Consider the following 251,341-nt stretch of genomic DNA (forward strand, 5'->3'; position numbering starts at 1 on the left):
CTTTTTCTTTTTCTCTGTTTTTACCCCTTTTAAAACCCCGTACTCACCAAGTACCCCCTAGCATAGTAAACATTATCACAAGTACCCCTTGACAAAAATAAATTTAATCCTAGTACACGATAATTGGTTCTAAACAATTTCCAAGCATTTACTATTGCTTTTAGTTAGCTAAAACACTAATTTGGTGGTGTTTACATAAGTTATTTTCTTAAAACTCTAAATTTGTTATTTTTGGTTCAAGCCTGTGTACCCCCCTGGAAGTATCAGAAGTACCCCCTGGGATACGCGTACCACACGTTGAGAACCTAGGCTCTATAGAACTAAAATGCATTTGTTATACAGTGTGGATGCAGTGCTACACACGCTTATTACAACTGCCGCTTGCTGCGAGAATGGAGTGGGCACCTGCATGTGGCGACTGAAATGCATTGGCAATCTACAAAGTGCTACTGCACCCACGCCAGCATTGCAATTTGGTTTAAGTCACAAATGTGCCGCATGTAGCATTTTTTGAAGTGAGTAAGCTTGAATAAATGTGCAAAACTGCACATTCCTTCAAAAATCATGCTGAAAATCATATCGCAATAGTGAAGTGCTTAGCGATTGCGTTCTGTGGGGTGAATCAGGCCTCAGGCTTTGTTACATGTTTAAATTACTTTAAAAAAAAGTTTCCTCACAGGGAGTATTCTACTAATTCTCATTAACCCTAACACCCTAACAGAACATATTGTGTGTTGTAGATCTGCGCCTTCGTCTCCAGACATCTCACCACAATCTTCTCCTCGCCCTCATCGGCCCAATGATCGCCTCTCCATTCTAACCAAGCTGGTGAGGAAGGGCGAGAAGAAAGGCCTGTTTGTGGAGAAGATGCCCCTCAGGATATATCAGGTATGCAGGGGTTGGATAGGACCCCCTTCTGCTGCTCCTCCATCCTGGTTATGCTTCCAGCAGGAAGTGACCCAGCCTTTGTCTTTTACAGATGGTCAGAGATGAGAACCTGAAGTTCATGAGGAACAGAGATGTTTACAACAGCGACTACTTTAGTTTTGTGCTCTCGTTGGCTTCTGTAAATGCAGTAAGTGACTCCATGTGACTCCAAGTATTTTGTGAGTTTTTGCTTTGGTGTAAAGGAAAACTGAAGCGAGTGGGACATGGAGGCTGCCATATTTATTTTCCTTTAAGCAATAGCAGTTGCCTGGCTATCCTTAGCTATGGACCCTGAACAAGCATATGCAGGTAAGGTGTTTTTGACATTGTCAGATCTGACAAGGTTAGCTGCATGCTTGTTTCTGGTGTTATTTATACACTACTGCAGCCAAATGGATCAGGACTGCCAGGCAACTGGAATTGTGTAACAGGAAATTAATATGGCAGACTCCATATAGCTCTCACTTCAGTTGTCCTTTAAAGTGAACCTGAACTCTTGCACAGGACAGAAGGAAAACATAGAGAAATACACCCTGTATGTATTTAGAGAGTTTAGCCTGTCTAATTCCCCCTCATCTGTGATTAATCAATCAAAAGTTGTAATTTGATCTCTTCAGCTGTGTCAGCTCAGGAATCTCTTCTGCCACGGCTGAGCTGCTAATTTGTAAAGCCAGGATGTTAACGCTATGTCTGCTTTCACGAAAGTAGACACACTGCAGATTTATTGCAGGACTTGTATCAGCTGTAACAAAGAAATGTTTTTCTTTAGAGGTTATTATGCTGTTGCTTATCTTTCAGAGCAGAGAGGAAGTTGAGGTCTGCTTTAACTTCAGCCAGGGCTCGTTAATTGATGGACATCTGTGTTATACTGATGTGCCAGCAGATGGCATGCTTAGTCATTTGACCATTTACCGGTAACTTTCCTTCCAGACCAAGCTGAAGCATCCTAACCACTCCGCCATGGCAAGGGTCAGTGCCCAGCTGGCCATCCAGTTCCTCTTCCACACCTATCTTCGAACAAAGAAGAAACTCAGGTATGAAAAGTCCTTTAACTTAAGCCTGTAATTATGAAAATATGGTAGCTGCTATAGCTGATGAATTTGAATGTTATGCAGATTTATGCATTAACCTGTGTCTAATTGTGTATGGATTGGCCTGAGAAGTAATTTGTGCCCACCCCTTCCTGCCTCACTTCCTTCACTGGCCAGCTGTCACTATGTCTAGTCATGGTATGAGTGACCAGCTTTGGGGGCAGAGGTCTGACAGCTGGCCTGTGTGAGAGAAAGGGGCAGGTGTGTATCGTTCTACATACAGATGGACATTAGTTCATTTCAGAGAGATACGCTAGTGAAAATAACGTAATGAATAAAATTGCTTATTTTTTACAATATTGCTTTTATTTTTTCTAGCCAGTGTTTGCCCATTGTAAGATCTTTCCTTACTTACTTTATCACGGTGGCGACATCTGTAGTTCTGTCAGGTGCAGCTCTGTGGAATGTTTACTGAGAGTTCCAAAGCCAGTACAAAAAATATCTGATCTCCCAGAATGCTCTGGGAGGAGAATTCTGCATATCTAAACAGCCTAGGCTGAGCATTACTGGGAGGGTGGGGCTACATACCCATATACAGCAATGTATAGATATGGAATGTGTTTTTGAAGCGGGCCACCAGACAAATTAACATTAATGTGAGTATCCTGGATAATTTACTGCATTTTTCTGACTACCATTGTACTGTTCCAGCACCCATCAATGTTCAGTACCCTCTTTCCCTGAAATTAAGACATCCCCCGAAAGTAAGCCCTAGCATGAATTTCGAGCATGCTCAAAATATAAGCCCAACCCCAAAAGAAAGTCCTGGTGGGCAGTAAGGGGAAAAAGTATGGCAACTTGTGTTATTACAGGAGCCCAGAGACACAAGTTGCTGTACTTCTTCCCCATAGGCTGGAGCTCGGGGACACGGGCATGGAGCTGGGGTAAAGAAGAGAATGCAGGAAGACATGGCATAGAGGAGGACATGGGGACAGATTGGGACACCAGGAGGACACTAAAGGTACAAGGGGGATACAGGGCACACGAGGTGTAGGCAGAGAAGGCAGGGGGACACACAGCACAGGAACTTGTGTGTTCATCGATATATAAGACATCCCCTAAAAATAAGCCCAACCACATCTTTTGGTGCAAAAATTAATATAACACTCTTATTTTTGGGGAAATATGGAAATTGCATGTTGTAGGTGCTTCTCACTGTGGATGAATACAATACAGATCAGCCAGGAGAATCCAGCTTGACTAATTTAGCTAATTTATTTTCTCACAAGCATGATTGGGGACAAGAGTAGTAAAGGACATGGAAGACTTCTTCCTATATCCATTTAACAAGCAGTTTGGAGATACTTGGTGTCCGCTTAGCACCTGCAATAAGCACAGAAGCCTGAATTACCAGACAGCAGTGATCCAGTGAGCCTGAGTTATAAAGGCAGGTGTGCAGAAAACTGGTGCAAAAATGTAAATAAATTATCAATAAATAATGGAATATTTGTCCAAAGCAGCCAATCAAAATTTGCTTTATTGAAACAGTTGAAGCCAAAGTGATGTGACTCTAGGCAACTAATCATCTTGTGCGCCAGATTTGTTTGCACTTTTGCCAAAAGCCCCTGAGAGTGGCGAAGCCATAGGATTAACTTGATGGTCGGAGAATAAGGAACTCAAGAAAAGAATGTCTATTATTCTTACATTGAAGGTATTTTCTGTAATGACTAGTGTCCTTTTTCTAGGGTTGACACGGAGGAATGGATAGCCACAATTGACGCCCTGGTTTCTAAGAGCTGTGAAGCATGCCAATGGCTGGTGGAGTACTTTGTAGGCCCTGAGGGGCGGGAGCTTGTCAAGTAAGTTTTCTCCATCTATTTTCAAAGTTTGATTTAGCCCTTTCTGTTTGACATACTATAGTTTTATTAAAGCGCACCTGTAATCACAATGTACTGTTGTTCATACTTAAGGTGCGTACACACATGCGACTATAGTCGTTTGAAACGATCGTTCCCCGATCGTTTCAAATGAAGATCGTTTAAAGAAAAAAAGCAGCAAACGACCATTAAGTCTAACAACGGACGAGCTAGATCGTTAAAAACGAACGATCTAGCTTGGCGGATTTTTTCCAACGACGATCGTTTGCAAAAGTAGTACATCGTTGGAAAACGGTCGTTCGTACTAGGCTTGACATGCGCATTTCGCTATTTCTCCATGGAACTTTTCATTTTTATGCGCAAGTGCAATAGTTGTTTTACGTTATGTAACGTTCGTTCTAACGATCAGATCGTTACACACTTTTTAAAACGAACTTTACTTAGGTTGTTCTTTCGTCGTTCACAACGAGCGATCGTTGTCGCATGTGTGTACGTAGCTTTAGCCTAGCACTGCAGCATTTTGGAAGTCCTTTTCCCTTTTTGTAAAAAGGGTTTTTTTTTCTGGTTTTGTTTTTTTAAATGTCCGTTGCATAAATAGTATCCAGCCTAAGCAGAACCTCCACCCACCTTTCACCCTACCAACATCCCTCCAATTTCCTTCTCTGCCTCTGTTTTTAGTTTAGTATTCCTTGCCTCGGTATATTTCATTTTTAACACTGCATTTTTTTAAATTAAAGTTTATTAAAAGCTATAATTATGATTGTACATATTTACAACAACAAGCAATGCGGATACCATATCAATAGAATTACATCTATAGGTAGTAAAGGTTACATTTATAACACCGTTCCACGAACATAGGTCTAGTGTACATAGGTTAATTAACATTTGACACACACAATGTTATGTCCATCTGTGGTGTTTAGTTATGCCTGGTACACACATCCAATTTTGATTGGCAAATCCGCAATTTTATCACCACCCTATAGTATGAGGGCAAACAGATTTTTTTTTTTTTTGTCAACAATAAAGTAGAGGCTCTTCCACAATACCGCATGCACACTTCTCAATAGTGCAATACCAACATGCACTGCTGCCACAGATGGGTGTATTCCTTTATCCAACAGTCAATATGTACAAAGTGCTGTGGTGCATTGCTGGTTTACACACAAATAGTCAATCTTCTTAACCAAGAATGATCCACTCCAGATCCCTTTTGATCAGGAGTGTCAAACTCAAATACAAAGTGTGCTGAAATTTAACACTGGGACCTAGTTGCGGGACAACTTCAATGTCTACTGGCCACCTTGTAAAGTTTCCTGGTGTCTAATTGCCCCGCCTCCAACTCCTATACAGTTCCCTGGTTTCTAGAGGCCTCCACCCTCCCCTATACAGTTCCCTAGTGTTTAGTGCTTTTCCCCACCTCCCCCATATGGCTTTCCTGGTGTTCAAGGGCTTCACCTCCAATATAGGTTCCCTTGTGGTCTACAGTGGGCCAAACATAATGCGGGGAAACCCATTCAGGGCCAAGTTTAATGACTCTGAGGGCCAGATTTGGCCCACGGACCGGAGTTTGACATGTATACTTTAGATAGTGGCAATGCCCACCTATATACGCACTCCAAGTGCCAAAACAGAAAAAAGGGTCCTCTCAGTGTTATCACTCTGAAATGACACTATTTCAATAAAACAGAACAGATAAAAAAAGTACAGGGTCCACTTACAAGCTGTGGGTCCTAATCTACTCAGGCCCAGACCCCGGATATTATATATGTGGGTACTCTAAACCCTCTGTATCCAGCGCTGCGTGGTGTAGTCACATTGCTCGCTCTCGTCCACACTAGTTTCAGCTCTCGCCGCCATCAGGGGTCACGGGAGCGGGTTGGCTAGTGTCTCCCTTTTGTTTATAGATTATTTTTTTTACGCTATGAATCGATTGTGTAGGTCAGCTCTCATACTAAATGGATATGGTAAAATTGGCGCAGTAGAGGACGATCTCGAGGTCGGCAACTGCACCGGCGGGGACCCCGGGCTTGGCGGCTGAGAGTGGAGCTGTGGCGTGGGACATATCGGCTGCAAGGGGCTGGAGGAAGCCCCGGGTATGTAGTGTGAGGGGGGGGAGAGTACTTTGCCTGACCTTGCCTTTAATGGCCCATACTCACGGGCTACAATTGTCGCCGCAACACGCGGCGCGCGTTTGTTGCGGCGACAGGTCGCCCGTGAGTATGCGGCGTTGCACGGGCGCGCACCCCGAACTGTCGCTCGTCGCTGATGTCGCCAGGCGATTGAACCGCTCAATCGCCTGGCAACTCTGCCGCAACTGTCGCTAGTCCGCATGAGTACGCAGACTAGCGACAGCAACAAGAAAGGAATACATTGGGCTTCCGGCGGGGGGAGGAGCAACAGCGACAGCTTCCGCCGCATCAGTTGCCAGGTCCCTCCGCCGTGGGTATGCGGAGGGACCTGGCGACGAGCTGTCGCCGGCCTGCCGCGCACACGCTCACGCATGCTGGCGACAGGCCAAAAAAGTTGCCTGTGAGTATGGGCCATTAGGCTCATGGTACTTATGTTTTGTCTTCTGTTTTTTCTTTCATTCACATTTGCAAATTTTAACGTCCACTGAACACAGAGCATCCATACAGACCAAAACTCTGCAGCTGGATGCCCACACTAGTCAACAACAAAAGCTAGTGCCTGGAGTGGCACTTTAATCAAGTGGATGGACAGTTTTTTACTTTTTTGTTATTTGATATTTCACGCTTTCGGGGTCCATGCACTCTAATACAACAGAGGTAACCGCTTCTTCTATTCCTGAAAAGGTGAGACCTCTGTACTTGTTTTGTGTGGAGATAAAACCGATACCCGGGAATAACGGGAGCCAAATGTTAGTGTAGTTTTAGAGTGCGCAAACAATCAGTCAATAAGCCTACATTTAGGTCATTACAGCTTTTCTGGTTCCTCCACATGCAATCAGTACAAACTCTTGTGGGAGCGTACCTTCCCCTCTCGGCCTTTAGATGATAGTGTGGTCGCTTCTCCAAAAACTGCATTTAAAAAAAATAAATTTACCAATTGGGGTTAAAACACAAGGATTCCTCTAGCTCAAGGCACCCAAAATATTTAAAACTATTAAACTGTTTAATGGAAAAAGGAAGCACAATGCGTTTCGTGGCCTGGAGACACTTCTTCAGGTTAATGTAAGCCTTACACACAGCTGCTGCATGCTTGGAATGTCTGCACACCTTGCAAGGTCATTACAAGGGGCAGCCATCCTCCCTGTTTAGAATGCATCAGGAGGAGTAGAAACAGGGCTTCAAATCTAAATGTTTGTATATGTAGGTGATCTATGTTTTTTAGGAAGGCAAATTTTTTAAAATCTTTTTATTCTTGTAACCCTTTGCAGGGTGTTCCTGCTGGAGTGCGGCGTTCGGGAGGTGAGGTGTGCGGTGGCCACCATCTTGGAGAAGACTTTAGATGGAGCATTGCTGCACAGAGACAAGGTAACGACTGCTTTCCTGTTCCTATGATGTAAAATTAGTAGAGGCTCTTAGGTTCAGCCTCCTCACCTTGCTGTTATCGCCCCCTACAGGTGAACGGCATCCACATGCTAGTTGAAATGCTGCTCAGCTTGCTGGATAAAGATGTGCCAGAAAGCTGCAAGAACTGTGCGCAGTACTTCTTCCTCTTCAGCAACTTTGTACAGAAGGTACAAATCAAAAAATAACACTGTTTGTATGATGAGAGGAGCTTGGAGTTCTTTTTCTTGTAGTTTCATACCTCATTATGAAAACACATGTATAATTATAAGGAACCCTTGTGCACAATAACATCACCTAAAAATGGAAGTATCATTACCTCTAGTTGTACACTTTGGGGAGAAGGGGGAGTTGAAGCAACCGTTTCATCACATTGTTTTCCCTCTATAAGAGGTAAACTTTCTACTACTTTAGTTTCTCTACCATAATGCTAGATACACACCATATAATTTTCTGGCAGATTTACCTGCCAGATCGATAATTTCCAACATGTCCGATCTGAATTTCGATCGATTTTCCGATCGTTTTTTTTTTTTTCATTGTTTTTTTCGATCGATTTTCATTCAGTTCTATGAAAATCGGTTAAAAAAAATCGAAAAAAACAATCGAAATTCAGATCGGACATGTTGGAAATAATCATTCTGGCAGGTAAATCCGCCAGAAAATTGTATGGTGTGTACCTAGCATAATGCTAATTTAAAGAGTACTTAAAGGGGCACTACAGCGAAAAACTGTAAAATTTAAAATATGTGCAAGCATAAACGAATCAGTACATTTTTTCCAGAGTAAAATGAGCCATAAATGACTTTTCTCCTATGTTGCTGTCACTTACAGTAGGCAGTAGAAATCTGACAGAAGTGACAGGTTTTGAACTAGTCCATCTCTTTATAGGGGATTCTCAGCAAGGCTTTTATTCTTTATAAAGATATTCCCGAAAAAGGATTTAAACAATGATGCTGGCCAGCTTCCCTGCTCGCTACACAGTTTCTTGGCAGTTGGACGGAGCAACTGCCATTCACTAAGTGCTTTTGAAAATAAATATATCCCTGAAAATCACCTAAACATGTCACTTCTGTCAGATTTCTACTACCTACTTTAGGTGACAGCAACATAGGAGAAAAGTAATTTATGGCTCATTTTACTCTGGAAAAATATTCTTCTTATTTGAATATGTTTGCACATATTCTAAATTTTACAGTTTTTCGCTGTAGTGCCCCTTTAAGGTTTAAATAGACTGAGCCTGTAATGACATTAAATATGTACCTGTCCAGACGTCTTTGGGGCAGAGGAAACGCTCTGACCCCTCTCATCAGCAGTGCAGTGGCGCCCTTGTTTCCAAAGACTTCCGAAGCTCTTTGAAAACCTCCGCCGGTGTGGCTGCAGCCTGCCCCCATCACGGTAGCCGCGGCCTGATTGGTGGCTTCCTGGGGGCGGGCTGCAGCCACACAGGTGGGCAAGGCCAAAGCCTTGGCGGCAATTTTGAAAAAAAATGTCTAGGGCTCATTCTTAAAGGGAGGCGGAGCGATCACCTGCCTGAAGGGAAGACATCAGGACAGATGAGTATTTAACCCCGCGACTCCCCCAATCCTCCATCTTTCAGACAGAGCCTGTCTTTACAGTCTCTGTCTATTTGGCTTTAGAAACTCTTCAATAGCTGTAAAGACAACTGGAGCACGAAACAGTCTTTCAGAGTAACCAGTTAGAATCATTTCATTGACTCATAGCTGTAACCTGATTGGTCGCTCTGCATAAACTGCTCCACATGTTGCTCCACCTGTTTCAGTATCTGGCAATAGGGTCACTTCATGCACTGTGTAACACTCATTGTCTTTATTGTCTTTTGTTATACAGCAAGGAATACGTGCGGTGGAACTGCTCTTGAAGTACTCTGCTCTGCGACATTTCATTAATTTCCTTCTTGGTCCCAACCGGAAAAATAACCAGGTACGGTGTATATAGTGACTCCACTTGCATCCTGAATTGTTGTATTAATGCATTGTTCTTTGCACAGGCACTGGAGATAACATAGTTACTTTCAAGGGCAAAAAGTATTGCTTTGCCTGGATCTGCCCACTCTCTAGAAGTTCTGTATTTTGGGCTGTCCATTCAGACACGTGCTTCTGTTTTGTTCTATATAGTAACAGCGCAATCTTATGTCTTACTTTTAGCTTGTAGCATTTTCGTTTTTCCTGCAGTAATAAGTTGACATAGAGTAACTGCTGTGTTCCTCTCAGTACATTTGTTTGGTTGCTTCTGTTCTCCAGAATCGCCGGTGGAATTCTGCACAGGCCCGGGAATTTGGTTATCTGCACAACACAATTGCATTGCTGGTCCTCCACACTGATATCTCCTCCCACATGACGTCCGGTAAGACATGACTATAGCTGAATCAGCTTCTCTGCACATTATGTGGGCAAAATACCTTCATTGTTTTGCAGGTGTAGACGTCAAGCACTGGTAGTGGTGCACACAGGTGTAATGAAAGGACATTTACATGAAACACTATGAAGATGCCATAGAAGAGATATGTTTTCATAGGATTGCATACACATTTGGTTGTAGAGGAGTAAAATTGAATGGAAATTCCACTTGTGGTATAAAATCACTATAAATATTGATCAGTGCTGCAAAAGTCTGTCATTTAAAGATGAACTCCAGTTAAAATAATGTATTAAACTGCTTCATTTTTACAATAATTATGTATAAATGATTTAGTCAGTGTTTGCGCGTTGTAAAATCTTTCCTCTCCCTGATTTACATTCTGACATTTTTACTACTGGCAGGTGATGCTTTTTTTTTGGCAGTTGGAAACCGCTATAAACAGCTGTTATTTCCCACAATGCAACAAGGCTCCCACAGTGTAATGTCAGAACCATGGTCCTGACATCACACTGTGGGAGGGTGTACTAGAGGAATTGGCGCAGGAAACTTGGGAGCAGGATACAGCTGGTATATGGCTGATCCTGCTGCCTCACAAGTTCCCGCCTCGTTAAATAATAATCGCCCTCCAGGCCGCCATGGATAGTGGGGAAGGAAATAATTTGGCTTCCAGCAACTGCTGGAGGCCGAATTTTAGTGTTTTAAAATTAACTTCAGCCCCATCTTCTGACGGCACCGAAGTTACTCCCTGTGCACCGCTATAGTCGTAATTCCTATTACGGCCTATGGTGGCGCTGGCTGCGCCCAAGTCTCCTGCGCTGGAATAGCAGTGTTCGGTGGCAGGGGTTTCACCACAATATCATCCATACAGAGCCCCATGATGATCCCATGATTTCTCATGGGAAATGGGGTATCCGCTACTGACTGGGATGAAGTTCAATTCTTGGTTATGAGTTTCTCTTTAAAGCTCGGTTCTCCTTCCCATATTTTTCATTGTTGGTGAAGGTAAAAAGAGGACTATTTATTATAATTCATTTAAATATCACTGACATCTTCCGCAGTACTTAACAGAGTACATAGCCATGTCACAATCTAATGCTAGGTACACATGTTGCCATTTTCTGACAGATTTACTGTTTATTTCCAACATGTCCAATCTCCGATTTGATTTTTCAAACTATTTTTTTTATAGAAGTAAACAAAAAATCGTACATGTTGGAAATAATCGATCTGACAGTAAATCTGTCAGAAAATTGCATCGTCTGTACCTAGCTTAATTCCTACCATATAGCATAATCCCTACAATGAGACTCGCACACATGCTAGATGGAACAGGTATAGGAGATAATAGTGTGCACATGTTTAGTCTAGTTAGTAGGTCATAGCCCACTGTTTCACGCCCATGCTTTGGCATAATTCAGTTAAAGGGCCAGTTTCCACTGCTGCAATTCCGGTCCGATTCCCTGCGTGCAAATTCGGATGCAATTTTTTCAACCTATTGAAGTCAATGGGTTGCATCCAAATTCGCATGCGGGGGGAAAGTGGATGGCATGCAGCATAATATTGCGTCATGCATCTGAATACCATAGCCATGCATGGCACAGATAGTTATTTTGGGTGTGATCTCAAATGACAACATCGCGTATTGTAGACACCTGCTGACGCAGTGTAAACTTACCAAAGGAAAGCTTGGAATAAGCCGGGACAAGGTTCTCCAGCACCCAAGGCTGAGACACCAAAGTGCGCCCCTCCATCCCTCCCACCCCAGCTGTCATACACGGATTCTTATTAAACTAAGAGGCGCCACAGGGCCCACAACCTCCCCAACACCTTAATATCTAGTTATTTGGCTTGCAGTCACTGCCATGTATCCCCTTTTCTTATTTCTTTCTGCTTCAAACACAATTAGCAAAGACAGCTGAATGAATTGTGCGCCCCCTCCTACACTGCGCCCTGAGGCTGGAGCCTCTAGCCTATGCCTCGGCCCAGCCCTGCTTCCAGTTAAAGCCTGCAATTTATCAGAAGGCAATGGCTTGTACATTACCATAATAACCAATCAATACTTGTTAGTTGTAAAAAACTGTCACTTGGTAAATAGTAGACATTGCGAAGAGGGTGTATAATATACCTGTTATATGGGATGTTTTACATGCATATATTCGGTAGGAGGAGCTATTTGACAAGCCTCTGCTGTTGACTGTTAGAATACACCCTGATGTAGTGTTCTCTCATCACCCAGCTCCTGCTGTCGACAGGCCTCAGGCTCCAGTTACCATACATGGCCCCCTGATGGCTCTGCACCCAGAAGTGGAAGCTCTGATGTTCATGCCAGAGGGAAAGGCTTATTTATTGGAGGTAGGTTGCTTTGTGCACACATGGTTTGTGTACACATATGTACATAGAGTAAGCACATGCATACATCTCTGTGCTGTCTGTTTTGCAGGTGATGTATGCCATGCGGGAGCTGCCCGGGTCACTCTCTGTGCTCATAGAGATGCTGGTTTACTGCTGCTTCTGTAATGAGCGGTTCTCATTCACCACGCTGCACTTCATCAAGGTACTTATAACATACAGTGCCAGTCTTTTATATACAATAGGGAAATCAAATGTGGAGAATACTAAACGTAAAAGCAGAATGAAACCCAGCATTTCTTCTTTGCTGTAATAGATTTACAGGATATTATATACAACCAGCATTTTTTTTTTTACTAGAACAGCATTCAAAGGGTTACACACAGGACTTAGAAGTTCCCTGCCAGCAAAGTTGGACGCATGAACTTTAGATAATGTTATCTTGTATTTAATTGTATCAAGTGAGGAATGTAAATAAACACTTCTCTGACACTGCAGGCTCTGCTGAACAAAGTCATACATTTATAAAGCATTTCTGCTTACTTTAGAACATAAATAAAATGCCATGTCCGCTCTCAGAAAAAAAAAAGTGTACTTTGGGAACGTATAATTTCTAAATGAATACTAATACTTATGATCAAAAGCAAATATGATAACCGTATGGCATATAAAAAGTTGGAAAACATGTTTTTGACTATTATGTCAGGGTCTTATACCGCTTTAAGAGTCATTTCTCCTAGGGTCGGTCAGATGGGCTCTCAGCCACGGTCATACCAACAATATGTATATGTGATATTGCAGACATCCCTAATGACATAACAGACCAGGATTCTTTTTATATAAATATCTATTCTTGCATTTACATACAAAGAATATACAAAAATTACATAGAGAAGAGTTATAACCAGTATTCAAATAACATGAAAAATATCTAACCTGATTGGTCATCTGAGTACATAAAGTTAAATTCCACACTTTACCAACCTCTCTTTGCTGGGGTCTTGAACCCACGACCCTGAGATTAAGGGTCTCATGCTCTAAGCCATACGTTATAGGATTCCTCTATGTATGTATTCCTCTACTGAGCCTGGTTCCTCTTCTTAGTCACAGCCACACTACTATCCATGAAGGAGCTCGGCCTCACTGCACAGGCACACTGACGTCCAGCGCAGTTGCACAAAGCACCTGTGCACGAGGGCCGCTCCATGCTACCGCGCAGGCGCTGGCCGACATGCGCAGTGCAGCTGTGCTTGTACGCAGACGGGAGTGCGGCTGAGTGAACCTATGCGACAAGCCATTGTTGAATAGGTTCAGAGGATCTCAGCACTGGAATGGCTAGCTGAAGAGGGGACCTCTTCTAAGGTCTCTTAACGCTCCAGGTACACTTTTTTCCTTAAAGCTTCCCAAGTCCCTGTTGATGACATTTTTTTTTTTGTTTACTCTGATGTTACCCGTAAGAAATCAAGGGAAATCTTGTCATTTGGTACCCAGACAAAAGCACCTCCCTTCCTGTTTTGTCTGTAAAAGAAAGCAAGATGTTTTGACTCCTGACTCATTTTGATGGTTGCTTCCATATAAATACATCAACATTCACATTGCTTGTGGTGTGTGATATTCTCAAGATCAGACATGTAGCAGACTGGAATATATTGGGCTCTGTGTAATTGTTGTCCCTTGTTTGTGTGATGTCTCTGCAGAGCCAGCTGGAGAGCGCTCCTCCGCATGAGCTGAAGAACATGTTCACACTGCTGCTGGAGATTCTGGTGGGTGTGCAGGATAAAGCCTCTACCTGACCTTTAACTGACCACTTTTGTGAATGAAATTCTATTTATTTATATTCCCTCAACGTTAATATCATTACTGTACAAAATCGATAATAGAAACAATATTGTGCAGAAATTGTCTGATTATCGATCCCGTTATTGATCAGGAGCAGATCGGTTATGTCGGAAATGATCTGTACGCTGGCAGGAACAGTCACTGAGGTGTGCCCATTGCTCTGTAACTGAGCAGCTGATTCTGGGAAGGCATACAAATCTCTCTTCTTGATTCTGCAGGTGATTGAGGACACCATCCAGTTGCAGAGGCTGAAGTTTACCTTCGAGTCTGATGGGCTGTTAGGTAAGCTTAGGGAACTAAAATGTAATGAATTTTGATTGCCGGTATCAAAGCAGAGATACTTGAAAGTGGAGTTTACCAATACAGAGGTCACTGCATAAAATAGTACTTAAAATATTTAATGTACGTATACTTAACCTTCTTAGCGGTATGGACGAGCTCAGCTCGTCTATAACCGCCGCAGGGCACCGCTCAGGCCCTGGTGGGCTGATTTTCTTAATTTAAAAACAAAACAAAACACGCAGCTAGCACTTTGCTAGCTGCGTGTTCGGGACGATCGCCGCTGATGCGCCGCTACCCATCGCGTAACCGTCGCTAGGCTAGCTACATGATTTTTAAAAAAAATTCAAAAAATACTGCTGAGCAGCCGCCCTGGCAATCTTAATAGAACGCCAGGGTGGTTTAAATCACACTGTGCCAAAAAAGATGACTTTTACTTATGTGGGGCTTATGCCATACTCAACAAAGGTACCCATACATCTAGCGATTTTGGTGGCCAAACAATCAGTAGATAGATCTGTCTCTGATGGGAGAGAGATCTGTTGGCTATCATAAACCAAATGCCAATTCACGATCGGTTTCAGCATGAAATATTTTGGAAATCGAGTCGCGTCCCCCCAAATGTGGATGCCCCCTGCATTAATACTTTACCTGTACGGTGTCTGCTGATCGTCCACACTTCTCTTCCTTGTTCGTGCCCAACGTGGTTGCCGGCTTACTGCACACACGTGGCTCGCGTGTAATGTGTCGGCAATCATGTGGGCCTCGAATTAATGCAGGGGCTCTGGGAGGGTACATCTACATTTGGGGGGAATGCGGCCAAGGGTTGCCGTCACATTTTTCATTCCCAATTATTGCACGCCGTTACGGCCGGACACCGGATCGAGCATGTCGGCCCAAGATTTCCCAGCATGTCCGATCGATGCATGCAACCAATTTCACCCCCAAATTGGTCACATCGTCAATCGGGCAAGATTTTGTCAGCACCGAATTTTATCCGATTCGATAATAATGATCAAATAAGATGGTCGACTGACTGCCAAAGCTTAACACTTTTATGCAACTAGCTCCAGACTTGTTTTCTTTTTCATGCCTGTAGCTCTGATGCATCACAGCAATCATGTAGACAGCAGCCGGTGTTACCAGTGTGTGAAGTTCCTCGTCACTTTAGCTCAAAAGTAAGTATGGAACATGAACGCTTGGGGAAAGTTTAGGGACTAAGTACAAGAAGCTATACTCTGTGTTCTGTGTGTTTCAGATGTGCAGCTGCCAAGGAATATTTCAAAGAGAATTCTCACCACTGGAGCTGGGCTGTGCAATGGCTGCAAAAGAAGGTACACTGCTCCATTACTAGTAACTGCTACTTTCTTTTCCCCGTATCATACAGTGCGGGCACAACCTCACTTTTGCAGCATAAGCCCCACCTACAGGAAGCTGGATCATAAGAATGAAAAGTGGCTCCATCCTGGGTGGGCTTATTGCGAGTGCACACATCAAATATAGATTGGCCTACAGCTTCCATGTAGTATGACAATCTATGCAATCTGTGGAAAGTATTTAAAATGTTGGCCCTCATACTTTTATTATTATTATTATTATTATTTATTGTATTTATAAAGCGCCAACATATTACGCAGCGCTGGACAATAAATATATACAATGATACAAGGATGACAGACATAAGGTTATACACATAGAACAAAGTTATACATGCACATTGTACAAAATACATGATCATGCAATATGGGCTGGTTATGTAGGCCCAATATTACAAGTACAGGCTGTCATAGGACAGGAGCACATGATCCTGTAGATTACACTAGGGAGTGAAGGACCCTGCCAGAGGCTTACAATCTAAAGGGTGGGGTGGAAACACTAGGTGGTGCTGTGAAATATTGAGTAGTCACTGTGTGGTAGGGGATAGGTAGGCCATCATAAAGAGAGAGGACTACATGGAAGTGGTAAAATTGGCCTAGATTGGGTATTTGTGATAGGCTTTAGTGTCTGTAGGAGGAGAATACTGCGGCTCAGATTGTGGCTGCTGCTTCTAAAAAAAGATTCAGCAATTAGGACTATACAGAAAACTCTGATTAGGGTCAAAATCCACCTCAAAATATTTCAGCCAATGACGCTGCTTTTTGATGGACAGAATACTTTTGAGATAAGAGGGCTGGTGCACACCAGAGCAGTTCTGGAGCGTTTTTTAAAATGCTTGCAAGGGGAAAACCGCTTGGCTAATGAATGGGAATGGGATGGTGCACACCAGACCTGGTTGTTATTTCCACAAACGCAAACTCGGTGGCTGCAGCATTTTTTAGCTTTCTGAGGCGTTTCTGCCAGAGCCGGATTAAGGCCAAATGGGGCCCTAAGCAAAGTACCAGATTTGGGCCCTCCCCACACACACTGTATTCCCCCAATCAACAAATGCAGCCACCGTGAGCCACTGTGTGTGCCAATCAACAAATGCAGCCACCATGTGCTTTTAATAGATAAATGCATCCAACATTTGTCCCCAATAGACAAATGCAGGCACCGCGTGTCCCCAATCAACAAATGCAGGCACCGCGTGCCCCAATAGACAAATGCAGGCACCGCGTGCCCCAATAGACAAATGCAGGCACCGCGTGTCCCCAATAGACAAATGCAGGCACCGCGTGTCCCCAATAGACAAATGCAGGCACCGCGTGTCCCCAATAGACAAATGCAGGCACCGCGTGCCCCAATAGACAAATGCAGGCACCGCGTGTCCCCAATAGACAAATGCAGGCACCGCGTGTCCCCAATAGACAAATGCAGGCACCGCGTGTCCCCAATAGACAAATGCAGGCACCGCGTGCCCCAATAGACAAATGCAGGCACCGCGTGTCCCCAATAGACAAATGCAGGCACCGCGTGCCCCAATAGACAAATGCAGGCACCGCGTGTCCCCAATAGACAAATGCAGGCACCGCGTGTCCCCAATAGACAAATGCAGGCACCGCGTGTCCCCAATAGACAAATGCAGGCACCGCGTGTCCCCAATAGACAAATGCAGGCACCGCGTGTCCCCAATAGACAAATGCAGGCACCGCGTGTCCCCAATAGACAAATGCAGGCACCGCGTGTCCCCAATAGACAAATGCAGGCACCGCATGTCCCCAATAGACAAATGCAGGCACCGCGTGTCCCCAATAGACAAATGCAGATAATTAAAAAAAAACTGCACTGCCTATTTCCACAAGGTGTGAGACAGACAAACGAATTCACAATCCCAGCAAAACCCCTTACCCTGTTCTCGATATACACTAGTCAATCATGCACTGATACATAAAGCAAGTAGTACACAAACATTTCTACTGACCTGGGGCTTCCTCCAGCCCCCTGTAGACCATGGGCTCCCTCAATGTGTGCCCAGTCCCATCTGTTCCCCTGCTTTCCACCCCAGTAGTTGGGATCTACTGCGCATGCTCACGTATGTGCTTGGTCGCCTTCCTATGACCATCAGTGTTCGGGCTCGTAACTGCGCATGCGCAGAGCACTCCCAACTATGGGAGTACAACCAAGCATGTGCATGTGCTGGGAGGACAGTGGGAGTATGAATGGGACCAGACACAAAGGAAACCCATGGACTATCGGGGGGCTGGAGGAAGCCCCAAATAAGTTTACATTTTATTAAATTTTAAATGCTTGTGTACCATTAGTCTCAGGTACAATTTAAAAGCATGCCAGGTTTGGGAAAAAATATTGTATAAGTGTAAAAGATAGCCCACTAATAAACACAATCACTAATCATGCACATAAAGCAAACATCTGTACATTAAACAACACATAAGCATTTCAGGGGGAGACTCAGGGAATCACTCGACTTGGTGAGCGATCAAGCATCCGCTTTGATAATTATCGAATCGGAGCCACCACATGCATGCCCGATTTGACCAATTTCAGCCCGAAATTAGTCAAATGTATCGATCGGACATGCTGCAAGACACTGGATGACACAGTTGATGGGGTGCACGGCAGTAACAACGTGGGATATTGGGATGCGTGGCAAACACGAACTATCCTCTGTCTCCTGCCTTGGTCTCTGTGCATCGTCTGCATTGCCGCTGGCTTCTGTAGATTATGCAGCGTGACGGCACACACCCCACGTGCTGAATGCCGGAAGCCCGTCCGCAATGCAGAAGATGAATGGGGACCACGGCAGGACACAGAGGACAGGTACGGTATTAATTGCATGGGGGGGCATTCACATTATTGGGGCAGCAATGGAGGCGGCATCACAAGACTGAGTCCCAATAGATTTCATACTAAAATCTCTCTCAGGAATCGGTCTGTGGTGTATGGGCAGCCACAGATCTCTCTTGGATCAGATTCGATCAAAGAGAGATCTGTCTCTTGGTCAATCTGCCCATACATCATCATCTAACTTGTGGGCACCTTCACATGGAAAATGCCATTTACAAACACAGGCTAAAACACAGGAAAGCTGTCAGGAATCACACATCAGGTTAGCAGCTCCACTGATTTTTAATGTGTGTGCAGATTATCTGCTGCACTTTATTACCTGTCTGTCTGGCTGAGCTGTGCCAGTGTAATCACAACATCCATCCGAGGTCACACAGCCCCACACAGACACAGCCTCTGCAGCATGGGGCAGGATGGAGGGATTTCTCTTTCCAACCTGTTTGATGTGGGGATGGGGCGTGCTCAGCTGCCTCTCGTCTCTCCTTGGTATTAGCTGGAGCTGGAGGGAGATGCCAGAAGTAAAAGGAATGTGCTGCTGACTGGAGGGAAGGAGACGCACACATCAGGAGTGGGGCAATGAGGTCAGCAGCCTCACCCAGCCACAGCGAGCACGCTGACTAGAGTCGAGTGGTGCAGGCTGGAGTGGAGAGCGTCTCATTACCATGGTAACGCAGATGCTCAGCCTTGCAGAAACTGTTAGCTGCTGCGTGCAGGCAGGTGAAATAGCAAAAGAGCTGCTCTGCTGCCCGCCCGATGAGTACATTCTGGGGCCCCTTAGCAGGAGCAGGCATGTAAGAACAGCAAATTACATGCTGTGTACAAGCACATTACAGGCCATTTTGACCCTTAATGGGGCCCTAAGCAGGAGCTTGTAGTGCCTGGTTGAAGATCTGGCTCTGGTTTCTGCCTCCATGTTAGAGTATAGGAAAAGCTCAAACTGCTCTGAAAAACGCTAGATCAGAGCTGTTTTCCAGGCGTTTTTGTTACAGACGCTGTTCAGTAACAGCTTTACAGTAACAATATTTGAAATGTGCTACACAAAAACACTCCAAAAAAACGCTAGGCATGTTTAGAAAACCTCTCTAAACATGCTTAGAATTGCTCTAAAACCTCTAGCGGTTTTCAGATCTGCTAGAGGTTTTTAGTGTGCACTGGCCCTAAGGCTGTACTTATATCCCCGCTGGCCATGCCATGCACAGCTAATGGGGATTTGCACACATGATATGATAAAATGTTTCTGACCGTCCATTTATTTTTCCTCACACATTTGGAATTGTCCATCCAAATTCAAGTGTGGGGAATCACTCTGAATCGCCCCCGTGGAAACGAGCCCTAAGACCTGGAATCCATTTACGGTATGATGACAAAACACTCTAAAAAACACTAATGATTTTAAGAGCGATTTTGGCACTTGACAGCAGAGCGGTTTCAGGAAAGCAATATCGGGCCCTGCTTTCTCTTATGAAATTGCTCCAAAAATACTGCAAGCAGGACGATGGTGATTTGGCAAATCACAATCACTCCTGTGGGATCATCTCTATAGGCTTTGTCGTTGAGTGCTTTTGGAATTGCCGGAGATTCCTGGAAAGCATAAATCACTGCTGAATGCACTCTGAGTCTCGGATCTTCTGCATCATCCCTCCCTTTTACAAAGGGAGCTGACACATAATGCCATAGCTCCCAACTGTCCCTCTTTGGGAGCCCTGCCCCTCTTTCCTCTTCATTTGTCCCTCTTTCAGGACTTTGTCCCTCTTTCTATGTAAATACATAAATTTCTCTACTAAAAAAAAGTTTGACTCTAAACTTTATTCCCATCCTTTAAATTGATATATTACTAATTTTAAAATGTTAATATGAAGGAAAATGAACAAGGATAGAAAGGACCAGTGTGGGTGGAATTATAAAACCTATTTTTTTAATGAAATCTTTATGGTATGCGTGTCTAGGGGTGTGATGGGGGCATGATCAGGGGTGTGGCAGGGGCGTGGCTTAAGTGTCCCTCTTTCTCCTCTCAAAAAGTTGTGAGGTATGCATAATGCATCTGAACCAATTTTACTAATCCTGGTAGTTTTCCAGATGGTACAATAATGATCTAGAAGTGGAATGCTACCATGATAGCAGTATGCAGGTTTTCCTAGATCCTTCAGCTACACTCATAACTGTATCGGTTTCACATATTGCCTGAGCTGTACAGTCACGTGACTCCTTTCAGAAGCTTGTAGTCCTTACTCCTTCTTACGTTCGTTTCTTATTGATGAGATTCCTTTTATAAACTATGTAGTGCAGTCTGAGATTAAGATCTTCCATTTAGTGTAGTACGTCATTATATTTTCTTCTTGTTTTTCCCCCTGGCAGATGTCTGAGCATTGCTGGGCTCCACAGAGTAATGTGTCCAACGAGACCTCCACAGCCAAGACCTTCCAGAGGACCATCTCTGCCCAGGTAAGACTACAGAGATGGTTAAAGAATCAGCAGAAATCACATGTATACCTACTATGGGTATTCCAGGGTTAAACCTGTTAATCATCAATAAAAGTGGTCTTTTTGGAATTAGTGTTGTGAAAGGTTTATGTAACCTGCAATTACTGACTTGTTGCATACAGGTTATGCCTATTCTATAGTGAACAAAGCAAACGTAAACTGATTATAAACTTATGAGGTAATGAATTGTATGTGCACTGCTAATGGGAAATAGAACATTGGTAATGTAGAACATGCCCTGAGGGGCAGTTGTAGCACTCCCAGGTAGTGAATGCTTTGTGGGGGTGCCTGTTTCCCATTTTAAGGGCCATGAGGAGGACTACACGCAGTGCCCCCTGTTGAGATGCAAAGTATTTTGTGTGAGCAAATTCCTGCAGGATACAGCAGTGAGGTAGTTTTGATTCCTGCATATTTTGGCAAGCAGATGCAATTTGCAAATCCTATGCCATTTTAATTAATAGCCATGAGGCAGCAATTGCTGTACTGGAAAACAGTAATTGTCTGAAATCTTTTTCTAAGTAGGAGAAGTGGACTATATCAATATGTTTATTTCATTGTGTTACATGTCACTTCAGGTAACCTTTAAAGGACATCTGAAGTGAAAATAAACGTATGATATGATTTGTATGTGTAGTACATGTCAAATAAATAGCAAGGAATTCAACATAAAAGCCAGAACATTGGCATCGTATAAATGAGCTATGAGAAGAGAGATTTAAACATGGAATAATGTGTAGACAACCTTCTCTAGGAGGATAAAAGATTTCTGGGTAAATTTCACTCTTTCATACAGCAGCTCTATAGCCGAAAGCCCCTCCCACATATCTTAACATTTTCTGACACTTACATTGACCAGTGATCCAGTACCATTTCAGCCTCTGGGTTTCATCAGAATAAATTGTTTTATGAAGTGCAGCTGAGGTGCAGAAGGCTCAAACATTACTATGTACACATAATCTTTTTCCCTTGTAATGTGTAACAGGACATTTTAGTTCAATGCAGTAATGGTTTTGTTGCTTTTAAACCTGCAGGATACATTGGCCTATGCCACTGCATTGCTTAATGAGAAGGACCAATCTGGAAGCAGCAATGGCTCAGAGGGCAGTCCAGCCAATGAGAATGGAGACAGAAGTATGCAACAGGTGAGAGACGTTACAGTTAACAAAATGTCCTCCTTCTCAGCAGCATGCTTGATACATGGACATTTGTATTCTGTTCTATTGCACTTGAAATTAAATGACTTTTTGGGTTGTAGTAATAGATTGTCACAGTTACCAGTTTGACAGTGGTTCAACCACTGGACTGGTCAGGGTAGTGCCTGCAAGTGACCACTGACTAGCCTGGCAGGACTAGCACAAGACAGATGTATAGCAAACACAGTACAGGTTTAGGGTTACTGCAGACAGGATTGGAAATCTACAAATACCTGGTAAAAGCAATCTTCCTCCATAGCTCCTACCCCTGGATCCCTCTTCCTCTGAGTGTCAATGCTACACAAAATGACTAAGCCAGAAAGCTTTGATTACCTGCCAACTTTTGCTTGATGTGACCCCCCCCCCCCCCACCTTATTTTCCACATATGATCCTGGAGGAGGGTACAGACACCCCTGATGTGTGTGTGGGGTGGGGGGGGTGTATTGGGGAGGGGATTTGGGAGTGGCAGTAGGGATTGATGGTAAATTTTCTCAGATGCAGCCCTGTTGCTCACTATGGAAGGATATGAGGGGGGGGGGGGGGGGAGGGACTGTTTCAGTGGTCTTAAATGTTAGCAAGTCTTTCTGGCTTTAATGTTTAGCCTCAGCCTAAAATACTTTATGAATCACTCACCAATGGCAAGGTTATAATAACTCACCGTTTATTTGATCCGCATGTTTGTTCCATAGAAAGTGTCTCAGGAAGCATTACATCAGCTTTATAACCATGGATAAAATGGCTACATCTGTACAGGTAGTCGCCGGTATACGTACAAGATAGGGACTGTCGTTTCTCGTTCCTAACCTGAATCTTTCCATAAATCGAAATGCTGTGCAATCTCTTCCCCTGTACCACACACACACACTTTTGTTCTCCTGTGCCCACATTTTCAGGTGGGTCATTAGTAAGTTGGATGTTTTAGAAGTTGGTGACTACCTGTAGTTCTGTAGTGACAGGTTCTGTTTGAGCTAAGGGCATACTTACATTGGAGGGTATTATAAAAACATGGGGGAACACCTGAGCCACACTGATAAAACTTCACACATTCTCGAGAGTCCATTTGTTAGCAGAGCCTCTTTAGGATAAAATGTATAATGATTTGGTCATTGGAAGCTAGTCACTATTTATGCCGTTTTCTGTATTTTTCAGGGTCCTGACTCTCCAATGATAATTGGAGACCCAAAAAGTGACCTTGAGGACGTCGATCCTTAACCACATTTCCCAGGTACAAAAGACGGAGAGTCTGTGTTGCGCTGTGAAACGAACATTTTTTTTGAGAACCACAACCCATTTTGCGCTTGCGTTTCCACCACGTCCTGCAGAGGACCTCGAGGACCGACCTCCTCGTACTCCCGGAACCGACCCAAAACCTGCAGCCCAAGGCTCTTTTTTCCGCTCTTTCACTGCAAGACGGAGGACCAGTCTCACTGCTGCAAAAACGAGCGTACAAAATCTTTTTGTCAAGATTTTACTGCAAAAACAAGGAAACCAGACAAGTGGTTGATTTTTTTTTTCTTTTTAATTTGTGAGAATTAAAAGGAGTGAATGTAAAATTGTGGCTTTTTTTCTGTAATGCTGCAGACAGAGGTTTCATTTTGGTTTTATACGAAACATCGAGGGGGAAAAAATTCCTAACTGCATTTCGGTGCAACTGGCAACTTTTTAATCTTGCGATATTACCTAGGAATCTTAAAATGATGTAAAAAAAAAAAATATATGTAAAACTTAATCTTGTACAAAATTAGTTTGAAATTGAACTTTTAAAGAAGAAAACAAAAAAGCAAAGACACTTTGTATTTAATATGTCTCCATAATGTTTGTTTAGTAATTTGGTATATCTGTGCCATGGAATCATGCGTCGCTTCGCATTGAAATTAAACTGCCTCTGTTGTCATACATTGTTTTTTTTTTTTTTCAAGTTTTTGCCCCAATTCTTCCTCTATACCATGTGGAGGGAATAATGTTAGGTAAGGACTACATTCTGTGTCTGAATTCACTAGGAACAAATGACTCAAGGTATAAAGTGCCTCAGAGAAGTTGCTACATATTAAAGTGAACCAAGCTCCATTTTTTTGCACCCAAGGCATCTCGAAAGCACATTTAAAATGCATGCCAACAATGTGGCTCAATATAAAAAAAAACTTCAATTTTACCTCTTTTTGCATTAAATGGTTTAGCAGAGGCCTTAAAGTGAATGGGAACCGCATTTAAAAAGATGAGACAGATACTTACGCAAGGAGAGGGAAGGCTCTGGGTCCTATAAAGCCTTCCCGCTCCTCTCCTGGTCCCCTCGTTCCGGTGCTGGCTTGCCCGGTAGCAGTATTTGACTAAATTAGTCAAATACTGCTTTACCAGGCTGAAGGAGGCTTCAGAAGGGCGGCCCTGTACGGCACCTGCGCAAGCACGCTCTCTTGCACGCTCACGCCTGTGCAGTATGGAGCCGCATGTCTTCGGGAGGACACGGCTCCCGAAGACTTCCAAATACCCTTTCAGTGGGGGAATGAAACGGGGGGGGGGGGGGAGGAGCCAACACAGGATAGAGAGCACAGAGAGAGGAGGCGGAAGGCTCTATACGACCCAGAGCCTTCCCTCTCCTTAGGTAAGTATTTGCTTCATTTTTTAAAAAAATGCGGTTCCCATTCACTTTAATTACCCTACCTCCTAGGCCTTTGGACCACAGAAATTTCAGGCAGATAAAGACTGGAAATATTTTATTGCACACATTAGCTGAGAGCAAACTAAAGCTTTCATCAGCGGAGGGAGGGGGTAGATGGGAAACTGTACTTCAAAGAGTTTAGAGAAGGCACAGATGCTATCTTCTCACCTTCCTTGTGAATAAATAATGGGCAGCTAGAAGAGGAGAACATAGCAGCTCCTATAGCTATTAGAAACCAGGGGGGGGAAAGGTGGTGCTTGGTTCCCTTTAAAGCTGAACTCAAGCCATTGCGCATTTTGTTTCATTCTGGATGATGTGGAAAATTGTTACAACCTATTGAGTTTTTTAGTTCTGTCTTTGCCCCCATCTGGTAGATTCACTCCCTGTACTGAAAGGAAGTGGAAACCTCTCTCCAGCAGCAACGGACAACAGTCACAAAGTTGTTTTATTTGTAGAGTAGGGAAGAGTTAAAACGTCAGTTTTGTTGTTCATGTGACCACCAAGGTTCATGTTTAGGTCAGTAGAGGTCCCAGGCAAGAAAAGTAAAAGAAGACCTCCCTAATTTGGTTATAAATGGCCACGATAAACTGGCAGACATTATAACACTTTCTGATTCCATCCAGAATTTTCATATTTTAAGTTTTAAAAGATTTATAGGCTTGAGTTCTAAGTACCTACTTACTATTAAAGTGAATCTGTTATGTCATAAAGCAGTGGTACCTTGTTGTGCCTGCACTTACCTGAGGTTATCTGCTAATCATTTCTGTGTATCTCGGAGACCCTGGTGCTAACAGTAAGCCTCGGCTTTTTAATTATCCGCTAAGCTCTCCCAAGTTCTCCATAGAAGAGGCTGCCAAGAGGAATGTGTCTGTACAGTTAACGTTCCCCAAAAATATTTTCAGTCAATAGTTATTGAAAGTCAAAAACCTGCCAAAGTCTCTACTGGACACTAAAGCTATTGGCCGGGAGTGATGAGATTATCTGGTTAAAGTTTTATCTTGGCAGCAGAGGGGGGAAAGATAGCTCTCTGCTAAACTTTGAGAAAGACAATTCACACCCCTAATAAGCAGCAGATTTGATAATTTGATGTTCACTAAACTCAAACAACAAATCACATTAGATAAAGAGGATAACTGCTCTGCTGAAAGGTCAGGTTTAATTCTAGTGTTGCGAGTTTCAGCCGTTTGGCACCATCAGCCCAAGCATACAAATATGGACCACCAGTCTTGTATGCATTTGCGGCTAGTGAGCAGGACAGGTTATAAATACGATTTACAAAGTTGATAAAGCATAATGGAGCCTCCTTATATAGAAAAAGCTGAACTATTGAAAAATGATGCATTCATTATGTGTATAACCCTTTCTTGTTATTTCTATTCTGTACTGACTTTGTACATTTTGTAAGCTTTATTTTCAGGCTATTGTATTAAGAAACCCATTGATCACTTTGCTGTGCGGTAAATCTTCATTGAGGAAAGGATTTGTGTGTGAAAGTTAGTCCTAAATGGAGGGCTTTGTCATATACAAACTATCTCATCTGTATGAATCCTCCTACCACATGTACATAACTTTGTACACACAGATAGTAGTTCATTTGGTCTCATAGGAGTACTCAACCTCTCTGGCGTTATGATTATTTCTAGATTCAGGGTCTAAAAGCCGTGCAATTTTTCACAAGCTTTTAGACCATAAAAACAAGAAAGAAAACATACCCCAGAGAGATCTGCAGCAGCTCCTGCATATAACTCACTCAGGCACGGGATTACTGCCCTGAGCTGCAGATTCCGAGAACAAAATAAAAAATAAAATGCAATACCTGCTTTTGTTAGTAGTAATGTCCTTCTTTCTCAGGCTGTGCACTCCGTTTGCTCCCGTTTAGTCATGACATTTGATCCGGAACTAATCACTCTGATGGTGCTGTCCTTGCTCTCATTGGCTCTCTTCCTGGGGCTGGGGCTTGCTCACTCTGAAGAGTGGACACCGCCATCTCAGTGATTCAAAGGTCATTATAAATACTAGTCAAGGGCGGTGTTAAGCTGTGCGGCTCGATTGATAAGATCCGACAGGTCCGATCTCGCCGCCGCCGATTCCCTGCTCGTTCCCCACGAGCGGACAATGGCAGGGATTCGAGCGGAAGATAAGCGGGGACGAGCGGGTATCGAATTCGACACGAGTGGGGATGCGGAAGAGTTGCTCCGGCGGCTAGTCGAGCTGCCAGATCGCTCATTCTAGATATGTCTGATCGTGCTGCCCGGAAGCTCCCTTCCTCACGCATGCTCCGTGGGAAGTTATTTATGCGGTCGATGGTAAAAGACTAAAAAATTGAAAAGACAAAGAGGCACCCCCTATTGATAATGAGTTATCTACCAAATGACTGGTACAAAAACCAAGAGTGAATACCGAATCTCTCTTTATTAGGCCAATTAACAAGCGTTAAAAACAAGGCAAAACCATGCCCAGCCCAAATGAGCCCCATATATAATAAATGATAATAACAATAAGCCCTAAGCACAATCTAAGATATAGCATAAAATTCTATATAATATGTGTACCAAGAGTAAAAATGATGAGTACAATTCCTAAGATGCAGTGGTAACAATATTGCTGCGTCAATAATAAATCAATCAATGGAGTAATAAGTGACACTGCACCACTGCAAACTAATAGGAATAGAGCACACATGAATCAATATGCAAAAAAGGTCAATATTCAATACACTCTCCTGAGCTAGGTGTCCATAAAACAGGTGCAACACAATAATGTGTGGTAATATGACCTCATAGAGGAGAATAGCGTGCACGTTTGATACAAACAGTAAGTGAAAAAATGCATACAAATAACATGTATATAATAGTAAACGTGAGATGAGTGTCTGCCTGGTGAGAAAAAGAGGAAACAAGAGGATCAGCAAAGAACAGGAGATGTCGGCAGGGCTTACCTAAATAAATTAGTATAGAGGGCTGGGGACGGCTGCGTGGGCGCTCCTGCACCCTTCCGACTAGTTCCGCCGAAGCTGCTGAGGGACCATGTCTACGATGGTAAAATACTAAATCTCTCTGCTTCCACACATCTTACACTGCCCACATTTAATGATAGAGAGGGGATAACCCAAACTACCTCTGTGGAAATTGCACCCCCCCAGCTGGTTCCCGGGATAGGTTTCTGTAATCTCTTGGGCGGCGTGGCTCGGGGGCTGCAATTTGGCACATAGACAGTTTCTTGCCCTCTCTACCCTGAAAATGTGGGAAGTGTAGGAGGTGTGAAAGTGGTGATATTTAGTGTTTTACCACCGGTAGAATAATTATACAGGAAATGTGGCAGCACAAGCTCCTACTGCACATGCAGGCCAGTGCAAATTTACAAGCCGCACAACCAGACACATCACCGGCAAACAGACATTACTAATAAAAGCAGGTACTGCATTTCACTTTTTTTTAGTCTCAGACAGATGTCCTATAAGAGTTTATTAGAGATGAAAAAGTGCACTGCCGGAAGTCAAGTTTCCCTGGCAAGTCCAACAACCACAATTGGTTGTAATGCTCCTTTGCCTTAGGATGGTAGAAATGCAGAAAGGAAAAGGTTTTCCCATGCGAGTTCTGTGGGATTATATACTTTGTGCACAGCACCCTATAGTGTATGAATGAGTCAGACGCAGACCTTTACATTCCCATCCTTAAAGGATACCCGAAGTGACATGATGAGATAGATATGGGTGTGTGCAGTGCCTAGCACACAAATAACTATGTTGTGTTCCTTTTTTTCTTTCTCTCCCTAAAAGACTAAGACAGGAAGACTGCAGTGTGACCCTCACTGATAAGAAATTCCCCTTTTTACCTCTTTCTTGCTCTCAGAAGCCATTTTCTGCTAGGAAAGTGTTTTATAGAATTTCTTATCAGTAAGGGTCACACTGTAGTCTTCCGGACTGAGTCAGCCACTTAAATACCTGATATTTAACTCTTTCAGGCAGGGAAAGAAAAAAAAGGAACACAGCATAGTTATTTGTGTACTAGGCACTGTACATACACGTCTATCTCATCATGTCACATGTCACTTCGGGTATCCTTTAAGTCCAAATACACATATAGAAATGTGTCCTATCATTGCTGTTTGCTAATGTGGGTTTAGAGGATTCCCTGATGCTTACATCATATGTTGCAGATTAGCAAATAGAGAGGCAGTCAGTTATACAATAATCGAGGATGTCCTACAGGAAGAAAGGAACCTGCTTCTCTAAGGCTTACTGTTGCTGTGCTAGGAATCTTGGGAGGGAGACATCTGTGTGTAAAGCCTCGTGGATAATATCTAGAGAAAAGAAAATTAACCAGATTCCCCTTAACTATCTTTTGCTATGTTGAGATTCCTCCGTGCAGAGTACAACGTGAGATTTTGTATAATATTTGTGAGACCTGAAAATTGTCAGCAAATTGCTGAATCGTTCCACTAGTGAGATAGTTTGACACTGACCGAACCTCCATTTATGGCCACCTAGAAGGGTTTCCAGCAATCCTGCTTTGTGGTTTTAGGTGATACAAAATAAACCTATCAGTGTGCTGCACTCAAAGGGATCTGCAAGTATCTTACCTAGATCCAAGCCCCAGGTCCTTGAAATCCAGGCCTGTATGCACCTGAGCCTGCACTGCCTGGGAAATAAAACAGACATACTTGCATGCACCTTGTGCTTTTGCAGCAGTGTCTGTTTACAGACTTTTGAAACTTAGGCAGGTTCACATTAACTGTAATGGAAGCAGACATGAGTTCTGTGTGTAGAACTTCTGTGTTTTGTGGGGGAGAAAATCTATTTTGTAATTTATTTTTCTTCTTTCTTTAAACATCCTAAAGATAAATCAGCTCAGTGTACGGTAGTCTCCAGAATAAATCCGTTCAGGTACTTAAAGGTATTACCACTTGACAGAAACCATTCAAAGGGTGGACCTCAGATGGAAGCAGACATATTTTGAGGGCCTTGACACTGGACTTGTGATGGAAATATTGTATTGTACGTGCAGCATGGGAGGTAAAGAAAGGCATCTTCAATCTGAGGTTCTCTCAGGTGTGTTGAGTTGTGACAAAGTCCCCTTAGCTGCCAGGACACTCGTGTATTTACCAGACTTCCCAGTGTACGCTTTCAGTGTAATGTAATCAGCAGTGCTGCTCTCTTGCACCTACTTTGCATACTTTACCTGCACAACGTGTCCGTGTAGATATATATATATATATATATATATATATATATATATATATATATATATATATATATCAAAGCAAGAATAACTATAGCTAATATCACCACTTCTAACAGGTCAATTGAAGTCTAAAGCAATATTTCTGCTCTAAAGCCACCCATTGTAGTGGCTGTGCTAAGCTGCAGTACTCCAGAAGAATGCAAAACAAAAAATGCACTGCAGATCTTGAGAAGCCATCTCTCTCTTTTTTTATATATATAAATCACCAGATCAGAGCCAAATCCAGGCAATTACCTGGGGTGAATCCAGGGTCTTGGTTGCTACTTCTGCAAAGCCACCTGTCTCACCTAACCAGAAAAATGTGGTAGTAAGCAAGATAAGTCAAGGCTCCTGCTAGGCCACTAAAGCCTTATACACGCACTAGGTGGTTCTCACTTGAGAATCTTGTATGTGTAAGGTGACCCTAATCCCCTGCTTCAGCAATCAGACTGCAAGATAGATCGATATCCAGGTGCTTTGGTTTCCTATGCACTCTGCCTGCACCGTGCCACACTGTCATCCCTCCCCCACAGCAACAAAACGCGTTGCTAGCCTGCAGGCTTGTGACCTGGCTCCAAACTTTTTTGGGATGAGGGCAAGCTTCCCCAGAGCAGCAATCCACCACCTCTGACATTGCACTTATGTGAGCATGTGAAATGCATAAGGAATCGCTATCTTTGGATCATCTGATTATTAATAAAGGATTTGGCTTTTCAAGATCTCAAGTACCGGTTTACTTCCATGAAATATGTGATGACAGTAAATGGATAATTTGATCTACTGCTACTAACTGACATTCTGGATATTTTATATGCCGCATTGCAGTTACTTTAAATGACGCCTCCTTTTCAAAAATTGACAGGAGCTGGCTCATAACACCACATAATACGTAACGGTCAAATGCTGTGTTAGACATCAGCGTTGGGGATCTCTGGTGGAGAAACAGTTGTTGCCCAGCAGCCAATTGGGTTGTTTATTTCATCCTCCCATGATGCACTTGTACAATCAAGAGGAGATGCTGCCTGCTCTGAGCAACAAGAAATGTTTATTTCACCTTTGATAAATCGCACCTTTTGTATTTTGGGGTAAAGAATCTATGCATATATTTTTCATTTTTTGGGTGAAATAATCTTTTGTAATGATCTATTTTAAGTATAATTCAGCCTTTGTGACACATGATACTGTAAAGCAGGGCAATGCCATCCACTTTATATAGTATTCATTATCTAATGCGTCACATGGCTAAGAATGGACACTGTTGTCTGGACACAGTAGCAACTTCAAGAATCCTGTACATGTATAAAAAAAACTGAGATGCTAAGTTTTCCCACTGGTGCAAATGGAGTTGCAATTTGCTGCTTGAAATTGGGCAAGTTCTACATTGCACTCCTAAACTGCATTTAACTGGTCCAATGTTAAGCTGCTAACAGATTGCAACAACATTTGCATCATGTTGGAAAAGACCTCATCTCAACGGATATCACTAGATGTATAGTTGCCTTGGCTTAGACCAGTGCTGTCCAACTTCATGGGTGAGGGGTGTGGCTAGCACCTGAGTGTTTGGCTGTAGGGGGCAGAGCCACAATGGTCCCGGCTTTGGAGGTGGAGCCAAGTGAACAAGAGGTGGGCCTGCCAGAGAAGGGGGGGGTTGGCGCAAAAAAAAAAAAATCCGGACAAGCGAGGACAGCAGTGGCTTAGACCATCAACTGAGCAAAAAAAATAGGCAAAGGTAGAGTTGCCCTTAAAACTCCTGAATAAACCTACCAAATTTAAAATGCATCCTAGTTTTATTTTGTTATTTCAAATAACTTTATAAAGACTTGCCACAACCAACCGGAGACATATTGAATAGAATTGGATCTGTTGGCGTTCCTCAGTATAACGGGCAGTGTGCCATTTCTGGGGTGCCGTTTTATACTACCTGCCCTAAATGAGTGTTGTTATGAGCAGGAATACAATATGATTTGTGTAACATACATGCTTGCTTGGAGATAACTGGAACTTAATGGAATCCCTTTGACACCGTGATGTTTGGCGTACTTGCCGCTTATCTGCAGAAGGGGCCATTTTTTTCACAGACTCTGTAATCTGCCTAGAAACTTGCTCAGATCTGGCTGTTACAGTACCAATAGATCAGCCCATCTTGAAGTCCTGTTAGAACAAAATGGCCGCTCTTTTGCTTGTTGGTGACAGGTACACTTTGATAAAGGGAGGCTGAAGAATGAATTTTATGTTTTGTGCCAATTGATTTTTTATTCATTGTGGTGTATATTTTCTTAATTTGTTGCACTGATATTTTATTTTTTAGGGTTTTTTTCCCAATAAATGCACCATATCATAAAATCAACTGAAAAGTGCAGTGACTATTCCATGTTGTGTTCCCCATACGGACTTCCTGACTTTCTCAATGACTGTTATTGGTTTTCAGTATGGCATGCTGACTGCCTCACGCTGCTAAGGTAAACGCACACTGTAAGGCCTCGTCCCCACTTATGGGATGCTCTGCATGTTTTCAGCAACGGATGCGCAAGGACATTGCAATTGGATGTGGGAATGCAACGCATGGCTGCATTTTGTGCACAGTGCAGTGTGATCCCACTCATACGGTAAATAATTGGGATCTGCATCGGAGAGCAATGCAAGCAGGGCCCATTCTCTCATGAAGCAAGGTGGAACATTTGCATCAGGTGCAGAGATTACAAGGGCAGCATTTTTGTACTCTGTTTACACTTACAGCATGCAGTCAGAGTAGGAGGAGTGCGAGCGAGGTGAAGAGGTCATCATTGGGGAAAAGCAGCTTGTGCTGTGTGAGGAGTCTGACAGTGAGTGAGGAGGGGGAGGCAGGAGAGCAGCAGTGTTTCATGTGACTTGCACAGCAGAAGGGAGGAGGTGGCACTGCTGTCCTGACAGAGGAGGAATGGAGTGGCTGAGGGTGAGCAGTTTGTGTGTCAGACTCACAGCCAGGTGCTATTGTGTTGAGCTGCAGCATGTCATGTGAGAGCATTAAATGAAGCAGAGTAAATTGTTGGGTGCTGTGCGATCATTCCAAATTGGGGGGGGGGGGAGTGCGGCACGCATCTTCACAAGTTTACCTCAGGCAGCAAAAAGTCTAGAACTGGCCCTGCATTGCAAGCAGCGCACAAGTGGAGATGAGACCTAAGATGTGGTAAATGATTTATATCTCTCCTTCCAATGCAGTGCAAATGTTTTGTGGCCTTGCTTGGTTTCTGCTCCACCCGTGAATCTAATGCTATGGCGGCCATTAAAGGATGCCAGAGCTGAAGCTATTTAACTGGTGACTTAATTCACAGGCGCGCGGTCCAAGGACACACACAGCCAGGCTTGCGCACTAATTGCCGACCAGGAAGTAGCTGCAGGGGGCATTTGCAACAGATAGGAGGAGGAGAATGGGAACGGTGGGTATGAGGAACGCTTCATAGACATGGCTGCTCCCTCCTTTTTACAATAAGCTTCAGCTCTGGTATCCTTTAAAGTGAACCTAAACTGGCCAAGGGACAAAAAGTTAGATGCTTTCCTCGGTAGAGGGATGTCTCTGGATAGTCCAGAAGCTTCTCATGTCCTCCTTGTTCACGCCGGGACCCTCTGAACAAGAGCTGGTCTTGTATGTTCTCATGGCCACGCTCCCTTCCATGTACAAGCGCAGGTGCGGTACGGCTGTGAAGCGTCAGAAGGTCCCACCAGCAGGGGTTGTGCCGAAGAGGACAAGGGAGCTCTTAGGACTATCCAGAGGGTTCCCTCTACCTAGGTAAGTAACCTTTTTGTTTCCTGGTCAGTACAGGCTTGCTTTCAGAACTGCTGAGGATTGGGCTACACCGATGCCCAACCAATCCCCGTTCTGTGTGTGATTGTTGTGTCCCCCTCCATAGTCACAGACGCATTGCTAGCTTCTAGTCTAGCGATGCATCTGTACAGCATTCGGCCCTGAACTGTCACACAAGGTATACAGTCCTGACGCTGCAGGACACAGTAGCTTGATATTTTACCTGCACACACTGTTTAGTTTTAATCTCCCTTGGTTATTTTGGGGGTTCCTATCCAGTGTGTGTACAGGTATCATCTGACATCAGTTGACTTGCCTATTGGTGATTGGACATCCGTTAGAACCATGTTTGACTACCATGGTTTCCTGCTGCTCCTTGTACCCATCCTCTTCTCCATAGGCAGAGCACGCTGACTGGCACAGAGTCCAGCAGGCAGCAGCATATTTGTTTTGGGGCCTGTTGTTTGCTGATCAGAAACTGAATCTATGTACAGTACATGCGCACTGGAAAGAGGAAGTATGTCAGAGCTGGAACGCAGTGCACAGAGGCACTAACAAGGGGGAGTTAACACCCCCTGCAACACACACATCACTATTCAGGTTTTGCAGAAGCATCCAGAATCAGGTTCAAAATTCAAATATGCCGAATGCATCAACACTAGAAAGGAGTACAGAAGTAACGGAGGCGCCAACAGAATAAAATATACATTTAAAACAAAATAAGATGTTAAGGGAGGACTTACCTCCCCAGGACAGACACAACGATTCTATATGATCAAAAGTTTTAATTCTTACTCCATAAAGAGTGCAATGTGCTTTATACACACACTTCTAAGTTACTCCTGTTGTAATTTTCCTGAGGAAGCGGGCTTGAGACCCGTGAAACGCATTGCATATTTTTTGGAGTAAGAATTAAAACTTTTGATCATACAGAATCGTCGTGTTTGTCCTGGGGAGGTAAGTCCACCCTTACCCCCCCCACCCCACCCCCAATCTTATTTTGTTTTAAATTTATATTTTCTCCTGTTGGCCTTTTGTATACTATTATGATCCGCCTAGTGCATGGGTGTGCACACCCTTGTTTCCTTCTACGGAGAGCGACTTTTTAACCTGAGTGGGGACAGGTCTAATATCCCCTCATGTGCATATAGTGATTGCCTGAACTTTGAAATATACTCACAAGTGTGGGTTGCCAAGTTGCTGCTACAATTTATCCACCATCATCAATAATACAGTATTGGGGGCTCTCAATTTTGTTTTTCCTGTTTTCCAACACTAGAAAGGAGTATGGCTTTAAAATATTTATATTAATCCTCACTCACACATAGCAGTACTTTGAACATACGCTGTTCTCAGTGGTGCCGGTTACATGATGTGTGTTTACCCAGGATTGTGGTGTGGCCAGCTTGTTAATGTATCTGTTGTGATGCACAATGAGTAGTGTGTTTGTGCATAATGTGAAGGGGACCTTAGAAAATACTTGTTTTAGGCTTCTTTCATGCTGAAAAACTGATCTGATCAATTGTTCCATTGCAGTGCATTGTGGAAAGCTTTCAGTTAAACTGTAATAATGGGAACTGATCCATAGAGCAACATTGAACGGACAACTGACTTTTAGTCCAGTGTCATAACTGACAGCAACTGATTCAGTGTGAACGGACCCCAATATGCTGGGCATACATGGCTTGTTTTTGCAGCTCGATTCTCCCGTTCGATCGTTTCACTGCTCGCTCGACTCTCTTCTTCCGCTCGTTTTTCTTATCTCCATTCACTGCTATCACAAATCAAGCGGTGAAACAATCAGGCGGGAGATTGGACATGTTGGAAATTATCTATCAAGCCATCTAAATGGCTCAAAAACCAACTGTGTATTCCCAGCATAACAGCTCATGTTTATCCTCCACTTTTGTTACCTAGCAAAGAATTTACACTAAATAAGGTAAGTCAGTTTTCTCTAATCTGTGTTTGTAGTCTAAGCCCAATATATAAAAATATGTACAAGGGTTAGCTATGTTCCAGCTCTCAATACTTCCTCCTTCACAGCCAGGAGGATGTAGCTGAAGAGATGCGTGTGAAACAGCGTTTGTGCCATGTGCAATGCATCAGTGTGCGCCGTGACACACTGCTTGCCTGAAGAAAAGTGACTTAAATCCTTCACCTTTTGTGAAAGCGGCAGATGCATATTTCCAGCATGTGCCTTCCCACAGGAAGTGACAGTGCACCTGCGCATATATTGAGGGGAAGTTTACATTGTACTGCACGTCACTTTATGTGCTGGGACTATTTTTGAATACTGCTTTAAAGGACACCCGAAGTGAAAATAAACGATTGTATCTATCTTCCTTCTCCTAAAAATGACTTTAAGATATTCCACAGTTTTATTTTATGTTTAAAGTGAACCTTCAGACTAAAAATCAACAGCAGCACTGAAAAGGCCTGGTGTTTAACAGTTTCACAGCATCAGAACTTTGTTTCTCTTATACAAGCCTCATTTTTAGCTGCACAGAAGAAAACTGCCCGGGCAGTTTTCCCCTGATGCTGTGCAAAGCATGATGGGATTTCTGATGTTGTTGTTCCCGTTCTGTTGTTTTGGTGCAATTTTTTTACATTTTGAATTTAACCTTTGAAGCCTAGGGTGTGCAGCTGGGAGGGGTGATCAGGATAGTTGGAACTGTGTGTCACCTCCTTTCAACCAAAAAGATGGCTGCCCCCATGAATCACAAATATTTGCCTGTTCTTTTAAAACAGGGTGGGTAAGATTATATTACTTATCTATTCTAATTAACATAACTAATGTAACTTAATGACAGTATGTTTGTTTAGGCTGAAGTTCCCCTTTAATGCTGCTTTCACAGTGAGACATTAGTCACGGGCAGCACGGTGGCATAGTGGTTAGCTCTCTCGCCTTGCAGCGTTGGGTCCCTGGTTCGAATCCCAGCCAGGGCACTATCTGCAAAGAGTTTGTATGTTCTCTCCGTGTCTGCGTGGGTTTCCTCCGGGCACTCCGGTTTCCTCCCACATTCCAAAAACATACAGATAAGTTAATTGGCTCCCCCTAAAAATTGGCCCTAGACGACAGTACTTACACTACATAATATAGACATATGGCAATGGTAGGGATTAGATTGTGAGCTCCTTTGAGGGACAGTTAGTGACAAGATATATATATATATATATACACACACATTGTACAGCGCTGCGTAATATGTCGGCGCTATATAAATACTAAATAATAATAGTCGCACGTTATACAAAGTAATAACGCAGGCTAACGCACAGCAGCACAAAGTATATGTGACATTCACAGTGCTCACGTTACATTGTGTGTAACGTGTAGCAATATGTAGAAAGTACTGCATACTGTGTGTTATCTGCATTATTAACTACGTTGAACTGTTTGCACATGCTCAGTAATGTTTTCTTTTTTTTTTAAATGTGCCGCATGCGACGTTTTCGTTAGATCAGTATGCGTCAAAAAGTATGCATCAAGAGACGCATAACGCAGTTCAATATAACGTCCAACTTCAAAGCTAACATGCATTGCGTTAGGGACACATTATGCGACCTTAACGTTGCATCAAACTTAGTGTGAAAGAATCCAAAATCTACTTTTTAAGTTTTAACTGTTTTGTTTTTGCTCAATGACAAATTCATTGAAGTATGCCAGAGCTAAAATTATGAACCATTGACCCTTTTTATCTCTTTTCTGCTTTCACAAGCCACTCTCTGCTATGAGTGTTTTAGGGCTTGTTTCCACTGTTGCGACGCGATTTCGGCCGCATTCCGACGCTTGTAAAACGCATGCGGATGTGTCTCCACATGCGTTTTACCCGCGATTTCGCCTGCCATGCGAAATTAACCATGACACTGCCAGGGCTAAATAAAATTGAAAAAGGTGCGAAATCGCGGGTAAAAACGCATGTAACAAACGCATGCGTTTTTACTATTAAATACATTAGCGGCGATTCGCACGGATTCCCGACGCAGGCGAAATCGTTAGCTCTTTTGTGCGTTTTTTTCACGCTGAAAAAAAACGCACCTCAACAACGCTACAGTGGAAACAGGCCCATCTACTTGCATTACATGTGCAGATCTGCATGCGTTGGACGCATGCAGATTCGCGATAGTGGGAACGAGCCCTTATAGTTGGAATTTCTTATCACTGTAGTCCTTTAACATGACGCATTTGGTGTGTCAGGTACATTCTTCAGAACACACATCCCAATGTAATGTGGGGGAGGGTCAACAGAGTGATGCATGTGCAGCATCATGTAGCAGGTGGTGTGAACAAAGCTCTGGACCATATCCATTCATCAGGCGGGTCATTGGCTAGTTTGCCATAGTTGCTGGATTATCGGCCACCTCAGCTGAGTTTATTCCAGTATATGTACGGCCCCTTAACCTCCTGAGCGGTATGGACGAGCTCAGCTCGTCCATCACCGCCGGAGGCTGCCGCTCAGGCCCTGCTGGGCCGATTTTCTTCAAATAAAGTGCAGCAGACGCAGCTGGCACTTTGCCAGCCGCGTGTGCTGCCTGATCGCCGCCGCTCTGCAGCGGCGAAAGAGGGTCCCCCCAGCCGCCTGAGCCCAGCGTAGCTGGAACAAAAAGTTCCGGCCAGCGCTAAGGGCTGGATCGGAGGCGGCTGACGTCATGACATCACTCCGCTCGTTGCTATGGCGACGATCTAAGCAAAACAAGGAAAGCCGCTCATTGCGGCCTTCCTTGTTTATTCTGGGCGCCGGAGGCGATCGGAAGAACGCCTCCGGAGCGCCCTCTAGTGGGCTTTCATGCAGCCAACTTTCAGTTGGCTGCATGAAAGTTTTTTTTTAATTAAAAAAAAAAAAAAAACCTCCCGCAGCCTCCCTGGTGATCTCAATAGAACGCCGGGGAGGTTAAAGCTAATGGGAACTGATCTAAAAAAAATTAAAAAGTCAGATACTCACCTAAGGAGAGGAAAGGCTCTGTCCTAATAAGACTTTCCTCTTCTCTCCCGGTGCCCGGTCCCGCTCAGGATCCCCCATAGCAGTATTCGACCGTTTCGGTCAAATACTGTCACTTCCGCTGCCGAAAAGAGGTTTCGGAAGTCTTCGGGAGCACTCGGGCTCCTGAAGATGGGCCGCTGCATGCGCGAGTACTCTGTCACACTCGCGCGCATCTATGGCGCACTCGCGCAGTATGGAGCCGCTGGTCTTCGGGAGCCCGAGTGCTCCCGAAGACATCCAAAGTCCCAGCGCCTGCGGATTTGAACGAAGGATCCACCGGGCGAGAAGAGGGAAGGCTCATTAGGACTCAGCCATCCCTCTCCTTAGCTGAGTATCTTAACTTTTTATTTTACGTGGGGTTACATTAGCTTTAAGCTGCATTCAGAGTTGTCAGTTGAATAACACATCCATTAAGAGTGTGAATTGCGATGGAGATTGGACATAGACTTTAATTTAACGACCGCCTAACGCCGATAGGCGTCGGCAGGTCGTTAGTGGTATAGCATGAAAACCTTTCCATGCCAGTTCGTGGAGGGTGTCTCCATGAACAGTGTGCGAGCCGCCGATAGCGGCTCGCAATGTAAACACGCAGGGAAGAAATCCCCACTGTTTACATCATACGGCACTGCTGCACAGCAGCGCCGTAAAGGAGATTGGCGATCCCCGGCCTCTGATAGGCTAAAGCCTATCCTATCCGTCCTGCACATTACATAGCCTGCAGGAGAGGGAGGTAAGGAGAGAGGGAGGGTGGAAACCGCTGCGGAGGGGGGCTTTGAGGAGCACCCCCGCAAATCACTTATAGCCGGCGGCGATCAGACCCCCCCCCCCCCCCCCCCCCCCAGCAGCAGGACATCCCCCTAAGGTGGGGGGGGGGAAATCTGATCGCCATGCTGCCAACACGATCTGTGGGCTGAAAAGCCCACGCAGCACAGACAAAGGGAAAATCCCCTGGTCCTTAAGTGGTTAATACAATGCAGTGCTGTGAACAGGCCCCCTCGAAGTGTGTAGGCAGTAAGTCGACAAGTAATTAAAATTGGTACACACTTTCAATTATGATCGGCCAATCAATGACCAGTTTTACCACCCATATAGTATGAGGACCAACATATTGAATATCATGAGCAGTTTGTGCAGGTAAATCCTTATACTACATAGAGGTGGTAACATTTGCCAGTGATTGGCCAATCATAATTGAAAGTGTGTAACAAGCTTTAAGGTAACCATGCATCGGGCAACTTGGCTGCCAATCGACCAACCAATTCAAATTGAATCTGATGAAAATCAGTGCTGCCAAGTGCATGTCCGACCGACAATACAACCACTATCATCCCAAAATTGGTCACATAAGTCGATGGCATATGCTGCAATATGTACAGGCGACTTGCTTGATTGGGTATGCAGTAGTAACTGCATGCAATTTTGGGATGATTGTTGTGACAAAACCCCCAACACCGTTGCCCAGTGCAAGTGGTACATTATTTGTCTGCAGCCTCCCTGGCTCCAGGCTCACTCCGCTCTCCATACACATGTGCCATGTGGTTGCCTAGTAAGAGCACATGTGATGTCAGACACGTGGCCACATCACTAGGCAACCATGTGGCGCCCGTGCATGGAGAGCGGAGTGAGCCTGGAGCCAGGGAGGGACAAGCAAAGTCCGCAGACTGATAACGTATTACTTGCACTGGGCAAGGAGACTGCACATGATGTCATGTCCAATCATCGGCATAGCGACAATGAAGCTGCAGCTCGTGCGTGATTGCAGAGGGGTAAAAATTACCGGGGGGGGTTAGTTGGTTGCCAGGGGGACATAATTAGCTAGTGAAGTTCTAGCTTAGGCATAGAGTGGCCAGGGATGCTCTTAACTTTGAATTTGGATAGGGTTATTCAAATTTCATCCTACTAATTACAGCAGCTGTGGAAGGGGGGTTTAATCTTACCCATCAAGCGTCTTCTTCGCCCATCTCTCGGCACCTCCCACGCTGCGTTCTAATCCGGCGTCATGTGATTGAAGGTGGAAGTGTATAGTCACATGACGCCGGATTGGAACGCAGCGTGGGAGGCGCAAAGGAACGAGCGAAGAAGACGCCTGATGGGTAAGATTAACCCCTCCCTCTGCCACCCGCACAGCTGCTGTAATTAGTAGGATGAAATTCGAATAACCCTATCCGAATTCAAAGTTAAGAGCATCCTAATAGCGACACTTATTTTAAAAATCCTCCCACGGACGCAGCCTCTAAAACTGCGTACCGCCAGGGAGGTTAATTTGATTGGTGGATTCAAATGCACTGCTTCTGGATAGTTCCAGTGCTTTAAAATCACATGCAAATTGCTTACAATTTATGCACATTTTGCCTGCACTCCTATACTTTGCATTGAAGAGACATCGCTCACAAAATTCTTCATGTCCTGCGACTGCAGTTTTCAAAATCGCAGTCACTCTAGTGGGCTTACCTCCATGCACTTTCATCAGCAAACTGTTTAAGCAATTTTTGAAGTTTTGAGAATTGCCAGCACTCTTAAAGCCCCCATGTGTCGCAGGCCTGAAGCTGGGAGGAACTAGCATAGGATCAGCATGCAAGCCCAGGAAGTACAGTGGTGTTTGCGGAAGAAGGTTCCGATCAGTTGACCTGGGAATGAGTATTCAAGTCCATTGACCTTCCTGTGTGTAAGTCCAACTCCAAAAATCTGGGCAAAAACCATGTTGAATAGAGTATAATACATTTTTTTTTGTCCCTATAAAGAAGAGTCCCTAGCACCTAGAGATGGTTACTAATATACTAATTTTGTGCAGCTTTGTACAATTTCATTTGTCCATTTCCAAGCTGCATACATTTACATAAAGTCTAAATCATCTTCACACTTTTGGTATTTCATGAACATTCCTGTCTGCACCAAACAGGAAGTTAGGGAATCTTTCCAGTGGGTATATTGCCAGCAATACAACTCTCATTTTGTTTTATATAGCAGACCGAGCACATACAAAAAATCCTCCTGTAAGAAATATAGCAGAGAGGTTCAAACTCCATCCACACTGATTTTAAAAGTTCCCTGAAGTGAGAGGTGAATGGAAGCTACCATATTCATTTCCCTTTAAAACCATACCTGTTGCCTGGCATCTTGTAGACATCAGTAGTGTCTGAACCACACACACAAAGCAAGCATGCAGCTTATCCAGTTAGACCCTGAACAAGCATGCAGATCAGGTGTTCTATGGCTAAAAGAATTAGAGAAGAGAATCTGCAGGACAGCCAGGCAATTTGCATTGTTTCAAGTGAACCAGAGACAAAGCACCCTCATGTATTTCACCATACAGGAAGTCCCCGGTTAACGAACGAGTTAGGGACTGTAGGTCTGTACTTAACATGAATCTGTTCTTAAGTTGGAACAACGTACTATCTCTGTGCCTCCATTGTTCCCCTCTGTGTCACCTCTGCACCTGCTTATGCAACTTTAAAAGCTATTTTTTCTTTGAATTTTTTAACATCGATTTTCTCAAGTCCAATTTGCAAAAAAAAAAATTGGGGGCTTGTTCCCATGGAAACAGAATCCATGCCATTCGAATCGGCGGGTCGTTCGTAAGTCAGGCATTTTTAAGTCAGGAACTACCTGTATATATCAGTGCAGTGTTGGACTGGGAGGTGGTAAAGCTGGGGAAATCCACTTGCTGGCCAAGCAGCAGTAACCAGGTGTTGCTGCTCACTATGAAGACGTGCTGCAGGTTTCTATTGGGAGTGACAACACAGGGTTAGTGCTGCTTGGCCAGCAAGTGGATTTCCTCAGTTTTTTCACCTCCCAGTCCGACACTATCAGTGGGAACATTAGAGAAACCACCTACCCGGATCAGGAGGCTTCCCCCACCCGAGGTGAGTAACCCCTAGGGGAACTTTTTCTCGTTACAGGTTTACTTTAAAAGGAAATACTGTAAATGTCAGCCTCCATATCCCTCTCACTTCAGGTTCCCTTTAAACTGCATTGCTCATTTAACAAAATTTGCTAACTTAGCTGTAATTTTCTGGTCAGTGATGCATCTTAGAATCAAACCAAATAAATCCATTAGCTACTTCATTTGATTGCTCCATTTCTGAGCTGCTGAAAGGACATCCAAGGTGACAATTATGCTTTACTCACCTGGGACTTCTTCCAGGCCCTAGAAGTCTTTGTCCCTTGCCACAGTTCCACTGTGCTGCATTCTACCACTCACCTCCATTGTGATCGCCAGCTTCTGTGCTCTCTCGCAGAAGTCGCTGACCTGGCAATTATGGAGGGAACAGTGGAAGACTGCAGCATAGGACAGAGACTTCTAGAGCCTGGAAGAAGCCCCAGGTGAGTAAAAGCATAATATTGTTGTCACCTTGGATGTCCTTTGATGCAAACCAGTGAGGTTTGCATACCATCAAATTTACACACATCTCAGGAGGGAGCGACCCAGAGGCTTTAACCCCCCCCCCCCCCCCCCCCCCCGCACCAAAGCACGCGCAGCCTCAGGGTCCTTTTACTCTATATCAATTATAACTGAAAGGACAACTGATGTGCAGTCCAGTGCCCATGTTTTCTCTTTTACACTATACACTGAAAAACTGAAGCTTTTTCACAATGCACTGCCATGGAAGAAAAAGAAAAAAAGTAACACATTAAGTGTAAAATGGCCCTAACTGTGCCTGTGCAGTAGCACAGACTCGGTCAGGCTTCAGTGGAAAAGGCCAAGCCCAATTGGGTATATGCTGCTGACCAGGCAGCTTGCAAATGTGCAGTAGCAAGAGCCCAATTTCTGCCGAAACCTGAGCGAGTCAGTGTTACTGAGCAAGCACAAACTGTTGACAAGCACCTGTCTAGGTTAGGTGGAGGAGGAAGCCTTAGGACTATACAGAGGCTTCACTCTACCTAGGAAAGTAACTTAAAGAGACACTGAAGCAAAAAAAAAAAGTAGTACAGCTAAGAAAATAAGACATTAGGAGCAGAGACACGAGTCTAATATTGTTTCCAGTATAGAAAGATTTAAAGGGATACCGTGGGGGGGGGGGGGGGGGGGGGTCGGGGTAAAATGAATTGAACTTACCCGGGGCTTCTAATGGTCCCCCGCAGACATCCTGTGCTCACTCAGCCACTCACTGATGCTCCGGCCCCGCCTCCGGTTCACTTTTGGAATTTCAGACTTTAAAGTCTGAAAAACACTGTGCCTGCGTTGCCGTGTCCTCGCTCCCGCTGATGTCACCAAGAGCGTATTGCGCAGGTCCAGTATGGTCTGTGCCTGCGCAGTACGCTCCTGGTGACATCTGTGCCTGCGCAGTACGCTCCTGGTGACATCAGCGTGCGCGAGGACACGGCAACGCAGGCGCAGTGGTTTTCAGACTTTACAGTCTGAAATTCCTGAAGTGAACTGGAGGCGGGGCCGGAGCATCGGTGAGTGGCTGCGCGGGCACAGGATGTCTGTGGGGGACCATTAGAAGCCCCGGGTAAGTTCAACTCATTTTCCCCCGACCCCCTACAGTATTCCTTTAAGAAACTCTAGTTATCTATGCAAAAGAGCCACTGAGCTTACAGAGAGCTCTGTCTTCTGAAGCTTACTATCTCAAGTGTCAGTCACTGTATTGTTTTTTTTCCTCTGCAGGACAGTTCAAAGTTCACTAGCCTGCTCAGTAAATCTAGAATGCTGATTAGTATGTAAACTGCAAATATTAGAGAATGATGCGATGTTATTTTAAAAAAAAAAAAAAAACTATATAACAAAATAAAAATGAGAATATTTTCTTTGCTACTAATGTTCTAGTAATTATCCGTACTACACATGCAATTATTTTTTTTAATTTTTTTTCTCTTCAGTGTCTTTAGGGCACTTGAAATTTCAACTAACATTCTCAAGGATTCAACAGCTTCCTCCAAATTACTCTTGTAAATGTACTATAAAGAGGACTTGTCATGAGAGATGAATGAAGTTGGCCTTAGCAGATACTTTACATACAAAGAAATATAGAATAGGGTCAACCAGAAACCAGCACTTGTTCTTTAAAGCAGTGTCAAGGCCTATCAACAGTGCATGTTTTGTGGAAATCCACAGAGGTAGTTAGGCCCAGTGCACACCAAAACCACTATCAGATCATCAAAATGCTAGCGGTTTTTGGAGCCGATTTCAGAGTGATTCTAGGCATGTTTAGAGACGTTTTCTAAACATGCCTAGCGTTTTTGGGAACGTTTTTGTGTAGCAGATTACAAATATTGTTACAGTAAAAGCTGTTACCGAACAGCTTCTGTAACAAAAACGCCTGGAAAACCCACTCTGATGTAGCGTTTTCCACAGCTGTTTGCGTTTTTCCTATACTTTACAGTGACAAAACTCTTCTGAAAACCGCAAACGTGCAGCAGGAGGCACGTTTGTGGTTTGGAAAAAAACCTCAAACCGCTGGTGTGCACCATCCCATTGAAATACATTAGCCAAGCGTTTTCACTGGCGGATCGCTGCTAAAACCGCTCAGTGTGCACTGGGCCTTAATCATCTCTGGTGAGACACTAATTATCTCACCTGTGCATGTTTGTGGTTTTCTGCAAATCATGTACTGTTGGTGGGCCTTGAGGACAGGGTTGGGGGACTCTGCTTTAAAGGACAACTGAACTGCTGTCGCCTCAGCCTGGGCACAGTGTTCCAAATTCATCACAGTAAAAGCCAGACCCTCCAGAGCATTTCTAGAAAAGGGGTTTATTAAATAAAATTTGTTTCTGTACACTAATATTTACAGGTTAAAAAGAACAGCATCCAGCCATCAGTTTTCCTTGTCCAGCAAGAAACCATCCATATAGCTCTGGAGAAAGAAAAATACATTGTTACAAAGTTATATTTTACAATGACTGGTCATGTTTTTTCTATTCTAGGATTTTTAACCCCCACTTCTCCAAGCCCCCTCAACTACACTTAAACTGCATGAATCCTCCTGGCCAGAGGTTTGGGATTATGTCATATAATCCTCCCTAAATTAAATTACTTGAAGTGAAACTAAAAGTGAGAATGGCCTTTTATAACAGGGTGCTGCTGGTCCTTGCATTCTGCTGTTCCTGAAAAAGTGAACCTGAGACGAAAGATCTAATCTACACGATACAATTCCACATGCGATTGGTCAAATTCGATTGGATCGATTAAATCATGTTTGATCGGGACTCAATTGATAGTGTGGTTGATTTCATTGGTAACTAACCAAAATCAATCACACTATCGATTGGACATGTCAGATTGGATCGATCTAATCGAATTTGATAGATTGCATGTGGAATTGTGTCGTGTAGATAGGGCTTAAAAGAATGGATACTTACCTCGGGCTTCCTCCAGCTCCATGTACTCTGTTGCCTCTCACTGTCCTCCATTCTTCTGTAATTGTCCCCAGTAATAGGACCCCAGATGTGCTAGTTGGACAGCAGAGTAGTCTGACTGGTGCCCCATTACTGGCGGCAATTGCAGAAGAACGCAGCCAACCGGCAGGATGGCAACCAAGTACATGGGGCTGGAGGAAGCCCCAGGTAAGTATCCAATCTTTTAGATTTTTTGTTTCAGGTTCACTGTAAGGTTGGGAGCACACTAGGCAGTGCAGAAAACCATGCTTTTTTTGCTCCACTTTACGATGTTGCATTTTTATTAACGTTTAATCAATGGAGTAAAATACAGTACCAGTTTTTAAAAAATTATGCAGCAAGTTGTGGGTGTAGGGTGGCGGCTGGATATACTGGGAACACTGCTTAATGCATGTGGAGGATCCCGGCGAGGAGTTGGCCAGATGGGACGGAAACATCAGCCCAGCATAGGCAGCGGGGGAGAGCCCGCCATAAAACTCTGAATCTGTATCCAGGACCATGTGAGGGTTTAATAATAAAGCTATTGTACTGTATCACGCTATGAGAAGTTTATTTCTTGAGGTACATGAACGCTAAAAAAGAGGGGATGATATTCATTCCCTGAAGGGGACCACCTACACCAGGGACCTGAAGCACTGAGGCTCCTGGATTCATGCCCTCTCTGACCAGTCTAGCAGTAGTCAGAGGATTCCGGTGAGTGTGCCTTTTTAGAAGGGTGAATCTGGTGGTGGACCTGGAAAGCATACTGATCATAGCAAGATACATAAGGCTGAACACTTGAACATTTTATTTGCTGATGGACTTATGCGTATGAGAACTTGTTAGGGCTCATTTCCACTATTGCGGTGCGGAATCGCCTGGATTCCACCGCTGATGAAATCACATACGGATGCGATTCCCCATGCGGTTTTTGCCACGAATTCGCATAGGTGAGGGTATATGCGATTTTAACCATGTCACTGCCTGTGTGAATTTACATTGGTACCTATGCGAATTCGCGGCAAAAAACGCATGGGGAAATCGCAGACGATTTCCCTATTAAATACATTGCATGCGATTCGCATGCATTCCACTCGCAGGCGAATTCTGCGTCTCTGTTTTGCGTTTTCACACCGCTGAAAAAAAAAAAACGCACCTCAACAACGCTATAGTGGAAACAGGTCCATCCACTTGCATTACATGTGCGAATCCACATGCGTTGGACGCATGCGGATTCGCGATAGTGGAAACGAGCCCTTAATAGGATGTGCACTGAAATACTGCCTGATAAGTTGTGGGTTTCCCAAGAACGCATATGTTTTTTTTTTGTTTGTTTTTTTTTATATGTACAGCCCCTAGACTTGCATTAGCAGCAAAACCGCTAGCATTTCTGCCTAGTGTGTTTCTAGTCTGCGGCTGGTACATACTGTGCAATTTCCCATCAGATCAACAGGTCTAATCAAGTGCCAGCCTGTCCAATCTGCTTCCGATCAAGAACGGGATTGATTTTGTGCAGTACTGATCTGAAAATGGATTCCATTCTCAATCAGAAATGTTGGAAGTTGATTCGACCTGTTGATCTGATGGGAAATTGCATTGTGTGTACCAGGCGTTACTTCAGCTTGTTTTTTTGTAGTGGAATAATCTGCTCTGGACAGGGCTAACCATCAGAGCACCTCCATATTTTCATTTTAGCTGTTAATGCAGTTCTATCATACCCTGGGCACCTCTTCTTCCCCCCCCCCCCCCCCCCCCCCGTGTTGGTCAGGTGGCTCATACCACCCCCACAACCATCTAGAACCTTTTGCACCAAAAGAACGACCACATCCAGCTTAACTGGGCACCCGAGTGGAGTCAGGTTTGTGCACCTGCCTACAGTGGTTGGTTGGCCCCCCTGCAACCTCCCTTTGTAGTACCTCTACCTACTCTACTTCAGTTGTCCATTGTTGTGACTTACTGCACCATCGGGGCTCCCATTGTCTGGTGGTTTTTTTTTTTTAATCCCGCCAGGGTGTTTTCTGTTCACCCTACTACCAACCCAACACCATGGAGTCGATTCACAAAAATACGTTAAACTTAGCATGCACAAAGGAATTTTGGCATTAGGTAGTGTGCATTATGCAACATGCATATTATCTAAGTATTTGTTCAACTCAACTGGCCTAAGTAAGGGCTGGTTCAGACGGACGCTTGCGGCGCGTTTACCGCCAGCGTTCGGGGCTTGGCGTTAAACGCTCCCATTCAAGTGAATGGGAACGTTTGTTGTACCAAGCTTTCACGTGCGTTTACACGAACGCAGCGTTCGGGTCCCGATTTTCCCTGGCGTTCAAGGAGCCCCTGGAAGCTACATGTAGCTTCCAGGGGCGGTTAACCGCGACGGGTAATGTCCCCCTAGGGGAAGAAAAAAGGTGACCACGTCCGAACGCAACACGAACGCTGCTGAAAGCCCGAACGCATTGCCGCTGCGACGCCAACAAACGCGACGCCTCCAAACGTCCGTCTGAACCAGCCCTACAGATAAAAATTACCTTGCACTGCCCGCCCATGGCAATTTTACCGCACTGTGAAAATGGTGTAAAAAAAAAAAAAAAAAAAGGGAATACATAAAAGGAGGGACCTTCATTACTATCTGCAACTATCTAGATTGAATCCAGCTAGCATAGCAGATCTCTGTCTCACCTGCTGCAGTGCTCTCTCCTTCTTCAGTCTGGCGTAGAATTGGAGCACATATGGATTTGCACTCACAGCTTTAGGATCAAAATCCATCACCCGGAGCCCCTCTAGACTGCGGGCTCTGGAGAGTGCAACGTAGGCCTGGCCACTCTCAAACACACGGGATAAGGAGATCTCCACACAGTCCAGAGTCATTCCCTAAGGAAACACAGGAGGTGAATACCAGGAAGGCCTTGTTCACATCATAAACAGCAAGCACTCGTTTTGCAGAGCAATTTGTTTTTTTCACTGACTGTCAGCAAGTGAACTCTTTCACCCGGAAATGAATAAATAGTGTATTCATGAAAGCGCTGGGAAAATCGCTTTGAGATTTCCCTATACCTGCCATTGAGGCAAATCGGCCCAAAAAAAAAAAAAAAAAAAAAAAAAAAAAAAACACAACACCGAAAGCGCCCTTAGTGTGATCAAGCCTTAAAGCCTAGTTCACATTGCGTGGCGTTCGCATGCCCGTTAGCGGTGGGCAGTTTTTGACGTGCATTTTTGTTTTCAATTCCCGGCGCTTGGGTGGGCAATTAGTTTGTGCTTAGCAGTTTTCTTAGCATTTTTTCCGAGCGGTTTTGTAATTCACTCCCTGATGAGTCAGGAAGTGAACTCTTTGACCCGGAAAATAAATACAATATATTTATTCTTAAACGCAAATCGCTACACAAAGCGATTTTTGCATTTCTCCTATACTTTCCATTGAAATCGGCTCAAAAATGGTGCACGCACTGCTTTACTGAACGGACAGCACACGACCCACGCCGATATGAACCTTCTCATAGACATTCATTGTCCACGTGGTCGGAGGGGGGCACTTTTAAAAACTGCATGCGGGCGGGAAAAAAGCCAAAACCGCCTGCATAGTAAACAAGCCCTTAGGGCCCTTTTCCGCTTGCAATCGCTAGCGCTAGCGATTCAGCAAAATCTTTTTTTCCCCCCGGTGATAGCGTTTGCAATTTTGCTATGCACTGCAGGGCATACCAAAATCACGGCAATAATCGCTCTGACGCACGATTGCGTTTGTGTAAAACTCGAATCGCAGTAGTGGAAATAACTTACCGCGATTCCTATGTTATTTAGCAAACCCTAGCGATTTTAAAATTGCTAGTGATTTGCGCTTTTGCGATTCAGCAAACGCAATCACGCTAGTGAAAAAGGGCCCTTAGGGAGGGTCTGGTTAGAACCTGCTATGCTTCATGAATGGTAACTCACCTGACTCTTGTGTATAGAGATGGCCCACGCCAGTTTCAGTGGTAACTGTTGGCGGGTCAAAAAGATTCCCCCGTGAGCTTTAATGACCCAACGCTCCGTCTTCATTACTTCTGTCACCCCACACAGGAAGCGCACTTTGGGCATCGCTGAAAGCCAGAGTGGAAATGTGATTATTGATGCACAATAAACAAGATTATAAAGTGCCTACAGGTCCTGTACGTTCTTTCACAAGAACAGCTCCTTAGCCACCTAAGTGGTGGAATTAAAGGGAGTCTGAAGTGAAAATGAAAAACAAAAACCAGATACCCTCCTAAGGAGAGGTAAGGCTCTGGGTCCTATAGAGCCCCCTCAGTCGCCACGGTTTCCCCGTTAGCAGACCGTTTGGTCGTGGACTGCTCTATTCCGCATTGGGTGGGCTTCAGAAGCACTCAGGTTCCTGAAGAGGAGTGGCTCCATACTGAGCATGCTCTTTCACAGGTGCGCAGTACAGAGCAGCCCGTCTTCGGGAGCCCGAGTGCTTCTGAAGACTGCCGAAGTCTCCTGTGGCAGGAGATGCAAACTGAGGAGCCTGCAAGGGAGCACGGACACCGGGAGGAGAACAGGAAGGCTCTGGAGGACAGGCTGCTGACAAGCAGTTGGCGTGAACCTGAGGTGAGTGATATGGAGGCTGCCCTAATCATTTTAAATAATACCAGTTGTCTGGCATCCTGCTAATCTTTGGCTGCAGTAGTGTCTGAATTACACATCAAAAACAGGCATACAGCTATTGAATATATACTCTACTATAAGCCAATCCGAATATAAGCCGAAATGAAACTAGGAAAAAACAGATTGACTAGAGTATAATAAAGTCTTAGAAATGCAGTAGCTACTGATATGAAATGCCCCAGGTGTCCCCAGTATAGGTAGCCAGATGTACCCTCAGCATTAGGTAATCCCCCTCACTGTAAATAGCCAGATGTGCCTCCAGCATTGGCAGAGAAAGGAGACAACTTGAGTACATTAACTACTTGCCAACTGCTCCACACCAATTGGTGTGACCGGCTGTCTATGGGGCTAGGAGGAGATTGTGCGCATCTCCTGCTCGGGGGAGGGGGGGGGGGGGGCAGAGCTCCGCCCCACCTTCAGTCTGAGCGGCGAACGATTTGCCAGTAATAATTAACAGTGTGTACCAGGCTTTAGGGTGCACACACATGCAATTTCTATTGGCCAATGTTACCACTTCTATGTAGTATGAGCTTGCCTACACAACTTGTTCATAGTATTCAACATCTGTTGGCACTCATGCTACTTGAAGGTGGTAAAATTGGATTAGTGTACCAGTCTTAAGGTCCCAAGCACCAGCCATCACTGCAGCTTTGTCTTCTCAAATTTTCTACAGCTATCGCAACTCTCCACTTCTGTCAATAGCAACAGTTTCTAAATAACTGGGCTCACTGTGTGTCCAGCTCACCTTTTCCCGTGCCCTCAAACCCAACCACGACACCACGAGCTCCATTCACCAGTCCTCGAGCCACATCCAAATTTTTAGCTAACATTACCTGTAATACAAAAAAAAAAAAAAAAAATAAATTAATAATAATATTGACAAATCAATAACTATGGTTTTTCATGAAAGTCCTGTCATCTTAACTTACAAGAATGATGAAGTTGGTGGTTGAAAGTTCCAGCAATAAAGAGAATCAACCTCATTTCACTTAAAGCGGAACTGTAAATTCATTTAAACCAAACAGTCAGGCCTGGAACCCACTGAAATCAGCAAACGCAACCGCTAGCGTTTTGTCTGAGCGGTTTGCAAGCAGATTCATGCGCGTTTTTGGTCGTGTTTTGCAACATTGTATTTTTTTGCCCAGCGGGCGCGTAGCGTTTTGCGTTTTTATCCTGATTGGTCCTGTGAATTATTTTTAATTTTGTTAGTGTGCTGAACCGCAAAACGCTAGCAAAACCGCTCAGTTTAGGTTTTGCTGAGCGTTTCAATACTTTACATTGAAGCGCTAACGCTCCCAAAATGCTGCAGGTCCTTGTGGAAGCTCCTGTGGAAGTTGCAGCTTCCACAGGAAGCTGCAGCTCCTGTGGAAGTTGCCCCATCCATTAACATTAGCCCAGCGTTTTGGCAAACTGCTAGCGTATCGCAGTGCTGCCAAAAGCGCTCCTGTGGGTTCCAGCCCTCACACTTACCTGGGGCTTCCCCAAGCCCCCAGCAGTCATCCTGTGCCCTCGCCGGTCCTGCCCGAGCTTCTGTTCTCCCAAGGGAGCTACCTTCGTTACCGCCGACTAGTAACTGCGCGCCCCGGGCAATGCGATGCTTTCTTTGCTTTCCCACCTGCTATAGCTGCTCTAGCGGGTGGGAACGCGAAGAAAGTGTCGCATTGCCTGGGGCGCGCAGGCGCCGCGGTAATGAAAGTAGCTCGTGCGGGAGAACAGTGGCTCGGGCAGGACCGGCGAGGGCACAGGACGGCTGCTCTGGGCTTGGGGGAAGCCCCAGGTAAGTGAAACTGTTTGGTTTAAACGAATTTACAGTTCCGCTTTAAGACTAAATGATATCAGTAAGTCATAGAAAATCATGTGCCACAATTCTAGGTTGACGCTACTTGTGAACTGACTGGTATATTTTCTTACAACTCACAATAAAATGTCATCTGTTACGGGGCAGCCGATACCCCCAGCCCGTCAGACTGCCTAATGACAAGATGGGAAGAACCTGAACAACCATTTGCTTCATCACAGCTACTCCCCTTCCCCCTCATGCCTGTCCATTCTCACCTGAGCACCTTTCTTCAGCTGTAGCCTTTGGCCAACTGGACACTGTGTATCGATGGTCTTCACAAGTACAGGGTCACTGTCCACTGCTTCGTAAGTATGAGATTCACCTATAATGGGGACAATGCAGTGTCTGTGACTTTAGTCATAAGTACCGTAGTTTGGAAAAAAAAAAAAAAAAAGTTCTTAAGAGCTGGGATTTTGAACTCCAGTCCTCAAGGGCTGAGGTCCTCGCACAATTTTTGGCTTGAGGATTGGAGTTCGACATCTGTGCCCTAGAGAGGGAAGAGAAAAAAAAAAAGCACAATAGACAATCATACCTGGTAACTGCTGTAGCCGGCGTTCATTAGTTATTTCCACATCATCCTTGTGTGTGCACAAACGCGTGGCCAGGATCCCATCACGCTCAATTTTATTATCACCCGTCAAGAGCAGCTTCTCGGTCACTTCTTCTGTACATCTAGGGGGAATATCAGATCACGTTACATATCCTATTGGGAGGAGCAGGGTTATTTCAAAGATTAAAGAATTTTTTTTTTGTCTAGACTGCCCAATGCAGCATGGAGATGTCCAAGGCTTACCTGCCCAGCCGTATTGCTTGTAGCAGGTTAATGAAGGTCTTGTCTGTCTGTCTCCGAACTTCTGTGAGCTCCATAGTCAGATGCATACATCTCCTCCAGCTCTTGGCCTTTACAAAATAGATGGGTTTATTAGGGTATAGCCCCACAGACACCAGGTACATTAGAAGCACTAATTTGTAAAATAGTACGCATTTGTTTTTTCCGCTCCTGAAAATGCTTAGTAATAGCCTAAAAGTTTGCCAGAAAACATACTGCATGTATCTCACTACTACTGGTCTGCTTAAAACTGATGAACTTTTAGCTTTAGCTACAATTTGTAGCACTTATCCTTTCCACGAACTGTTGATAGGCAGTTAAATGCCTCTCAAACTCTCAACTGCTCACTTCAGCCTGGTAACTGCTTGTTGCTGCATGATAACTGCTTACTGCTGCCTGGTAACTGCTTGCTGAGCACACAGCTCAACAGTTCGTGGAAAGGAGGCCTTAGTCAGCCAGTGGTCTTATTTTGTGAAGGTTGATGGCTCCAACAGTGCAAAGACCTCCCCGTTGTGGTCCCTGGTTTATTGCACTCACAATTCTGGTAGCTACGTGAGAGAATTGTTTTTTTTGTGTGGATAAAATACCTCATGAGGTACTCTTGACTCTTCAACTTCTCCACAAAAAGAGCATGAGAGGCGATTGACTGCATGTTAGGCATGCTATTATTTTCACATCATTTTTAAAAAAGGGACTTTAGGCTGGATTCACAGTGGTCAGTTGCATAATGCATGCATTTTAATGTGTGTGAACTGCAATGGAAACTGGACATACACTAACGAATACAAAACCTGTATGCAGCAAGTTAGAATGTGATCAGTGATTAACCATGTAAAAACATGTCAGATAATGGAGCATCTCCTGTACACGTGGTCTGTGGTGCGGGTCCTACCTGAAAACAGAACTTGGTCTGGCTGGAGGCTTGAGTGACCGGCGGAAGCTGGAGGAAGTCCCCACAGATAATCAGCTGGATCCCTCCGAAGGGCTCATCTCGTCCGCGCACCGCCCTACAGGAGAAACAGAGGCTCATCAGTACAGATGCTAAACATACTGGAGCAGTTTCACAGAGCAGTCAGGTTTCCACTGTTAAAGTCCATCTCTAGAAACAGATCTAAAACTAACAGCTTAGCAGTGGCATAACTACAATTCATGGGGCCCACCAGCAAAATGTTTATGTTTTAGGATTTTAATTTAGGATTGTGCCTAAACTGTGGCTTTATGTCAGCTTTGTTTCCATTATTCAGAAGATGCCATCAAGTGGTCTACACTGATCAAACATTAAATCATTACCTACCGAGCAACGGCCTCCAGCTTGTCGAAGAACTCTCCCTCCACCATTGAGATCTCATCAATGATCAGGTGACGGCAGCTTACCCAGTGCTGGCGGACCCCCGGACGCCTTGCCAATTCAATGCACTGCTCCAGGGGGGCCTTCCCAGATCCAATACCTGAAAATAAAAAGACAATTCTGGCAAACCTACAACTACAATCCCATTGCTACCTGTCACTAGTGCAGCTCTCTGGGCTGAAAGGTCATTACTTCTATGGCTGAGCTCACAAAGACCATGTAACCCACTGATGTCAGAAGACCCTGGGCTGTGAATATTTATAGGCAAAACCAAGAAAAGGTGTGGGGCCTAGCAGGAAGTAAAGCCCATGATGATAATTATTTTAGTATTGTGGCATCTTCCACAAGCTGCTGCACAGGCAGGGGCCTTAAAGAGAACCTGTACTGAGTAAAATTATTTAAAATAAACACATGAGGTAACTTCAAATGAACATTACATAGTTACCTTGCTATTAGTTCCTCTCAGAAGCGCACCATTTTCTTCTGTCAGTGACCGTGTCGAGTTCTGACAACATTTTGTCAGAATTTAAATATATCAGTTGCTGTCAGTTATTTATCAGTTGCTGTCAGTTATAGCTGAGAGGACAACTGATGTGCCAAGTAATGTCTATGTTTTCCTATGGCTCAAGTGGGCGATATGACAGTTTAACAGTGTGCTGACCAGAAAGCTGTTATGGGGTAATGACCATTTTCAAAATGGAGGACAGAGAATTCCCTTGATCCCAGTGGACAAACAGGACGTGGGAAAGGAGAAAGAGATTGAGGAGTAGACTACACGGGAGGTAAGTATGACCTGTGTATGTTTATTTCACTTTTAATTTTCAGTACAGGTTTTCTTTAAGGAGGCTGGACATGGACTAACCTGCAAAGGCGTGTAACGTGGTGCCACCAATGTGGCAAGCAGCGACTCCTGTACTTGCCGTAGCATAAGTACTTTTTGGAGGAAGAGCTCCGATAATCCTCTTTAACAGATACGACTTTCCAGTGCCTGGGAAAAAAAACAAAAATACAAATATTAGTATAATGGGTAAGAGAATATAATACTGTCCATTAATGCCACCACCGTAAGGAGAAATCAGAGTACACTGCATTTACATACAGATCTCAACTGTCCCATTTTTCAGTGGGACAATCCCTCTGCAAACCAAATGCCTCTTCCTCTGTCAGGGCAGATGAACAGATGTTTATAACTAGAGGTTTATTTCTACTGAAAAAAAAAAAAAAAAAAGAAAGAAATAGGAAAAAAAAAAAAAAAAAAAAAAAAAAGAAAGTGGTGTTCGCTAACTTTATTCTCGTCTTAACTACCTGACGACTGCTCCACGCCATCTAATTGCACAGTACAGCGCTGCGATCAGCAGCTGCGCTGAACTGGGGACAACAGTGTGACACAGCTGTCCCCCTGGGACACAAGAGAGCGTTCGGCTCTCATAGGCAGAAGCCTATGACAGCCGATTGCGTGATTGGCCGGCTGGGGTGGAGGGAGGGAATTTCTAAAGACACACACACACAAAAAAAAAGTGAATAAAAAAAAAAAAAACACACAAGGGGGGCGATCAGACCCCACCAACAGAGAGCTCTGTTGGTAGGGAGAAAAGGGGGGGGGGGGGGGGGGGAATCACTTGTGTGCTGTGTTGTGCGGCGCTGCAGCTTGGCCTTAATGCTGCAGTGGCCAATTATAAAGAATACAGCCTGGTCTTTATAGGGGTTTACCACTGTGGTCCTCAAGAGGTTAAAATGAATATATTTCACAATGTAATCAACTTAACATAAAGACAAGACAAATAACACTTATATTGCGCTTTTCTCCTGGCGGACTCAAAGCGCCGGAGTTGCAGCCACTAGGGTGCGTACACTAAGCAGTGGCAGTGTTAGGGAGTCTTGCTCAAGTGCTCCTTATTGAACAGGCAGAGCAGAGATTCAAACCCAGGTCAGAGCCTTAATCATTACACTATCCAGTCACTAATAAAATATCAACTAATGATGATAGAAAAGGGCCAATGTGGTTTGCATTACAAAACAATGGGAGTTTTTTTTTTTTTTGCTTCTGAATAGTTTGTGGTATGCATGACTAGGAGTGTGCCCAGGGCGTGACTAGGGGCGTGTCCCTCTTGCTTGTCTAAATATTATACAAAAACTGAACCAGGACTCACGTGTGCAGGACGGATCCACTCATCTTTGGAAATCCTCAGGTATGTGACCAAGCTGATCAACAAACTTAATTAGGGCTTTGCACTCTCATACTTGGACCAGGAAGGCCCTATGGGATCCAGAGGTTTCTCTGTACATAGGCAAGCATCTAACTATTTTTATACTGGCTCTCCAAGAATAGCTACTCTGAAATATGTGTCCTGTAAGTGGGGAAAATGGTTTGTTAAAGGACCACTCCAGCAAAAAAAGCAAGCAGTTAAAATCTGTCAGAACCCACAGATGTTGGACTAGTCCATCTCCTCATGGGGGGATTTTCAAGTTGTTTTTTTTGTTTTCAAAAGCATTCCCTGAGCAGCAGTTTAACTGCCAAAATAGTAAGTAACCAGACAGCATCCTTAATCACTTGCACACCATGTTGTCAGTTGTACTTAGCAACTGCTGTTCAGGTAATGCTTTTGAAAACAAAAGAAAACCCTGAGAATCCCTTATGAGGACTAGTCCAAAAACTAGTCGATTCTGTCTGATTTTAACTGCTTACTTTTTTTTTTCTTTTTTTTTTGCAGCAGTTGTCCTTTAGTAATTACCACTGCTCATAACACAGATAGGAGGTGGCCAGTATCATCAGAGAACTATTGCAGGAACTAGGAGGAAAGTCATATGTGGGCCCCTCAGTTCCAAGTGCCCTAGTGCAGAGACAACTGCTGCATCCCCTGTTGCTACACTGCTGGTTTCACATTCATCATTCATGACACTGTATGTCATTTATTCTCTTCACCAACCTGCACTTCCTGTAAAGAACACATTCTTCCCGCTGAGGACAGTGCTAAGGACCAGGGATTGTTCTGTAGACAGATGCATCTGCCGTGGCATGGTCAGGGTGGGCTTCTTGCTGGGGCGGAGTTCGGAAATCTGATGATAAGGAGACACTTATTTTAGGACACCCAAATCTTTCAGCTTCTGACTCTAAACTATTGTCTCGGTTCCCTGATTCTGCTTTCCTGTGACCCAGTTACCTCAAACTGAACATAAAGCAAAACAGAGATTGTAATATTTCCTCCGTCTCTCTCCACTTCCCCACCTAGAATTACCCATTGATGTAAAAAATATCCCAATAACCAGAGATCTCATTTTAAATAAACCTGAGATGAATTTTTACTTACCTGGGGCTTCCCCCAGCTCCCTGTAGTCCACCTACTCCCTCAATGTCCTTCCAGTCCCCTACGTTGTGTTGCTGTGAAGTCAGCAGTCCAGCTGGTCTGTGGGCCACTGCACATCCGCTGTGTGGACCACACATGCTCAATAGTCCACGACAGCTGAGTTGAGGACTTTACGGGGCTTACATCAGCACAACTGAGGGGACCGGGAAGACGAAAAGGGAGCCAATGAACTACAGGAGGCTGGAGGAAACTCCTGTTAAGTATAAATCCTTGTCTCAGGTACACATTATCAACTTCCTTCTAGATCCATAATTCAGCCTTTCCTTACACAAGGAGGTTGCTAAATTACTTTTACATGCTCTAGTCATTTCTCATTTTAAGATATGTGGCAATACACAGGCATTGCAGGAGTGGGAGCAGCTGACCTTTTGAGCCAGGAAGTAAAAAATTGGCACTATCCGAGGCTCGACCAAACCTCATTAGTGAGAACAGCCGGTGCTGTAGTACTAAGGCCATATAGCAAACAAGCGTACTACCAGAAGGGGGCTGTGACTTACTACAGAGTCTCTTAGTTGAACGCTTTCCATACCGGATTTACAAAACCCACATCTGTTTTGGTACCTGAAAAGTTGGAGTCCCATGATAACCATACGGATTCCAGAGGAGTTGTGAACCATGCACATATCTGAGCGAAGACTAATTCCTTAGAATCACCTACCAGGGTGTTCTCAGAAGAGACTGTTCTGAACCGTTTCTGTGCACCCCCATTCATTGTATTTGGTCCACGGTTGCTCAGTCCTTTCCCCTTTATGGGCGTTTGGGTGTTGCACTTGGCCCTCATTTCGTTGGCTTGCGCCACATCCTTCTTCTGCACCGGGCTGATGGTCTCAAACGATCGTGGAAGCCCTGATAACAAGCGCATGCGGTCATTCACTGGCTTCTCACCCTTTGTAGCTTCATGCTTGATTATCAGGGTCTTCATAAAGTGCTTCAGCTTGTCTGAGGGGCAGTTGGAGATGAGAAGCTGGACATTGTCTGGCTGGAGGACAACAGAACTCTTGCCATCTTGGATGAAGCGAGTGAAGAGCTGAATCTGTTTCAGGATGAAGTTCTGAGGGAGTTTTCCATCGCTAACCCTCAGGACCAGCTCCCGAAACTCATTCCGGCCAAGGGAAATCATGGCATTTCTAATGACTTTCCTCTTCAAGGCCTGGCCGGAGCCATTCAGATACTCTACGGTGATACTGCTCTGAATCTCTGCAGACAGATGATCAGCCAGATTCATCATTCTTCTAGGAAAAAATTAATACAAAATAAATATCTGCCAATAGATGCCTTTTCCCCCAAAAAAATAAAATTTCAAAAAATAAGGGAACTTAAAGGAATATCGAGGGGACATGATGAGATAGATGTGTATGTACAGTGCCAAGCACAACTATGTTGTGTTCCTTTTCTCTGCCTGAAAGATAATCATCAGGTATGCAAGTGATAGTTTCTGTCCAGTCAGGACCTGGTTGGACAACATAACCTTTACTGATAAGGAGTTACAGCCATAAAACACTTTCCTGAAAAAAAGGACTTCTAAGAGCAGGTAGGAGATTAAAAGGGTGAATAGTTTTTTTATATTTGAGATCTGGCATACTTAAATGAATGTGACATTGGGCAGAGACAATGAAACATGAAAAACTTAAAAAGTAAATTGAAATATAAAATAAAACTGTGGGGCCATCTATAAAGATCATCGTAGGAGAGGGAGGATAGATATAATTGTTTATCACTTCAGTATCACTTTAAAGTGACTCTGTAACAAAAATTACAACGTTTTTTCTACCATCCTACAAGTTCCTAAACCTATTCTTATGTGTTCTGGCTTACTGTAGCTCTTTCTACTATAACCATCTCTGTAATAAATCAATGTATCTTTCCCTTGTCAGACTTGTCGGCCTGTGTCTGGAAGGCTGCCAAGTTCTTCAGTGTTGAACTGTTCCTCTATGCACACTCCAGTGTGTGTTTTATTTACATAAGCCAGCAGCTTCTCTGCTATCTTATCAGTGATAGAAGAGAGCTGGATAAAAATCCTCCTCTGGAGGCTGTGAAAGGAGCTGGTCTGTCACATACTGAGGAATTAACGACATAGGTAGAGCTGTCTGCAGGAAGCCTGTAATGTTCAGTGCATGAGAGAAGCTGGGGACAGAAGGTAAACACACACAAGTGATCTCTTGAGATTCAGAAGTAAGGCTGTATACAGCCTGCTTGTGTATGGATGTATTTTCTATGTGTGGACATACTGTACATCAACCTACTTCCTGTTTTGGTGGCCATTTTGTTTGTTTATAAACAAACTTCTTAAAACTGTTTTTGACTACTTTTAATGCGGCGGGGAGCAGTGAAATTGTGACAGAGGGTAATAGGAGATGTCCCCTAACACACTGGTATGTTTACTTTTGTGCGATTTTAACAATACAGATTCTCTTTAAAGATGAAATACATAAGATAATTGTAATTGGTTAGACTTTTTTTTTTTTTTACATAATTAAAACAAATAAACAAACAAACCAATCAAAAACACCTCCTTGACTGTTTAGCAGTGCTACATACAACCACTAGATCAGGGCTGTCCAACTCCAGTCTTCAAGGGCTGAGATACTCAAGCTCAGACTGATGGGACTGAGTCAGGGATGGTCTACTTAACAGTGTTCTCCAACCCTGTCCTCAAGGCCCACCAACAGTGCATATGTTGTGGAAATCCACAGAGGTAGATAATCAGCTCTGCTGAGACACTAATTACCTCACCTGTGCATGTTTGTGGTTTCCTACAAAACATGTACTGTTGGTGGGCCTTGAGGACAGGGTTGGGGAACTCTGGTCTAGTACATCAAGCAGAACACATTTCACAGTCCATCCAAAACACTGGCATGCATATGGCTTTCAAGGCCTGGAGTTGGATAGCCCTGCGCTAGCATATATTTCGGTCACAGTGGCAAATAAAGACCACCTTGGCCGATAACCCAGAGAGAATCTAACGTGTGTACAGCAGCCGCCCAACATCTGCTTAAGATCTGGCAGGCCGTATATTTACTGATCCCCAAGTGCTTTGATTCCCCCTAAGCAACCCAGCCTTTTGAAGCCGCTCGTTGTCCCACTCCATAGCAAGTGACACATCGCTAGCCTACAGCATCTGGCTCTTAACTGTTGCCGACAGAATCCTGATGCCCGCTGGGCAACAATAATCCTATGTGTGTAATGTATATAACTCAAAACATGTGGCTATGACAAGGTAAGGCATGTTAGATCAAATCTCTGCTGGAATACACCACAACATCAGCTGTTTTGGAGAGGCTCTGCCTCTGGACAGGTCATGTTGCCATCAGAGTTTTCTCCTTGTCAAAGTTGCTCAATGTGTATTTGCACATTTTTCTAACTTCCAACATGTGACTTCAGAAACTGGACTACATTGTTAGCTACAATGTTAGTACTAGGTGGGTACACACATCAGATAAAACTCTTTGGAAAATGAAAGCTCATAGACCAATTTTACCCCTTCCATGTAGTATGAGACCTACATAGTCTATTCTATTGAGCTGAACTCCCCACCAGATAAAATGCTTTGCAAGATGCTATACACAAAGATGCTGTACACATGCAACAGATCAGTATCTGCAAAAGATCAGCATCTGCAAATTGCATTCATAGTCTATGATATCTGAAAAACAATAGCAAATCGAATTGACTCAAATCAAATTCTGATTGGACATGTCGGATTTAATCAGATCGTAACTAGAATCGTAATCGAATCACACAAAGAATCGTATCGTGTAGATGGGGCTTTACAGACATTCATCTCCACCAGGATGGATCTTCAGATGAATGTCTGTTAAACAACGTGTGTATGAGATCGGCAGATAGACTATTATGAATGCAATTTGCAGAAACGGATCTTTTGCACGGATAGGCCTGGTGCACACCAAAAACCGCTAGCAGATCTGCAAAATGCTAGCAGATTTTGAAAAGCTTTTTCTTCTTTTTCTGTAGCGTTTCAGCTAGCATTTTGCGGTTTTGTGAAGCGTTTTTGGTGTAGTAGATTTCATGTATTGTTACAGTAAAGCTGTTACTGAACAGCTACTGTAACAAAAAACTCCTGGCAAACCGCTCTGAAGTGCCGTTTTTCAGAGCGGTTTGCGTTTTTCCTATACTTAACATTGAGGCAGAAACGCATCCGCAATCCAAAATCTGCAGCAGCCCGGGAGTATGCGTTTCTGCAAAACGCCTCCCGCTCTGGTGTGCACCAGCCCATTGAAATACATTACCCTAGCGGATCCGCACCCGCAAGCAGATCGCAAACCGCAGCAGAACCGCTCTGGTGTGCACTAGGCCTTACAGCATATTTGTGTACACAGCATCTTGCAAAGATTTTTATCTGATGGGGAGCTCAGCTCAATAGAATAGACTGTGTAGGTATGCTCTCTTACTACATGGAATGGGGTAAAATTGGTCTTTGATCTTTTATTTTCCAAAGACTTTTATCTGATGTGTGTAATTAGCTTTAATACATCCCACCTTTTAAAGATGCAGTTGCAATGAAACAATATTATCAACCCCCCCCCCCTCGGCTGTCAGTGATTCTTAATGTAGTGGCTGATAGGTAAATGTAGCAGGGCAGCGTCCAGCACGCGTACATGAGATGTAACTTCTATAGTAATAATGTAATCAGTGAAGACAGACCAGCAGCCCTGTCATATGGTTACCTTGTTGAAGCCTATCCCCGCAGAGATCCGGCTGGCAGCGACTCTCAGCTCTCCTCCGATCTACCTCCAAACCACATCCAGCTTGTCAATTCATCCTGCACACCAAAATAGTTCAAATCTGCCGGCGTAGAGTTTCTTCCAATCAGCAGCGGGACCTTTAAAAATTAGCCCAATCAGAGAGCGCTGACGTCACGCAGAACCGTTACATGTTATTGTCACGTGATTGCTATCGATGCTGCGCCGGCCATCTTTACTAAGGGCAGGTTCCACCAGATGTCCAACGCTAATTGCTGCTAGGCAACGACTCAGTGCAGCCGGGCGGCCGTGTACACCGGGCTCAGGCGGATATATCTGTTATAACTGATGTGATGTAATAATGCTGGATTCATAACGATATGTCTGTGTAAGCATCAAAGCTCGGAGGGTCTCACTGGAGGATTATTGAGGTTTTCATAGAAGGCAAACGGCCAGCTGCAGAAGGAATCTGACTGCCTCCTGATTGACTGCCTAATTGGTAGTAAATCAGCTGTGTATTATTTACTCATTAATTACTCTAAGTATTAAAAGTTATCCAATGTATATTTTAGTATTTCTATTCAGTTGGTGTTGCTAGATATAGCATACCTGAATTCTAAATCTCAATTATTCCATTTTATCAAGAAACCGTCAGTAGTAAATCAGTGATTTATTGTAAAACAGCATAAATTGTCACATTACAGTGGTACTTGTTATAGAATAGGGTGTATACAAGGTCAGAGGCATAGGGAGTGCCATAGGACTCGCAGCAGGCCCCCTAACTCGCACATTGGTGAGCCGAGACATAATACACCCCCTTTGGACTCCAGCAACGTGATCCCCCTTCCTCCTCCGTATGCAGTTTCCATGGCTCCAGAGCCATCTCTCATCATGTGACCTGCCGCACATAGCAGCTGGTTACATGATGAGGGAGGCTGCAGGTGAAGCAGGTAACTTTGGCACATAACGCTCAGTGCCAAAGCTGGGCGGTCATAGCAGCAATGCAATGATGCACGCCCCATATAAGGGTTATTTGGGGATCCTGCAAATCGCCAGACCCCGAATTACACCTCTCTCCGAGTTACTACAACTCAGAGGTGGAATAGTATTTAACGCTGCCGGGGAGTTTAGCGGCAGCAGGGAGAGCCATCATTTGGCTCTCCCTGCACCTAACTCACCGGCGGCCATTATGTACGCCGCTGCAGGAGCTATAGAGACAGGGCTCGTTCACACCTAGGGCATTTTTGCCCTTTTTTCAAGCGCCCGTAAAAAGCTTGTGCAATCGTTCCCTATGAGAGTTTTCATCTAAGCGGTTCCTTTCAAAGCAAAGCGCTGCCTGTACCATTTTCTGAGCATTTTTGTTCAATAGAAGGTATAGGGAAATTGCAAAGCGCTTGAAGAAGCACTTTGTACAGTGATTTCCCCAGCGCTTTGATGAATAAATACATTGTATTCATTCATTTCCAGATCAAAGAGTTCACTTCCTGACTTGCGTCAGGAAGTGAAAAAAGCAGAATCACTCCGCAAAAGCGGTTAGAAAAGGGTTTTTAAAAAACCGCAGCACCCACCGGTAGGGGGGGGGGGGGGGGGGGGGGGGGAACAAAAAAAAATTGACCACAAGATCGAAAATTACTCAGCACCCTTTTTACATGTATGCCTACTTCTGGATTTGAAGTAATGGACGGGGTTATCTCTCGCTACTAAATACTGGGGAGGCCTTTGGCAACATATACTGGGGCACTACCCAATACTGAGGCACATCTACTACCAAAGGCTTTTGGCTCTGTTAACCCAATACTGGGGGACATTTCTTACTACCCAAAACCATCTTGAACAGCTCCTACTAAATACTATTGTGAGGCATGTGTGGTTACCAGATTGTGGGGTACTTCTAGCTACCTAATACTTTCTGGATAAATTCATTAGACTACCCAATACTTCTAGTTGTGGAGCACATCTGGCCACCTACTATGCGCAGGACACACCTGTGGTGAAGAGGGGGCCCCCAAAACTACCTAATACAATCCGGGGGGGGGGGGGGTGATGAGGGGGCATAAAATCTACCTTCTACTACTGTCTGGGGAAGGGAGGGGGCACAAAATTTACTTTATATTATCTATTATTGGATATATGGATTAGGGGCATTAAGGCTACCAAATAAGAGGTTTGGGTTTTTTTGAGGGGTGGGGGTGCAACCAAGATTTTGCTATGGGGCCCAGTGAGTTCTAGCTACACCTCTGTACAAGACATCAAGTAGACATGCACAATGACATAGCACATCGTAAATCAGATCCACGGTTACTGTTCACATTACCAGTCTAGTGTAGGGTTTGTACACACATCCAACTTTGATTGGCAAATGATTGGTCAATTTTTCCACTTCCACGTAGTGTGAGGGCCAACAGTTTTTGTATACTATAAACAGAAAATGACATGTACTAGTCACACATCACTCAATTTATGGCCAGATCAACTATTTGATAGATCCCTCTCTGATCGAATCTGATCAAAGAGGGATCTATTGCCCACTCCCACACTGTCCAGCGATTTGCAATAGATTTCAGCATATGCAAATGGTCCAGTCACACTGGCACCAATGTCACGTGGTTCCGATGCTTGCATTGACAGCAGAGGCGGCCAGGTGTCACACCAGTGGTTAAGCAAGACTTAGTGTACCAGAGATGAACAAAGTACAAACATTTATTATACATACCTGGGGCTTCCTCCAGCCCCACCCACTCGGATCGCTCCCACACCGCCGTCCTCCGCTGGCCGGAGCTACGAGAACCGGGTCCCGTCACTTACGTCAGACGGCTCCAGTCTACACAGAAGTGCACTCTTTGCGTATCTCTCCAGCAGCCGCTGGAAAACTCTCTACATACATACAGGGTGCATTTCTGTATGTTTTCCTTCTGTCCTTTGCGTGAGTTCAGGTCCACTTTAAAGAGAACCCGAGTCACCGCAACTCTATCCTCTATAGCGTGGCTACCCGCCTCTGTAAGCCAATTGGAGGAAGCTTACGGAGGCAGGGAGGGAAGGGACACAGGCGGGGAGCCGCTCTTTAGAGGAGGCGGGGGAGCGGCGGTGACAGACAGCCTTAAAGAGACTCCGTAACAAAAATTGCATCCTGTTTTTTATCATCCTACAAGTTCCAAAAGCTATTCTAATGTGTTCTGGCTAACTGCAGCACTTTATACTATCACTGTCTCTGTAATAAATCAATGTATCTTTCCCCTGTAAGACTTGTCGGCCTGTGTCTGGAAGGCTGCCAAGTTCTTCAGTGTTGTGGTTCTGCTATGAACTCACCCTTTCAGGCCCCTCTCTGCACACTGCCTGTGTGTTATTTAGATTAGAGCAGCTTCTCTCCTCTCTCTTATCTTTTACAAGCTGGATAAATCGTCCTCTGAGCTGGCTGGGCTTTCACATACTGAGAAATTACAAACAAGGGCAAAGCTGTTTGCAGGAAGAAAAGAGCAGCCTGAAACTTCAGTGCATGGGGGAAAGAAACACACAAATGATCTCTTGAGATTCAAAAGGAATGCTGTATACAGCCTGCTTGTGTATGGATGTATTTTTCTATGTGTGGACATACTCTACATCAACCTACTTCCTGTTTTGTTGGCCATTTTGTTTGTTTACAAACAAACTTTTTAAAACTGTTTTTAACCACTTTTAATGCGGCGAGGAGCGGTGAAATTGTGACAGAGGGTAATAGGAGATGTCCCCTAACGCACTGGTATGTTTACTTTTGAGCGATTTTAACAATACAGATTCTCTTTAAGTAAACAGCCGGCTAGCGACAATTGCGTGTCGCTAGCCTGGCGGTTTTTTTTATGGGGGATAGCAGAGCCCGGGGGTGGAGACTGGGGAGACACAGAGGCTGGGCATTGTATGCAGAATGTGCCTCTGTGTCCTAATAGGATTTTTCAAACCCACCTCGGGTTCTCTTTAAGTGAAAATAAACTGATGGGATAAACATAAGATATTCCAGTTTTATGTTTAAAAATGTAAAAAGTAGATTTCATATTTTAGAGAGAGGGAAATGCATATAAGGGATGAATCTGACGATTCATCTATTTGTGTCACAAATTAGAATATCAAGTCGTACAACAAGCCAGAAAATTTCTGGAATTCAATATGGCTCCTTACATGAGAAAATAAAAAAAAGATAAGGAGCCTTTTAGCTACCAAAACACACAAAGACAAAACACGCCAAACACATTTAGAAAAAAAACAGAAAATCAACTTTATTTGCAGTGGGCAGTGCTGCGAGCCAGTTGGCGGTAAACTAGAAATGTGAGTCCATGTTCCTTATGCTCCTGTGCTGGGAGGTCCTAGCACGGCGTCATGGCAGCCATAAGCAACTCCATTTTATAGACAAAATTCCGACCTTCCATTTTGTTCCACTGAACCTCTTTGAATGGGCCGCGGAGGTACTGCCACTTGTTATCCTGCAGCACATCGCTTTTCGGGAGTTCCTTACACTGACAGCGCGGAAACTGAACCATCACTTTACATCCGCTCTCAGGACCATTCCGCACTGTCAGGAGAGTACACAGACCTGTCAGAACACTCAGCAGTACCCACATCCAACATGTGTCACAGTGCAAGTTATTCCCAACATTCAGTGCTACCTTACAGCAAGGACCACGTAAACTGTGGCGTAGTGAATAGCACCCTCACTTTTTGCAGCCAGACACTATCTGCACAGAGTTTATATGTCGCCAGGTGTCTGTGTGTTTCCTCTGGTTATTTTTTTTCTAGAACAGCATTCAACTAGTTAAACACAGGATTTGCAAGCTCCCTGCAGGGAAAGCTGGACTTATCCGAACTAGTGATTAACCTGTGTTTAACATTATCTTGTGTTTACTTATTTGTATCAAGTGAAGAATGTAAACATTCTCTGACTGTGCAGACACTCCAGAACAGAGAGGTACTTAGAAATCATTCCTGGTACAGTACAATACAAATACAACAGTTATGAATAAAATGCAATTGCAGCTCTCAGAGCAAAAAAAATTGTACTTTGGGAACTTGTAATTTCTAAATGAATACTACTACTTATGCACAAAAGCAAATATGATAACTGTGTGGGATATAAGAAGTAGGAAAACATGTTTTTATTGAATATTGTGAGTTTTATACCGCTTTAAAAAGAGAACCTGAGGTGGGTATGTGAAATCATATTAGGACACAGAGGCATGTTCTGTATACAATGACCTGCCTTTGTGTCCTTGCATTGTGCCTTCAGCCCCCCCCCCCTCCCCCCTTTTAAAGAGGCAAGCAAAAAAAAAAAAAATCTGTCAGCGCTGCTGTAATGAAAAGTTCTATTTACCTCTGGCGTCTTGTCCCACAAAGCCGCCCTGAAGACCCCGCATCACTCCACTTCCCCCGGTTGGCCCCGCGTCCCCTCTCTCCTCTGTGAAAAACCGCTAAGCTATTTACTGCAGTAAATAGGCAACAGATCCCTCTCTGATCCAATTCGATCAGAGAGGGATCTGTCTCATGGTCGATCTGCCATACGAGTGATATATACAGTGGTGTGAAAAACTATTTGCCCCCTTCCTGATTTCTTATTCTTTTGCATGTTTGTCACACTTAAATGTTTCTGCTCATCAAAAACCGTTAACCATTAGTTAAAGATAAAATAATTGAACACAAAATGCAGTTTTAAATGATGGTTTTTATTATTTAGTGAGAAAAAAAACTCAAAACCTACATGGCCCTGTGTGAAAAAGAAATTGCCCCCTGAACCTAATAACTGGTTGGGCCACCCTTAGCAGCAATAACTGCAATCAAGCGTTTGCGATAACTTGCAACAAGTCTTTTACAGCACTCTGGAGGAATTTTGGCCCACTCATCTTTGCAGAATTGTTGTATTTCAGCTTTATTTGAGGGTTTTCTAGCATGAACTGCCTTTTTAAGGTCATGCCACAACATCTCAATAGGATTCAGGTCAGGGCTTTGACTAGGCCACTCCAAAGTCTTCATATTGTTTTTCTTCAGCCATTCAGAGGTGGATTTGCTGGTGTCTTTTGGGCCATTGTCCTGCTGCAGCACCCAAGATCGCTTCAGCTTGAGTTGACGAACAGATGGCCGGACATTCTCCTTCAGGATTTTTTTTGGTAGACAGTAGAATTCATGGTTCCATCTATCACAGCAAGCCTTCCAGGTCCTGAAGCAGCAAAACAACCCCAGACCATCACACTACCACCACCATATTTTACTGTTGGTATGATGTTCTTTTGCTGAAATGCTGTGTTACTTCTACGACAGATTTAACAGGACACGCACCTTCCAAAAAGTTCAACTTTTGTCTCAGCGGTCCACAAGGTATTTTCCCACAAGTCTTGGCAATCATTTAAATGTTTTTTTAGCAAAATTGAGACGAGCCTTAATGTTCTTTTTGCTTAAAAGTGATTTGCGCCTTGGATATCTGCCATACAGGCCGTTTTTGCCCAGTCTCTTTCTTATGGTGGAGTTGTGAACACTGACCTTAATTGAGGCAAGTGAGGCCTGCAGTTCTTTAGATGTTGTCCTGGGGTCTTTTGTGGCCTCTCGGATGAGTTTTCTCTGCGCTCTTGGGGTAATTTTGGTCGGCCAGCCACTCCTGGGAAGGTTCATCACTGTTCCATGTTTTTGCCATTTGTGGATAATGGCTCTCACTGTGGTTCGCTGGAGTCCCAAAGCTTTAGAAATGGCTTTATAACCTTTTCCAGACTGATAGATCTCAATTACAGTACTTTTGTTCTCATTTGTTCCTGAATTTCTTTGGATCTTGGCATGATGTCTAGCTTTTGAGGTGCTTTTGGTCTACTTCTCTGTGTCAGATAGCTCATATTTAAAGGGATACTTAAGTCAAAAATAAAAAATGATTTTTACTCACCTGGGACATCCCTCAGCCCCCTGAAGCTGTATGGTGCCCTCGCAGCCTCGCTCCGATCCTCCTGTCCCCACCGGCGGCTACTTCCAGGTTCGGCGACAGCCGCTGACAGGCTGGGAACGCGAGTGATTCTCCGCGTTCCCAGACGCTATATCACCCTCTATATTGCTATAGCGTATAACATATACGGTATAGCAGCATAGAGGGTGATATAGCGGCTGGGAACACGGAGAATCACTCGCGTTCCCAGCCTGTCAGCGGCTGTCGCCGAACCCAGAAGTAGCCGCCGGTGGGGACAGGAGGATCGGAGCGAGGCTGCAAGGGCACCATACAGCTTCAGGGGGCTGAGGGATGCCCCAGGTGAGTAAAAATCATTTTTTATTTTTGACTTAAGTATCCCTTTAAGTGATTTCTTGATTGAAACAGGTGTGGCAGTAATCAGGCCTGGGGGTGACTACAGAAATTGAACTCAGGTGTGATAAACCACAGTTATTTTTTAACAAGGGGGGGCAATCACTTTTTCACACAGGGCCATGTAAGATTTGGAGTTTTTTTTCTCACTAAATAATAAAAACCATCATTTAAAACTGCATTTTGTGTTCAATTATGTTATCTTTGACTAATAGTTAACGGTTTTTGATGAGCAGAAACATTTAAGTGTGACAAACATGCAAAAGAATAAGAAATCAGGAAGGGGGCAAATAGATTTTCACACCACTGTAGCTACCTTTAGTATTTATACAATCCGCTGTGATTTACAGTCCTGTGTGTGAGAGAACCATGAAGTCTGGCTGTTTGCTGTGCTCCTCGTATGGTAACCTAAAGCCTCATACACACGCACAAGGGATGACTACCGGTCGAGATCCGCACCTGATCCCTCAGGCAATCTTGAAGGGCCAAGGCTATACATTACAGACGTATTGCTAACCTGCAGGCTAGGGACGTGTTCTGTTGCTATGCAGGGGACGGAGGGCTGACGGAGCAAGGTGAGTGGGGAGAACAATGCTCCTGGCTGGTGCGCAGCCAAAGTGATCTACCAGGCCGATCACTCACCAAGGCTTCGGGGAGCATTGTGGTCCACTGTACACATGCTAGATTCTGGCGGAGGCGGTCGTCATCGGTCACCTCGGCTGAGTTTCATCTAGCACTTGTATGAGGCTTAAGTGAGGAAAAGAGGGGAGGGGTGTAATATTTTAATTTGTACACTTTGCTATGGGATAAAAGGAGGTAGGATAATTATCTGGACAATAAAGGGTTGAGAAACAGGAAGGTTTTTCCTTGTATGTTATGAGACTGTAATTCTGCTTTAAACACTAAATAGAGACAATCCAGTGACTGCCTACTTGTTCCTGGGGGGTGGAGAAAGTGCTACATGAGGGTGCGGGTGAGCTAGAGGCTTCCTGCTACTTAGGTAAGTATTTACTTCAAACAACAAAGGAAAAAAAGAAAACAATTCTGTTTAGCTGGATCTCTTATATTCTTCAGTGTTCTCCAGCTTTAGTAAATGAAACCCTGTAAGAACAAACTGAAAAATCTATCTCTAAAGCTGTGTATAGGCATTGGATGAAAGCAGCCTGCACATCGTCACATGGTCATGGACACACAATGCTATGAGGAGTATAATGCTGGGTACACACTATGAGATTTTCTGGTCGATTTACTGTCAGATCGATTATTTCCAACATGTTCAATTTGCTTTTCGATCGTTTTCCGAGCATTTTCCGATCGATTTCCTATTAAAGTGCATGGAAATCGATTGGAAAATGCTCGGAAAACGATCGAAAAGCAAATCGAACATGTTGGAAATAATCGATCTGACAGTAAATCGACCAGAAAATCTCATAGTGTGTACCCAGCATAATGTGGCAAAGCAGGGAGGCGTGGCACCAGCTGACAAGCCAATCATGCTCCTGCTGTCATGGTAAACAGAGTGGGATTATTCAGGTAGCATACATCACTCAGGAAAACATGGAAATCTACAGTGCCTGACCTGGACCGATACTAGAATATATAGCACAGAATAGCTAGTTATATAAAGTAAACAGGCAATGAACACAGACATACCTGAAACTGCATAATCACCATTTGGAGAGGCCACAGTTATAGAGGAGGCATTGCCAATGCTCTCTACAGGCCCCAGACCAACATGGTTACTGAAGCTCAGCACATGCCAGCCCATCACCTTAGCCAGCTGCTGTACGGCAAGTACCTGGTGCTGCGACATCTGCAATACAAGAGAGGAGAAACACTGAGCCTGCGCACACTCTGCCATCATAACACTTGGAGAGGACCTGTCTATGACACACACACACACACACACACACACCTGTAGCATAACTACTTACAAAGATGGAGGCTAGACGCTCCTACCATTATGCTGAATTTAGATAGATCAGAGAGAGGCACCTGTGAGAGGAGGAAGTCCTGCAGCTCCTGTTCCTGGTGAGATAGTGTGATCACTCTCCCATCTCTGTGCACCACTCGGATCTGATCCACCCCAATGTTCAGCTGCAGCTGGATAGACCTGCAGGAAGTACGTACTCGGTTTGACAAGGCTACAGGAAAATAGCAACGCTGGGCTCACATCTCTTAGCTGAGCAATACATAGCCAGAAATGTGACTGCAGAAGAGGTTCATGTCAATGTAAGTCAGTGCCAACCACTCCCAGTTTTCAGGGCTGTGGAGTCGGTCCAAAAATCCACCGACTCCGACTCCTCAGTTTAGGATTCCACCGACTCCGACTCCACGACTCTGACTCCTCTAATTTGCATATTACAATTTTGTTGATTAAAAGTATGTAACATGAAATTCGTCTCTTAACTGCCAACGCTTAGGAATTTTACAAGACAACTGAAGTGAGAAGGATATATAGACTACTATATTTATTCCCTTTAGACTAAAACTAGTCCTTGGTAAGAGTACTTGTAAAAGGTACAAACCGGAACAAAGAACATCTATCAGGCCCTAGGCAATGTAAGTGTGGGTACATGTAAGAATGATGTGCAGGTACTCTGCAGGGGAATGAGGAGATTGTAAACAGACAACACCTCTGTGTTCAATGTGCACAGCATTCTCAGTGGATTCCCTGCAGCTCTGTGGGGAGTGCATATGTAGAGTATAGTACTACTGTGTAACAAAGTAAACCTGAGACAGATGAAATTAAAGTTTTATACATACCTGGGGCTTCCTCCAGCCGCCTTCAGGATAATCAGTCCCTCGTTGTCCTCCTCCACCACCTGGATCTTCTGCTATGAGTCCAGGTACTTGAGCCAGTCGGGCGTAGTGCGCATGCACACACTCCGCCGCCAGGAGCATACTACACCTGTGCAGCACTATTGCGCAGGTGCAGAATGTTCCTGGCTGTGGGAGCGGCATGCGGCCGGACAGCGCTGACTGGCTGAATTACCAGGACTCATAGCAGAAGATCCGGGTGGTGGAGGACAGCGAGGGACTGATTAGCCTGAAGGGGGCTGGAGGAAGCCCCAGGTATGTAAAAACTTTACTTTTCATCTGTCTCAGTTACCCTTTAATTTGTAGTCACCAAACCAAATTTTAATTACATATCATATTATTTGATTTCATCAGCAAAGGGAGTGCATACATTTGCATAAATCAGCATCAATGCAGAATTATTTCCATCTCGTTGACCATCTCTATTAGTGACACAGCTACACATCAGGCTTTATTCTTACAGCATAGATGTTATTTAGTATATATAAGAGATTCCTGTGTACACATCATATATACAGTCACAATCAGATATGTACATCTGACCTTAAAAATACGGGGACTGCTTTATTGAAGCAGCACAAGTAACTCATTTTGATTGGTTTATTTCATTTTTGTGGACTAAGCACAGCTATTACTGTATATATACTGTATATATACATTATTTTTAATGACTATTCTCTGAGAAATAGAACATTTTATCATATTTTCTATTTTAATTACAGTTACAAATTCATTAGGAGTCGGAGTCGGTGCATTTTTTCCCGACTCCGACTCCAGGCACCCAAAATTGCCCGACTCCACGACTCCGACTCCACAGCCCTGCCAGTTTTTGTGTAGTTTTAAGCAAACCTGTGTCAAAAATGTACATAATGTTTATGCATATGCAGATATAATCATCTGGTTTTCTTGGCAAAGTTAACTGGAATGAGCAGCCAGTACCTTCTCCAGCGGATCATATTTAGTATGATCTCTCTGCAATGACCTGCTCATCTTGGGTGGCCCTACATGATATAGCTCATCACTTCATAGAGATACACAAGCCCCTTCACCACGGCAAGGTAACGATCAAGAAGGGGACCCAGTTCTCTGGACTGCTAGAACATCTAACCAGTCAACACTTAAAGGACATCGGAGCTTAAAAATGTTAAAGCCCTAGCAGTCTATCTGGTCCCTCTGCATGGTCCTGTTGCTCTCTGGGCTGCCGCTGTCCCCTCCAAAAGATTCCAGACCACAGCTGTGTATATGGGCTATTGCACATGTGTGGGTGGACCCCTCTCAATCGTGCTCCTGTATCTGGGATCACTCTGCCCTTGTGCAGCTTAAGTCTTTGCGAACTGCAGCAGCGCGATCAAAAGCCTGTGAACACCGCTGTGTTCAATTATCCATCGGAGTGGCCACAGCACACTGGAGGGCAGCAGAACTGCAGTGCTGAACCAGATAGACTGCTAGGGGCTGAAGGAAGCCCCAGGTAAGTAGATCCATGTCAGCTTGTCCATGTCCTTTAAATAAATAAGGTCAGAGGGTTCACTGGAAGGGTTGACACTACAGTTAAAACCCAAATACTTTGGTCACATAGGCCCATATGCAATTCACCTTTTCTCCTTGTAAGATGCACCAGAAAGCAAAAAAAGGTATTTTAAAGAGAAAATGAACATTATCTCCTAGGAGGAAACTCAGGAGAAAAAGTTAATTGCATATGGGCCATAGTGAGAAGACCGGATTCTTGGAAAAATTGAGGGCAAAAGAAGAAGACGACAGAGGCTAAGATGGATAGACAGCATATGTGAAGCTATGAACATGCCTAAGCAATAGTTGAAATAAAAGTGATTGACAGACATATCTGGCATGCTAAAGTACATATGCTCACAAAGAGTTGACTAAAGAATGAGTAGAGGGGAGCAGCTATAATGGGGGATAACAAAGACTTGCCTACTCTAGCTTTTCTTTTTGTGGTCTACATGTTTTCTAAGTCATGTTGTTTTCAATCTCCTATGGGGGGGGGGGGGGGAGGGGGCAACGAGAGCAGGAAATCTGTGCCCAGCTTTGGTCTTCCTCAGTGTATGCAAAATGACTGCGGGTTCCCCAGACATGTTTGTCCTTCTTCTGAATGTACTTCAGTTCTATCTGTATGCAAATGGTCTGTAAAGTTTTGCACATTTCCAAATCTGCTTTAAAAAAAAAAAAAAAAAAATCGGGTTTAAAAAATAAATAAAATTGCATTTTACTCGAGAAGAATGTACAGCATGGGAGATAAACTAAGTCTGCACTACAGGTCATTAGTGAAAAGGTCTCTGTTATTGCAGGCTGGTAATATGTTTATAGATGATCACTCACTTGCAGATCTGCTCATATCCCTGAGATGTTATTAAGACCTTCACACTGGATTCGTAGACATCATTGATATTGGACCAGTGAGCTTGTATCTGTGGGTCTTCAATCCTGCTTGCTAGGCTGTCGATGGTTCGCGCCGTTCTGCAAACAAGAATCACCACATGGGACACTATAAAGCTACAGATATATCTTGATACAACTACAAATATACCACACACTTTTAGCTGAAATGATTAAGAATGATATTGTGTACTTAGCTTAACCCTTTCAGGACCGGCTGCCTATCCCCCCTTAAGGTCCAGGTGATTTTGCATGGGGGGGGGGGGGGGGGGTCAGGCAGCTGGATCCCTGGTAGGGCCAAGCTGGGCATGCTGTCCCCAGTGTGGCCAGGTGTCCCCCCGTATTGCCAGCAGCCTTTAAGCTGGCCATACACTGGCCCGATTTGCCGCCGTTTCGATCACTGGGATCGAATCTGCTGCCAATCGTTCGCGCTACACGCCGAATTTCGATCCATTCCGTCCGATCCCGTCGATCGCGCCGTGCGGAAAATAACCGTCGATCGCCCGCGGGTAAAGAGCGCATCGCTAGCGGCGTTCGAGTGCCCGACGACCGACGCAATAGAGCTGCAATACATTACCTGCTCCGCCGGCGTGACTCCCGGGTCTCCGCTCTTCTCCGCTCTGGTCTGGTCTGGTCTGGTCTCCGGCATGCTTCCCTTCTTCCTGTCCCGGCATGAAGTTTAAACAGTAGAGGGCGCTCTACTGTTTAAACTTTCCCCAGACAGAAAGAAGGGAAGCATGCCGGAGACCAGACCAGAGCGGAGAAGAAGAGCGGAGACCCGGGACTCGTGCCGGCGGAGCAGGTAATGTATGCGGGATGGGGGAGAAGCGGCAGCAGCAGCACCACCACCACCATAGATTGTAAATGGTTTCAGGCTGAAATCGGTTCACAATCTGTTTGCAGTAAAGGTAGCCATACGATCCCTCTCTGATCAGATTCGTTCAGATAGGGATGTCTGTTGGTCGAATCTGATGGCAAATCGACCAGTGTATGGCTACCTTTACTCACCTCCCAGGCTCCAGCGATGAGCAGCTGTGGACCCCTCTGCTCTGGCCGGCATCCCTCCTCATACCGGCGTTAAGTTCCGGGTCGCGGCTTGATGATGTCATCAAGCTGGGACCCGTCACTTACGGCAGAGTGAGCGGGGATGCCGGCCAGAGTGGAGGGGAGCGCCGATTGCCGGGGAACGTCAGGAAGGTGAGTGGATCCTCTTCTCCCCCCCCCCCCCCCCAGCTCTAACAGTGATCACTACAATCCACAGGTGATCGTAGTGATCATGTGATCAGGAGCCAATCACGATGGCTCCTGATCACTGAGGAGAGGTGTCAGCTGTCATATGACAGCTTAAAGGAATACTATCGATACCCAAGTGTTCTAAACTGACAATGTACAAATAATGTCTAAGTAGCTGTGTAAACATTTTCCTACTTTTCATGTTAAATATCAGAGGCAAAAGCTGAAATTTATTGAGGGTAGGATTTAGCTATATTGGGACAAATCAATTGCAGAAGGGGTGTCTGCTTTAATGCACAGCCAGAGTTGCATATCAGACTACAGAAAGTAAGTATCAAACTCTGAAAGCAAAAACAGTATGAAAAGCTGTGACAATTAGTTACATTTCCTCTGCTCTCTTCAGACAGGTCAGTCAAACACAGGACACAGCAGCTGCAGCTGTTGGGAGCTCTCTCTCTGTCACACACAGAGCTACACAGAGTTAACTGATTAAGTATGAGGGGAATTTCCCCTCTCCTCATGGCTCAGTCTGCCGTCAGTTTTGGCGTCAGTAAAGCTTGAAAGTATTTTGCTAACAGTAAACAAAGAGGTTGCTACTAAAATGTATACACCAATACTTAGCAGCACTTCCCAAACAATTCCTGCGTCAATTGAAAAAAATATGTGAATCGATAGTATTCCTTTAATCTCCCCTCTCGGGTGTGCACGATCGCGTTGGGAGCGGAAACGGCGGGTGGCATAAATGCTACGGCACATCAGCCTAGGGCAGCCACAAGTGCGGCGTAGGATTTACCTACGGCGGTCCCCAAAGGGTTAACCACTTGAGGACCACAGGTTTATATCCCCCTTAGTGACCAGGCCAGTTTTTACAATTCAGCACTTCACAACTTTAACAGTTTATTTCTCGGCCATACAACTTACCACCCAAATGAGTTTTACCTCCTTTTCTTCCCAATAATATAGCATTCTTTGGTGGTCTCTGATTGCTGCTGCGATTAGCATTTTTTTTTAATTAATAAATAAAGATCAATTTTGTCTACAAAAAAAAACAAAAAAAATACCTCTCTTTCATTCCCTCCCCTTCCCCTTTAAATTGACCCTAGATATCAATCTATACACTGCACTACCCATTCATAGGCATTTTTTTTCACTACAGCTCCGATCGAGGCTCGCAGGCTGATCACAGATCCCCGCTCTGTCTTCTAGCAGAGAAGTGCGTTCCCTGCTAGCCCCGCCTCTGACGACAATCGGAGTTAGGCGTTCCTGGCAGCACCACCCTCCAACCACCCATCGGTGTGAGGCAGTTAAAGGATACCTGACGTGAAACAAAGCTACCTAAGGCAAGCAAAGTGGTATGTTCATGCTTGATCCACATACCTCTGTGCATTGTCCGGTCCTCTCCACGTTCTGCCTGGTCACCATTATCAATCCTTGAAAACTTTGACTTTTAGATAAAGTCAGACTTTCAGACAGGAAGAGGCAGGTTTGTTGCAATGATTCTTCCTGTTACCCTCCTATTTCCTCCTCTTAAGGGGGGTGAATGGGGCGGCAAAGAGGAAGGAGGGGTGGAGGGAACATCACAACAAGCCTGCCTCTTCCTGTCTATAAATTTTAGACTGTAGCTAAAAGTCACATTTTTCAAGGATTGATTATGGTACCACAGATGTATGGAACAAGCATGAACATGCACCTGTGCTTATCTTTGGTAGCTTTGCCTCAGGTCAGGTGTCCTTGAAGCGTGGGAAATCAGAATGTGACCAGTCCCAAGTCTCTTTCAGCTCATGAACAGTTACAATAAGATCCCATTTTTCCAGCTTACTGATGAGGTCACCAACCTGCGCCTGAGGAAGATGTGTTTGGCTTGTTTGATGATCTTCTCTAGAAGGCCCTCGCTCTGCTGCATGGAATTAATATCATTCTTATCGAAGGCCTGGGGTCCCGCCAGACGCATCCTCTTGTGTCCGAACGGCGCGCTCGCAGGATGGGGCATCACAATATTACTTAAGGTTTGTTTGTGGAACTAAAACACAAAAAGGGATTTATGAATGAGAAAACTAAACATTTTGAGATGGTTTCCCTATCCCTGTTAGGGGAAAACAATTGAATGTGTGTACATAGCTTAAAGAGAACCTGTAACAAAAAAAAGTTCCCCTGGGGGGTACTCACCTCAGTAGGGGGAAGCCTAAGGGTCCCAAATGAGGCTTCCCCCCTCCCCTGTAGCTGCAGGCAATCCAGCGCCGGCTCCCCCGAAGCGTCACGGAATCCTCCCTCGACAAGCGCTAATTTACCTTTCCTGGCTCCAGCGGGGGCGCTGTTGCGGCTCTCCACACAGAGATAGGCGGGAAGATAAATATTTACATCCCCGCTGTTCGGGGAGCTTTATCTCCGCCGCCATGAGACCAAGGAGGACGGGGGAAGCCTCAATAGGATCCGGAAGCTTCCCCTACCCCAGGTGAGTACCCCCCAGGGGAGGTTTTTCCTCAAAGTCATAACTGTTATTATTATTGATTTATATAGCGCCAGCATCTTCCATGGCGCTGTACAACAAAATACAATGTATAAAAATAAAAAATAAACAATATACCAGTTAACAATACAAGACAATGGTGGATTAAAGTTGATGCAATGAACTGCAGATTTTTAAACGGGTGGAAGATATGTGCGCATATTACACAGCATTGAGAGACAGAAGGGGAAGAGAGCCCTTGCCAATTGGCCTTACAGTCTAAAGGTTTGAGGGATAGGACAGTAGGTGAAGGGAAGCGGTGCATGATATAGTAAAAGTAGTGGTCAGTTCCCATCCCTTTCTCACTAAGCTGTCACCTTCTCTGGTCATGTGACAAGTTTAGAGGGCACCAGTCTAGTGACAGATATCCAATGAGAGCAGCTTAGTGATGGAAGAAAAAGTGGGAAAAAAATTCTAGTCTTCAGACCTGAGTCTCACTTCATAATCAGGTAAACGAAGGATAAAAGTATTCCCTGGGCTGGCTGCTCACATAGTTACATAGTTATTTGGGTTGAAAAAAAGAAAAGACATACGTCCATCGAGTTCAACCAGAGAACAAAGTACAACACCAGCCTGCTCCCTTACATATCCCTGTTGATCCAGAGGAAGGTGAAAAACCCTTACAAGGCATGGTCCAATTGGCCCCAAAAGGGAAAAAATTCCTTCCCGATTTCAGATGGCAATCAGATAAAATCCCTGGATCAACATCATTAGGCATAACCTAGTAATTGTAGACATGGATGTCTTTCAACGCAAGGAAAGCATCTAAGCCCCCTTTAAATGCAGGTATAGAATTTGCCATAACTACTTCCTGTGGCAATGCATTCCACATCTTAATCACTCTTACTCTAAAGAACCCTTTCTTAAATGAATGGCTAAAACTTTTTTCCTCCATGCGCAGAAGATCATGTCCTCTAGTCCTTTGATAAGGCCTAGGGACAAAAAGCTCATCCGCCAAGCTTTTATATTGCCGTCTGATGTATTTATACATGTTTATTAGATCCCCTCTAAGGTGTCTTTTCTCTAGACTAAATAAACCCAGTTCATCTAACCTTTCTTGGTAAGTGAAACCTTCCATCCCACGTATCAATTTTGTTGCTCGTCTCTGCACCTGCTCTAAAACTGCAATATATTTCCTGTAATGTGTTGCCCAGAACTGAATTCCATATTCCAGATGTGGCCTTACTAGAGAGTTACACAGGAGCAATATTATGCTAGCATCTCAACTTTTTATTTCCCTTTCAATGCATCCCAAAATGTTATTAGCTTTAGCTGCAGCGGCTTGGCATTGAATACGATAATTTAACTTATTGTTGGTGAGTCCTAAGTCCTTCTCCAAGTTTAAAGTCCCCAACTGTTTTCCATTTATTTTGTATGGTGCTAGACCATTGGCACGACCAAAATGCATGACTTTACATTTTTCAACATTGAATTTCATCTGCGGTTTATGTGCCTATATAGCCATCCTATCCAGATCCTGTTGCAATATGACACTATCTTCTTGTGAGTTGATGATTCTGCACAATTTTGTATCATCTGCAAAAAAAAGCAACCTTGCTTTCTACTGCATCTACTAGGTCATTAATAAATAAATTGAAGAGCACTGAACCCAGTACTGACCCTCACCTCTCTAATAAGCTGGTGCAGGTTGTGTTCCAGCACATAGAGATGATCCTCAGGGCTGACCTTTTCAGAAGCTGCCCTCTGAGACTTCTTATCGTTGGTGGAATGGCAGAAAGAAATGGACAGCTGAAGACCTGGAGTGGGAAGACAATCAGATGACAAACCTCCGGTACTGGTGATGGAAACCTTAGAATTATAGGAGAGGCTAAAAACCTGCCAGTTACAACCCTGTTTAGAGAGAATCCTGGCACTTATTCTACTTTTTATTCAGAAACTGACTATCGTAAAACAGGTCTTCCACACACACAAGCAATTTTGCTTTCTTTTTATTGTATTTTAACCCTTAGACTGCCGACGTTTCATAATTGCCGTCTAAGTGCCGCGGATGTCTTAAAGACATTTTCCGAAACTTCTGCCAACTACTTCTGCCTGTCGAAGGCTTTAGAAGTTGCAGAATTTCCGCACCTATGACATCTAGGTGTTTTCTGACAAAACTGCTGAATTGATGCATTTTGTTTTGCTTTTCTGCTTTTTTGGAATAAAGGTATCATTGCCAATTGGATTTGTGTACATTGCTCCTCTATTTCTACTTTTTATGGTTTAATGCACCACTCTACAAAATGTTGGGAGTCAGAGCACTCTTTTCGGTTGGCTTGAGATATGCAAATAAGTTGATGCAGAATTATGCAAATGTTGCAAATCTATGCAGCCTGAAAATGGACCAATCCAATGCTTCCATGATTGGATAACCCCATTTACAAGCTGCATAGATTTTCATCATCATTACAATATTTCTGCATTGAATCTCAATTTGCCCTCAAACACAATCCCTGCTGACTAATGTGGATTACGGAACATGTACCTGAGGGACAGTTTAGGGACAAGACAATATACTCTGTACAGCGCAGCGGAAGTTGTCAGTGCCATATAAATACTAAATAATACTTTCTATCCAAAGAACATTAACTGGTGGACATCCCCATACTTTAAAGTCTAAAATCAACATTTCACATGTCATAAAAACCTATAATGACTGTATCAGAGTTTTTGATGTAACCCACCCTCCAAGCACCATATCGCCCCCCCCCCCCCCCCACCCAAACACACACCACACACGCGTGAACAACTGATTTAACATAAGTTAATTAAAGAGACACTGAAGAAAAAAAAAATATGATATAATGAATTGGTTGTGTAGTATGGATAGTAACTAGGACATTAGTAGCAAAGAAAATATTCTCATTTTTTTTTCAGTGATATCTTTTTTTTTTTATACAACATTGCATCTTTCTCTAATATTTGCAGTTTACACACTACTTAGCATTCTAAATGATTTCACAGAGCAGGCTAGTGAACTTTTGAACTGTACTCTGTAGAAAAAAAGAAAATACAATGACAGACACTTGAGATAATAAGCTTCAGAAGACAGAGCTCTGACTTTGAAAGTCGTGGAGAGATCAGTGGCTCTTTTGCATAGATAACAACTGGAGTTTCTTAACTCTTCCTGTATTGGAAACAATATTAGACTCATATCTCTGCTGCTAATGCTTTATTTCTTAGCAGTATTACACATACAAATTATATCAGAAGTTTATTTTCACTTCAGATTCCCTTTAGGGTACTTATACTCAAATAAAAAAACATCTCCGGGGCAGAGTTCCTGCACAGCTCTAGGGAAGTTCAGCTAATGGCAACTATGTCCCGTGTGATCCCCCTCTCCTACCACCGATAAAAGCTGCATTTCTTACCGGGAAATGGCTGAGAGATGATTTGGTTCTTGACAACAATATGGGGGATTTGGGACTTGATTTGTACGGCTTCGCGAGACAACTGTGCAAATATTTCTTTACAGAGGAGGACATTCTGAGCGGCCTCCAGCTTCGTCTGCCAGTGCGGTGTCCCTGGAAGAGAGAAGGACAGACAGGGTTTAAATGCTGAGCATGAAAGGCCAATCAGAACACATGCCCACCAACTCCATGCAGGTTGTGTCCTGCCCACAGGGGGTAAAAGCAGGTCAGCAACAGAACACTACCTGACCACAGAAAGGTCAGAAAAGGAAAGAACCGCAGCAAGCCATATGGAAAATAGATAAAATAAGCAGTGTAACAAGTATACCTGGCTTTGCTTTAGGCATGGGGCGTTTAAACAAATTGACTGTTCCAAGGTCACCGATGTCTGGAGATTGCTTCTGGATGGAAACCTACAAAACAAAGCAAAAAAGAAATAAATAGATCAGCGGTTAAAGAGAAACTGTGATCAAGGATTGAACTTCATCCCAATCATTAGCAGATTCCCCCTTTACCATGAGAAATCTTTTCCTTTTCTCAAACGGATGAGCAAGGGGCTCTGTATGGCTGATATTGTGGTGAAACCCTTCCCACAGTGTGATGTCAGGACCATGGTGCTGGCATCACACTGTGGGAGCCTTGTTGCATTGTGGGAAATAACAGCAGTTTCCAACTGCACAAAAAGCAAGCAGCAGCTACTGCCACTGACACCACCTGCCAGCAGTAAAAATGTCACCATGTGATAAATGTCAGAATGTAAATCAGGGAGAGGAAATATTTTGCAATGGGCAAACACTGACTAAATAATTTATACATAATTATTTTAAAAATTAAGCACTTATGTTCATTACTTTATTTTCACTGGAGTTCCTCTTTAAGAAAGCTAACACAATGAAAGTGAGCAAATGAGCCAAGACAACTTTAGACTCTGTACTCCCTGAGAATCAGACATCAGCTTCCTGTGCAATTACCAACACAAGGTAATAAACCCAAAAAGAAGGAGGCAGATTCTAAAAGCAATTATAATTAGTGTAATTTATAAGTATTCCTTTCAGAACTGACCAGATGTGCAACTATCCATTAAGGCTTCAGATCTCTACCTCTAGCATGATCACTTTGCTTTACTGGCATGCCCGGACTGTACTTGCACATGCTCAGTAGAGCGCTGATCCACGTCTGGGAACAGAGCCGGAAGAAACTTTATTCACAGAAGCGAATGAAGGATAGATGGACCCTTTGTTGGAACGGTGGAGTATAAGATGTTACGGGCAGCCACTTGACCATCCAGAGGCTTCTCCGTACTGAGGTAAATATTTAACTTTTCTTTTTTATTAAAGTGGTCTGAAAGTCAGCATTTTAATTTTGTTCTAAAAGATTCCTTACAGCTTTAAAGCTACTATAGCAAACAGAAATTGTAGCAGAACATCATTGAAACAGTTAAACAGCACCTTGTCTTGCCATGGAAAGGTTATTCAGTTGGAAATCCGCATCCAGACTGGAGATAACAGTATCTTTGTTTACATTCCAATGTTGTTACATTTGTGTGTAAACAACTGAAAACACTCCCTGAGAAGCTCTCTGTGCTTCAAGCATACACACAGTTCAGAACAGCTCACTTGAAGATTTTAATCCTATATAATAATATCCAAGTGTCTCTGCATCCGTGTGTGTCCCTGCTCATAACGGACTGCGCATGTGCGCTGAGACACTGAGGGGGAGTGAGGTGCGGCTTGAAGAGGCGGACAGGGCCAACAGGCGGGTGCACGCGAGGCGTGCGTGCAGCATGCGCACATGCAGTGACATGCGGCGACAGACCTAGAGCCTGTTTTTTTTAAAACGGGCTTAGGTCAGCTAGTATATAATAAAAAGCAGCTGGAATAAAATGCAATGGCAGCTTTCAGGGCAAGATGAACTACACTTGGAAACGTGTTATTTCTAGACAGACAATATTACTGGTGCACAAAAGCCAATATGATAACTGCATAAGTAATAAAAAGTAGGAAAAACACATTTTTATTGAATGTTATGTCAGAGTTTCAGACCACTTTTTAAAGAGAATCTGTACTCTAAAATTCTTACAATAAAAAGCATACCATTCTATTCATTATGTTCTCCCGAGCCCCTCTGTGCTGTTTCTGCCACTCCCTGCTGCGATCCTGGCTTGTAATTGCCAGTTTTAGGCAGTGTTTACAAACAAAAGACATGGCTGCTAACCAGAGGGTGATAGGCTGAGAGAAGCTCAGTCTGTGACTCATACAGAGACTGCAGGGGGCGTGGAGAGGGTGTGTATAGCTTCTATCCTAGTACAAACAGAGCAGCACATTCCTGCCTGAGTGCCTGAGCCCGACAAAGCTGTCAGAGGAAAGAAGATTAGATAACAGAGATAATACAGCCACTGTGCAACTAGGAAAGGCTGCAGTAAGACAGAGCACATTAGAACAGGTATAGGAATTTATAGGATAGAAGAAATAAGGCTAAACATTTTGTTGTTACAGAGTCTCTGTAAGGAGGCTTCATGTGTACTTTAAGCTTCTCACCCCTAACTTTAATATGCTGATATATGTAAAGTGGGGGTATTTCAGGAGAAATAATGCTATTTTTCTGATGATATAAAAAATGTAATCATAGTCCAACGTCCCTAACACAGTCTAAGAGCTAATTTGCGGCAAAGCCAAAGAGCCCAGAATTACGTTTTTTGGGTATGTTGCCAAATTATCTCCCTATTTACCAATCACGTTTCAGATGTCTGTTTAGGAGGAGAATCTTCTCTAACACAAGGATTTAATACACACCTTTAAATAAGCAGAGCCTTCTAAATCACTGGGGATATGGACATCTAGTGGGCAGTAGTCTTCAGGCATCTTCTTATCCAGATCAATGTCTGTATTCTTTATTACTTCAAATGTGCCATGGTGAGGGAAGAGGGAGCCTGTATGGGGACACACAGGTAATGACAAGCCATTCTATGACGCATAGCACTGATAGGCTGCAGTGCGAAATATACCATACAAAATAGTCTACTAAATGAGGCTTCCACAGAAAAAAAAATATTACCTGAAATATTTGGTCACATGACCTGAAGCTGATGAGAAACAATTATATTTATCCTCCTACTCCTAAAAATGACTAAGTATCCCATGATTTTCTTTTACACTTAAACATTTACAAAGTAGGATGAATGTTTTACAGTCTCTAATCGGTCGCAGCCTATTAAGCGTCCCAGAGTGAAAATACATGAACTATTGACCTTGTCCTACCTCTCCCCTGTCCTCAGAAGTTGTATTCTGCCAGGAAAAAAAATGTGTCGCTGTAATTTGCTTATCAGTGATGCTTAACCACTTCACCCCAAAGGCATTTTGGGTACATGGAGTCAGTGGTTTCATAAACTGAGGAAATGATTTTTGTACCGACTCCACAACCCTGAATATAAAATGAAAACTTCTCATACAGCCATTGCAGCAAGAAAAAACAATACTGTATATACTTGTGTATAAGCCTAATTTTTACCTAAAGGGAAGGGTTACCCCTTCGGCTTATATGCGAGTCAATGGAGCAGAATGGATGGTGGAGCAGGTTTTGTTACTGGCAGGTTTTGTTACTGGCTCCCCACTGTGTCCGTGCCCACCATTCCTTGCAACATGGTGTGTAGAGTGCCCTGCTCAGGACTACCTGTGTCCTCTGGCTTGTGGAGCGTGCAAGCCATGAGTCAGCTGTGCAATGATCGGGGATTCTTCCTGTGTGGCAATCGCCGTGTCTTATATCTATGACGTCATCTAGTGGGGCCTTGAGACACAACTGTATCATCCTTGGGGCACATCTGGCTATGGGGAGGGAGGCAGACTTTTACTGGGGGCATATCTGGCTACTGTGGAGGGGGCTTATACACGAGTCAAGCACTTTTTTCTGGTTTCTGAGGGATAAGTGGGTAACTCGGCTTATAAGCCGGTCAGCTTATATGCGAGTATATACAACAAGTGGATCTTCCCTGCTCCGCCTGGGATCTAAAAAGGTGGAAAAATTATATAACACAAGTATTTTCTGAAATAATACTAAAGGCCTTTATGTCATCCTTCCACTTACCTCATAGTATGCTACAGAACAGCTCAAGGGATTGCTGGGTCCTCTAGAATATGTGTAACTGGGCAAACATCCTATAACAAGGACTGAACTGAATATGGAGACAGTATCAATAGGCTTTTTTTAATCTACATTTTATCTTCTTTGCTTGAGAGAGTGATACAGAGGGACACAAAGGGAACAAAGTTCTAAAATACCTACATAGGTCATCTGCATTCTGTGCATATATAGTGCGGAGGACAATGTTTGACAGATTTTCATTATATATGAAAATTAAAAAAAAATAAATAAAAAAAAAAAAGTGTTGGGAAGAAAAAAAAAAAATTACCATAAAACTGTAGAAGGTCACAGGTGGTAAACCAGGGCTGTGGAGTCGGCACAAAAATTATCCAACTCAGTTTATGAAACCAACGACTCCAGGTACCCGAAAATTGCTCCGACTCCACAGCCCTGCTTTTAGCAGCTTCCAACTTTCTTTACATACACACACACAAACACCAGATGGGAAGATTACTCTGTACCTACAGGTACACAGTCTACATTGTAATGAGAGGGGCCCAGTAGTCCAGTAGTAAATGGCCTGGGCAATGTGCAGGAGTGATAGCAAATGGTCCCCCACTCACCCCATGATGCAGACTGTGTACTGCGGGTTCCATGTGGAAGATGCAGGGAGGAAACATACAGTTGGCGCTACAGCAGAAAGTTTACATCTTTACACTACAAAGTCTAAGTATTTGTAATTTCTTATATTTTTCCCCCTCAGTCTGATAACACTGATTGTGATGGTGAAATGGTAACATAATGGAACAAGTTACCTGCACTTCTGTAGCTCAGATCTCCCAGGATCTTATCTCCCAGCTTCCTCAGCTTCCAATGCTGCCGCAACCTCAGCAGTTCAGAGTTAAAGTCCCGCTGACGCTTGTTCTCCTGGTTCTCTGCCACAGACTTGGACAGACGCTCGGCGCCTTTCAGGAGAATCTGTGCTGCTGCGAAGAGGGATTTCCTCTTGGAAACTAGTAGCAAACCATGCTGACTCTGAAAAGACAAATTACATTCCCTAATTCAATGACTTGTCCACCGCAACTTAAGTCATGAGAGAAGTGCTGTCTGGTCTTGGTGCTTTCTCAGACTGTATATGTACCCTTATCCCTTTACAGAGGAACTGTAACCAAGGATTGAACTTCATCCTAATCAGAAGCGGATACCTCCTTCCACATAAGAAATCTTTACCTTTTCCTGGATAGATCATCAGGGGGGTCTGTATGGCTGATATTGTGGTGAAACCCCTCCCACAGTGTGATGTCATCACCATGGTCCTACTCATGCACATGATAAAGCTGCACTCCTCCTGCAGGTATTACTTACTACTTATGCATATTGTAAGGCTGCACTCCTCCTGCAGGTATTCTTACTAATTCCTACTAATGCACATTATAAAACGCCATTCCTGCTGCGGGAGATCAAGGGAAGAGATGGACCGACAGACAGGCAGCATACCTGCCAACATTTTGAGATAAAAAAAAAAGGACACTGTAACCTTCCTGGCGTTCAATTTCCCCAGGATTTCTGTGCAAAAAGTGATCCGATTAATTTTCATAACCTTTTTTTTTCCTGTAACTTGCCAAAATGTGTGAAGCAAGGGTCTAGTATCCAGTGCAGGAGAGTATTAACGTGTATGCACAGCATGTTTTGTATTGACGTGTATAACCGTCAATACCGCTAGACAGGTTAAGACTCGCCCCTGCCACACCTCATGCACATGATAAAGCGGCACTCCTCTCCTGCAGGAATTATGCACATGATAAAGCTGCAATCCTCTCCTGCAGGAATTATGCACATGATTAAGCTGCAATCCTCTCCTGCAGGAATTATGCACATGATAAAGCTGCACTCCTCTCCTGCAGGAATTATGCACATGATAAAGCTGCACTCCTCTCCTGCAGGAATTATGCACATGATAAAGCTGCACTCCTCTCCTGCAGGAATTATGCACATGATAAAGCTGCACTCCTCTCCTGCAGGAATTATGCACATGATAAAGCTGCACTCCTCTCCTGCAGGAATTATGCACATGATAAAGCTGCACTCCTCTCCTGCAGGAATTATGCACATGATAAAGCTACACTCCTGTCCTGCACGAATTATGCACATGATAAAGCTGCACTCCTCTCCTGCAGGAATTATGCACATGATAAAGCTGCACTCCTCTCCTGCAGGAATTATGCACATGATAAAGCTGCACTCCTCTCCTGCAGGAATTATGCACATGATAAAGCTGCACTCCTCTCCTGCAGGAATTATGCACATGATAAAGCTGCACTCCTCTCCTGCAGGAATTATGCACATGATAAAGCTGCACTCCTCTCCTGCAGGAATTATGCAAATGATAAAGCTGTACTCCTCTCCTGCAGGAATTATGCAAATGATAAAGCTGCACTCCTCTCCTGCAGGAATTATGCACATGATAAAGCTGCACTCCTCTCCTGCAGGAATTATGCACATGATAAAGCTGCACTCCTCTCTTGCAGGAATTATGCACATGATAAAGCTGCACTCCTCTCTTGCAGGAATTATGCACATGATAAAGCTGCACTCCTCTCTTGCAGGAATTATGCACATGATAAAGCTGCACTCCTCTCTTGCAGGAATTATGCACATGATAAAGCTGCACTCCTCTCTTGCAGGAATTATGCACATGATAAAGCTGCACTCCTCTCTTGCAGGAATTATGCACATGATAAAGCTGCACTCCTCTCCTGCAGGAATTATGCACATGATAAAGCTGCACTCCTCTCCTGCAGGAATTATGCACATGATAAAGCTGCACTCCTCTCCTGCAGGAATTATGCACGTGATAAAGCGGCACTCCTCTCCTGCAGGAATTATGCACGTGATAAAGCGGCACTCCTCTCCTGCAAAAATTACACACATGATAAAGCTGCACTCCTCTCGCAGCTATTACTGCTCATGCACATTATAAAGCTGTACTCCCCCTGCAGCTATTGCCACTCATGCACAACAGCAGCAATATGAATACACAATGAAGGCAAACATTGCTACCAGAATCCCCAAGAAAAGGAGTTGAACAACAAGGCCCACCAGGCTTCATCTAAAACCTCAGATTTTGGTGGATTCATCCAGTACAAGGTAGATGGACCCAATAACACCCAGGGAAACAATCTAAGATGCTAGGAGTAGAAACAAGAAAACATATGTAGAAACACTCCTTGAATACCTGTTTTGGTGTAAGAGATTCCTGGGAGACCGGATCCAGGTGCATGTACCGCTTGTCCTTCACTATGGTCAACACATCATTCAATACACACATTTCAGTAAGGGATCCTCGGAGGTGGTTCCTCACAGAGTCCCATGGCCAAAGTGAGGGCTGGAACTTCACCAAACCTGCAAGGGAAGCAAGATGCTCAAAATAGAGGAGGAACAAGCATACTGTGCCTGGATTTATAAAGAAGGTTGAAGGGGAGCAAATTGTGCCTGGATTTATAGAGAAGGTTGGAGGGGAGGGATGGTTTTAGGCAGTATGGTCTTCTATTTTAGCTATTTTGATTTCAAATTCCACTTCCAGTGAACCACAAAGCTACATCAGGCTGTGCTAGCATGGTGTCTGACCCACACAGGGTACTAGGGAATCAGAGTAGAAGGGCATGGGGTATGGGGGGGGGGGGGTAGAGGGTACAGGGTATTTGGAGATGGGGATAGGAGGGTACAGGGTATTGGGAGAAGGGGATAGGAGGGTACAGGGTATTGGGAGAAAGGGATAAGAGGGTATGGGGGTATTGGAGGATAAGAATAGAAGGCTAGAGGTCCAGGGCATTTAAGTATAGGAGGCTACAGTGTATTCAAGGTAGGTATAGTAAGTTAAAGTGTTAGGAAAGGGTACAGGGCACTGGAGGATTGGTATAAAAGGGTACAGCCTATTGGGGGTGAGCACAGAAGGGTAAAATGTATTGCTAGACACATATAGAAGGGTACAGTTTATTAGAAGGTAGGTTATCGGTACAGTATCTTGGTAGACAAGTATAAGAGGGTACAGTGTATTGAGGGCTGGGTATAAAAAGGTACAGTGCAGAGCAGGATTAACCTCTAGGCAACCTAGGCAGGTGCTTGGGGCCCAGTGGATGTCAAGGGGCCCACTTGCCACCTTTGTTGACTTCTCTTCACTTCAGCTTACCAAAAGTACCACAAGGGGGCCTCACATCCACTTCCTTGCCTAGGACCCCATTGCATCTTAATCCATCTCTGGCACAGTGTAATGGCTGACAAGTACAGTGTAGAGTGTATTGAGGGGTGGGTATAGGAGGGCGCAGTGTATATTGAGGGGTGGGTATAGGAGGGTGCAGTGTATTGAGGGGTGGGTATAGGAGGGTGCAGTGTATTGAGGGGTGGGTATAGGAGGGTGCAGTGTATTGAGGGGTGGGTATTGGAGGGTGCAGTGTATTGAGGGGTGGGTATAGGAGAGTGCAGTGTATTGAGGGGTGGGTATAGGAGAGTGCAGTGTATTGAGGCGTGGGTATAGGAGAGTGCAGTGTATTGAGGGGTGTGTATAGGAGAGTGCAGTGTATTGAGGGGTGGGTATAGGAGGGTGCAGTGTATTGAGGGGTGGGTATAGGAGGGCGCAGTGTATTGAGGGGTGGGTATAGGAGGGCGCAGTGTATTGAGGGGTGGGTATAGGAGGGCGCAGTGTATTGAGGGGTTTGTATAGGAGGGCGCAGTGTATTGAGGGGTGGGTATAGGAGGGTGCAGTGTATTGAGGGGTGGGTATAGGAGGGCGCAGTGTATTGAGGGGTGAGTATAGGAGGGCGCAGTGTATTGAGGGGTGGGTATAGGAGGGCGCAGTGTATTGAGGGGTGGGTATAGGAGGGCGCAGTGTATTGAGGGGTGGGTATAGGAGGGCACAGTGTATTGAGGGGTGGGTATAGGAGAGTGCAGTGTATATTGAGGGGTGGGTATAGGAGAGTGCAGTGTATATTGAGGGGTGGGTATTGGAGGGTGCAGTGTATTGAGGGGTGGGTATAGGAGGGTGCAGTGTATTGAGGGGTGGGTATAGGAGGGTGCAGTGTATTGAGGCGTGGGTATAGGAGGGCGCAGTGTATATTGAGGGGTGGGTATTGGAGGGTGCAGTGTATATTGAGGGGTGGGTATAGGAGGGTGCAGTGTATTGAGGGGTGGGTATTGGAGGGTGCAGTGTATTGAGGGGTGGGTATTGGAGGGTGCAGTGTATTGAGGGGTGGGTATAGGAGAGTGCAGTGTATTGAGGGGTGGGTATAGGAGAGTGCAGTGTATTGAGGCGTGGGTATAGGAGAGTGCAGTGTATTGAGGGGTGTGTATAGGAGAGTGCAGTGTATTGAGGGGTGGGTATAGGAGGGCGCAGTGTATTGAGGGGTGGGTATAGGAGGGCGCAGTGTATTGAGGGGTGGGTATAGGAGGGCGCAGTGTATTGAGGGGTGGGTATAGGAGGGCGCAGTGTATTGAGGGGTTTGTATAGGAGGGCGCAGTGTATTGAGGGGTGGGTATAGGAGGGTGCAGTGTATTGAGGGGTGGGTATAGGAGGGCGCAGTGTATTGAGGGGTGAGTATAGGAGGGCGCAGTGTATTGAGGGGTGGGTATAGGAGGGCGCAGTGTATTGAGGGGTGGGTATAGGAGGGCGCAGTGTATTGAGGGGTGGGTATAGGAGGGCACAGTGTATTGAGGGGTGGGTATAGGAGAGTGCAGTGTATATTGAGGGGTGGGTATAGGAGAGTGCAGTGTATATTGAGGGGTGGGTATTGGAGGGTGCAGTGTATTGAGGGGTGGGTATAGGAGGGTGCAGTGTATTGAGGGGTGGGTATAGGAGGGTGCAGTGTATTGAGGGGTGGGTATAGGAGGGCGCAGTGTATATTGAGGGGTGGGTATTGGAGGGTGCAGTGTATATTGAGGGGTGGGTATAGGAGAGTGCAGTGTATATTGAGGGGTGGGTATAGGAGGGCGCAGTGTATTGAGGGGTGGGTATAGGAGGGTGCAGTGTATTGAGGGGTGGGTATAGGAGGGCGCAGTGTATTGAGGGGTGGGTATAGGAGGGCGCAGTGTATTGAGGGGTGGGTATAGGACGGTGCAGTGTATTGAGCAGGGCTGTGAAGATGAGGAGTCGGGGCAATTTTGGGCACTCAGAGTCGGAGTCGTGGTTTCAGAAACTGAGGAGTCGGAGTCGCATGATTTTTGTACAAAATCCACAGCCCTGTTAAGTATTAGACTAAGGAGTCGGAGTCGAAGAGTCGGAGTCTGAGCAATTTTGGGTACCCGGAGTTGGAGTCGTGGTTTCAGAAACTGAGGAGTCTGAAGATTTTTGTACCGACTCCACAGCCCTGGTATTGAGGGGTGGGTATAGGAGGGCGCAGTGTATTGAGGGGTGGGTATAGGAGGGCGCAGTGTATTGAGGGGTGGGTATAGGAGGGCGGAGGGCGCAGTGTATTGAGGGGTGGGTATAGGACAGTGCAGTGTATTGAGGTGTGGGTATAGGACAGTGCAGTGTATTGAGGTGTGGGTATAGGACGGTGCAGTGTATTGAAGTGTGGGTATAGGACGGTGCAGTGTATTGAGGTGTGGGTATAGGACAGTGCAGTGTATTGAGGTGTGGGTATAGGACAGTGCAGTGTATTGAGGTGTGGGTATAGGACAGTGCAGTGTATTGAGGTGTAGGTATAGGACAGTGCAGTGTATTGAAGTGTGGTTATAGGAAAGTGCAGTGTATTGAGGGGTGGGTATAGGACAGTACAGTGTATTGAGGTGTGGGTATAGGACAGTGCAGTGTATTGAGGGGTGGGTATAGGACAGTACAGTGTATTGAGGTGTGGGTATAGGACAGTGCAGTGTATTGAGGTGTAGGTATAGGACAGTGCAGTGTATTGAAGTGTGGTTATAGGAAAGTGCAGTGTATTGAGGGGTGGGTATAGGACAGTACAGTGTATTGAGGTGTGGGTATAGGACAGTGCAGTGTATTGAGGGGTGGGTATAGGACAGTACAGTGTATTGAGGTGTGGGTATAGGACAGTGCAGTGTATTGAGGTGTGGGTATAGCACAGTGCAGTGTATTGAGGTGTGGGTATAGGACGGTGCAGTGTATTGAAGTGTCGGTATAGGACGGTGCAGTGTATTGAGGTGTGGGTATAGGACAGTGCAGTGTATTGAGGTGTGGGTATAGGACAGTGCAGTGTATTGAGGTGTGGGTATAGGACAGCGCAGTGTATTGAGGTGTGGGTATAGGACAGTGCAGTGTATTGAGGTGTGGGTATAGGACAGTGCAGTGTATTGAGGTGTGGGTATAGGACGGTGCAGTGTATTGAGGTGTGAGTATAGGACAGTTCAGTGTATTGAGGTGTAGGTATAGGACAGTGCAGTGTATTGAAGTGTGGTTATAGGACAGTGCAGTGTATTGAAGTGTGGTTATAGGACAGTGCAGTGTATTGAAGTGTGGTTATAGGACAGTGCAGTGTATTGATGGGTGGGTATAGGACAGTGCAGTGTATAGAGGTGTGGGTATAGGACAGTGCAGTGTATAGAGGTGTGGGTATAGGACAGTGCAGTGTATTGAGGTGTGGGTATAGGACAGTGCAGTGTATTGAGGGGTGGGTATAGGACGGTGCAGTGTATTGAGGTGTAGGTATAGGACAGTGCAGTGTATTGAAGTGTGGTTATAGGACAGTGCAGTGTATTGAAGTGTGGTTATAGGACAGTACAGTGTATTGAGGGGTGGGTACAGGACAGTGCAGTGTATAGAGGTGTGGGTATAGGACAGTGCAGTGTATAGAGGTGTGGGTATAGGACAGTGCAGTGTATTGAAGTGTGGTTATAGGACAGTGCAGTGTATTGAAGTGTGGTTATAGGACAGTACAGTGTATTGAGGGGTGGGTATAGGACAGTGCAGTGTATAGAGGTGTGGGTATAGGACAGTGCAGTGTATAGAGGTGTGGGTATAGGACAGTGCAGTGTATAGAGGTGTGGGTATAGGACAGTGAAGTGTATTGAAGTGTGGTTATAGGACAGTGCAGTGTATAGAGGTGTGGGTATAGGACAGTGCAGTGTATTGAGGTGTGGGTATAGGACGGTGCAGTGTATTGAGGTGTGGTTATAGGACAGTACAGTGTATTGAGGGGTGGGTATAGGACAGTGCAGTGTATTGAGGGGTGGGTATAGGACAGTGCAGTGTATAGAGGTGTGGGTATAGGACGGTGCAGTGTATTGAGGTGTGGGTATAGGACAGTGCAGTGTATTGAAGTGTGGTTATAGGACAGTACAGTGTATTGAGGGGTGGGTATAGGACAGTGCAGTGTATTAAGGTGTGGGTATAGGACAGTGCAGTGTATTGAGGTGTGGGTATAGGACAGTGCAGTGCATAGAGGTGTGGGTATAGGACAGTGCAGTGTATAGAGGTGTGGGTATAGGACAGTGCAGTGTATTGAGGTGTGGGTATAGGACAGTGCAGTGCATAGAGGTGTGGGTATAGGACAGTGCAGTGCATAGAGGTGTGGGTATAGGACAGTGCAGTGTATAGAGGTGTGGGTATAGGACAGTGCAGTGTATTGAGGTGTGGGTATAGGACAGTGCAGTGTATTGAGGTGTGGGTATAGGACAGTGCAGTGTATTGAGGTGTGGGTATAGGACAGTGCAGTGCATAGAGGTGTGGGTATAGGACAGTGCAGTGTATAGAGGTGTGGGTAAGGGACAGTGCAGTGTATAGAGGTGTGGGTATAGGACAGTGCAGTGTATTGAGGTGTAGGTATAGGACAGTGCAGTACATAGAGGTGTGGGTATAGGACAGTGCAGTGCATAGAGGTGTGGGTAAGGGACAGTGCAGTGTATTGAGGTGTGGGTATAGGACAGTGCAGTGTATTGAGGTGTGGGTATAGGACAGTGCAGTGCATAGAGGTGTGGGTATAGGACAGTGCAGTGCATAGAGGTGTGGGTAAGGGACAGTGCAGTGTATAGAGGTGTGGGTATAGGACAGTGCAGTGTATTGAGGTGTGGGTATAGGACAGTGCAGTGTATAAAGATGTGGGTATAGGACAGTGCAGTGTATAGAGGTGTGGGTATAGGACAGTGCAGTGTATTGAGGTGTGGGTATAGGACAGTGCAGTGTATTGAGAGGCATACATTTGAAATTGGCGCAGGAAGATTTGGGCGCAGGATACAGCCGGTATATGGCTGATCCTGCTGCTGCACAAGTCCCAGCCGTGATAATTACTATTCCCCCTCCAGGCCGCCATGGATGGTGAGGAATGATATAATTTGGCTTCCAGCTATTGCTGGAGGCCGAATTATTGTGTTTTAAAAGCAACTTCAGCTCCGTCCTCCGACGGCGCCGACGTTACTCATTGAGCGCCGCTATAGATGTAATTCCTATTATAGTCTATGGTGGCGCCAGCTGCGCACAAATATTCCTGCGCTGAAAAGGACTGCTCCGATTGAGAGGTGGGTATAGGAGAGTGCAGTGTATATTGAGGGGTGGGTACAGGAGAGTGCAGTGTATTGAAGTGTGGGTATAGGAGGGTACAGTGTATTGGGGGACAAGTTTAAGAGGGTAGAGTGTATTGAAGGTGGGTAGAGTGTATTGAAGGTGGGTATAGGAAGGTGCAGAGTTGTGGAATGGGTATAGAGAGTGCAGATGTAGTAGAGGGTCAGTGAGGAGGTGGACAGTCAGGCAGGGCCAGTCTCACCCTCCTCGTCCTCATGTTCCCCCCAGTCAGTATCGCGGAGGCCAGGCAGCCCCTCTTCATGGTCAGAGTCTTGCTGGAAGTCTATGCGCTGGGCCAGGCGGGCCAGGTTCTGTGACATGGACAGTGGCTGCACATAGGTCTCCGAGCCATCCAGGCCAACCTCCTGCACCTGCTTCTCCGCTGAGGACTCGATACTAATCTGTACTGCGGGACCCCCCGACATCTTTCCGCTGTCTCTAACCCCAGAACCGCAGCTGGACCCCGCTCCGTGCTGTCACTGCGCATGCGCACCAAGCACAGGACACAATTCAGGCACTGCTGCAGCCACACGGCGGGGTCCTACCCACAGCGCATCCTGTCTCAGGCATTAGTGAACTGCACTGCGGGGTCCTAGCGGTCTCCATAACAACCAGACGCGCAGGATCTGAAGATGGCGGCTCCATCAGCAGCGGGTGGCCGGGAGAGAACAATTCGAGATGAGGTGACCCTAAACGCCATCCACCGGGAGACTTTACGCAAGGAGAACCGCTGCCAGAAGCTGGTCACCGAGTTTACCATCAACCCCTTTCACAAAAGTAATCATCACCCAAGTCTTGTGACTGTGCGCTCTGCGGTTGCCATAGAAATGGCAGCCTACAAACTGCACTGTGTATTATTGGAGGGAAATTCCACTTCTACAACCATGTTTCATTACTTTGTTCTTATGTGCTGATAAAACAGACTGAGGCCTTGTTCACATCTAAAATCACAAACACAAGCGTTTTTCCGATTTTGTGCGCAATTTTTTTAGCGCCTCTTAGAACTCCACTGCACGCTGCGTTTTTTTCAGTGTTTTTTTTTAATTCACTCCTTTTTTTTGTGCAGAAAATGCGTACGCGTTCCCCCACGCAAGTCAGGAAGTGAACTCTTTGACCCGGAAAATAATAAATACAATCGATTTATTCTTAGAAACATGAACGCAATCGCTGCACAAAAAGATTTTGTGAGCATTTTGCATTTTTCCTATACCTTCCATTGAGGCAAAATCGCCTCAAATTGTACAGGCACCGCTTTACGGAGCGCAAAGCGGACGAAACGCGCTAATATGAACCTAGGGATGCTCAAATTCGGCTTCGGGAGATATCCGGATTTTTGCTATCCGGATATCTCCCAGTAATGCTGTGCGGGCTGGGCTGGGGGGTCAAGCTTACCTCTCTGACGTCTTCTTCGGTCGTCCCTCGGCGCCTCCCACGATGCGCTCCATGCGCGTCACGTGATTACAAACACTTCCTCCTTCAACCCGGAAGGAGGAAGTGTTTGTAATCAGGTGACCGCCGCTTGGAGCGCATCGTGGGAGGCGCTGAGGGACGACCGAAGAAGACGTCAGAGAGGTAAGCTTGACGCCCAGCCCGCACAGCATTACTGGGAGATATCCGGATAGCAAAAATCCGGATATCTCCCGAAGCCGAATTTGAGCATCCCTGTATGAACCTACTCATACAGATTCATTGCACAAGCATTTTGTGGGCGATTCTGAAAATCGCCTGCTCTTGAAAAAAAGGCTGAAAACACTCTAGATGTGAACGCGCCCTCACCATCCATTTTACCTCCTCCCTGTAGTATGAGGTCAACATATTTTGAATACTGTGAACCAATTGTGTAGGTAAGCTCTCAACTACATGTAGCTGGTAAAATTGGCTAATCAATGTGGACAAAAAAAAAGTCAGATACCTATGTGCTCCTACTCAAAGTAACTTTTCATGAGTTCTCTCCTATGAGATCATTTTTCATCTTCTCTTTAGGGCCTGTTTCCACTACACACAGATTAGATGCAGAAAAACTGACTTCAATGAATGCCTATGGGAAAATGTGCATCAGAAAAATCACGTTTAGTGGAAACAGGCCCATAGGCATTCATTGGAGTCAGTTTTTCTGCATCCATTCTGCATCCAATCTGCGTGTAGTGGAAACAGGCCCTTAAAGTGACACTGAAGCAAAACACAACCAAAACACTTTATGATGTAATGAATTGTATGTGTAGTACAGATAATTAATAGAACATTAGCAGCAAAGAAAAGTCATTTTTATTTTCATGTAGTATAGCTTTTTTATATATATAACATTGCATCATTCTCTAATATTTGCAATTACAAACCACACAGTGTATTTTAAACTATGAAACAGCAGAGCTAATGATCATTCAAACCCTCCTGCAGTAAAGCCTTATCTGAAGCTGTGTCTCTGTTTCTTTGATGTATAAGTGCTTCAGAAAGTAGGATTGTCTTTGACCCAAGTTGGGTCTGAGAGCCCAGAGCAGCTCTTTTGCATAGATAACTACTGAAGTTTCTTAACCCTTCCTGTGCTAGAAACTATATCAGACTCCTATTTTTGCTACTTATGTTCTATTTCTTAGCTTTACTACACATACAATTCGTTATATCATAAGTTTATTTTCACTTCAGATTCCCTTTAAAATATCTTTTCAGCACTCAGCATTAGAAAAAAGTGCCAAAAAATAGGTTAAAAGTACTAACTAAAATTATTTTCTTGCTTGCTAGTAGTTTAAAAGGTATTTTATTGACAAGGTTTGAAAATATCACTAAGGCTGGTTTCACAGTGGGACGTTAAAGTCCCACGTTACAGCAGCCAGTAACGCAGCCTAACTCACAGCACTGTAAAATCAATTGTGCTGTTCACAGTGCCCACGTTGCGTTACATAGTAATGCAGCACGTTTAAACAAAGTGCTGCATGCTGTACATTATACTGGCATAGCAGCGTTAGACTGTTTGCACATGCTCAGTAATGTTAGAGGATCCTCCTCCTCCTTCCTCCTTCTTTCTTCTTTTTCCTCTTGGATCATGAACGAATCGTTCATTTGATCCGGATCTTTTTTGTGAGTCAAATCATCCGGATCATCACAATGACAGATTCGGTTCACAGTGGATGTCTGTCTGGAAGAAACAGGAACATACAGAATGTACAGTGCATGGAAAGTCCTGTCCTGCTAGTCTTTTCACCCAGTCTACTTCCCTAGTAAAATGATTCAAATGATTCGGTTCAAAGATCCGGATCTTTTCAATGATCTGATTCAAATGATCCGATCCTTAAAAAGATCCGGACTTCCTATCACTGACCTGGAGCGGCTGCTTTGAGAGCTGCAGAACGCAGCTCAATCTGACGTCCAACTTCAACACCACCATGCGTTGCGTTAGGGGCACGTTGTGCGACCATAACGTCTCCTAAAACGCAACGTCTTGGTGTGTAAGTAGCCTTAAAGGGAAGGTTCACGCTGCTAAAAAAAAACTGCACTCACCTGGGGCTTCTTCCAGCTCCTGGCAGTCGATCAGTGCCCTCGGCGCAGCTCCTCACCCTCCGGGCATCCAGCGGTGAAGAAGCTGACCTTGCCAGGTCGGCTTCTGTGCGCTCCACGGCGGGGGGGGTCTCGTGATGTAGAGACGTCATCGGGTCTCTACTGCACCTGCGCAGTAGAGACCCGATGACATCACGTACACCACGTGACCTGCGCCGTGGAACGCACATGACGCCGACCCGGAAGCCGACCTGGCGAGGTCGGCTTCTTCACCGCTGGACGCCCGGAGGGAGAGGAGCTGCGCCGAGGGCACCGATTGACTGCCAGGATTGGAAGAAGCCCCAGGTGAGTGCAGTTTTTTTTTTTTTTTTAGCAGCGCGGATCTTCCCTTTAACCTCCTTGGCGGTAATCCCGAGCTAGGAAGAAAAAACCTGCGCAAAAGAAGTGCGCCCTCTACTTATCTCTCCAGCGGCTGCTGGAGAGATACATAGAGAGCGCACTTTTCTTGCACAGACTGGCTGAAGTTATATGACCCGGTACGCAGTGGGAGAAGACTGAGGACGGTGGCGTGGGAGTGATCCGTGCGCATGGGGTTGAAGGAAGCCCCAGGTATGTATAAAACTTAGATTTCATAGCGTCTCAGGTTTCCTTTAAAAAGTATGAGGGACAACATATTTTGATTACTGTACTATGAACAGATTGTGTAGGCAAGCTCTTCTACGACAGGGAAGTGGAAAAAAATTGCGTATCAAACTCGGATGTGGGTACACACCCTTACTTTTCAGTGAATTTGTTTTTCTTCAAAATTGGCCCCAGAATGGTGCGATTGGTAGATTAGTAAATGCAGCAAGTGATGTAGGAAATATGTCAGTACTCTATAAATGTAAATAATTTAATTAATTAGTCTAAGCAGACTGGTAGATTGGCACTGAGAAAATTGGCACTGAAAAACACTTGTTACCCAACATCTACTACCTGCTACCTAATTGAGGAAGCAATTTTTGCATATGTAATGATCAAACAATGGTACCCCCTTGGGCATATAGTTAATTTAAAAATCTCTGCATACATACAAAGTAAAATAGTAATAGAATAAAAGTCCATCTCTAGCAAGAGCTCTAAAATATCATTTAACAGCCTATTAATCTGAGTGCTCAAATTCTTCCTTGGAATTAACGGTTCTGCAGCTAAAATCCTTCCTTGAAATTCTGATCACATGACCAGAAGCATCTGAGTACAAGGACTTTATTTCAGGATCTATGTGTTTGGCTGCTGGAAATGCCTGGATTGCATCAACTACGGTGCCCATACGTCCCGCTTTACCCAGGACATGTCCCGGATTCGGGGTCCCCTGTCCCAGGCTGCATGAGGTCCCGGGAAACGTCCAGCTTTTAGCCGCGGGACTCTGGCCACCGTACTATTGAATGAACTGGCAGCGGCGTCTAATAGACGCCGTGCCAGTTCATATAGCCCGCAGCCCCGCTCCAGCCTGAGCCTGCATAGTGTTCCGGGTTCCGGCAGGCAGAGCAGGGCTACGGGAAGATGGCGTCCGAAGCCCTGTACTTGAGACTATTTGTGTCTCCAGTACAGGGCTTCGGGCGCCATCTTCCCGTAGCCCTGCTATTCAATTCAGCGCGGGAGACTGCAGGAGGAAGATCGTCCGGGGGAGATCTGCGCCAGAGGCCGGCCGGGACAAAAGACTTCTGCAGGTGAGTAAATACATTTTTTTGCAGGTGAAATGTTGCCCACTGTGTTATTTTCTGCTGAAATATTGCCCAAATAGCGTTTTGTTTTCTGCTGAAATGTTGCCCAAATAGCGTTTTTTTGCTGAAATGTCGCCCAAATTGCGTGTTTTCTGCTGAAATGTTGCCCAGATAGCGTTTGTTTTCTGCTGAAATGTAGCACATATTGCGTTGTTCTGCTGAAATGTCGCCCCAAATTGCGTTTTTCTGCTGAAATGTTGCCCAAATTGTGTTTATTTTCTGGTGTCTGGGGTAACTGTTGCTGCATTTATTATTTAATGGTCATAGTTTGCTATATTTGCTGCTTTGGTTTTACAGTTACGCTCCGCCCATACAATGTCATGGCCACACCCCCAACACCCATTTTTCGGCGCAAACAACCCCCCCCCCCCTTGTCCCAGGTTGGACCCAGAAAAATCTGGTCACTGTACATCAACAAACTTCAAGGGGGAAGGCACAGGCTGAAACGCTCTGCTAAGGTTGCAGCCTACAGCACAGTCATTCATTCATGCAGGAAGTAGCCAGTGTTTGGGCTCCAGCCCAGGTGTTTTACAAGCCAGTTAAGGGGGCACTACAGCGAAACACTGTAAAATTTAAAATATGTGCAAACATATACAAATAAGAAGTACATTTTTTCCAGTAAAATGAGCCATAAATGACTTTTCTCCTATAACGCTATCACTTACAGTAAGTAGTAGAAATCTGACAGAAGTGACAAGTTTTGGACTAGTCTATCTCTTCATAGGGGATTCTCAGCAAGGCTTTTATTCTTTATAAAAATATTCCCCAAAAAAGGATTTAAACAATAATGCTGGCCAGCTTCCCTGCTCCCTACTCAGTTTTTTGGCAATTGGACAGAGCAACGGCCATGCACAGTGCTTTTGAAAATAAATATATCCCTGAGAATCCCCTATAAAGAGATGGACTAGTCCAAAACCTGTCATTTCAGTCAGATTTCTACTACCTACTGTACGCGACAGCAACATAGGACAAAAGTAATTTATGGCTCATTTTACTCTGGAAAAAATGTACTTCTTATTTGTATGTTTGCACAAAATTTAAATTTTACAGTTTCACTGTAGTGCCCCTTTAAGAAGCTTATAGATAGAAATAAAAACAGATACATTCCTATTACTCACATTCCCACAGCATAATTTACTTATGCAGAGCTAGTAGCAAAAGTGTGATGATGTCACGTGTTTCTTTCCTCTCCACAGTTCATGCAGTTACTGGGAAGCCAATGGCAAGGCACGACAATCAGAATGAGACTGCCGATGGTAAGAGCACTGCTAAAGCTAGAGTGGAGCCAAATCAATACCTTGTGCTTCTACATTGGGGCAGATTTATCAAAACCTGTGCAAGGAGAACTGAAGCAAAAGTGAAGCAGTTGCTCAAACAATGAAATTCCTGGATCTGGGTACCGGATCTATTTTTGCACTTCTGACAGTTTTCTCATATACAGTGAAAGTGAAATAGGGCGAGTCATATGCCCAATACTACAGTCCTTACAAATAATAAGATATGGGGACTCACACTGCCATCCAGAGGCCATTAATATGAATTACTGTAATCAGGGCTGAATTTACATCTCAAGGGCCTATAGGCACATAAGTTCTAGTGAACTAAACTCCGCTGAAACCCCGGTATGAATGCATGGTAACCTGCCGCAAGGCAACTGTGCTGGCTGTCCCATTCATCACCAGTGTGCCCACACTCACCATCCTAGAGCCGCACTAACAAAATAGTCCATGTATGGAGAGCAGAGCTGGCTAGGGCTGTCCATCCAGCTTCACTATGTTAGGGCCCTGGTACACTGGACAACTCTTAGTGGATTGTTTTCGTTTGTTAAAACAATGTTTCCATTGACTTGCATTAAAACCACAGTGCGATTTTAACAAAACAAAAAAAAAAAATCACATTAACTGCTATTTTGCTGCAGTTTTAATGCAAGTCAATGGAAGTGGGTTTAAAAAAAATTAAACGACCCACAAACACTTTCCGGTGTACCAGGGCCCTCACATGGGCAGAGCTAGGCTGGTCACCATTGATGATGCTTAGAGAGCTGGATGTGGAGCCCCATCCAACTCTCTATGCTCTTGGGATGGTGAGGATAGTGCAGCTCCAGGATGATAAACATGGGCTTGCCAACCTGTGACAGCCGCCTGCAGGTTTGTGCCTGGTGCTAAATCTGTCCCTGATGCTCCTCAACATGTTCTATATTTTCAAATTCACAGTAAGATGGCGCACAGAGTTCATAAGCAAGATCATGAATAGATGTTCTATATCCACTTAAAGAGGAACTGTAACATGAAAAGATCCCCTGGGGGGTACTCACTTCGGGTGGGGGAAGCCTCCGGATAATAATGAGGCTTCCCACGCCGTCCATCAGTCAGGGGTCTCGCTGCAGCCCTCCGTGGAGTCTGTGCAGCGGTGACGTCAATATTTACCTTCCTGGCTCCTGCGCAGGCGCTCTGACGGCTGTCGGCTCCGAACTACACGGAAATACCCGATCGCTGTCGGGTCCGCTCTACTGCGCAGGCGCAAGTGTCCTGTGCCTGCGCAGTAGAGCGGACCCGAATGAGATCGGGTATTTCCGTGTAGTTCGGAACGGAAAGCCGCCACAGCGCCCCCGCTGGAGCCAGCAAAGGTAAATATTGAACTGACAGTCGGCACAGTCGCCGGCTGTTTGGAGGGCTGCGGCAAGACCCCCGTGGGACAGAGGACGGCGTGGGAAGCCTCATTAGGATCCGGAGGCTTCCCCCACCCGAGGTGAGTACCCCCCAGGGGATCTTTTTAATGTTACAGAGTCTCTTTAAGCTCTCAGTCATTTTCACTTTATGCATCCGAGCAATGTTCACCTCCCATTCATTAGCCTATAACTTTATCACTACTTATCACAGTGAACTGATCTATATCTTGTTTTTCCCACCACCAATTTGGCTTTCTTTGGGTGGTACATTTTGCTAAGAGCTACCTTACTGTAAAGGCATTTTAACAGTAAGAATAAGAAAAAAACTGAAAAAATTCATGATTTCTCAGTGTTTGGCCATTATAGTTTTAAAATAATACATGCCTCCATAATTAAAACCCACGTATTTGCCCATTTGTCCCGATTATTTCACCATTTAAATTATGTCCCTATCACATTGTATGCGACAATATTTTATTTGGAAATAAGAGCATTTTTTCCGTTTTGCATCCATCACGATTTACAAGCTTATAAAAAAAAATATATAGAAATATTTCATCTTTACATAGATATTTAAAAAGTTTAGACCCTTGGGTAAATGTTTTTATTGTAATTTTTTTTTTTATTAAACATTTTATGTGGGTATTTTTGGGAGAGTGGGATGTAAATAGTGTTTTATTGGGGGAAATATATGTGCATTTTATTTATTTTTACTTTTAGATGTAGTTTTACTTTTTGGCCACAAAAAAACAAGATTGAGTTTGTTTACATGACATCAGTGATCGGGAACTATAGCCAGATTCATTGATTCCTGAGCTAACGAATCCGCGGCCGGGAGTGCGCGTGCACGCGCCCGATCGGCCTTTGGAGCACGCATGTTCTCCTTGATGTTTTATACGTCAAGGAGGACAAAGTGGTTAAGCTCTATTTTATAACTTAAAATTCTCAGCTTGTCTACAAACATATAAGGTTAGAAAATGTAGCAACCATGCCTTTGATCAAAGATAAAATCTAACACAGGTTAGCGAATAATCATTCTTCACAGAAAAAAAATGGATTTTCTTGATTTCCTTTAGAAAGCTTCCTAAAAATCTTCCATCACACGGCTCTGGAGCCCACCAAGAAATACACAGAACCTCAAACCACCAGCCAGGAGATTGGCTGGATCACAGAGCCGTTGGTAGGTATTTTACAGTACTGGAGGGCGGAGTCAGAAAATGTGGAAGATGTTTGGAAATAGTCTTTCCTTTTTCTGTTGTAGATCAGCAGTGATCGGACAGACAGCCGGCTACATCATCACCGGCAGAAAACAGAGATTACCACCTACATGGAGGCAGCATGGAAACTTAAAGAACAGAGTGTCAATCTACAGTAATAGTTATTGTAATGCCGTCTGGTGTTATGTGGATGAATATTGTTTGACAGTTACAATAAAATGGATATACAACCACAGAACTAATCATCAGGCCTTCCCTATTATGCAGCATAGCAGTCTAATGACTTCTTTATAATAATTTGCTTTTCTTTTAAAGCCCAACTAAATCCAAAAGTGAACAAGGCAAATTTGTATAGCAATCAGATTGACAAGACGATATAACCAGCATATAAAGGTAAAATGGTGTACAGAATACGTGTTTTGTGGGCAAAATATGCTTGGCAAACTACACGACAATTCTTCTCTCCTATTTAGATGCAGCCATTGGGTGGGTCAAACGGGAGTAACCATGTGACACCAAGGAACAGATGCCAAACAACACGACTCAGCATGACTGCAATGTATTATTAAAATACATGATCTCACAACTTCAGACTTAAGCAAATCTGAAGCGAAAATAAACTTATGAATAATGAATTGTACTGTATGTCTAATACAGATAATACATAGAATATTAGTAATAAAGAAAAGAGCCTCAATTTTATTTTCAGTTATACAGCTTTATTTATAACACTGCACCACTGTCACATTTGCCATTTAGAATATACTCTCTGCTTTTTAAGCTGTAAAAACAAGCAGAACTAATGACCCTCTGAACTTTCCTGCAATAAAATCTTATCTCAAGCTGTCTCTCACCTTTCTTGGCTATTTAAGCTCTTCAGAAAACAGGACCGACTTCCACTACAGTCAACCAGCTCAGAGAAGCTGAGATAACAACTCAAGTATTTTAACCCCTCCTGTACTGGAAATCAGAAAGGGACTTCACAATTTCTTAGTAGGGCTAGAAGTATGATTATATGTTTATCTAATCATGTCGCGTCACTTTAGGTTCACTTTATCAGGAAGTAGGTGTTGAGCAATTACTAGACCACTATTTGCTAGCAGGAATCTACTCGCTCATCTTCAGCAAGTATGGTTTAAGTGCACAGCTGCAACCAAGAACAAGATATACACTAGATTTTTTTTTTTTACTTTAAAACTTCAGTTACAAAAAATAAAGTAATACTTCTCTTGTACCTAATTAACGTATTTGCCCTGTGAATTAACCTTGTTCAGTTTTGGGATTACTGGAGTCTAAATTTCCTGTAGTTAAAAGCAAATCAAAAATCATGCCAAAGCTTAAAACAACTGTCAACATGCATAATGTTACAATGCTGATATCACCTTTTGTACGTGGGAAGAATCTGGATTCCTGGGTGCACCGTATACAAAAATAGGTCTCTGTATGACTAAAAACTAACATTTGCTAATTTCGGCAATGTCCCATTTTGACACTTCAATGTTTGACGACTAACTGGACTGTCAAACGGTTTGAATGAAACTCATGATGTGTAGCGACATCCAATTATGACTGGCCAATGACTGACCAATTTTACCACTTCCATGTAGCATGAGGGCAAACATTTTATTTTTAAAGACTTTTATTGAAGTTGGCATGAACATAAAAGGTAGGCAAACAGATTTTGAATACTATTAATACTATTACTATTGTACTATGAATACTATTGTAGGACAGGTAACCTCTCATACTAGATAAAAGTGGTAAAATTGGATGTGTGTACACTCTTTAGATAGAAAAGTCCAGCCCCTTTACGAGCCACTCACTGCAGCACACAGACTTTCAATGGCTACAGTCTTCCCCGAAAGTGCAGTCTGTGCTCCACCCCTTGTAAGCTGGGCACCATGAAGATGATTAACCAGACAGAAGCTGGGTACCACACAGTCTGCCACTTACTCCTCAGGGACACACATACAGGTTTGGAACTGAATGTTTTTGTAGCATAAACTTTTATTTGACACAAAAATTACAGCAGAACATTTGGTAAGTTATCCAATGGATTATTTAGATCTGAGCCTGATATTTGAGCTGGTTGATTGTCAGGTACACAACCCTATTTCTGTACAAGTCTGCACCTTGCTTTTGCACAATCAGTGCTTCATGGATTAGTTGTCAACTAGACCAGATTTTCCCAAGTCACCTCAGCTTTCCACTCTCCTTATTCTCCATTTGGCATTGCTTGTACAAATAGGCATTCCTGATATATGCCTGATTGACGTTTTGTTGAAATATTGATTGGGAATACTCCAATATTTAATAGATGATAATTATTTCAAACATCTAATCTGTTAAAAACAGTACAGTGTATGCCACATTTTAGAATAATAATATAACCAGGACATTACAGCAGTGACGGTAATGTACTGCTTGGTACTGTACTGCTTTGATTGGTACTGAGGGTACCAGTCGAATGAAAGGTGTTTGGAACATTTCATTATCTTGTGTTATTTAATAGAACTGACAGAAAATGTTATTAAAAAAATGATGTTATGCTGAGATAAGCAGTGTCGTCGGAGATGATAAACCACTACAGTAATGAAATGTCCCTTGTTATCACTGAGAATAGTGACAATAGTATAAACAGTCTCCAGTCTGAGCTCCAAACATCTGGAGAAAGCAAAAGTCACATGATCCAGCCAGTGGTTGTGATTGGCAGACAACAATGGTGGCATGTTCCAGATGAGAAGATCTCCTTATCTTCCTTTACTCTTCATCTTCTGTCTTGTCCTCTTACCCGGCCTCTTCTGAAGAGAGAGATGACCAGTCAGATTACAGGAAATACATGGGGCATTCATTAATGTCTGATTACCGTTCTACTCACGTTTGCATTCTTGCCTCCCTTTTTCCCGCCTTTGCGAGGACCCTTCCCATGTGCAACACTCGTCCGGAAACTAGACACATCATTGAAACTTTCCTTTGTGTTCATTTTCGAGCCTTTCTTCCTACCGCCAAAGCCAAACTTCTGGTCTTTGTATTTCCTCTTGGCATTGGGTCTAAGAGACAAATAAATCCAACATACCGTAATTAAGGTTGCACTGCATTACTATACTTCATTTTCTTTTCCTCTCCTAGAAACCAATCAGCATCCCATGTGTTCTAGCAAGCTTCTAGTAACTAAAATGAAAGAAAGTCGACTGGTTGCATCAATGGGAATGTAAGCTCTCTATATATAGTGTCAAAGCTCAATGTTAATTAATGTATATTCTGGCGTATAAGACTACTTTTTAACCCAGGAAAATCTTCTAAAAAAAAAGTCAGGGGTCTTATACGCCGGGTACGGAAACTTCCAAGCCAGACTGGAGAATCCAATTAAATCTGACATGTCCGATTGGGATTCGATTCAATTCGATTTGCCATTGTTTTGCAATGGCATATCAAATTGAATCGAATCCCGATCGGACATGTCAGATTTAATCGGACCGTATATCGAAACGTAATAGAATCGCACAAAGAATCGTATCATGTAGATTGGGCTTTAGAGACAGGGATATCTGACCAATCCAAGCAGGCTTTGTATACAATAACCAGCCAATAGCCAGTAAGGTACATTGCTTGCTGTAATTGGCTGGTTGTATACTGGGTACCACATACAGTACAGCACCAGTATCTGTACCTGCTTATACAGTATAGCACCAGTACATACAGTACAGTATACAAATGTCCAAGAGTCAAGAAGGGTAGTCTACGGTGAGTATATGCCAAAATGTATACTTTAACTGGAAAAGTTGGGCGTCGTCTTATACAAATAGTCGTCTTGTACGCCGGAAAATACGGTATCTATAGACCTAAAAATGTCGGTTCTTTTCCGCTAGCCGGGCGCATCCTGTAGGTGGCGACAAAACTCCAAAGTTACATCTTTCCCTACTATCAATGGTGGCCTGGAGGGGGGAATAGTAATTAGCGCCACCTGCCGGATGCACCCGGCTAACAGAGAAGTACCAAAATGTCTACAAGAAATCTGTTCTTCGTAACAACCAGATCCTACATAACATTTTTGTAATAAGACCAAATAACTAACAAGGACATGCCTGCACTGCTCACAGCAATCTGACTTATTTCAGACATTTAAATTGGTAGTCGCTCGATTAGGGTGATAACCATAATATGAGGAGCTCACACGGATGATCAAATACACAAGAGCAAAATTTAAAGGGACCTGGGCTCAAAGCTCACAGGTCCCATTTGAGCCAAGGCAAATTTTGCTCTTTATTGCAGACATTTGCAATCACATACAAAAGTCTACACATTTTGCTCTTACCCTTTTCTAGCCTTTCCGGGTGGTCCTCCAGCTTTCCTTTCTGGCTGATCTCCCTCGAGAAAATCCAGTTTGTCAGAAAGGCCTGCAAATAAGAAAGACAATAGTACTTTTTTATTTCGAATAGGAAATTTGAAGAATAGACAGACACTTAAGTGCAGGAAGGAGTAAACCTGCCAGTCTTTTAAAGAACACCTGGGCCGAGAGTAAAATGGAGGCTGGCCCATTTCCTTTTAAACAATGCAGATTGCCTGGCTGTCCTGCTAAGCCCGTCTCGAATACTCTTAGCTCTTATACTCTGAACAAGCATGCAGAGGCGCTCTGACTGAACCACACACAGTAGATGCCTGGAGAACTCGTGTGCTGGGTCCACTGGACCTATAGCTGGCCGGTGCCTTGTCTCAGCCGGATTGCTCCTACGGCTTCAGGAAATCACCAACAGAACACAAGAGACGGCACACCAATGGCTGCAATGAAATTTGCTGTATTCGAGAACAAGTGTACACTACATGTTACGGATATTACATACCTTCAGGTGTATACACCTGCACCTGAAGAAGGATGTAATATCTGTAACATGTAGTGTACACTTGTTCCGAATACAGCAAATTGCATTGCAGCCATTGGTGTGCCATCTCTTGTGTTCTGTTGGCGCTCTGACTGAAGTCTGACTGCATTAGCCACATGTGGAAAGCCAAAAGGAAGAGAGCGCTCCTTGGTGTATAAACCTTTATTTGCAAAATGATGCACTTTCAAGTATTGCACGTACAAGATATAAAACTTACTTAGGCTTATCTGCCCAGTTGAGGGAATTCCTTTCACATATGCAATCAACAATATATCACTGCCTCACCTGAGGAAGATGCTGTGCATCAAAACACGTAGTCAGACTAGGATTCACGCTGCTGGCTACACAAGATGGAGACTTCACGTCACCCCAGGCAGTGATACAATTGCGCTATCCCATTGGCCACGGTTGATTGCGGAGGTGGAAGGAATTCCCTCAACTGAGCAGATAAGCCTAAATGAGTTTTATATCTTATACCTGCAATACTTAAAGAGACACTGAAGCGAAAAAAAATTCTGATATTATGCTTTGTATGTGTAGTACAGCTAAGAAATAAAACATTAAGATCAGATACATCAGTTAATTGTTTCCAGTACAGGAAGAGTTAAGAAACTCCAGTTATCTCTATGCAAAAAAAGCCATTAAGCTCTATGACTTTCAAAGTCGTGGAGAGGGCCGTTTTCTGACTTTTATTATCTCAACTGTAAGTGAACTATGTACTTTTTCTCTGCCAGAGGAGAGGTCATTAGTTCACAGACTGCTCTGAAAGAATCATTTTGAATGCAGAGTGTTGTGTAATCTGCACATATTAGAGAATGATGCAATGTTAGAAAAAACACTATATACAGGATCTTCTCAAAAAATTAGCATATTGTGATAAAGTTCATTATTTTCTGTAATGTACTGATAAACATTAGACTTTCACATATTTTAGATTCAAATACACACAACTGAAGTATTTTAAGCCTTTTATTGTTTTAATATTGATGATTTTGGCATACAGCTCATGAAAACCCAATTTTCCTATCTCAAAAAAATAGCATATTTCATCCGACCAATGAAAGAAAAGTGTTTTTAAAACAAAAAAAGTCAACCTTCAAATAATTATGTTCAGTTATGCACTCAATACTTGGTCGGGAATCCTTTTGCAGAAATGACTGCTTCAATGCGGCGTGGCATGGAGGCAATCAGCCTGTGGCACTGCTCAGGTGTTATGGAGGCCCAGGATGCTTCGATAGCAGCCTTACGCTCATCCAAAGTGTTGGGTCTTGCGTCTCTCAACTTTCTCTTCACAATATCCCACAGATTCTCTATGGGGTTCAGGTCAGGAGAGTTGGCAGGCCAATTGAGCACAGTAATACCATGGTCCGTAAACCATTTACCAGTGGTTTTGGCACTGTGAGCAGGTGCCAGGTCATGCTGAAAAATGAAATCTTCATCTCCATAACGCTTTTCAGCAGATGGAAGCATGAACCCACTTTTGAACCAGAAAGAGCGGTAGAGGCGCCTGACCTGGGCTACAGAGAAGCAGCACTGGACTGTTGCTCAGTGGTCCAAAGTACTTTTTTCGGATGAAAGCAACTTTTACATGTCATTTGGAAATCAAGGTGCCAGAGTCTGGAGGAAGACTGGGGAGAGGGAAATGCCAATATGCCTGAAGTCCAGTGTCAAGTACCCACAGTCAGTGATGGTCTGGGGTGCCATGTCAGCTGCTGGTGCTGGTCCACTGTGTTTTATCAAGGGCAGGGTCAATGCAGCTAGCTATCAGGAGATTGTGGAGCACTTCATGCTTCCATCTGCTGAAAAGCTTTGTGGAGATGAAGATTTCATTTTTCAGCACGACCTGGCACCTGCTCACAGTGCCAAAACCACTGGTAAATGGTTTACTGACCATGGTATTACTGTGCTCAATTGGCCTGGCAACTCCTGACCTGAACCCCATAGAGAATCTGTGGGATATTGTGAAGAGAAAGTTGAGAGACGCAAGACCCAACACTCTGGATGAGCTTAAGGCCGCTATCGAAGCATCCTGGGCCTCCATAACACCTGAGCAGTGCCACAGGCTGATTGCCTCCATGCCACGCCGCATTGAAGCAGTCATTTCTGCAAAAGGATTCCCGACCAAGTATTGAGTGCATAACTGAACATAATTATTTGAAGGTTGACTTTTTTTGTTTTAAAAACACTTTTCTTTTATTGGTCGGATGAAATATGCTAATTTTTTGAGATAGGAAATTTGGGATTTCATGAGCTGTATGCCAAAATCTTGAATATTAAAACAATAAAAGGCTTGAACTACTTCAGTTGTGTGTATTTGAATCTAAAATATATGAAAGTCTAATGTTTATCAGTACATTACAGAACATAATGAACTTTATCACAATATGCTATTTTTTTGAGAAGATCCTGTACTTGAAAATAAAAATATGAGAATATTTTCTTTGCTGCCAATCTTCTAGTAATTATTCATAGTACACAACCAATTCACTATATCATATATTTTTTTTCGCTTCAGTGTCTCTTTAAAGCGCATCATTTTGCAAATAAAGGGTAATACACCAAGGAGCGCTCTCTTTTCCTATTGTCTCTCCGCATTTGCACAACCTATCCCTTGTTTGAAGAGAGCAGCACCAGTGAATGCCTTTGAGATTCACCACATTGTTTCCACAGTGTTTCCTAAACACCATCACCAATCAGACAGGCACACTCCAGTGCCCATATCTCCTCTTCTATGGATTATGCTTGTTTCAGGTGTTTGATTCAGGCACGACTGCAGCCAAAGATAAACAGGACATTCAGACAAATGGTATTGTGTAAAAGGAAACAAATATGGCAGCAACCATATACCTTTTACTTCAGGTGTACTTTAAAATCTATGGCAACATTTACGTTCATGCCCCTTGCTTCAACAAAACCACAATACAGGTGTCTTGCTAGTTCAGCTGTTTCTCCTAAGTAGATCTTCACTCTTCTTTAGACTCAGTCCATGGTAAAGGGTGGGGGGGGGGGGGGGGGTTGGGGTAGGGAAATCTCACTATTAGTCTGAGGAACAATATTCATAAAGTACAGTCATAGGGTTTTTTTTCTCCTTCCAAAGTAGTCATCACTAAATCTCCCCATTCTCTTTAGATTGTAAGCTCGCAAGGGCAGGGCTCTCCCTCTTTTGTGTCTTGGAAATCATTATACATTTTATTCATCATGTTACTTTTATCACTGTCATTACCAATTCTGTATTTTGTAACATTTTTGTATTTTGTCACCAATTATGTATCTTGTAGATTGGTGTACACCATTGTCTGTATTATTATGTACCCCATGTTTGTTTCTTAGTACAGTGCCACGGAATATGTTGGCGCTTTATAAATCAGTAATAATAAACTTCTCGATAGTGTTGGCTACACTTTATTTCCAGACTATACTGTAAAGTGTATACTTTACAAACTAGTCCGAGGGATACAAAAGTGCAGCAGTGAGAGATCCGGACATCAGCCAATAGTTCCAAAAGCGTCACCTTTATTTCATCCTTGCACCAACCAACAAATACAACAATGTATGGCCTGAAAGCCGTTTCGCAGGGTAACCACGCTCCGTCAGAGGCATCAAGTTATATACCTTGCTGTCTCTGGCAAAGTGGGGTTACCCCACGAAACAGCTATCAGGCCATACATTGTAAAATGTATGTCGGTTGATGTGAGAATGATATAAAGGTGTCGCTTTTGGAACTATTGGCTGGTGCTCAGATCTCTCACTGCTGCACTTTTGGTACCATTTAATCCTATATCTGGAGGCACAGCTGCCGCACCTCCTCCTATCAACTGTCAGTCTAGCATCCAGTGCCAATTCTCTCTTCTCTTCAACTTATATTAGAGAGATAGAGCAGAAGTTTGACTGATAGATCCAAACATTGTAAAGCCACTTTGAGGAACAACAGGCTATGCTAATGTTTCAGGAAAATATTTTCTTAACCTCCTTGCCGGTCTGATTCTTTCCAGATTTTAGGGTCTTAAAGAGGTGCAATTTTTTTTTCCACTCATTCAGACCCTAAAACCTGAAAAAAAATCATTCTGGCAGGGAGATATGCAGCAGAATAAAAAATTTACCTTCCTGGGCTCCAGCGCTGCAGTTATTTTGACCACAAGATGGCGCTAATATACATATAAACGAACTTCTCTATATTTCTCTAATATAGAGAAGGTCGTTTTAAATATTAGCCCCGCCCCCGATGAAGTCACACCGCTCCGATTGGCCGCCGGGTCCCCGGAAGAATAGCGGGGACATGGGGATCCCGGCGGCCAGGGAAAGACCCCACACTGCCGGGGAGAGAGTCTGGAGTCCCGCTGCACAGCGCGATCGCGTGCGGGACTCCACAACTGACAGGTAAAGCGCTGCACTGCCTACCCCGACCTGAGCTCGGGATCACCGCTAACAGCTTCTTTTTTTACCCCGAGCTCAGGTCGGGAAAACCGGCAAGGAGGTTAAGTCAGTATAGGCTTTAATGCACCAACTAGCATGCAAAAACTTCACATTATTAGAGGACTTCGTGAGCGTTAAGTGAGAGTGATATAGATTCTGCTATATTTATTTCCTTTTAAACAAAGCATATTGCCTGGCTGTCCTGCTGATCCTCTGCTTTTAACCATAGACCCTGAAGAAGCATGCAGATCAGGTGCTCTGACTAAAGTCTGGATTGGCTGCATGCTTGTTTCAGGTGTGTGATTCAGACACTATTGCAGCCAAAGAGATCAGCAGGAAAGCCAGGCAACTGGTATTGCTTAATCCCTGCTTTAAATCCCTGTGCATGCTGGTCATTCTTTTCAATCTTCAGCAGAGAATTTTAGTCATTCAGGCTTGATAAGGCAGAGGTGCTGATTTGTGAAAATCTTGATTACCAGTGCAATCTGGATTATATTGGCAAATGCCTGTTTTCAGGTAAGCAGTAGAGGAAGTGTATGGGGTGGTGTGTTATCTCTCAGATACTGTAGGCAATTATTTACCTTTCTGGTATTTTTTGATCTGGTTCATCATGTTAGATTTCTCCTTCTGTCTCTTCTGTAAAACTTCAACTTGCACCTGAAGAAAAGAGAAAAGAAAAGGAAACCTGAGTAACACTGAAAACAGCTGGGACAGGCCTGCAGGCACTGTGATAGAGGATGCATTGTCAGACCTATAACCGATCTCACTCACTGACCTTCTTGCCGTACTTCCGCAGAGCTCGCAGCTGTTTGGCTTTTTCAGACTTCTCCATTGACTGCTGTTTAGCCTGAAGCTTCTGTCTAATCTGAAAATGCAGAAACACAAACCAATGAGAATAATTAAACACTGAAAAGCTGTCGTTCTGTCTCACTGCAAACTCTATCATCAAAGAATAAAAAGCAGAGTTCTGTTTCAATCCGGTACACTAATGTGAATGTATTAAAGTGTACCCAAGCCGAATCCTAACAAAAAAAGTTATATACTTACCTAGGAAGAGAGAAGCCTCTGGATGCTCCAGAGGCTTTCAGTGTCCTCCTTGACCCCACCATTGCTGCGGACAGACCCCTAGAACATAGAGCTTGTTGGATAGGTTATTGCAGTGCTTGTGCATGAAGAGAAGTGTGGCTGAGAACTTCAAGGGCAGAAGCAGTGGTCTGGAGGGGGACTTAGGAAGCCTCTGGAGGATCCAGAGCCTTCCCTCTTCCTAGGTAAGGATCTTTTTTTTTTTTTTTTTTTTTTTTATTAAGATCTGCCTCGGGTTTTCCTTAAAGGACAGGTCCAAGTAAAAAACAAAACAAGATCTACTTACCTGGGACCTCATCCAGCCCCTGGCAGCCGATCTTTCCCTAGCCGCAGCTCTGTTGTACTGGGGTCCCCCCATTGCAGATGCCGACCTCGCCAGGTCAGCTCCTTCTGTGCCTGCGCGAGCGCACCGCTCGCAATCGTGCTCACGTGGCCTGGAGCGTTCTGTGCAGAAGATGCGGAGGAGAGGTCAGCATCTGCAACGGTGGGGACCCAGGACACCGGAGCTACAGCGAGGGACAGATCAGAGGAAGCCCCACCAGATAAGTAAATTTTTTTTTTTGTTACTCTGATGTGTCCTTTAGAGATGGCTTTGTGGCAAAATAAATAACAGAGAGAGAAGAATAGTGAATAGGAATGGTCAATGAGATTCAAATAATGTAGAGTTGATGCAGCATTATGCAAATTTATGTAGCTTGAAAGTGAACCGATCAAATTCGACTTGGGGAAGGCCAGCTGATAAATTTCATACTCCTACATTTGCATGCCATTGACTATCCCTAATAGTGAATACTGCAAAGAGAGAGGTAACCTCTTTACAGACTGAGTGCCCATAGCCTGGAAATCAAGTGTGGACAACCCAGACAGATGCACAAACTCACCGATAATGGTCTTTGCCAGCAATGCAACAAAGTATTTCTAAAAGATGAGGCCTACTTCCTGTTGTGTTGCTGTGCACAGTAGACACGAGAGCCCAAGTGAATTTTAGGGCAGGGTGAAGAATCTGATTGAATGTGGTAAATTATGAATATGCTGCTCCTGAACTCACCCAAAGTGAAGCAGCAGCATTGGGAAAAGGAAGGGGGGGGGGGGGTTAGAGACATCTAAGAGGCAAAGAGGCAGTTAAAATATCCACTATTTACCTGGTATAATTATCCCTTTTTTGCCATTATATCCCAGGCCGATAACATCATCAGAAACCCTTCCAGTAGCTATATATTGCTGTATATTAGTATGTAGCCCACCTTTCCACTGAGGATTAGCCTAGGCTATTATGTGGAATCCCCCCTTTTTAACCTTCCTGGCGGTAAGCCCGAGCTGAGCTCGGGCTATGCCGTGCAGGAGGATTTCTCAGGCCCTGCTGGGACGATTTGCATAATTATTATTTTTTGTACACGCAGCTAGCACTTTGCTAGCTGCGTGTACTGCCCGATCGCCGCGCCACCTCCACCCCCCATGCGCTGCCTGGCCAATCAGTGCCAGGCAGCACTGAGGGATGGATCGGGACTCCCTTTGACGTCATCCCGCCCGTCGCCATGGCGACGGGGGAAGCCCTAATGGAAATCCCGTTCAGAACGGGATTAGCCGGACAGGCTTGATCTCCGGAGGCGATCGAAGAGGGTGGGGAGATGCCGCTGCACAGCGGCTGTCATGTAGCTAGCGTTAAAACTTGAATCCTTGTGCAGATCGCTTGATATTCCTCCCTGTATTGCCTGATGAAGCGGGATTGAACCTGCAAAGCGCGTTGCAATTTTTTGGGGAGTTTCTAATAAATGTGTTTGACTGTCTGAATCGCAGTCGTTGTCGTGTCTGCTTGAGGGAGGTAAGACCACCACTTCCTTCTTCATTTTTGCCAATTAAGTTGGTTTTTAAGCTCATTTAATCTAATATTATACTTTTGGCGCCTCTGTTCATTATATGCAATAATAAAAACATGACTGTTCTCCCACAGAGCACAATGGAACCTTGGAGCGTCTTTACTCAGAAGTCCAGAGTGTTGGCATAGGTGGACGGGAGGACTGCCCATACACACTATCCTTTTTTACTAGGGATGACCAATGAGATGCAAATATTTTAGCATTCATCCAGATATTATGCAAAATTTGTATGCAAATATGTGCAGCTTGAAAATGGACCAATCACTTTAAACCTGGGTGGGACTTGATAGGTCTATTTTCAGACTGCATATATTTGCATAACTCTGCATGAACTCGGAAATATTTGCATCTCATTGATCATCCATACTTCATACACACCAATCAAGGCCTAGAGTGTAAGAGGCGCGCCAGGAAGAAGTGATGTGTGTGGAGAGACATTACTGAGCCCTTGTTGGGAATCAGCTGTGCTGAGAAAAAAAACTTATCAGCCACAAACGCAGATCTCCATAACAGTCAGTACACATTTACACAGGAGCAGGATGGCTACTATAACTAGTGTTGGTGTTCAATATCAGGATATGGATTTCGGAAAGCATGGATTCTCCCACACACTATACTTCCACACCCAAAGCAGTGGACAGGGTCACGTGGAGGTCACTCACGCCTCACTTCATATGACTCCAATGCTTTCTCTTTCCAAGCTAGAAAGCATCGGATTCACCTGAAGCACGGTGTGAACCACAAATAAGTGAACTCCTCATAACCCCATCCACTGCTTTGGGTGCTGACATGTGATGTGCGGGAGAATTCTGGTTTCCAACTTAAAACTCCGGAATTTAAATACTCAACACTGATGGTTGGTTACCTTGTGCATATGCTGGTCTGTCTTGGCCATCTCAGCGAAGTAATCATCAGGACGTCTTGTGGAAACCTTCAGCTGCTGAAGACGTGGAAGAGCAAAGAGCACTGCAGCCTGCGCCTGCCGGTAGCTGTGGGAGAATGACAGGGCTGAGAACCATAAGGCATATCTTCTGGACTGGCCCTTAACCGAGCCCAAATGGTCAACCTTGATATACCCAAGACGAAAGCTAGGTGTAGGTGTGTAGGTGTGTGTTTTAATACATTCAGCTTCTTGAAAAAACACGCTTTGTAAGTGTGGCAAAAAAAATGAACTAAAGTGCGGAAGTTATAGCAAGCATAACCTAGCAATGGCCTTGCTGTTCCAGACTAGTGAAAGCTGATGTGATTGGCTGTTGTGGGCTTCTTTACAGCCCCGCTCCCCACCCCCAAGAATAAATACCAGAAGATTAAACTCCAGTGACAACGTTGAACCAAATGAAGGCCGCCAGCATTACCATTGGTTTGCTGAGCCCTGATGAGTCTCCGTTTTTGGCATGACTTCCTGGTTTCTTGCCACAGTGAAACACCCTTTATCAGTGGTGGTGAACCTACTGTATGGCACGCATGCCAGGAGGGGACTCAGAGCCCTTTGTGGGCACATGTGCTGTCATCCTAGCTAGTAGTGTAGGGATTTAGCGATAAGGGAGAACACAGCAGGTCCATCTTTCTATCTATTAACCATACCGTGGGCTACTTTAGTCTACGTACACTGAGGGGCACATCTGGCTACCTACATAGGGGTGCTAATTTAGGCTACCTATACTGGGGGGCACATTCGACTACTTATACTTGGTGCTTCACTTGCTACCTATACTGGTAGACTACTTCTGGCTGCCTATATCAATCAGTTGCCCCTCTTTCTATCTTTACTGGGGAGGTAATCTGGCTACATATACTGGGAGGCTACTTCTGGCTACCTACACTAAAAGCAAATCTGGCTGCCTAATACAGTACGGGGGGGGGGGGGGGGGGTACCTAGAGCTTCCTAATACTGGGGGTATCTCTGGCTGCATACACTGTAGGGCTACCTAACACTGGGAGGTACCTCTAGCACCTATACCTCAGTATACTGCCGTGTTGGCACTTTGCAATAAATAAGTGGGGTTTGGGTTGCTGTTTGGGCACTCGGTCTCTGAAAAGTCACTATCACTGCCCTATATTATGCCACTACTGCTGGTCATTACCACCCAGTGTTTGCCCCATGTTGGCATAAATCTCCAGAAGGGATAGGGATTTAACAGAGAAATACGTATTCATGGTTTTTAGTCTTCACTGCAAGTGGTGAGTCACTTTAAAAAAAAAAAGATTAATATACAGTAGCTGATTTTCTATACAGTGTAATAGACAAATATACAACATAGTTAGCCCCTAATGGTTCCAGGTATACCAGCTGCATGTGCAGAACCAATCCTGTTGTGGGGACAGTCTAGTTTTCCCATTCTAATTATAAACTTTAAGGTCTTTTTTTTTTCTCCAAAAATACTCACAAGCACATCTCCCTCTGAAAGTCATCCTCTGCATTGACTTCAGAGCTCTGATCGGCCGCCCCATTCTGTTGTGACTTATCCGGTACGGGCGCTGTAGTTACATCCAGTCGCTCCACCCACGACAAATCTTTTTTGAGATCCATAAGACTTTGTTTTAATCCAGTCTGTAGAGACACATGCATATAGTGTTAGAAACACGACCACCTCTACTATCCACTATAAAGACAAGTAATAATGAAGCTCCTCCATTTTGGACTGAAACAAAAAGTCTTATGTGACACCTGCTTTTAACTACATATGCAGAAATATTCTTAAGGACAATTGAAGCGTGAGGGATATGGAGGCTGCCATATTTATTCAGTTTTAATCAATACCAGTTGCGGGGCTGTCCTGCGAATCCACTGCCCCTAATACTTTTAGCCACAGACCCTGAACAAGCATGAGGCCTGGAACCCACTAGGAGCACATTTCTGAGCACTCTGATTTGAAAAGCTCTTGCTAATGTAATGCTATGGGTGGGATCCCACTCGAGCGATGTGATTTTATAAAACTCCCCCATAGCATTGCACAATTACTAGCGATTAGAAAAGGGTTCTAGTGGGTTTGAGCCCTCAAGCAGGTCAGGTGTTCCTGACATTATTGTCAGATCTGACAAGATTAGCTGCATGCTTGTTTCTGGTATACTTCAGACACTACTGCAGCCAAATAGATCAGCACAGCTGCCAGGCAACTGGTATTGTTTAAAAGGAAATAAATATGGCAGCCTCCATATCACTCTCACTTCAGTTGTCCTTTAACAACATGTAAACAAAATATAGTGATCTATATGCAGAGCTTCTGTTTGGGTTCAAGGTGCGTTTGTAGTTCCTGGGGGGGCTCAGCGCATCTCTGATTGGAGGCCATTCGGAAGCGGCCTGGTGTTGCGCTGATCCACCTTTTGCGCAATTTTCGATTTTTCAATTTTACTTGGTAGCGCACCCAGGCTATGCATATACATAGGTTAGGATTTAGTTAGTGTTAGGCCCCTCCCATGGAGGATTGACTTCTTCGCAGTGGGAGGGACAAGTACTTAATAGGTTGCATGCAAGCTGTTACAGGAAACCAACATCCTCCTCCAGTGGTAGACAGGTCATGTGTATGCTCGGTGTGTATTCGACCCCACAAGTGAGGCTTGCACTCTTTTGCAGGTAGGCACTAGTCTGTTTTTAAGTAGCGCTGCTCATTTCCTTGCTATGTACTAATTTACTTTGTTTTTGGTCAGCTGCTCCCACTTAACAGCCATGCTTTTGGTGTATATGCAGAGCTTCTGTTTGGGTTCAAGGTGCGTTTGTAGTTCCTGGGGGGGCTCAGCGCATCTCTGATTGGAGGCCATTCGGAGGCGGCCTGGTGTTGTGCTGATCCACCTTTTGCGCTACAGCAGGGGTGCCCACACTTTTTCGGCTTGTGAGCTACTTTAACAATTATCAAGTCAAAATGCATGTGTGTAATTTTAGAAGCACCATTGTATATACAGAATGGAAAATGTAGTGCCGTTGGGATCTACCATGAAGTCCTTGTAATCTACCGTTAGATCGCAATCTACCTAATGGGCACACCTGATCTACAGTGTTAAGTTTATAAAAATAAATGTGTAATTTTTTTTAATTAACTTAAAGTGTACCAGAGCTGTAATATAAATAAAGCAGCTGCTGGAGAGATACATAGAGGATGCACTTCTCGTGTGTAGACTGGGGCCGACTGACAGCAGTGATGGGACCCGGTTCCCGAAGCTGCATACAGCGGCGTGGGAGCGATCCGAGCGGATGGGGATGGAGGAAGCCGCAGGTATGTATAACATTTTTTATATTACAGCTCTTAGTCCCTTTAAGAGCAACTGTAGTGAAAATAATGTATAAAATTGCTTTTTTTGTTAAACTATATTCATCAACAGGTTATTTAGTCAGCGTTTGCCCATTGTAAAATCAGTACCATGGGTAATGACATCACACTGTGAGAGGGTTTTCACCACAATAACTTAAGTTTTTACTGTTTCATTGTCTCTGCTCAATGACACCTTCACTGAAGTATGCTAAAGCTCAAATCTATGAATTATTGACCCTTTTATCTCTTTCTTGCTCTAGGAAGCCATTTACTGACAGGAAAGTATTTTATGGCTGTAATAACTTATAAGTGAAGGTTATGCTAATCTGACCCAGTCCGACCTGGATAGGAACTGTCACTTGCATACCTGATGTTTAACCAGTTCGGCCTATCTGGACGAGCTTCCTCGTCCAGATAGGCACTGCTGCTGGTGCGCGCGATCGGGCGCGCCCCCACGCGCGCTCCCGCCGCTAGTCCCCCGATCAGTGAATGGGAATATAATTCCCATTCACCGATCTAACTTCCCCGCAGAAATACCGACGCTTTCTCTCCAGAGAGCGCGGTATTTCTGCCCCCAGGAAACTTCTCCCCAGCATTTTAGTTCCTGGATGCGAGATCGTTCGCATCCAGGACTTTTTTCACTGTGGCCAAATAGTAAACTGCACCCACATACATTTTTAATAAAAAAAAAAATAATATTATTTTACATTTAAAATTAGCAGTTTCCCTCCCACACCAAAAATTACCCACATACACTTTTTTTTTATTAAAAATAAAAAATACAATTAAAAAAAACAAAAACAACATAAATAGTTACCCAAGGGTCTGAACTTTTTAAATATGCATGTCAAAAGAATATGTTATTATATTATTTAAAATTATAAGCTTATAAATAGTGACGGACGCAAATTGAAAAAATGCACCTTTATTTCTAAATGAAATATCGGCAGCATAAATTGTGATAGGGACATCGTTTAAACGGTGTAATAACCGGGACAGATGGGCAAATAAAATACATGAGTTTTAATTACGGTAGCGCATATTAAATTTCAAACTATAATGGCCAAAAACTGAGAAATAATGATTTTTTTTCATTTCTTTCTTAATCTTCCTGTTAAAATAGATTTAGAAAAAAATAATTCTTAGCAAAATGTACTACCCAAGGAAAGCCTAATTAGTGGCGGAAAAAACAAGATATAGATCAATTCATTGTGATAAGTAGCAATAAAGTTATAGGCGAATGAATGGGAGGTGAACGTTGCTCGGATGCATGAGATTTTCGGACTGCGGCGCTGAACCGGTTAACAGTTTCAGGCAGAGAAAAAAAAATTAAAAAGGGAACACAGCCTAGTTACCGTGTTTCCCCTAAAGTAAGACATCCCCTGAGAATAAGCCCTAGCAGGAATTCCTAACATGCTTGAAATATAAGACATCTCCCAAATGTAAGCCCTAGCAGCAGTCCACATGACACGAGCAAGTCGTGCTCAATACAAAGCCTGGATACAGAAGAACAGCAGTATAATGTGAGTTCTACAGTCCTGTATATGTGTAAGGCAAATTGTGTTTTTGTTGGAGCCAGTCCTCCTGATAGCTCTGAGGAACCTGACAGTTCTCTGCCTGCAAGAAATAGACTCTTAACCAATAGACTCTTACCCACATGATCAGCAGAATCAATTTCTTCTAAGTGAGAGCTAAGATCTTCAAAAACAAGCCCTGTGCATGCTGCTTGTGTTTCAGCATGGCATGCAGTATACACGTTTTGTATAGGAAAACTACCAGCGTTTCCCCAAAAAATAAGACATCTTCTGAAAATAAGCCCTAGCACAACTTTGGGAGCAAAAATTAATATAAGACAGTGTCTTATTTTTGGGGAAAAACAGTAGTTGTGTGCTTGGCACTATACATGTCTATCTCATGTCACATGTCACCTCGGTTGTCCTTTAAATGGAGCTCACCTACTGGCGGAAAGCAAGAACACATCTTGTTCTACTGCTTCATTTCATGACAGAGATCCTGGGGCTGATTCACTACAAAGTGTGCTGCTCCAGCCGTGCCTCCAACAAACAACTTGCAAGATACTTCACAACAACACCTGGCATTTGAAGGAGTGCGCATTGCTATGTAAGCAGCGTGCGTAACTAAGGAAGGCACGCTACACAACCATGTGTAACGCGCAGAAGAGGTGCAAGTTGTTTGCTGGAGGTACGGCTGGAGCAGCGCACTATATAGTGAATCAACTCCAAGTCTCCTAACTGGTGGAGAATGATTATCTCTACTGTTTACTATGCAAGTTTCTTATCCAAGCCACACTAAACTAAAACAAGAAAATTCCCAATCACACCATCAAGTTGAGCGCTCAAAAAAAACATTGTAATATGGCATATTTTCCTGATATAAACAGTACAAATGTAAATAACATTCCATGGAAGAGGCTGTAGAAATGAAATGGAGGTACCCCAACACTCACCACATCATTAGCCAGCTTTTTCTTCTCATCCAGAACCAAGTTGAGTCCAGGCTTCAGCTTCCCTAGGGCAAAGGCTTCTTGTAACTATAATGCAAAAACATAAAACCTTAGAGATTATGAGATCCACATTACGGTCTAAAGACCCATACACAGTTGCATCTTAACTGACGCAAGATGCTTTGGAGGGGCAAGATGACTTTATATTCTGTGCGCTTTTTTATACTCCATGCACATTAAAGCGGAATATTTAAAAATATATTCCATGCACATTAAAGCATTTCAACTTTGCTCTAAAACATTATTTACAGCATATTATATGCAACCATCATTTTTTTTTTACTAGACCAGCATTGGAAGGGTTACACACAGAGCTTTAAAGTTCCATGGAGAGAAATGCATCTGAAGTTTAGATAGATACATTTAAGTAAACACAATGTAACAAGTGGTGAATGTTACACACTCTGGCTGTCCTCCAGCTCCTGCACAGTCACAGTGTGTGTGTGTCACATTCCTCACTTGTTACATTGTGTTTACTTAAATGTATCTATCTAAACTTCGGATGCGTCTGCATTTCTCTCCACGGAACTTTAAAGCTGTGTGTAACCCTTCCAATGCTGGTCTAGTAAAAAAAAAAATGCTGGTTGCATATAATATGCTGTAAATAATGTTTTAGAGAAAAGTTGAAATGCTGGGTTATATTCCGCTTTAATAGGAAATAAATATGACAACCTCCATATAACTCTTACTATAGTTGTCCTTTAATCCTCGTGGGGTGGGAGGGGAATTAAGTAGGCATCAAAGCACTGGACCGGTAGGGCATATGCATATTACTCCTCTTTAAATAATATAACAAATGAGCACAAGCATATTGTAGCAAGTGTCATATTTTCATTATAACTTACAGACTTCTAATATTTATGTTGCTGAGCCAATAATAAAGTCTTGATTGATGTGAATAACCTTTAGCACAGGAGTAAGTGATTAAAATTGACATGCCTTTAACAATTACCTGTTTGTCAGTCAATTCAGAAGGATCAATATCGGAGTCTGACTCTGAACCGCTCTCCTCTTCATGATCCAACATGATGTCTTCAGTTCTACAAAGAAATAAACGACTTAAAACTGCTCTGTAGATATGAGATCTCTTCTCTATAAATAAAAAGTAAACTGTATACAGGTATACTGTACAAACTTTAAAGCAAACCCGAGCTGGCATTAAGTAAAAGCCAAATACTTACCCAAGAAGACAGAAGCAGCATCCTCCACCCGCGTTGCAGTTGACTGGTACCCTTTTTTACTTTGCAGACAGTGCAAATTGACTGGCAGTCCTGCTGATCCTCTGTCTGTAAAGGCTCATAACACATCAGACCATAGTCTTTGGAAAATGAAAGATCATAAACCAATTTTACCCCCTTCCATGTAGTATGAGAGCCATACCTACACAGTCTATTCTATGGAGCTGAACTCCCCATCAGACAGAAATCTTTGCAAGATGCTGCACACAAAGATGCTGTAGACATTCAAAAGATCCGTATCTGCAAAATATCTGTTCCTGCAAAATGCATTCATAGTCTAGGAGATCTGCAGATCATCATACACACCTTGTTTAACAGACATTCATCTGCAGATCAGATCCACCAGGATGGATTTTCAGATCTGCAGATGAATGTCAGTTAAACAAGGTGTGTATAATGATCTGCAGATCTCATAGACTATGAATGCAATTTGCAGGAACAGATCTTTTGCGTCTGCACAGCATCTGTGTGCAGCATCTTGCAAAGATTTTTTTTCTGATGGGGAGTTCAGCTCCATAGAAAATACTGTGAAGGTATGGCTCTCAAACTACATGAAGGGTGGTAAGATTGGTCTGTGATCTTTCATTTTCCAAAGACTATAGTCTGATGTGTGTATGAGCCTTTATACTGGGAATACACGGTTTGTTTTTGAGCCATTTAGATGAATCGATAATTTCCGACATGTCCGATCCCCGGCCCGATCATTTCGCCGCTCGATTCTGCATTGAACACAGTGGAAAAAGATAAGGAAAACGAGCAGAAGATAAGAGAATCGCCTGCGGAATCGAGCGGGGAATCGATCGATTGGGAGAATCGAGCTGTGAATTCCCAGCAACAGGGCTGGTTCACACTCACTACTGCTCCTAGGCAGTACACGCCAAACCAAACAGGTGATTGACAGCAGCACAGACGCAGTAGAGGACGACCTGGCGAGGTTGGCCTTTGCACCGTCAAGGACTGGGAGCCAGCGGCTGAGAGCGGAGCTGCGACGAGGGACATAGCTGCTGCTAGGGGCTAGAGGAAGCCCCATGTAAGCAGGTAACTCCAGCTGGGATATTCCCGATAAACTATTTGGTCATATATGAATGATTTACATAAAAGCATCAAGCAATGTTTGAAATGCATTTATGTAAACCTACAGACCACTCCTAAAAAATGTGCATGCGTGGCTAGGGCCACACTAGCTCCGGGTGCGGGACGCATCCGCGGTCCGGGCTCCGATTTTCAAAACCCGGAACGCAAACGGATCCGTGCTGCCTTTTTTGCAGCACACGTTTTGGATCCGCTTGCGTGTTTTTTGGGGTTTTTTTTGCTAGAGGGGGTAGCAGCCAGGACGGGGGGCTGCGGGCAAAGCGGCGGCCAGGGGGGTCACATCCCCCCCCCCCTTGCTCACCTGGGTGCCCCCCGTCCCCGCTCCCCCTCCAGCTCGCATATAATGTAATAATTTGTACCTAATGAAGTTCGGCGAGCCGGGCACTTCCGCCCACACCGCTCGCCGTCACTTCCTGCAATGTCGCCCTCTGTATTTCAGTGGGCGGCATCGCAGGAAGTGACGGCGAGCGGTGTGGGCGGAAGTGCCCGGCTCGCCAAACTTCCTTAGGTACAAATTATTACATTATATGCGAGCTGGAGGGGGAGCGGGGACGGGGGGCACCCAGGTGAGCAAGGGGGGGGGGATGTGACCCCCCCCTGGCCGCCGCTTTGCCCGCAGCCCCCCGTCCTGGCTGCTACCCCCTCCAGCATGGCGGCCCCCTCCTTCACCATGGGACACTGGAAACTGATCTGTTTCCAGTGTCCCAAAATGTCAGTGAAGAGGGAGGCCCGTTTCCCTATTGATTTTCACTACCCGTACGTGTATACGGGTCCGTGAAAAATGCTGCAAGTCCGGACTCAGCGTTCCGGGTTTAAAAACGTATTCCGCGGATCGCACGCGGATACGTTTTTAACTTGAGTGTGTACTGTTCCTATTTTTAACATTGGTATCCGTGGCTACGTTTTTCGTCCGGGACAAAAAACGTAGCTACGGATACGTTTTTAAATCAAGTGTGAACTAGCCCTAAAGAGTTATTTGAGATGTTATACACTGACCACATAGGGGACACGTGAAAAGCCAGTCATTACACTGACCACATAGGAGGCCACTGGCTGTCCGTGTCCCCTATGTGGTCAGTGTAGACATTAACAGCAGCAGGGGGTACTTTGCCAACGTAATAATTAAAATGGGGTTCAGATTATAATAATGATGATGATGAAAAACAGAGGTAGATGTCAGCAGCTGCAGACTCTAGCAGGGAATGGAGAGGCTAGTGTGTTGTATGATGTGACGTGCACAGTCCCCGCACCACATGCTGCAACATACTCTCTCCAGCCATCAGCACCTCATGTGCCTCCCGCACTCCTGTACTCACATCCGGCCCCCTCACCTGTTATGCCAAGTCTCCCCCAAATACAGCCGTGCCAATGCCTTGCATTTTTACATAGCCCTAAACTCACCACGGCAGCCCCTCAGCTTTCACGTGTAGCCTGGCGGAAGCTCTGCAAGTCCTACTTCCGGTTGCGTCATTGCGAGAGCGACGCTTACAGCCTGTAGTTCCAGCTGTAATCCACAGCCTACAACTCCCAGAAACCTCCGTGGCGCAGCGTCCTGTCTCCATGGTAACAGAAGAACACAGCACAGCAGCTCTTCATGGTGTGTGTGTGTATCATTTGTGTCCATATATGTTTATCTGTATTCCCTATTATTTGCTCTTTCTGTGACCGCATCATTCTGTGTGTCTGTCTGTATTTATATATCCTATTGTTCTTTATGACAGTATCTCCTATTATCATTTCTGTGTATGTTCATATTTCCCATCCTTCTATCTGTCTGTGTCTACATCTCTCACTATTCTATATGCCTGTGTCTATATATCCTGTTGTTCTGGCTGTATCTCCTACTATCCTGTCTGCGTGCAAATCACACATCCTTCCGTGTGTGTGTGTGTGTGTGTGTGTGTGTGTGTGTGTGTGTGTGTGTGTGTGTGTGTGTGTGTGTGTGTGTGTGTGTGTGTGTGTGTGTGTGTGTGTGTGTGTGTGTGTGTGTGTGTGTGTGTGTGTGTGTGTGTGTGTGTGTGTGTGTGTGTGTGTGTGTGTGTGTGTGTGTGTGTGTGTGTGTGTATCCTATTGTTCTGCCATAGCTTTTATGATTCTGTGTGTGTACATAGTCCTGATCAAATCAACCTTTCTTTACAATTGTCTTGCAGGAGATGTTTTCTCATCTTATTTGGGAAAAAAACCTTTACATTTCCTAGCAAGTGAAAAGTGGCATAAAGTAATATTAATCATTAGGAAATTTGGGAGAACTCGATTTTCAGTATTTATGTTGTTTGCTGGGGACTTGTGAGTTATTTTATTGATAAGGTAAGAAAGCATCTCCTTTAAAGTGGATCTGAGAAACTTTTACTCATTGCATAATTGTGTTCCTTTCATATAGTTTATAGGGCATTCCTCAAGCCAAAAACTTGAGGTGAAAGTTAAATTAAGTAGGGATCGAGCCTCTTGCCATGTCTGTGTCTGTACCTCTTATCCTTTTATCTGTCTGTCTGTGTTCATGTTGCTAAATGTCCTTTGTCCATACTTCATATTATCCCCTTTGTCTGCCTGTGTTCATGTTGCTAAATGTCCTTTGTCCATATTTCATATCATCCCCTTTGTCTGCCTGTCTGCTCCTTTGTAGATGGTATCATGATAAACATGTCTGTAAAGGATTTCGTTTTTATAGGTCATGGTGCATCTAAAAGAAAATAAAAGAGTTTTCACCCACCCCAAGTGATGTCAGTTAATAAGGTGGGGGAATAGGGAGGCATTTATTTGTAGGTACTGTATAATTAAAGGGTCAGGCTTTAATTGGGAATATATCAGTAAGGCCCTTTAATAATGTGCGTGAACTGCTATGGACACTGGACATAGACTTTATTTCAAAGCCTGCATGCAGAAAGTTAGAATAAAGTGATCCCTTACTACACTGAGATGTGAACAGGCTCATAGAATTGTATGGGCATTGAGTTGGCATGCAGAATTAGTCAATGCAACACAATGGGCGTAGTGTTCAAGGGCCCCTAGAGTAGTTGATGTCTGGAGTAAATGAATTATCCATCTATCTAAAGATGTAAGTATTTCTTCCCTACATCAGATCTGAGGAAGATGCCTAAATCACTGATGAAATGGCTGGTAGAACACAAAAAGGAAATGCCCTGTTGAACTTATGGGTCCTTTCACACTGAATCAGTTGCTGTCAGTTATAACTGAATGGACAACTGATGTACACATTTTAACTGAAAGCTTTTCCACAGTGCACTGCTGCAGGACAACTGATCAGTTAAAAGGCAGCAGTTTTTCAGCGTATAGTGTGAACCAGCCCTATTTTTCCTTTGGATATAACATACAGTTCTCCACTGCACACTGTCTATTAGTAGAGGTGACAATGACTTGTAACAGCTGAGTGGAATTATCTTGCAGATTACGTATCTGGACTTATGATAAATTTGTGTTTTGTTATTGGAAATACAAGTTTGCTCCTTATAGAATGTCTTACAGCCAACCTGAACTGAAAATTAAAAGTCAAAATAAGCATACGCACATCACACCTACCTCCCGTGTAGTCTACTCATGTAGATGTGATCAAAGGAAATCTCCGTCCTCCATTTTGAAAATGGCCATTACCCCATAACAGCTTTCAGGTTAGCACACTGTTGAACTGTATATCTTCCACTTGAGCCATAGGGAAACATGGACATTAACCTGTTCATCAGTTGTCCTTTCAGTTAGAACTGACAGCAACTGATATATAGCTGACAGAAACTGATATATATATATATATATATATATATATATATATATATATATATATATATATATATATATAATTTGTGACAAAATCTTGTCAGAACTGGAAGGAGATGTTGTAGAAGAAAATGGTGAGCTTCTGAGAGGAACTGACGGTGAAGCAGTTATGTAATATACATTTGCAGGTACATCATGTGTTTGTTTTAAATAATTTTACTCGGTTCAGGTTCCCTTTAATGTTGTCCATCACCTCATCAGTGCTCTGTTTATCTTTCAGGTCATCTGTGCTGGCCAGGTAGTGCATCATGTCGGTGATTGTGGCTCAGTCCCATTATATATTTGGCCTCCGGTCACAGGTGACCAATAACATCTGCTACTTTGATGAGCAGACCATCATATTTCCTTCTGGCAACAACTGCATCAAGTACAACGTCGACCAAAAATGGCAAATGTTCATCCCAGGTGAGAGTCCATAATAGCGTTACAATAGCCACCCACTAATTCAATCCAGGTAGTCCCTAGTTAATGGATGAGATAGGGACTGTAGGTTCATTCTTAACCTGAATCTGCTCTTGAAGGGATTCAGAGCTAAATAAATAAAAAGATTTTATACATACCTGGGGCGTCCTCCAGCCTCATCCACTCGGATCGCTCCCACGCCGCCGTCCTCCACTGCCTGCAGCTTCGGGAACCGGGTCCCGTCACTTACGTCAGTCAGCTCCAGTCTACGCAGGAGAAGTGCGCTGCTGGAGAGATTACAGCACACTTCTCCTGTGATCCGAGCGGGTGGGGCTGGAGAAAGTCCCAGGTATGTATAAGTGTTTTACTTATTTCAGCTCTGGTACACTTTAAGTCAAAACACTGTTTCACCTGTCCCCTCTGCCTCTTCTGTGCCACCCTTTACCTCCAGTGCCCCCCTCTGTCCCCTCCTGTGTCTCTATCCCCCTCTATGCTTCTTTGCCACCTTCTGTTTCTCTCTGTCCCCCTCTATGCCTCTCTGTCCCTTTCTGTGTCTCTATCCCCCTCTATGCCTATTTGCCCCTTCTGTTCCTCTCTGTCCCCCTCTGTTCCTCTCTGTCTCCCTCTGTTCCTCTCTGTCTCCCTCTGTTCCTCTCTGTCCCCCTCTATGCCTCTCTGTCCCCTTCTGTGCCTCTGCCCCCCTCTGTGCTTCTCTGTCCCCCAACCTTGCAGAGCTCCCCACACAGCAGAAGCAGTGCTGAACTCACCTTCCAACCGCAGTTCAGCGCTGCTTGTCTACGTTATGCCGGCAACCACGTGGGACACGTGCATGTTATGGAGACCGGAGCCAGCAGCAGACTCCGACAGGTAAAGTATACCACACGGGGCACAGGGGGGGGGGGGGGGAGGCCATTTACATTAGATGAGACAGTGCCAGTTGTGGCAGATGCAACGTCACAGGGCCGATTCCTGAGAGATTTCATGCTGAAATTGGTTGTGAATTGGCCTACGGTGTATGGTCAGGCAACAGATCATTCTCTGATCAGATTCGATCAGAGAGAGATCTGTCTCTTGGTCGATCTGCCCATACATCGTCTGATGTTCCAAAATGATCGATTACTTTCTGAAAAAAATCAATTCCGAAAGAATTGATTCATACCACAAATAATTTCCACTAGATTTCAGCAGGAAATCTATTGAAAATCGATTGAACTGCAGCGTTTGCACTGTTTCAATGCAGTGCGAAGATAGGTCATCGATCTGCCAATGCTCTTTCCCCGCCACCGATTGTTTTAATTTTTTCTTCCTGTCCAATCAATACTTTTGAATGATTTTTATTCAAAATCGATCAAACAAACACAGAACAACAAACACAGAACATTTATATTGCGCTTTTCTCCTGGCGGACTCAATGCGCCAGAGCTGCAGCCACTAGGATACGTTCTATAGGCAGTAGCAGTGTTAGGGAGACTTGCCCAAGAAACTCCTTACTGAAATAGGTGCTGGCTTACTGAACAGGCAGAGCCGAGATTCGAACCCAGGTCTCCTGTGTCAGAGGCAGAGTCCTTAACCATTACACTATCCAGCCACTACGGATCTGACATTTTGGGAAATCGATTCCCAGCAGATGAATGAAATCTAAAAGTCGTCAAATTCTTGCTTTTGAGTCTCAATGTAATAGTCGCTTCAATTTACCTAGTTGAGAGCTAATTGCCTCCAGAAACCTTTAAACACTGGACTCTGGATAAAGGGTTTTCTCTAGAAAACATTCTGGCATCCTTGTAGGTGTACATCCCTAAAGCCTGTCACCTCTGGCAAGGATGAGTCATGCACATCTATAGGGATGTCAGATTCTTTTTCAACATTATTAAAGGGATACTTAAAGAGACACTGAAGTGAAAAAAAATATGATATAATGAATTGGTTGTGTACTATGAATGATTACTAGAAGATTAGCAGCAAAGAAAATATTCTCATATTTTTATTTTCAGGTATATAGTGTTTTTTCTAACATTGCATCATTCTCTAATATGTGCAGATTACACAACACTCAGCATTCAAAATGATTCTTTCAGAGCAGTCTGTGAACTTATGACCTCTCCTCTGGCAGAGGAAAATTAAAAAATTAACTAACAGTTGAGAAAATAAAAGTCAGAAAACAGCCCTCTCCACGACTTTAAAAGTCGTAGAGCCTAATGGTTTTTTTGCATAGAGATAACAACTGGAGTTTCTTAACTCTTCCTGTACTGAAAACAATTACACTGATGTATCTGATCTTAATGTTTTATTTCTTAGCTGTACTACACATACAAATCATAATATCATAATTTTTTTTTCGCTTCAGTGTCTCTTTAAAGGGAAGGTCCAGGATGATTAAAAAGCAAACATCTACTTACCTGGGGCTTCCTCCAGCCCCTGGCAGCCGTCCTCTGCCCTCGCCGCAGCTCCAGGGACTCCCGGTCCCCTCCGGTGCAGATGCCGACCTCACCAGGTTGGCATCTACTTGCGCATGCTTGTTGCAGCTGTGTGCCTCAAACACAACTAAAGCCAAAAGCTCAGCATGACAGCCAGGACACTGGTATTGTTTATAAGGCAATGAAGATGGCAGCCTCTGTATACTTCACACTTCAGGATCCCTTTAATCATTTATACTTTTGATTTAGCAACGGCTTCAAGTTTTATTTTCAGTTATATAGTTTATTTTATAACATTGCATCATTCTCTAATATTTGTAGTTTACACACTACTCAGCATTCTAAATGATTTTACAGAGCAGGCCAGTGAACTGTTAAACCCTTCTCTGCAGAGAAAAATAAAATACATTGACAGACACTTGAGATACTAAGCTTCAGAAGACAGAGCTCTCTGTGACTTTGAAAGTCGTGGAGCTCAGTGGCTCTTTTGCATAGATAACAACTGAAGTTTCTTAACTTTTACTGTACTGGAAACAATATTAGACTTATGTCTCTGCTACTAATGTTTTATTTCTTAGCTGTACTACACATACAAATCATATCATAATTATTATTTTTTTGCTTCAGTCACTTTAAGCAGAATGTAAATTGATGGAAGGAAAACCCTGAATTTCACCTATTTTTTGTACTTCTAGGCTCAGAGAAAAGTCAGGGAATGCAGGCTCTGGCCATCAATCCAAACCGCCGCTACCTTGCCATGTCTGAGAAGTGCCCGGACAAGCCCACCATCACTATCTATGACCTGGCCTCCATGCCGTTCAAGAAGCGGAAAGTGCTCACCGCGCCTGAGCTCTTATCTCAGGAGTTTGTCAGCGTCGCCTTCTCCCCAGACTCCAAGTATCTGGTGGCTCAGTCTGGGGCCCCTGAGTGGCAGATCATCTTCTGGATGTGGGAGAAACAGAAAGTGATGGCGACTGTCAGGGCAGACAGCCAAAACAACCCCATCTACCAGGTAATGCCCCTAACCCATTCCAGTCCTTTTTCCTAATCACCTATGTCCCCCGCATTATCTAATTTTTTCCAGGGTGCTTGGGCTGGGGGGGGGGGGGGAGGGGGGGTTAGGGGCTGGTGACTGGGTGATTAGAAAAAAGGACTAGTGGCAGTGGTCTGGAGGGTCTGTACCTCGTTGCACTAGGGTGAGGAGGTTACTCAGCATCAGTGGTGGTGGGCGGGGACAGTGCCGGCTCACATGCTGTAGCCCTACTCTCTTGCACGAGCTCCAGCATAATTCCACTACTACACAGCACTCCGTGATGCCTGACAAGATCCACATAGGGGACACGCCATGGCGGACTAGATCACAAGTTTGCCTCAAGCAGCAAAAAGTATAGAACTGGCCGTGTACACAGGAGGTCCACAGCCCCTCTTTCCCACTCTTTTACCTGTCTGTAAATGCAGCTGAAAGGCGCTAACAGCAGGGCAGGGGGTTTGGCCAAGCACGAGCATCCCCCATGTCACTGTCAAACAAAACAGAATAAGGTATGTTCAACCAATAATCTCCCTGCCCTCCCCCCACCCCACCCACAGTGGAACTATAGCTCCTGGTATGTTGTATCTTGTAAGCAGTGTTGACCATATAGGTAATCGAAGATAGCTATTCTGCGCTGGCATAAACACAAGTCTCTCCTGTCTCTTCATTCTGCAGGTCAGCTTTAATCCATACGATAACACACAGATCTGCGTTACCGGGAATGGTGTATTCAAAATATTCCGCTATGTTGATGGAAATCTGAGACAGACAAATTTCCAAAAAATGGAAGTTCAGAACTTCCTGTGTCACGCGTGGCTTTCCGAGGACCGTGTCATCTGTGGGTCGGACGCGGGAAAGCTGTGCCTGTGGGAGTCAGGGGATCTCCGCTGGGAACAACAAATCGGAGGTCAAGGGCTCCATCAGCAACAATCTGAGAAACGGAGCATCTCTTCCGAGGATGGACGGTATACAAACACATTTTCTGTAAAACATGGAACATTGCTTTTATATTGGGCTGGTTGGATCAGTTACAAGTCCCATAATAATTGTCAATCTGTCAATAACCGCTTCTTATATTTTGCCAGTTAAGGCGTTTTAATATGTCCACATCTCTCTGCAGTGTTCTCTCAGCGATTGACAGCACTAGCTCCTCCCCTTTGCGGATTAATGCAATATTGGCCTACTCTAAAGGATTCTTGTGCTCCGGAGGACCCGGAAGAGTCGTCATGTTTGAGAAAGTTGAGGACCGGGAACTGTACAAAAGAGGACGCAATATCAGAGTACGTGAGGGCCGTGTGACTTCAAGCTACCTATTTTCAACTATAAGAAAATTAAGTGGTCAAACAGCAATTGATTAAATTCCTGATTGGTTCGGTAGGATGTGCCAGGTTTACTATAAAGCAAACCTGGGCCCATATGCAATTCACTTTTTCACCAGAGTTTTCTCCTAGGAGATTATTTTTCATCTTCAATTTAAAATACAAAAGTAACACAAAGTAAGTGAAAAAGGACTATCAAAATAATTTTGAGTACTTTCTTGTTTTTTGGTGGCTTAAAATGCATTTTATTGACAAGTTTAAAGATATCACCTGGGAGAAAGCTCAGGAGAAAAAGTTAATTGCTTATGGGCCCTGGAGTGAGAAAATTCACTTCAAGTTCAATATTCTCCTTAGTAGAGGGAAGGCTCTGGATAACATAGAGCCTTCTTGTTCCTCCATCTAGTCCGTCGTTCCTTCACTGTCCTCCGCTGTAGCTATTAGGCCCACTAGCTCTTCATAACTACTTGCTTCCCCAAGTAGTTCTGGGGATGAGCAGATCCCTACTGGGCAATCATGAGTCTGGTCCGCACATGCCCAGTAGGGATTAGGAAGTGCTCATCCTTGGAACTACTCAGAGACACGAGTAGTCCCGAAGAGCTCTTCGACCCAGCAGGTCAAATAGCTACACTGGAGGACAGGACTGGAACAGTGGGCAGGACGGCGGAACAGGAAGGCTCTGTGCTATCTTCCTTCTACTAATGTAAGTATCAAACCTGAAAGAAGAATGTATAGATGTAGGAAATGTTTCTGATGCTGCAACCAGGAAAAGTAGCTTTAAAGTGTGTATCCTGACATGACTAGTTTACTGCATTTTACTCTATGCCACTACAATGCCTGAGTTCGTTTTTTCTTTTAAACACAGCGTTGGCGACGGTCAATGAGATGCTAGCAGTTTTGACTTGCATTCACATTTAATGCATATTTTATGCAGGTTGGAAATGGCAGATGGAATTATTTGCATTTCACTGGCCATCTCTAGCCACAATTCAGTGTTTACTTTAGGCCCTTAAATTTTGGTGAAGCAGTTGTAAGGCAAACAAGGTCAGAGCAGCATTACCACGAGTCATTGCCCATGATTCCTGTGACACACAGCCATCACAATATGATAAAAGTGATGCCAATGACATTGGTTCAGATTTGTATTCCTGTTTCCTTTGCAGATCCCACAGGATGAGCACAGCAATGACCCCAGTCTGTCAGAGCAGCAGGAAGTGATGTCAATGTGTCTGAGTCCTGCAGAAGAAACTGTACTGGTCAGCACCAGTAAGAGCCAGCTGTACAGCATCACACTGTCCTCTGTTGAGATCACTAAGGTAAGGACCTACCTGTACACACGCAAGATCAATGTCCCCGGGTGGGGGTTAGTTTCAGATCCATCAGGTGAAATTGCAGGGCTGAGGCTGACAGATGCATCACTAGCCTGTGGGCTAGCGATGTGTTCTATTCCTTTGAGGGGCTGGGTGGAGGAACGATGAAGCAGCGTGGGTGTGACACCATGTGGGAGACAGGAAGGCAGGGAAAACAATGCTCTCGCCCATAGCACGGCTGAGCTGTTCGAGACAGGTTGGGGTCTGCCGTCCGCATGCTGGATTCTTGGCAGTTGTGGTCGTTATCGCCTACTTTGGTGAGGTTCATCTGGTGTCTGTACGGAGCTTAAAGTGGGATGTAACTCCATATTAAATTTAAAAAAATAAATAAATCATCCAATAAGAAATGATTTATTTAGCTTACATATCCTGCTGTTTTAGTGTTCACTGTCAGATTTAAAAGAAATGTAATATGAAATAAGAAAATAATATTTCTTCCGGTTTCCATCTTTACTGTTTCTCTGTGATGTCAAAAGTGACATCACTTCTGCCCTTTTCTTTTTTTTTATTTTACCCAGGTCAGTGTAAGGGCTGGTTCAGACGGACGCTTGCGGAGCGTTTACCGCAAGCGTTCGGACCGTCGCGGTAAACGCTCCCATTCAAGTGAATGAGAGCGTTTACACCAAGCTTTTGCGCGCTTTTACCCGAACGCGGCGTTCGGGTCCCGATTTTCGCGAGCGTTCGGGCTGCCCCTGGAAGCAACATGTAGCTTCCAGGGAGCGGCCAACCGCGACGGCTAATGTTCCCCTACGGGAAAAAAAAACCGCAACAGCATCACGACGCGACCGAAGGCTACTGAAAGCCTGACCGCTCAGCCGCCGCAACGCCCCCAGACGCGACGCTACGCAGACGTCCGTCTGAACCAGCCCTTAATTTACTGCGTATTTTTTTACATCACTGTGTAAACTATTAAAAAAGGGTGGGGATTCAATTACCTTATGGTCATCCTGTCCTTATCTTATCTGAAATGGGAAGTTTGAGATAAGCTTGTTACTGTAGCTAAAAAAAAGACTTCCCACAATCCTGTTGGCACTGTACAGTTCGGCACAATTCAGCAAAGGCACACAGACCCGGTAAAAAAGGTGGATATATAAAGCGGAATATAACCCTGCATTTCAACTTTGCTCTAAAACATTATTTACAGTATATTATATGCAACCAGCATTTTTTTTTTTACTAGACCAGCATTGGAAGGGTTACACAGGGCTTTAAAGTCCCTAGAGATTTCTGCAACCGAATCCGAACTTGAGTTAGATACTTTTTGTTTACAAATATGTGTTTATTATGACTCATCTCTCTCACTGAGAAGGAGCTTGGAGGACAGCCAAAGAGATGTATCTATTGATAAACAGTTACACACTAACTAAATAGAATGTAACCATCTGAATGTCTGCACGGAACTTAAAACCTCTGTGTTTAACCCTTCCAATGCTGGTCTAGTAAAAAAAAAATGCTTTTTGCATATAATATGCTGTAAATAATGTTTTAGAGCAAAGTTGAAATGCAGGGTTATATTCCGCTTAACATATATATTTTGGGCACTAAGTATTTTCAGGCAATTGTTTATTATTGGATGTTACAACCCCCTTTAACAGTAGAAATGAGATGACAGATAACTGTTGGTTTTATTCTTCACTTTTTTAAATGCTGAATTACTTTCCCAGCATGCAACCAGGTAGGTAGCGTCCTTTATGTGTAATCACATGATCGCAGCCCAGGGAAAATCAAAAATCACCTTTCAATGCTATATTCCCATGCTACAGACTATTCATCTCAGACACAGTATAAGCGGTGACTGTAGCTTTGCTTTAATAATGCTGAACATACATTTGTTTTGCAGGGGGATGACGCCCAGTTTGAATTCCTGACCGAGTCCTGGCACTCGTCTGCCATTACAGGTCTGAGCATCTGCATCCGTAAACCCCTAATCGCTACCTGCTCTCTGGACCACTCCGTGCGCATCTGGAACTTTGAGAATGAGTAACTAGCCTTTCTTCTACTCTTGTCTTGGCATGGATGACCATCTGAGGTGCTACAAGTTATAGCATTCTGTCTGTGCTATCTGTAGATGGGCAGTCTATGCTGTAACTTGCAGGTAGCCGGTCACCCAACTGCAATCCAAACCGAACAATGTCATATCTCAATTTTAACCTTTCTCCCCGGTAAACATATTGTTGTCTTTTCTGGCAGCACTCTGGAGCTGTACAAAGAGTATCAGGAAGAAGCCTACAGTGTATCCCTTCACCCATCCGGACTGTATGTCCTTGTGGGGTTCTCTGACAAGCTACGGCTCATGAATCTGCTCATCGATGATATCCGATCTTTCAAAGAGTTTACTGTCCGCGGCTGCAGAGAGGTAACCCACAACCCGCAGTATGGCTATGCATACCATTTTAGAACTTTTCCCCCTTAGACTGATAGTAACATTAGTGCTTAGTGGACTAAATGGAATGTTTACTTTCTGCAGTACTGCTATGTGGTCATCCTAAACTTAAAGGATACCTGAACTGAAATGTGACATAATGAGATAGACATGTGTATGTACAGTGCCTAGCACACAAACAACTATGCTGTGTTCCTTTTTTTGTTTCTCTGCCTGAAAGAGTTAAATATCAGGTATGTAAGTGGCTGACTCAGTCCTGACTCAGACAGGAATTGACTACAGTGTGACCCTCACTGATAAGAAATGCCCCTTTTTTACCTCTTTTTTGCTCTCAGAAGCCATTTTCTGATAGGAAAGTGTTTTATAGTTGGAATTTGTTATCAGTGAGGGTCACACTGTAGTCACTTCCTGTCTGAGTCAGGACTGAGTCAGCCACTTGCATCCCTTATATTTAACTCTTTCAGGCAGAGAAAGAAAAAAAGGAACACAGCATAGTTATTTGTGTGCTAGGCACTGTACATACACATGTCTATCTCATTATGTCACATTTCAGTTCGGGTATCCTTTAAAGCACTAATTCACCCTCCTGAACCTCATTATTTGAAATGACGAATAGCGACCATGCCAGTACACTAACAATTTTCACACTTGATACAACTGTTCCAGAGAAGTTTTCTTTGTCAAAGTCAGTCACATGATCAAGAGATCTGTGTAAAAAGTACAACAGTAGAGCTACCAGTGGGGTGAGGTTTTTCCGTTCCACAGAGCCATCACCTGACCATGAACCCCTCCTCCCTCTGCTGCCTCTGTAGGGAGGGGATGGGCAGTGTCAGCTTTGTGGAAAAGCCTGGCTAGTGCTCCCTCTTACAAAGCTGGTTATACACATCTAGATTTCCACCCAGTCTTCCAAAATGATCAATTCTGTTCTGTAAGGCATCAGTTCAGAAGCAATCAAGTTCTACCATACACAGCACATCGATTTTGAATAGATTCCAGCAGGGTTTGATACAGCGCAACACTATGGTTATTTGATCTACTGCCGCTTTTGCCCTACCCCAGATCGACCTAGATTATTCATCCAGTCTGATCAAAAGTTTTGATTGATGTTTGTTCAAAATCGATCAACATTCAATTGGTCAAACATTAAGAGCCACAAAAGAATGATCTCACTTTAAGATAAATTCACTGCTTTTGTTTTCAGCCGGCAGAACTGGTTCATTTGGCTTGATCTCTCTTCAGAAGTAATAAACATAGAAACTGAAAGCAGAAGTCCTCTCTTATTTTCTCACACTGCCCCCTAGTGTAGCCATAAATACACATTACGGCAGTACTAATTAGAAGCTAGGAAATGTAACAAAGAAAAAAAAATGTGCTAAGATAAATTGGCCTGGAGCACTTGCAACTTGCAAGCCTCTATAAAAAAAATTATTAATTATTTTAATTTTTTTCAGTCAATAAATTGGCTGCTAAAGGCTTAACGGAGTCAACTCCCATTTGTTTCGATCAGATTGAGTCTGCAGGGCATCTAATTGGAAAGTGTATGACCACCTTAAGTCTCAGTATGTCTCAGATTATCTGGTGGTTTATAGCCTCAGATCCACCGCAGCTTATTATTAACCACTTAACATCTCAGTCGTTTTCAGCTTATGCATCCGAGCAATGTTCACCTCCCATTCATTAGCCTATAACTTTATCACTACTTATCACAATGAACTGATCTATATCTTGTTTTTTCCGCCACCAATTAGGCTTTCTTTGGGGGGTACATTTTGCTAAGAGCCACTTTACTGTAAATGCATTTTAACAGGAATAAGAATAAGAAAAAAAATGAAAAAAATTCATTATTTGTCAGTTTTCGGCCATTATAGTTTTAAAATAATACATGCCTCCATAATTAAAACCCACGTATTGTTATTGCCCATTTGTCACGGTTATTTCACCATTTAAATTATGTCCCTATCACAATGTATGGCGACAATATTTTATTTGGAAATAAAAGAGCATTTTTTCCGTTTTGCATACATCACTATTTACAAGCTTATAAAAAAAAAATAGAGAGAAATATTTCATCTTTACATAGATATTTAAAAAGTTTAGACCCTTAGGTAAATATTTATGTTTTTTTTTTTTTATAGTAATGTTTTTTTTGTTTTTTTTTATTAAACATTTTATGTGGGCATTTTTGGGAGGGTGGGATATAAAAGTGTTTTATTTGGGGAAATATTGGTGTATTGTAATGTTTTTGGGAATTTACTTGTAGTTTTACTTTTTGGCCACAAGATCGATTTTTTTTACATGACGTCACTCTAAGCGTACAATGTACGCTTAGAGGGACACAGCTTCAGAAAGAGCGAAGCTTCCGAGAGAAGCTGTCGCTTTTTCAGCGGGGGAGAGGAATCAATGATCGGGCTCCATAGCCTGATAAATTGATTCCGTGGCTACCGACTCCGCGGCCGGGAGTGCGCGTGCACGCGCGCGATCGGCCGCGGGAGCGCGCGGGAGCGCGCCTGTCCTCCTTGACGTTTTTATACGTCAAGGAGGACAAAGTGGTTAAACTACAACAGCAAAACTCAGCAGCTATAGATCTGGTTTTATGTATGCTGATGCTGACTCAGCTTTGTCTCTTCTTCACCCTCTCCTGTCTCTGCTTCACCCTGTCCTGTCTCTGCAGTGTGCGTTCAGCCATGGTGGACACCTCTTTGCAGCCGTTAATGGAAATGTCATCCATATTTACTCCACCACAACCTTTGAGAATGTCACAAACCTGAAAGGTCACAATGGAAAGGTAAACGCAGATCTATGTGTTGTGTGCTATGACCTGTGTCTTGGGGGGACTGCAAGAAGGGATGATGAGCATTGTCAGACTTGCTCAGTAAAACAGTAAAAAATGTATTAACGCATAACATCCAATCATGTTCCTTTTAACTTTTAAAAGAACCGGATCATGAACGGAAATAGGAGTAGGTAAGCTCCCACTTGCTCCCATTATACATTGTAACAAGTTTTGCAGCATGTATCTGGAGGGGTAGCGGGACGGGGACCCAGGTGAGGGAGGGAGGGTGGCCCCCCTTCCCGCCGACCACTGCCACCCCCGTCCTGGCTGCTGTATCCCTCCAGCATGGCGGCCCGCTCTCTCCCCACAGGCTGTGACACAGAAACGGATCAGTTTCTGTGTCCAAAATGCCTGTGTAGAGGGGGATCCGTTTTCCTATTGCCTGCTATTACCCCTCCGTGTATCAGAATCCAGATCCGTTGCGTGAAAATGCCGCAGGTCCGGACCTTCCATTCAGGTTTTAAAAACGTGTCCCCGCAAACGCAGACAGATCCGTTTTTTTGTTTGGGCGAAGACAGCTGCTATTTTTAACATTGCTATCCGTGGCTCCGGTTTTGATCAGGTTTTAAAAGCGGAGCCACGGATACGTTTCCGGACCTAGTGTGGACCAGGCCTGACTGGATGACAGAAAATATTAAAAGAAGAGGTTAGCATCAGACAAGACACAGAAAATTTATATCACACTTTTCTCCTGATAAACTCAAAGCGCCAGAGCTGCAGCCACTAAGGCGAGCTCTATAGGCAGTAGCAAGCACTTAAAGAGACTCTGTAACAACAAAAACCTCCCCTGGGGGGTACTCACCTCGGGTGGGGGAAGCCTCCGGATCCTAATGAGGCTTCCCACGCCGTCCTCTGTCCCACGGGGGTCTCGCCGCAGCCCTCCGAACAGCCGGCGACTGTGCCGACTGTCAGTTCAATATTTACCTTTGCTGGCTCCAGCGGGGGCGCTGTGGCGACTTTCGGCACGGAAATAGACGGAAATACCCGATCTCCGTCGGGTCCGCTCTACTGCGCAGGCGCCGGAAACTTGCGCCTGCGCAGTAGAGCAGACCCGACGGCGATCGGGTATTTCCGCCTACTTCGGCGCCGAGAGGCATCAGAGCGCCTGCGCAGGAGCCAGGAAGGTAAATATTGCGTCACCGCTGCACGGAGGGCTACAGCGAGACCCCCGAGGGACGCAGGACGGCGTGGGAAGCCTCATTAGGATCCTGAGGCTTCCCCCACCCGAGGTGAGTACCCCCCAGGGGCCGTTTTGTCGTTACAGTTCCTCTTTAAGAGTTGAATGCACACACATGGTTTTTTCTTTAACTTATTCCATTTAAAGTGTCTATACAGGAATCAGTATCTCACAGCACAGACAGGATAGGATGCAGGTACTAAATTATGAAGTACAGTTACCAAGAACTGGAAAATGTAATTCATAATGAAAGGCTGCACCACTGCATTTGTAATCAGTGTACCAGTGATTGTTCCATTTAATAAAGGTTTGTACCTTGAATACTTACATAGTGGTGCAGCCTTTCATTAGGGATTACTTTTTCTAGTTCTTGGTAGACATTTCCTTTTTCTGGGCTTTGAGCACTCTATTATTGCATGTGCAGAACTGGCTTTTCTTGTGCTCATCTATGAACTACAATTAGAAGAACTAATGAAAAAAAATTCTAATGGTAATAATTACGGTAATAATAGGGAATTTAATTTTGGCCTTGCTACATTGAAAGCGAGCAGTACTGTCTCATGTCGTGACTGGAGTTACTCTGGTGGCTGGATAGTGTACTGGTTAAGGGCTGCAAATGCTCTACCAATGTAAATGGATGGGACAGATTCCACTAAAGCGATTACAATTAGGCAAATAGCAATCGCAGGACATGCAGCATTCTAATGTATTGTATAGGAGCAGGGAAATCGATCCCCAAATCACTTGCAAAGCGCTACCACAATTCACTAGCAATAGCGATAGCGCTTTGCCCTTTCTAGTGGGTCCCAGGTCTACATAGGAACGGCAGTGAAAATAATGTAATGAAAAAAATTTGCTTAATTTTTAAAATAATCATTTATAGATTCTTTAGTCAATATTTGCCCATTTTAAAATCTTTCCTCTCCCTGATTTACATACTAAAGAAGTGACGCTGGCACCATCCAATTGCTCTTTTACAATTTATTTAAAGACTGTCATCATAATGCAGCGACGTTTCGGAGCGTAGTATGAGCTCCTTTATCAAGCTATGACAGTCCCAAAGTGAACAAAGATACAATGGTTTAAATATCACATGGTGTGATATTTAAACCATTGTATCTTTATTCACTTTGAGACTGTTATAGCTTGATAAATGAGCTCATAGTTGAGCTCACAGTTGGAAACAGCTGTTATTTCCCACAATGCAACAAGGCTCCCACAGTGTGATGTCAGTACCTAGGTGCTGACATCACACAGTGGGAGGGGTTTCACCACAATATCAGCCACACAGGGCCCCCTGGTGATCTGTCTTAGAAAAGGGAAAGATTTCTCATGGGAAAGGGGGTATCAGCTACTGATTGGGATGAAGTTCAATCCTTGGTTACAGTTTCTCTTTAAGGGCTCTGCCTCTGGCTCTGACACAGGAGACCTGGGCTCTTCCTGTTCAGTATGCCAGCACATATTCAGCAGGAGACCTTGGGCAGGACACCCTAACACTACTACTGCCTATAACGTCCATCCTAGTAGCTGTAGTTCTGCTGCTTTGAGTCTGCCAGGAGAAAAGCGCGATATAAATGTTATTTGTCTTGTCTTAATACAGTAGAAAGGTCAGGGGCGTAGCAATAGGGGGTGCAGAGGTAGCGACCGCATCAGGGCCCTTTGGCCAGAGGGGCCCCCGAAGGGCCCTCCTTCAACTACAGTATTAGCTCTCTATTGGTCCTGTGCTCATAATAATCACTTCTATAGATACTTTGAATAATGGTAATTATTAACAAAGTGTTCCCCATCCCCTTCTTGCACCTCAGACATTGTAGCTGCCATTGGCAGGTTTTGGTGCACCATATCAATTGCTATGTATAGAGTGCTTGGGGGGCCCATTGTAAAACTTGCATCGGGGCCCACAACTCCTTAGCTACGCCACTGAGAAAGGTGAATCATAATGTCTTGCTCTATGGTGACAGCAGAGAGGCGCTAGGGAGTCCATCCCCTATTGCCTGATGAAGCGGGGTCACACCTGCGTAACGTGTTGCTTTGACCCTTTGATGTGTATATATAAATACATATGCTTGTTGATATATCAACCTGTTTTTGTGTCTGCTTGGAGGAGGTAAGTCCACCACTGCCTCCCCCGTTTTTGTTTTTTTTACGTTTTAGCTACTACTTTTAGCTAGTCTTTTGGCGCCTCTGTTCATTTCCACAATCTATGGTGACAGGTACGCTCTGTGGCCTGGAGTGCAGATGACAGTAAGTTGGTGTCCTGTGGACTGGATGGAGCAGTGTATGAATGGAACACACTGACCGGTAAGAGGGAATCGGAGTGTGTGCTGAAATCCTGCAGCTACAGCTGCGTCGCCCTGTTACCCGACTCCAAAACCATCTTTGCTGTTGGATCTGACCAGACACTGAAGGAGATTTCTGATTCTCAGGTAAGGTCCTAAGGTCTGCTCACATGGTCAGTGTTTTTTTTTTTACTTAGAATATCACCGTTTATTGGTTACGTACAGTATACTGTAGATACGCTGATGCATTTCTTTATACAACTGAGAAGTAAGTATAAAGGATCATCAGGGCTGGATTTCTGAAAAGGCCTTAGAGGCCCGGGCCTTGAGCGGTTGCAGCCTAAAGGGGCACCTATACTTAAAATAGGGGATGCTACATAAGAAAGAGGAGACTGCAAATGGGAAGCTGATACCCAATCGAGCTGTATATGAAAGAGAGGGGCTGCACTATATGGACGTTATACATGAAAAAAGGGGCTGCACATGGAATGGGAGGGGCGCTAATGCACATGGAAGAGAAGACACAAATTATTTGGCCTAGGGGCGGAAAAGGTATAAATCCGGCCTTGGGGATCATACAGTATATACTGTATATTCTTGCGTATAAGACTACTTTTTAACCCTTGAAAATCTTCTGAAAAGTTGGGGGTCGTCTTATACGCCAGGTGTCATTGATGCTGGGTGATACTTCCTATCCTGTTACCGTCTCTCAGATCTTGCTGCTGAGGACTGTAGTGAAGCAGCACAGGCGCATATGTGTGAGATCTGAGAGGCAGAGAGGGAGGTAAATAGGATATAAGGGTGGGCTAGAAGGGTGAAAGAGGCGTGTTTTATGTGCACAGCGCAATCTATTCTTCCATACCGCTCTGATCAACAAGGAGACAGGGAGAGCTGACCAATCCACTTAGGGAGAGTTGACCAATCCAACCAGTCAATTGACTATATAATGTTATATACTGGGTACCACATACAGTACAGCACCAGTATATGATTTTTTTTTTTTATTTGGTGTACGTTGGAAGAGGGGTAGTCTTATACGGTGAGTATATCACAAACTCTATATTTTAACTGAAAAAGTTGGGGGGTCGTCTTATACACCCAGTCGTCTTATACGCCGGAATATACGGTAATTAATTAAATTATAGATGGACAGGATAGAGCATGCTGTACCAGAGTGAGTTTAAGATGATTGGCTGCATGTTTGTCCCAGGATGATTTACTTAGCCATTTTATTGATTAGTCATTTTAATTGATTTTATTGACTATACATATAACAATACAACAACCAGTAGAGACACTAAAGTTAACCAGTAAGAAAGTTACAGAAAGGAGCAAAAGAGGGGTCAATACGGAGGCTACACACATTTGTATCTAATGTATCAATACAGTCATCAAGCATTATACATCCGTAGACATAAAACTAGCTCTTGATATCTGATGTGGATTCCTATGAACAGCATGTTAATTGCTTGCTGACACTGCTTGGCTGGAATCAAAAGGGATCCAAGCAGCTTTTTTTCTGCAGTTTATCCTGGTTTCTAATAGCTGTAGGAGCTGCCATCCCCCCCGCCCTTTTTTATCCAGGGGAAATTGTAAATGTAATCTAGTGTGACATCTCTAAATTGTTTGAAGCACAGTGTCCTACCTCCCGACCTCCTGCAGATGAAAGCTTTTGTTCGCTCATTGCTACTGCTAATTAAAGCAGTCCTTATCTGCCTGCTCTTTTTGCGGATGGCAGTCCAGGGAAGTAGGGCAATAAAAGCCTGTAACAAGCATTTAAATGTAAGACAAGTAGAGGTAGCGTTGGTTCACACGGGCGTCTGCCCGGCTTTCTGTGGCGTCGCCTTTGGCGGAGTTGCGGCGGCTACGCGTTCGGGGTTTCGGTAGCCTTCACGTAGCTTTCGGATGCGGTCAGCGTTTTTCTCCCCCTGGGGGAACAATACCCATGGCGGTTAACTGCCCCAGGACGGTATATGTAGCGTCCAGGGTTACCTTGAACGCCAGGGACAATCGGGACCCGAATGCTGCGTTCACGTAAACGCCAGTAAAAGCCTGGAACAAATGCTCCCATTCACTTGAATGGGAGCGTTTAACACCAAGTCCCGAACGCTGGTGGTAAACGCTCCACTGATGCCCGTCTGAACCAGCCCGTAGAAGGGAATTTTTTTCAGTAAGGAGCCACATTGGTAGTATGCATTTTTAATGTGAAAAGTCAAAAAAGCAATTTCCCTGTAAAGAGCACCACTGTCATAATTCCTTGATCAAAAGAACAAAGAACCAATTCAATACAATTATATTCAAAAAGTAACAAAAGTTTATTGATAGCCAAAAAAGTGTCATTCGACTTTAAAAACAATTAAAATTTAACAAGGACTGGACAGCCCATGTCATTCAACCTCAGAGGATAATCCAAATAAAGCAAGGACAGAACCTCTCCAGCAGGGGCTACAATAGCCCATACAGGAGTATGACCCGGGTCATACAGTAAACATACAGCATACAATTAATATAGTGTACACAAAAGTGCTAGATGAAGGCATCAGCCATCAATTATTAAATAATAAATAAATAGTAATAAAGTACAACAATATTCATATAATAAGAATACAAGTGAATGAGCCCCAATGCAATGGCAATGCAAATACTAGGATATGATACTACCTGCTGTATGACCGTACAAACCCATAGGAGGAAATGAGGATTGGAGAGGAGTCCATGCGATAATAGTTCCTTACTTAAAGTGGATCCGAGATGAACTTTTACTCATTGCATAATTGTTTTCCTTTCATATAGTTTATAGGGCATTCCTCAAGCCAAATACTTTTTTGTTTTTTGTTTTTGTTTTAATACTCTAATTCCCTATAAACTAAACAAGCAACTCCCACAGGTTTTCAGAGAGCCTTGGCACTGTAGCAAGGGCTCATGGGAGCTCAGTCTGGGCAGGAGGAGGGGGAGGTATTACTAGTCAGAGATTTCAGAGGCAGAGGGGAGGAGGGAGGAGGAGAGGGGATTAGGTTTTTTTTGCTCAAGATGCAGATAAGCCTGCCTCTGTGTAATGTTTACAAACAACATGGCTGCTGTCGTATCACAGGAAGAAATAATCATATTCTATTAAAGCTGTTTGCAGCTAGATTTGCTGTGTAAACTATCTAAACTTTAGATAAGATATATAGACAAGTTACTTGTTATAGTTCGTTTTTCATCTCGGATCCGCTTTAATGCATGGCGTGGCATCATTCACACAGATCCTTCTGATGAAGTGGCTGTTTTAGCCACGCTATGCATTAAGGAACTATTATTGCAGGCATGTCATATAGCCCCTGCAATCAAGAACCTTGAAAAGAAAGGAATAGATAAAGGAAGGGGGCAGAAATAGCTGGGTCGAGAGACAGAGTTGTACTCCATGGCGTATCCTTGTATTGCCATCTGGGGGAATTAGAAACCAAAATCCTCCATATAGCAAGAGCTTTGTTTACTTCTACTTTCAGCCATGTATGGAAGATTTAGAAAGAAAAAAAAGCAAAAAAAAAATGTTTCTTAGTTAATATGGCATTTTTTCTGCCTGTACCGTTTCACTGACTTATGGTACCATGTTGGACTGCACAGAGGCAACACAGAAGAGCTCTCTTCTCTGATTTGTGTGCCCTGCCTGCTTTAAAAGTCTTCTAAAATCTCACTGCACATTATTGTTTGTATTTGCATTAGATTGTGCGGGAAGTGCCGTCCTTCGATGTCACGTACACAGCTGTCGCCATCTCTCACTCCGGCAGAATGGTTTTCACTGGCACCTCCAGCGGCACCGTGCGGTCCATGAAATACCCCCTCCCCCCACACAGGGAGTATAATGAGTACCAGGCCCATGCAGGCGCAGTCACTAAGGTAAGAGCAGAGGTTTTAGGGGTGTATTCACTATGCTGCTAGCGATGGTCAATGAGATGCAAATAATTTTAAGTTGATGTAACAGCATTTAAATTTTGTATGAAAATTTTTTAAGCTTAAAAATAAACCAATGAAATCCTGCTAAGGTTAAATTCAATTGGTCTATTTTCAAGCTGACAATGCAGTTGTACAGAGGCGCCAGAAGAGTAAAAACAATTACTTAAAAAGTAACAGAGGAGCTAAGCTTTGAAACGGACTGTTTAAGTTATATGCTCCCTTGTATTGCCTGAGGAAGTGGAATATACCCGCGAAACGAGTTGCACCCTTCTGGAGTATGTAAATAAACTTTTTGTTGTTGAAATCAGCAATTTTTCATGTCTGCATTGAAGGGGTAAGTCCACCACTGCCCACTTCATTTTAAACTTTTTTAAGTAATTGTTTTTACTCTTCTAGCGCCTGTGTACTACTGCATTGTCATTTAAAGAGACTCTCTTTATTTAACAATCCCCTTCTACACTATCATCCCATCTAAAACGTCGATATCCCGTGGCAGAATGCTGTGTTTAACTCCTCCCCAAAACATTGGGGCAAAAAGTGTGCTACAATAACATTACTGTCCAGTGAGTCTTGGGGTCCTAAATGTACAAAATATTTTTTTAAAGTAATCACTTTGTACAGATTTTCAAAATTTTTTCCCGTTTATCTCCTTAGAATTAAATTCACCTGACAGGCAGCCTACAGAGCCAATCACAGTACAGGCATCTCGTCCTTTGATGCCAATGGACCCGCTGGGCTGCGGGCGGGTTCAGTTGAGCACTCATTAAGTGTAATGATGCTCGTTAAACTATTGTAGCATAGCGTAATTTAGCAGCACACGCTATGGCAGCATAACGTGCGCTGGAGATAATTACCACTCACTGCTGTAGCAGCGCAGCTTAGTGAATCAACTCCAAAGAGTATTTCAGGCTGACTGGATGAGCAAGCAGCTGTCAGTCATTGAGGGTCTTTGTAGTTTCCTTTTTTGTCTTGCAGAAGCTTTCATGTTTCTTTTTTTTTTACAAAAATATTTATGGGTGATTAATGATAAAAAAAAGGTCTGTAAAATGCACATGAAAACTGTTCCTGAACTTGAACTGTTAATTTGTATTATTATAAGGAATGGGAAGGTAGAAATGACACATACATCAAATAAGGGCACCAGGAAAAAAGTGTGTGGGGCATAGCCAAAATTTTAAAGAGAACCCGAGGTGGGTTCTAAGAATCCTATTAGCACACAGAGGCTGGGTCTGCATATAATGCCCAGCCTCTGTTGCTATACTGTCTCCCCAGCCCCCCCCCCCCCCCCTGCGCTCTACTGGCCCCCATAGATCAAACCGCCGTGCTAGCGACATGCAGCGTGTCGCTAGCAAGCTGTTTACTTGTAAACTGTCACTCTCGCCGCTCCCCCGCCTCCTTTATATCGCCTCTCCCCGCCAGAGGGACACTGGCGGGGAGAGGTGATATAAAGGAGGCGGGGGAGCGGCGAGGGAAGGGACGCAGGCGGGGATCGGCGATATAGAGGAGGCGGCGGAGAGTGACAGTGTGGATGTAAACAGCTTGCTAGCTACACGCTGTGTGTCGCTAGCACGGCAGTTTGATTTATGGGTGACAGCAGAGTGCAGGTGGGGGCCTGGAGGGAGACAGTATAGCAACAGAGGCTGGGCATTATATGCAGACCCAGCCTCTGTGTGCTAATAGGATTCTTACAAGCCACCTCGGGTTCTCTTTAAGATATTGTCTATAACAATTTTTTTGGTTTCTTCATCTTTATCTGAGATCCTACCTAATAAAACCCCTGTGTCTCTGCGTCCATGTCCATGCGTGTGTCCCTGCATGCTACTGCGCATGTGCCGTAGGGACAGCCGTTGGACAGGAGCAGGACAGGCAGGGGGCCGGGCACGCACGCACGTGCGGCGGGGGCGCGCGCATGCATGCTGATAGGTGGCGGAGGTGATGGCCCTAGCCCGTTATTAATGGGCTAAGGTGCCTAGTAGAATAATAAATATGTTAAAATAATGATTAAAAAGAGCGTGGTGTGAAGCTGAAATTTCTAAATATTGTCTACAACAATGCAAATGAAAATATATTTACAGTCGTAATGAGCATAGTAAGACATTGGTAAATATTACCAACTAGCCAACCCGCGTCGTAGCATACGCCGCATCTATCTATCTAATAGAGTACGTGCCTCAACCTTGAAGCAAGAAGAAGTAGGCTTTCCATGAGAAAATGTATGCGTGCTCAAACACCAAGTTTAACCCTAGCAAGTCTGGCTTTGCAAATCCGGCCTAATTGGCTATTCATGAGGCAATGCTCATGCAAATATGCATTTGCTTTCGCATGCCAAACTATGCAGGGTCAAAAAACCAATACTGCAAAGTGCTCTCTCGCTGCCTGGGAACCACAGCGGCACCCCGGAGTGGGAGGCTGGGTGGCGCAGCCGCCCCCCCCCCCCCCCCACAAGCGTGGCCAGCGCTGGGGAGAGCCGTCCGCACCCACCTCCTAATATTAAAAACAGCCACTTACCTTAACGTCCATTGGGTTCTGCTACATGCGCATTAATTTTCTCATGGAAAGCATTTTGTGCAGTTTGTATCCTTTGGAGGCAGGTGGTGGATGGCTTGCTCCGGTGGTGTGAACCCTGGAGTGAGTGCGCCTGTCCCCCCCCCCGCCCCCCCCTCTGGAGTGCTGTATGTGAGCTAGCCCTGAGCTCTAAAGCTCGGGGTGACCCATGCTTCTCTCCTTTCTCATGTGGTGCCCCCAAATTAATGCGCATGTAGCAGAACGCAATGGACGTTAAGGTAAGTGCCTGTTTTTAATATTGGGAGGTGGGTGCAGACGGCTCTCCCCGGCGCTGGCCACACTTGGGGGGGGTTGTCCACGCCATCCAGCCTCCCCCTCCGGGGTGCCGCTGTGGTTTCCAGGCAGTGAGAGAGCCTGGGACCCTGCGGTCCCCCCAGTTGTATAAAAAGGGGGCATTGGGAATCCTCCCCGTGGCGCTCCTGGAGGCCTGGAGCACACCAAAAACTGCTAGCAGATCCGCAAAATGCTAGCAGATTTTGAAATGCTTTTTCTTATTTTTCTGTAGCATTTCACCTAGCATTTTGCAGTTTTGTAAAGCGTTTTTGGTGTAGTAGATTTCATATATTGTTACAGTAAAGCTGTTACTGAACAGCTTCTGTAACAAAAACGCCTGCAAAACCGCTCTGAACTGCCGTTTTTCAGAGCGGTTTGCGTTTTTCCTATACTTTACATTGGAGGCAGAAACGCCTCCGCAATCCAAAAAATGCCTCACCTCGGGAGTATGCGTTTCAGCAAAACGCCTCCCGCTCTGGTGTGCACCAGCCCATTGAAATACATTACCCAAGCGTATCCGCAGCCGCAAGTGGATCGCAAAACGCTGCCGAACTGCTCTGGTGTGCACTAAGCCGGATAGTGCTAATGTAGCATGTAGCAGGGTGACTGCTTTGTGGTATTGGTTTGTGCATGCATTTGCATGAGCATTGCCTCATGAATAGCCAATTAGGCCAGATTTGCAATGTCAGACTTGCTAGGGTAAGGCCTCTTTTCCATGGACTGTGAATAGGCAGTGAAATGGCTCTCAAACTCTCACAACTGCTCACTGCTGCCTGGTAACTGCTCACTGCTGCCTGGTAACTGCTCGCTGCTGCCTGGTAACTGCTCGCTGCTGCCTGGTAACTGCTCGCTGCTGCCTGGTAACTGCTTGCTGCTGCCTGGTAACTGCTTGCTGCTGCCTGGTAACTGCTTGCTGCTGCCTGGTAACTGCTTGCTGCTGCCTGGTATCTGCTCACTGCTGCCTGGTAACTGCTTGTTGCTGCCTGGTAACTGCTTGTTGCTGCCTGGTAACTGCTTGTTGCTGCCTGGTATCTGCTCACTGCTGCCTGGTAACTGCTCACTGCTGCCTGGTAACTGCTTGCTGCTGCCTGGTAACTGCTTGCTGCTGCCTGGTAACTGCTTGCTGCTGCCTGGTATCTGCTCACTGCTGACTGATAACTGCTTGCTGCTGCCTGGTAACTGCTTGTTGCTGCCTGGTATCTGCTCACTGCTGCCTGGTAACTGCTTGCTGAGCACACAGCTCAACAGTCCGTGGAAAAGAGGCCTTAAACTTGGTGTTTGAGCACGCATACATTTTCTCATGCAAAGTACTTCTTCTTGTTTGAAGGTTGAGGCACTTAGTCTATTATATATATAGATATTTTACTACAACTAAACCTGACCATACTCTCACACAGATCCCTCCCTCTACCAAAGCCTAACCCTAAATATTTCCCCCCCCAATGGTGCCTAACCCTAAGACCCCCCTGGAGTGCCTAACCCTAAGACCATTCTTCTGTCTCCTAACCCTAAAACCCCCATCCTGACGCCTAATCCTAAAACCCCCTTTCTACTCTGCAAATAACGTAAATGCAAAAAGTGATACATTTCTAATACAATACATTTTAAAGCAATAATTTACGAAATGATAATTGTCAAAACAGATTTAAAAATGATTTAAATCTTTTTTTTTAAATAATAATTTACAAAATGATAATTTTCAAAATGCATTTCAAATCAAAATTTTTCAAAACACTAATTTTGAAAACTAAAAATATTGCTTGGACGGGCACGGGGCCTGCTATTTATCTCCCAAATTTCTTCTTTGGCACCCAATAGCCGATATTTTGCATTTGCATCTATGGGGCGTCCAAAAAGTCCATTAGTCGCAGACACAAATTTCCTGATTCCAGAAATGGCTGTCCACCACAGTGAAAACAGCATGTGACAGAGAGCAGACTCTCTTTCTGAAAGACCAACTACAATATAATAATTAATTTGTTGTTGTTTTTTCTGTCCCCTCTGGAGTGATTTCACTGCTGCTTGTCAGAACAGGATGTGGCAGATATTCTCTTGGATGCTTAAATTCTTTACACTAAAGGTAGCCATACACTGGTTGATTTGCCATCAGATTCGACCAAAAGATAGGTCCCTTTCTGATCGAATCAGATCAGAGAGGGATTGTATGGCTGCCTTTACTGCAAACAGATTATGAATCGATTTCAGCATGAAACCGATCACAATCTGTGAAGCTGCTGCCCCTAAGCATACATTACCTGCTCCGGCCAGCGCAAGTCCTCCTCTGTTCCCGCGGCTTCTTCTCCGCGCTGGGTTCCGGACCGGCTGCAGCTTCATTGAAGAACTGCGTGTTCGGGGAAGCTTAAACAGTAGAGGGCGCTCTACGGTTTAAACTTCCTGCCGGGACAGGAAGTTCACTGAAGCTGCAACCGGTCCAGAACCCAGCGCGGAGAAGAAGCCACGGGGACATAGTGGGACACGCGCCGGCTGGATCAGGTAATGTATTGCCGCTAGCATCGGTCGTCGGGCATTCGAATGCCGCTATCGACGCACTCCCGACACACCGGCGATCGACCAAAATCTTCCGCACGTAGGGATCGACGGGAATCGATGGGAACGATTGATTTCGGACGGAGATCAATCGTTCTGTCAGCGTTTGCGCAACAATTTCACAGCAGATTCGATCACAGTGATCGAATCTGCTGTATATCGGCGGGAAAATCGTTAGGTGTATGGGCCCCTTTAGGTATTGACCCCACAGTCTCTCTTTACAGCTGTTGGTGACCTACGACGATCAGTATCTTCTGTCTATCTCTGAGGATGGCTGCCTAATGATGTGGAAGATATCTGACAAGGAGGGCCGGGGACCCAAGAGGGATAAAGAGACTAGTTATGCAGAAGAGGTCCTGATTACCAAATCTGATCTAGAGGAAAAGGTAACAATCTGCAGTACATGATCAGGATGAGCAGTACTGGGCCAAATATGGAGTAGTTTTGGGTTTTGATTGTAGCAATATAAAGCCTGACGAAACCTAAAATGTATCAAGTCAAATGTTAGCAGTAAAGTTGATAAATAAATAGAAATTGGCCTTGAATTATGAAGCATTACCGCATGCGGTAATGCTGAAAACAGCTGACTTTACCGAGCACTTAGGAAAGTGTCAAGTCATAAAAGCTGTTACCGCATGAAAAGCTGAAGTTACCAAACAGTGAGGTAAATTACCAACTTGTGCGGGAAATACCTCCACAAATGTCAGTAAATATTAGTAAATGTCAATTCATATAAGTTACAACATGCAATAACAAGCGGAAACATTACCGGCTGCTCTGGGCTGGCGATAGGAGAGTGATAGGAGAGCGGTAACACTGTGAAAGCCGCAAGCAGAGGGGGATAAGCTGTGACTGACAGGAGCAAAGCCAATAGAAACAGCTCCTGTCTGCTGCAGGTCCTGCTGAGGGATTCTGATAGGAAGCGCAGGCTTAGTGGGTGGAACAAAAGTTTCTACCACCCAAATAGGCCTGGTGCACACCAAAAACCGTTAGCAGATCCGCAAAATGCTAGCAGATTTTGAAACGCTTTTTCTTCTTTTTCTGTAGCGTTTCAGCTAGCATTTTGCGGATTTGGGAAGCGTTTTTGGTGTAGTAGATTTCATGTATTGTTACAGTAAAGCTGTTACTGAACAGCTACTGTAACAAAAAACGCCTGGCAAACCGCTCTGAAGTGCCGTTTTTCAGAGCGGTTTGCGGTTTTCCTATACTTAACATTGAGGCAGAAACGCCTCCGCAATCCAAAATCTGCAGCAGCCCGGGAGTATGCGTTTCTGCAAAACGCCTCCCGCTCTGGTGTGCACCAGCCCATTGAAATACATTACCCAAGCGGATCCGCACCCGCAAGCGGATCGCAAACCGCAGCCGAACCGCTCTGGTGTGCACTAGGCCATAGTGAGCAGAGAGAAAGGAACAAATAAAGTTTCCCTTGCAGCCCTTCGGCAGTGTTTAACATCTTCCATTCCTGTTAGATGCTTTCCTTATACTTGCTACTTATCTTCAAAGCAGGGCATATGTAACATCTCCTAGAAGTTCATTTAAAGGGGAACTGAAGAGAGAGGTATATGGAGGCTGCCATTTTTATTTCCTTTAAAGCAATATCAGTTGCCTGGCAGCCCTGCTGATCCTCTGCCTCTAATACTATTAGCCATAGCCCCTGAACAAGCATGCAGCAGATCAGGTGTTTCAGACTTTAAAGTCAGATCTGACAAGACTAGCTGCATGCTTGTTTCTGGTGTTATTCAGATACTACTGCAGAGAAATAGACCAGCAGGGCTGCCAGGCAACTGGTATTGATTAAAAGGAAATAAATATGGCAGCCTCCGTATACCTCTTACTTCAATTCCCCTTTAAGCTGTGGCAATTAAATAAAATGTTAAGAGAGACTAACAGACAGATTCAGAGACGAGCAGAGGCAGTATAACAAACCAGTATAGTAAAGCATGCACATCTAAAATCGGGATGCATTGTAATGTCCTCACTGCACGGAGATTTGTCTATTGAAGCAGTATATTACCGAACTTCGAACTCTAAACATTTTTATGAATCAGCATACCAAAGTCTAAAATACCGAATGACAGCAAGGGGGTTGCTGAGCTGGACTCCTACACCAGGTATGACACCTGGTTTGCTGGTGCACAATCCCTCTGTGAGTCACCACTTCACAATGGAAGACAATGGTGACACCTGAGGAAGGGGATTTCCCCGAAACAGGTCGTGTTTTGCTACTGATTTGATAAACGCAAGTTTATACGCCATTTGAGTGCCTCCTTCATTCAATACAGTATTTTTCCATTATAAAATACAGAATGCGCTGATTTAACGAGCATTTTACATTCACTGCACACAGCTCTATGAATCACGGCCATTTTTCATGAGGCAACTATACTTCCAAGTACACTAGATCTTTATTCCTCTCCTCGCTGGATTCAGCTTGCAGGATTCAGCTTTTAGTTAGGTCAATCAGGTTTGACCATGTTACTCCCAAAGTTGGAAGTGCAATAGATTTCCCAGAATCCCAGTATTACAGTAGAAACCATAGTCTTCATTAGGAAGTGGGCTTGCTAGTCAGAGAAAGTAGGTGTTGAGCAGTTGTGTTGGGGTTTGAATCCGGGTTCTTCATTCAGAAACACAAATGAAGCCGTATGCTGCACTTCAGCACCAAAGCTAGTGTAGAGGGTCACGAGTGTGGTCCACATTGTGCTTCACATGACTCAGATGCTTCCTCCTTCTGGCTTGTAAGGATAAAAGCCACAGAGTCACATAAAGCACTCTAGACCGCAACCCCGTCACCCTCTCCACTAGCTTTGCTGCTGAAGTGCGGTGTACAGCAATATTTGTGTTTACGAATGAATAAACCTGAATTTGAACACCAGGATTATCAAGCAGTTGTAAAACCTCAGTTTGGTAAATGGTAGCTGTTAGGATAAATGGTAGCTGGTAGGTTAAAACTGAGCTTAAAGGACACCTAAAATGAGAGGGATATGGAGACTGACTGATTTATTTCCTCTTAAAGCGGAACTTCAGCCTAAACAAACATACTGTCATTAAGTTACATTAGTTATGTTAATTAGAATAGATAGGGTGGGTAAGAGATTATATTACCTATTTTAAAACAACAGGCAAATGTTTTTGATTCATGGGGGCTGCCATCTTTGTCATGGGGGCAGCCATCTTTTTGGTTGAAAGGAGGTGACAGGGAGCAGGAGACACAGTTCCAACTGTCCTGTGTCCTGATCACCCCTCCCAGCTGCACACACTAGGCTTCAAATGTCAAATTCAAAATGTAAGAAAATTTTTTTTGCACCAAAACAGCAGAATGAGAGCAACAACATCAGAAATCCCATCATGCTTTGCACAGCATCAGGGGAAAAATGCCCGGGCAGTTTTCTTCTGTGCATCTAAAAATGAGGCTTGTATAAGAGAAACAAAGTTCTGATGCTGTGAAACTGTTAAAGAAACACAAAGCCTTTTCAGTGCTGCTGAGTCGATTTTTAGTCTGGAGGTTCACTTTAAACAATGCACATTGCCTATCTGTCCTGCTGATCCTCTGCCTCCAGGCTCCAGTATCTTTAGCCATAGACGCTGAACCAACATGCAGATCAGGTGTTTCTGACTGAAGTCTGATTGAATTATCCACATGCTTGTTTCAGGTGTGTGATTCAGATGCTGTTGTTTCCAAAGAGATCAGCAGGACTGCCAGGCAACTGGTATTGTTTAAAAGAAAACAAATATGGCAACCTCCATATCCCTCTCAGTTCAGGCATCCGTTAAAATGTTGAAATCATTTACAGATATAAAGGGTGATAATATGGACCTACCTGTGTTCTCATTTGTTATCTGCATATTTCTAATTCATGTTTTCAGTCTCTTATGAGGTAAACAGGATGTCTGTTCTTCAGGCTCTGTGCCTCATATTTCTCTTCCTCAATGTATGTGAGAATGACTGTTGGTTCCCTTGTATGTTAGAGATAATCTATTGGTTTTCAAAGTTCGTCACTTGTGATTTCATAGAATCAAGTCATGTTGGAATTAAAGACTCGTGTCGAGGAACTGAAAATGGAGAATGAATATCAGCTCCGCCTTAAAGACATGAATTATAATGAGAAGCTAAAAGAGCTGACAGAGAAGTTCATCCAGGAAATGGAGGTGCTGAAGACCACAAACCAGGTGTGACATCCATGTACAGCTCATGTCCTTGTACCCCTGACCTTGTGAGTGGACATGGATAGACAATTGATGTAACTGTCCATCTACTTCCACCAGATGCTAAAGGCCGATGCAGAGAGACAGGAACTGAAGCATCAGGAGGAAATGGCCAAACTAATAGAGAAACAAGCCCAGGAGATGCAGGATCTGGGTATGTTCCTATTCAATTAAGTGAAATTTCTGTAAAGCCTACTTGGATCTTCAGTTACTAAACCGGACATGCCTCTGAGACTTTTTAAAAGCTTTTCTTAAACCTTACTTTCATACTTTCTTGTCAGGAGCCCACTTTAAAATCTGCAGCTGTCCCGGCTTTTAGACAAGGACTTTGGCTCCCCCCCTCCATTTGCTGCCATTTTTTTGAGTATGTATTAGCTTGCCACTAATCAGTTGGGCACGGGGAAAAAAAGCCAGGAGACAGCTCTCCCTATGCAAGGTAATCTAGGGGAACAATTCTACCCTCTCTGCTTGTAATTTAGGGTTTGGCTACTGCCAGTTTCTGAATTACAGCACCTTCCAAACCAAGATGGCCTGCTTCATTCTTTTTCCATTTTTAGCTTCTATATTCAGCAGCTCCTCTTCCACATCCAGCTTTTGTTAGCAGAGGCCTGGATCTTTGTGGCCTTTCTAGCCCTATTTCATATCAAGCGTATTACCAATTTGCTGACCATATTGACCCATGTTTGCTCAGCATTACTGTTATTGGCGACACCAAAGGAGGTGAGCAAATATCCAAAAAGAGCTTACAGCTCACAGTTAAAACCTGCCAGAGGTGCTCACTTTTGATGATATTTAAGGCTAAAAAAATAGTTTTGCCTGGAGCTCCATTCAAAGGTGATAGCTGATTGGTTGTTGTGAGTTACTGCACTCTGCTCTTTTTCTGTGACCACTCAAGAGACTGCCAATAACCAGAAGCTGCTGCTGGAATACGAGAAGTACCAGGAGCTGCAGCTGAAGTCCCAGCGGATGCAGGAGGAGGATGAGCGTCAGCTGCATGAGCTGGAGGACAGTAAGAGCCAGGCTCTAGAGGAGCTGACCGAGTACTACGAGGCTAAACTGAACGAGAAGGTGTCCCAGCTGCAGCAGGTAAGCTCCTTATAGATAGCTTATAAGTTTGACTTTAGAACACCTCAATCATGCCACATCCAAGACCTGTAGGGCTCAAAGAACAGATTTACTTTTTGTTTATCACAGTTGAGCATATACTTTATATGAATTACTTTATATTGGGGTATAACTTCAAATCAAGGGTCCCCCAAAGCAAAACTTTGATGGGATTCCCCTACGTACACACCCCATTTCCCTCCTCTCTGTTGCAACCCCTATGACCCAGGAGACCATGTGCCAGGGGTTATATACCAGTGTAGCCACTATGGCTCCCCCAACCTATACAAGAGTAACCATAGTTGGGGCCCCTCACGTCTCCATACCTCCCAACTTTTTGAGATAGGAAAGAGGGACACCTTTAAAGTGTGCCCGAGATTATATAATAAAAAATGGGATATTTACCACTAGAGCAGGGCTGTTTCTTGGGCAGTGTGGGCGGGGCGACCCCCCTGGGCACAGACCAGCAAGTAGAAGAAGGGGGGCGCAGGTAGAAGGACATAACTGCTAGGCGGTAGTGGGCCATTGACACGTGGTGCAGCTGAATGGAAGAAGAAAGAAGAACACCAGCGCAATCACCTTCCTTGACTCCTCCTGGCTGCCTGCGTCCAACATCAAGTTATCATCACGTCACAACCGCGTGAAGACAACTGGGCCTTGATTCACTAACCAGCACTAAGCCGGTTAGTGTGCCTTATCACTTAGTGGGCACAAACTACAGCGCTAACCTTATCTGAGGTTAGTGTGCCTTATCTGAGGTTAGTGTACCTTATATGAGTTAGTGTGCCTTATCTGAGGTTAGTGTGCCTTATCTGAGTTAGTGTGCCTTATCTGAGGTTAGTGTGCCTTATCTGAACCTAGTGCCGCTTAAAGGACTTTCGAGGCGAAATTACTAAAAAAAGTAAATTACCTGCCTCATCTTTTAAGGCACGGAGGACGCCGTCCGCGCCCTCCGTGCCGATCCGCCGGGTCCCCCCGCTCATTAGCCCCCCGGGCCGGCTGCCGCCCCCACGGCCCGGGTCAGGCTCTCCTGCCTCTCGCAACATGGGTCCCCCCGCTCATTAGTCCCCCGGGCCGGCTGCCGACCCCACGGCCCGGGTCGGGCTCTCCTGCCTCTCGCAACATGGCCGCTTCCTCTGGCCCTAGAGCTGCGCAGTCCGCCTGGCCGCGAGTGCAGCTGCGCAGCTCTAGGGCCAACCCCCCCTATCCACGCTACATAGCGTGGATAGGGGGGGTTGGCCCTAGAGCTGCGCAGCCGCACTCGCGGCCAGGCGGACTGCACAGCCGCGGCCAGAGGAAGCGGCCATGTTGCGAGAGGCAGGAGAGCCCGACCCGGGCCGTGGGGTCGGCAGCCGGCCCGGGGGACTAATGAGCGGGGGGACCCGGCGGATCGGCACGGAGGGCGCGGACGGCGTCCTCCGTGCCTTAAAAGATGAGGCAGGTAATTTACTTTTTTTAGTAATTTCGCCTCGAAAGTCCTTTAAGTAGCTTTGTGCACACTAAAAGATGCACAAAGCTACATCGCGCACTGCACTGCGCAAAGCGCGCACATCTTAATGTGTCGATCTTTGCGTGCGGTGTGATGATAACGTCGCAACCGCTATACTGTATATGATGCGATCATAAGGTTGTATAGGATGCGACGATAACTGTGCACTGATGCGCCGTTTACGTCGCATCCTATGCGCCCTTAAGGTCGCATCATGTACAGTAAAGCGGGTGCGATTTTATCGTGCAGTGCGTGATGTAGCTTTGTGCATCTTTTAGTGTGCACAAAGCTACTTAAGGGGCACTAAGTTCAGATAAGGCACACTAACCTCAGATAAGGCACACTAACCTCAGATAAGGCACACTAACCTCAGATAAGGCACACTAACCTCAGATAAGGCACACCTACCTCAGATAAGGCACACTAACCTCAGATAAGACACACTAACCTCAGATAAGGCACACTAACTAAGATAAGGCACACTAACCTCAGATAAGGCACACTAACCTCAGATAAGGCACACTAACTCAGATAAGGCACACTAACCTCAGATAAGGCACACTAACCTCAGATAAGGCACACTAACTCAGATAAGGCACAGTAACTCAGATAAGGCACACTAACCGGCTTAGTGCCGGTTAGTGAATCAAGCCCCTGATGTCCTGTAGTGGTGCTGCAAGCTGTCAGTGGGCGGCACCCATGGAGGAGTCAGCTTTCTGGGCTCTCTTCGCCTGTGTGTTCTCCTGGTCCCTGCTTCCTCCTGGACGAGCGACTAATCACGGCAGATCTGCTTGTGACCTGTGGCTGTGTGATTGTCCCTAAAGAGTAAGGATCCATGGGGGGGTGCACTTTTACACCCTCGCCCTGGGTGCAATGTAGCCTAGAAACTGCCCTGCTCTAGAGGCATTCCATGTCACGCGTGGACCCCCGGAACATATTCCACAAGAGATTTTTGGATATGTTATGTGGCCATGCTTCCTGTCATGCAGAAGCGTAGCTGTATTGCACCTGCCCAATCATAGCCGCGCCTGCGCATAAAGCCAAAGCCGCTCGTTTAGCTTCAGCTTACTGCGCAGGTACTCCCACAGGCGACGTACGGCTGTGCTCATGTATGAAGATGAGTGCGGGTGCAAACTTAAAAAAGGGTACCGGGCAGTGGTGGTAGTCTGAAGGTGAAAGCTCTTCGTAAGTCACAGTAGGGTATTGTACCGTGCTAGCCATCAGTAAAAGCAAGAAGTTTAGAATGAGGATGATACCATTTATTGGCTAACTTAAAACAATAAGAGTAAGCAAGCTTTCGGCTGTATAGCAGGAATTGAAGCCTGACGAATGCTATACACCCGAAACCTTACTTATTCTTATTCTTTTAAGTTAGCCAATAAATTGTATCATCCTGATTCTAAACGTCTTGCTTCGTAAATATATGTTTTTTATGTAGAGAACCGCCTCGGGTTCTCTTTAAGACACGCCCCTGCCACATCTCTAATCATGCTTCTGCCACACCCCTAATCATGCCTGCCACAAAGAATAAGCAAAAGACATCGTTTTATAATTCAAATCACACTGGTCATTTATATTGGCTTTAATTTCTATAATTTACATTTAAAAATAAGAAATATATCAATTTAAATGATGAGAATAAAGTTTAGAGTCAGTTAAACACATTTCCACAGTCCTGAAAGAGGGATAAATGAGGAAGAAAGAGGGACAGAGGCATTTGGTTCCCAAAGACTGTCCCTCTGAAAAAGGCACACTTGATAGCTACGCACCACTGGGACCGTCTACACTACGGCGGCAGTGGCTGCTCCCCGTGCCTCATAGTGCTTCATATCCACTCGCTGTTACGTCATGCCACCATCTCTGTGAGATATCCATTGGGTGCCCATTATATAATTTCCTGCAATGGTTTCTGATTATTTGCATTTGTTTTATTCCACATTTCACAGTTCACTGTGGGCCACCCCAGCATCACCCACATCAGTCACCTTATTACGGCTCCAGGATTTGTGTTTACTGAGGGTGCTAGGCAGGTGCTGCGTCCAGTGGTGAGGTGGCTAGGCAGGTAGGTACCTGAGGCAGCGTGACGCAGCAGAAAATGGCTGTTTGCCCCCTTCCCCCTGTTTAGATAGCCAAAGGAGAGATGACGTCATAGCTGGAACGTTGGAGCCTGTGAGTCTTCCGCTTGCACTCTGCAGAGAGAGGGAGAGAAGCGGGGGTACTTCATCCGGCCAGCAAGCCACCTCTCACGTACACGCGGGGGGTGCTTTGCTAGTGCTAAGAAGCAGCTTGGGGTGCTAAAGCACCAGCAAGCCCTAAGCCTGGAGGCACCCCTGTACTGGAGATATTACCACCAGGAAAATTGTCCCAAAGCCACTAAATTCAGTCAATGAGGGCTCACAACATTACTAAACTGTGTAGGATTAGACTCAGATCTGAACAAGTTAAAAAATTAGGCATTAAAACAGGTTTGTGAAATAATTTTTTTACAAAATAACAACAAAATAAAATACTTGCTGCAGCAGTTCATAGATCCTCAACAACCTTGTCCTGTCCGCTCACTCCTTTCCCTCTCAGTCAGTGTGGAGCCATGTCTCATGTCCGGGCTATGAGTCATTCAAAATCTACATATTTTTTTTTTTTTACAAGTTTTTATACGTAATTGATTTAAAATAATATTCTAGTAAACACATATAAATATTCTGGGTCTTTTAATCTAATACACTTGCCACAAGATGGCCACAGGTCACTTTGTTATATTTCATCTCATTTGCGGTGCATGTCGACAGCCCCAGTCCCATCTTATCTGTCACTCTGCCCTATTTCTTCATATTGTTCACAGTCCACAGTAATGCTGTTATCATCAGCTGAGCTGCTTTCATTAGTCTATAAGCGACAGGAAGGGGTGGAGTAGGTATCAGGTGGAGGAAATCAAAGCCTCTATACAGTTTGGTGGTCAGTATTGCGTGAGAAAGCCTTTCTGTCTACCTAAGGCAGTGATCACACTTGTCCTCTTTACATTTATTTTGCTGTAGTGCTGGTAAGTGGTAACTCACTCTTGAAGTAAACCTATGCTATTCAATTTCCAGTTCACACCAGAAAAGGATTAAGATGAAACGGGGCCCAAGGCAAGATACTAGCCTTCACTCCCTCCTATATTCTTTTTGGTATGTTGAGGTGGGAGAGTGGTCAGAGAAAGTGGTAGGCAGTTGCCTAGGTTTCCTTGTGGATGATCCTGCTCTGGTTCACACTCTCTGCGTTTCTATGTTCTGTGTAAGCTTACTGCTTTTTGTGTGCCATATGTTTTACACACAATGCATGCCTGTCTGCAAGCTTTCAGTGTGAGCATGAACAGGGGCATACTTAGAAATTACTGCCCCCCCTGTGGAACTTTGGATGGGGCCCTTTCCCGCCAAACCTCAAACCTGCAGAGAATAGAAAGCTTTCTCTCTTAGTGCCCAGACTTCTCAAGCATCACTACAAGACACAGCACTTGTGGATGGGTAAAAAGGCTGGGGGTAGAAAAAAGCGGTACACAAGACCCTGCTGAACACTGAATAGAGATTGTCTGCAAAACTTTGTATGATTCCTTATCAGTGGCTGAGCAGATGCAGCCATTAGAACAATTGTGCAGAGAGCAGAAAGCATTTTCTCTCTTTGGCCTTAGCTGTCAGTCTCTCAGGACAGGGCCCCCAGTGGCTGCATCCCTTGCAGGGTCTATTGATATGCCCCTGAGCATGAAACCACAGACAATGTGAACCGCTATCACTTTGAGTCAGAGGCGTAACTACGGGGGGGGGGGGCCAAGGAGGGGCATACGTCCCCGGGCGCAGCACTGTGAGGGCAGTCAGTGCGGCTGAGACACCCCCCCCCCCCCCCCCGCATGCGTGAGAGTTGCCTTGTTAAACAGAGATTGGGGTGCGGTCTGTGCGAGTGTGTTCTGCATAGCATGCAAAGAGCGCAAGAGTGAGCCCTGCCTTTATCTCAGCAAAGCCACCCTTGACATTTTATACCCCCCCTATATACCTAGAAGTGACCTGGACCCATATGCAATTCACTTTTGCTCCTGAGTTTTTTTCTAGGAGATAATTGTTCAACTCCTTTTTAAAATAACTTTTGACCACTTTGCAATTGAAAAAGTACCAAAAAGTAGGTGAAAAAGCTTTGCCAAAATAGTTTGAGTATTTGCTTGCTTGCATTTTATTTACAAGGTCTGAAAATGTCACCTAGGAGAAAACGCGAGAGATAAAGTTAAGTGCATATGGGCCCTGTACATGGGAGTAACAATCACCCCTGCGACCCCTGCCATCGCAGGGGGGCCCAGAGGCTTTGTAGGGTCCTCCTCCTCCTGCAAGTGCAGCCAATTACCAAAAAAAACTGGGAGGTGGAAAAACTGAGGAAATCCACCTGATTACTGCTGCTTGGAAAGCAAGTGGATTTCCTTAGCTTTTCCAGCTCCCCAGTTCGACACTGTGGCTGGCTCAGCTGTCACCTCTTTCTTACTTCCCCTGCCCGTTATAGGTAACTACAGGTCAGGTGTCTCTTGGCATTAAGTAGATAGAGGTGCCCCTGACTGAAGGGAGATCTTGTCAGTGGAATGCCGAGAGCTGGGTGTGTAGCCTCTCATTTATGATCCGCTCAGGACTCTGCATAGGGAAGGAGGGAGGGAAGCGCTATGGGAGGGAGCCGTCTTTCCATCATCAGGCGCCTGTAGGCACATGCCTACAGTGTATTATGGTAAATCCGGCCCTGCAGACAATACATACACTGTGTTATATGATGGCCCTACTCATACCTTACGCAGAAGTGCCTTATTTTATGCTTTTTAAGAATGCATTATTATACACAGTTTGGTTTGTAGTGCAGCACTGTCTCATACAGGCTTGTTACACAATTGCTGCAGGGGCAGGAATACAATGTACCACTCTGCAGGTCCGTGGCAGTGCTACAGTGACTAGATTTTTCTTGGCTCAACCTGGGAGGGAGAGAGGTGCTAGTGCGGCACTCGAAGCGTGCTGCGCCAACAAATGGGCATGTCCATGACCACAGTGAAAAAATGGGCGTGTCCATGACATGGTGTGAGCGGAGCGAACTGTAATGTAACTCTGAGGCAGTCGGCCAGAGTTTCCTTCCAAAACACAGATAGGCAATGTAACCCCAAAGGTAATTAGGCATTGTGCCCCGAACACACAAGAAAGCAGTGTTCCCACAATGATGTGGTGAAATGGGAGATTTACATCATGGATGTCAGTCCATGACATGACTATGTACTCTCTTAAGTGCTGTAGAAGATGCAAGTGCTACATAAATACATAATAATGATATGGCAGGACATTAGACTTTGACTATGGCTGGGATTAGATTGTGAGCTCTGCTAAGGACATGACTACATTCTCTGTAAAGTGCTGCAGAAGATGTTAGTGCTTTATAAATACATAATAATATCATAGGACATTAGACTATGACTATGGTGGGATTAGATTACCTCTGTCACATGAATTGCAATAACCGTTACCTCCGACAAATGAAATGCAACTACCGCTATCTCTGACACATAAAATGCAGCTGAAAATGATTACGCCGACTCCGCAAACAGTAAATGAGGCAAACATTTCCTTATGCGGCCACAGAGTCTCACGCCTAGGACACCCAGCGGCCAAACATGGGACATAACCTGGGACACATTGCAGCCTGGGACAGGGGACCCTGAACCTGGGATGTGTCCCAGGTAAAACGGGATGTCTGGTCAGTGTAGGCAGTGCCCACGGCACTCAAGAACAAATGCATGCCATTCTATGGGACGTATGACGACGCATTCTCTGTCCACAAATATTGTGCAGGTCAGGTCTGTGCAGTGTAGAAACACAATAGACAAATCAGAGCACTGTAGAGACAGTCATATAGGAAACCATGGGGCATGCATACAATAGGGGCGGAGGAAAAATGGCGGCAGGTACTACCGATAGTTGAATAATGGTAATTTTATTGATATTCTATTATCTCTGATAGTAGAATATTGGTTATTATACCAATACCGATAGCCACTCCCAGTAAGCCACTTCCTGCGAGTGGCTATATAGCTATTCAAAATCACCCCACTTCTGCCATCCCTGCGCTAAGCAGTAGCAAAACTCCACCCCAGCTATTTTACTTGGGTGCCTTCAGTGCCCAAATGTATGGATGTAGATGGTGATTGGTTAATTTAACATAGGCGCCCGAAATTTACAGCTTCACGCTATGGGTCTGTTACGGAGCAAGCAGGTATTGCAAGGAATGACCACAGTTTGCAGAAACACTGACACTGAAACAGGAATGTGCAAAAAGGGGATTATTATGAACGAAATCATGCAAATACAATGCAACCATATGCAAACCATATATACAGTGAATCTCCCGCAAACCAAACAAAACAGCGTGCACACATACAACCAAAACCCTGACTATCTATCTATTTACAAACAGCGCGCAGGAAATATATACAAATATGTACAAGCAACTATATACAATGGTGTGGTATCACAGGGGGCAGGCAAAGGCAGGTCAAGACGGAATATCAGAGTCCGCTACAGTAAATAAAATACAAGCAAGGCACAGAGGAATGAACAGAAGCAAAGTCAGGACAAGCAAGGGTTCAGCAACAGGTAATCAGATCACAGAACAAGGTACAGGCTATAAGGAAACAGGTAATCAGTGGTGACCAGAGACTCAGACTTATGATCAACAAAGTTCTAGCAATTGTTTGGAGGAAGAGGCAGTCTTATATAGTCCATGTAACAGGAAGAAGCTGGTGGTAAGTGATTAGAGTTACATTAGAGGCCTCTGCAGGCCAGACAGAGAACTGCAAGTCCTTATATGCAATAATAAGCCACCTGCTGGTGGATAGTGGAAGTGCAAGGCAGTCCAACTCAATACCACTACCAGCAGGCAGGAGATGATATAACATGAATCGTAACAGGGTCCATTGTGCATGTCATTTGTTGCCTGCTGACTACTCTGGGAAGCGGTCCAGTAGTGGACCTAGTGTGAACAGGGCCTTAGTGTAAAATGCACAGCCATCTGTATTGTATATGGAATGGCCACAAGCTTATAGTGTTAGTGCTCAAGTCTCATCCATGATTGGCTTTTCATACATCTTCATGCATTCACACTCATTCATATACTGTATATGTTACAGCAGTATGTCCCAAACTGTCATCATACCTTTTCTTTGGTGTGGACCTCAAATGAATGCCTCATGTGTCTCAGTCCCAGGATGAGTCCCGGCAGCAGTTTAGAGAGTTTGAGGAGACAAAGAAGCAAATTGAGGAAGATGGTGACAGAGAGATTCAGGATTTGAAGATAAAGTACGAGCGTCGCCTGCGGGAGGAGAGAGAGACCGCACTGCGTCTGAAGGGGGAGAGCGGCATCATGAGGAAGAAGGTGACTGAACACAAATGTTTCCTGTCTAATGTGGAAGAATGTGAGACACGGAACCCTGATACTCACCTCACTCTGTATCATTACCTCTTATCTTCTGCTGTACCACAAGCTGCATTTCTTCCTTCCTTTCCATCTTCTCTTCTTTACTTCATTTCCTCAGTACTTTCCTCCCTTCTTTGCTTCTCTCATCCTCTTCCATCACCATGTGTTGCTTTGGAATAATAAGTGTGTGGACCGCCTCTGCTGCTGTACCTGTCAGTCTCGTTACATCTAATGTAGACGGCCGCCGGTCTTACCTGTAGATGTGTCTCCCGTATAGTTCAGCAGCCTGCAGAAGGACATCGAGGAACGCAGTGCAGACATAGAGAAGTTGAAGCTGGAGCAGCTGAAGCTGCAGGGTGTCATTAAGTCTCTGGAGAAGGACATCCAGGGCTTGAAGAGAGAGATCCAGGAGAGAGATGAGACCATACAGGACAAGGTGAGAGATGGGCGCTGGCAATCTCTTGATAAAACAGGGCTGTACGTTAAATTAATGTGGTACTCTTTTAATACTGTACTGATGGTAAAGTGACATTTCATGCATCATTTAAACCTTCAGCAGATGCCACAACTTCTCACGCCCCCTTTATGTTGATTAAAGTAGCGAAATCCTTATGCTGAGAATATATATACTGTAGACTATACAAGCAGTTACAGGCCGTTCAAAAATCATTATGTGCAGCCTGTGACCCTCACATAGCAAAAGCAACTATCGTATCCCTGTATAGCAGAGTATGATCATCCAGCAAGTATATGACAATTGCTTTCCGATAGGAAACCAGGGGTGTACATGCAATAGGGGCGCAAGGAAAAATGGTCTCCAGCACAATACATACACTAAGTACAAATACAGTAAGTTTATTCAGAACTCAGCTAACCAGCAGTCTCAACCAACCAGCACAAATCGCCAGCAGTACTTACAGTGGCTAAGGCCAACTTCTTAGGCTGTTTGTGGGCTCTGCTGTGCTTAACCTCCCTGGTGGTGTGATTATTTCTGGATTTTAGGATCTAAAAGGGGGTTCAATTTTTTTCACGAGCTTTTGGACCCTAAAAGCAGGCAAAAAATCATGCCACGATGAGATCTGCGGCAGTACAGCACATGACCCATCTCCCTTGGATCCAGCACTGTAATTCTCCATTTGTCCGCTGGGTAGCGCTGTACCTCTACAGTGAGATTGCTGTCAGTTGACATGATGATCTCACCCGGGGGATCGATTCGAGAGCCTCCGAGCACATGAAGGAGAATGGCTTCCAGCGTCTGGATCCTGGGGTAGGTGAGTTAGAAACATCGCCACTGTTTATCCATTCCTCCAAGTTGCTACCCAGAATCAGGCTCGGGATTACAGCTCCTGGCTTCTTTTTTCCACCCCTAGCCTGACTCGCGGCTACCGCCAGGGAGGTTAAAGGACACCTGAACTGAGAAGGATATGGAGGCTTCCAAATTCATTTTCTTTTAACCTCCTTGGCGATTTGGACGAGCTCAGCTAGTCCATGTACGCCAAGGAGGATTGCTCAGCTCCTGGGGGGTCTTTTTACTTACTTTTTTTTTTCAGAACATGTAGCACTTTGCTAGCTACACGTTCTGTCTGGTCGCCGCCACTACCCGACGATCCGCCGCGATGCGCCGCTAAAGGGGCTGCCCTTCCCCTGAAACGCCTAGCGCAGCCTGGCGAATCACTGCCAGGCTGCGCAATGGGAAGGATCGGAGCTCCCCATGACCTCATGACGTCGATGACATCACGTCCGATCATCACCATGACGACAGGAGACGCGACGATACGAAGTCACGCTTCTCGCGGGATCGCGGACGCCTAGGTATGGCTGGCGGGGATTGGGTGGGTGGATGCGGAAGCAATCCGCTAGTGTACTTATGTACGCATTACCCAGAACGCCAGGGAGGTTAAACAATAACAGTTGCCTGGATGTCCTACTGATCAGTCCAGCATTAGTAGTGTCAGAATAACACACCTGAAAAAGCATACAGCTAGGGTATAGTACTGTATTGGCTTGGTCTATTTTTAACATTGAGTCTCAAGCAACCAGAAAGCTCACTTATCCAGCATCAGTCGATCTCCGTCAGTGCCGTATAACCGCGACTCTACTGTACATACATAGTTGATATGTGATCATAGACATTTTTATTTACTGTGAAGACATGCAAAGTGAAAATCTCTTTCCTTATGGCCCAAGGCATTATGGGGCTGATTGAGTAATGCAGTCAGCTTTACTACTTTGATGTACCTGAGATATCCAGAACTCTCACCCCTTATCTCTGTCCCTCTTAATCCAGGAGAAGAGAATTTATGACCTGAAGAAGAAGAATCAGGAGCTGGAAAAGTTCAAATTTGTTTTGGATTATAAAATCAAGGAGCTGAAGAAGCAGATTGAACCACGGGAGAATGAGATCAAAGAGATAAAGGAGCAGATTCAAGAGGTGACCCTTCTGTCATGACCTCCTTCTTATCAAACTTTATCTATTCCTTTAGACTGTCTGTTGCTGGAGCTCCTATTCATCAAACTTTATTCATTCTTTTACACTGTCTGTCTGTTGCTGTTATGTTGTGTAATGCTGGGTACACACAATAAGTTTTTCCGCTCAATAGATGGATTCGATAGATCATTCCTGAGATGTCCGATATTCCTTCCGATCGATTCTGCGATTGATTTCTCATAGAAGTGAATGGAAAATTATAAGAAAAACGATTGGAAGATAAGAGAATCGAGCGCAGAATTCGAGTGCAGAATCGAGCGGAAAAAATTATCAGGGTGGAAAAACGTATCGCGTGTACCCAGCATAAGGTCAATCCACCCAGATTGATTGAATTTTTACACCGAAATACAGGTTTTACCTTCTTCCATTTCCTATGACTGTCACCCCACATTCATAGCTGTCCCCACAGACAGTGGCATAGAAATATTCGATCCAGAGGTTGGGACCACAAAGGGTTCCTTGGTCCAGAGGGGCCCTCCCTCAACCGTAGTATTAGCTCTTCATTGATCCAATGCTGGTAATAACCACTTCTATAGATGCTTTGAACAGTGGTAATCATTAACAAGCTGATCCCCATCCCCTTCTTGCATGTCTGACACTGTGGTTGCCCTTGTCAGGTTTTAGTACGGCGTATCAATTGTTATGTTTAAAGGGGGCCACATGTACAACTTGCACCAGGCCCATAGCTCCTTAGCTACGCCACTGCCCAGAGAGCTCATCACATGTTTGTTTATACCACAGATGGAGGCGGAACTGGAGCGCTTTCACAAGCAGAACACCCAGCTGGACCTTAACATCACCGAACTGAAGCAGAAACTGAAGGCCACTGACCGGGAGATGCAGAGGGAGCGGCAGAAGGTGAGAAATGCAGTGTCGTTGTGTCACTTTATACAACAATGACACTGGGATGACCTTTTGTTCTTTATACATTTCTTTTTATTGCTGAACTATATTTAGATCAGTTGCCAAGACTCGGTTTTATATAGCTATATAACTTAACCCATTCAGTGCCACACCTGTTATCTCTAATGGCAGAAGTGTTTAGATTTAATCTCTGCACAGTGATTGCTCAGCTTTTGAAGTTAGAAATATTCAATAATTCGATCAACCTTTTTCAACCCTTATTGCTATATATATATATATATATATATATATATATATATATATATACAGTTGTATATGCTCTTTTTGTCTATTCTGGTGCATGTAGTAACCTACTGTTTAATTATGAGTCCCCTAAATGATAAATGCAGCAACCGCAACCTCCACCAACAAATATGTATATTTTCAGGTTCGTGATGTTGAAGCCGTAGTGAAGCGCTTTAAGACAGATCTGCATAATTGTGCTGGATTTATTCAAGAACCGAAAAAGCTGAAGGACACCGTCCGGGAGCTGTATGCAAAATATGTACAAGAAAGTGACGCAGTGAGTCTTTTGTCTGGGGCTGGGCCTAGCGGTTCTCAAAGTGGGTGCCACAGCACCCTGGTGCACTGCAAGCACTTCCCTGGGGTGCAATGCCTTCATTCCTTGCAGAGTTGCAAGTGGAATGTGTGGAGAGGTAACTTACCTATCTGCCCTTCAGCAACGCATCTTGAGGCATTCTCAACATTCTGTCTCCATGGCTCAAGCGGCGTCTCTCATCATGTGACCCGCTGTGATGAGACACCACTGCAGTAATAGAGACAGCTGGGAGCTGTAAGGAGGATGAAGGAACATCATGAGGCTGAAGCTGTTAACTCTCCACTCACCTCTCTGCAATGGGGGGGGGGGGCACCTCTGGCAACCTAATACTGGGGGACACCTCTGACTACCTAAACCTGGGGGGCACCTTTGGCCAGCTAATACTGGGGCACATTTGACATGCTTAGGTAAGATACCTCTCCACTCCCTGCATGGGGTAGGGCACCTCTGGCTACTTAATACTGGAGGGTGCTTCTGACTACCTAATACTGGAGGGCACTTCTGGCTACCTAATACTGGGTAGTTTGGGACCTTTGGATACCTAATACTAGGGCACCTCTGGCTACCTAATACTGGGTAGTGTGGGACCTTTGGATACATAATACTGGGGCACATCTGGCGTGGCCAATTAAGCTACGTCTCCACTCATGGCTCTGCATGTGGGGAGGGCACCATTGGCTACCTAATACTGAGGGGGGGCACCTCTGGCTACCTAATACTGAGGGCACATCTGGCTATTCTCTCTAATCCCACACTCCCTTCCCTAATTGACAAAGTAGCGCAGTGGAGCTTTATCTACTCTGTTTCGGATGAACAGACCTCTGCTCCGTACGACAACTATATATTTAGTAGTTGTTTCTGTCAAGGAATGATTTAAAAAATTCAAAGTTATCAGAGGGCAGGAGAGTAGGGAGGAGTGATGAATGTGTTTTGAAAGGGGATTCCAGAGGAAGGGTGAGGCTCGTGAGAAATCTTGTATATGTGAATGCAAGGAGGTGAATGTAGAGGAGGACAGACAGGGTCGGACTGGGACACTGGGGGCCCACCAAAGAAATTTCAACCTGGGGCCCACACATCCCATGATTGCAGTGAAAAAAGGGCGTGACCATGCACCGGAAGGTGGGCGTGGTCATGATGTATTATGGACAGGGCCAAATGTACATGATCTTAGCAGCATTGTAATTCAGAGACACTGCTGCCCAGCAAAACTTTGCATAGAGTCCCCTCCTTCAATATAAAGTAATGTCCTACTTTGCAGAGGTTGCGACCGCAGAGGTTGCAGAGGTTGTGACCGCAGAGGTTGCAGAGGTTGTGACCGTATCTGGGCCCTTGGGCCAAAGGGGCCCCGAAGGGCCCTCCTTCAACTACAGTATTACCTCTCTATTGGTCCTGTGCTCATAATAATCACTTGTATAGATGCTATGAACATTTGTAATCATTAACAAGCTATTTCCCATCCCTTTCTTGCACCTCTGACACTGTAGTTGCCATTGGCAGGTTTTAGTGCGTTGTATCAATTGTTATGTATAGAGTGCTTGAGGGGCCCCATTGTAAAATTTGCATCGAGGCCTACAGCTCTTTAGCTATGCCACTGCTCTCAGCATGAGTGATTACAGCACTGAGAAGATAATTTTTGTGCTGCAGGCAGCAATTGGAGCTCTGTCAGACAAGGAGGGGGGGGGCCACCATAGACCTGGAGGCAGGGCCCACCGAGAGAAAAACTGTACTACTGTGGCCCAGTCCGACCCTGAGGACAGAAGAAGGGTGTGTGCGAGTGAGTGAAGATTGTTGTTGGGTTGGTATCTGGAGACTAGAAAGGAGATGTACGGGGGAGGCAAATTGTGGAGAGCTTTGTAGGTTAGGGTTAAGAGTTTGAAGTGGATCCTCTGGTCATTTCAAGGATGAATACCAGGACATATAGCGTGGGGATTAGGGAGTAGGCAGGAGAAGCAGTCAATTTATTGACAAATAAGCTTTTTATTGACAAATAAGCATTTTCCCCATGCAGGCAGAGATTGTGGGCATAGATGCTGATATCCAGCGGGAACACGCTCGCCAGCGGGAGCATCTGGAACGCAGCCTCAGCACGTTACAGAAGAAACTAGCCAAAGACACAGAGATCCATCGCGTGGATAATGTGCGCATTATGCAGGTAACGATATTACCACCATTGATTATATGAGATACAATATATAGCAGTACGTAACACCTAGGCAAATCTAATGTATAATGACCTCTGTTATCATCTTCAGGAAAATGTAACATTGATTAAGGAGATCAATGAGTTGCGTCGGGAGCTTAAAGTCAGCCGTACGAAGGTGCATGACCTGGAGGCAGCTCTCGGGCTGGACAGGAAGAATCGAACCAGCAGCCTCACAGACTCTAAAGGTAATAAGAATGCTGCTTCCTCTTATAGCACCGTTCATATCGGGGCTGTACATGGCAGGCAGAGCTGGGCCAAACCAGAGACAAGAGAAAGAGCTTATTGGGTTAAACCACCTCTGTACATGGGGGTACACTGCTGAAGACAGAAGGAAGCTTGGTGCCTCCTCTGCTGGCTTGATAGTGGACTGGTTAAGTGCACTACCTTTGATGCAGGAGGTCAATTTTCAAATGGTATAAGGATTACTGGAGCAAGGCTCCCTAATGCTCCAAATGCCCGTTAGGGTAGCTTACTGAGTGTGTTGGTTGTGTTTGCTTTGCATAGTGGTAATGTTAATAAACTGTTCCCTACTCCAATCTCATTCTTTAATTCTGGAGGAAAGGGCAATCCCAAAGGGTGATCGGTACCAAAACAGACCTGTGCCCAAGTTACCTCTCATTCAGTCATAGTAAAATATCTGTAAAGATTAGCAATATTTTACCATCGGTAGTAGAATATCGCTAATTTTAACGATATTCTACTGGCAGCAATCCCCTGCAGCCATTTTTCCAGACGCCTTTTTTTCATCCAAGCGATTGGTACACCCACTTGATATGAAAATATATTATATTTGAGAGGGGATACCCAGACATAAGGAAAAACAAAAAAAAGATCTGTTAAAAATAAGTAAACTTTATTAAAATATACCCAAAAAAGTTTCAAACTCCAATGCCAATGAAACACTCCGTTTAGGACATCAACAGGCCCTTTATTAAGCTTTTAGACATTGGATATGTTATCCTCAATAATGTATATACAGTAGTATATAAGTCTGAAAGTACCAGGAGTGTGGAATATGTCATACCTGTAAAGTGGAGCAGAGAGTTGCTTGATAATAACCTGTTAAAGAGAACCCGAGGTGGGTTTGAAGAATATTATCTGCATACAGAGGCTGGATCTGCCTATACAGCCCAGCCTCTGTTGCTATCCCAAACCCCCCTAAGGTCCCCCTGCACTCTGCAATCCCTCATAAATCACAGCCATGCTGCTGACAAACAGCTTGTCAGAGCTGGCTGTGTTTATCTCTATAGTGTCAGTCTGCTGCTCTCCCCGCCTCCTGCAGAACTCCAGTCCCCGCCTGCATCCCTTCCCTCCCTGCTGATTGGAGGGAAGGGACGGGGGCAGGGACCGGAGCTATGCAGGAGGCGGGGGAGCAGCTGAGACTGACACTACAGATGTAAACACAGCCTCACAGCACGGCTGTGATTTATGAGGGATTGCAGAGTGCAGGGGGACATTAGGGGGGTTTGGAATAGCAACAGAGGCTGGGCTGTATAAGCAGATCCAGCCTCTGTATGCAGATAACATTCTTTAAACACACCTCGGGTTCTCTTTAAGGACCAGTGTCGTCACCATTGTACATCATTTTTTTTCTATATGGGAATAATACAGCATAAGTTGTTGCCTAGAAAATGGGAGTTTGAAACTTTTTGGCGCATGTTAATAAAGTTTATTATTTTGAATGACACTTTTATCTTTTTCCTTCTGTCTGGTTTTCCTCCTCAAAGAATTTTGCCGTACTCCAATCTCAGACAGTTCCAAGTGCAGATCCCCTTGGGAAGCAGGTAGTGGGAGAGAAGGAAGCACAAAGCAGGGGTGTAAAATTCTGCTCTGAGGACAATGGTTCTGAAACTAAGCTGCTGGCCCACTGTGCACTGTATAGCCAAGAAGTAAGGTTTATATTGTGCAATTCTAAGAGTATAAAATGAAATATCACTGAACTATCACTGTGCTGAGTTTAGTGTGTCAAAATATAATGGACCACCCCACTCTCCACTCTGAAACTGAGGTCTTCTTACCTGTCTGGGATAGTTTTTTTCTCTCATTATTTATTATTATACAGGTTATACAGTGAAGCTGGGTGCATGAACTGAGCAGGCTTGGGGGTAATGAGTCAGTTTAGGTAGTGAGGTGGATGAGGGTAAGCACACCAGGTTGGGTGGGAGGGGATGGGTGAAGCAGATGCTGATGGTGAGGGGGGAAGAGAGAATAAAAGACTGGAGGTAATGGTGAGGGAGGAAGCACACAAATAGGGTGGATAGAGTTGGTTGGGTGGGAGACGGGGACGGATTTACCATAAGGTACTGTAGCCTCATGCCTACAGGCGCCTGATGGTGGAAAAGTGGCTCACTCTCCTCCCGGATTGCCTCCCTCCCACCTTTCCTATGCAGAGTCCCAAGCAGAGTGTAGATGAGAGGTTACTCTTCCGGGTTTTAGGCATTCCATTGATCAGACCTCCTTTCAGTAGGAGGTACAACTAGCTACCTAATACTGAGGATAGCTCTGACTAACTAATACTTAGGGGCACCTGTAGCTGACTATGACTGGCAAGGAAACTAAGGGAGAAGTGACAAGCGGGTCGACCAGAGCACTTGCAGTGAAGGCAAATCCCAGAGTGCCAGGACATCTCTGCCTATAGGCTCCTGTGATGTAAATCCAGGCCTGGTGGGAGAGAACACACACTAGTGGCTCATTGGTCAGTTGATAAGAATGTCCTGGGGGGGGGGGAGGGATCAGCCAAACAGAGAGTAAATATGAAAGCCCCCATATGCCTCTCACTATAGGTTTCTCTGAAGATGACAGTCTTGTTGTTGTGGCGAGTTGTTCTAATGTGTAGTATTCTGTTGATGCACACAGGGTCCTCTCTCAATGGCCACCAATCACCAGGAGTCTTACGGCTAAACATCGAGGAGGAGACAGAGAGAATAATCGAAATGCAGAAGCTAGAGATTAAACGGCTGCGGGATCTGATCCAATCACAGGATCTGACGGGGGGAATCAGACCTCCTTCTGTGGGGAGGTTACCGTCCCTCACTGCTTCATGAGATCAATCTCTGATCACACATTCTCAGATTGTACACTCAACATAATAATAAAAAGTCATTACAAACACATTTCTGTACTGCAGTGGTCTGTCGGTGGTGGTGGTGTGTGTGTGTGTGTGTGGGGGGGGGGGGGTTAAGAGAGGACATTACTAATACAGTGATGGATGGATTCTGCAGAAGCCTTGTGACATTACTGGTACCACATATACAATGGAAGAAAAAAATGGAAACTGCACATTACTTATTAGATCTGTTATAATAAATACATTCTCCAGCATAGTGGGAATCCAGCCTATGGGTTGCTGTGAATACTGTAAAGGTGCCCACACATTACTTGATTTTCCTGCGCAATTAACTTTTCGATTCAATCATTTAGTAGGATCCAGGGGAGAATCGTTTATGTTCCCTTATTCTCGATCCATGAAAATTGGCTGATATCTGATAGAATTGACATGGTTTTGATTGACACAGAATCGATTTTCGGTTTCAGAGCATGGAGTCACAACATCATTCAGTTCGAATAGTGAAGAGAATCGCCAGGATCTCACTTGCAGTGTGTGGGCCACTAGTCGGTTGACTTTCAGTTGACCACACTGTTTTTGATTGCCCATAAAAATTAAAGGAGAACTGTAGTGAGAGGGATATGGAGGCTGCCATATTTATTTCCTGTTAAACAATAACAGTTGCCTGGCAGTCCTGCTGGTCTCTTTAGCTGCAGCAGTGTCTGAATAACACCAGAAACAAGCATGCAGCTAATCTTGTCAGATCTGACAATAATGTCAGAAACGCCTGATATGCTACATGCTTGTTCAGGGTCTATGGCTAAAACTATTAGAGGCAGAAGATCATCAAGATAGCCAAGCAACTGGTATTGCTTAAAAGGAAACTAATATGGCAGCCTCGATATTCCTCTAGCTTCAGTTGTCCTTAAAGCGCTGGGTGGAAAACCGAGGAATGTATGGGCCCCTTTACTGTGTTAGAATAGGGAATGCAGTTTTTTTTTTTACAGAAGGTGGTGCATTCACCGCCTGTCAGCTGCTCCCGTGCTTTGGTGGGACGCTTGCTAACACTGGCATGGGCAGTGGAAAGATGTCCGTCGCATGGAGTAACATCTGAATGTGGTCGCAGCCGCATTTACATATGACATGATGTGGTCACGGATGTTCTTTTAAATAGATGTAAATTCAAATGATATTTGTGATGCCCAGAGGAAACCATGCAAATTGTCTGGAGTTTTTCTTTAACTTAAATGGATAAGCTTATTCACATTACACGGATCTCTTTCCCATGTTCATCTCTTAAGGTGGCCTTTAATGGTTTAATTTTAGTGTATGGTCGACCTTCCGATGGATTGGAAGGTGTTGATGAAGCCAATTGATAACATATGATCGATCAATTGTTTCATAGATCTGATTGATTCCATATAAAATTGTATTTCATCACAGTGTTCTCTCCAGGCTCTTTTAGCTGGGTGCTCCACCCGGCTAATTTTGGGGAGCACCCGGCTGTCATCGGCTCACCCCCTCCTATGCTATAAGCAGAGTTGTGCCGTCCCTGCATTCCCCCGCTTGCGCCCCATCCATCTACTTTTTCATGTCACCCGGCTGGAAAAAATGTCACTGCTTTATATATTATAGTTATATTTTCTATCCCATTTATGGGCTCAGTCAATGATTTCCGTTTGATCGCTTCCTTCCAATTGCAATTATTGGATTGAAAGGTTGATTGTTTGCTAATTTGCACTGTTAATAGGCGCCTTTACACTTATCAGACTCTGATTTGCCTCAACAGAAGGGAGATGTGTTGCTGCCCTCTGTGAATGCTCCCAGCATTGTTTCTTCTTTCCATCGAACGTCATCTAAAGTCCATTCATAACAGGGACTCCATCTGTCATTTCACGGAAGCTCCACAAAGAGACACTTTGAAGTTGCAGAAGGCGGGTGACGATCGCTTCCTTTCCCAGTTAGTTCTCACACATGGGCCAAAAAAAGGTTTCTAGAGTCCCGCTTGGTTCTGGAGGCTATTCTTTGACCAATATCTTGTTGGTAGACGTGTAACAAGGTCACTGGAGGATTGCGAAACTGAAAAACAGCGCAAGGAAATTTGGGCACACCATGCGCTGCCATAGGCCATAACGTGAATTATGGCTGTAGCAGGGGCGTAGCAATAGGGGTTGCAGAGGTTGCGACCGCATCGGGGCCCTCCCTCAACTACAGTATTAGCTCTCTATTGGTCCTGTGCTCATAATAATCACTTCTATAGATACTTTGAGTAGTGGTAATTATTAACAAACTGTTCCCCAATCCTCTTCTTGCACCTCTGACACTATAGTTGCCATTGGAAGGTTTTAGTGCACCGTATCAATTGCTATGTATAGAGTGCTTGGGGGGCCCCATTGTAAAACTTGCATCGGGGCCCAGAACTCCTTAGCTACGCCACTGGGCTGTAGCAGCACTCAGACAGTACATTAATTTGGCCACTGTCAAAAGAAGGGGCCAAAATTACTTTAAAAACAGCATGATTCGGCTGCCAGCAATTGCTAGCAGTCGAATTACATCTTACCCCTGAGTTAATGGCGGCGTGGAGGGGGAGTAGTAATTAATGCCACCGGGACATTTGCAGCAGCAAGGAGAGGTGTTTTTCAGCTTCACTCTGCGTCCAAATTTTCACGTGCCATTTTTACATCTATGCGGAGGAATGGGACGGTGATGACACAGACAGATGCAACATTTGCTGGACTAAATTGGCGGCTGTTTTATAAACTTACACCTAACAGGAGAGTGAGCAGGAGTCCCTGAGTGAGTGCAGATAAGTGCTAGTGGGTGGTGTCCGGTGGATGAAATTCAGGTGTTGAACTTCAGGATCCAGGAAGAAAAAAAAGAACAGAGAACACCAGGAGCATCAATATTGTGCAGTATTTCAGGGCAAGGAAATACAAGCTTGAGACAAATACTACTTATCAAACCGGGTTGCTAAGTGGCAACCACAGTATCAAGCATGTGGAGAATTCCATCTCCATGCAGATGAGATGTTTTCTTCAGGATCTGAAGGGGCATACTCCAGCTCCAACCCCACCCCACTGGATACGATTTCACAGGGGATACCCCTAATAGGAGGTCGATACTGTATGAGGTGAAAGGAGGCACCCTAAGCATTATGGGAAGGATTGGAAGTAGTATAATACTTCCTGTATGTCATGGTTGAAGGTTAAGAAAATTCTATTTATTGGACACCAAAAAACACATTTCACAGGCCTGCTTCCTCAGGTCAACAAGTGTCTTTAATGTTAGGTATACACGATGAGATTTTCTGGCAGATTTACCTGCCAGATCGATTATTTCCAACATGTCCGATCTGAATTTCGACCGATTTTCAGATTGTTTTTTTAATCGTTTTTTTCAATCATTTTTTTCGATCGATTTTCATTCTGTTCTATGAAAATCGATCAAAAAATCAATTAATGAAATGATCAGAAAATCAAAAAATTTATCGAAATTCAAATCGGACATGTTAGAAATAATAGAGATGCCAACAAATTGTATGGTGTGTACATTACAGTATAGCTGCACGCACGGATTTATGCCAGGGATGCATTGGACAGGCTCCTGCGCAGCACAGCCCGGCGGACGTCCGATGACGTCAGCGCGCCTGCGTGGGACGCAGAAGTTCCGGGCCTTGGAGCGCAGAAGAGCCCGACCTGGCAGCCGGCCTGGCCAGGTCGGGTCGGCCACCGGAGACCACCGGGAGCCTGCGGAGCGGCGGCGAGGGCACCTCCTGCCTGCCACGGGCTGGAGGAAGCCCCAGGAAAGTGGAAATTGATTTTTATTTTTTACCCACCCTCCCTGAACCTTCCCTTGAAAGGACCACTTTCACGAAAAATTGTCAAATTTAAAATATTTACCTAAATAATATACAAATATACATTTCTCCCAGAGTAAAGTATGCACTATAAATTACTATTTTTCTATGTTGCTTTCACTTATAATTGACAGGTTTTGGACTGGTCCATCTACTTATGAGGATTCTTGGTTATTTCTTTATTTACAACAAAACACTTACTGAACTGCATTTGCTCAGTTCAACCGCCAAAATAGTGCGCAACCGAGTAGCGAAGCTGGCTGCCATCTTTGTATAGATTGTTCCCAGGACATACTCTTGAATTTCCACATTCACTAAGATTTCCAGCATGCGGTAGAAGTTCAGTAATTTACCGAACAAACATGCTTCAATTCTTTAAGTCCTGCTCGGTACTTCTCACTTACCAGCTGTGAAGCAGGTCAGCCGTCAGGCAGGAGGCTGTGTGCATGAGTCGGGAGTTTTCTGTCCAATGCATCCCTGGCATCCCTTAAGATGTCCCGCAGCCACCAGAGGGAGCTCTTCTGTACACCAGTAAACAGATATTAACATCTAAAGGGATACAGAAAAGCCTTTTAAAATGTTTCCTTGCCCTGCTCTGCATTCTGAAGTCCCGCCCTTCAGAGGACCAAATGGGGTGGAAAGCAGGGCTGTGTGGCTCTCCCTATTGGCTGTCTGGCTCTCCCTATTGGTTGTCTGCTACATCTGTCAATGTTACTGCATGGAGAGTGTGAGCTCCCTGCTGGCCAAAGCTGGAGGTAAATACTGAACACTTTTGCTTGATTTACCGAATGCTTTAATCTTTGTGAATTGAAATTTCTTGAGGTAATTACTGCGCAAGTCGGTAATTAACCTCACTAGTCGGTAAATGTATTTTTCAGTGCAGTAATTTGGCACAGTGATCGGTAAAACAAGCTGTTTTCTGCATTACCAAATGCGATAATGATAGTGAATTGAGGCCATTGTATTAAAGGCAGAGCATTAGCACCAAAGTCACACAACTGGCATTGCTTATAAGGGCTGGAATCCAATTGCTGTGATTTCCCGCATACTATTTTAAATTCAGAAACACAGCCTATTTCAATCAACAGGCTGCATAGATTGCGTGCGGGAAAAACAGCTGCCGGCTTGCGGTTTTCCTGCATCCAAATCCCCATCGCTGTGCATGGCACCACCATATCTAAAAGGATGTAAATTTGCAGTAAACACCTGCCCTTAGAGAATGAAGAGGACCGCCTTTGTATTTCTTACACTGCGGGTTCCCTTTAAAATGCACCTGAACTCAGAACTACCTCTCTGCTCTAAAAGATACACAACAGCATAATTACCTTTACAGAAAAAACATGTCTTTGTTACAGCTGATACTAATCCTGTAGTAAATCTGCAGTGTGTCTACATCCTGGTTTCATAGAAGCAGATATATCGGATCCGAGATGAAAAACTAACTATAACAAGTAACTTGTCTATATATCTTATTTAAAGCTTATCTTATCTAGCTGCAAACAGCTTTAATAGAATATGATTATTTCTTCCTGTGATACAATGACAGCAGCCATGTTGTTTGTAAACATTACACAGAGGCAGGCTTATCTGTATCTTGAGCACTCAGCCTGTGAAAAAAAACCTAAACTCTCGAAATGCATACATGGTGCATTTCTCTATGTTTTCCTTCTGTTCTGTGCAAGAGTTCAGGTTCCCTTTAATCTAGTGATTGTCAAAACATCTGAAAGGACGGCTTAATTTCCCCCTAATGCATTGTTTTGTGCACTGGCTTGTTTTGAAGAATGCAAAGGCAATTTGGGCTATGGAGTAAACACTGATGAGCAGCTTATCACCATGAGGTCATTCACATCAGGAATCTGACATAAGGGAAGTGGTCATATTGTCATGTATCGGGGACAGTAATAGACAATACATTGTATATACAGCATACAATGATGGCTTGTTGACATGAGAACAATGCAGACACTATGGAGCAGGTGCCGAGAGCAGGCAACATAATCTGTGCAAATGACATCACATATTCCCAGCATTCCTTACCAGGGAGAACACAGACATACATTATAATGGCCATTTATAGCTGCTATGGAGGTGTGTGCAGTACAGTTACTTGATTGCATATTCTCTGCCAGACTGGGGTGTTTTGAAAACTGCAACTATTTTCTGTGTTAGAAGAGTTTTGTTTTTGTTTTTTTTACACTATTCATGTATAGATTATTTAGTCAGTGTTTGCCCATTGTAAAATATTTCCTCTTCCTGATTTACATTCTGAAATTTATCACTGGTGGTAAAATCTTTAGTTCTGCCAGGTTATCTGTACAGAATGTTCGTTACTGAGAGTTCTATGCAGAGAGGGAGATACTGCTTGCTTGGCAGTTGGAAAAAGCTGTTATTTCCCACAATGCAACAAGGTTCACGGACAGCAAACTGTCAGGACCGTGGTCATGACATCACACTGTGGGAGGGGTTTCACCACAATATCAGCTACACAGACCCCCCTAATGATCTATTTGAGAAAAGTAAAGATTTCTCATGGGAAAGGGGGTATCAGCTACTGATTGAGATGAAGTTCGATCCTGGGTTAGAGATCCTTTTTTAAAGCAACAAGCAAAGAACCTTTGTCAATATTAACTGAGCATAGAATGATAATGTAGATCAGTGTTTCTCATCATCATTGAAGCACTTACCCCTTTCTGGCTCCCGCAGCTGCATCTATGCACACCTCTATGTGACGTCACTTTACACATGCTGCCAGGACACAGTGAAATGGTGCCAGTGGAGACAGTTCAGGAGACACAGTGATGGACTGGAGGAGGGAGCACGGTGGAAGGGGAGGAGACCAATTTTTTCCATCTCAGTTACACTTTAAGGACCTGCTGCTCCTGGGCACCTTGTCTTACCTGCTGGTGGCATATCTCATCTTTGGACTACGCTAGACTTCTACTATCCACCAGTAGGTGGCTCTTTATATTGTGGACCCTCCTGCCGTTCCCCATTTCACCAGTGGGAGGCATGTGTCTGGGCTTTGTATATGTCTGTTTCCCACCAGCAGGTGGCCCTCAGACATCCTTATGCAATTATCAGCTGCAAAAAGCCTATCTGAAGACCCCACCCTGCTTAAAGTGGACCCGAGATAAACTTTTACTCATTGCATAATTGCGTTCCTTTGTGTACCAGAGATCAAAATGACTAAAGATTTGATACATACCTGGGGCTTCCTCCAACCCCATAAGCTCGTCTGAGCCCCACGCCGTCCTCCCGCGGACTGCCGTTCAGCCGCGATCAGCCCTGGTAACAGCTCAGTCACGTCCAGTCTGGGTCTTTTGCGTATGCGCAGACCTTCTAAGGGTACAGACCACTGATCTACTGTGGACTTATTTTCTTTCTGTGCTTTTAAAGTGTACCCGATGTGACATGATGAGATAAATGTGTATGTACAGTGCACAACAAATTAATAACCAGGCTGTTTACTTGTTTTATTTTGCTGCCTGAAAAAGTTAAGTTTTAAGCATGGCAGTGACAGCTTCTGTCTTGTCCATAGCTTGTCAGGAATATAGTAAATATCACTGATAAGAAAATTACAGCCATAAAAGTTTTCCTGGCAGAATACAACTTCTGGGAGATAAAATACATGAACTATTGACCTTTTTCTAACTCTGGGACACTTATTAGGCTGTTACTGAGCAGAGGCAACAAAACATTCAATCTACTTTGTAAATATTTAAATATAAAATAAAACCATTGGATAGCTAAAAAAATGTCATTTTTTAGGAGTAGGAGGATAAATACAATTGTTTATCGCATCAGTTTATTTTCACCTCGGGTTCACTTTAGCAATATCTGTAGGTCAGGATGAAGCAAGGTGTCGACTATTTCAGAATACTTTTAAACAAGCACTGGGCTATTTTTAGGAATTAAACCGGCCAACCCTGCTGAGCAGAGAAAATTTGTCAGGAGGAAGTGTTATTGTTCATATGGCTCCATTGTAATGTAGTACAGTAGATTACACAACCTAAATAAACTGTTAAGAGAAACTAACAAAGTTAGTTCCCATGCTATGGTGACCCACATGCATTTAGTGACATGACTATGTACTCAGTGAAGTGCTGCAGAAGATATCATCACTATATCAATACATAATGATAGTTACATAGTTATTTTGGTTGAAAAAAGACATACGTCCATCGAGTTCAACCAGTATAAAGTACAACACCAGCCTGCTCTCTCACATATCCCTGTTGATCCAGAGGAAGGCGAAAAAACCCTTACAAGGCATGGTCCAATTAGCCCCTAAAGGGAAAAATTCCTTCCCGACTCCAGATGGCAATCAGATAAAATCCCTGGATCAACATCATTAGGCATTACCTAGTAATTGTAGCCATGAATGTCATGATTCAACGCAAGGAAAGCATCTAAGCCCCCTTTAAATGCAGGTATAGAGTTTGCCATAACGACTTCCTGTGGCAATGCATTCCTCATCTTAATCACTCTAACTGTAAAGAACCCTTTCCTAAATAAATGGCTAAAACGTTTTTCCTCCATGCGCAGATCATGTCCTCTAGTCCTTTGAGAAGGCCTAGGGACAAAAAGCTCATCCGCCAAGGTATTATATTGCCCTCTGATGTATTTATACATGTTAATTAGATCCCCTCTAAGGCGTCTTTTCTCTAGACTAAATAAACCCAGTTTATCTAACCTTTCTCGATGAGTGAGACCTTCCATCCCACGCATCAATTTTGTTGCTCGTCTCTGCACCTGCTCTAAAACTGCAATATCTTTTTTGTAATGTCGTGCCCAGAACTGAATTCCATATTCCAGATGTGGCCTTACTAGAGAGTTAAACAGGGGCAATATTATGCTAGCATCTCGAGTTTTTATTTCCCTTTTAATGCATCCCAAAATTTTGTTAGCTTTAGCTGCAGCTGCTTGGCATTGAGTACGATTATTTAACTTGTTGTCAATGAGTACTCCTAAGTCCTTCTCCAAGTTTAATGTCCCCAACTGTATCCCATTTATTTTGTATGGTGCTAGACCATTAGTACGTCCAAAATGCATGACCTTACATTTGTCAACATTGAATTTCATCTGCCATGTATGTACCCATATAGCCATCCTATCCAGATCCTGTTGCAATATGACACTATCTTCCTGAGAGTTGATGATTCTGCACAATTTTGTATCATCTGCAAAAATAGCAACATTGCTCACTACTGCATCTACTAGGTCATTAATAAATAAATTGAAGAGCACTGGACCCAGAACAGACCCCTGTGGGACCCCACTGCTAACAGTCTCCCATTTTGAGTACGATCCATTAACCACAACTCTTTGTTTTCTGTCCATTAGCCAGTTCCCTATCCATGAACACAGACTCTTCCCCAGTCCTTGCATCCTCAACTTTTGCACCAGACTTTTGTGGGGAACAGTGTCGAAGGCCTTTGCAAAGTCCAAGTATATCACATCTAAAGCATTCCCAATATCCATATTAGCATTCACTACCTCATAAAAGCTGAGCATGTTAGTCAAACAGGACCTGTCTTTAGTAAACCCATGTTGATGCTGAGAAATAAGATTATTTTCTACTATGAAGTCATGTATAGTATCTCTTAGTAACCCCTCAAATAGTTTGCATACAACTGATGTTAAGCTTACAGGTCTATAATTTCCTGGATCAGATTTTTTGCCCTTCTTAAATAATGGGAAAACGTGGGCTGTACGCCAATCCACTGGGACTCTGCCAGTTGCAAGAGAGTCACAAAAGAAAAGATAAAGGGGTTTATCTATAACTGAACTTAATTCCCTTAGGACCCGAGGATGCATGCCATCCGGGCCAGGTGCCTTGTCTATTTTTAATTTATTTAGTCTTGCCTTCACTTCTTCCTGCGTTAAGTATTTAATATTACAGTTAGAAGATTGAGACTCTTCCGCCTCTGTAGTTTGCAACAGTGCTGTTTCTTTTGTGAAGACAGAAGCAAAGAAAGCATTTAATAACTCTGCCTTACCTTGGTCATCCACCATTAAGTTCCCATCCTCATCCTTTAGGAGTCCTATACAGTCAACCTTTCTTTTTTTAGAGTTAATGTACTTGTAAAACTTTTTTGGGTTAGATTTGATATCCTTAGCGATTTGTTTTTCAGCTTCAATCTTTTCCTGCCTAATTTCTTTTTTACAATTTTTATTGCACTCCTTATAATTGCTTAGTGCAGCCTCGGTCCCCTCCTGTTTTAAGACCTTATAGGCATTCTTTTTCCTCTTCATTTTATCTTTAACCTTTCTATTCATCCATAGAGGCCTTTTTTTATTCCTAGACATTTTGTTTCCATATGGGATATACATACTACAGTATTGATTGAGTATAAGTTTAAAAGCTTGCCATTTCCCTTCAGTGTCTTCCCCTTGTAGTACATTATCCCAGTTCACCAAACTTAGTGCCTGCCTAATTTGAGTGAACTTTGCTTTTCTAAAATTCATAGTTTTAGTGGTCCCGCTGCCCCGTGGCCTATCAGTCACCAGATCAAACGTTATCATGTTGTGATCACTATTTCCCAAATGTTCTTGAACCTGCACATTTGATACATTATCTGGTCTATTAGAAATGATCAGATCCAGTAACGCATTCCCCCTAGTTGGTTCAGTTACCATTTGAGTCAAGTAATTGTCCTGTAGTGCTGCCAGAAATCTGCTGCTTTTACCAGAATGGGTAGCCTCAATACTCCAGTCAATGTCTGGAAAGTTGAAGTCGCCCATAATTATGACCTCATTTTTACCTGCAGCTTTTTCAATCTGCTGTAGTAATCGCAGTTCTGCAGCTTCATTAAAGAGAATATGTATTGTTAAAAGCGCACAAAAGTAAACATACCAGTGTGTTAGGGGACATCTCCTATTACCCTCTGTCACAATTTCGCCGCTCCTCGCCACATTAAAAGTGGTTAAAACAGTTTTAAAAAGTTTGTTTGTAAACAAACAAAATGGCCACCAAAACAGGAAGTAGGTTGATGTACAGTATGTCCACACATAGAAAATACATCCATACACAAGCAGGCTGTATACAGCATTCCTTTTGAATCTCAAGAGATCATTTGTGTGTTTCTTTCCCCCATGCACTGAAGTTTCAGGCTGCTCTTTTCTTCCTGCAAACAGCTTTGCCCTTGTTTGTAATTCCTCAGTATGTGAAAGCCCAGCCAGCTCAGAGGACGATTTATCCAGCTTGTAAAAGATAAGAGAGAAGAGAGAAGCTGCTCTAATCTAAATAACACACAGGCAGTGTGCAGAGAGGGGCCTGGAAGGGTGAGTTCATTGCAGAACCACAACACTGAAGAACTTGGCAGCCTTCCAGACACAGGCCGACAAGTCTGACAGGGGAAAGATACATTGATTTATTACAGAGACAGTGATAGTATAAAGTGCTGCAGTTAGCCAGAACACATTAGAATAACTTTTGGAACTTGTAGGATGATAAAAAACAGGATGCAATTTTTGTTACGGAGTCTCTTTCATAGGAGGTGGCCTGTAGCATACCCCAATAAGCAATTGGCAACTTTTATTTCCACCATGAATATTTACCCAAACGGACTCCACATCTTCACAATCTTCCTCCATCTCATCGTTGAGGACAGCTGTAAGAGAATTCTTAACAAAGAGACAAACCCCTCCACCTTTTTTCCCTGTTCTATCCCTCCTAAACACATTGTATCCTTTTAAATTAGCTATCCAGTCATGGCTTTCATCCATCCATGTCTCGGTTATTCCCACAATGTCATAGCCTTTGTCATTCAGAATGAACTCTAGTTCATCTATTTTATTTGCAAGGCTCCGAGCATTGGTTACCATGCACTTTATATTTTTACCACCACATTTACCAATTTTGTTTACATGAAATGGGCTACTTGAATTTTTACCAACCTCCTTAATCTTAATGATAATGCCCTTAACCCTCCTGGCGGTTTGCTAAAAATACGCCAGGGGGCAGCAAATCCGTTTTTTAAAAAAAAAAATTTTTCTTTTTCATGTAGCGAGACAAGGTCTTGCTACATGATAGCCGCTGCTCAGCGGCATCCCCCCAGCCCCTCCGATCGCCTCTGGCGATCAGGTGATCTCGTTCAAAGAACGGGATCTCCTGGAGGGCTTCCCCCGTCGCCATGGCGACCGGGTGGGATGACGTCACCGACGTCGTGACGTCATAGGGGACTCCGATCCACCCCACAGCGCTGCCTGGCACTGATTGGCCAGGCAGCGCACGGGGTCTGGGGGGGGGGGGCGGCGCGCCGAATAGCGGCGGATCGGCGAGTAGCGGCGGCGATCGCATTGCACACGCAGCTAGCAAAGTGCTAGTTGCGTGTAGCAAAAAAAAAATTATGCAAATCGGGAGCGGTGCCTTCCGGCGGCATAGCTTACCGCCAGGGAGGTTAAAGAGGAACGGTAGAGAAAATCTTAACATTTAAAACATATACAAATAAAAAGTACATTTCTTCCTGAGTAAAATGAGCCATAAATTACTTTACTCCTATGTTGCTGTCACTTACAGTAAGTAGAAGAAATCTCACATTACCAACAGATTTCTCATAGGGGGTTCTCAGGGTTTTCTCTATTTTTTAAAGCACTTAGTGAATGGCAGTTGCTCCGTCCAACTGCCAAAATAGTGTGGCGTGAGCAAGTAAGCTGGCCAGCATGTTTGTATTAATCATTTTCAGGGAAAGTCTCTATAAAGAATAAAGGTCATGCTAAGAATCCCCTATAGAGAGATGGGCTATCCCAAAATCTGTTGTCAGATTTCTACTGCCTACTGAAAGTGACAGCAACATAGGAGAAAAGTAATTTATGGCTCATTTTACTCAGGAAGAAATGTACTTCTTATTTGTATGTGTTTTAAATTTTAAGATTTTGGCGATCGTTCCTCTTTAAAGGGACTCCGAGCTCGGAGTAAAAATAAAATTTGAACTTACCCAGGGCTTTCTCCATCCTAGCCCTGGTCGGGACGTCCCACGCCGGCCTCCTGGCTCTTCTCCTGGCGGCTGTCCGCATAGCGCGGACAGGCCGGTCCCCCGGGCGACACTGGCGAGTGTCGGGCCTTCTCCTTCCGTATACGTCACGAATGACGTCACACGCCGGCCGCCGCGCGTCATGACGGCGGCCGGCGTGACAGCACGGCGCATGCGCGGTGTGATCGCACATGCGCCGTGCTGTCACGCCGGCCGCCATCATGACGCGCGGCGGCCGGCGTGTGACGTCATTCGTGACGTATACGGAAGGAGAAGGCCCGACACTCGCCAGTGACGCCCGGGGAAGAGCCAGGAGGCCGGCGTGGGACGTCCCGACCAGGGCTGGGATGGAGAAAGTCCCGGGTAAGTTCAAATTTTATTTTTACTCTGAGCTCGGAGTCCCTTTAAATATATACAGTGGTGTGAAAAAGAAATTGCCCCCTGAACCTAATAACTGGTTGGGCCACCCTTAGCAGCGATAACTGCAATCAAGTGTTTGCGATAACTTGCAACGAGTCTTTTACAGCGCTCTGGAGGAATTTTGGCCCACTCATCTTTGCAGAATTGTTGTAATTCAGCTTTATTTGAGGGGTTTCTTGCATAAACCGCCTTTTTAAGGTCATGCCACAACATCTCAATAGGATTCAGGTCAGGACTTTGACTAGGCCACTCCAAAGTCTTCATTTTGTTTTTCTTCAGCCATTCAGAGGTGGATTTGCTGGTGTGTTTTGGGTCATTGTCCTGCTGCAGCACCCAAGATCGCTTCAGCTTGAGTTGACGAACAGATGGCCGGACATTCTCCTTCAGGATTTTTTGGTAGACAGTAGAATTCATGGTTCCATCTATCACAGCAAGCCTTCCAGGTCCTAAAGCAGCAAAACAACCCCAGAACATCACACTACCACCACCATATTTTACTGTTGGTATGATGTTCTTTTGCTAAAATACTGTGTTACTTCTACGCCAGATGTAACGGGACACACACCTTCCAAAAAGTTCAACTTTTGTCTTAGCGGTCCACAAGGTATTTTCCCAAAAGTCTTGGCAATCATTGAGATGTGTTTTAGCAAAATTGAGACGAGCCTTAATGTTCTTTTTGCTTAAAAGTGTTTTGCGCCTTGGATATCTGCCATGCAGGCCGTTTTTGCCCAGTCTCTTTCTCATGGTGGAGTCGTGAACACTGACCTTAATTGAGACAAGTGAGTCCTGCAGTTCTTTAGATGTTGTCATGGGGTCTTTTGTGGCCTCTCGGATGAGTTTTCTTTGCGCTCTTGGGGTAATTTTGGTCTGCCGGCCACTCCTGGGAAGGTTCATCACTGTTCCATGTTTTTGCCATCTGTGGATAATGGCTCTCACTGTGTTTCACTGGAGTCCCAAAGCTTTAGAAATGGCTTTATAACCTTTACCAGACTGATAGATCTCAATTACAGTACTTTTGTTCTCATTTGTTCCTGAATTTCTTTGGATCTTGGCATGATGTCTAGCTTTTGAGGTGCTTTTGGTCTACTTCTCTGTGTCAGATAGCTCCTATTTAAGTGATTTCTTGATTGAAACAGGTGTGGCAGTAATCAGGCCTGGGGGTGACTACAGAAATTGAACTCAGGTGTGATAAACTACAGTTAAGTTATTTTTTAACAAGGGGGGCAATTACTTTTTCACACAGGGCCATGTAGGTTTGGAGGTTTTTTTGGTCACTAAATAATATAAACCATCATTTAAAACTGCATTTTGTGTTCAATTATGTTATCTTTGACTAATAGTCAGGCCCGCCATCAGGGGGGGACATCCGTGACTCCCGTCACGGGCCCGGGGCCTGCAGGGGGGCCCCATCCCCGCCGCGGCGCTGCGGGTGCCGCCCGGCCGCCGCTCAACCCCTCTGGCCGCTGCTCCCTCCCTCCATCCCTATAGCCGCCGCCGCCGCCTCCGCCGCGTCAGACCTCGATCAGGCGGCGACAATAGTGCGGGCGCTAGGACCCAGCGCCCGCACTGATATGCGGAAGTGACATCACTTCCGCATATAGAGCGGGTGCGTCCGGTGCCCGCTCTTACTGGTCGGGTCGCCGCTGATCTTGAGGTCTGACGCTGGGCTGCTGGCTGCAAGGTAGGGGAAGCGGCGGCGGCGGCGGGCGGCAGGGGGGGTTGCTCCCTGTCACTCACTCACTTGCTAAAGGGGCTCCCTGTCACTCACTCACTTGCTAAAGGGGCTCCCTGTCACTCACTCACTTGCTAAAGGGGCTCCCTGTCACTCACTCACTTGCTAAAGGGCCTCCCTGTCACTCACTCACTTGCTAAAGGGCCTCCCTGTCACTCACTCACTTGCTAAAGGGCCTCCCTGTCACTCACTCACTTGCTAAAGGGCCTCCCTGTCACTCACTCACTTGCTAAAGGGCCTCCCTGTCACTCACTCACTTGCTAAAGGTCCTCCCTGTCACTCACTCACTAGCTAAAGGGCCTCCCTGTCACTCACTCACTTGCTAAAGGGCCTCCCTGTCACTCACTCACTTGCTAAAGGGCCTCCCTGTCACTCACTCACTTGCTAAAGGGGCTCCCTGTCACTCACTCACTTGCTAAAGGGGCTCCCTGTCACTCACTCACTTGCTAAAGGGGCTCCCTGTCACTCACTCACTTGCTAAAGGGGCTCCCTGTCACTCACTCACTTGCTAAAGGGGCTCCCTGTCACTCACTCACTTGCTAAAGGGGCTCCCTGTCACTCACTCACTTGCTAAAGGGCCTCCCTGTCACTCACTCACTTGCTAAAGGGCCTCCCTGTCACTCACTCACTTGCTAAAGGGCCTCCCTGTCACTCACTCACTTGCTAAAGGGCCTCCCTGTCACTCACTCACTTGCTAAAGGGCCTCCCTGTCACTCACTCACTTGCTAAAGGGCCTCCCTGTCACTCACTCACTTGCTAAAGGTCCTCCCTGTCACTCACTCACTAGCTAAAGGGCCTCCCTGTCACTCACTCACTTGCTAAAGGGCCTCCCTGTCACTCACTCACTTGCTAAAGGGCCTCCCTGTCACTCACTCACTTGCTAAAGGGCCTCCCTGTCACTCACTCACTTGCTAAAGGGGCTCCCTGTCACTCACTCACTTGCTAAAGGGGCTCCCTGTCACTCACTCACTTGCTAAAGGGGCTCCCTGTCACTCACTCACTTGCTAAAGGGGCTCCCTGTCACTCACTCACTTGCTAAAGGGCCTCCCTGTCACTCACTCACTTGCTAAAGGGGCTCCCTGTCACTCACTCACTTGCTAAAGGGGCTCCCTGTCACTCACTCACTTGCTAAAGGGGCTCCCTGTCATCACTCACTTGCTAAAGGGGCTCCCTGTCATCACTCACTTGCTAAAGGGGCTCCCTGGCACTCACTCACTACCTAAAGGGCCTCCCTGGCACTCACTCACTACCTAAAGGGGCTCCCTGGCACTCACTCACTACCTAAAGGGGCTCCCTGGCACTCACTCACTACCTAAAGGGGCTCCCTGGCACTCACTCACTACCTAAAGGGGCTCCCTGGCACTCACTCACTACCTAAAGGGGCTCCCTGGCACTCACTCACTACCTAAAGGGGCTCCCTGGCACTCACTCACTACCTAAAGGGGCTCCCTGGCACTCACTCACTACCTAAAGGGGCTCCCTGGCACTCACTCACTACCTAAAGGGGCTCCCTGTCACTCACTCACTACCTAAAAGGGCTCCCTGTCACTCACTGCCTAAAGGGCTCCATGTCACTCACTACCTAACCTGGGGGTCCCTGTCAGAATCCAGGTGAGAGGTGTCTACCATAAGGGGTCATTCTGCCTATTTATGTGAAATGCTGTCTATTTATGTGCCTCATGACTGCTGAATTTGTCTTGCTGGGGGCCTAATGATTGAATTTTTACTTGTTGGGGGCCTCATGATTTGTTGGGAGCCTCAAGATTACTGAATTTGTCTTGTTGGAGGCCTCATGATTTGTTGGGGGCCTCATGATTGCTGAATTTGTCTTGTTGGGGGCCTCATGATTGCTGAATTTGTCTTGTTGGGGGCCTCATGGTTTGTTGGGGGCCTCATGATTGCTGAATTTGTCTTGTTGGGGGTCACATGATTGCTAACTGCGAGACTATGGGAAAAGCTGAATCATTACCATATGAGACAATAGCATTAAACCTACTTTTTTTTAGCTTTTTTAAACAGAAAAGAAAACTGGGAGGTTCTAAAAAAATGATGGAGCACTTCCTCCTTCCGGCTTGAAGGAGGAAGTGCTCGATATCGAGGCTTGCAACGCGTCCATTCGGACACTTGCACCTCGTTGAAACGCTGGGCGGAGAGTGGCGTTCTGGGTAATTAACCCCGCCGCATCTAGCCGCTCAGCTGTGGCAATTGGAGCTAACTTGAATCACGAGTATCCACCGTGGTTATTCGTGATTAATTTGTGGACAGCAAGCCTCCAACTAGCTCTGCCAACATGTAATGGCTACGCACATTTCTCAGTTTGGGGGGGGGGGGCCCGGACTGATGATTTGTGAGGGGCCCCAAAATTTCTGATGGCGGCCCTGCTAATAGTTAACGGTTTTTGATGAGCAGAAACATTTAAGTGTGAGAAACATGCAAAAGAATAAGAAATCAGGAAGGGGGCAAATAGTTTTTCACACCACTGTAGTGTGTGTTAAGGAGCACCTGAGATCATGTTGCCTACAACAAGAGGTACTCAGCAAACACCAGCTTTCATAAAGGTGCACATGATGTAATAGTATTGAGAAGCACTATGCTGCAGCATATCTCCTGTATATTAGTATAGTGCAGTGATGGCTAACCTTGGCTCTCCAGCTGTGACAAAACTACAAATGCCATCATGCCTCTGCTTCCCTGAGTTATGCTTAGAGCTGTCAGAGTATTGCAGTGCCTCATGGGACCTGTAGTTCCACCACAGCTGGAGTGCCAAGGTTAGCCATCACTGGTATAGTGTATATTCTCTGCATGACTATGCTGTGTACCTACCATGCGCTGCTATACAGTATTTCCTCTGTCACTGTGTCATTATACAATGCGTCTTCTGCTAGGCATTATTATACAGTATGGGGCATATTCACTAATGGCGGTAAAATTACAATGTGCACACAGCAGTTTTACTGGTTTTTATGCAACTGATCTAGCACAATTTGCACAAGTAACACAACTCGAGTTACCTAGGTAACACGCTTAGAAAACAAGATTTTGAAACCGAGAACCCAATCTAGTGTAGTATTTCTTAGTGGATCTGAATATATTAGAATAAATTAGATTATACTCACAAGTGTGGGTCACCACACAGGCGACCACTGAAAAGGCAGGTGGGGAGAATCATCACCTGACCCCACTCAGGTCTAAAAAGTCGCTCTCTGTAGAAAGGAAGAAATGGGGATACACCCCTCCACCAAGGGTGGACTAGATCAGTGGTAAACAAGGATAACAGAGGCGCCAACACAGGATACAATTTTTAAAAGGAAGGAAATGGGTGGATTCACCTCCCTCAGGTATATAAATGACCAGGCAGATTAAGCCGTTAAAAATACAACTATACCATTTATTTAAAACAATTCTCCAGATATGATGCAACGCGTTTCACGGGCCAACATCCCGCTTCATCAGGCAAATTAATTATGGAGAACACAACTAATGGTCAATCAAATTGCCAAAGCGCCTCTGTAGACCTTCCCTTTATAGAGAACCTAAACTGAAAATAAAGTGTCAAAATAACCATACACAGGTCATACTTACCTCCTGTGTAGTCTACAATTAAATCTCTTTCTCCTCTCCTGCATCCAATTTGTCCACTGTTATCAATGGAGTTCTCCGACCTCCATTTTAACCTCTTGAGGACTGCAATGCTTAACCCCCCTAAAGACCAGGCCTTTTATTGTTAAAATGGCCACTGCAGCTTTAAGGCCAAGCTGCAGGGCCGCACAAAACAGCACACGAGTGATCCCCCCCTTTTCCATCCACCAACAGAGCTCTCTGTTGGTGGGGTCTGATCACCCCCCTTTGTTTATTTTTTTTTAATAAATATTTATGTTATTCATTTTCTGTTTTTTTTACTATTTTTTTTTGGATCCCTCCCACCCTCCAGCCAGCCAATAATGGCGATCGGCTGTCATAGGCTTCTGCCTATGAGAGCCTATCGCTCTCATGTGCCCCAGGGGGACAGCCCTGTGACACGGCTGTCCTCAGTACAGCGCTGCTGCTGATCGCAGCGATGTACATGTAAATACACGGCGGTGTCGCCGTGTAACAGTCTTTCGCCACTCGGAGACTGAAGGCGGAGCTCCGCTCCACCCACAAGACAGGAGATGCGCATGCATAACCAATAAGGAAAGATCATCTGCATGAGGAAAAAATGGCAATTCACAATACCAGATTCAAATTCAAAGCATAATCTTTATTCAAAACACCAAGTCTTTAGCGCGCGAACTGATTTAGCTTGGTGCGTGCTAACTAGTTAGCACCCTTGTTAGCACGCCCAACGTCTTTAGGCGTGCTAACTGGGTCAGCATAGCTTTGTGAATCAGGCCCTAAGTGAGTTACAGTGAGTTTTGACGCACTGCACATAGTGTGCATCTTACATGGTAACATGAAAGTACATCGACTTTCATGTTATCATCCACACTATAATAAGGCCTATTGCACACTACATGCGATTCCGATTTTATATCTGATCCGATTTTAGATTCAGATTAAAAAACGTACTGCATGCTGCTAAGATTTTTAATCAGAATCCAAAATCGGACGTATAAAAAAATTGGATGTAGGGCTCGATTTACTACAGCGTGATAAATTCTACCACAGCAGTTATCACGCGATCTGCCGTGAGCAAAGGTTTTCACACGCACGTGATTGTGCGCAAACCTTCGCTTATCACGCGAAGTAACACTGTGAGCATGAAAACCTTTGTGCGCGGCAGATCGCGTAATAACTGCTGTGATAGCAATTATCACGCTTTAGTGAATCCGGCCCGTAGGGTGCAAGAGGCCTAAAAATAGGAAATCTAAATCACATCTGAAAAGCGATTAAAAATCGAAATCAGAATCGATTTTCGATTTTCCCATGCGATTCTGATTTTTAATCGGTACTGCATGCTGCATTTTTTCTGCGTTTTTCTTTTGATAGCATCCAGGGAAAATCGAAATCGCAAATCGGAGTGAGTTTCAACTCATCGGGGGTTAAAACTCATGGAAAAACACAGCAACTCACAAGCCCATTCATGAGTTTTTATTCATACATTTTAATGCATTTCAACTCACTAACTAGTGTGAATGAGCCCTAAAGAATCTGCCAGTGTGTATCTGCTCTGAGGGTGATTATCAATGTGTCTGCACTAGCATATTATGCCGGGTATCTTCTAAGTTCTATGCTTGGTATTCCCTATCTCCTATGGTCTACCAGGTCCTTGTTCTGAAGGGGAGGGGGTAATGGAATTCTCTGCTCTGTGCAGCATATATAGCAGCAGCAGGTGCATAGACAGATCACCTTGCTTGGAATGTCCCTGCCCTTCTCTTGTCACTGGAGCCGCCAGCCAATCAGTGCAGGAGACTCTGCTGAGAAGGAAGAGATAGAATTTCTACCTGTTGTGAGCAATAAACAAGAGCAAAGAATCCTGTAGAGCTGGGAAAGCGAAAGGTGAGGAAAGGGGGGAGTCGGGCCTTCCTCCCCCACATATGGACAGAGACCAGCCTCTGCCTCTGCTGGACTCTGTGCTGTGCCCAGGGCTGGACAAGACACAGCTGCTTCCAGGTTATCAGGGTGAGTCTCAGCTTCATTACTTTTCACTAAACTTTTCAATGCTGTACATGTCAGGCCTCTCTGAGGGAGAGGCAGCAATGCGTAGAACACAGCTTTCCAACTAAGGTGAACTACAAGGCCCAGCACAACAGGGCTATAGCTGCACACCAGCCATAGAACTTTATCTAAGTACTTTATTTGGGTTGGGACTGCAGGAGGACTTTGGCAAGTCACATTAGGTTGAACATGTCCACACTTTCCCACAAAAGAACTGCACAAAATTTTATATAGCCCAAGAGACAATTGTTTATGGTTGATAACAATTTTGCATCAGTGCAGGAGGTGACCATATATTGCTAGCAGTAGCTGGATGTTGTAGTGGTTATGAGCTCTGCTTCTGACACAGGAGACCAGGGTTCGAACCTTGGCTCTTCCTTCACCTATTCATTGGGGAGACCTTGGGCAAGACTCCCTAATGTCACTACTGCCTGTAGAGCGCATCCTAGTGGCTGCAGTTCTGGCGCTTTGAGTCTGCTAGGAGAAAAGCATGATATAAATGTTCCTTGTTTTGTCTCGATGCATGGTCAGATCGACTAAGAGACTGATCTCTCTGTGAGTGGCAAGAGACCTGTTGGCTGCCCATACACTGCAATCTTATTCCCATTCAATTTCAGCATTCAATCTTTCAGGAATTGGCCTTGTGGCCCCACTTTTGCCACCTGGGCTCCACAGCAAATGTTAATGAGTCCACTTCCTGAGTCACTTCCTCCTGGTGCCCTTGCATTGTAAATCTCTCCTGCTTCAGCTGCACCGACCAGGGATGAGCTCCGGATCAAATTCGGATGAAATGCGAATGAGTTTCATTTGGATTTCATCCTCCTAATTAGTGCACCTGAACGGGTGTGAGTGGGAGGCTTAAACTTACCCAGCAGTCTTCTTCTTTAACCTGTCCCATGGCGCGTCCCACACTGCGTTCCAAGCCGCATCACGTGACTACTACCTACGCTTCCTCCTTCAACCCGGAAGGACGAAGTGCTTGTTGTCACATGACCGCTGCTTGGAACGCAGCACGGGACACGCCATGGGACGGGTTAAAGAAGAAGGCTGCACAGGTTCACTAATTAGGAGGATGAAACCCGTTCGGATTTAATCCGTAGCTCATCACTGGCACCGACCCCCTGTCTCCTTCGCTGTCTACCCTGGGCGCTGTGTCACACTGAGCGTCACCGTGTGGGGGCACGTAGACCATGTGGTGGGTATATGACATCACAAACATGCTCCTCAGTCAACAAGATCGCACACAAATATTCACATAGTCGGTGGGTGCTGGACCATGATTCCATAGTATATCCAGGCAATCCAAGAAAGGTTCATCCACCACACTCTTCCAGAAACTGCGTCTATTGTTCCATCACCAATACACAACTGACCGTACCCCCGTATTGGTGATGGAACAATAAACACAATTCTTTGAAGAGTGTGGTGTGAGGATCTTGGATCACTTAAACACACTTGTGTCTGGCGGTGATTGGGGGAGACAGTGGATGAGACCTTTAAAAACCTGCCGACTTTAATGGTTAATAGCAAATCCACCTTAAATGCTAGAAACCCTAAATTTGCAGAATATGTTAAGGAGATCATTAGGAATAAGAGGAAAACACAATTTTTCAAAAAGACCTTATAGTTTTTGAGAAAATCGATTTTAAAGTTTCGAAGGAAAAAAGTATACTTTTAAATGCGGTAAATGTAACTTTTAGTAGCAAACCTAACGGTAGTGTAATTTTACATGCATCAAACGAAAGCGCAATAAATTTCCTGACCGGGTTTCCAGGGGGTCTATACACAGCCGCAGCGCTTTGGCCAGGGATCGCTATACAGCCGCAATATGGCTGTATGAAGATCCCTGGCATTTTTTCCTATTTTCCCAATTTTTTTTGATGTTTAGAGTGTGGGAATTTTTTTTTTTTAATTATGTGGGGTCCCCCCTCCTGAAACTTTTTAACCCCTTGTCCCCCATGCAGGCTGGGATAGCCAGAATGTGGAGCTCCGACCGATTGGGACTTTACACCCTGACTATACCAGCTGCAAAAAAAGGTCCCCTAATGCCGATTTTTGTTCCGGGGTATATGTTGGGGGGCCCCCCAGGTTTATTTTGCCCTGGGGCCCCATTGTTGCTTAAACCGGCCCTGCTGTTGCAGTAACTGCGGAAATCATCACACTGCACAAATCCTTCTTCATATGACCCTGTGGTGGAGTGCACCAGAAGGGACATATGCATAACCTCACCCTCCTCTCAATGACGTACTCCCTGCTGGGCAGGAAGTATGTCACTGGGATTCTCTGGGATCACCATCGGTCCGCGCATGAACGCCACAACACACCGTGCTCCATCATTCACAATTACTGCATCGCCCATAGATTTCCATTACCCCAAGCACCGTGCGTTAATCACAGTGCTTGCGGCAACGCCTAGCAGGCTGTGCGTGGGCAGGGCCGGTTTAAGGTGCCCCAGGGGCCTGTGGCAAACCTAAGCATGGGGGCCCCATGCCTGAGATTCCAACCCCCATCCCCCCCGCGCGATCCTCCTACTGCTCCCCGGGTCCCTGCAAGTGTGCTTCAATTAGTCACCTAGCTAATCGGCGGGCGTGCAGCGGCTGCACTTTCCTTGCACTCAGAGGCTGGCATGTTGTCTCCTTCCTTCTCTATGACCCGGCAGCATAATGTGTAAACGGGTCATAGAGTGAGAGGGAGACAGCGTGCCAGCAGGAATGTGTAGCTGCTGCCCTCCCGCCGATCAGTTAGGTAATTAATTGAAGCACATTTGTAGGGACCCGGGGAGCAGCATTTGTCAGGGTCGGCAGCACGGGGCCTCTGCAGAGGTCGGGGCCCCGGGGCAATTGACCCTTTTGCCTCTATGGCAGCGCCGGCCCTGTGCGTGGGGATTGTGGCGGGATGAACACTTGCGGCACAATGCGACACAGTAAGTGTAAAAGGCCCCACTGACTTGCATTGCTATTGCATTACTTTGTGGTAAAACAGGGTACGCAACACAGATTTGCAGTGCAAGTGTAAAAGGGGCCTTCAGGTAATCATACATTAGTCTCCCATGGATCTGCTGCACATTTGTAAGAACTTGGCACCGGCTGTGAGGAGGTGTCTGTCCCACAGATACACATCTTCTGAGCATGGCAGTGCCAGCATGAAGCAGTTCCCAGTTACTGTGGAACCGCACTGCAAATCACACAATCTTGGTATTATGGGACTCTTCTCTTACCAAGCTCACTGATTCCAACCCGGGATAAATTCCGACATGTACTGACTGAATTGATGCATTCACAGCAGATCACATACCCTTAAATCAAAACTAAAAACCGTTAATTTCTGAAGACTACAAAAACAAAATGCACTGAAAAATCAGAAACAAATGGCGCAGCAGTCAGTGAAGCGGAAGTAAACTTTCCAAATACCAGCAAAGGTGTTGTAAACAGTCTTCTGTAAGGGAAAAATTCCATATGGTTCGTAACACAAATCCTCCTTCGCTCTACACCATTAAAAAGCTTCAGTAGCAATTAAAGTGGACCTGAACTCTCGCACAGGACAGAAACAACAAAGAAAGAAATGCACCCTGTATGCATTTAGAGAGTTTAGCCTGTCTAATTCCCCCTAATCTGTGACTAATCACAATTGTATATTGATCTCTCCCCCGAGTCACCTGACTGCCACAGCAGATAAGGCAGATAAGCTAATTTGAAAGCACAGGATGTTACCAATATGTCTGCCTTCATGGAAGCAGGAAGTAGAAAAACTGCATATTTATTTTAGGATTTGTATCAGCTGTAACAAAGAAATGTTTTCTTTAAAGGTTATTGCGCAGTTGCGTATCTTTTAGAGCAGAGAGGAAGTTCTGAATTCAGGTCCACGTTAAACCTGCGTTGGCCTCGCAAATACACACAATAGAGGTAACATAACAGTTTTGAAACAGAGGCGCCAAGTACGGATAAAACAATTAAAAAGGGAGGTAGTGATGGACTTCAAAGTAGACTCAACAGTCTGTATTTCACTGTAAATAATTTCATTAATCAAAAAGTACTCAGAAAATGGTTTGCAACGCGTTTCACCGGCTACTACTCGCTTCATCAGGCAATAAAGAAGCAACTTAGTTGCAGCCTAAGCAAGTAAGAGCACCTAGAGAGCGCTTGGCTAATGTGGCTGGTCAGGAGCCACCTATCCTGAAAACCTAGCGTGTGTACGGTCTCCTGTATGATGATAGATCTAAAGTGCTGATGGAAGTCAGTTTTGCGCCATGTCATCGTCTCTCCTCCCCCACCTTAACAAAAGCATGCATTGCAAAGCTGTAAATAACCTAGTAACAAATCCGTACAGCCCTTGCTGCAGGGATGTCAAACTTAAATACAAAGTAGGCTAAAATTGAACACTAGGACCAAGTCGCAGGACAACCTCAATATCTAGTGGCCATCTTCCTCCCTTTTAAAGTTCCACTGTATCTAATGGCCCCCCTTTCTCCCCTATACAGTTCCCTCATTTCTAGTGGCACCCCACTCTCTCTACTTTACAGTTTCCTAGTGTTTAGTGACCCCCCATATACAGTTCCCCGGTGTTTAGTGACCCTCCCCATACAGTTCCCTGGTGTTTAGTGACCCCCACCCTCCCCTATACAGTTCCCTGGTGTCCAGTGCTTTCACCCTCCATTCCTGCCTCCCTCATATGGCTTCCCTAGTGATCTAGGGCTTCACCGCTAATATAGCTTTCCTGGTAGTCTAGAGAGGGCCAAACATAATGCAAAGTGAGAAAATCAGGACAGATTAGGCCAGCGGGCCAGAGTTTGACATGGAACATAGAGCCAGTTCTTCAGGACGCTAGAGACAAGGAAGTTTGTGCAGGGGATCTTTAGTCACTGGCTGGCCTTGAAATGGAAAGTGTTCACGTCACCGAGAGTAACTGCAGAGTAATTGCAGATAATAAGAAGCTGGTCTAAGTCCGATATGGCAGGGTTGTTTGTAGTTTGCACACAAGGCGTAGCTCTCTCCTCTGCGAATTGCAATCTTTGTTGTCCAAGCAGACTAGGATTCTGATCTTATCTGTAACACAGAAGGTTGCTGCACCCTGCCCAGATTGCATACTTACATATTACACATTATTTAGTTGCTAACGCACAGATAGGTCTCACGTCAGGGTTACCAAATCATTATATTATTTTCGTAAAGTAGTCTTGCTAGTCTTTCACTTTCTTAAAGTGTACCTAAGGTGACAGGATGAGATAAACATGTGGATGCACAGTGCCAAACATATTAATAACTAGGCTGTGTTCCTTTTTTTTTTTTCTTTTTTGTCTGAAAGAATTCAGGCATGCAAGTGACAATTTCTGTCTTATCAAATTCCCTCACTGGTAAGGAATTACAGGCATAAAACTTCTCCCTTCAGAGAACAACTTCTGAGGGCAGGGGAGAGATAGAAAAAGTGCAATAGTTCATGTATTTTAGCTCTGCGACACTTAATAGACCGCCATCAAGCAGAGGTAATAAAACATTTCCACTTTGTAAATGTTGAAACATAAAATAAAACCATGGTATATCGACAAAAGAAAACCATTAGCAGTCTGGTGCTAAAAGTCATTTGAAGCAGTCTGGCGCTAACAGTCAGTTGGGAGGCTAAGCAATTTGCAGCTAACAGTCAGTTAACCATTTTAGCCGAATGTATGTGACTGTCATGTTCAATCGGCTGCTGCTGCACGCTCCTGCGCCCGCGCGCTCCAGTGCCGCCCCTGTTATCCTGGAGATCAATGAATGGGAACATATTCCCATTCATTGATCTAAGTCCCCGGCAGAAAGACCGACGGCTTCTTTGAGAAGCCACGATCTTTCTGAAGAAAAAAAAAGTTATCTGTCCTCCTTATACTTCCTGGAAGCAAGAGAGTTCGCTTCCAACACTAAAAACAAAATTTGACTGTGGCCATCTTGTGACCAAATAGTAAAACTACATCCACATACAATTTTTTTTATTAAATAAACACATATTATTACATTTAAAATTAACTGTTTACCTCCCACACCAGAAAATTACCCAAATAAAATTTTTTATGAAAAAAAAACTAATTAAAAAAACAAACAAATACATAAATAGTTATCTAAGGGTCTGAACTTTTATTAATATGCATGTGAAGAGGATAAATTACTAATATTTTTTAAATTATAAGCTTGTAAATAGTGATGGACGCAAAACTGAAAAAATGCACCTTTATTTCCAAATAAAATATTAGTGCCATACATTGTGATAGGGACATAATTTAAATAATGTAATAACCAGGAAAAATGGGCAAATAAAGTACATAGGTTTTAGTTATGGTAGCATGTATTATTTTAAAGCTATAATGGCAGAAAACTGAGAAATAATATTTTTTTAAATAAATTAATATTCCTGTTAAAATGCATTTAGAAAAAAAAATCTTAGCAAAACGTACCACCCAAAGAAGGCCTAATTAGTGGCGGAAAAAACAAGATATAGATCAATTAATTATGATAATTAGTGATAAAGTTATTGGCGAATGAATGGGAGGTGAAAATTGCTCGGATGCATAAGGTGAAAAACGACTGAGGGCTCAAATGGTTAAAGCAGTCTAGTGCAAACAATATAGGTTGGCAGGCTAGGCAGTCCGGAGCTATCATTCATTTGGAGCAGCCAGGTGCTAACCAGTGGCGTACCTACCATAAGGCTGCAGGTACTCACAACACCGGGTGTAGCCATGGCTTGGGGTGCTGCTGTGGTGTTCAGTCTCTGTGTTCTTCCACCTGGGACCTTTTTTCATAGTTTGAGAAACATTCGGGAAAATAGCAGAAGGCAGTGCAGGGGACTGTACTACATCCTGCTCTAGATGTAGCACCCCTCCCCTTTCTTGTCCTAGGGTGAGTGGAGAGAATGATTGCTGTGCTGCAGGTGGGACATTAGCAGGGAGAGGATACAGGACATGTTTAGTGCATCAGAAGTTGCCTGTCATTAGCAGCCATGTGCACTGGCTGCTGTAATACCAGAGTGACCTAGACTGTTGATTATTTATCCTGATCAGAGTAAATAATCAATAAGGTTAAGGTGGCCATACACTGGTCGATGTGCCATTAGATCGACCAGCTGACAGATCCCTATCTGATCGAATCTGATCAGAGAGGGATCGTATGGCTGCCTTTACTGCAAACAGATTGTGAATCGATTTCAGCCTGAAACCGATTCACCATCTGCTGAGCTGCTCCTGCCGCCTGTCCCCCCCCCCCCCCCATATACATTACCTGAGGCTGGCTCCCGGGCATCTTCTCCGCATTGCACGGCTCTGTTTCGGCTCCATTACGGCGCTTCCTGTGTTACTCTATGACCAGGAAGTTCAAATAGAGCGCCCTCTATTTAAACTTCCTGGTCACTTCAGTGACACAGGAAGCGCCGGGATGGATGGAGCCGGAACAGAGCTGTGCAATGCGGAGAAGACGCCCGGGAGCCAGCCTCAGGTAAAGTATACTTGATCGGATCGGCCGCCGCTAGCGACGCGCACTTTACCCGCGGGCGATCGAGGGTAATTTCCCGCACGGCGCGATCGCGGCTGCGTTTACCGCAAACGATTGGCAGCAGATTCGATCCCAGGATCGAATCTGCTGTCGAAACGGCCGGGAATCGATCCAGTGTATGGCCTGCTTTAGTGTGCTGCTGTAGAAGTCAGTGATAATGGTGCTAACAGCCGACATCTGTAGTGAGCAGAGAAGCAAGCTCCTGGCATTTTAGATTAGCTTGATTGCAGGTAATCTTATCTCTTTTCCCAGCTCCCCCTCCCATCCTATTGTCTTCCCCATGACCCTTTCCTCTTTTCAGATTTTAGTGGCTTATTTTAACAACATGTCCTTGCCAAACAGCACTGGTGATGTCTGCAGTCCTTATGAGAGTGCTTACTGCCATTTCTCCTCTCCCACCAGGCTCTCTCTCCTGTACCTCTACCTCTTTATCCCCCCCCCTCCTCCTCCTATGCACCCCCCACTTTTGTATGTTCCCCTTTTCTGACTGTCCTCAGAGGAGTTCACAATCACATCCTGATGACTCCTTTACCGCAACAATCCCCCATAATTGACACGCAGTGACACGCTCTGCCTCGGCGCCCCAACCTGTCAACCCTCCCATGCTAAAAATTGGTTGTTTGGGGGTGGGCGGTGTAAATAAACAGCATTAGGTGGCACATTCCCCAGGTACGCCACTGGTGCTAACAGTCAGTTGGCAGGCTAGGCATTCTGGAGCGATCAGTCAGTTGGGAGCAGTCAGGGCTACTGGCCAAGGGGGGTGGCTGGACATAGAAGAGGAGTTGCTGCATATGGAAGTGGAGGTTGCAAATGGGGAACAACATAAAAAGGGGCAGCTGCTGCCCTAGGGAGTTCCACATGAATGAGAGGGGCTGTTGTACTGTATATTGATTTTACCATGGAAGAGGGGGCTGCACACAGAACGGGAGACCAGCTGGCACACATGGAAGGGGAGCCACTAGAATGCTGCCCTAAGAGTCAGATGATAGGTCAGGAAGTCCAACCAAGTGAACATAAGACAGTATTGTCTTAGTATATCAATATGTCTCTGTTAGATATTCAGAATTTTAGCATTTGTAATGTTGGCTCGGTATCTTTTGAAGTAGCTCACTAGTCGAAAAAGTGTGGGCACCACTGGTACGTACACACACGCAATAACTGTCAGCTGAAAAGTCCAATAACGACCGTTTTACCTGAGGATTGTTATTTTCACCTCAACTGATTGAAGCTGCTCCGTCATCCACCGATTGTTGTCCCTCCACCCCCTTCTATATCCACAGAACACATCGCTAGCCTCTAAACTAGGCATGTGTCTGTACAGAATCAGTCCCCGAACTGTCATCTGAGTGATCGTTTTCCTGATCCTGAACGGATAACAATTTTCACATGTAAGGCAATAGTGGGTATTAGATACTGAAATTCTCTGAGGGACAGATTGGGCTATTTTGTACTAGAAATTGTGTCTGTGGTTTGAAAACCGCAACAAGTATGTGTGTGTTGTATGGCTTGCATATTTATTATTATTCAGTATTTATATAACACCAACATCTTCCGCAGCGCTGTACAGAGTACATTTTGTCTTGTCACTTAACTGTCCCTCAGAGGGGCTCACAATCTAATACCTACAATAGTCATATGTGGGAGGAAACCAGAGTGCCCAGAGGAAACCCATGCAGACACAGGGAGAACATACAAATATTTGTCATAAATTAGCATCCCTGTGAGACCCTCCTAAATTTGTAATTAAGGCATCTAAGGACATTTATTTATGTTTGCAAAAGGCGTCCAGTGAAAAATGGCGCCGGTTAAATAATGGCGCCCTCTTCTGCCCGATATTTGTTTAAACCAATATTTATCGTTTTAAAAGGTTAAAATAGTGCAGACCTTGTGAACGTAATTTATCGTTTTAAAATCTGCTTTTTTTTGTCCTGCCTGAACGATATTTATCGTTTTAAGCCCTGCTTTGTTGCCGTTTGGAAAATGTCTGCCCGCTGACTTTAATGTTTAATAGGAAAGCCCCCTTAAAAGCTAGAAACACCAAATTTGCAGGTTATGTTAAGAAGAAAATTGGGAACAAGAGGAAAACAAAATTCAAAAAGACCTTACAGTTTTTGATAAAATCTATTTTAAAATTCTCCTTCTGACCGTGGGAAAATTAAACGCCTGCCGACTTTAGTGGTTAATAGCAAAGCCCCTTTAAATACCAGAAACACCAAATTTGTAGGGAATGTTAAGAAGAACAGTGGGAACAAGAAGGATAAATTGTTTTTTCAAAAAGACATTGTACTTTTTGAGAAATTCGATTTTAAAAGTTCAAAGAAAATTACTGTAATACATTTGTTATCTTACATATATTGTAGTCAGCTTTTCAACTGCAAGTTTATTTGAATTTTTGTAATTAACATCTGCTCAATAAAATCTTTTATGATGAAAAAAAAAAAGTTCAAAGAAAAAAAACGATACATGTAAATGCTTCCGGTCGAAGAGTGTGGGAAATATTTCCCAGCAGTTAATAGCAAAGGCCCCTTATGTCCTAGCAACACCAAATTTGCAGGATATGTTAAAAAGATAGTGGGAAACAATATTTAAAAAAAAGAAAACATTAAGTGTGGGAAATCTGAAAAAAAAAATGGCGTGGGGTCCCCCTTCCCGAGCCTCTGTAACCCCTTGTCCCCTATGCAGGCTGGGATAGCCAGAATGCGGAGCCCCGGCCGACTGGGGCTTCGAACCGGGCAAGCCTTCCCCTCTGCCTCCCCGGAGCCCTTGTCCAATCCTCCGGTGCCCCAGGAGGAGGTGGGGGTGACGACTCCCTGGGGGGGTTCATGGCGGCATCTGGGTGCTGCTAGGTGAGGGGTGACAGGTGCAGCCAGGTGGGGAGGAGAGCCGAGAACCGGCAGCTACGCGTCCACACAGGACGCATTCTAAGCTATACTAATAGGCTCATGAATGAGCCGGTTCTTTTTGTATTGAATGGAATGAATCGGTTCAGAGCTGATTCTTGTTCCCACTGTTCTTCTTAACATTCCCTACAAATTTGGTGTTTCTGGCATTTGAAGGGGCTTTGCTATTAACCACTAAAGTCGGCGGGCGTTTAATTTTCCCACAGCCAGAAGGAGAATTTTGAAATCGATTTTCTCAAAAACTGTAAGGTCTTGTTGAAATTGTTTTCCCCCTCTTGTTCCCAATTTTCTTCTTAACATAACCTGCAAATTTGGTGTTTCTAGCTTTTAAGAGGGCTTTGCTATTAAACGTTAAAGTCAGCGGGCAGACATTTTCCAAACGGCAGCAAAGCAGGGCTTAAAACAATAAATATCGTTCAGCAGGACAAAAAAAAAAAGCAGGTTTTAAAACGATAAATAACGTTTTGACGGTCGGCGCCATTTTTTATCTTTATAAAACGATAAATATTCTTTAATAATGATTTTCAATGAGGCGCCATTTTTATAGCGCCCGCACCTGGTGTCATTTTTCACTGTCTCGTGCAAAAGAATTTTTTTTCCCTGAATGTCCAGTGTATATGAGCTGTGTTTTAACATCTTGTTAATATCATCCTGATTCATAACCTCTTTTACTGATGGCTAACATGGTACAGCACTCTACTGCTTCTGCATTTACAATGGCCTCAATTCACTAAGATTATCTCCTGTCTTTAATAACGTTTATATAGTTATCACCATGGTGATGACGCATGTAGTATTTAGGAAACATTTTACCTCAGGCAAACCTAAAGTTAACGCTTCTGTCTGTAAAGGGAAGGTTCAGGGACTATGAAAAAAAAATAAAAATCCTTATCCACTTACCTGGGGCTTCCTCCAGCCTGTGGCAGGCAGGAGGTGCCCTCGGCGCCGCTCCGCAGGCTCACGGTGGTCTCCGGTGGCCGACCCGACCTGGCCAGGCCGGCAGCCAGGTTGGGCCTCTTCTGCACTCCATTCTGCGTTCCACCCCGGCGCGCTGACGTCATCGGACGTCCTCCAGGCTGTACTGCGCAGGCTCAGTAGTTCTGAGCCTGCGCAGTACAGCCCGGAGGACGTCCGATGATGTCAGCACGGTGGCGTGAAACGCAGAATGGAGCGCAGAAGAGGCCCGACCTGGGCAGGTCGGGTCGGCCACCGGGAGCCTGCGGAGCGGCGCCGAGGGCACCTCCTGCCTGCCACGGGCTGGAGGAAGCCCCAGGTAAGTGGATAAGGATTTTTATTTTTATTTCATAGTCCCTAAACCTTCCCTTTAAGTTAACTCTTCAATCCTTAAAATAACTCCAGCATTCTAAAGTTAAAGACAGGCTGTTAAATAACTGAGTGTGAAAACTACAGAGGAGGTAACTTAAGGAATGAAGAGATAAGATAACTCTCTTACTGTGTGGTGGTACGTTTTCTCTTGCCTTATTATCTCCAGCATGATCTTAGTGAATTGAGACCAATGTCATTTACATTTGCCTTTTGTAGTATTCAATTGAGGAAATGCATGTATTGGACCGTGTTTGCATACATTTTTGCAATAATCATCTGTTGACTATGATGTGCAAATAGAGTGATAAACGTAAAGTGCACTGAAAGATGTTAGTGGTATATACAGTAAATCAGTATTACTTTTTTTAATTATTTTTTTATTTATATAGTGCCAACATATTCCGCAGCGCTGTACACTGTACAAAAACATATACTAATGGGGAGCATACACACTATACAATTGTGACATCCAGCAACACAAGTACAAATACATACAATTGATTTATTTGTACATTTGTACAACCGTCCCACCCCTGACGCCAAGTGACGCATTTGCGTCAGGCGGCATGGGCACTGGAGCGGCATCTTGTCCGCCTCCCCCACCTCCCTCGCCGTGGCCGCCACTTGTACTACCTTCTGAGTCGGCAGCCACTTGCTATTATTGACCCTGGCCCCATCGCCTCCTTCATAGAAGTGAGAGCAGCGTGGCCCGGCTGCTGTGTGCAGAGGAAGGAAGCAGGACAGCAGCTCCCTGAACTTCCTGTATATCACCATTACCAGGGGAAACACTGACCTGCTTCCTTCCTCTGCACACAGCAGCCGGGTCGCGCTGCTCTGACTCACTTCTATGACGGAGGCGATGGGGCCAGGGACTATCATAGGAAGCCGCCAGCTCAGAAGGTAAAATGAACGGTGGCCGCATGGAGGAGGGGAGAGCCGGCTGGCCATTTAGTGGGGGCAACAATACTACCTATACTGGGGCAACTATACTACCTATACTGGGAGCAACTATACTAAATACCTATACTGGGGCAACAAGATATATATATATACATTGTACAGCGCTGCGTAATATGTCGGCGCTATATAAATACTAAATAATAATTATTTAGTATTTATATAGCACCAACATCTTCGGCAGCGCTGTACAGAGTATTATAGTCTTGTCACTAACTTTCCCTCTGAGGGGCTCACAATCTAATCCTACCATAGTCATATGTCTAGTGTAGTGTGTGTATCGTAGTCTAGGGCCAATTTTGGGGAAGCCAATTAACCTATCTGTATGTTTTTGGGGATGTGGGAGGAAACTGGAGTGCCATGGGGAGAATATACAAACTCCTTTCAGATGTTGACCTGGCTGGGATTCGATCCAGACACCCAGCGCTTGCAAGGCAAGAGTGCTAACCACTACGCCACCGTGCTGCCATATAATACCTATACTGGGGTCAACTATACCAGGCTAGCTATACTGGGGCAACTATACTAGCTACCTATTCTGGGGCAATTATTCTACCTACACTGGGGCAACTATACTAGCTACCTATACTGGGGCAACTATACTACCTATACTGGGGCAAAATTACTACCTATACTGGGGTAACTATACTGGGGCAGCTATACTGGCTACCTTTACTGGGGGCAACTGTACCTGGCTACCCTATACAGGGAGCACCTAAAACTGGCTACCTACCTATACTGAGGGTGAAAATTTCCAAGTGCTGTGTGATCACTTCAAATTGGTGGTGGTAGTGGTGGGATTCTCACAAGTTTGCCTCAGGCAGCAAAAAGTCTAGAACCGGCCCTAGTAGTTTAAAAATATTACTAATACTGGTACATGTTTATTTGGTAATGCAATAGAAACCGGAAACCCTGGGGGAAGTCCATGCCCTTGAGATCTTACAAACGAGAGGGTTCCTCAAAAACACAAAGAGGTGTGTCTTGAGGGTGCGTTTGAACATTTCCAGCCTCAGAGCATGACAGACAGGCAAGCTATGGGAAAGAGTTGCAAAGGATAGGTGACACACGCGAGAAGTCTTGGATGTGAGCGTAAAAGGAGGAAGCCAAGCTGGATGACAAGAGGGTCTTGTGGGAGGGGTGAAGGTTCCGTGAGGGATGGTATCTGGAGATTGATGAAGAAAAGTATCGCGGGCATAGCTTATGAAGAGCTTTGTATGATGGTGTTATTAGTTTGAACCAGATACTTTAGCAGTCAATGGAGGGATAATAATAATAATAATAAATGTATAATAAATTATTATACATTTATTTATTATTATTATTATTATTATCCCTCCATTGACTGCTAAAGTATCTGGTTCAAACTATTAATAATAACAACAATACTAACTTCTGATGCCTAGCCTTAATTTCTGCTTTACCAGCAACCCCTTAAAGAGGAACTGTTGCGAAAATCTTAAAATTTAAAACACATACAAATAAGAAGTAAATTTCTCCCCAAGTAAAATGAGCCATAAATTACTTTTCTCCTATGTTGCTGTCACTTACAGTAGGTAGTAGAAATCTGACATTACCGACAGATTTTGGACTAGCCCATGTTCTCATAGGGGGGTTCTCAGGGTTCTCTTTATTTTTGAATTGTGCAGCTAGCAGGGAGGCTGGCCAGCAGCTTTGTATTAATCATTTTCAGGGAATTTCTTTTTAAAGAATAAAGGCCATACTGACAATCCCCCATGAAGAGATGGACTAGCCCAGAATTTGATGGTAATGTCCGATTTCTACTACCTACTGTAAGTGACAGCAACATGGGAGAAAAGTAATTTATGGCTCATTTTACTCTGGGAGAAATGTACTTCTTATTTGTATGTGTTTTAAATTTTAAGATTTTCTCGACAGTTCCTCTTTAAAGAGACTCTGTAACAACATTTTCAGCCTTATTTCTTCTATCCTATAAGTTTCTATACCTGTTCTAATATGGTCTGGATTACTGCAGCATTTTCTAGTTTCACTGTCTCTGTAATATATCTATCTTCTTTTCTTTGTCAAGCTTTGTTGACCCAGGGAGGAATGGGCTGCCTCTGTTGTAATGAATACAAGTTATGCACACCCCCTCCAGGCTCACTCCTGTGTGCTTTGTTTATTCCCCACAGACAGTGTCTCTGCTCTCAGTTTTAGCTTGTCTGTGATGCAGTTTGTGAGGCTGAGGGGGGAGGGAGCTGCCTGTCACGTTCTGAGAAACTGTGACTAATCGTGTATATATACACACACATGCATACACACATATTAGTGTAGGTGTGTGTGCCTAAAACTGGCGATTAAAAGCCAGGATCGCAGCGGGGAGCGCAAAAACAAAAAAGAGGGATCTAGGAGATCACAGTGACTCGATTGGTATGTTTTTTATTGTACAAATCAGACAGTACAAATTCTCTTTAATGTTAGTTCCTAATTGATGTCCTAATTGATGTCTAACCCTAAACTCTCTCTCCCTCCCCATAAATTAAATATATTCTTACTCCAGACACTAACATACCCCCTTACATTAACCCTATACAGACACCTAACACTAATCCTAGCAGACACAACTATAACCCCTATATCACATTCCCTTCCAGGATACATTTAGTTTTGCGGCAGTTGATTTTGTTGTCACCATAACCAGGGCCGGATTTGTACTTTTTATTTCCCAAGGCCCACTGTCACCAGCTGCCCGACCAACAGCATCACCCCTCCCCCTCCCCCAACTATAAGTAGTCAGATGACCACCTCCCATCAGTATAGGGAGCCATATATCTACCTCCAACAGATGTTGAATACTATGAGCAGATTGTGGAAGTAAATCCTCATACTAAATGGAGGTGGTAAAATTGGTCAATCATAATTGAAATTGTGTACCAGGCTTATTATTAGTATTTATATAGCACCAACATCTTACGCTGTACTTTACAGAGTATATATAGTCTTGTCACTAACTGTCCCTCAAAGGGGCTCACAATCTAAGCCCTACCATAGTCGTATCTCTATGTAAGTGCTGTGTAGTGTATGTATCGTTGTTTAGGGCCAATTTTTAGGGGGAAGCCAATTATCTGTATGTTTTTGGGATATGGGAGGAAACTTGAGTGCCCGGAGAAAACCCACACAGACACAGGGAGAACTTACAAACTTCTTGCAGATGTTGACCTGGCTGGGATTCTAACCAGGGACCCAGCGCTGCAAGGCGCGAGTGCTAACCACTATGCCACCGTGCTGCTTAAGGAAAATAGGTACAGGCTGTGTTTAGACAGAATAAGGCCCGGTTCACATCTACAACTGTGAGCCAAACAGATCCGGTGAGCAGATACGGTCTCCGCTTCACCGGATCCGGATGGCTCTGTGCACATTGCCAAATGGAAAGTGAAAACGGATCTGATCAATGATTGATCGGATCAGTTTTCACTCAGTTTTCCGGCAAATACATACCTAATGCTCTTTTGCAGCCGGCGGTAGAGGCTTCCTCTTCTTCCGCTGTGACTACATAGCACGTCATGTGACTACTGTATTTACACTAAAATGGTAAATAGCGTTTTATTATTGGTCAGAACGGTGCGCCATTATTCACTCTGCGCCATTTTTAACTGTACCCACAATTAGATGTAATAGATTACTTTTTAGAGACCAGTTTCGGGGATTCCAATAAGTCACTAAATTAAACAACAAAGAGCTGCTGTGAGATTTTCAGATATTTCTGTTAATGTTCAATCAGGAAGTCCGCAAATCAAAGAGTTTCTATAGTTAGCACAGAGTGGGGCAGCGACATTACAAAACAAGCCCAAAGAATTCAGACAAAGTTATTGTTGTGTTTTTAGGAGTTTAAAAAACTTTTCGGAGGAAGTTCTGTTGAATGTAGCCATAACAATTCACCATCCAGAACAACAATCCCATCGCCTGTTATTACAATATGCTCAGAGTTTAATAGGACATTATAGTTAGTAGAGATACATTTTAGCCTAGGATGTCTGAATGGGGGGATTGCCTTTTAAGCAATACCAGTTGCCTGGCAGCCCTGCTGATCATCTGCCTCTAATACTATTAGCCATAGCCCCTGAACAAGCATGCAGCAGATCAGGTGTTTCAGACTTTAAAGTCAGATCTGACAAGACTAGCTGCATGCTTGTTTCTGGTGTTATTCAGATACTACTGCAGAGAAATAGACCAGTAGGGCTGCCAGGCAACTGGTATTGAGTAAAAGGAAATAAATATGGCAGCCTCCGTATACATCTTACTTCAGTTCCCCTTTAAAGGGTATCAGAACGAACATGTGATAAGATAAACATGGGTACATACAGTACCACTCCTTCTAAGGGCCCTTTCCCACTAGCTAACGCATGTACGAACCCAATTTTGTGCATGCGTTGCGACGCACGGTATGACAGCAGAAAGTTGTGTTTCAGTACAAATGAGCGGCACTAGTATTAATTAACTTGATGGGAAACCTCTTGCGTCATGCGATTAAATGTTTCTGGTGGCATTACATCACAACGCACACTATCGCATTGCTAGATGCTGTTTTAATAAAGCAAACTTTTGTTTTCCATAGCATTTAAGTATGGGGGCTTTTAGGACCATTTGTAGCCCCTTACACACTCCAATGAGTTCTGGGTCACCATGAGCTTGCTGGTTAGTCTGTACCTATTGCTAGATGTAAAAGATAAAATGGTCGAAATAAACTTTCACTCTACCTTGAAAACCTTGCAAGATAAACGTCGCCTCAAAATGGGCTTAATCATGCCTGGTTAGAACTTGACTGTGCCCTTGTTATTTTTTTCATTGCAAGGCTTAAAGCAAACCTGTGACATTAAAAAAAAGAAAAAGTCACATGCTTACTTCGGTCAGCATCCATCCTCCTCCATTTCAACGCTATAACCTCCCCCAAGCTCGCAGCCACGATCCATTACATGAATGAGCATCTGTGCAGTAGCATGGAAGTAGCGCAGTGGCATGGAACTACCGCTGGTCTGAAACAGCTGCGCCCATTTGGCTCTGTGCTACCGCTCAGGCACTTGTGCAGTGCAGCCGTGATCTGTCAACAAGGGCTCAATGAACTTTAAGAGTCGTGGGGTTGTCCCAATGGGGGAAGCCTCTGGATTATCCATAGGCTTCCCTCTACTTAGGTAAGTACCCAAACTGGGCACTTTGTTTCCCTTCGGGTACACTGTTACCCCAAGTTAGGCTCGGGGCGGAAAACCGCAGCTCAGAGTGGTAACCCCGATCCTGACTTGTGGTAGCCGCCGGAAGCTCTATGTAGAGTGCAGCGCTCAGAGGGCGTTTCAACTCACCTCCCGGAGGATCCACCCGTCGGTAGCCATTCTCCTTCCTGTCCTCAGAGGCTCTGCATCCCTCTGGAGAGACTGCTGTTTGTCGTGATGATGACAGTTGGCAATCTCACTACAGAGTTACAACGCTGCCCAGAGGACGGAAGGAGAATTGCAGTGCTGGATCCCAGGAAGGTGAGTAAATGCTGGGCTGCTGCAAATCTTTTAGGGTCTGAAAGTGTGCTAAAAATTGCATCGCTTTTAGACCCTAAAATCTGGAAAAAAAATCATACCACCAAACCTAGTGCCTTATCTGTGCAAACTTACTCAATATTATATCCCAATATTGGCCTTTGATTGACTTTTATTCTAGCCTCGCCTGGACTGACCCCTTTTGAACCCAACTCTCAGCATTATTCCTTTTTTATATACGGTAGTTAGCACAAGCAGAGCCGGGACAAGGTCCTCCAGCACCCAAGGCTGAGACACCAAAGTGCGCCCCTCCATCCCTACCACCCCAGCCATCACACACTGATTGCTATTAGACTAAGAGGTGCCACAGGGCCCACAACCTCCCCAACACCTTAATATCTAGTTCTATGGCTTGCAGTCACTGCCATGTATCCAGGGGCGTAGCAATAGGGGTTGCAGCGGTAGCGACCGCATCGGGGCCCTTGGGCCAGAGGGGCCCCAAAGGGCCCTCCCTCAAATGCAGTATTAGCTCTCTATTGGTCCTGTGCTGGTAATAATCACTTCTATAGACACTTTGAATAGTGGTAATCATTAACAAGCTGTTCCCCATCCCCTTCTTGCAACTTTGACACTGTAGTTGTCCTTGGCAGGTTTTGGTGCGCCGTATGTATGTATGTATGTATAGAGTGCTTGGGGGGCCCCAATGTAAAACTTGCATCGGGGCCCACAGCTCCAAAGCTACGCCACTGCATGTATCCCCTTTTCTTATTTCTTTCTGCTTCAAACACAATTAGGAATGACAGCTGAATGAATTATGCGCCCCCTCCTACACTGCGCCCTGAGGCTGGAGCCTCTCCAGCCTATGCCTCGGCCCGGCCCTGAGCACAAGTGAATTGTGAGTAATAATTCTTAATTATCAGTCACCCTGCCAGGATTTTTGGCCTCTGTAATGTTAATTCAGTTGTTATTTATATTGTGCCAGCATATTATGCTGCACTTTACAATGCACACTGAAGATCAGAGGGGGAGCTCACAACCTAATACACCTCCCATAGTACGTATGTCCTCCCTGTGTCGGCATTCCTCCAAGTGTTTTTGCAATGTAATTTTAGAACTATAATTTTACATTCTATTTTACTTTCCTTCTTTAAGCCCCCTGTAGCCTTACTGGTCCCTTGGTTTCCTCTCTGCGCTACTGTGCCCCTCCGTAAGATTGCCCGTCGCATACTACTGCGCATGTGCGACCGGGGCATGCCCCTCCTTGATCTAAGCATGTGCTGCTGGATGCTGTCGCCATGGGAAAACGAATGAGGCACATAGCCAGGGCCATGCATGCACAGTAACCCACAACTGGACCTGGAGAAAAACGAGGGACCAGTAAGGTTACAAGAGGCTGGAAGATGCCCCAGGTAAGTAAAATACAACCTTCCCCCTCATCACCTTGCAGGTGAACATACATCTAGTGATTACTAGCAGGGGCGTAGCAATAGGGGGTGCAGAGGTAGTGACCGCATCGGGGCCCTTGGGCCTGAGAGGCCCCGAAGGGTCCACCCTCTATCACAGTATTAGCTTTCTATTGGTCCTGTGCTGGTAATAATCACTTCTATAGATGATTTGAATAGTGGTAATCACTAACAAACTGTTCCCCATCCCCTTCTTGCACCTCTGACACTGTAGTTGTCCTTGGCAGGCTTTGGTGCGTCATATCAATTGTTATGTATAGAGTGCTTGGGGGGGCCCATGTAATACTTCCACTGGGGCTCACAGCTCCTTAGCTACGCCACTGATTATTTTTTTTTTTTTTTTTTTTTTTCCCTGATGCTGTGCAGAGCATGATGGGATTTCCTATGTTGTTATTCACGTTGCCTAGCAACTGGGAGAGGTACTCAGGACACAGGACAGTGGGAACTGTGTCTCATGCTCCCTGTCACCTCCTTTCAACCAAAAAGATGGCTGCCATCATGAAATCAAACATTTGCCTGTTCTTTTAAAACAGTGTGGGTAAAATATTATATTACTTATCTATTTTAATTAACATAACTAATGTAACTTAACCACTTAAGGACCAGGGTAGTTTCTTCTGATCGGTGCTGCGTGGACTCTCCAGCCCGCAGCACCGATCAGGAAATAGCCAGAGCGATTAGACTTCCCCCCTTTTTTCCCCACTAGGGGGATGTCCTGCTGATGGGGTCTGATCGCCGCCGGCTACCCGCACTTTCCGGGGGGGGGCTCTTCAAAGCCCCCCTCCGGAGCGCTTTCCGCCCTCCCCGGCTTTCCCTCCCTCTCCCTTACCCTGTGAGTGGCGCAGGACGGAGTTCCGTCCTGCGCCTGATATGATAGGCTTCTGCCTATCAGATGCCGGCGATCCCCGGCCGATCAGAGGGCGGGGATCGCCGATCTACGTCACGGCGCTGCTGCGCAGCAGCGCCGTGTGATGTAAACAGCGGGGATTTCTTCCCCGGATGTTTACATTATGCGTGCGAGCCGCGATCGGCGGCTCGCACACTGTTCACGGAGACAGTCTCCGTGAACTGGCATGGAAAGGCCGCTTCCATGCTATACCACTAACGACCCGCCGACGCCTGTCGTTAAGTGGTTAATGACAGTATGTTTGTTTAGGCTGGAGTTCCTCTTTAAGTTTACTGTTCTTTAGTAAATACTGTATACCCCGTTGTGTAGTGTTTTGACTAGAATGTAGTATGCTTTAGGGATGAGAGAGCACAGATTCTCGAGAAACTAAACTGTACTCACGTATGTTCTTGGAGCAGAGAGGATTAAGTTACCCGGTTGGCCGCCTGTTGCCGCGGCACTCAGCGCTGTGTTCCATCCTCCCGAAACTACCTCCTTCCCTAGCGTGATCGTTTATTAAAACCTGCCTGGCGTTCTGATTCCGTTTTTTGCACATATTTTTTTTTTATTTTTCATGTAGCTAGCCTAGCGCTAGCTACATGATTCCCCCCTCCCTGTGGCGTCCCACCCACCCCTCCGATCGCCGCCGGCGCAATGGCCCGTCCGGAAATCCCGTTCTGGAGGGCTTCCCCCGTCGCCATGGCGACGTTGTGACATCACAGGGAGACCCGATCCACCCCTCAGCGCTGCCTGGCACTGATTGGCCAGGCAGCGCATGAGGTCTCGCCTGGGGGGGGGCCCTGCATCGCGGCGGGCGGCGGCGATCGGGTAAGGCACGCAGCAAGCAAAGTGCTTGCTGCGTGTTTTAAAAAAAAATTATTCAACTCGGCCCAGCGGGGTCTGAGCAGTCACCTCTCGTCCAGAACGCTAGGGACGTTAAAGAAAAGTATATTTCTTCAAATATTTGTACGACACAGTATACCCTTTAGTTCAGAATTGTACGTAACATGCTGTTTTGACACAAACGCTCTGTGTTCTGTTTACTCAGTTTTATTAACTGCAATTAGTGTTCAAAGAACAATCTGAGGAGCTTGAGCAATGGTGATAAACATCAGCAACATGTACTTGATAACCTTTCCAGTAAACAGGGCCTGTTTCCACTAGACCGGTTGCAATGCGGAAACCGCTCCGCATGGCAACGCTAGGAAACTGCAACCAATTCACGTCAATGGAGTAGTTTCCATTGACATGAATTTACCTACGTGATCTGGTGCGATGCGACGCGGGAGAATTTATGGATAGCATGCTGCAGTTTTCCGCAGCACGCATTCGATCCCCATAGCCGCCGACAGGAAGCAGCATGACGCCACATCCAGTTGTCCAGAAGACAACAGGAAGTACTTGCGGAGGGATGCGAGGCGATGCAGCGATTGCCTCATATCCTAATTGCCAGTGGACCCAAACACAGTCTATTAACCCTTTTAGTAAATTTATGAAATAACACAAAAGGCTTTTATGGTTTGGATGTGAGCACTGGGAAATATTTACTATAGTTTCACCTGGAACTATAGTAAATAGTCAGCACGGTGGTGTAGTGGTTTTCACTCTTGCCTTGCATGGCTGGGTCCCCGGATTGAATCCCAGCCAGGGCACTATCTGCAAGGAGTTTGTATGTTCTCCATGTGTCTGCATAAGTTTTCTCCAGGCACTCCAGTTTCCTCCCACATCCCAAAAACATATAGATAAGTTAACTGGCTGCCCCCTAAAATTGTCCCTCGACTGTGGTACATACACTACTTGATACATACATTGGCATATGACTATGGCAGGGATTAGAAAATTGGAGCCCATCTGAGGGACAGTTAAGTGACAGGACAATATACTCTGTACAGCGCTGCGGAAGATGTCGGTGCTATATAAATACTAAATAATAACTCCACAAAACTAAAAGCATTTACGTCTGTCCCATTTTGCCCTTGAAGCCTCTGAAAATGTCAGCTTTTCCTCACTGGAAATCATTTCCCAATTTTTTGAAAACAAGAACAGTGTTCCATGCCCTCTTGTAGCTGCGGTGATTAGTTACTCTCGTCAAATGAATAGAACTTGGTTCACACTGCACGGAGGAGTGTGTTGTAGTTGCCAGGCAGTATTACGCGATGTGCACTTTGTTTATTTTATAGGTGGACAACATACAGACCGAAGAGTGAGAGTGCAGTGGACTGTTTGGATGGGCCTTACCATAGCAAACTCACATAGCTTGTATTGGAAGTCATTTTTGAGTATCATTAATTGCGCATGTGAGGTGGCGCAGCCTTTTGTTTATTAAATATCTGATGTTGTGTACCTGAGCTTCGGCTTGGATACTCTTGGTTCACATTGCATTCCTCTCACTTTAGTGTTCGCGTTTAGCGTTTTTTGAGGAGATTTTTTTTTCTCCTCCCGGCGCTCGGGTGGGCGCTGCGGTTTTTGTAAAGTGCTTCAATAAAGGTTTTTTCAGAGCGATTGCGTTTTTTCACTAGCTGACGCAAGTCAGGAAGTGAACTCTTTGACCCGGAAAAGAATAAATACAATGTATTTATTCTTAAAAACGCGAATGCAATCACTGCACAAAGCAATTTTGTCAGCATTTTGCGTTTTCCTATATCTTCTATTGAGGCAAAATCGCCTCAAAAATGATCCAGGCACCGCTTTGCTGAACGCACAGCGCATGAACCGCGCTGATATGAAGCTTCTCATAGAGATTCATTACACCAGCGTTTTGGGGGCGATTTAAAAAATTGCCCGCACTTGAAAAAAGCCCGAATACGCCTCTAGTGTGAATGAGCCCTGAAGAAAAAAAAATCTTTGTTACAGCTGACACAAATCCTGCAATAAATCTGCAGTGTGTCAACTTCCTGCTTTCATGGAAACAGATATAGGGTTAACATCCTCTGTTTGCAAATTAGCTGCTTTACCTAGGCAGGCAGTTGATACAGCTGAGAGATCAAATTACAGTAGTGATTAGCTATAGTTGAGGTGGAATTCGACAGGCTAAACCAGGGGTCCTCAAACTTTTTCTGTCAAGGACCAGGTCAACATACTTGATACTGCTGGGGGGCCGGAACATACATAAAATAATGTTGAAAAACATTACATTGAATCTAGGTATTGATTCCCAGCCCCCGCAATTATGCTCGGAGAAAGTTTTCATGCGGTGCCCGAAGAACGTCTTTGTGCACCAGACAGTGAAGCTTACCCAGGTGACAACCGGCTATCCAGTTGGACAGCAGTGTCACCTGATGAACCTGATTGGAAGCCAGCAAATGACTGCTCACTGGCTTCTACAGTATGTGGATGGGTGGTGCCAGCACTGCTAATTTATATGTGGGCCGCTGATATTTAAAGTTGAAGGCTATACATTTTGTGTTTGGGTGGCAGTGAAAAAGCCTCAGGGGCCGCATTCAGGCACATTCGGGGGGGCCGCATTTGAGGACCACTGGGCTAAACTCTCCAAATACGTACAAGGTGCTTTTCTCGATGTTTTCCTTTTGTCCTTTGCAAGAGTTAAAGGGGAACTGAAGTAAGAGGTATACGGAGGCTGCCATATTTATTTCCTTGTAATCAATACCAGTTGCCTGGCAGCCCTGCTTGTCTATTTCTCTGCAGTAGTATCTGAATAACACCAGAAACAAGCATGCAGCTAGTCTTGTCAGATCTGACTTTAAAGTCTGAAACACCTGATCTGCTGCATGCTTGTTCGGGGGCTATGGCTAATAGTATTACAGGCAGAGGATCAGCAGGGCTGCCAGGCAACTGGTATTGCTTAAATGGAAATAAACATGGCAGCCTCCATATACCTCTCTCTTCAGTTCCCCTTTAAGATCCACTGTTAGGGCCCATTCACACTACAAATCTCAAAATGGTAGCAATTAGCACGGTAGAATCACTGCTCACACTTCGGCGATTCAGACTGATTGCGGTCAGCGCTTTATAAGCACTGTACTGCGATCGCTCCAGAATTGCAGCAAAATGCTGCATGTAACGTGTTTTGCGATTGGCACTAATTGCAAATCGCCCACAATCGGCGCCAGTGAGATCACTGCCATAGCTTTTAAAAGCGCTAGCGGTTTAGCGATTAGTGGGAATCACCCGCTAATCGCTCTGATGTGAACGGGGCCTAAACAAGCCAGCATTACAGCTGGAATTTTTGAAAGGTAATCAAAATGGCTGCTTTCAAATTCTTCTTGTGTTTCCAGTTTATACCCTTATAAATCAGAGGTGTGGCCCGTTCTGCAATGACTGCATGTCTATGCACTCACTGTAAGTGTAGCAATACAACAACAACAAGAATGATGATTAGAATAGACGTAACAACAACATTTTACTAAAAGTACTAAGTATAATAAAATTATCAAATAAAAAGACATTTGATAGGCCACAGTCACAGCATCCCGGGCCAGCTGCCCCCATGATGTTAGAGACGTCAGTTTTGTGCTTTAAGCTTCCTGTCTCTGGACTCCCCATATCCTGAGTTGCTGTACATGGAATACAAATGGTTACAGGACACTCCTCCCATCCATTGTCACAGTCCAGGCAGAGTGACTTGGTGACAGGGAGAGCAGCTGGTGACAAGAGTCACACTTAGTGACAGTAATGAAAGAAGATCAGCCTCTCCTGCTAAGTTTCGGTGGTGCCCCCCTGCTTTTCCTGGGACCTCCCCGCCAGTCCTGCCCTACCTCAGTATTGCTGGTACCCTGGGGTCCTCTGCTTCTCCCCCACTATCACTGGTAAGTAACCCCCTATCAGCCAGTCCTGGCACTGCTCTGCTCCATCCTCTCTGCCACGTGTTTGCTGTACTCCACTACTCCTGCTGGCACCTTCATGCCCAGACCAGTCACCGTGCGACCCACACAGGACTCTGCAGAAGGCAGGTAAGTACCTAGACTTAGAGGGATCCTGACATGTCCAGAGCTTTCTGGATGGCTTAGTCATATTATCGTTAATTATTCATTGGGCACCAATCTACTGTATACCTCATTGCATGATTCTAAAGACGTACGAGCCCCACACAATACAACACACCTGTGTTACTAGGCAGATAGCAAAGCTCAGTGTACAGTGTATGAAAAAGTAGATGGTACACAGAAGAGGGTGTTAGAATATTGTGCCTGTCAAGCTGTACAGAGGGGAAGCAGGAGATTTGGGCGCATGAGACAAGTCGACAAAAAGGGCGCCCCATTCACTCCCATTATAGATATCGTTTAATGGGCGCCGAACAGGGAAAAAAAGGCGCCGGAGATTATTAACGTTTTACAAACGGCGCCCGGAGATTTTTAATGTTTTATAACTGTGATTGTGATGATTTAACTTTACAAAATGAGCCTGTGACGAATAACGTTTATAAAAATACTAAACATATTTATCCTGTTTTATTAAAACATTATTTAACATTTTAACCCTTACTGTTTGTAAAACATTATTATTCACAAAATAAAGCGATCAGTACGTAACGTAAATTGCAATATATTTTTTACAATCACTATTTGTAAAACATTTCTAAAACATTATTATCAACTCAAAAAAAAATTTAAATTTTTTTTATTTAAATGTTTTATTTATTAATGTTTGTAAAACATTATTATCCATAGGGGGTCTTAGGTTTAGGCACCACCAGGGGGGTCTTAGGTTTCGGCACCACCAGGGGAGTCTTAGGTTTAGGCACCCCCAGGGGGGTCTTAGGTTTAGGCACCACCAGGGGGGTCTTAGGTTTAGGCACCCCCAGGGGAGTCTTAGGTTTAGGCACCACCAGGGGGGTCTTAGGTTTAGGCACAACCAGGGGAGTCTTAGGTTTAGGCACCACCAGGGGAGTCTTAGATTTAGGCACCACCAGGGGAGTCTTAGGTTTAGGCACCACCAGGGGGGTCTTAGGTTTAGGCACCACCAGGGGGGTCTTAGGTTTAGGCACCACCAGGGGGTCTAGGGGTTAGGGATAGGTACAGGGAGGGTTCTGTGTGAGAGTAGGGTTAGGTATAGTTTTAGTACAATTTTAATAATACTAATCAACAGTTATTATGAATGTACTTATATTAATATCATTGTTATAAACAATATTTTCACATTTTATTATAATAATAAATGACAAATCAAGATTATTCATAACAATATATATTTATAATGTTTAAACAAATATTACTGTTTTTTTAACAAACGTAATTATAAGTTTCAGTTTAGAAACTGGGAAGATTAACGTTTTAAGAATTGCCGATTTCATACACATTATTTAATGATTTATAAATTCTTAAAACACTATTTGTAAACGAAATTCTACACAATATTTTTAAAAACGATAATACTGCTTATCGTTTACACCACGCGCCCTTTTTTCCTGACGCCCTTTTTTGATGTAGGCGTACAGAGGACTGCACTGCAACAAGTGTGTCATTAGCCAATCACAGCAGAGAATAGTCACACGTCTCAATCTAATGTACCATCTAATCAACACTCAAGTATCATGAGGCTTATGCTGGGTACACACCATACGTTTTTACCCCCGATAGATGGGTTCGATAGATCATTTCCGATATGTCCGATATTCCTTCCGATCGTTTTTTTGGGTCGATTTTTCATTGAAGCAAATGGAAAAGGATAAGAAAAGATACGAGATCGAGCGCAGAATCGATCAGAAAAAAACATCGGATGGAAAATCAAGTGGAAAAATGTATCGTGCTGCCCAGCATAAAGGTGGCCACTAACAATAAAATATTTTACATCCAATTTTACCAAATTCATGTACTATAAAGTTGCCCATACATGGTACAATTTTTTAATTTTTTATTGATTAGATCATTTTGTTCGATTATTCCGTTAGATCGAATATAAAGATTTTTCCAACTTGTCTGATCAGATTTTTATTGAAAAAATGGGATAGTCATTCGCTTTTCTTGATCGAAAAAAGATTCTTTTCAACTTTCATTCGATCGTTTTAGTCGAATAAACGGGAAAATCTAATGTTTTTATTGTACTACTGTGTATGGGCACCATTAGGGTAAACTGAGTGAATATATTGAATGGATGATTTAGGCCTTCCCTCATATTACATAGAAATGGTAAGTTTGGATGATAAAGATTGGACCATTAGTGGCCACCATTAATGAGATAGATTAGATTGCTTAAAGTAAACCTGAACGTGTGATATAATGAATTGTATGTGTAGTACGGATAAGGACTAGAACGTTAGTAGCAAAGAAAGAGTCTGATATTTTTATTTTCAGTTATATAGCTTTTTTTTATAACATTGCATCGTTCTGTCATATTTGCAGTTTAGAAACAACACTCTTTTAAAAACACTTTTTTAAACTATGAAAAAAACAGAAAAAAGACCCTTTGAACTTTCCTGCAGTAAAACCTTATATCAAGCTGTCTCTCACTGTTTCTTTGATATTTAAGTACTTCAGAAAACAGGACTTTATTCGGTGAAGAGCTCAGAGAAGCTCTTTTGCATAGATAACTGAAGTTTTTTTCAACTCTTCCTGGACTGGAAACCAATATTTTTTAATTAGATTGTATTAATATAAATCAAGAAAAAGTTTTAACACCACTATCAACATTGACATTCCAATTCAGACCATAGAAAAACATCCTATTCAGATATCAAGTATCTTACAACAATATGACAGTGCTCTCTTATTTCTAAATCTGATCATTCCCATTTTATAGATAAATAATCTAGTACAGAAGATCATAATATCTAAATAACATACTCTTTGGTTAATATTACAACTCATCTTAATTTTACTGCACAAATATTTCGGTCAATATGATAAAATAAAAGAAAGGGGAAAAAGAAAGAAAACAAAACAAAAAAAGAAAAAAATAAGAAGTAAGGAAGCAAAAAAAAAAAAAAAAAAAAAAAAGAAAAGAAAAAGAGAGCAAAGAAAAAGGAAGAAAATAGAAAACAGAAAAAAAGAAATCCTCTACTCACTCGCCTGCCCAAACACTTCTCATAATATGTAGAGTAATTTTTTCCCAGGGTCCATCTAACTCTGTCAACCAAGACAAGGAAACCAATATGAGGCCCGGTGCGCACCAAAAACCGCTAGCAGATCCGCAAAATGCTAGCAGATTTTGAAACGCTTTTTCTTCTTCTTTTCTCTATGGCGTTTTGCTAGCGTTTTGCGGATTGCTGCAGCGGATTTCAGTATAGTAGATTTCATATATTGTTACAGTAAAGCTGTTACTGAACAGCTTCTGTAACAAAAACGCCGGCACAACCGCTCTGAACAGGCGTTTTTCAGAGCGGTTTGCGTTTTTCCTATACTTAACATTGAGGCAGAAACGCATCCACAATCCAAAAAATGCCTCACCCCGGCATTTTTCGTTTCTGCAAAATGCCTCCTGCTCTAGTGTGCACCACCCCATTGAGATACATTGACCAAGCGGATCCACAGCCGCAAGCGGCTGCAGAAACGCTGAAAAAGCCGCTTGGTGTGCACCAGCCCTGAGACTCTTTTCTTTGGTATTAATGTTTTGTTACTTAGCTGTACTACATATACAATTCTATCTCTCCTAAGTTTATTTTCGCTTTAGGTTTGCTTTAAGTGGGCTGTCCACCACATAGATATTGGTAAGATTGCATAAAATTGTACAGCAGGTGGCTAGTTTTATATGGATCACAGGAACTGTCAGGTATTCACTGCAAAGCACTGTAATCAAATATGAACCTGGTTGCTATGGGTTACTGCCCAGTACACCTTGTAATTCCTTGTTGTACTATTCACCAGGTTATTGACCAACTCAGTAGTTTTTAGGTTATCATACACTTTGTGATCAGCATGATTGGATGCAGTCTGTACTCTGATTGGGAAATACTGATAAATGCAGCACACACAGTTATAACTGATTATAAATACATTTGTTCAACAAAATATATCCATACAGAACACTTTCCAGGGTTTTTTTTGGGTCTGATACATACACTGTATGATTTGGCCATAGGTTTTCAGCTGCGCTCTTTTTGTAGGTTGTATGCAGTGGTGTAACTAGGGAGCTTGAGGCCCAAGTGCGAGTTTTACATGGGGTCCAAAGCTCTTTTACATGGAGCCCCAAAACCTAGCAAGGACAGCTGGAGTATCAGAGTGATCAGGCCCGGTTCGCCCATGATGCCAAGTGAAAAGAAGTAAATGTAAAGTCAGACCCTGCTACATATTCACCAAAAAAGCTTTATTCAGAAATGTAGAAAACACTGTATAGACACTTGTGTGTCACTTTAAATATTGCACAGCCGGCTGGGCTCACGCAAACAACACTTCTACCACACCAGTCACACCTGGGATCCCACCATCCACCTGCTGTAACCAAAATAAGCTGATAACTAACACAGCATGCTCACAATGAGCAGAGTCCCCAAAAGGAGGGATCTTCCTCCCAGCAAAGGCTAAGTATCTGCTCAAGGGCATGAAGATTTCAAGTGGCACAGCTTATCACAGTTCCACAGGATTTTCAGCACTTGCAGAGTAATATAACTATATAGTTGTATTGCAAAAACAGGATTCCGCCTCACTGAGGCTCTCACCACTAGTGATGTCGCGAACCTCCGATTTTCGGTTGGCGAACCCCGTTCGCGGACCTTCGCGGAAGGTTTGGTTCGCGGAAAAGCAATAGACTTCAATGGGGAGGTGAACTTTGAAAAATAGAAAAAATATGCTGGCCTCAAAAGTGATGGAAAACATGTTTCAAGGGGTCTTACACTTGGAGGGGGGCATGGCGGAGTGGGATACATGCCCAAAGTTCCGGGGGAAAATCTGGATGTGACGCAAAGCAGCGTTTTAAGGACAGAAATCGCATTGAATGCTAAATTGCAGGCCTAAAGTGCTTTCAAACATCTTGCATGGGTATACATCAATCAGGGAGTGTAATTAGAGTTCTGCTTCACACTGACACACCAAACTCACCGTGTAACACACCGCAAACAGCTGTTTGCGTAGTGACGGCTGTGCTGGACTGGTGCGCAACATGGCGAGAGTGCAGGCCGTGGCGGTTTTCCAGACCATATGGTCGCTGGGCTGTGGTAGCTCAATGATAGATAGGTGGTACCAGTGGCGTAGCTATGGAGCTCAGGGCCCCGGTGCGAGATTTACATTGGGCCCCCCCAAGCACTCTATACATAACACTTGATACGGCGCAACAAAACCCGCCAAGGTCATCTACAGTATTAGAGGTGCAAGAAGGGGATGGGGAGCAGTTTGTTAATGATTACTACCATTCAACGCATCTATAGAAGTGATTATTACCACCACAGGACCAATAACCAGCTTATACTTTGGTTTAGGAATGGCCCCATGGGGCCCCTCTGGCCCAAGGGCCCCGATGCGGTCGCTACCTCTGCACCCCCTATTGCTACGCCCCTGGGTTGTACATTTTGCTAAGAGCTACTTTACTGTAAATGCATTTTTAACAGGAAGAATAAGAAAAAAACTGAAAGAAAAAATCATTATTTCTCAGTTTTCGGCCATTATAGTTTTAAAATAATATATGCCTCCATAATTAAAACCCATGTATTGCATTTGCTTAATAGTCCCGGGTATTACACCGTTTAAATTATGTCCCTATCACAATGTATGGCGACTATATTTTATTTGGAAATAAAAGTGCATTTTTTTTCCGTTTTGCATCCATCACTATTTACAAGCTTATAATAATAATAATAAAAAAAAATAGAAATATTTCATCTTTACATGCATATTTAAAAAGTTTAGACGCTTAGGTAAATATTTACATTTTTTTTATTGTAATGTTTTTTTTTATTATTAAACATTTCATTTTGGGTATTTTTGGGAGAGTGGGATTGTCATTTTTTATGTAAATATGTGTTTATTTTTTATATTTTTTACATGTAGATGTAGTTTTACTATTTGGCCACAAGATGGCAGCCATGAGTTTGTTTACATTATGTCACTTTAAGCGTAACATGAACGCTTAGAGGGACATAGAGGCAGAAAAAGCGAGGCTTCCGAGAGAAGCCGTCGCTATTTCTGCTGGGGAAGGGATCACTGATCGGGCACCATGGCCCGATTCATTGATCCCTCACCTAACGAACCACTGCCTGGGAGCGCACGTGCATGCGCGTGATCGGCCGCAGGAGCACACATGGCCTTCTGGACGTAGCCTCTACGTCCAGAAGGCTTAAATGGTTAAGTTATTCCACAGTTATATTTTATATTTGAATCTAATTTTTAAGTTTTTACTGTTTTATTGTTTTTGCTCAATGACACATTCATTGAAGTATGCCAGAGCTAAAATCTATGAACTATTGGCCCTTTTTATCTCTCTCCTGCTTTCAGAGGCCATTTTCTGTAAGGAAAGTGTTTTATAGTTGTAATTTCTTATCAGTGAGGTTCACACTGTAGTTTGACATACCTGATGTTTAACTCTTTCAGGCAAAGAAAGAAAAAAGGAACACAGCATAGTTATTTGTGTGCTAGGCCCTGTACATTCACATGTCTATCTCATCATGTCACATGTCATGTCAGGCATCCTTTAAAGGAGTAGTCAGGCAAAGAATAGGAAAGCTGATTTTTTTTACCTGGGGTTTTCTCCAGCCCCTTGCAGCTGTCTGTCCCATGCTGACAGCTTTGTTTGCAGTATGCCGCGGACAATGTCGGCTTGATTGACAGCGGCGCTGCATGCAGGCGCAGTAAGGATGAACGCGAGGTCGGCCTCTGCACCGTGCGCGGGCCCCAGGCCAGCAGCTGAGAGCGGAGCTGCGGCGTAGGACATGTCAGCTGCGAGGGGCTGGAGAAAGCCCCAGGTAAGTAAATCGATTTTCCTATTCTTTGCCTGATGACTCCTTTAAGGTGCCCATACGTCAGAAGATGTACAGGCAAATCGACCAAGAGACAGCTCTTTCTCTGATCACATCTGATCAGAGAGATCTGTTGGGCGCCATGAACTGCAGGCCGATTCCTGATAAATTTTAGAGTGAAATCTTTTGGGGATCAGCCTATTAATGCCGCCTTGTCGACCCCGGCACAGTTTCCCCTAGTGTAAAATGTGCCTCGTACGTGAATACTTTACCTGTCTGTGTCCGCCGCTGGCTCTGTGCGCCATCTTCCATCCACATCATACGTTTGTCGCACGCCGTTACTGCCAGATACCAGCCTGAAATTGGTCGCAACATCGATCGGGCATGCTCTTGGCAGCACCAGTTTTCATCCAATTCGATTATAATAATCTTATGGTTAATTGGCTGCCAAGTTGCCTGATGTATGGCCACCTTTATGCTTTGCTAAAGCTGGCCACTAATGGTCCAATTTCTAGCGAAAAAATCGTTTGAGTGATCAGAAATTCTGATCGGATTGGTTGTAAATAATCTCCATTGGTGGACACAATCGATTATGAACGAGTGAAAAAAATGTCGCCCGAATGAATTTTCGTCGAACCAAAATTTGGATTTTCTTATTGGTTGTGATAGATGGGAAGCAAAGATTGGTTCGTTGATGGTGTAGTGAACGATTTTTCGTCCGATTAGAATTTCTGATCGCTCAAACGATTTTTCGCTAGAAATTGGACCGTTAGTGGCCAGCTTAAGGCTGATCAGTCAGAGTCTGGAGAGTAAATACACTTTTGCATGTTTGTTCTCTTTATCTATATCTATCTTGTTTTTGGGCTGGTGAGTATGTCTGAGCGTGTTGCAGCTTTATCTTTATCGGTGTGCAAATATTACAATACAGAAGTTTATCAGATGTTGACATAATCCTCGGGCTGTTGCAGCGGCGCTGGGTAGAATGCAGGCGCCATACATGCACAGATTGCCACCTGATATGGCAAACAGATCATTCTGAATCTAAACAGAAAGGGATTGAATCCACCCATATGCTGCACACAGTGCCATGAAATCTATTGAAAACCAACCACAGCATTGCACTACTCCATACAGTGCAATGCCTTGGGCTGTCGATCTATCGCTGCTCCTGCTCCACATCTAATCAACCCAAATTTCCCATCTTGTGCAATAGTAATTTTGTCCGATCGCACCTAAAGCGGACCTGAACTCAGAACTTCCTCTCTGCTCTAGAAGATAAGCAACAGCATAATAACCTTTAAAGAAAATCATTTCTTTGTTACAGCTGATACAAATCCTGCAAAAAATCTGCAGTGTATCTACTTCCTGCTTTCATGGAAGCAGACATATTGTTAACATCCTGTGCTTTTAAATTAGCCTCTCTGTGGCAGTGCTGACACAGCAGAGGGATCAAATTACAACTTGTGATTAGTCACAGATAAGGGGAATTAGACAGGCTAAACTCTAAATAGATACAGGGTGCATTTCTCTGTTTTCCTTCTGTCCTGTGCAAGAGGTCCACTCAGAGCCGGCTCTAGACCTTATGCTCCCTACGGCAAACTTGTGAGGTTGTGCCCCCCCCCCCCATTGGACAACACTTGACAATTTCATCTGCTTCATTTACTGTTCTCACATGACATGCTGCAGCTCAAAACAATAGCACACTGGCTGGCTGTGAGTCTGTGACAAACAAACTGCTCACCCTCAGCCACTCCATTAGTCCTCAGTCAGGACAGCAGTGCCACCTCCTCCCTTCTGCTGTGCAAGTCAAATGAAACACTGCTGCTCTCCTGCCTCACCCCTTCTCAATCACTGCCAGACTCCTCACACAGCACAACAAGCTGCTTTTCTCTAATGATGACCTCTTCACCTTGCCCTCCTCTCACTTCTCCTCCTGCTCTGACTGCATGCTGTTAGTGTAAACACAGTACAAACATGCTTCCCCTGTAATCTCTGCGCCTGATGCAAATGTTTCACTTTGCTTCATGAGAGAACCGGCCCTGGGTCTACTTTAACAGAGCTTTCTGAGAAGATAACAGTCTGCCGCTCTGAAAGTGCTGTAGAGCATGGCTGGGGAAAAGATTGCTGTAGTGATCCTCTGCAGAGCAGGATTATCCATCAGGCAACCTAGGCAGGTGCTTGGGGCCTAGTGGGTATCGAGGGGCCCACCTGACATATTCTCTGACCTCTCTCTACTTCAGCTTAGCAAAATGACCACAAGGGGGCCCCAAACCTACTAGCTTGCATACGGCCCCATTACATCTTAATCAATCTCTGATCCTCTGCCTAATGCATTGAAGACAAAAAGTAGAGCTACTGAGCCAGATTTGGTGTGTGATACTCAAGTATAAGGAACGCAAAGTTTACAATGCAAATGAATACTCACACTGCGTAGTTGCTGATATTAGACAACCAGTGAAAGGAATTTTTCCTTTGGGGCCTTTTTTACTACTAATATGGAAGATAGGGGTGTTATCAGTATCACACTGCCGGGGAAGAGGTGCACCTAGAGACAGAAATTATAACTGCAGCGGGTAATGTTATGGATTTTATTCTTAGGGCTGGTTCACACTCGGTGCTTCCCAGAGATCATGTTCGTGGATTTGAAATCTTGCGATTTTCCTTTTCACAAATGGATCATCGGGGGCTCTGTATGGCTGATATTGTGCTGAAACCCCTCCCACAGTGGGATGTCAGGACCATGGTCCTGACAGTTTCCTGTCTGTGAATCTCATTGCATTGTGGGAAATAACAGCTGTTTACAGCTGGGTCCAACTGCCAAAAAAAGCAAGTAGCGTCTCCTTCCACTGACATCACCTGCCAGAAGTAAAGATGTCACCATGTGATAAATGTCAGAATGTAAATCAGGGAGAGGAAATATTTCACAATGGGAAAACACTGACTAAATCATTTATACATAATTATTGTAAAAATGAAGCACTTTTTTATTACATTATTTTCACTGGAGTTCCTCTTTAAGCTGGATTCACAGTGGTGCGTTGCATAATACACGCGTTAAAAGCGTTAAGTGTGAACTGTAAAGGAGACAGGATATAGACATGAATTCAAAGCCTGCATGCAGTGAGTTAAAATAAAGCAATCTGGTACAACACAGAGTTGTGAATAGGTCCATAGAATTGTACGGTTATAGAGTTGACATGCAGAATCATTCTGCAACGCAACTAATGCATTGTGAACTAACTCTAAAATATAACTGAACTGAGAGGGATATGGTGGCTGCTATATCTATTTCCTTTTAAACAATACCATGGGGGGTCTTAGGTTTAGGCACCACCAGGGGGGTCTTAGATTTAGGCACCACCAGGGGGGTCTTAGGTTTAGGCACCAACAGGGGGGTCTTAGGTTTAAGCACCACCAGGGGGGTCTTAGGTTTAGGCACCACCAGGGGGGTCTTAGGTTAAGGCACCAACAGGGGGGTCTTAGGTTAAGGCACCAACAGGGGGGTCTTAGGTTTAGGCACCAACAGGGGGGGTCTTAGGTTTAGGCACCACCAGGGGGTCTTAGGTTTAGGCACCACCAGGGGGTCTTAGGTTTAGGCACCACCAGGGGGGTCTTAGGTTTAGGCACCACCAGGGGGGTCTTAGGTTTAGGCACCACCAGGGGGGTCTTAGGTTTAGGCACCACCAGGGGGGTCTAGGGGTTAGGGGTAGGTACAGGGAGGGTTACTTACTATTTTTTTTTTAAACGTTATACGTTTCACTTTTTAAACGGAAGATTAACGTTTTCACAATTGACGATTTCATGAACATTATTTAATGATTTATAACTTTATAAAACATTATTTTTAAACGAAATATAGTACATTATATTTTTAAACGTTATCCATGTTTATCGTTTAAAACCCCGCGCCCTTTTTTCCCAGCGCCCCTTTTTAACGTACGCATTGAAACCTTATCAAGCTTTTTTGGGAGTTTTGTGGTTTTGTTGAGTTCTCTTGTATTTTTAGTAAGAAGTTTTGAATCAGGATGATACCATTTATCGACTAATTTACTATGTTAGCCAATAAATGGTATGATCCAGATTCAAAACTTCTTGCTTTTACTGATGGCTACGGTACAACACGGTACAATACTCTGCTGCTACTTGTATTTGTAGTGACATTAGATGTACAATGCCTGGTGTACTAATTCCTTTGCTTTGTACTCCCAGGTGTCATCTGGCTCTGAGGAATAAAGGAACATCCTTGCTCTAATCATCAGACAGGAAGAAGCAGCTCTGGATACACAGGAAGAGATTTAGGAATCTGTGTCCTTGGTGATGTGGAAAAGTTGACGTCTTCTAGTGATATGTCTCTGCCTTGTGCCTTCCTGTTTTTCTGATGATAGACTGTCTACTTTCCTCTCTAGACCTCATCTCGGGCTCAGCAATTTCTGCATCTGGAGTGATAAATCATTGATATACAGGGCAGATTTTCCTCCTACCGTAAGCTCTAAAGATGGAAAAATGGACAGACTAGGACTGGGAGTCTAGCCTCTAAATTACTCTACCTCTTTCTTTGCACAAGGGGCAGTCTGGAGCATATTCTGTGAAATAATGTCCTTTATTTGAGCCTTCTTGCTTTGATCACTCTTGTTTTGCCATAATGGCACATGTAGATGCTTTACGTCCCCCGAGAGCCCCACCTGATCGGGAACGGATGGAAAATGAAGCCATGGAGGAACATACAGAACTCTGGTGGTCTAGAGATCCAGTTAAATCTATACTGTGCTACTCTCTGGCTGTCATCCTTATCTTGGGAAGTGGCGTTGGTGGCATTGTACTACTTTCCACCACCACAAGTCAATCTGGAGAGTGGAGACTGGCTGTTGGAGCAACTTTGTGCATCTTATCTCTGCTGGTTTTGTTGAAGCAGCTTATAAGCTCAGCTATCCAGGACATGCAGTGTTTGACCAGACGGGAGAACATTGATATATTAAAAAGTGGTGGTATGTCGGACATTGTGATGTTTAGTGTAAGTGGCATTATTATCCTCACTTGTGGCTCAGTCTTGCTGGCTCTTTCCATTTCTGGAGAACCTCCAGTGCTGGTCACCATGAATAATGTTGGAATCGCCTTGGTAGTTATTGGGATACTCATTCTTGTTGCTCTTTTGATATATGCACTTATGGTGTTGTGTAGGTCTTATGCACCTGGCCGCTTCCATCCTCGGAATATGAATATCTTTTCCATCTCTGGACAACTTGGCCGGCGACAGAACACAACCTCAAGCTTGGCCAACCTCATCTAAGTCAATCCAGCACTAAAGTGACCACAGTGGAGGCTTTTTATACGCCTGCGACAGCTCTGTGGATCTGAGCCAAATTGACATGATGTTGCTCTTAGAAGAGCCACTGGATCTGCAGTGGAATGAGGTTCTGTCTCAAAGTCATCCAACCTTATTCAATAAGAGTACAAATCCTATCTTATTTACTTGATTTGGAAATAATGATTTTCTTGTACTTTGGACATGAAGGACCACTACACTAAATCTGAAAAAATGTAGGTTATATGTAAGTATTATTAATTATGACACACAGATCAATTATACACCGTGAATGTTCTGCAAGCGTCCAGGAGCACCACACAATGCTCAAAAGTAACCAAACGATTGGTGTGCCCAGGTCCTCACCCCGGTACCTAGGGGGTCACAGCAAATTGTACTCCACAAAGGACCGGCACCACACTGAGTAAGTATAGCTCTTTAGGTTTTTATTAGTGCAGGCATGACACCAACAACAACAGACAGTTGTTTCGGCCTCCTCTGGCCTTTCTCAAGTTGTAAAAACGGTCATATGACCGTTTTTACAACTTGAGAAAGGCCAGAGGAGGCCGAAACAACTGTCTGTTGTTGTTGGTGTCATGCCTGCACTAATAAAAACCTAAAGAGCTATACTTACTCAGTGTGGTGCCGGTCCTTTGTGGAGTACAATTATACACCGTGAATGGCACGGGGCTAATTACGTGCTCAATCAGGAAAATGGAAATGGGGTTCAAAGAGCTGCTACCCTGTTTAGTTAGGAAGCCCACATTCAGCAACGTGAACTGCTAGCCTCCAGGCACTCATTTGTTGTTACCCAGCGAGTAAATGGGTGGGATTCACTGAGGATTCCAATTTTATTCAAACTAAATGGCTAAAAGAATGACCATATTTTCTGCAGTATAAGATGCTCCGGAATATAAGATGCACCTAGGTCTAGAGAGCAAAAAGCAGTAAAAAAAATATATATACAGTATACTAAACCTGGTGCATCCATATTCCAGGAGCTTCTTGTAGATGTTCTCCCTCAATCTTTCCTCCTGTATCCTCCGTGTGCTCCCTTCTGTCTCCCATGTGTCCCCTTCTATCCCCGTTTGCCCTCGTCTCCCGCCACGAGTCTTCCGCTTACCCCCGCACATGTTCCTTTGCCCCCCGTGTCTTCCGCTCCCCCCAAATATGTTCCTCTGCCCACCAGTGTATAATTAGCAGAAGTGGGAGCACCGACTCATCTCATCCATGGTTCCCGCAGTGACAGCAGATCACTCCGGGCCTGCACGGCTCCCATAGTGACAGCTGCTGCTAATCGGGTCATCAGCAGAAGCTGACACTAGGGAAGCCGTGCAGGAGAGGAGTTGTCTGCTGTCACTGCAGGAACCATGGGTGGGATGAGCCGGTGCTGCCACTTCTGCTAATTATACACCGGGGGGGGCATAGGGGAACGAGAGACACGGGGGGAGGGGCAGAGGAGGACATAAGGGGTGACTACAGGGAGTCTCTGACATCGCATTAGGATAGCGGTCGTCCATAAGTTGGGCCCTCCTTGCATTTGTCATATAAGATGCAGGGACTTTTTCTCCCCAATTTTTGGGGAGAACAAGTGCATCTTATACTGCGTAAAATAAGTTAACTCCTGTGACCTGTGATGTCATTAGCCAAGTAAGGAATGGCTATATTGTGCAAACATATGACAGCATCTAATAAGGAAAGTATCTGATTTCCGTATTTGGGAGATGACATCACAGAAGTCTTGGAATCCTGGCCTTTGATCTTCTGAGCCCCAATCATTATGTAGACAACAGATCCCCACTGGATGCTTCTGACCACAGATTAGTGGGTACAGCTGCACTTAGTAAAATTTTAATTTTAAAGGAATACTTTACTAGTCCGTAGCTTGCAAAGTGACCCCACTAAAGCAGACTTACCAGAGATGGACTAAGATGTAATGTGGCTCTAGGCTTGGTAGTAGATTTGCGTCCCCCTTGTGGTCCTTTTAGTAAGCTGAAGTGAAAAGAGGTCAAAGAAGATGACAGGTGGGCCCCTTGACACATGCCAGGACCCAGGCACCCACCTAGGTTGCCTGGTGGATGATCCTGCTCTGAGACTTACTGTATGTTTACATATATGCTGAGAAATTTAAATTGGGAACCATTTTTAGCGCAAAGAATATCTGGCAATAGTCTCCTGTGCTGCACAGGATATCAGCTATGTGTTGAGAAATACCCCTCCCCCCAGTCTAAATAAATATTAGTTACTGAGATGTTCCTAATATTCTGATCCATTTAGCCACAAATTATTCATGTACTTCCTTTACTAAAGCCTGTATTTGATGGTTCTTTAAGGGATAGAAGATCAATTAATTTGGACATGTTGAGGTTGAAAATCAATTGCTCAATAAAATGAGCACAGACCTCAGGAAACATCTGCTGGGATTCCAAACCTTCCCCATTCTATGCAAATACTGTATAACAAATAAAAGAAAAAGATAAATACAGCATCTGCCAGAGTTTCACTTTAGTGATGAACTGTGGACTTTCAGAGCATGACATAAGGGTGTAATGCCAGATATCACTGTTGCCGGATGTGACTTTGCCGGGGCTGGTGAGGTTTATGGTGGAATTTAGCAGGGAATTAAAGAGGAACAGCTGATTCACATGAACAGTCAAGCCATCTGGTTGGTTAATGTGGTTCTTTTTCTGAACTACTGCCACCTTCTGTACTGCTCATGCAACTGAGGGTGAGGCAACACACAGACATCTGTTCTGTACCAGAAAACAACTTGACTCAGGTCCACTGCTTGCCACGTCTCATGGGTGGTGGCCACGTCTCATAGGTGGTGGCCACATCTCATAGATGGTGGCCACGTCTCGTAGGTGGTGGCCACGTCTCATAGATGGTGGGCACGTCTCATAGGTGGTGGCAACGTCTCATAGATGGTGGGCACGTCTCATAGGTGGTGGCAACGTCTCATAGGTGGTGGCCACGTCTCATGGGTAGTGGCCACGTCTCATGGGTAGTGGCCACGTCTCATAGGTGGTGGCCACGTCTCATAGGTGGTGGCCACATCTCATAGGTGGTGGCCCATCTCATAGGTGGTGGCCACGTCTCTTAGGTGGTAAACTCTTGATAAGCACATGACCAACTTCATGGGAAAACGCAATCAAAAACCGCTGCAGTTAAGAAATGGTAACGAGGCAGTGAAATAGCCCAAACTACACCGCCTGTGCCCAAAAGGGAATGTATAAGTTTTGAATGGGTTTTGTTGAGTTGAACCACATGTCAGCTCCTTGTGTGTGAAACCTGGAGGTGAGATTGTAATGTGAGTCTCCCTCCCTTGCTGCAGTGGTGACAATTACCCACCGTAACTGTGACCCCACTACAATCAGTGCCAGATAACAGGTGTCACTTTCCTTGGTTTTCCCTCATGTTTGTACAGTCTGCACTATGGAGAATCCACTGGAGGAGGGAAACACCAACAAGGTCTAGAGATGGTCTAGAGATGGTCAATGACGTGCAAATAATTCTGGCCTGCATATAAATACAGTGCCAATTACATGCAGCCTAGAATTGGCCAATCAAAATCCACATGAAGTACATTGGATTGGCCTAGTTTAATAATACATGCAGTTACTGGAATCTCACTGACCATCTCTAGTAATGCTCAATGCAGTTTTAGCTAGTTATGTCTACGTGTCATCTAGCTTGCCAGCAATTACACAAAACCTAAAACAAGGTGTGGGTGGAGTCACAGCAGTTTTAGAAGACAACACAAAACATAGTATGAATTGTGGCCGTAGTCAGAGCAATTTTCGAGGAGAAATTTCCAACTTGTCAGCATTCATACAAAACATAGTATGAATTGTGGGTGGAGTCAGAGCAATTTTCGAGGAGAAATTTCCAACTTGTCAGCATTCATACAAAACATAGTATGAATTGTGGGTGGAGCCAGAGAAATTTTAGAAGGGATATTTCTAGCTTGTCAGCAATTACACAAAACATAGTATGATTTGTGGGTGGAGCCAGAACAATTTTAGCAGGGATATTTCTAACTTTTCAGCATTATTACACAAAAACATAGTACAAATTGTGGGTGGAGTCAGAGCAATTTTAGCAGAGAATTTTCCAACTTGTCAGCAAATACACAAAACATAGTATGATTTGTGGGTGCAGTCAGAACAATTTTAGCAGACAAATTTCTAACTTGCTGGCAATTAAACAAACCATAGTATGTATTGTGGGTGGAGCCAAGGCAATTTTGGCAGACAAATTCCCAACTCTCCAGCAATCACATGGAACAAAGTGTGAATTGTGGGTGGAGACAGCCTTAGATAAATAAACACAACCTTTTGAGTAAATATCTTGTTGCATCTGAGATGCTAACATTTTAATATGAAGACATGGTACAAAATATATTTTTACGACAGAAATGAAGGATGATTATTTAATACAAAGCTAATATATTACATAATTCAAAATGATGTTTTTATTAAAAACAAGTTCATGATTTATCCGGCTTGTGTCGTCTCTTTAGCCACCTCTGTTTGTCCTGTATTTATAATAGAAATGTATACGTATGAAATGAGAAATTGCTAATTGTCTATTGTCAGCAGCCCTCACCATGGTCTGATATAACCCAGGTTTTGAATGGAGGCTTCTCCCACCTAATAACAATTTCTTATATATCCAGGGCAGGGTCAAGTTTATTCGTTGCAGTGGATCGACCACTGGCTTGTCATGGGTGGCCAGAAGTTACTTTACACGAGCTATTTCTCAGGCTCTGGTTGCACCCTCTGGCCATGTCACATGCAGCTTTAAAGGGGAACTGAAGAGAGAGGTATATGGAGGCTGTCCTGTTTATTTCCTTTTAATCAATACCAGTTGCCTGGCAGCTCTGCTGATCCTCTGCCTCTAATACTATTAGCCATAGCCCCTGAACAAGCATGCTGCAGATCAGGTGTTTCAGTGGTTCAGACTTATAAGTCTGATCTGACAAGACTAGCTGCATGCTTGTTTCTGGTTTTATTCAGATACTACTGCAGAGAAATAGACCAGCAGGGCCGCCAGGTAACTGGTATTGATTAAAAGGAAATAAACATGACAGCCTCCATATACCTCTCTCTTCAGTTCCCCTTTAAGCTGACCATGCTCTCTACAACATTTTTAATCGATTGGTCGATCCATGTTTGCTGACAGAGGTTTACATCGCCACCCAGTGGTGGAAGAGGGGTGATGGAAAAGTATTCTCCATCAACCCTCTTCCACCACTGGGTGGTGCTGTAACGCTGATACGGTCTCCTGGTTCTCGATCATATGTCATATCATGCGATTGGATGTGGTTGGGACCAAGAAGACCTGCTGGAAGTTCAGAGGAGGAGAAGAGGAACAGGTAAATATAACGGCTACCTGCTACTCGCTCATTCGGCTGCACTAGTCAGCCATGCGAGATATGCCGACAGAGGTGTAGAATGTACCAGCAGCTTTCAAATGTTTGAAGCCACTAATGGGTTAATGTCCTGCGGAAATGAGGTCAAAACTTTTTTTTTTTGTTTCGTGTTTTACACCTTATCCAGTAATACCACACAAACCGAGGACATTTTACAATACAATAATGCAATAAAGTTTCTATAGCGCTTCTATTGCAGGGATTGCTATGCAGCTGTAACATTTCTTTCATGTATCCAGGGCCCAGATTATTTAGTGATTTAAATGTCAGTAGTACCATGAACAGCTAAACAGGAAAAAACAAACAAACAGACAAAAACAGTTCTAACACAAAAACCCTAGCTATGATTAAGGAGCCTTTCAGAGCTCCGATACGCATCAGCCTTTTGTGTGTCTACTGCTGATTCAATAAAGAAAGAAAACGTTTTTTACACCCACCCTTGGTGTAGCGGGCTATCATTTTTTTCTACCTACAAAAACCCTAACTTCATACTTCCTATTCTGACCAAATCTGCAGTAGGGCCTTAATGCCTACTACACAACATGCAATTTCCCATCAGATAGATTTTGAATTGATTATTTCCCACAGATCTAATTTCCTTATCGATCTCATATAGAAGTGATTGGAAAAATTGATCAGAAATCAGATCGGACCTGGTGGAAATAATTGATTCAACCAGGAAATAGCATGGTGTGTACCAGGCATAAGTCCCACCATACACATGGGGCTTGATTCACCAAGACAAATAGCATGCCTTATCCAAGTTACAGTGGGTTGCAAAAGTATTCGGCCCCCTTGAAGTTTTCCATATTTTGTCATATTACTGCCACAAACATGAATCAATTTTATTGGAATTCCACGTGAAAGACCAACACAAAGTGGTGTACATGTGAGAAGTGGAACGGAAATCATACATGATTCCAAACATTTTTTACAAATAAATAACTGCAAAGTGGGGTGTGCGTAATTATTCAGCCCCCTTTGGTCTGAGTGCAGTCAGTTGCCTATAGATGAGTGCTAATGACTAAATAGAGTGCACCTGTGTGTAATCTAATGTCAGTACAAATACAGCTGCTCTGTGAGGGCCTCAGAGGTTGTCTAAGAGAATATTGGGAGCACCAACACCGTGAAGTCCAAAGAACACACAAGACAGGTCAGGGATCAAGTTATTGAGTAATGTAAAGCAGGCTTAGGCTACAAAAAGATTTCCAAAGCCTTGAACATCCCACAGAGCACTGTTCAAGCGATTATTCAGAAATGGAAGGAGTATGGCACAACTGTACACCTACCAAGACAAGGCCATCCACCTAAACTCACAGGCCAAACAAGGAGAGCGCTGATCAGAAATGCAGTCAAGAATCCCATGGTGACTCTGGACGAGCTGCAGAGATCTACAGCTCAGGTGGGAGACAACTATTAGTCATGCACTGTACAAAGTTGGCCTTTATGGAAGAGTGGCAAGAAGAAAGGCATTGTTAACAGAAAGCATAAGAAGTCCCGTTTGCAGTTTGCCACAAGCCATGTGGGGGACACAGCAACCATGTGGAAGAAGGTGCTCTGGTCAGATGAGACCAAAATGGAACTTTTTGGCCAAAATGCAAAACGCTATGTGTGGCAGAAAACTAACACTGCACATCACTCTGAACACACCATCCCCACTGTCAAATATAGTAGTGGCAGCATCATGCTCAGGGGGGTGCATCTCTTCAGCAGGGACAGGGAAGCTGGTCAGAGTTGATGGGAAGATGGATGGAGCCAAATACAGGGCAAACTTGGAAGAAAACCTCCTGGAGACTGCAAAAGACTTGAGACTGGGGCGGAGGTTCACCTTCCAGCAGGACAATGACCCAAAACATAAAGCCAGGGCAACAATGGAATGGTTTAAAACAAAACATATCTATGTGTTAGAATGGCCTAGTCAAAGTCCAGATCTAAATCCAATCGACAACCTGTGGCAAGATCTGAAAACTGCTTTTCACAAATCTAATCTAATCTAATCTGACTGAGCTGGAGCTGTTTTGCAAAGAAGAATGGGCAAGGATTTTAGTCTCTAGATGTGCAAAGCTGGTAGAGACATACCCTAAAACAGCGGTCCACAACCTGGGGTCCGCGGCCCCCTGGTGGTCCGTGGCCAGTTTTCTGGGGGGCTGCGGCGGATCTGGCCTTTCTCCCTCTCGCCCTCCCTCTGTTACCTTATGAGCGGGTCGGCCGACTCCTTATATTCCCCATAGTCGCTCTCCTTTTTGCTGCAGCTTCAACAGCATTGCGTCACACGGCTGCTGAAAGGAGGAAGGAAACAGCAGCGGTTCCCATGGTAACGGCGATGCATATCGCCGCTACAGGAAGCCGCTGCCCTGCTTCCTTCCTCCTTCCTCCTTTCAGCAGCCGTATGACGCGCTGCTGTAATAGGAGATGCGGCTAAGAGGAGAGCGGATACGGACAAGCGTCCGCCAGCCCATAAGGTAACCGGTACGGCGGCCGCCGGTGGTGGGTGGGCACTACCTACCCATACTAAGGCATATTACTGGGCACTATACTAGCTATATACTGGGCACTATACTAGCTATACTGGGCACTATACTAGCTATATACTGGGCACTATACTGGCTATATACTGGGCACTATACTAGCTATACTGGGCACTATATTAGCCACTATACTAGCTATATACTGGGCACTATACTGGCTATATACTGGCCACTATACTAGCTATATACTGGGCACTATACTAGCTATACTGGGCACTATACTGGCTATATACTGGTCACTATACTGGCCACTATACTAGCTATATACTGGGCACTATACTAGCTATATACAGGGCACTATACTGGCTATGTACTGGGCACTATACTAGCTATACTGGGCACTATACTAACTATACTGGGCACTATACTGGGCAACTAAACTCCCTATACTGGGGCAACTGTGCTAGCTATGCCGCCGCACCCCAGCCCCCTTGCCCCCCCCCCCGGGGAAAAATTTGGTCAGAAAGTGGTCCCTGGGCCGGAAAAGGTTGGGGACCCCTGCCCTAAAAGACTGGCAGCTGTAATTGCAGAAAAAGGGTGGTTCTACATAGTATTGACTCAGGGGGCCGAATAATTACGCACACCCCACTTTGCAGTTATTTGTAAAAAATGTTTGGAATGATGTTTGATTTTCGATCCACTTCTCACATGTACACCACTTTGTATTGGTCTTTCACGTGGAATTCCAATAAAATTGATGCATGTTTGTGGCAGTAATGTGACAAAATGTGGAAAACTTTAAGGAAGCTGAATACTTTTGCAACCCACTGTAACACGCTTTATCCTACCTAATAAAACCCCTGTGTCTCTGCATCCCATGTCCGTGTGTGTGTGTCCCTGCGTCTGCACTACTGTGCATGTGCCATAGGGACAGCCGTTGTTGGGACAGGAACAGGACAGCCAGGGAGCGGCCGGGCAGGCGCATGCATGCTGACAGTTGGCGGTGGTGACAGACCTAGAGCCCGTTATTAAATGGGCTAAGGTCCCTAGTCAGAGATAACACTCCTTATCAGAGATAACACGCCTTATCAACGTTAATATGCCTTATCAGAGTAGCATAGCGAGCGCTACAAACCCGCAGGGGCCCAGGGAAGGACGAGTGGAGATCTCGTCATTGCCAATTAGCAGGCATAAGTTAGTAGCTCTCGCGCTCGCTATGCTACTCTGATAAGATGTGTTAACGTTGATAAGGCGTGTTATCTCTGATAAGGTGTGTTAACTCGGATAAGGCATGCTATTTGTCTTAGTGAATCAAGACTATGGTGTGCTCTGTAGCCTTCGGAGTGACTGTCACCTTCTAGAACAGGGGTGCCCATTAGGTAGATCACGATCTACAAGATTGCGAAGGCCTTCAGGGTAGATCCCGCCCCACTACACTTTCCATTCTGTACATGGGTAGATCATTTTGACTTGCTTATTTTTTTAAAGTAGCTCACAAGGCGAAAAAGTGTGGGCACCTCTGATCCAGAAGAAGGTGCGGTGTACACGGAGTGTTCTGCTAAGCTGGGGAAAGTGAGGGGTATTTGAAGTGTATGGTGTTGGTGGTTTTGTCTTCCACTCTACAACTTTAGAAGAAAATCACTTATTCTTGTACCACTGAATCCCAAGAAACACATTTTGTGTCTGTTATCTAATAGCTTTTCTAATCAGAAGTCTAGAATCAAGTTCAGAGAAAATCTATGTGTATTCGAGCAAACAAACAATAAAATCAGTGCACTGGCAACAGAGTAAAAACAATGCAGCCAGCCAAATGATGCTGTCATTCAAATTTTTTTACAAATATTCTCTTAGTAAAGCCTCATGAATGAATACATGAATGAACATACGTTCTTGTCAGCCACTTGGTCCTTAAAGTCAGACGAAAGCTATCAGGAGGTATATAAGTGACAGGGGATGTTGGAGCATACGCAATCATTGCGCTTTTTTGTCTGACCGTCGTGGACATACCTACCAGCACTGTAAGTTTTTATTCAAGCAGAGGATTAAAGGATTTTATAGTATTTCTCTATCCGGTGTTTTTTTTTCTTTTTTTTTTACCTGCTTTATGCTGCCTACAAATTACTTATTCAGAGGTGTCATACTGTGAATGTATCAAGTGAGATATTGGATACATACACAGTTTATGTGGTCATCAGCTCCGGTGAGTTAGTAGAGCATATGTTAAAGGGATACTGTAGGGGGGTCGGGGGAAAATGAGTTGAACTTACCAGGGGCTTCTAACGGTTCCCCGCAGACATCCTGTGCCCGCGCAGCCACTCACCGATGCTCTGGCCCCGCCTAGAGTTGAGCCGAAATTTTCATAATTTCGCATTACTAAAATTACGCATGCGAAATTTGCGATTACGATGCGAAATTACGGTAGCGTAATTGCCATTAAAATCGTAATTGAAAATACCGTAAGCGTAATTTTCAACGCGTAATTTCGCGTTTCGTTCATGCCGTAATTTCGCATTAAACGCTACCGTAATTTCCCCGTTAAACCGTAACGCTCCGTATAATATAAAAAAGCCGCCGACTTTAAGGGTTAATAGCAAAGCCCCCTTAAATGCTAAGAGCCTCAAATTTGGAGAATATATTAAGGAGATCAGGAGGAATAAGAGGAAAAATTTTTTTTTTCAAAAAGACCTTATAGTTTTTGAGAAAATCGATGTTAAAGTTTCAAAGGAAAAATGTAAACATTTCAAAACCCGCCGACTTTAACGGTTAATAGCAAAGCCTGCTTAAAGTTTAGGAACACCAAATTCCCAGGGTATATTAAGGGGATCAGTGGGAATAAGAGGAAAAAATTTTTTTTCAAAAAGACCTTATAGTTTTTGAGAAAATCGATTTTTAAGTTTCAAGGGCGAAACCCGACGTCACTCGCTGCCCAGCCGCCGCATACGCGTCTGCGCTGCACAGACCCGACAGAGCTCTGAGCTATATAGCTCAGAGCTCTCTAAGCATCTTTGTATTTGGGCTCCAAGGAGCCCCATTGGTCCTTAGTAGACCAATGGGGTTAATCAGAAGGAACCCCATTGGTCTGCTAAGGACCAATGGGGCTCCTTGGAGCCCAAATACAAAGATGCTTTAGAGAGCTCTGAGCTATATAGCTCAGAGCTCTGTCGGGTCCGTGCAGCACGGACGCGTATGCGGCGGCGGCGAGTGACGTCGGGTGCGGCGTAGTTACAATGTAACAAAGTTGTTACATTGTAATAACTTTGTTACATTGTAACTGATAGAACATTTCCGAGGCTATTTCGAGGGATCATTTATTTAAAGGGACAGGTAAGTATTAATGGTTAATTAAGAATATTAAAGGACTTTTTTCGTGGTTATGTTTTTTGTTCAATTAAAATACTTTTTCTAAGTGTTTGTGTGTTTATTTACTTTTAACTCTTAAAGGAAATGGGTAAGGGGTACAAGTACCTCTATACTCATTTCTCCTGGGAGGGGGGGTGGGCATCTGGGGGACCCCTTTTTAAAGGGGACTCCCAGATTCCACCATGAACCCCCCCCCAGGAAATCGCAGCCTCCACCTCCACCGTCCATCGGAGGTGGAGAAGAGCCCCTTGTCCTTGGATTGGACAAGGGCTCGGAGGGGGAGGGGAAAGCTTGGCTGCCCCTCCCCTTCCGAGACCCCCCAATCCATGGACCATGCGGGCTGGTATAGTCAGGGTGCGGAGCCCCACGCAGCCGGTGCTCCGCATTCTGGCTATCCCAGCCTGCATGGGGGACAAGGGGTTAAAGAGGTCTGGGAGGGGGGACCCCACGTCGTTTTTTTTTTTATATTTCCCACACTCAGAACGAAGTAAGTAAAACTCTTCCCACTTGGGGGAATCTATGAAAATAATACACTATTGTTACCTGTGCAAAAAAACCTGACATTTTCCGCATTTAAAAGACATTTTCGCCCTTGAAACTTAAAAATCGATTTTCTCAAAAACTATAAGGTCTTTTTGAAAAAAATGTTTCCTCTTATTCCCACTGATCCCCTTAATATACCCTGGGAATTTGGTGTTCCTAAACTTTAAGCAGGCTTTGCTATTAACCGTTAAAGTCGGCGGGTTTTTAAATGTTTACATTTTTCCTTTAACATCGATTTTCTCAAAAACTATAAGGTCTTTTTGAAAAAAAAAATAACCTCTTATTCCTTCTGATCTCCTTAATATATTCTCTAAATTTGAGGCTCTTAGCATTTAAGGGGGCTTTGCTATTAACCCTTAAAGTCGGCGGCTACCTAACATTGATCCATGCGTCAACTTTTCCGCTTCGGGAGCATGGCCATACGCATTAATTTTGTAATACCCGTTGCAATGCGAAAATTACGCGAAAATTACGCTTACGCGAAATTTCGCGAAATCCTTCTTCATTACGATTATGTACTTACGGCCATAAACCTAATTACACTAATTATGCGAAATTTCGCGAAATCGTAATTACGCCATTACGCTCATCTCTAGCCCCGCCTCCAGTTCACTTCTGGAATTTCAGACTTTAAAGTCTGAAAACCACTGCGCCTGCGTTGCCGTGTCCTCGAACCCGCTGATGTCACCAAGAGCGCACAGCGCAGGCCCAGTATGGTCTGTGTCTGTGCAGTACACTCCTGGTGATATCAGCGGGAGTGAGTACATGGCAACGCAGGCGCAGTGGTTTTCAGACTTTAAAGTCTGAAATTCCAGAAGTGAACCGGAGGCGGGGCCAGAGCATCGGTGAGTGACTGCGTGGGCACAGGGTGTCTGCGGGGGACCATTAGAAGGTAAGTTCAACTCATTTTCCCTTGACCCCCCTACAGTATCCCTTTAAGCCTCTGCCAGTTGCAGGCCACTCATATTTCCTCCTCAGATCCCCCTCCACCTAGCAAAAGACATGTCGCTAGCCTGGAGGCTGATGATGATGCTCCTCTACAGCATCGGCACGGGATCCCAGGGGATCGTATGCCGATCCCTGCCAGGCGACAGAGATACCCCAGTGTGTACAGGGCATTATGAGGTGGTGGTTGAAAATTTCTTTATATGAAATATGACACAAGTGGCAAGAACTTATATACATTCATTTATTTATTCATTCTTGTGATTTTTTTTATCAAGAGTGGCAAGAGAAGACTGTATATTCAAGCAAAGGAGATGGACTAAGAATGTCCCATTTGTACAGAATAGGTAAGGAATATACCTTTAGTGAATGAAAGGTACAAAACCTAAAACATGAGAAAGATGGATATTATAGAATATGCCATTTGTAAAAGTTATGTACGAAATATACCATGTATGGGGGAGTCTACCCGAACTATCTATTTAATGTATATTCAGTCAGTTTACCCATCTACTAGAATAAAATTGGACAAGATTGTGCAATTATGATTGTATAATTGATGTGCGCACCTTTAGGGTTCCACTTGCAGCGCTCCTGAAGCATTTTGTTGGTGGCCAGTGATTGGTAAAGCGAAAGGACAGTGAAAGCCTATGGGGAAGATTCAACTACAGCTATGCAATTTGTATCAAACTGCAAACGTGGTGCATGTGCAATTTTCAGGAATGCAAAACCCAACATTTCTTCAAAATCATTTAGCAAAATGTGAAGAAAATTGCAAATGCTTAGCAATTGCAATTTGCATTCTGTAGTAAAACTTGGCTCTTATGGTCAATTTTAATTTGTTTGTAAGTTTCTTCGTGAAACAGCAATGCTAGATACCAGCTAAAGTTGGCCTCTAATTGGCAGAAAATAAATTCTATTGATGATCCGAATCGACTGCAAAGGATTCCTCATTTGATGGCAATTTTGTTGATTGGAAAACTTTTTGTTATAACTGTTTGTTATGGCTAGAAAATACAGATTGGTTCGTTGATGGTGAAATAATCAATGTATTATGACATGTTATTTCCAATTGCATTTATCTGAGTCGCTAATCTCTGGACCATTAGTGCCACCTTGGCGAACAATCGTTCAAGCGATCAGATAATTATGATCGGATTGGCTGAAAATAAACTCAATTGATGTTCCCAATAAACTGTGAACAAATCTTTTTCAGTCTGTTTAATAATTGGTTGTGATGGATAGGAAGTACAGATTGGTTCCTTGATAGTGAAATTATCGATGTATTACAACATGTTATTTCCGATAGCATTTAACTGATCATTCAAATAGCGCTTCGCTAAAAATTGGACCCTTACCGGCCAACTTTAGTCTGAGAAAACTTCCATGGACATGATGACACAGGGCCTTCATGAGATTTGAAACCACAGGTGACTATAACCTACTGGAGGGATGTACAGTAGAGTCCCGGTTATCAGGAACTCAACTATCCAGGAGTCTCAACCAACCACAGATCTCCGGCAGTACTCACAGTGGTGAAGGCCAACTTCTTTGCTTAAAGGGACTCCGAGCAGTGCAGAAACTATGGAAAGATGCACATCATTTTAAAGCTCTCTTTCCCCCACTTTCCAATGATATATAAACCGCCACCCTACGCCTTTTAGTTTTCGCTATTTTCGCGATTGAAATTGCAGCGGCCGCGATTTCGATCGCGAAAATAGAGAAAACTAAAAGGCGTAGGTCAACGATTTAGGTGTCGTCAGAAAGAGGAGAAAGAGAGCTTTAAAATGATATCCATCAAGCCATTGTTATATTGTATTACACAGGGCGACTTTTTGTCAAAGTCAGCAGCTGCATTCAGCAGAATGGAGCTGCTGACACTGGGGAAAGTGTCGTCCTGTGTAATACAATATAACTATGGCTTGATGGATATCATTTTAAAGCTCTCTTTCTCCTCTTTCTGATGACACCTAAATCGTTTCCCTACACCTTTTAGTTTTCTCTATTTTCGCGATCGAAATCGCGGCCGCGGCAATTTCAATCGCGAAAATAGCGAAAACTAAATGATGTAGGGTGGTG

At 44.3% G+C, this 251,341-nt stretch overlaps 7 protein-coding genes and 1 long non-coding RNA gene across 12 annotated transcripts in view; 5 read left to right on the forward strand and 3 right to left on the reverse strand.

Annotated features, from left to right (window-relative positions):
- USP24 (ubiquitin specific peptidase 24) overlaps window positions 1–24,015 on the forward strand; it is a 273,414-nt gene extending 249,399 nt beyond the window's left edge. For all 3 annotated transcript variants that reach the window (XM_068239422.1, XM_068239420.1, XM_068239421.1), the window contains exons 51-67: window positions 741–888; window positions 980–1,075; window positions 1,858–1,961; window positions 3,704–3,817; window positions 7,239–7,335; window positions 7,425–7,541; window positions 9,223–9,315; window positions 9,636–9,738; window positions 11,990–12,105; window positions 12,194–12,307; window positions 13,800–13,865; window positions 14,160–14,223; window positions 15,320–15,398; window positions 15,479–15,554; window positions 20,800–20,886; window positions 21,957–22,067; window positions 23,269–24,015. In XM_068239422.1, the coding sequence (XP_068095523.1) occupies window positions 741–888; window positions 980–1,075; window positions 1,858–1,961; window positions 3,704–3,817; window positions 7,239–7,335; window positions 7,425–7,541; window positions 9,223–9,315; window positions 9,636–9,738; window positions 11,990–12,105; window positions 12,194–12,307; window positions 13,800–13,865; window positions 14,160–14,223; window positions 15,320–15,398; window positions 15,479–15,554; window positions 20,800–20,886; window positions 21,957–22,067; window positions 23,269–23,331 (1,648 nt within the window). In that variant the 3' untranslated portion in view covers window positions 23,332–24,015. The remainder of the gene's footprint in view (window positions 1–740; window positions 889–979; window positions 1,076–1,857; window positions 1,962–3,703; window positions 3,818–7,238; window positions 7,336–7,424; window positions 7,542–9,222; window positions 9,316–9,635; window positions 9,739–11,989; window positions 12,106–12,193; window positions 12,308–13,799; window positions 13,866–14,159; window positions 14,224–15,319; window positions 15,399–15,478; window positions 15,555–20,799; window positions 20,887–21,956; window positions 22,068–23,268) is intronic.
- Window positions 24,016–45,452: 21,437 nt separating this feature from the next.
- PIF1 (PIF1 5'-to-3' DNA helicase) lies at window positions 45,453–62,906 on the reverse strand. The gene is made up of 13 exons (XM_068242505.1): window positions 62,777–62,906; window positions 58,750–59,323; window positions 57,654–57,783; window positions 55,589–55,714; window positions 54,673–54,826; window positions 54,271–54,385; window positions 53,343–53,449; window positions 53,082–53,221; window positions 52,765–52,871; window positions 51,455–51,542; window positions 50,002–50,147; window positions 48,754–48,945; window positions 45,453–45,554 (listed from the first exon to the last, which is right to left on the reverse strand). Exons 2-13 carry the CDS (start codon window positions 59,317–59,319, stop codon window positions 45,516–45,518), a joined length of 1,914 nt encoding a protein of 637 aa, XP_068098606.1. The 5' UTR covers window positions 59,320–59,323; window positions 62,777–62,906; the 3' UTR covers window positions 45,453–45,515.
- Window positions 62,907–67,012: 4,106 nt separating this feature from the next.
- On the reverse strand, window positions 67,013–96,539 carry MED17 (mediator complex subunit 17). Its single transcript, XM_068239425.1, has 12 exons — window positions 96,230–96,539; window positions 89,758–89,924; window positions 87,338–87,557; window positions 85,238–85,374; window positions 82,774–82,858; window positions 82,407–82,559; window positions 80,662–80,792; window positions 78,365–78,549; window positions 75,240–75,377; window positions 72,081–72,198; window positions 71,739–71,898; window positions 67,013–67,331 (listed from the first exon to the last, which is right to left on the reverse strand). Exons 1-12 carry the CDS (start codon window positions 96,450–96,452, stop codon window positions 67,126–67,128), a joined length of 1,923 nt encoding a protein of 640 aa, XP_068095526.1. The 5' UTR covers window positions 96,453–96,539; the 3' UTR covers window positions 67,013–67,125.
- Window positions 96,540–96,602: 63 nt separating this feature from the next.
- On the forward strand, window positions 96,603–105,409 carry CFAP144 (cilia and flagella associated protein 144). Its single transcript, XM_068239427.1, has 4 exons — window positions 96,603–96,804; window positions 102,479–102,538; window positions 105,027–105,130; window positions 105,212–105,409. Exons 1-4 carry the CDS (start codon window positions 96,660–96,662, stop codon window positions 105,323–105,325), a joined length of 423 nt encoding a protein of 140 aa, XP_068095528.1. The 5' UTR covers window positions 96,603–96,659; the 3' UTR covers window positions 105,326–105,409.
- Window positions 105,410–105,864: 455 nt separating this feature from the next.
- On the reverse strand, window positions 105,865–128,008 carry EBNA1BP2 (EBNA1 binding protein 2). The gene is made up of 10 exons (XM_068239426.1): window positions 127,923–128,008; window positions 125,144–125,231; window positions 124,135–124,218; window positions 119,808–119,971; window positions 118,286–118,409; window positions 115,236–115,325; window positions 115,042–115,117; window positions 109,483–109,564; window positions 108,046–108,217; window positions 105,865–107,968 (listed from the first exon to the last, which is right to left on the reverse strand). Exons 2-10 carry the CDS (start codon window positions 125,216–125,218, stop codon window positions 107,918–107,920), a joined length of 918 nt encoding a protein of 305 aa, XP_068095527.1. The 5' UTR covers window positions 125,219–125,231; window positions 127,923–128,008; the 3' UTR covers window positions 105,865–107,917.
- A 12-nt stretch (window positions 128,009–128,020) lies between these two features.
- On the forward strand, window positions 128,021–178,355 carry CFAP57 (cilia and flagella associated protein 57). Of its 2 annotated transcripts, none has more exons than XM_068239423.1 (23): window positions 128,021–128,118; window positions 130,531–130,715; window positions 133,822–134,138; window positions 134,832–135,121; window positions 135,277–135,436; window positions 136,636–136,788; window positions 138,683–138,822; window positions 139,033–139,198; window positions 141,897–142,010; window positions 145,449–145,661; window positions 149,220–149,393; window positions 155,060–155,221; window positions 158,847–159,002; window positions 159,099–159,192; window positions 159,934–160,124; window positions 168,874–169,047; window positions 169,367–169,525; window positions 171,377–171,520; window positions 172,319–172,435; window positions 172,869–173,003; window positions 175,048–175,191; window positions 175,292–175,427; window positions 178,099–178,355. In XM_068239423.1, the coding sequence occupies exons 2-23, from the start codon at window positions 130,559–130,561 to the stop codon at window positions 178,284–178,286; spliced, it is 3,684 nt and encodes a 1,227-aa protein (XP_068095524.1). In that variant the 5' UTR covers window positions 128,021–128,118; window positions 130,531–130,558; the 3' UTR covers window positions 178,287–178,355. The 2 variants fall into 2 exon arrangements, with proteins under 2 accessions (XP_068095524.1, XP_068095525.1); XM_068239424.1 differs by lacking the exon at window positions 128,021–128,118 and adding an exon at window positions 128,667–128,828.
- Window positions 178,356–198,681: 20,326 nt separating this feature from the next.
- Window positions 198,682–236,934, forward strand: TMEM125 (transmembrane protein 125). 2 transcript variants are annotated; one of them, XM_068242506.1, is made up of 2 exons: window positions 198,682–198,872; window positions 235,420–236,934. In XM_068242506.1, exon 2 carries the CDS (start codon window positions 235,853–235,855, stop codon window positions 236,495–236,497), a length of 645 nt encoding a protein of 214 aa, XP_068098607.1. In that variant the 5' UTR covers window positions 198,682–198,872; window positions 235,420–235,852; the 3' UTR covers window positions 236,498–236,934. The 2 variants fall into 2 exon arrangements, with proteins under 2 accessions (XP_068098607.1, XP_068098608.1); XM_068242507.1 differs by lacking the exon at window positions 198,682–198,872 and adding an exon at window positions 219,006–219,079.
- A 1,044-nt stretch (window positions 236,935–237,978) lies between these two features.
- On the forward strand, window positions 237,979–241,011 carry LOC137520893 (uncharacterized). The gene is made up of 2 exons (XR_011021969.1): window positions 237,979–239,496; window positions 239,537–241,011. It is a non-coding gene; the product is annotated as an uncharacterized lncRNA (long non-coding RNA).
- The last annotated feature ends 10,330 nt before the right edge of the window (window positions 241,012–251,341 follow it).

Source organism: Hyperolius riggenbachi, chromosome 6 (genome assembly GCF_040937935.1).
Source record: "Hyperolius riggenbachi isolate aHypRig1 chromosome 6, aHypRig1.pri, whole genome shotgun sequence".
Taxonomy (NCBI): Eukaryota; Metazoa; Chordata; class Amphibia; order Anura; family Hyperoliidae; genus Hyperolius; species Hyperolius riggenbachi.

Coding starts and splice junctions, on each gene's coding strand:
- TMEM125 (XM_068242506.1), top strand. CDS start 235,853: ATGGCACATGTAGATGCTTTACGTCCCCCGAGAGCCCCACCTGATCGG.
- CFAP144 (XM_068239427.1), top strand. CDS start 96,660: ATGGCGGCTCCATCAGCAGCGGGTGGCCGGGAGAGAACAATTCGAGAT. Junction 96,805..102,478: donor CATCAACCCCTTTCACAAAA/GTAATCATCACC, acceptor TCCTCTCCACAG/TTCATGCAGTTACTGGGAAG. Junction 105,131..105,211: donor GCTGGATCACAGAGCCGTTG/GTAGGTATTTTA, acceptor TTTCTGTTGTAG/ATCAGCAGTGATCGGACAGA.
- PIF1 (XM_068242505.1), bottom strand. CDS start 59,319: ATGATGAATCTGGCTGATCATCTGTCTGCAGAGATTCAGAGCAGTATC. Junction 57,784..58,749: donor TCTCTTCTGAGAACACCCTG/GTAGGTGATTCT, acceptor CCTTATCATCAG/ATTTCCGAACTCCGCCCCAG. Junction 51,543..52,764: donor AGCTGAAGAAAGGTGCTCAG/GTGAGAATGGAC, acceptor TTTGTATTACAG/GTAATGTTAGCTAAAAATTT.
- MED17 (XM_068239425.1), bottom strand. CDS start 96,452: ATGTCGGGGGGTCCCGCAGTACAGATTAGTATCGAGTCCTCAGCGGAG. Junction 82,859..85,237: donor AAGGCTCTGCTTATTTAAAG/GTGTGTATTAAA, acceptor TTTGTTTTGTAG/GTTTCCATCCAGAAGCAATC. Junction 67,332..71,738: donor TGGTGATTATGCAGTTTCAG/GTATGTCTGTGT, acceptor CTCTCCTGACAG/TGCGGAATGGTCCTGAGAGC.
- EBNA1BP2 (XM_068239426.1), bottom strand. CDS start 125,218: ATGTTGGATCATGAAGAGGAGAGCGGTTCAGAGTCAGACTCCGATATT. Junction 124,219..125,143: donor CTGAATTGACTGACAAACAG/GTAATTGTTAAA, acceptor TTTGCATTATAG/TTACAAGAAGCCTTTGCCCT. Junction 115,118..115,235: donor TGCGGAAGTACGGCAAGAAG/GTCAGTGAGTGA, acceptor TCTTTTCTTCAG/GTGCAAGTTGAAGTTTTACA.
- CFAP57 (XM_068239423.1), top strand. CDS start 130,559: ATGTCGGTGATTGTGGCTCAGTCCCATTATATATTTGGCCTCCGGTCA. Junction 139,199..141,896: donor CTGTCCGCGGCTGCAGAGAG/GTAACCCACAAC, acceptor CTGTCTCTGCAG/TGTGCGTTCAGCCATGGTGG. Junction 142,011..145,448: donor TGAAAGGTCACAATGGAAAG/GTAAACGCAGAT, acceptor CTATGGTGACAG/GTACGCTCTGTGGCCTGGAG.